The sequence below is a fragment of the Stegodyphus dumicola genome, chromosome 7 (genome assembly GCF_044657685.1).
Source record: "Stegodyphus dumicola isolate Sdum_Otavi_A_Nest chromosome 7, ASM4465768v1".
Taxonomy (NCBI): Eukaryota; Metazoa; Arthropoda; class Arachnida; order Araneae; family Eresidae; genus Stegodyphus; species Stegodyphus dumicola.
In genome coordinates, this window is record NC_140774.1 from 29,647,619 (window position 1) to 29,901,102 (window position 253,484).

Below are 253,484 nucleotides of genomic sequence, written 5' to 3' on the forward strand. Positions count from 1 at the left end.
ATTAATACTTTTATGTTTTTGTAGGCTATCCTCCATATTTGGAAAATCATTCAGATTATTTTGTTACAGATTTTCTATTAGCAAAATAAATTTTTTATATGCGTCTATGAAGCTGATCATATCAATTACTGGTTTATTTTTACCTTGTAATTCTAAATTTAAATGACTTAATATTGAAGTAAAATCAGTAAGAAATGCTAAGTCACTAAGCCAAGTTTCATCATTTAAATTTTCACAGTTTCCATCTTATTCGTGAAGAAAATCTATAATTTCAGGCAATAAATCACGAAATCGCTGCAAACATTTACCTCTGCTTAGCCATCTGACATCGGTATGTAGTAATAACTCAGGCTAGCCTTCATTGAGCTGCAGTTGGAAGAGACACCGTTTGAGGGAACTTCCTCAAACTGAATTAACAATTTTAAACGCTAAGTTCATTGCCTCTTTTGTGTTTAGTCTCTTGCTACCTGTTGCTGCAGGCAATTTTTCTCTTAAATATTTCATGTTTTAGAACATCAATAAAATTTTTATACAAAGCTGATGCTTTTTAGTTCAAAGCAACTACTAGCTAACACTTGCTGGTGCATTATGCAATGATAGCTTAGAAAGGCGGGAGATTCATCTTCCTTTCGACATAAGGCTATAAATCCGTGTATACTATCTTTCATTGTAACTGCGCCATCCGTTGTTATTGAGACTAATTTTAAGAATGGTTCTTTCAAATCATTGAGCAAGTTTATAAAGATTTGGAATATGTCCACACCTCTAATCCTTCAAAGAAATTCCTTTCCTTCAGAGAAACCATACCCAACAATTCTTCTTTAGATGTAAAATCCTTAAAAAACATACAAAAACAAGTAATTGTGCCGCACTACTTATATCTGTCGGTTCATCACACTGAAAGGAAAAACAAGAACAACTGTTAGTATCATTATATAACTGTTTTTTTACATTCCCATTCATTCTTTTAATTCGTCGCATCACTGTGTTTCAAGACAATTGTAGATCTTGACTTGCAGCAACAATTTCATTCTTGTTCTTAAAATCGTTAAAAAGTGAATCTGACATTTCTAAAAAAATTTCCTTTACAAATTCACCATCGGAAAATGGCTTATACTTTTTTTGTTAAGACATAACTTACTACTTGTGTAACTTACTACAAGTAGTTACTACTTGTGATTTTAACCTTGGCTTTTTAAAAACGCTTTGTTGATTTATTAATTGAGTTTTAAGATCCTTAACTTTATGTTTTCTCTGTTCAGAATTTGGTGGATAATCTGTTTGATACTTGTTACGTAAAGCTAAAAAATGTCTCTCCAGATTACCTTTTTCAGCAATGGCTACTGAGGTAAGTCATATTAAATAACAACATTGTAAAAAGGTAATCATTCAACATTGCAAAAAAATAATCGAGTTCCCATTCTTCATTGAAGTGATAAGTTTTCGGTTTCTTCGGTGTACTACTCATGTTCATGGGTGTACTACAGTGCAAAGAAATATGACAATTTCAAGAATAAATATTGAATTAAATATTTTTGTAGAAAATTCAAAACTCATGAACTGCGACTATTATCTCGGATACATTGAGAGAAATGATAACAATACCGCATACTACGATCGGATATAGCAATACAAGTGTATTGAAATCATTTGAATAGAATTATTGTTATCCGTAATATATTTGTAATACTTCCCCTTGTTTTTTTCTCAGTGTAATAACCGCAGTTTAGAGATCTGTTCCTGAGAATGCTCACTTATCAAGTAAATAGATATATAAGAAAAAAGCAATTTGATTTAAAACAAAGGAAAGGTACTTACATTTAAAAAAAAAAAAAAAAAAAAAAATTGAAATCCAAAGTGGTCACTGAGGATAAATAATATTGATTAATAATAATACTGTTAATACAAAAGAAAAAAATTACTGTATGACACTACCAAATATTCAAGCTAACTGACTGTGTTTTTCGACGAGTCGAGCCCTAACAGTTGCGTTCATGCATTGCATTGCGTCTGGTGTTAAGTGTAAAACATAAGTCAAAATGTATTCTGATGCATGACTAGAGATCACAGTTTCAGGCTATCAGTATTCTAGGAATTAATGACATCGGCAAATTCCCAGAATGCATTAAACACTCTCACGCGCTGGAGATAACAATTTTTTTTTTTTTTTTTTCTGTACAACGTTGCCATTGCTCGCTTTGAAATCCTTGAGTTTGTTAATAAAAAATTCGTTTGCTTATCAACTAAATACTTTGGCATTTTTTTTAATAATATGGAATCCAATTCATAATAATAAAGTTGGCTTGCAACAAAATAATGTAAGTTTTTAACTGCATTTTCCAAAAATACATTCTGGGCTAAATACATAATTTTTTTCTACATTTTTCTCATACGTAATCAATATTTTTAGTCCAAAAGGGCGTCAACCCAGAAGGGCTATTCGTAGTCTCGAAACGGCAATTTGCATCGAATCACTATAAACGGCTATATCGCTTTTCAAATTGTTGCCACCAAATATTATCGTCCTGTATTTTATTTAAAGAAATTAAATAATAAAGAATCTGCATGAATGTATGTATATTTCCCGCATTGTGACAAAACAACGATACCTAGAGCCATAAAATTTTGAATAACGTAGTCCCCACCCGAATATGGGCACCTGGAAGCCAGAAACTTGAATTTCGAATTTGTTTTATTGTCTATTTCATGTTTTTAAACTTGAACGAATTATTGATTAAGAAACTCAAAGATTTCAAAATGAGCAGTGTCAACACACTGTGCGGAATGAAATATTTTTATTTCCAGCTTGTAAGATTGTCTATTGAAAATTCTAACGATATGCTGTTTTTAAATATTTTTAACCCAAATACTCTCGAAACGTGTATATATGTAAATGAAAAAAAAGTCCCTTTGGGCATAATATAAAAATATGAAAGGTTTCAGTTTTTTTTATTTCTTTATTATTATTTTTACTAAACACACTTAAGAATGTTATAAAGGAGCGTTCGAACCATATTAAAAGAAGATAAATTTTAAAAATACAGAAATCGATTTTTTTCCCCTTCTTAAACAGTGCTAAATCAAAACCATGTAAAAAGTAGCGGCATAAAAACAAAATGTGATGCAGTCCAAAACCTTTTGTCATCATTGTGTCTCTCTATCTTGATGATAAATTTATGATTGGGCAAAGAAGAAAAATGACTACATAAGTGATAGCTCTTTTTATCTACAGTTTTTTTTTTTTTTTTTTTTATCTCAGTAAAAAATTATTCTTTTCAACTAAATGATTTGAGCAATCTGACTGAATCTAGCAAGTCGCATTGTTTTGTTCACATATCTAAGGGGTGTTAAAAAAACTAGCAGAATGAGCAAACCAAAAGTACTCATTACGCGTTCTGACTTTCCTGAAACTGGGATTAAAAAATTACAGGAAAAGTAAGTGATAATAGTTTTTAGTATAATTTATTCATTTAACGAACAAAGAAATTTACATAACATTCGTTAGCCATACTAATTATTAAAATTTATGCTATTTTAATGTAAATCGAGACCTGATGTCGTAAAAATTTAGAGCAACTGAAATCGATTAATCAGTACTATATATATATGTGTGTGTGTGTATATGTATAAGATTGTTTATTGGTATTAGGTATGATGAGCGAATTTAGTGGAAAGGCCACCATTTATTTTTCAGTCTTGGTCAAAGAGGGGGAAGAATGTAGCTCTCACACGATAGAAGATAGCTTGAAACAGCTGCGTAGTAAACGGCTGGAGAGAAAATCAAGACTAGCTTCATGGCTAAAACATAATTTTTATTTTTGAACAGGAACAATTCTTTAGACACACATTTTTTCTTAATTCGTACAACACTAGGGGTGCTAAATTCGCCCCGCATTTTATATACGCAGTTACATTTTAAACATTAGGGGAATGCAAATAAGCGAAGAGACGTGTTTTATTCAAGGCTGAGCAACAGCAGAAGGGGATGCGTAGTTTGTTGCAGTAGCACTTATAAGCTTGGCTTCATTGTTTAAATCCTGAATGATGATTGGGCAATATACCTTTCGCAGTGCAGAATACTGCAAGTGTCAAGGCAGATTTAGATTGAAATTAGGAATTTGAAGGTCTGTATGCGAATAATTTAGTATTGTGTTAGTGATTGTCTTTCATATTTTATATTTCACATAATCTTCCCCATTAAGGAGAAAAGGACTTGGCGTGAGGCCTTTTCAGGAAAAAGCATTACAGTATTAGCAAAGAAAGGGAAATTTTGTACAATATTTACAATTTCAATGAGAAAAATAAATGTTTTCAAGGATGTAGCCTTTTAGGTTTCATTATGCTTTGTCATCATTGATTGGTGAACGTTCTCATATCTGAATATATAAAAAGATATAAAAATATAGTTTAGAATTATGATAGAAAAACTATTATATGACCTGTAAACTGAATTAGAGTTCAGTTCGAAAGTCTCTAGATTTGTAAAGTTGTATAGTTCTTGAAGCATTTTCTCCAAATAGCATAAAATGGTTCTAAATTTGGAGTACCAATTTTTCACGAAAGAGCTAAAAACGTTTATATATCTTGAAAGGTTTCTCGAAGATCACGTAAGAAATTTTATGGTTTTTTGTAAAAACTAAGTTTTGTCATCAATATAAAATCAAAATGTTTCTAATACATAGTTATAAAATTTTATTAAAATTAATTACTCATTGCGAAACAAAATCAGATGTTCTTACTTTACAGCAATGTAACAATTAATGCATAGAAATGAAAAAATGCAATGCAACATGATAACAAAATAAACTTTTATGAAAAATGGGCAGGCCCTCGACAAACGAATTAGCGTAACTACTTGCTGATGGCTGTGTGATGTTTAAATGCAATTACACAACCAGAAACCTCCTTTTCTTATGCAAAGTAACTGGCTTTTAGTATTTAATTTTATGGTCATAAAAATTCTTTCATACTACGCACTTAAAAAATAAATAAAATAAAATAAAATAAAATAAAATAAAATAAAAAAAATAATAAATATCTTGTAGGGATTTATATTTATTTTAACTAATAATTTAAAGTTTCATTTGAAACTTTCCTATAAGTCTTCATTTCCCTAATTGTCAGTGCCAGAATAGTTAAACGTTGTAGCGGCCGTGAATGAATGCAAATTTTCTGTTTTGAAGGAAGTAGTTAAAAGCCGAGTTTCGTTAGGGGAAAGGGAGAGTTAGACTCTAGCTGCCCTCTCTGCTGTAGGTACGTTTGCTCATTGGTGATGCAAGTGGCTTAATATCATTGCTTTGCTGTCACTAGCTTAGAAGGGGGTTGAAGTTCGAGATCTCGCTGAGCCCTGTACACTAGTTTATTCACTTGTTAATGTTTCAACGTTTAGTTTAAATTATCTGACTTTCAGTTACCGCCCAAGTAGAGCGAAGTTTATTAGCGTCGAGTTGATGCATTGCAAATTTTAAAGAGTTAATAATGGGTACGTGAACCCTTCTCCTGTGTAGTTTCCTGCTACTCCAGTATACAGATAGAAATTAACCCACCTGGACTCTACAATCTAAAAATGAAGAAGTTGAATGAATGAAACACGAATAACTTGTATACACACGTTATTTCTTAGAAATTTAGTAAACAAAACTTCCCATCACACTACAATAATAATATTAATAATAATTTTTAGAAAAAAAATTAAATGTATGTAGTGTGTTGTGTGTGTTTGTAAGTGTGGATGTGTAGTAGCACTTTGTGCTGAAACTATGGCTAGAAGAATGTGACTGGGGAAAAATACTAATAATCAGTCAGTTCATGACCATAGCTAATTCTCCTAATAATGATAATAATAATAATAATAATAAAGAGGAGTACTCCTGGAGGGAAACGGGCATGTGCTATCAGAATGGTATTATTCTGACGTTGCTTTGTATCTTCCCTAAAGAGAAGATGCAGATATTCGTATTTCGTTTTAATCCATGATTTTAATCCTGAATGATGGTTGGGCAAGAACTTTCGCAATGCGGAATAATGCAAACATCAATGAAGATGTGAAGTGGTTTGCCTTTCAGAAATTTAAAGGTCTATATGCGAATTTACTTAGTAATTTTGTTAGTGATTGTCTTTCATATTTTACATACACACACACACACATATATATATATAGTTTCCGGCTTCTACTAAAGATTACTTGAAAATTGTATTTATAAATTTTTCCTCCTCATGTTATTATTTTAAAAGCCAACACAAATTTGAATTGAGTTTGCTACTTTTGAGACTCATTTATATGTGAAGGAGTTCCGTATTGGATTAAGTTACTTGTTGGATTCACAATATGCTGAATGAGGATTACAATGCAAGTATGAAAATAACATGCGAATATCAATTTGTAAATGTAAAAGATGGACTTTTGTTAGAAACAGATTTCAAATCTAAACGATTAGGCATTTCTCTGGAAGGAATTTCTCCCTTCTTACTATACGCTTACGCAGTTTAACTGAAAGCACGTCTCGCTAGTAAATCGGAAGGTCCGAAGTTCCAATCCCGGAAAGAACACTACAAATTTTTCATGTTTCCTGCCTTCACAAACATAATATATGACTCTGTATCTCTACTGAGCTTGCATTTTAAGTTTTTTTCTTCCTATTAACGCATGATCATACTCGTTTACAATAATCAAATTTTGGCTGCAGCGAGACATAAGTCAAGATGGTATTCATTTATAAATATTTCTAAGCAGAACACGAATATAGAAAACATCTCATCACGAATATAGTAAATATTTTTATGATGAAAATTTCGTTTAACGTGCGCTACTTTTTATAACCATTCATTAAGTGATTGCATAAATATAATCAATTAATGGATTGTTATAATGTGGCGCAGATTATGACTGTACTTACGCCGATAAAAAGAGTTAAATAATCTGAAACTAAAAATATAATTTTGAAATATATACAATTAAAAAAGGAGTATCTACAAGGAATGTAGTTTATACCCCCGTGGCAGTCTCGGCCACGGGGGTATAAAATTTATGAACTTGGTGGTTCTGAAGGCTCTGGGAAAGGTCACTTATTGGCCGGCCTCGGAGTCTGGCACGTCCTAGCGCGGCGTGGTGCTAGTAACCCGTGGGGTTTTCCCCCGGGGTCGCTGGGTAATGTCCCGCTGCGACGGGCTCGCCCGAGCGACTGGCAGGAGCAATTGACGACCGGTGCTGCCTGGTGACGTATCCAGGTGGTGCGCGGCTCTGCTGGAGGGTAATAGTGGAGGTTGAACCTCCACGACGTGCCCGAAGGCAGAGTCGAGCTGTAGTGAGATTTAGTTACTCGGAACAGGGAAGCCGAAACCCATAGTTACGACTGATTAACATTTGGAAACAATACTGTTGCGAGCTACAGTTCGAAGTTCATCTCCTTAATAACTAAATCACATAAGCAAGAAGAAATCGGCAATTTTTTTGTAATAAATACTGCACGGAGTGTAATAAACAACTCTAAATAATCCAAAGAGAACGCAGAAGATAACTCAAATTCTCCTTAATACACGAAGAATATCGCAGATTACTGATACTCACAGAGTAAACTCTAAAATACAATTATTGATGATTCAGTCAACTCTTTGAACTGAAATTAAATGTCTTTGAGTTAACAGATTCACTAGGTGTGGAAGCTTTATATCTATAGAGTTTTTTGGTTTCTTGAAACTCTGGAGAAACCATTTTTGTGGTTTCAAAAATACGTTCTCTGGAATTTTCCAAAACGTCACCAAACTAGTCACAAAAATTATCCTAAAGGTTATCAGGAGACTTTCTGCTTATATCTCGACTTGCAGTTCGGCTGTTTTCAAAAACTAAACGCTGATCAATTGACAGTCAGATGATTTACAATTTTACAGAAGCCATGACAACCACAAACACCATACGTGGCCACAAATATCCATTAAACTAAAATACAAAATAGAACTATTATATAAAATGCAGCAAATAAATAAATATAAATGATATAAATGACATTATGCTAATACACAAAACCAAAAATACTGTCAAATATTTAGAAATGTCTTCAATAATATGTATTACATAATACTGTTAATATTCCATGTATCCAATTCTGTCTCATATTGTGTGCTATCCATGCCTTGACACTGAATTTAATAGAACTTTGCGGCATAGCCAGCCAAACGGCATTAATTCGCGTCTAAAGTTCATCCAAATTTGAGGAAGCACAGTCATAACGCATGGCATTTTATTCGACCACATCCTACAAATATTTGTTGGGAGAAATCTATGCCGTTTAGGAAGAAATGAGACGTCGCTATAATGAGCTGTAATTTTGAACACTCGCATTGTTGCCGCAGTATAACGAATGGTACTAATATGATGGAAAATTATTGCGAGAAGCCATTTCATATGCGGAAATTCAACTGATCGTAAAATGTCATTGCCGTATCGGGTGCAGTCGATTTAACATTTTTGATCACGATGCGGGACTAAAAATATTACGATAACTATAAAAACATGTTTTACCTTAGATATTTACATATTTTATTTAACTAAAACTTTATAAATTAAAAGATTTTTACACTCATATCATTTAAACGTATTTTTAGTATTTATAAAGTATTGTTTGATTTTTGTTGTTATTGAGAGTCCTTGTGTAGTGTAATCGTGGTGGCTTACCAAAAGAGTATACTTGATGTAAGTGAAACAAAAGAATTACAATGATGCTTTCCTTGAGTTTAACAAAATAGATGAACAGGGCATGTCAGCCTATGATATTTGATGAAAACGTAAGGTAGATAACAAGGTGTATACTTGACTGGTAGTATAAATTTGACAATGGTAACTACTGCGCTACTTCAGATTTACTTTGCCATCACATTACGTCGGCCATATATGGTTGCAATTCTGTCCGGTTGTTTCATAGTAAATGCTGTTTGGAACACTGCTTGATTTCTAGTCTTCGACAGCTTTATTCCATGCCATGATTCCACGCTTCAAATCGCCGCACTATGTTGGAGAGAATAACACCTACTGGCTAAGTCGATAACCCAGAACGACACTCAACCCGGATAACCACATCGGGACGACAAACAGTCTTCACATATCCTTGGCCTATACCGCTGAATTATATAACCTTGCTGAAGAGGTGAAAAGTATTTCATCTCTTCAACAATGCGAAGACGTACGAAGGAATGCACATTTCCCAAAGCTGTTATTGAGGTACATTAAAAATTGAAATTATTATGTTATGAAAAGCATATGTTATTTTTGAATAAATTTGTTACGAATAATAATAATTACAATAATTATAAATAAATAATTGTTGTTCAGTAACAGAAGTTTTAATGGTGCACAGCTAAATCACTCGGATAATCAGTTGTTCGGCGCATTATCCGAGTATATCAAACGTATTATCCGAGTATTCTAAAAATATCTCAGTTAATCGTCCATACGATTTAGTTCCTTTATGTGAAAATTTGCCCTTACTACGCCATTCAGAAATTGTACTTTTATTCTATAATTGGTAATTATCTTTTTTGGCAGAACCATTTATTTTCCGAAACCTATTTTCAAGGATGGTTTCGATAAGCTGTGAAATGCTATCATATTCCTCTAATTTTTCCTTCTCTCACGTAATGTAATTCGTACTTAGTAACATAAGTAACTTTATTATAAATAAGGGTTCCGTTTTAAAGAATGAAATCTTTTCCTCGAAGAGTCCTTTTTAGAATTTTTTATTGTTAAGTGATCAGTTATCGCCTTTTTGTTAATTTATATTTTGAGGGGACTTTGCTGGAATGCTTAAATTAAGCAAATTCAGAATTATGAAACTATACACTGCTAACTTTTATGAAGGATTTTTATAAATTTTTCTTCGTTTAGAGTGTGAATTTGAGGAAGAGGAATTGATTCAGTTACATTTCTTTAAATGTTTAATACTTTTTCTATTCTATATAAGTTAAATGCTACAACACTAAAAATATATCTAAAATAGTATATTAACAACATTATTTTAAAAATAAACGTGTGTAATTAGGTAAAAAAATAATTATTCTTTTATTAAAGGTTGATTTTGGCATGTAAAACCTTCCCGTCCCCCCCCCCAAAAGGAGGGGACAGATCTGTATCTCACATTCTACTGCGCCGATTGACGAAATTATTCAACATAGTGTCTCTCATTTTCGAAAGCGCGACTTAAAATATATATTAGATTTATATATAGCATTTTTTTAACATAGGTATTCTGACATAAAATGTGACTTTTTTAAAATGACATACCGATTTTTTCCATATTTCGATTTTACGACTCAAATTATACGAAAGTGCCAAGTTTTGTAAAAATCACACGAATAGTTTTTAAAAAATTAGCTCTCAAAATTTTAAATCCTCAATTTTAATTGAATTTGGTTCATATTTATTAATATATCTTTTTAATTTAACTTATTTAATATCTTCTTTCACAGTTCAAAACTTAGGTTTAATCCAAAAAAAGTTCGCAGGTATTTTATGATTTATTTTTGAAACTTGTATTTTTTAGTATTTTATAAATTTCTGGAAAAGCTTTTGAGTTACAACCTGTAAAATTTTTACCATCACCTTAAAGTAGATACATTTCTAAGCATACCTACAAAGCAATAGAGATCTTTAATCAAAAATTTCTCAAAACATTTATATACTGGCGCGTTTTGAAATCTGGTTTGTTATAAGCATTAATAACGCCGACTTCGCAAGACTTATTTCGTTGAAATTATTTCAAAGAATAAAGAGTACACTTTTTTCTGCTCGTGCTCAGTGAAGGTTGTAAGGATCTTAAGTTTTACTAACGTTTATTTTATTTTAAATCTTTACTATCACTTCTTATTTTCTACTTCCGGCCAGAATTATAAGCGTTAAGGATTTTATGCAAAGTTTGTCTGGCGAACGCCAAGTATTTAAGTGTGGCCTTTTTGCCAAGCGAAAGAGAGAAAGCAGTAAGTCAACGCAGGCCGCTTACCTTAGAAGTTACGCAGTTGCTGTTTGCCTTCCAGGCCAGAGGTTTTAATCCTCTTGATAAATTAAACGTATTGTAGTGTTCACAGTCTCTGTGCTACATACGCTTCCTGTTATTATAAGGCCAATCTTCCACGTGTATTATTCTAGAGTTAAATTAGAGTTTAGTTTTATTTTTATACTTTTACGTTAGACCCCGAGTGGCGGGTCATTGTATTCCGAAGTACGGAAGTTATTGTATATAGAGAAAAATAAAGGGTTTTGTATACCCTTCGTCTGTATCCTGTCTACTTACTACAATTAGTGAACATAGCTTTAGTAAGCTCTCTGTTCCTAGTCAGGTCCTTGTATGTTCCCGAAGAAGGTTAGAAGGAACATGGAACCTGATAGTGGCGCCCAACGAAGAAGAATAACCATGGCCGAGTTTCAAGAAGAACATGTGCTGCCTGCAGAAACGGCTCAGAATCCAGAAATGCCAGCTGCCGCCCTGGAAGGATTCGGTTACATCGTCCAGACCATGCGCGCTTCGATGAAACCAGAAGCAACGTTTAACGGAAACTCACCGGTAACCAGTTTTTTGGAAAAATTGGAGGACCACTTCATGCTCTACCCCGTGCACGAGTTTCAAAAAGTTACCTTAGCTACCAGCGCTTTGAGGGGCCAAGCGCTTAACTGGTTCAAATGTATAGGCAGAAGTCTCTTGGGTCAAGCAGGAAGTCCCACCTATACTTACGAGAATTTCAAGACTGCCCTACTAAAAGCCTTCCCTGTTGTAAGGGATCGTGCGAAATTAGAAACGGAACTTTTTAGTATATATCAACAAAGAATCGAAAACCTCTCGAGCTTTATTTTAAGAAAAATTCACGTTTTCAAGCTCTTGTATGGAAACCGTCCGGATCCTGAAATAATTCAAGTGATTTTGCCGAGGTTACTGCCCCAAGTACAAGACTTTATTGAATTAAGGAATCCGACTACACTGGAAAAGTTATTTGAGCTAGCAATCCAGTTTGAAAGTAGAAGAACGGCGGACGTCGAAAGAAGACGCCAATATCAACAGCGAAACCAATTTGGTACGCCAAGACTACAGCAAACTCAAGCATACGGCTACGGAGAAAAAGCGAATCAGTGGGCAAGGAAACCCGAGCATTCAAAAACAGCCGGCGAACGTCGACAGTTCAATAGCAACCCAGGAAAAAAGTCTCAAGGCCAGGGGAAAAAGAAGGAAAGCACGGAAAGGAAAAATAATTTAAACTAAAACGGATTTCTGCTGACGAGAGGGTGCGGAAATCCGAAGGCCACGAAAATCCCTCTTCCTACAAGTTAAATACAGTAATGGTGAAAAATTTGACTCTTCCGAAGATTGAAGTCTTGGTGAATAATATCCCAGCCACCGCACTCCTGGATACAGGCGCGCAGTGTTCCTGTGTGGCAGAGGAGTTTTTTAGAAAGTATTTTCGCAAATACCGCATATATAATGCGGATAATACAACAGTGTTAGCGGCGCAAGGAGAAAAATGTAAGTGCGTAGGTAAAGTACCTTTGTATATCCGTATCAAGGACGAATAAATAAAGGTGATGTTTTTTATAGTAAAGAATCTGCAAGCACATTTAATCTTAGGGATCGATTTTCTTTCAGACGGACAAGCAACACTGGATTTTAATGAAGCGTCCCTTAAGCTGATAATGAGACCAGTTCGTACTGAAAAGGCTGAACCGCCGATGGTAAATCTTGACCACCTGCCTAATGACGAGCAAGATAGAATCCGACAAGTGGTAAGTGAATTTGCTTCGTTATTTAGTGATATTCCAGGATTTACTCAGGTTACTAACCATAGTATTGACACCGGAGATGCATTGCCAGTTCGTCAAAAACCATACCGGTATGATAAGAATAAGGAAAAAATTATAGAATGGCATATTACCGATATGCTACGTAAAAAAATCATAACGCCCATCTCAAGTAGTTATGCTAGCCCGGTGGTTTTATGTAAGAAAAATAATGACTATCCTTTGGAGCATCTAAAAAGGTGGAGATTCGCTATTGATTACCGTAAATTAAATTCCATAACGAAATATCCGGTATATCCGTTACCGATCATAGAAGAAATTTTAAGGAACATAAAATCAACCAAATTTATGACGACTTTAGACTTAACGACTGGTTATTTTCAAATAGGGGTGAGGCCTGAGGACGTGCCTAAGACTGCTTTTATAACCAAGTCTGGCACTTATGCATTTTTGCGTATGCCGTTTGGCCTTTCAGGCGCCCCGGCAATATTTCAGCGATGCATGGACATTGTGTTAAGACCTGTTCTTGGAAAGTCCACATTTATCTATTTAGACGATATCATTATTACTAGTGATAATCTAGACCAACATGTACAGGATTTAAGACAGGTGTTTTCTTTATTAAATGAGGCCGGTCTAAAAGTTAATGTCGAAAAGTGCAAATTTGCAGCCCCTGAATTAAAATATTTAGGTTACAAAATATCTCAAAAAGGGATCGAGGCAGATGAATCAAAAATAATCGCTGTACAAAAGTATCCGACTCCAAACACGGCAAAGAAGCTCTCTTCTTTTCTAGGACTTTGTTCATATTATAGGTCCTTTATAAAAGATTTTGCGGCTATCGCTGAGCCATTGTTAAAATTAAAAAGGAAAAAGGCAAGATTCTCGTGGACGGCCGAAGCCAATAGTGCTTTCGAAAAATTAAAACAAGCATTAACGCAAGCCCCTGTGTTGAAATTTCCTGAAAAGGATGAAAATTTAGAAATTTCAGCGGATGCTTCGGATTATACGGTAGGAGCGGTACTTTCGCAAAATCAGCAGCCCGTTGCATTTTTTAGCCGAACTTTAAATCAAACACAAAGAAACTATTCCGCGACCGAGAGAGAGGCACTTGCAGTTCTGTTAGCAGTGCAAAAGTTCCGACTCTATTTTGGAAAGGCGCCGAAAACAGTATACTCTGATCATGCGGCGGTAACTAGATTGTACTCAGGGAAAAATTTATCCCCAAGGTTAATAAGATGGGCACTCGAGCTGCAAGAATATAATCTGGTAATCAAGCATACCCCTGGAAAGGAAAATATCGTAGCAGATGCCCTATCAAGGATTAAAATAGACGAACAAGGCAATACCGTAAAGATGGCAATGCTGACAGCATGTACAATAAATTCCCGAGAAACTCTAATAACCGAACTGGGTAAGGATCCTGAGTTTGGAAGTATTTATGAGTATTTGAAGGATCCTGAAAATTTTAGCCACCAAGATATTGTGGCGATAAGAAATAGGGCGGCCCATTACGAACTAATAGATGGTCTATTATTCTATACAAAAACTACGAATTCCAACAACGAATTTCGACCTGTTATCCCAGATAGTCTTAGATTAAATATCCTGCAGGAGCTCCACGACAGCCCTTTAGCTTCTCATGCTGGTATTCGAAAAACTATCCAACGCGTACGCGAGGCAGTCTACTTTCCTGAACTGCAAAAGTTAACAAGGGCGTATGTCCAGTCCTGCCCAACATGTCAAGCCGTTAATTATATTAATTTCCACCCGGCCGGGTTTCTAAAAAGTATTAAATCCGAATTTCCAAATGAAATAATTGGCATCGATTTATTGGGCCCTCTCCCAAAAAGTCAGTTAAATAAAAGTCGCTATCTCCTTGTTATGGTTGATCATTTTAGTAAATGGACCGAAATTGTTCCCTTAAAACGAGCCTCCGCGAAATTAGTTACTGATTCTATTTTAAATAAATATATTTTAAAATACGGGGCGCCCCTAAAAGTTATATCGGATAATGGTCCTCAATTTGTAAATAATATATTTGAAGACATGTGCCAAAAACTGGGCATACGTCATTTAAAAATGGTCCCGTATCAGCCGCAATCAAATATAGCGGAACGGGTCAATAGAAATATAGTGAAAATTATCCGTAGTTATGTTAAAAATTTTCATAAAAGCTGGGATAACTATGTCAATGAATTTGCTTTCGCCCTTAGGACCGCAAAACATGATACAACGGGCAAAACTCCTGCTGAGTTATTTCTAGGCAGAAAGATTATAACACCGTTAGATAAATTATTTTATGTGCAACAAAGAGCCCCAGAATTTAAAATGGGTGATATAGAAAAACTAATAAAAGAAGCAAAAAAGAATACGGAAGTAGCACAAAGAAAACAGAAGCTATATTATGATTTGAAACGACGGGGAGTAACTTATAAAGTAGGGGATGAAGTTTTAAAAATTAAGCATTCACTTTCTTCAGAACCAGAAGATGAAACTGCCAAATTTTTTCCACGATTTGAAGGACCATATGTTATAGAAAAAATAACTCACGCTGTTGTAGTGTTAAAAGCCAGAAATGGTGAAACCTGTTCCGCAAACATTGATCAAATCAAGCCCTACTTCGATCGTAATAAAATGCAAATCTTTTCAGATCTTTTGCAGGATCCGGCACGGCAGACACCGCAGGTACAAGTTCCAGAGGTGGAAAAACGACAAGTACAAGGGCAAGCCAATGAGAGACAGAAGCAAGTGAAAAGAAAATTGCCCCGCGGAAAAATTGAAGGTAACAAGAAAAAGAAGCCGTTCCACCGTCCAGAAAACAGAGTTCACGAACACCCCCAGAATGAAGAAGGGAGAAGGACGACGTATGTGAAGAGGACCAGGAGAAATGACGGCAACTATAACCCGGCTTTAAAACGGAAGATCTACTCATCCGACAGAACTCTCCGCAGCAAAAGTCGCCGAACTGCAGAAGGGCCATCAGCGGCGGAGGAAAAAGTACAAGGAAAATTTGAACGGCCAACAACGAGGTCCAAGCAGGATCACGACAGAAGTTTCCCGGTTCCGCTAAGACCAGCTGCCTTCAAACGGCCAAGACCACAAGCAGAGGAGAAAAGGAAGGTGTTCAAGGGTGGCCGAACTGGTGAAAAACGGAAGCTTCCAGAGGAAAGCACTGAAGGGCGAGCCCGTACAAGAAGGAGGATAAATCAAGCTACTATCTGCAGTACCTTTAAAGACTGGGCCCAGAAAAGGATGTCCGAATATTACAAAGATAAGTAAAATTTTATGTTACTTTGCAAACTTAAGTTAATCTTTCATTCTTACTGCAAGTGGCAGATTTCAAGAAGTTTTACCTCATGCGAGGTCTACCTTTATCGCCAAAAGGGCGAGAAATGAGTTGTGACCGATTTTCTTATTATGTTTTCAATTACTCGCGCGTAAAACTAAAGTTGATGTATAATAGCGTTGTGTAAAGACTTAAATATTGTAAAAAGTTATTGTATAAATTTTATTTAAAACATTCTAGCAAGAGAGAAGTTTTAGTCTGAAAGACTTTTTGAAATGTATTATTTCAATGTAGAAAGAATTGGCACTTGCTGTGAAAAGAATAGAAGTTAACAATGTACTACTAATGTATGTTTTCAAATCTGTAAAATTAACGGCATGTTGATATGTTCTGTTATTTTAAATGTTAAGAAATACCGTGATATGGTAAAAGTGAAAGTAATGTTAAAAATTTGTTATTCGTGTGACTGTAAAGACTAAATCATGGCGAATATGTGTTAAAGGTTGAATGATGTAGTTAGGCTCTCTGACGCTACACTTTAGAGTTAGCCACTTTTAGAATAGTACCTCAGGGTTTAGAGTTGAAATTAGGGTGTGTTAAGAGGTCTCGTTATGTTGAATTTTAACACGTTAGTGTTTTGATTGTAGGAGGAAGTGTGGCACACGTAGACAGAAACACATTCGTGTTTGGTGTTCTTTTACAACACATGTCAGACAGCACGGGGAGAGATAATTAAAATAGTCATGAATGAAATAAGAATGTTAAGAGCAGTATAATTGTATATGTTACTTGCCATGTCATTGTGTAACATTTCATTAAACTAGTTTTCCTTCCAGATCTCTGGAAGGAACCAGAACTGAATAAAAGCTCCTGTGTAGATGCAGTACAGATGAAAAAAAAAATTGTTGTATATCCTGGGAGCTGCTTTTGTAACAAATTTCTTTCTTTTAAATTTCTAGTTTCTAGCGAAGTTATGTTTGTAAAAGATTGGCCTCGCGTTAGATTCTAGAGCTAAAAGTTTTCAACAAGGTCGTTTTAGACCTCCGTTTCAAACTAATTAACTCTGGCGGGAAGTATGTAAGGATCTTAAGTTTTACTAACGTTTATTTTATTTTAAATCTTTACTATCACTTCTTATTTTCTACTTCCGGCCAGAATTATAAGCGTTAAGGATTTTATGCAAAGTTTGTCTGGCGAACGCCAAGTATTTAAGTGTGGCCTTTTTGCCAAGCGAAAGAGAGAAAGCAGTAAGTCAACGCAGGCCGCTTACCTTAGAAGTTACGCAGTTGCTGTTTGCCTTCCAGGCCAGAGGTTTTAATCCTCTTGATAAATTAAACGTATTGTAGTGTTCACAGTCTCTGTGCTACATACGCTTCCTGTTATTATAAGGCCAATCTTCCACGTGTATTATTCTAGAGTTAAATTAGAGTTTAGTTTTATTTTTATACTTTTACGTTAGACCCCGAGTGGCGGGTCATTGTATTCCGAAGTACGGAAGTTATTGTATATAGAGAAAAATAAAGGGTTTTGTATACCCTTCGTCTGTATCCTGTCTACTTACTACAATTAGTGAACATAGCTTTAGTAAGCTCTCTGTTCCTAGTCAGGTCCTTGTATGTTCCCGAAGAAGGTTAGAAGGAACATGGAACCTGATAGTGGCGCCCAACGAAGAAGAATAACCATGGCCGAGTTTCAAGAAGAACATGTGCTGCCTGCAGAAACGGCTCAGAATCCAGAAATGCCAGCTGCCGCCCTGGAAGGATTCGGTTACATCGTCCAGACCATGCGCGCTTCGATGAAACCAGAAGCAACGTTTAACGGAAACTCACCGGTAACCAGTTTTTTGGAAAAATTGGAGGACCACTTCATGCTCTACCCCGTGCACGAGTTTCAAAAAGTTACCTTAGCTACCAGCGCTTTGAGGGGCCAAGCGCTTAACTGGTTCAAATGTATAGGCAGAAGTCTCTTGGGTCAAGCAGGAAGTCCCACCTATACTTACGAGAATTTCAAGACTGCCCTACTAAAAGCCTTCCCTGTTGTAAGGGATCGTGCGAAATTAGAAACGGAACTTTTTAGTATATATCAACAAAGAATCGAAAACCTCTCGAGCTTTATTTTAAGAAAAATTCACGTTTTCAAGCTCTTGTATGGAAACCGTCCGGATCCTGAAATAATTCAAGTGATTTTGCCGAGGTTACTGCCCCAAGTACAAGACTTTATTGAATTAAGGAATCCGACTACACTGGAAAAGTTATTTGAGCTAGCAATCCAGTTTGAAAGTAGAAGAACGGCGGACGTCGAAAGAAGACGCCAATATCAACAGCGAAACCAATTTGGTACGCCAAGACTACAGCAAACTCAAGCATACGGCTACGGAGAAAAAGCGAATCAGTGGGCAAGGAAACCCGAGCATTCAAAAACAGCCGGCGAACGTCGACAGTTCAATAGCAACCCAGGAAAAAAGTCTCAAGGCCAGGGGAAAAAGAAGGAAAGCACGGAAAGGAAAAATAATTTAAACTAAAACGGATTTCTGCTGACGAGAGGGTGCGGAAATCCGAAGGCCACGAAAATCCCTCTTCCTACAAGTTAAATACAGTAATGGTGAAAAATTTGACTCTTCCGAAGATTGAAGTCTTGGTGAATAATATCCCAGCCACCGCACTCCTGGATACAGGCGCGCAGTGTTCCTGTGTGGCAGAGGAGTTTTTTAGAAAGTATTTTCGCAAATACCGCATATATAATGCGGATAATACAACAGTGTTAGCGGCGCAAGGAGAAAAATGTAAGTGCGTAGGTAAAGTACCTTTGTATATCCGTATCAAGGACGAATAAATAAAGGTGATGTTTTTTATAGTAAAGAATCTGCAAGCACATTTAATCTTAGGGATCGATTTTCTTTCAGACGGACAAGCAACACTGGATTTTAATGAAGCGTCCCTTAAGCTGATAATGAGACCAGTTCGTACTGAAAAGGCTGAACCGCCGATGGTAAATCTTGACCACCTGCCTAATGACGAGCAAGATAGAATCCGACAAGTGGTAAGTGAATTTGCTTCGTTATTTAGTGATATTCCAGGATTTACTCAGGTTACTAACCATAGTATTGACACCGGAGATGCATTGCCAGTTCGTCAAAAACCATACCGGTATGATAAGAATAAGGAAAAAATTATAGAATGGCATATTACCGATATGCTACGTAAAAAAATCATAACGCCCATCTCAAGTAGTTATGCTAGCCCGGTGGTTTTATGTAAGAAAAATAATGACTATCCTTTGGAGCATCCAAAAAGGTGGAGATTCGCTATTGATTACCGTAAATTAAATTCCATAACGAAATATCCGGTATATCCGTTACCGATCATAGAAGAAATTTTAAGGAACATAAAATCAACCAAATTTATGACGACTTTAGACTTAACGACTGGTTATTTTCAAATAGGGGTGAGGCCTGAGGACGTGCCTAAGACTGCTTTTATAACCAAGTCTGGCACTTATGCATTTTTGCGTATGCCGTTTGGCCTTTCAGGCGCCCCGGCAATATTTCAGCGATGCATGGACATTGTGTTAAGACCTGTTCTTGGAAAGTCCACATTTATCTATTTAGACGATATCATTATTACTAGTGATAATCTAGACCAACATGTACAGGATTTAAGACAGGTGTTTTCTTTATTAAATGAGGCCGGTCTAAAAGTTAATGTCGAAAAGTGCAAATTTGCAGCCCCTGAATTAAAATATTTAGGTTACAAAATATCTCAAAAAGGGATCGAGGCAGATGAATCAAAAATAATCGCTGTACAAAAGTATCCGACTCCAAACACGGCAAAGAAGCTCTCTTCTTTTCTAGGACTTTGTTCATATTATAGGTCCTTTATAAAAGATTTTGCGGCTATCGCTGAGCCATTGTTAAAATTAAAAAGGAAAAAGGCAAGATTCTCGTGGACGGCCGAAGCCAATAGTGCTTTCGAAAAATTAAAACAAGCATTAACGCAAGCCCCTGTGTTGAAATTTCCTGAAAAGGATGAAAATTTAGAAATTTCAGCGGATGCTTCGGATTATACGGTAGGAGCGGTACTTTCGCAAAATCAGCAGCCCGTTGCATTTTTTAGCCGAACTTTAAATCAAACACAAAGAAACTATTCCGCGACCGAGAGAGAGGCACTTGCAGTTCTGTTAGCAGTGCAAAAGTTCCGACTCTATTTTGGAAAGGCGCCGAAAACAGTATACTCTGATCATGCGGCGGTAACTAGATTGTACTCAGGGAAAAATTTATCCCCAAGGTTAATAAGATGGGCACTCGAGCTGCAAGAATATAATCTGGTAATCAAGCATACCCCTGGAAAGGAAAATATCGTAGCAGATGCCCTATCAAGGATTAAAATAGACGAACAAGGCAATACCGTAAAGATGGCAATGCTGACAGCATGTACAATAAATTCCCGAGAAACTCTAATAACCGAACTGGGTAAGGATCCTGAGTTTGGAAGTATTTATGAGTATTTGAAGGATCCTGAAAATTTTAGCCACCAAGATATTGTGGCGATAAGAAATAGGGCGGCCCATTACGAACTAATAGATGGTCTATTATTCTATACAAAAACTACGAATTCCAACAACGAATTTCGACCTGTTATCCCAGATAGTCTTAGATTAAATATCCTGCAGGAGCTCCACGACAGCCCTTTAGCTTCTCATGCTGGTATTCGAAAAACTATCCAACGCGTACGCGAGGCAGTCTACTTTCCTGAACTGCAAAAGTTAACAAGGGCGTATGTCCAGTCCTGCCCAACATGTCAAGCCGTTAATTATATTAATTTCCACCCGGCCGGGTTTCTAAAAAGTATTAAATCCGAATTTCCAAATGAAATAATTGGCATCGATTTATTGGGCCCTCTCCCAAAAAGTCAGTTAAATAAAAGTCGCTATCTCCTTGTTATGGTTGATCATTTTAGTAAATGGACCGAAATTGTTCCCTTAAAACGAGCCTCCGCGAAATTAGTTACTGATTCTATTTTAAATAAATATATTTTAAAATACGGGGCGCCCCTAAAAGTTATATCGGATAATGGTCCTCAATTTGTAAATAATATATTTGAAGACATGTGCCAAAAACTGGGCATACGTCATTTAAAAATGGTCCCGTATCAGCCGCAATCAAATATAGCGGAACGGGTCAATAGAAATATAGTGAAAATTATCCGTAGTTATGTTAAAAATTTTCATAAAAGCTGGGATAACTATGTCAATGAATTTGCTTTCGCCCTTAGGACCGCAAAACATGATACAACGGGCAAAACTCCTGCTGAGTTATTTCTAGGCAGAAAGATTATAACACCGTTAGATAAATTATTTTATGTGCAACAAAGAGCCCCAGAATTTAAAATGGGTGATATAGAAAAACTAATAAAAGAAGCAAAAAAGAATACGGAAGTAGCACAAAGAAAACAGAAGCTATATTATGATTTGAAACGACGGGGAGTAACTTATAAAGTAGGGGATGAAGTTTTAAAAATTAAGCATTCACTTTCTTCAGAACCAGAAGATGAAACTGCCAAATTTTTTCCACGATTTGAAGGACCATATGTTATAGAAAAAATAACTCACGCTGTTGTAGTGTTAAAAGCCAGAAATGGTGAAACCTGTTCCGCAAACATTGATCAAATCAAGCCCTACTTCGATCGTAATAAAATGCAAATCTTTTCAGATCTTTTGCAGGATCCGGCACGGCAGACACCGCAGGTACAAGTTCCAGAGGTGGAAAAACGACAAGTACAAGGGCAAGCCAATGAGAGACAGAAGCAAGTGAAAAGAAAATTGCCCCGCGGAAAAATTGAAGGTAACAAGAAAAAGAAGCCGTTCCACCGTCCAGAAAACAGAGTTCACGAACACCCCCAGAATGAAGAAGGGAGAAGGACGACGTATGTGAAGAGGACCAGGAGAAATGACGGCAACTATAACCCGGCTTTAAAACGGAAGATCTACTCATCCGACAGAACTCTCCGCAGCAAAAGTCGCCGAACTGCAGAAGGGCCATCAGCGGCGGAGGAAAAAGTACAAGGAAAATTTGAACGGCCAACAACGAGGTCCAAGCAGGATCACGACAGAAGTTTCCCGGTTCCGCTAAGACCAGCTGCCTTCAAACGGCCAAGACCACAAGCAGAGGAGAAAAGGAAGGTGTTCAAGGGTGGCCGAACTGGTGAAAAACGGAAGCTTCCAGAGGAAAGCACTGAAGGGCGAGCCCGTACAAGAAGGAGGATAAATCAAGCTACTATCTGCAGTACCTTTAAAGACTGGGCCCAGAAAAGGATGTCCGAATATTACAAAGATAAGTAAAATTTTATGTTACTTTGCAAACTTAAGTTAATCTTTCATTCTTACTGCAAGTGGCAGATTTCAAGAAGTTTTACCTCATGCGAGGTCTACCTTTATCGCCAAAAGGGCGAGAAATGAGTTGTGACCGATTTTCTTATTATGTTTTCAATTACTCGCGCGTAAAACTAAAGTTGATGTATAATAGCGTTGTGTAAAGACTTAAATATTGTAAAAAGTTATTGTATAAATTTTATTTAAAACATTCTAGCAAGAGAGAAGTTTTAGTCTGAAAGACTTTTTGAAATGTATTATTTCAATGTAGAAAGAATTGGCACTTGCTGTGAAAAGAATAGAAGTTAACAATGTACTACTAATGTATGTTTTCAAATCTGTAAAATTAACGGCATGTTGATATGTTCTGTTATTTTAAATGTTAAGAAATACCGTGATATGGTAAAAGTGAAAGTAATGTTAAAAATTTGTTATTCGTGTGACTGTAAAGACTAAATCATGGCGAATATGTGTTAAAGGTTGAATGATGTAGTTAGGCTCTCTGACGCTACACTTTAGAGTTAGCCACTTTTAGAATAGTACCTCAGGGTTTAGAGTTGAAATTAGGGTGTGTTAAGAGGTCTCGTTATGTTGAATTTTAACACGTTAGTGTTTTGATTGTAGGAGGAAGTGTGGCACACGTAGACAGAAACACATTCGTGTTTGGTGTTCTTTTACAACACATGTCAGACAGCACGGGGAGAGATAATTAAAATAGTCATGAATGAAATAAGAATGTTAAGAGCAGTATAATTGTATATGTTACTTGCCATGTCATTGTGTAACATTTCATTAAACTAGTTTTCCTTCCAGATCTCTGGAAGGAACCAGAACTGAATAAAAGCTCCTGTGTAGATGCAGTACAGATGAAAAAAAAAATTGTTGTATATCCTGGGAGCTGCTTTTGTAACAAATTTCTTTCTTTTAAATTTCTAGTTTCTAGCGAAGTTATGTTTGTAAAAGATTGGCCTCGCGTTAGATTCTAGAGCTAAAAGTTTTCAACAAGGTCGTTTTAGACCTCCGTTTCAAACTAATTAACTCTGGCGGGAAGTATGTAAGGATCTTAAGTTTTACTAACGTTTATTTTATTTTAAATCTTTACTATCACTTCTTATTTTCTACTTCCGGCCAGAATTATAAGCGTTAAGGATTTTATGCAAAGTTTGTCTGGCGAACGCCAAGTATTTAAGTGTGGCCTTTTTGCCAAGCGAAAGAGAGAAAGCAGTAAGTCAACGCAGGCCGCTTACCTTAGAAGTTACGCAGTTGCTGTTTGCCTTCCAGGCCAGAGGTTTTAATCCTCTTGATAAATTAAACGTATTGTAGTGTTCACAGTCTCTGTGCTACATACGCTTCCTGTTATTATAAGGCCAATCTTCCACGTGTATTATTCTAGAGTTAAATTAGAGTTTAGTTTTATTTTTATACTTTTACGTTAGACCCCGAGTGGCGGGTCATTGTATTCCGAAGTACGGAAGTTATTGTATATAGAGAAAATAAAGGGTTTTGTATACCCTTCGTCTGTATCCTGTCTACTTACTACAATTAGTGAACATAGCTTTAGTAAGCTCTCTGTTCCTAGTCAGGTCCTTGTATGTTCCCGAAGAAGGTTAGAAGGAACATTGAACCTGATAAGGTTAAAGAAAACTAAGTTACCATAAATTAAAAATTTCGCCAAGCGAATAATTATTCTTGGCGCAGACTAAAAAATGTGCGCCAAGATAAATTTTTAGAAAATTTAATATTTTGGCATTATTTGAGTCGTGGAATCGAAGTATGGAAAAAAAATCTGTATATCATTTCAGAAAAATCCGATTTTGTATCAAAATACCTATGTTAGAACAATACTATATATAAATCTAATATCTATAAGTCACGCTTTCGAGACATAAAAAAAAGCAGATTAAATTGCGTCGATCGGCCCAGTAGATCCCACCTTTTTTTTCAGTGTACCGAGGACCTCTCTGAATATAATTTTTGTTTCTAAAGGCAAAATTTTTAATTTAGTGCGAAACTCATGGGAGAAAAGAATTCACATATCAAACTTGTATAAATTGAAAGCATTTTGATTTCTAGTTCTACATATAGTCAATACCATATTAATTGCGATTTAAAAGCAAAGGTAAAATTAAGCTATTTCTTTTCATTTTTCAGATTAAATTTTGGAATTAGTACAAAAATTTTAGAGATCGATTTAAATTGCTTTCAAATCTTTAGAAGTCACTTTTAAAAGAGTCCTAAGATTGACCTTTATTTTACCTATTGCTCATCGAAATCACCTAATTTAGTTTTATAACGTTTACTTTTTTAGGTACGATGTTGAAGTGTATCCACATTCTCGAATTATTCCTCGAGACTGCTTATTACAACATATCAAAGGAGCAAGCGGCTTGTTCTGCATATCGACTGATAAAATAGATAAGGAAGTTTTAGATGCTGCAGGTTTGTTATTCATTCTAAACTTTTATATGAATATCTTAACATATCTAAGCATAAAAATAAAATTTTTCCTTCATTACCATTTCCTTTATTATCTCGGAGCGTCTGCTATTACAATAGAATGTGTCTGCAGAACAATTCGGCAGTGAAAATTAAATTTGTTGAGTCCGATTTGAGGACCAATTAAAGTGCCTTCCTTCATCCCGGCTACGATAATTTTGAGAAAATTTGTTTCCAGAAACCAAAACTTTCTTATTTATTCGCTTTAAAAAAATTATTCTTTGAACCGAGTTTCATTGTACGTTCGTTTGCATGAAATAGTTACTTTTTAAATACAAAAACTGATTGTCCGAACCTATGTTAATTTTGAAATTAGCATAATCGACGTTATTGTATTAAGGAAGTGTCTTGATATTTCTTCTATGGAGTTTTATCTCTCTGATCACTTGAAAAGAGCTCTTTCTAAGCGCACACTTTCCCCGTTTGATGGTATCTGGAAAGTAGGGAACGAGGAATGGAAATCAGTACCATTGGAAAGAAAAAAAAAAAAAAAATGCTTCTATCACGGAACTCAGACGCAGACTTATGGTCCAGAAAGAAAGCTAAAAAATACTCTTTACATTTAAAATACTAATTAAACGGCCCCTATAGCCTTCTGAAAATGTGTAAACACCCCCTCTATAGTGTTAATTTCACAAATAACTGTATGAAATTTTATTTTATTAGTTATTTTAAAAGTAATTGCAACAATATTTTACTAAATTCCGCTGTATATGGACTGTATAAAAGTTTTAGCTTTATTTTTATAGAACTTGTCCACTTATTATATACAGATTATTTTCATAAATTTTGTACCATATTTTAAGGAACTTAATTTAGAAGCGTATATTTAGAATGAATAGTTAAAGAAATTAAACCTGCAGTCAATTTTTTCCCAACGTCCCGTCCGCATGCACATATGTATATAAATATACATACATGTAAGTTTATACTTTAGAACTACTTAATAGCCTCATTACAGTTCTAGGATGAAGCATTATGCTTGTTTATGATCACATTTTCACTTCAGAGATGGTTAATTATAAGCAGGAAAATAAATAATAATTCTTTCTTATAATTCTCATATTTGATTTTCTTCAGGACCTCAGTTGAAAGTAGTAGCAACAATGTCTTTGGGTTTCGATCATATAGATGTAAAAGAATGCAAGAAGAGGTTAGTGTCATTTTTTTCTAATAAATTTAAATCAACGCATAACTTCCTGATATTGCGAAGTAACGGGGTGTAGAGAAAACTTAAATTTCGCATATCATAAAAGTCAGGTACAGTTACTCACTTCTAATAACAAAATGCTACAGAATGATTCGCAACGGTAAAAGAATGAAATTGTTTTGTTAAAAAACATAGATTAAAAAAAAAAAAAAAAAAAAAAAAAAAAAAATCTGAAAGCTTTCAGATTTTATATTACCCCTAAAAGGGCTGTTTCATTTACAGGCACATACACGTTTGAAGAGCATTTGCGCTAACGCCTTATTGGCTAAAAATATTTAAAAACGGCATATCTTTAGAAATTGAGATAGATTAGTCTAGCGAGTTGGAGATAAAAATGTTTTATTCCTTACAGTGTTGCCACTGCTTGCTTTGATATTGTTGAGTTTTTAATTAAAAATTCGTTAAAGTTTTACAAAATAGGAAATAGACAATAAAACAAATTCCAAATTCGTGCTTCTAGGTGCCCATATTCGTGTGAAAGGTAATGTTATTCAAAATTTGAAGACTCTAGGTACCGTTGTTTTTGCACAATGCGAGGAACATACTACATACAATTAAGAAGACTCTTCGTTGTTTAGTTTCTTTAAATATAATATAGGGCGATAACATTTAGTGCAACAATTTTAAAAGTGATTAGGACACTTAAAGTAATTTCACACAAAATGCCGTTTCGAGGCTAATAGCTAACGCCCATTTGGGCTAAAAAAAGTTAATTAGAGCAGAGCGGTAGAATATTAGTAAATAAGATAATTAATATTAAGTTAAATAATTTAACATTATTTTAACTACATGGAAATAATCGTAAGAGTTTATCCATGATATTCGCTTATTTTGTATGCATTTACATACTGAATTTTAAAATTCTTTTAAAAATATCACTCACTTTATTTAAACATATCTGACAAGGACACCCCATGATATAATTTAATATGCCGTACAAACGGCATATTAAATTATACATATTTTTTGCCGCACTTCATTTAAACTTATTTCTTCAAATTTCGTTAGGGATACATTTCTCTTTCAATCATTTCAATTCTCACTTCTCGGCAAGGCAAAAATACATAAAAACTCAAAACATCACTAAAAACATCTACAATAAAAATTATAAGATACAGATATTCATAAAACACCAAATACATTTAAAAATAATTTTTACAACTGAAATTAGAGTTTCTATGAAAAAAATAAGCAATTCGGCAGGCGGGCAGGAAGACAAAAGTTTTCGGTGCACAAAACTGAAACTTTTGACCCTATTGAGCCAAGAGACACTCAAGTTGGTGCGCGAAGTGACTTAATTCATTGTTGTAGTAAGATTTCAAATGTAAACAAATGGCGGTCTCTTTAAGCTCAGCGTTTTTTAAACTTTAAATTATTGATAAGTCTAGTAAGAGTAATAAGAGAGAGTATATATATAAGAGTGTGAGAATATATATATATATATATATATATATATGTTTGGTGCATCCGATTCCAGTTGAAAAGGGAGGTGCAGAACTACATTTTATGGCAGTCCATATACAAAAATTCAACGTTCTACGGCTAGTCGTTTTTGAGTTATGTGAGATACATACGTATGTACATACACACGTCACGAAAGAATCTCTTCTGAATCTATGTTAAATCCTTTTCACAATCAGTTCTGGAAAAAAGAGCGCTTTATTGTGCCCGATGCAAAGAAATCGTTAAAGTGATTTCGAGAGCGGTCAAAATGGATATTTTCGTTGAAATATGATACTCGAAGTTTTTCGAGATTGAAATACTTCCTTTTTTTCGTACAAAGAATTAAAAAATAAAAATTTTCTGATAAGAACTATTTGAAAACATTATTAGGAAAAAAATATAGGTTAAAGTTAAGATTTGAAATCAGTCTCTTGCTAAAAAGGTTAAACTGGTTTTAGCCATGAAATAATTATAATTTCTGCTTAGTTATGAGATTGGAAGAGTGCGATCTTGACGATATGATTTGACTGATGTGAGTGCTTTAGCTACGTAATATTGTTGAAATTAAGAAGCGATAGGAAAGTAAGTTTGACTCAAAATTTAACTGTTAATAAAATTAACATAATCCTTACAAATTAAAAAGATGCATATGCTATTTCTCAAGCTCTTGTCTAAAAGTTTTATTCCAAAACATTTGCCTTTTTTCTTTAATTCTTTATCGAAGTCGTTCTAAAAATGCGTAAACCCGCTTTTATAGTTGCCTAATGAGTACGATACCAGATACAAAAGAAATAATGCGGTGTTATATTTGAAACGAATTTTGTTCTTTATTTCGTATTTGTTCCTAGTTACCCATACTAGTTACTAATTTATTTTTTTTGGCGGCATTTTTTCTAACCAATAAATCTGTTTTTGCCTTTGAGTTAATTGCTAACGATTAAACGAACTGGATGCATGGGTGCTTATGTTGTTACCCAAGATATTAACATAAGGGAGTTACCAGAAATAGTATAGCTTTATAAATCTATTTTGGATATTTCAAACTGTTTTTTTTTTTTTTTTTTCCAAATTTAAAATCTTTTACTGCTAAGGATTTCGATGTTAAATTTCTAATATCCTTCATATCTTCTTTTGAAGAAACATCATAGTATGTAACGGTCCAAATCCAATCTCTGTGTCTTGTGTGGCAGAATTTACAATTGGATTGTTGCTCTCCGTTTCAAGAAGAATAGTGGAAGCATCAGGAGCTATCAAACGGTATGCACAATGTAACAGATTGTTGTACCACTTTTCTCACTCTATTGTTTATAGATACAAACAAAAATTTAATGTTATGTGAACATTAAATTTAATTTGAGAGCTTAGAAACGTAAAGAAAATCCAGCGTCATTGCCTACCATATACACCATTTATTGAGATACTTTAACTAAATCTGCATAATTTTTCAATGAAGAAGACCTAATTGTGCATACAGCGAAGTTTCAAATCATGTATAAGGAAATACAAAGCTTCTCATGCAAAGCAAACATATTTTCTGGGAAAATAGAAACAAATGGAATTTTTTCCGATACTCTACGGACATTCTTATTTCTTCCGTATCATTGTAATATCATTCCATCTTCTTGATACAGAATATTCTTATTTTCTTTTGGAAAATGTCCATAGAAAATCCATATCATGTCACAGTGTTCCACTTTTTTGACATGGACTATTCTTATTTTCTTTTGGGAAATATTCATAAGATAACCATATCATGTCACAGCATTCTACCTTCTTGACATAAAAAAGTATCCTTCAAGGAATTTTTGCGGAAGTCTTAACTGGTAGATAATAAAATGCTTAATTTTGAACAACAGTTTTTAAACTTTTTCCTATCATTTGCGCCTTTTGACTCATCATTTGTTTAATTTCCCCTTCTCACATTCCCCAGAAAAAAAAAAAAAAAAAAAAAAAAAAAAAAAAAAAAAGACTGAAATTTATAGAAACATTTCTTGAATATGTAAATGACTATTATACCACTTATAAAATTTTTGAAATTATATATATATAATATTATAAAAATATACGTATTAGAAAAATTACAGACCTTTTTACGTAATTATGATACATTTATTTTTTATGTACTTAAGATTCCCTTAGTGAAGTATAATAAAAGTGGAAAGTTTATTTCCTAAATAACCAGGCAAACTGACATTTAATGAATGCCATTATGTCAGCTTACTGCTTGGTCAAGGATATCAATTTACCGATAGACTTAACACGAAGATAATCTGCAGATGTGACTTTGGGGACAAAATTTTCATATAATTTGAATGAACGTTCAGAACATTTCAGACTTTTTAAGTCTTTTAAACATAAAGAGTTTCGATTTGTTTGTATTAATAACGTTCGTCCTTTTAATACGTCATAATTCGAGCTCTGTAACCTTTCTTTGCATACTGGAGATAACCAAATTCGGATTGCTAGAGTTTATAATAATCACAGTATCGTAGGCTTAGCGCTATACAATGCAATTCTAGGCACACCGTCTTTTATAAGCCTTCCACTGAATGATGAAGCGCATCAAAATTAAATACTTAACATTTTCACCTTTGAATAAATGAACAATATTTTCTTCTGCTTTTTGCATATGTAATATAATGAATGTGCAGTAATATACCCCTTTATATATTTTTTAAGGTATTTTCTCCCTTCTTTCCTCATGTCTTCGTGGTGTAATTGGATGCATATTCGACGTGTATTCGAAAGGTCCAGGGTTCGAATCTCGGCGAAGGAAGCGACTTTTTTTCACGTCTCCTGCCTCAGTATAACCTGACGACTCTATAATTTTAATATAATATGCTATGAAATATAATACACATAGTAATTGAATATACTGCAGTCAATGTTGTAAAAATGAATTAATATTTGATTTGGAAATGAAATCATTTTAACTGAAACCAATGGAGAAATCTGAAATCCGCCTTAATTTTAAAATGAAGCATTGCAGGACATCAGCAATGACCAGGATTTGACGGCCAAATTTCCTACTGCCCTACGATTTACAGAGGTTCAACAATTAAACTGAAATAGCTACACCTAAGAGTGTAACACTTTACTAATACTAGAGTGTAATACTTTAGTACTAGAGTGTAGTACTTTACTAATACAGTGTCAGCCCTTTTATAGATGCCAATACTTCAATTATTCTACGTGGAAATGAATGATACAGTCGTAAAAAAATAGTTTTAGCTATTCCTGTTGAAAAATTCATTCATGTTGGCACAAAAGAGAAAAGGTTTCCGATTTTGCAGTGAGGATTTTATGCATTTTTGGATACAATTCAATTTAACCATCTAACATTCTTTATAGATAATTTCTTGTATCATCAAAAACTCTTTTTGGACGAAGTTCTTTGCTAAATACAATGAAATGAACCTGAATATTGGAAATCTCTACGCATAAACAAAAGAAAAAAAAAACTGCAGACTCTGCAGCAGATACACTAGTCAGACAAGCGCCAGTAATTTGCCCTGTTTTGAACTCCTAATATATTGTTACGTTTTTCTCTTCTCAGACCAGTTGTTGCATTATTTTCTTCCTTCACGTTCATACGGGCTTCGTAGATTTGGAGTGAATAACGACGACACTTGATGAAGTATCGAAACACACTTTATTTAGCCAATATTAATCAGGACAGCACCAATAACACTTTTTACAGTCGTCGAAGATCTATTATAAACAGGCTGACACGATCAGCGACACAGCCTGCAGGTTATCAGGCTATCACGGGGGAGACAGCTTCACGTCAAAGCACTAGAGTACAGTTCCCGACTCTGCTTTGTCGTTCTCGGAACTCCACGTACTCTCGAGACTCTTCACGCTACAACTCGCGATGCTCTCGACGAAATTCAGAGCACAGCTCCCGACTCTGCGGTTCAGTCGTTCCAGGAGCTCAACACGCTCTCTCGACGATGCACTAAAAGCGATACATTAACAGACTCCTTCGTGAACTCGACGACCCACTCGGCACTCGCTGCCCGGCTGTCAACTCGATAGACTCCGCAGAGATTGACTCGCTAGACGATACACCAACTCGATGCTAACTCTCTCACACTCCAGACGAGAAACTTTGACATTTCGTAACAATATATTTAAATTATGGCCTGCAACTCTCAATGTTTGAAGCCACTATACCTCCAATATCATCGAAACCTCAAACTTTACACTATTGTTCATAAAATTTTAAATTCAGGATTCTCAACTATAAATACGTACACTGGCTTATTATTTGAAGGGTTATATTCCACAAGCGTTTCTTGTATACACTTGTGTTCCTATATATGCTACTTTCGCACATATTTTATAACGTAAAAAGCATAGCAAATGTTAGCTGTTAGCACTCAGTTCTGAAAACAGAATATTACACACAACTTGAGAAAATATCTTATGACTCCTGTTATGGGTTATATGACACTGTAACCTGTAAGTGCTAAATCTGCAGATGCTAACTGTTCTTTAAATGCAATACTGGTTTTATTGTGACAAGTATCTATAAAACACACAGTTGAAGCACTTTTTTTTTTTTTTTAATTCTATACAGAGGAGAATGGACAGAAGTATGGACACCAAGCTGGTATGTTGGAAGAGGTTTGACTAATGCCATAGTTGGCATTGTTGGAATGGGAAGAATAGGTATGTAATTTTTTCCGTTTCATAATTATTTTCTAAATTTTTATAATATGCTTGCAGATATAAGAAAAGTTTGAATATTTTAACCCAAGTATTAAACTAAAAACCTATTTTCCTGTAGATATTTTTATTCCGTGAACTCATTTATTATATTAAGAAAACACTCATGTCCTATATGTAGATCAAATACTGCAAATAATAATCATTAATTTCTACATAAATTATAGAAATATGCAGAAGAATATAGCATTATTAAATATTCATAATACTTAATAGAATTTGGAAACTTTCCTGTTCTATAAATCTGCCTATATACTTTATCTATAAGGGAAAATATATGTAAGAAAAAAGCTTATTAAATATGTCCTAACTAATAATATTTATATTTTCTTTGTATTAGGAAAAGCCATATTAGAAAGAATATTACCATTTGGTGTGGCAAAAGTGTATTATTACGACATTTATCATCCAATACCAGAAGGTATCTATATTTTTCTTTTAGATAGTAAATAATATACTCAAAATTAATGTTTCTTACTTCTTAATTTTAATCAAAATCAAAATATTAAATTTAGAAATATTTGATTGCGTTAATTTTAGCATTCATGAATAAGAATTATAGAAATTCTAGAATGTGAATTTCACTTTCGTTATCTCGAAATTTCAGCACAATTCTAGTTAGTTATCAGATTTTTACTTCCTTGTACGAAGTAAAAAGGAAGTATTGTAATCGCGAAAATTTTCAGCCAGCATATTTGAACGAAAATATTTATTTTGGCCACTATCGAATGCAATTAAACGATGTTTTTGCGTGACATCTGTACGTAAGGACAAAATAAAAGACTCTTTTCCTCCAAAAAAATTATAAAACTGCTTTAAAATGAATTCTGAAGAGAATTTTTCGTGCTGTACATACGTATGTTATCTCGCATAACTCAAAAACGAATAAACTAAGAACGTTGAAATTTTGTATATAGGACTGCTATAACATGTAGATGTGCACCTCGTATTTTGGTTGCAATCGGCCGCATCAAACGTACATAAATATATTTATATATATATCCACTCTGTTACCCGGCTCAGTGATCTCAGTGTCTTTACTCTTATATGTTTGTAAATTGTGCATTTTTTGCTTTAAGAATGATTGAATTATGTTTTATGCTTTAAGTAAATCTGCAAGCAATAGTTGATACAATTAATCAACAATTTAAAAGCTGTTTAAGTGCAGCTAAGCCTAATTCTTAAATAACATGGCGGACATATTTGTTTACATTTGAAACAGCAAAATAGTAGATTTGTTGCCAATCTAGAGAGACTAAGCTTTGCTACAACAAAGATAACGTCTTCATTTATTATTGCGAATTAAAGCATGCTTAATTCTTTCTGAAATTTTTTCGAGGAAATACGTATTTAAGATTTACTTCGTAATTTTTAATGTAGATATTTTGAAATTTTAAGTATTTTTGCCTCGTCGCGAAGTGAGAACTGAATTAATTGAATGAGAAATATTGAATAGTCTGTGAAAAACTTTTCTTGTTTGTTTGTTTGTTTGTTTAATTTCTTTTATACATCGTTGCAGATTTATTTGAACAGAACATGTGGCAACGATTAGATAATTCTTCAGATGATATAAATTTTGTGCATTCTGAGTTATAATATGAACGAAATATACCGGGTTAAGTGAACCTAGCGCCAGAGTGTCACTATGGTAAACAAATATAGTGAATTTTAAAGAGTGCATTTATTCTATTGTGGTTTATGCGCTATCGACGAAGTAGGTTCAATTCAATCCAATACGTTTAAATGAAATGCAAGAAAAAATGCGTATAATTTAATATTCCATACAAGGAAGTCATGTGGTGTACACATCAGATTTTTTATTAATATGAACGAAAGATTGATTATTATTCATAACCTAAACTCATCGACTCGTTAAACAACGCATAAAATTGCTCTGCTATGCATAGATTTTCATCTGCTACCTGAATTCTCATAATCAAGTTATCAAGCATTGTTAGCCCTAAGGGGCTTTAGCTCAGAAGGGCTATTAGTCTCGAAACGGCATTTCATACCGGTTCACTATAAATGTCCGTTTTACTTTTCAAATTGTTTCTATCAAATATTATCGCCCTGTATTATACCTAAAGAAATTAAATAATGTAGAATCTGCATAAATATATGCATGTGCGTTTCTCTCGTTGTCGAAAATACAACGGTATCTAGAGCCATCAAAATTTGAATAACGTAGTCCTCCACCCGATTATGAGCAAATGGAAGGCCGAATTTCGAATTTGTTTTATTGTCTGTCTCGTATTTTGTAAAACTTTAACTAATTTTTGATTAACAAACTCAACCATTTTACAGCAAGCAAGCAACACTGTTTAAAAATAAAATAAAATAAAATAAAATATATATAAAAAAAAATCACCTCGAGCGTGCGAGACTGTCTATCGGAGTTTCTAAAGATTTGCTGTTTTTAAATATTTTTAGCCGAAAGAAACATTAGCCTAAATGCTCTCAAAACGTGTATATGTGTGTAAATGGGGATGAGGGCACCCTTTCTGATGACTGGACCCTTTCTGATGACTGGAGCTTTGGGCGTAATATAAAATCTAAAAACCTTCAGATTCTTCTTTCTTTTTTTAACTTTTTCATTGAAAGCATTTGAATAGCTTCACATGGGAGTAAAATGTAATTAATTAATGGACAAACTGCAGCCAAATATGCATGATGTTACATTACATAGCATTGCTAGCAGCTCTGAATATTCCACGCGTCCTTTGTTGGCCAAGAAATATTTAAAAATTTAAAAGCTGAAATATTAGCTTTTTGTTTCAGTACTAGATTATGTCCAAGTTTCATGAATTTTTCTAATATTGAGAGAATTTATAAAGCCCCCTAGATTCGAAAACATTGTTACAGATTTGAAAAGATTTAGGTAGAAACAAGAAAATGGCTAGAGTTATTAACATCATTTACATTAAATGGGGAGCCAGCAATGTAATTTATCAGTAAATTAAAAGTCATTAAAATATGGCAGGCGAATAGTTCCTCTATTATATTTAGTTGTGGAGATTTATTTAATTTACTTAATAAGTTAATTTTATTTTGAAGCAATTTTTTCTATTGCACTTGCTTTCATCCCACGCTTTCTTGCCAGATTGATATTTCAGTTTCGCGCGTTTTGCAAAGTAGGGTAGAAAAGTAATATTTAAGCTTGTGTTTGAGTAACTTTAGACACAGCGTATTCTGCCTTCCGGCCACGTTGTTTTGCTGATATTTAAGCTTACTATTTTACGGCTGTACACATTAATTGTCGGTTTGTCTATGTCGGTAATAGGGCTAAGAGCCAGCTCGCGTAAAGTTTCTTTGTGCAGCTTCGGCTGGTTATTTAACTTACTTTTAGAATTTAATATGTATTTTGAAATACAGCCAAAAGCGTTGGTTTAGTTTGTGAGCACCAAGACTGCTGTCTGTAAATATTCTCTTGAATTGAAGAAAAGGGTCTTTAGACTCTATCCTAATCCTTGTCATTAATACAGTTGGAACTTAACGAATAATCGCTTCACAGTTCAAGTAAAGATCTAGCCAACCATTTAAACTTAATTTAGTTAGGATTTTGCAAATCGAGTAATTTTAACATAAAAGAAAAAAATCTGGTGTGTACACCACATGACTTCCTTGTACGGAATATTAAATTATACGCATTTTCTTGCATTTCATTTAAACTTATAGAATTGAATTAAATTTATTTCGTCGATAGCGCATAAACCACAATAGAATAAATACACTCGTTTAAAATTCACTATATTTGTTTACCATAGCGACACTCTGGTTCACTTAACAGCGGTTACATTTCATTCATTTTTTAACTATGCCTATGTCTTATTACTCAGTAAGAGGCAATCGGCCATTAACGGCCTTTACCAATACATTATACTTGACTTTTAAATGCTTGAAGAATCGAATAAGTTATATCCAATAATATGGAAGTACTTGAGCACATGCTGGGCTAGAACGAGTACCTGTGCCGCCGTCCGTAGAATAAGTAAACTTTGAACAAATGAGGCGCTCATGTGGCGCCATCTACTAGTAAGGATGAAAAGCATTTTAGATGACTGGAGCTTTGGTGGCGCCATCTTTTGCAGGATGCATTATAAGGCATTTTTAAAATTTCATAAAAATTACTCTTCTGATAAGCAATAATTGGCATGAATTAAAATGTTGAAAAACACAATTTACAGTGCATTGAAACACGTTTCACAAGAGTAAAATCTATTTACACACAAAGTCTACCTGCTTTGACAGGAACAAAGTCCTGCCTATGTAATTTGATAAGTAAAACTATTAAGTAAAGAAAATGAAGTAAAATCTTGACTAAATAAGAAGAAAACAAAAATACATACATTACCACTGACTATTATGATGAATAGTGCGGGACCTCTTGTGGCATTCTTCAATTGTGAAATCATAATTTCCTAGTTTTTTTTGATGATATTCTTAGGGTGACTGTCACATTTTGTAAAAAAGTTATGAGAAGCTTTTAGAATTTCAGAATCCGTGGGTTTAATTTTCAAGTCATTGTGAAGAGTGCTGTTTCGTACGAACCAAGGCGAATTTGTAATTATTCGGATAACCTTGTTTTGAATTCTTTGTATTTTTTGTCGGTGAGTTCTTGCAGTTACAGCCCACGCTGGGGAAGCATACAGTAAAATCGGGCAGAGAAAGCTTGTAGATAAATAACTCTTTTTGTAGCGAGACTAAGCTTAGAATTTCTCCCTATGAGTGCATAGATGCTGCCTATTGCTTAGTTGGCTTTTTTACAGGTATTTTCGGTATGGATTTTGAAGGTTAGTTTTTAATCGAGCTAAACGCCTAAATATTTAACACAGTTTTCATTTGGGATGGAGATATTATTAATTGTGATGTTCTTGAGATGTCTTCTGGAAAGGTTCTTTTGGAAATATATTGTAGTGGATTTGCTTTCATTGATTTTGATTTTCCAAACGTTAAACCATGGGAAAATATAGTCTATTGCATTTTGGAGGTTTTGGATGGCTCTTTGCGGATTGATGGATTTGCTGAAAATTGCAGTATCGTCTCCATAGCAGGCGATAATGGCGTCTTTGTGGCTGGGAAGATCATTTATGTAGGTGTTGAAAAGAAAAGGCGAAAAATTCGAGCCCTGAGGGACACCTGCTTTCATTACACTGATATTAGTAGATAGCTCGTTCTTAATACGAACTTGAAAAGTTCTGTTTTCCAAAAAACTTGAAATTAGGAGGATTAATCCAGGCGGAAATTTGTTTCCGATAAGTTTGATAAGGAGGCCTTAATTTTTTAACTCAGAATGCACAAAATTTATATCATCTTAAGAATTATCTAATCTTTGCCACATATTCTATTCAAGTACTATGTTTCATAAATATAAAACAATGTATAAAAGAAATTAAGCAAACAACAACAACAACAAAAAAAAAAAAGTTTTTCACTGACGATTCAGTATTTCTCATTCAATTAATTCAGTTTTCTATTTGCGAAAAGGCAAAAATACATAAAAACTCAAAATATCTGTATTGAAAATTATGAAATAAATCTTAAACATTTATTTCTCGAATAAATTCCAGAATGGATTAAGCATGATTTAATTCGCAATAATAAAAGAAGACGTTATCTTTGTTTGTGCGAAGCTTACTTTCTCTAGATTGGCAACAAATCTACTATTTTGCTTTTTCAAATGTTGAAGATTTTCGCGATTACAATACTTCCTTTTTACTTCGTACAGGGAAGTAAAAATTAAAATTTAAAACGCAAATCTGTATCACGGATAATTTATTAAATGTCCACTTGTACATTTAATAATTAATAATATATGTATGCATACATATAACACGTAGGTAAAAATCGACCGATATAATTTTCGCCAAGGAACAGAAAATCACGAAAGCTGTATCACCTGGAAATAGATGTAAACATCCATCTTCCATATCTTCATTTATGTATCTTTCAAATTATATCAGAATTTTTTAATCAAAGAAATTGATTCTTCTCAATTGGTGCCTGGGATGCTAAAAAAAATAAGTTTTCCTGTTTTTCGCGGCTCAACGCCCAAGGAGAGCAGAGAGCTAATGCTATTAGGGAATGTGTGTTTCGGGCTCAATGGCACAGCAGTTGAATCAAATTTAAGTTCGCGGGAACTCTGTATACATTCGAGGTCGAAACACCCTCGCGCGCTGGAGATAAAAATGTTTTATCCCGTACAGTGTTGCCACTCCTAGCTTTCAAGGTCATTGAGTTTGTTAATCAAAAACTCATTAAAGTTTCATAAAATATGAAATTCAATATTCGGGCTTCCACGTGCCCATGTTCGGGTGGAGGGCTACGTTATTCAAAATTTAATGGCTCTAGGTTTCGTTGTTTTTTTCACAATGAGAGAAAAACACGCATACATTTATGCAAATTCTTCATTATTTAATTTCTTAAAATATAATACAGGCCGATAATGAGAGCTTAAATTGCGCCGGAGATCACCGGAGCCTCAATACCTCAGTCACCGGTACTTCTCAGTTTCTGGTGTAAACTGTGATTCCAGCCGGTGAGCACCGAAGCTTTAAATAAAAGGGCTCCAGCACTTCGTTTATGTAAATGAAACACAGTCTGAGAGAAAATTTTATTTTAAAAATAAATATGCATTAAAAATTTATCATAATTTCCGAATGCATACCTGTCTTTCTCTAGGGAAAAACAGGCGGACGGGTTAAGACTTTTAAGGGAATAAAATTCCCCATCCACATTTCGAAGGCTTATTCTTCAGGTAGTGCAATGATTTTATGAGAGTGGGTAAAATATTTTGTTTCCTGAAGTACAAAAAGTGATTACCTATGGTCATACACGTCCTGTGCTAGTGATATGTCACGGTATACACGTTACACATGGGGAAAACCACGAAAACACCCATGCATCCAGCCCGTTCGCAGGATTCGAACCTCGGACTGAACTACCAGTGTTCAGCGACTTTACCGCTCGGCCGCTGGTGGGCACGGGGACAAAAATTGTCACTTATGCAGACATTTACGTTTGTTCTCATATTGTTATTGGATCGGATTCGGGGGAAATTTTTTTTGCCCAGTCGCAATCTTCTTGATAGCTAGAATTATATGCACAAGGCCATCGTGATCAGAAAGTCTGTTCTCATTAATGATGCTTTAATCGTTTTACTTTTTTCTACTGGGTTCTGGAAAAAGAATAGTTTTTATTTGTCTCATCTCTTGAAATAGTACGTTATACAGTTTTCAGGGCTTGAATTAAGCCGGAGACCGGTTAAGCTATTGCTTAGTTTTTTGAATGAAATTCAAGCCGAAGCTCAAAATAACGTAATGAGCGATATTTTTTCCTTTTATGTAACTATTTATCATGAATTTAATAATTTAATTTAATTTTAATTTATATCTTTATATATTTAGGAATTTTAATTTTAATTTAATTCTTTATACTTTAAATTATTAGCCTTTTTTATTAGTTATTTTATTTATTTATTCCCATCTTTCTGACGACCTTCTACAGAGCTCCAGCATTTTTGGTTTTAGAAATTAAACCCCCCCCCACCCAAAAAAAAAAAAAAATTAGAAATTAAACCAATTGCTGCTACCAATAATATGGTAGCAGCAATTTGAAAAGTGATGGAACGCATTTAAGTATTTCGAAGCAAAATGTCGTTTTGAGGCTAATACTTCATTCTCCTTTGGGCTAAAAATCTATATTTCGATTGACGTAAGCCTCCAAAGACGACCAAAGCCGAAGTCTACTATATGAGTTAACTAATTTATTTAACTATTGCTGCTCCTTTTCAGTTCTTTACAATTACACATCATTCTACAGGTTGACCCACTGAAAGGAGCCCCAGCAAAAGTGAGATAAAAAAGTCTTATGAAATGAGGTAATAAAACCAAATACTTACGTGGCATGCCTTTACATTTGAGAAATGAAAATGCATTACAAGAGGTGCTGGAAATGATCTCCTCTCACCTGTACACACAGTTCAACACGGCATTGCATGTCCGTGTATGTTGCTGTCAGAGTATTGGGCGTCACTACCTGGATTTCGTGGCAGATGTTTTGACGTAACCCTGCGATAGAGCGAGGATCGTGCTTGTATCCTTTATCTTTAAGGCAACCTCATAAAAGAATCAAGGGAGACACGTCTGAAAATATGATTCCACTGCAGTCGTACTCGCTATAGACGTGTGGCATGTTGTCTCATCTTGCTTGTACCAACCAAATGTCAGCTTCTCATCATCCAACTGATTCATAAATTCAAGAAACAGAGCCTAATACATTTCACTGGTGACATTAGTGTAAAAAAAATTTGATCCCATGACGCTTTGTTGTGATTATGCATAGACGTGATCATCTTCCGTGAATGAAAGGGTTTCTTGATGACTGCGTGCTGGTTGTCACTATTCGATAAACATTTGTGCTTTGGTAGTTCATGTACCATGTCAAGAGAAACCACTCTTCTTCACTATAACACGTGTACTCCTGCAGCAACATACACGAAAATATAGCTCCATGTTGAACAGTGTATGCAGGTGGGGAAGGAGGGCACTCCCAGCAGCTCTTGTAATGTACACTGCGAAAAAAAAGGAAAAAAAAAGTGCTAGTTCTATATTTCGCGTTTCACCGGGCCGATTGACGAAATTCAACTTGCGTTTTTCATGTCTCGCAAACGCGACCGACTTAGGATGTATATTAGATTTACATATAGTATTGCTCTAACAGAAGTACGAACACAAAATCGTATCTAAACACAAAATCGGACTTTTCTGAAATAACATACCAATTCTTTTACATATTTCGATTCTACGACTCTAATTATGCCAGACTGTCAAGTTTTGTAAAAACCGCACAAGTAGTTTTTCAAATATTAGCTCTAAAAATTTTAGCCGTTGTTGTTGTCTTGTCCAAGAAGTCAGTGCAGAGGAGTCCAAATAGGACGAAAAGTATGCAGAAAAGCCTCAGCAACATCAATAATTTTCGAAGAATAGAGGAGTTTGGCCACGGGCGCTATATCTTATCAGGGTCAATGTTCCTTCTTACCTTCTTCGGGAACATGCAAGGACCTGACTCGGAACAGAGAGCTTACTAAAGCTATGTTCACTAATTGTGGGAAGTAGACAGGATACACAAGAAGGGTATACAAAACCCTTTATTTTTTCTATTTACAAAAACTTCCGTACTTCGGAATACACAGACCCGCTACTCGGGGTCTAACGTAAAAATATAAAAATAGAACTAAACTCTAATTTAACTTTAAAATAATAAACGTGGAAGATTGGCCTTATATTAACAGGAAGCGTATGTAGTACAGATAACTGAGAACACTACAATACGTTTAAATTTATCAAGAGGATTAAAACCTCTGGCCTGGAAGGCAACCAGCAACTGCGTAACTTCTAAGGTAAGCGGCCTGCTTCGACTCACTGCTTCCCTCTCTCGCTTGGCAAAAAGCCACAACTTAAATACTTGGCGTTTGCCAGACAAACTTTGCATAAAAACCTTAACGCTTATAATTCTGGCCGGAAGTAGAAAATAAGAAGTGATAGTAAAGATTTAAAATAAAATAAACGTTAGTAAAACTTAAGATCCTTACAATCTATACTGCAAAGTTTGGCCGAAACAGCAGGACAGTCGAAGAGATGGTTTGAAGAAAGTTGGATATCACTACAGTGAGGACAGCTATTATAATTTCGTTTTCCATCAGAGGATATCTTTTGTCAAAATTTTAGCTCCTCAATGTTAATTGAATTTGGTATATATTTATTAATATCTTTTCTTTTATTAAACCTACTGGATTCCTTTTATTAGAATTCGAAGTTTAAGTCCATTCCAAATAAAATTCACCCATTTTATATGATTTATTTTTAAAATTTGCATTTCTAAATAATTTTTATAAATTTTTCGAAAACTTTTTGAGTTATACCCTCTAAAATTTTTACCATCAACTTAAAGTATATGTATTTCTAAGCATACCTGCAACAAATTAGAGTTTTTATTCAAAATTTTCTAAGATATACATGAATTTATATATCGGCTCAGTTTGAAATTTGGCATATTTGTTATAAGCGATAATAATGCCAAATGTGGTTTGCGCATTTGTTAAAATTATTTGAAAGTATGAACGATGACTTTTTTCCCCCGCTCGTCTACAATGAAAAACAGGAAAGGTTGCTATAAATTAAAAAGTTAGCCAAGTGAATTATTCTTGGCACAAACTGAAAAAAATGCGCCAAGGTAAATTTTTGAATTTCTCCCTAAATTTCGCACAAAATTTTATAAAATTCAATATTTAAATCTCATTTCTCAAACATAAAGGCATGTCATGTGAAAAATCTGTTTTTATTTCCTCTTGTTTAAAAAAAAAAAAAAAAAAAAAAAAAATATCACGCTTTTCCCCGGACCCCTTTCGACTGGGATACTCTGCATATAATATGCAACTTATGAAGTATATAGTATGTTTACAAATTACTTTAAATTCTGCAAAATAATGAAAAATTACTTTCAGTTCCTATCCCCATCTTTTAAATTTATGCTAAGTTGAATCTTTCTATATATGCAGCAAATTTCGGCAAGACTCTTTTTTTTCCCCCTAATACTTCTCCTATTTCTGTTATTATATGTTCACAGAATTTCGATGCCGTTAAAAGAAATTAATTTTCTACTAGCTGAAGATATGGGAGCAAGGTTTGCTTCATTCGAAGAATTATTGGAAAACTCAGATTATGTTATCGCATGTTGCAACTTGACAGAAGGAAACAAAGGTCTTTTCAATTCTAGAGCTTTCCGTATGATGAAATCAAGTGCTGTGTTCATCAACACGAGTAGGTACGTAATTTTTAAACATAATCATATAAATAGTATATCAAAGTAATGTTTTGTTTACAATGGCTGTCATTTATTATCGGACGCTTATATTTTTGAAGCTTATTTGCCTGAATCTTGTACTAAATATAGAAACGTAGACTTAATATTATTTTTTCTCTATTTTAAACTTTGCTTGTTGTAAAATAAATTTAATAAAATATATCCAAATATTTCCAACAATAAAATAATTTCTTCAAAATGTGTTAATCAATAACTCATATAATAATTCGGACACTCGGAAGATTTTCTCAATTATTTTGCAAGACCATGCCTCTTGACATAGTTGTTTTGTTTTAAATGAAAGCACATCATAAGAATTATCATCTGAATTTAGAAATTATTAATTTTTCAGAAAATGTATAAACAGTTTTGTATTTAAATTGATCACGGAGACACGCAACAAATTAACGACAAATTCTATAAGAAATATTAAGTTTATTAGCCCAAACTCATTTTAAGGGTGATAAAAGCATTCGAAATATCAAAAGTATCCTTGCTGTAAAAGCATTTAACTATTTTTTTTTTTTTTTTTTTTTTGGTTCTAAAATGATGGAAACTTCGTGGAACTGTTTAAAAATCTGGAACATATAATAAAATCACACGAAATTAGAGGAGCAGATCCAAGGTGATAATTGCCAAGAAATCTTTATCGAATGTTAACATAATGTGAATGCTAGTTCTTTACGAAAAATTTGATGGGAGTAAAACAAGCATAAATAAACATGAACTAGTGCAATCAAAAAGTATCGTGAATGATTCATTTAAAACATGCAAGAACCGTCCCGGTACGGTTTCGAATCCCGGAGAAGGCATGGATGTTTGTAAATGTCCAGTGTCTGTGCGACATAGTGGCACTCTAAATATGCGGCGAGCCGAAAGTTCTCTCGAGAAGTTGGTGGAAGGGAAAGAGGGGTGGGGGACCCTCCTCCCCGTCCCCCCGGCTACTGTCCTTCAAAATTTTGGGAGGAACTGAACACAGTCACGCTCTCATTTGTATGATGGCCAAGATTCATGCCAACGACAGGAGCAATTTTACCTCCTTGCAACGATGAATTTTGTGAGCTTGTCTTGATATCAGACATGCGAGATTAGTCGCAACAACAAAATATGCAAGAAATCGCTTCAAAGTTTCTTCATATGTTGTTACGACATTTTCATAAATATCTGGGTACAATTCCTTTTATCGCTTTAAAATAAATAAGTTTTTAATACATTAAATGTTTTTGCTTTGGCGATTCCAAAAATGGGTAGCTTAACTGAGCACAGAAAATGTATTGATTTTTTTTTTCCTCAATGCATTTCTGCTACAAAAGTATTTGAAATTTTGCAAGAAACCTTTGAATACAACAAAAATTTTTTAATGGTGTAAGATGTTTAAGAAAAGGCAGCGAAAGTCCAGAAGATGTACCATGGTAGACCACTCTTCAAGTAATCGATCGAGTAAGATATTTGGTCATCGATTAACAAATATGGATATTATGGAACAACTTCCTGTATCATTTGGATTCCGTTAAGATGTATCGCCTGGATATTGTTAAGCGATTATTAAGATCATTTGGGCTTGCGACACATCATTTTTTAAGTTGTTGAAAAGTCATTTAATTTAAAAAAGAAAAAACAACGTGTTTAAGTGGCTCAGGAAATGGCTTTCTTAAAGCATATTAGTATTTACCAGTGATGAAACACTGATTTACGCTTTTAACACTGAAACTGCACAACAATCAGGTAAACGGCGAAGCAAGATTAAAAAGACTACATCAAAGTTGGTTAAAAAAAAATCAAGGTAATGCTGACTGTTTTCTTCGGTTGTCGTATCGTTTGTTGTGTATTATGAAATGCATTGATGCAATAAAAGAAAGTCCTCTGCAAGTCTTGAAGAGATTTCCCGAAATCAAATTTAAAATAAGTTTCGAGGATTAGAGAAAAAAATGGAGGAAGTCGGATATGATTGCTTTGATTAATAAATAGTAAAATGCAAGCACAAACACATAGAATGCGTATATCTCATCATGGCGAGTATTATAAAAGAAAGCAACAGACTTATCCGCGGGCGTAGTTTGATTTTCACTTGTACAGATTTATTGAAGTTAATAAAAGAGAGACCTTAAGCAATCTAATTTAGAAACCACAGAGAACGAGCCACGGTATTCAATGTGAGTCTCTTAATTGGTATAAGAAGCCACTGTAAAGTTTAAGCCAAAATCGCAACTTCACACACACAAACACACATACACTTTAAAAAAAAAATTTTTTAAATCTTAACCTTTTCAGATTTTATATTCCGCTCAAAGGGACGTTTTTTTAACGTTTTGTGTGTTACCTTTATATATTAAATATCACATTCTTTGCACTTAAACCATAAAATTCAATTCAACTGCGATATCGCAAAATAATTTTTAAATGAGCAAAACTTTAGAATTTCCGATACAGAGTCTTGCACGCTAGAGATAAAAGTGTTTCTTTCCCCATAAAGTGTTGCCATGGCTCGTTTTGAAATCGTTGAGTTTGTTAATAAAAAATTCGTTAAAGTGTTACAAAATATGAAATCAATAATTTCAAATTCCAAATTAAGGCTTCCAGATGACCATATTCCGTGGAAAATTACGTTATTCAAAATTTGACGGCTCTCAGATACCGTTGTTTTAGCACAACGCGAGAAACATACATACATATATGCAGATTCTGCATTATTAATTTTTTTTTTTTTTTTTTTTTTTTTTTTTTTTTACTGTAACATAGCTCGATAATATTTGGCGGCAAAGCATGAATACACTCAAATAAGATCACCAAACTGCAAAAACGCAAATTATTAGCGTAAATACTTTGCTGTTGGCACAGCCGCACCAGAGGTAGAATGGTTAAGACTGCTGAATACCGGTAATTTGATCCGTATTCAAACCCAGGTGAGTTGGCTGGCTGCATGGAGATTTTTGGTTGTTTTCCGCATGTGTAACGTGAATATGAACTAGTTTCTCTTAAAACGACTGTAGGGTTCACGCTCTGTAAAATAATGTAAAGTCCTCAAAACCTAATTAGGAAAGGTCTATGAAATGACTACAGAATCTTGAGAAAGTTTAAAGATAGTTTTTATTTAAATATTTAATTCGAACAAAATGTGTGATTCGGGTTTACAAATACCTCTCCGCTACTTTGTAAGATATCAGTTAACAGAAAGTTTAATTTAAATTTTGAGTAGATTCGCCGCAGGAGACTCCAGTATAAATAAACTACTAAGCGTTGGCTCAAATTCTAAGCGCGAGATTTAAATTCGAGTAGCAAAATGGCTAACGGAGGATTACTGTCGTAGCAGAGCTGAGCAAAGGAAAACTACAACTGCGATCGCCGTTGCCAAAGCTGTATATCTAAAAGTTTGAAGAACGCCGATTTAAATACGTTAACTCATTTACAGCCCGGTAAGAGCTAAAGAAAAGGAGAAGTAATAGTATAGATTCAAATCATAAGGAAAAAAAGAAGAAGAAGAAGAAGAAGAAAATTAAAAAAAAGGTGTGTTAACATAAACTCAACAGAAGGCAGAAGATAGCCGTCGTGTGCTCTACTCTTTTCTAATAATTCTTTGCTCTTTTCTAGTCATTTAAAATTTTTCGATACCAGAAAATTGAAGACTAATTAACACAATCAGTTAACGCATGTCCCTTGCATTATTTACGCAAAGGCTTATGAAATTCGAATTTCCTAACTTTTGCTAACTAAGAAACATTTGCAAATTAAAAAACGTGTTCAACTTGACAAACTGCCTTGCTTGCATTATGTTTTGCAACAAAAACCCGTTTAATTACCATGAAAGGCATCACATATTAAGTTATTTAAATGTGACAAAAGCACAACGATTATTTGCTTAAGAGGTGGAATGTCTTCATAGAGGACTTTCTAAAGAAATCTGGTTCATATTTACGGTATATGTGCAGGAAACCGCAACAGCTAACCATGCAGTCAGCCATTTCGCCTGGTATCGAAATCAGGTCGAATTCTCAGTATTCAGCGGTCTTAACCATTTGGTTACTAGCGGGCCAACAGGCATCTCAGAAAGCCTGGAAGTCTTATTCTTACCAAAATTTTCAAATAATAAGTATATGATCATCTGCCACTCAAAATGTTTAGGTTGATGTTCTCGTTCATTGTATTCCAAACAGAGCCCAGAGGGTCTAAAAATACAGCGAAACTGTCGTGAGAAAACTCAAGCAATATTCAAGCAAAAGCAAAAAATCGAAAAATCCATGAAAACTACGGAATATGAAAATAGTTCATGCTAAATTTTTCACTTGCACTTTGCCTTCTGGAGACAATTAAGAAAGTCATTGAGTCTTCATTATGTGTGTGTGTGTGTGTGATTATGGCAAAGCCTCGAGGGCTATCTGCCTAAGGGGAGGGATGCCTTCGTGGAGGACTTTCTAAGGGAAACTGGCTCGTATACACGTTGCACATGGGGAAAACCTCGAAAACGCCCATGCAGCCAGCCCGTTCGCGGGATTCGAACCTCGGACCGAACTACCAGTGTTTAGCGACTTTACCGCTCGGCCGCTGGTGGGCCCCAAGTCTTCATTATGCTTTGCTTGCTTGAGTCTCTAGAAAGAACTTGCATTAACTTTCCGCTTTCTTAATACTACGTAAATACGTAGTATTAAGAAAGCAGGAAGTTAAACATATCTTTCCACGTCTATCTACGTTAGGGTGCAAACTGTTATGCAACTGTTTACGTAGTATTAAGAAAGCGGGAAGTTAAACATATCTTTCCACGTCTATTTACGTTAGGGTGCAAACTGTTATGCAACTGTCCAAATTGTTATGCAAGTTCTTTCTAGAGACTCAAGCAAGCAAAGCATAATGAAGACTTAATGACTTTCTTAATTGTCTCCAGAAGGCAAAGTGCAAGTGAAAAATTTAGCATGAACTATTTTCATATTCCGTAGTTTTCATGGATTTTTCGATTTTTCGTGTCTAAAAGCTTAGGAGGAAACACTACTTTCAACATGACAAATCTGCTCTATAAGTGAGCCAATGACTGGTCTGAAAAGAGTCACATTTGATATGATCCGATCAGTGTAGTTAGATATAACCAAGCAACATATATAGAGATGATGACGTCGTTGATATAAATGCATATTGAAGAAGGATGAAAAGATAAAGTTAATTCCTCATTTGAACGCAAACATGAACCATCTTGCAAGAACTTCACGAAGTACCCAAGTAAAAGCTAGTTATACCGTCAAGATATAAATGTCCCTAAATTATTTAAAAGTGAAAATCAAGAATATAAGTTATGAGTTAGAAACCATTACATACTGAGGAGATTTCAAAATATTTTTTGATATATTTTAAATTACCCAAGAAAGACGAAAAAATGCGAAAATTGTAAAAACCACGAAATCAGATCTTCAGAATATAAAACTTGGATCGAAAAATCTGGAAATTAGAAATATTTGATGTATGCTAAAAACTGAAAACTGAGTTTTAATTTTTTTTCTCGGAAATGTTAAGGTATTATTATGGAAATCTTTTCTTACTTTTCAGAACCTATTTCTTCAAAGACGGCGTCGAAGAACCAATCCATGCTGGTGCATTGAAATGAGCACGAGCATCTTTTATCAATCTTAGATTATTAATCTTAGAAACTTTTATCAATCTTTTATAATCTTAGATAATTAAAACTTGAATTAACATAGCACGTTGTAAATGTAACTCCATAATCTGAAAATTTCACAAAAATCTAAAGTAATTTCTTTAAATTCTAAAGCACTTTCCTCATCTGTTATTCTAATTCGTCGCACTAGATCATTGTTCCAAGTGGATATACTGTTAACCTGGAACTATATAGCGGTTAGCAGAGGCTGGTTGCTAGTCCAAAATCCATGTAAGACGGAAGTGCATGCTTTTAGTGACACTTTAAACACACATAACACTGCATTTGTGTTCGTCTCTTAACCCCATTTCGCAAGTGGAATTTTTGGAAACGCTGCCGGTAATGAGACGTCTAAACGGCCGACAGGTTCACAACGAAGGATTAAGTCTAGCCATTTAAAATAAATTATCGGCCGTTCAAAAAAAATGTGAGTACAATAAATAAAAATGCTTCTATAGTCCTGATATGTGAGTTTTGTCAAGCAAGCAGCGTCTGGATTCGTCCTTAGTAGTAGTATCTTCTAATGTTTCTTAGTACAATATCTATATCACTGAATCAGCGTCGTAAGCTCAAGACTGATTTGTAATGAGTTATCAACGTCCAAAAACCAAACCAAAAATAGACAAAAGAAAGAAAAGAAGGAAAATGAAGAGGGCGTTAGATTATTCTTTTGTAGATGCCTTGCTTCTTCCAATATTCATTTATGAAACTGTGGAAAGTGAAAATCGTAGTATCACAGTCAAGCTAAGATCAAAATAGAAATAATTTAAGATTCATTATTAAGTCAAAACGTATCTAAATCTTACTGCCGGTGTGGAGAGATTAGGGATAAAGTTACCCATCTATACGAAGAAGACCTGAGTTCAGACCCTATCTGCATTCTAGATGATTTCCAAATAATTCACGATAAAATGAATCATCCGCTATTTTTCACAATGCTATAGATTTTCGCCTACCATGATGTCTCAGGCAAGAGTAATCTGTGTATTTATAAATTAGTTTACCTTGCTGTCCCAGACAGGAAGGTAAACTAATTCAGAAATGTAAAGTAATAAAGTAACAGGAAGGTAAACTAATAAAATCGTGGGTATTTTGAATAAACTCCTAAACACCCTATAAGGTATTTCTCCCAGTTCCCTAGCGTGCCTTCGTGGTGTAACGGTAGCACACTAGCCCGGTATTCTAGAGGTCCGTGGTTCGATTCCCGGCGAAGGCGGTTGCATATTTTTCATCTTTTCTGCTTCCAATTAACCTAATGACTCTACAACCCAAGTAATGTTAAGATTTCAGCCCAAGGTGAAAATTTCCAAATGTAAAACTTTAAAAGTGTGAAACCCGTTACCTCCATTGGTCAAATGTGTCTAGAACATTATTGTTGGTAAACCATAGGATAATAAAAGTGTTTCAGCATGCTGTTTAATTTATACAATTGGTATGGCATATTAATAAAGCAAAATCAGTCAAAGCTTTGGCTGTTTAATTCTGTGGCACTTCACTGCTATTCGTTAGTAGCTTTTTAAGGTTTTTCCTCCCTCTTTGACGCATGCCTACGTGGTGCAAATAGAAAGCACGTCCGGATAACAATCGGAAATCCTGGAGTTCGAATCCAGCGAAAGGCGCTTTACATTTTTCAAGTTTCCTTCCTCCGTAAACCTAACGTTTTCTTCAAGATGAAGATATTTATGATGTCATCCACTTCCGTGCTAATTTTCCTGAAATTTTGAAAATGATTGTCTTTTGCTGCCATCTTGATATTTTAAATGTAGTATTCATTTCTCATATTTATGATTCCTCTCTCTTAGAGGTGGTGTTGTAGACCAGGAAGCATTGGTCGAGGCTTTGGAGAACAAGAAAATTAAAGCTGCTGGAATTGATGTTATGTATCCTGAGCCATTGCCTGAAGATCATAAACTAGCTTCTTTACCGAATATTGGTAAGAACGAGCTTGAAAATCTCTCTTTTTTGTGTGTGTGCGTGTGTGGTTAATGTAGTTTTAGTTAATTGTTCATATACATAGCTTTTACCACTTTTTATTGGCAATACAATTACGACATATTGTAGAATGCTAAATATTAAAAAGTACTACTTTTAAAGACTTTAGTTACCAAAGTAATCTAATATTGCAGAAGCATTTTAATTTTTGAGAATTGCTTAAGAATATTTTATGACAGAGCTAGTAATGAACATTCTTCCATGAAAGGAAACATGTTAAATATGCATGAGAACTATGGGGTTTTTGTTATACCGGGATAGTATAGATGTCATACCAAATAAAAAAACAGTATACAGAAAAGAAGAGTTTTCGTAAAGCATTATAGAATAATCCCAGAAAATAAAATTTTCCGCCTGAAAGGCAACAGACCTCACGGTATCAAGAGATAATATGGGCTCCTTGAACAAGTACATGCTCTTTATTGGTTTGGTACACTTTTCATAAGGTTAGTCAGAAAAGTTGTTATTTCTCTATTCTTCTTGCAAAGCACTTTAGAAATCTTGCACATTTTTAGACTGGTTGCTTCTTTCTGTGTTACCCATCCACGAAAACGTCCCAGGCAAGTCCTTGAGTTTTGCAGAATACGTAAGCAACATCGTCATTCCCTCTTGCATCTGAATCACGTCATCTGTCACATGTTGTAAGGATCTTAAGTTTTACTAACGTTTATTTTATTTTAAATTTTTACTATCACTTCTTATTTTCTACTTCCGGCCAGAATTAAAAGCTTTAACTTATTTATGCAAATTTGTCTGGCGAACGCCAAGTACTTAAGTTGTGGCTTTTTGCCAAGCGAGAGAGGAAGGAGTAGAAGCAGGCCGCTTGCCTTTGCAGTTTTACTCGGTTGCTGGTTGCCTTCCAGGCCAGAGGTTTAATCCTCTTGATAGTTTTAAACGTATTGTAGTGTTAACAGTTCTCTGTACTACATACGGCTTCCTGTTAATATACGGCCAATCTTCTCGGAGGCCCTTGTTTGTTATTCCAAGGTTAAGTTAGAGTTTAGTTAATATTTTTATATTCTTACGTTCAGACCAAAAGTGGTTGGTCTCTGTATTCCGAAGTCCGGAAATCATTGTAAAGAGTGAAAAATAAAGGGTTTCGTATACCCTTCCTGTGTATCTTGTCTACTTCCCACATTTATTGAACATAGCTTTAGTAAGCTCCCTGTTCCGAGTCAGGTTTTTGAATGTTCCCAAAGCAAGTAAGGGGAAACGCTGAACCTGATAATGTGAGCGAGTTTAATACATACACTGAAAGTCGGGACCTAATACTCAACGAAGATATACCATGAGTAAGTAACATGTTCCTTACGTTCTCGTTGCGAAGAATAGGAAACGAAATAATTTAATGTCCAGAATCGTTCTAACGGTGAATGAGATTCATTTGAAAACACATGGACAAGGTGTTAACTATACCGCCTTATTGCAGCTTATACCTAATTAATAGCAGTTCGTTACACATTTTCTTTCATATAGATAATAAAATTCATGTAATAGCGATTTATCAATTATGTTCCCACTTCTGTTTGCCTGCTGAATGGCGCAACGGGGTGAAAAATCACTTGCTTTCTAACGATAATCAAGTAGTGTGGTTATTACTGTATTACATGGATTATTATACATGAGTGAATTATTTATTATTAATAGTGCCTAACAAGTTTTAAAGTGAATAAATCGTTAAAACTACATCGTACATTTATCAAGTTATTATTTGAAAGTAACCAGTTATTTATAATTTCAGCCTTTACTATAACTTCTTCTTTCCGTTTCCTCCCAAAGAGGCAAATCACTTTAGATAATATTAAAGCTGAGGATTTTAGGTTGCAAGACAGTGTTTCTGCTCCTCGTGGCCACGCTGCGTAGTTCTTGCTAGCTCTGAAAAGTTTGTAGTTATTCTGCTCTGAATTATTGCTGCTTATATTTAAGTATATAGGTTAGGGTTTTCTGAGCTAGCTTAGATTTAAATATCATTGCGTAGTATTTCACTATTCGTCTACGTTTTCAGTTAGAATTTGACTGTTACAACTGCTTTACATAAAATTCAAAAAACCTAACCTCTGAAGAGGGTTGACAACAACATATAGGATAAAAGAATACACAGAAAATTGTTGTAAATCTTTGATCTCTGATGAAAGAAATTATACGAAATGGAAAAAGCAATTAACTGATATATGAACTTCACTTAATAAGCTTGCTTGATTAACGAATAAAAACCTCACCTTCGTTGTTGCTTAAAATTAAATAAATAAATAAATAAATAAAAATAAAAATAAAAAAAAATAAAATAATAATAATAATAATAATAATAATAATAAAAAAAAAGGAAAGGTCTTCAGATTTCAAATTACGTCCAAAGGGGCGTTTTTTAAACATTTTGTGTGTTACATTTATTTATTAAACATTTCGTTCTTCGCTCTTAAGCCATAAAATTAGTTCAACAGCAATATCGCAAAATAGTTTTAAAAGGAGCATATCCTTTAGAATTTCCGATACGGAGACTCGCGCGCTGGAGATAAAAGTGTTTTTTCTGTACAACGTTGCCATTGCTCACTTTGAAATCCTTGAGTTTGTTAATCAAAAATTCGTTAAAGTTTTACAAAATATGAAATCGATAAGAAAACAAATTCCAAATTTGGGCTTCCACATGCCCATACTCGCAGTAGGATTATGTAATTCAAAATTCGATGGCTCTATGTACCGTCGTTTTATCACAATGCAAGAAATATACATATATTTATACAGATTTTTTATTATTTAATTTCTTCAAATATAATGCAGGACTCTAACATTTGGTGGCAACAGTTTGAAAAGTGAAACGGACATTTATAGTGAACCAATGCCAAATCTCAAAACGGAAACAATATAGTCCTTCAGAGACAAAGCCCATTTGAACTAAAAATAAAAATACTGAATAAATAAATAAAAAAAAATCTGAAATTTTTCAGATTTTAAATTACGTCCAAAGGGGCGTTTTTTTAGCGTTTTGAGTGTTACCTTATTTATTAAATATCATGTTCTTTGCACTTAAACCATAAAATTCAGTTCAAGAGCAATATCGCAAAATAATGTTAAATTAAGCATATCTTTAGAATTTCCGATATACACAGTCTCACGAGCTGGAGATAAAAGTATTTTTTTTCTATATAACATTGCCATTTCTCGCTTTTAAAGCATTGAGTTTGTAAATCAAAAATTCGTTAAAGTTTTACAAAATATAAAATCTATAATAAAACAAATTCCAAATTTGGGATTTCAAATGCCCATATTCGCAGTAAGATTTCGTCATTCAAAATTCGATGGCTCTATGTACCATTGTTTTATCACAATGCGAGAAATAGACAATCATTTATGCAGATTTTTCATTATTTAATTTCTTCAAATATAATGCAGGACTCTAACATTTTGTGGCAACAGTTTGAAAAGTGAACCGACGTTTATGAGTCCGACGCAAAATGCCAAAACGAAAGCAATAGTCATTCGGGACTGAAATCCCTTTGGACTAAAAAAAAATCTGAAAGGTTTCAGATTTTAAATTACGTCCAAAGAAGCATTTTTTTAACGTTTTGTGTGTTACATTTTAAAAAAAATATCATGTTCTACGTACTCCAGCTATAAAAGTCAGTTTAACAGCAATATCGCAAATTAAAATGAGGATATCTTTAGAATTTCCGATACAGTGTCTCACGCGCTGGAGATAAAAAAGTTTTTTTTTTTTCGTACCGTGTTGCCATTGCTCGCTTTGAAATCATTTAATATTTTAATCAAAAATTCGTTGAAGTGTTACAAAATCTTAAATCGATAATAAAACAAATTTCAAATTCAAATTAGGGTTCCCACATGCCCATATTTTATGGAAGATTACGTTATTCAAATTTTGATGGCTCTAGGCATCGTTGTTTTATCATAATGAGAGAAGCATACATACGTTTATGCAGATTCTTCATTATTTAATTTCTTTAAATATAAGACAAGGCGATAATATATAGTGGCAACGATTTGAAAAGTGATACAGCCGTTTAAAGATTTCGACGCAAAATGCCAAAACGAAATTAATAGTCTTTCAGGGCAAATTGCCCCTTCGGACTAAAAATAAAAATAAAGGAAGAAATCTAGGGCCAAAATGACTCTATGCGACTTCTTCCCCAGAAAAAACCTTCATGAAATTAATGCTTTAATTAAACTTCAAACATATGCAGTTAATGCTCTTGCGATGCAGGACAGAAAGGGCTTTTTCTTTCATGAATTCATTGAAAAAGACATCATAATACAAAGTAAGAAGACTAGGATCGGCTACAAGTATGGCAACTTAAGGAGGGATATAAGCAGATATGACGCCCAAAGCGTGTTATAAGCATAAATAAATGATAAATAAAAGCTGCCGCCTAGGGCACCAGCTCAGTTGTTCCCTTAAGTAACAATTAAGCAAAGTTATAGCCCACTAGGGACCAAGCGATAAAAACTCTGACCACTCGAAGTTCTGTCAGAAGTTTGAATCCCACAAACGGGTTTGCTACAAGGGTATTTCCCATGCGTAACGTGTATAGGAGCCAGTTTCTCTTACAAAGTCCTCCAAGAAGACGTCCCTCTTCTTAGGCAGATAGCCCTCAAGTGCTTTGGCATAATCAAAAAATAAACCAAACCAAGCAAAGATGTATTTTGTTTTGAATTATTACTACCTTAAATTTTTACCGAGCGGAAGTACTAAACACCTTAGTGTGCTGAAAATGAAATTCTGGTGCCGGGTCAAGCGTAAATTGGAATTCGCTATAGCAACCAAGTTATCAAAATCCTTCCCTTAAGTAATATATACGTTTTCCTTTTTTGCTTGAAATTATAAATTATAATAAAAAAATGGGAAATATGTTTTAGGAAAAATAGTATGATTTTATATGCATTTGTTACAAATAAAATTTTGAATGGCAATTTCGTCAAGGAACGTTTACTTAGTAACTTACTTTTGTTAGGTTTTAAATTTTTTCTCCAATTTTCTCTAACGTCACTAACTTATTTTAAAATGATACACCATTTCGGAATTAATTGTGGACCCTTCATCTTACTTTAATGACATTAGTTACTTAAAACGTAATGATTTTCAATAAATTTTACTATATAAGGTGTATTTTTTTCAGTTGTCACTCCCCATATTGCAGCTGCTGAAGAAACAGCAATGCAGAGACTGAGTGCTTTGACTGCTGAAAACATCATAGAAGTTTTGGAAGATCGTCCACCTATTACTCCAGTATTTTAAAATCATGATATTTTACACTTCTAAAAAATGCTGGTTTGGAAAGCGTGTAAGACTGACTATTAAATTGTGCTATTCATTTATGACTGTTTCCACATTCTTTGAAATTAAATCTGTTTGAACAAATTTTTAATTTTTGTCTAATATGTCTTTAATATCGGCACTGAATCAGTAAGCATATTTTCTTAGCACACAAATTAAAATAAAACAATAAAGTTAAAAGTATTAAAATTTGCAAGTGACTTTTTCTTCTAAAGTTAATGAAAATGTTTACTCATTTTCCTGTTACCTGCCATTCAGAGTAATGTACACTCTACACACACACACACACACACACACACACAAAAAAAAAAATCACAGAAGTGAATAATGAAAATATTTATTATCCTTAAAATCCATTAGAAAATACAATTTCTCACGATGTACTTTTATAAGAAATCCAAGCTGGGAAAGAAATTACATTTGTACTACAAATCTATAAAGACATCACTAAAGTTAATTCTACTGTTGTATTATGTTTCTGTATTATCTAGTCGAATGAATTTAAAGATTTTGATGTGTGGAATAAGAATAATTGAACTAAGAAAAGCTTTTGTTTTTGTTTCAATGTCAAAATTACCATATTTAACACCAAAGCTTACACTCCAGTAATACAATAATGCAAACAGGACTTAGAAGAGAAGGGCTAGCTCATAGAGCTTTTTACCCTGAAGCAGAAAGTGAGAAGAAGAAAGTGAGAATCATCATCCCCTGAAGCCATGATGACACTGAGCGGGCCAATATAATTCACGGCTTGGAAATTAGCGTTTTTGAACCAGCGTTTAAAATGAGCTGTGTGTGAAAGATAGCTATAATTTGGAAGGGGCAATGTTACTGCTTTATGCATTTTAGACTGAACCATTAAAAAATTTAATAATGCTTACTCAATTTAAAAATAATAGATAAAATGTGCTACTCTTTTAACATAAAGTTCCGTGATTTTTTTTTTTTTTTTATTTTTATTTGCAGGTTTTTTTTATTTAATACACGTTTATTTCTAATCATTTCTTTATTTGCATGCTAACAGAGAATTTTTATGCTGCTTCTAAGATAACTATAATAGCAGCTATTTAAATTTACTCAAAAAACAACTTTACATTGACATAGGTTTAAACATATATGACATATATGGCAACATTTCTGCTAACCTACGTTTGATTTTTTGCCTAATTGTAAATTTTACATTGTTATAATTCTCTTCCGATTCAATATAATAGATATTTTTTAAATAATTTTGTAATTTATACTTATATCTATATTACAATTAAATAAATGTATATAAGATTGTTACCTTAATATTGACAAAATAGCTTTATTCAGAGTACCTAAAACAGTTATTTAATTTTTCAAAAGTGTAAGTAAAGGAAGCAGGTCTTTTTATGCCAATTACTTTGATGTTTTATACTATTATATTTTATCTAGAATGCTAATCTAGCTCAAAATCTAATCAATAATTAGTTACAAAGGATACAATAAGAATAACTTTAACAAGTACTTAACAAAATTAGTTTGTTAAATACTTGTTATTCTTGTTGGTACTATTCATAATACCGAAGATATTATCGATTAACTCATAGAAGTCAGATGCTTTCTGATTTCCTGTGGGGTAGAGTATACCTTTTGCGGTACTTTTTGAAAAAAATGTTTTCTCTGGAGCAACTTTTTGTCTCTCGTTTTCTTGACCATTAAATAATTTGGTTTTAGTTTGTGACACAATTTGATTTCTTCTCAATCTCTATTTAAAACCTCTTTAATAATATTAAAATTTAAAACAGTTACATCTTCTAAAACAAATACTCCATCTAAAACGCGGTTTCTCAGTAATTTGAGGCAGAGCGCGAAATGAGACCTCTGATTAAAACAAACTGCACATTTTGAAAAGAACCAACTTAGTCCAGTTTAGAGTCATAGCAGAGTTTCCAATCTATATGCATTTCGTCGAAACTGAGAACGCATATTTTTTCTACAGAATACAAATATTCGCCTCTTTCCTTCTTTAGAGTAAGAACATTACTTTGAATATCTTTCTTTGAATTACTTTCCTTCTTTAGAGTAAGAACATTACTTTGAAATTATTTTGAATTCTTAAACTACACTAAAATTTAGAAAACACTAAAAAATATCAAATTAAAGAAATGGTGTTTATTTTATTTTTTATAAAATAAACACCATTTCTTTAATTTGATAATACTAGGTAAAGATATTCCAATTTTTTTCTTAATTTTTTTTCTTTCCAAAAATCATAGCTTTAAGATGACAGAGCTGTTATGACAATGCAACATGAGATATTTTCACTAGTCCACCTGATTTTTTTCTTCTTTTTCAGTAATGCATTAATCTGCGTCTTTATAAAAATAGGCTTTAGACATTTTTCCAAATTCTCCGATTTGTGCTCCCCCCCCCCCAAATTTCGCTATTTGAGATTTTAATTTCTGATACCAATTTCTGTCTAGATGTCGTCCACCTTCTTTGTCACTGAACAAACATTCTAAAATTTTTCTTTTCTCTATTTTTCAATACTTTAATACAATTTAATACAATTTTCTAAGGATATTATTTTGTTCTTCAAATTATCAATGCATTCTTGTTTATCCTTAAACATTCAGGCTGATCTACATTTTCATTTGTGAGTTTTATTTCAAAATCATTAAAATTCGATTTATTATTGCCATCATCAATTTCGATTTATTATTGTCATCATAATTTACTTTCGGCACAGCATTCCATTTCAATAGTTTCTTTTTGTGGCTATCCAAACAAGCGACTTTTCATATCATCTTCATAAATACTGCATAGAAAATGTTCGCTGCAGATTTTTCCGCTCTTCACATTAATAGAATCTTCTCTTTGACATTTGTGTATCCATTCTTTCGTCAAAAGCAAACTCTCATTTGGATCGTTTGGTCCCATGAAGTAAAATATCTCATTCTTTCATACTTCTGTAAGTGCTACGGCACGTTACTGCCGCGCAAAAAGCCATATTACGTAAACGATACTTTACAATATAGAATTTAAAATAAAAACTGACTAAAATTACATATATATAAATTATTTTAAATATATACATTATTAGAAAACAGATATATATATATATTATTAAAATTAATTTGGGATATGTAACCTCTAGAAAATCGTCTCGCAGCTCAATGAAACTACTGTTTTAAACGCGGGAAATCAGGACAGGTGGCATCACAGTGACGTCAGATTATTGCCTGTTACGTCCCCCCACTAGGCCAAAGAAGGAGGTGTTGACTAGGCTCGCGTCGGCGAGGAGTCGAACAAAGAAATGAGCTAGCCCTTCTATTTATCCCTGACACTAAGGAGGTTTTCTTACCTCCATGAATCGCACCGTTGGTGCGAATAGCATCGGCCGCGCGGCAACGTTCGCTTTAAAAGTTGTCATATGCTCGCACTAGATGGCGCTTCATATTGGAAACTTGGGGGGGAAAAAAACCTGAAATTTTTATGTGGTATTTTCACTTTTTACGATTTTATATTAATATGTGAGAGATAACTGCAGCAAGGAGATGCAAATAATTTAATTGAAGAAATGCACTTGAACGAAAAGAAATTTCTTTTAATTACTTTCGCATGACAGATCATCCATTCGATGAATTTCTAGCCTTCATTGATCTACTTATTGAAAAACAGAACAGTATATTTTGTCAGAATATCGCAGAAAAGAATCTTATGGAAGATGGCAATAAGATATCCCAGAAAAGGATGGTTGTATATATCAAACGCTGTATACATATAATTTAATTTATTTATGAATTTTTTGAATGATAATTAAATAATCCTAATTGCATGATTCTATTTTGGAGAGTAAATATTTCATGGAGTAGAATACCATAAAAGTTTTTGCATGATGTATGGAACTTGCCTTAAATGCTTCCTTAAATAAACTTCCCTTAATTGGTTTAAATAATGTAATAAAAAAGTGTAATTTGTTTAAATATATGTAAGATTTACAGCATTACTAAATTAAATATCAGACTTAAAAAAAGCAGTTATTTTTAAATTAATTAAAAATAGCAATTTTTTAAAAAAATATTTTAGTTTTTGCCTTATGTACATATTTTTTACTTTAAATGTAACAGCAATTACTTCAATTAGTCATTCATATATTAATAATACTTCATATATTAATAATATATTAATAATACTTCAGCATCATTTGCGCTTTTGCAGCTGAGGATGGTGGTTCGGTAAAACCATCGAAACTAGTCCTGTGAAAATTTGAAAATATAACGCTGATTTTTGTTGTTTGACTTCTGAATTAGCATTTGTTCGGCGTGTTATTGTGTCTTAAGGTTTATTACTGCTAATAAACTTGAAAATTTTCCTTTAAATAATTTATAAAGCTATTTATTTTATTAGCATACGTATTTTTTATTAAGATGAGTCGATTTGACTTTTTTTCAATCAAGAAGAGTTTTTGAAAGTGCAATCATTTAAAAAACATGATATAAACTGGACGTTTGAAAGGAGATGCCTGAAACTGACGCTTCAAAAAGTTGAAGTTAAGTCCGACCATCCGGCAAATGCCGCCTCTAAACTCGCTTCTGATTGGTTAACGCTTTACGCGCGAACGCGTGACCGCGTCGGTGTAAACGCAGCTTAATACTAACAAGCGGGCTGGCGGCCAAAGCAAAATTTATAAATTCTATGAACACCTGAACAGCAATGATATGTGAAATTCGCGGAGATATTTCAAATTTAAACGACAAACAGGAAAATGTTTTTAAATCCCATACTTTTTAAGAAAATTTCATAAAAAATCACTATCAAAAAACAGAGAAAAGTGGCAGAGGAATAAAAGGGCCGCGTGACTCCATACAAAATTTTACTATGTGTTCAGAAAAGATGGCAATTTTGAAATTCCACCTCGTAGGAGCTTTGACGCAGCAAGCCGAATAGCAAAGATGTTCAGGAAAAAAAGTAATTTGCAGGATACAAATTGGCGTTTTCAGAGTTTTTTATTAATATCTCGGCTGATTAAATTCGTACGAAAATGAAAATAGTCGAAATGGCTTCCAACGAATTTTTGGAATCCGGGGGCGGTACCTCCCTCGAAACTCAACCATCCGCTGTTCCAGTGGAACTGATGCTACAGATGAACAGACAGACGCGCAAAGATTTCAATAATATTAAAAATTTGTATTCTAAAATATTAGATTTAAATACTGAACACAGACAATCGGCTTTTGACAGATATTTCCGGCTATATACTTGAAGTCAGCGGCAACAGCCTCTTATTTCCTTAAATCACAGACGCAGTTAAATAGTTGAATTGACAAAGTTTCTTAACGTTACTTTTGAAAAACATTCTCAGTTTTTAGGGGAATGTTATACAAATGTGAAAATATAAAATCTCACATTGTTTTTCATACAACAAAAATTCCATTTATTAAAATGATTATTTTAATTGCACAAAGTAAAACAAAACATTTCATAATTTTACCAGCCCAGATTCTACAAAACTATTTACTACTATTATGCAGAAGGATTAAATTTTAGTAATCGTTTGTTTCTAGTTTCGCAACACTAGAAATGAACAAAATACCTTCGGCAATTAGTCTATTAGTTTTGTAAACAAACCTTTTGTCGTTATTAAGTAGTATCAAGTCAGTAAAGTCGTTTTCAGTGATTTTGCGAATTTGATATCTAACGGTGAGAAAAGTTTTTTTGATAAATTCATTATCGATCTACGGAAAGTTAGTTTTTTTTATCTTTAGGAGACCTTCAAGTGTTGAGAAATTTTTCTCAAGAATTTGTGTTTCATTTTGAAGAAATTTGCGACACTTTGTAATGTAATGTAATATACGAGGGTTCAGTATACCATGAAGTTGTGAATTTTCTTAAAGTATTTTTACTTGATCCCTTATGTCAATAAAACACATAGGCGGTGTAGCATTAATAAGGGATTTTTGATATTACGCATTAAGACAAAGAAAAATTTTTAATTTACCCTAGTCGTAGTTAATTATTTATTCAAAATATTAGGTTACATCTTTTCCAATCAATCTTAGCGAAATCAGGAGAAAGTTTTGTACCGAAAAAATAGATTTGGTGATGAGTATTCTATATAGTATTGGATGGTAATACTGTGTGGTATACTAATAGATCTTACAATTAGAAGAGACAGCTTGCTTTCGTGCAAATTTTTAAAGCAATTAACACAGACACCCTTCATAGCATTTTTCGCAAGAATACATTCATCGGTTTCTTATGCCATTACTCCGACAAGGAGCACATTTTCGTGAGGCGTTGTTTTGAATGGACCGACGCCCGATCAATGAAATGGTATCTGAGACTCAAGCAGTGCTGACTGAAGCTTCTGAATCACTGATGAGTTATGTTATATGATGTTTTCGAAATTCTGCCAATGATATGTCTGCACGTTTCATTTCGTCTAGTAATACAATAAATCTTTAAAAAAATTAAAACTGTTAAATCGAGAAAGTGGGAAAAAGATTATTTTTTTTTCGGTCCATTTTAATTTTTCGTGCGAATGCATAACTTTTTGCCATTCGGTCACTCAAATTCTTCTGTTTATTGCTATTATATTTTTGCTGAACGCACAGCGCCTATGCAGTGTGATAGCTTCTCTGCAAAGCGTGTCGAAAACGAAGCTCCTCTAGCGGAACAGAGAAATAAGTCTGCCGTCTGAGCAGCTTGAATCAAAGACGGGCTTAGAACTGCCAGGACGGGCTTAGAACTGCCAGAAAGTGGCAGGAAGTCCAAATTTTGCGACAAAATTGAAGATATGTCATAGACCAGGGGTCGGCAACCTTTTGAGTCGGAAGAGTCAAAAATTACAATTTACAAAATTTCAGAATCAGTGCCTAATCCTCGTTAATCGATTCAGAACGATTTTTAATTTAAAAAAAAAAATAATATTTGCGTATGGAACTAAAGAGCTGCAGCTTCACATCCAAAGAGTTGCATGTGGCTCGGGAGCCGCAGGTTGCCGACCCCTGTCATAGACGAAAAGAGAACGTATTTTTAGCAGTTTTCTCAGGAATATTCTTGAAGGAAGGTTAAACTTATAAATACCCTGCTTGTACGGGGAGAAAGTAATGTAATGTAGGGTCTTGATTTCAGAGACAGATTGAGAGCGATCGACCGAGTCAGAAGAGGTAGTTTAGTGCTTTGCTGTGAAGCTGTCTTAACCTTTATATTACCCATTAACCTGTGAGCTTTCTCGCTAATTGTTTCAGTGTGTCTGACGCAGTCTTTTGATGATTATAACTTGTTTTTGGAACTATCCTCCTGTGTGCAAAACCTCCTGTGTAATACTGCTTGCTGGCGAATAAATTGCGCTTTGATTCATCATCATGCTTTATTATCAATTACTCCAAATCCACTAAACCGTAGAATGCAACAAGATCTAATTAAGAAAAAGGGAAAAGGTGTGTATTCTGCTCGTAATAAATGCGTGCAAGTCCTTTGAAATAATATTGTATTCAAGTTCCCATTAAAATTCATTAACTCCTAACTTCAAAATACTTTGTTGAAAATAAATAAACATTAGTTTATTAAACAAATTATTATGAAAGATATATTCATAATTATGTCGGAAATTTTTATGAGCACACGAAGTAAGATAAAGTTTTCATTCTTCAAGCTTAGTAATGTTAATCCTTTCCGGACTTTTCCTCCGCTCTCTTTAATTTTTTTTCTTTTTACTGTTAAAATAAATGAAAAATTGCTCTCCTTTCCAGAATATACAAAATCTCGTTGACGCTGCAAAGCAAGCTTGGGTGAACAATGATACTGAAACGATTAAAGGAATTTTAAGGCAAGATTCCCATGCGGATTACATCTTCCCTTCGGTGATAGATGTCGTAGCAAGTATCTACTCGGGATCTATTCTTGCAAGTGAATGCTACTCTACCAGGTAATGCTAGTCTATTTTCTCATACCATCATTCATGTTTTATAATTACAAAAAAACTATTAAAATTGAAATTTTATTTGTTGCTGTAAGTTAATAAAAGCGGTTTATTAACACACTATTCTGGAAAGATTAATTTTTTCCCAATCGGCTCTTGATGTCTATATAGTAAATAGAAGCGTTCCTTTAAAAACGAAGTGAGTTTTGCAATTTCAGTGGACTTGGATCACTCCTATCACTTCTTGGTAGGCTTGACGAACACAGTTTTACCTTTTTGGGGATAAACCAATGTTCCGTGTAGTGTTTATTTGTTTTGATGCTTGAAGTAATCTCTTCCGTTTAAAAGGATTTTGAAAAAAAGTAAACAACTGAAATACTACTACTTGTCAAATTTTATTCAAAAATAATTAAAAATGGAGTCAAACGCTCTAACGTTTTATAAGGCTATTTTCTCCCGCCTTCTTAGCATGCTTTCGTAGTGTAATGGCCAGCATGCTCGGCGCGTATTCGAGAGGTCCGTGAATCGAGTCCTGGCGAGGGCATTGCACATTTTGCATCTCTCCTGCTTCCGAAATAACCGACCATCTCTACTGTAGCGACCGAACTAAAAAAGGTGGTGATTGATGATATCCACCACCAGGATTTTGCGATTCGGTCCGCTAATTCCCAGTTGCCTTTTTATAGGGGGAGTATATAAGGCATTTCTCCCGCTTTCTTAGCATGCCTTCGTGGTGTAGTGGGCGGCACATTGGGCGCGTATTCGAGAGGTCCGTGGTTCGAGTCCCGGCGAGGGCATTGCACATTTCTCATATTTGCTGCTTCCGAAATAAACTGTCTCTACATCTTTTCTTCATTTATTGAAATTCTGCTACATCCTTTTAATAAATTTAAGTTTACTTTTAAGAATTAAATTGATTAACTTATTTTTTAATAAGCCGGAGTTAAAATTTGGCTTCAATTAAAAATTTATAATATAAAGTGTTTTTTTCGTTTGTATTTTTCTTATTTATACCTGAGATAATTTTGTTACTCTCATGATTTGATTTATGATTCTCGTTAATAAGTAAGACAAATTACGATAATTTTTACCGAGAAACGTATATCAGTATTTATTAAAAAAATTCTGAAAGTATTCAAATTTTAATCCTCGCGCGAGAGCCTCTTTAAAATTTTCATATGGTTTATCAATTGATATTACCCATACACATGCCGCAGGTGGAATAGTGAAACACTTTACAGGAAATTAAATGAATGTGCATTTAGACTAAATATGAGAAAGTTATAATCTGTATATTTAAAAAAATAAAAAATGTGTAATTCTTTAAAAATATTTAATGTTTTTAACCAGAGAGATCATGAACGAAATGCACCTTTTTCAAATAATAATTAATTTTCAATAATAATTAAAAAAATATTTAAAAGAAAGTTTTAGAAAATGTTTTTAAGAACCGCTTTTAAAAAGTTTAGTTTCTTTATCAATAATAGAATAATTAAATATGAGATAATAATACCTTGTACTTTTCAAAATGGAAAAAGGTTCTAAAGAAAAGTGAAATAACTCATTAAGATGGAAAAAAATGTGTATAAAAAGTTAAAAATATACAATTCCTATGAAAATATTTATTTAACCTTTTTAATGACATACATATCATGAATTAAATATATTTCTATTTAGCGGAGTAGATTCAAAAGGATAAAAAACGATTATTCTTAAGAACTGCATTTTTTACTTTTAGATATCTTAGTTTATTCATCAATAACACACAGATTCAATTTTAAAGCTAAGTATTTTACATTTTCCCGAATAACAAAATACTCCAAAAAAAAAGAGAAACAAGGCATTAAATTAAGACATGCTAAATCCCGTTTTGAGACTGGTAGCCCTTTAGGGGCTAAGAAGGCTGTATCTCTGATATGGTATAAGTTTCATTCTAAAGTATGTTAATATGTATTAAAATTAAGAATTCTGCCTTTCAAATTGTTTCCATTACCTATTTGTGAAGAGAAAAGAATTTCCCGCCCTCTTTTTTGCTATAGTTCCAAGCTAAAAATTTTATTTGTGCTAATAATATTACATGTTTTCAATAAATGTGCCTTTTTAACATGAATCCTTTAAATCAATAACAATAAAATCTTGAAATTGTCCTTTCTAATATACGAGTAATATTTACGTAGAATAGCCATTCAGAGATTTCAGTAATTGTTATACATTGTATTTTAATAAGAAAATTTAAAAGTTCTTTTTAATAAATCATACATGAATTCACATTTACGTACTTTAAACAGCTACAGAATTTCCAGAAATCGGCATTCCTTGGTATTGGATAGCAAATTATGATGACGCTTTGAGCAACATTCTGCTTCATCGGGCAGCCGAGCTTTCTGATTACGAGTTAATCAAATTGCTTCTAGAAAAGGGAGCCGATGTTACCAGCACAGACCAACTCAAGAGAACAGCTCTACATATTGCTTGCATGACTGCATCTTTAGGTAACGTTGAAAAAATATTTTGAATATGTTTTTATTTCCTCATTTGCATAACGAAATAACTTGTACATTAGAAAGGCATTTAACTTACTGAATATTTAATTAAGAGAATAGAAAATGAATTATTATTGAAATTTCTGTTTTGTTATACAATTCTTATTACTACTTACATCAATAGGAAAATACAGTTTACTTCATTTTATTCGCAGTCTATAAGTAATAAATTTAATTATACATTAGTTCGAAAAAAATGCCTCCATCAGAAAATACGAACCGAAAAACTAGAGTAGTAAAGTAAATTATAATATGGAGTGGAGTATTCATATGCAAGTGATACATCTTCTTAATCATTCGAGGAGGTGATTTGACAGCTTTAAAAATTGCATTTACTCTTCAGACAAATTTGCAGAACCCACGAGAAGACGAGGGACAAATTCGCTAAACTGTGGAACTTCAACTAGCGTTCAAAACCCTGCGAATGACTTGTCTTCGTAGGCTTCTTCAAGTGTAACGCGACAACGCCCACATTCCCTTAAAATGTTTTGGACGGTGGTGTCTTTCATCTTAAGAATACAGCCTCGTTATTTTGGTAAAATATGGATAAGCGCTAGACACTCTAAACACATGCATTTTGTTTTCCTTACATGCTCTGAGGAAATCTAGAACACTAGCAGTGGCGGATAGGGACAGCGGGCGCCCAGCCAGATGCTCGGAAATAAAATACCAACTTTTAGAATAATTTTGTCTGCTCATGTATATTTGAAAATATTTCGATATACTGATCCAGTAACGAAATATTTGCAGACTGAAGGATTAGATTACATCCTGGCATATAATATGGTTATGGAGCATACAAGCTCTTTAAAAGCCATTTTAGGTAACTTCGATTTTACATTTAACGCATCAAAATTGTTTGCGATGACTGCATCAAAATGAATTACAATAATAAACTAGAAAGCCTGCGTTTTTCAGAAATACTCATAGAAGAAATACTGCTAGAAAATGCCGAAAAGTGAAACAAATGGACGATGAAGAATCATCCGACTATAATTTCATTTGCCCTATTAAACAAGTCGAAGTTACTGTGTTTAATTTTATATTAGATAGCACCATTTCATCAATGGAAAGAATGTTTAAAGGGCATATAAAGTTGTATAAAGACATACCACTTCTTGATCCCCAAAACGTTTTGAAGCCATTGTCGCCGAACTCTGTAAAAATATCTAAAAGTTTACTTTATACAAATGTATTACAGTCACACAGTTTTGCAAAAATTATTGCAAGTGGTGATATTTAAGCTGATGCAAGTCTAAGCCATATGTGGATTCCCTTTTCAACGAAAAGATTAAAACCTTCCACCCTCGGATAGAGCAGAAAAAAGAGTATTTGAAATGGAACTTAAACGCAATTTTGATATTAGTTTTCATTTTATGCCAGATGTTCGAAGAGTTTTTTGTTTTTCCGACTAGTTTGATACGATTCTTCATTTTATGGCGAATGTTCTAAAAGCTTTCATTTTTCCGACCATTTCACGGCCATATCAATTATTAAATAATGGAAAAGGCGTAAGTATGCAATAATTTAGTATGTGATTATAACAAACTAATCCTAATCATCGAAAGATTGAAAATGTTGTTGACATGAAATATGCGTAATAATGATGAAGCTTGAACACAAGTTAGCCGTAGGTTCACAGTCTACATCTGCACAAAATAATTATTGACGCGTACTCTTAATTCAGGGCGCAACCTGCACACGATCTTCATATTTTCGGAGTTTTACCACATGCTAAGACAAAGACAATGGGTGATACATAGAAGTGAGCCGCTAAGTGTTAAATGGAAGCTAGCTATCAGGAAATTGCAGCTGTTCAGAAGGTAGCTTGGAAGAGAGTCAAAAAGGTTACGATTACTAAAAAATTATAAGATATGTGTATATTACATATATGATAAACTTCAATTGAAATTTATTCACTGATTGGCTGACACGTCTCTGCCCTAACAGCGTCATATAAAGTCGTATGGCATGAATCATTTGAAAGGATACAGTTTAGATAGATACATTTTATCAGCAGCTATTATTTTTACCACATAAAGGAGAAGTATACAAAACAAAATGGAGAATATAAGACGCCATTACCGATTAAAGTTAGAAGTTTGCTTTTTACATATTTTGTTTACCTTGCACGTATGCATTCTAATATCACACTATCACGAACATCAGGACAAGAAAAGTATGAAACATTTATTTTCTGGATAATACAACAAAAACTATTTGGAATTAAAATCCTAATCACATTAACACACTGTCCTAATCACATTAACACACTGTCGTCTTACGCATTTGTTCAGCAATTTTTTTTTCCCTTAAAAAGCGAAACGTTATCTCCGGAATCAAAAAAACTTCTTATTATTTACCAATAAATATTATAATCGTATTTTGCACGATATTCTTGGTAAATAATTATTATGTATAATAAATATATAATAATTATTTACCAAGAATATCGTGCAGAACACGACGTGTCCGGTTGTTTAAAATTTAGCGATTTAGGCACATAATGTAGGACAGTCTGACACTTGGAAAATAAAAGAGGGCTAAGAATGTAGAGAGGGGAATGACCAGACACCACTTTCATTGCTCTCTTTTGAAATTTCATTGGGCTGATTGACTTTTTTGGAACGGCTCAGAGAAGTGAGTCAAAAAGTGAAAACAAGAAACTTTCATGCGCGACCCTCCATGCTCATTCACAGAGGAAAGTCCACTGTGTGACACAAATAGGCCTGGGCTAGAAAAAAATTCCTGAACAGTTCAGTCCATGGTTTTTCTAAAACCATATAGGTGCTATAAGCTTAACTGCTCACGTGCATGTAGAACTTGAAAATTCGCTGTCTTTACAGTATGTATGCATGACATGTTCGTTCCAACCTTGTGGAAAAATGGCCGCTTCTAAAATGACCAAATTTTTAATACATGTAATCATCGAATAGAATATGGACACGTTGAAGACTGAACATTGAATTTCGAATTTGCTTTTTATTTATTACATATTTTCTGTGATTTTAATGAAATCGTGATTTAAAAGTAATGTGTTGCCACTCATTCGAATTTTATAAAAAACTTGGTGACTGGAAAGAAAGCTATTACCATTGCCTGAAAGATAATACATTTGTTTTCCACTCTCGTAACCACTGGTATTCGGGAAAGCGCAAGATATTAATTTCTCTTTCAGATTTAATTTCTCCGTTATTCATTAACAAAGTAAGCCATTTAGAATCAATCAATAATCGCGGTTCTGATACTCTTCTTTTCTTTATGGTTTTAGTTGGTTATTTATTTTAAAATTTCATATTCTAGAAATATATCTACTTTAAAGTTTTGAAATTTTCTAAAATTATACAAAAAAAAAAAAAAAAAAAAACCCTCTTCGTGCGTTATTAATCGGGCAATGTTTTACATTTCTTAAAGAATATACTGCATATGACTTTTAACAGTGGAGAAGTTTTGAGATATGAGGTATAGTTTCTGCTCTAGATTTTTCTCAACAGATACTTTTGTTTGCAAGAAACTGAGAAAATATTTCCTAAGAAACTGAGAAAATATTTCCTAAGAAACTGAGAAAATATTTCCTATCTTCTTTCTCCATATAAATGAATCCGATAACCATTTGTAACTAATATCGATAACCACTTTCTGGTTTCCGATTGTATGCTTGAAGTTGAAGTTTGCTTTATTTTTCAGAAGTTATAAAGTTCCTGACTGAGAAGTCGCCGCCATATATTCTTGATCTTCCTGATTACTATCAAGATACGCCTTTCAACATTGCTTGTTGTTATAAATGCCCAGAGGTTGTTCAGTTTCTCTTGTCACAAGGCAGTGTTGTTGCAAAAAACATCGAAAGATTTTCTCTACTGGATGTACTCTTAAACGTCGCAGAAAATATGATACCAATTGCATCTCTACATTTAGACGCTGGTGCAAACGTAAGTAACCAAATCAAATCAGTGCTTTTAAAGAGTACATGTTTAATATTAATTTTTAGGCGATATATGTCCTTATAAATTCGAAATTTACATTCTGACATGTAAATTTAATGGCAATAAAGTAACTATAGCTCCCATTTTTCTTGAAAATGACTTAAAAGTGTTTTAGTAAATAAATGCATAGTTTTAATTTTCTGTCAAGAATTTATCGGTTCACGAACTTCTCTTTTCAGGAGAGATTTCAGAACATTTTTTAATACAAAATAATTAAATCAATTTCAAGAGTTAATATAGAAATGTAAAGCTATTTGTTTGATGGATTTATGTGGGTCAGATTTATTTTTTATGAGATTGTCATAACGTACTCTGGAAACAATAAATACTCAGGAAAACCGAGTGTCATCGGGCCAATATAGAGTGTATTTATTTTGTTATTTCTTTATAAATCATGTTTAAATGTCAGGACAATCTTTATTGTCTTTAATAACTCTATGCAGAATCCTATTGGATGAATCCATTTTATGGGCAGAATGCTTTGAATAAGCCAAAAAATTTTGAAATGAATTCTTGTTCTTTTGAGAAATTAAAAAATGTTTCTTAAATTATGGAATTAATGTTTAAATTTTTAATTTAATTGATATTTATCTTCAAAAATTAATTTATTTACACATTTTTACTATAAGCAATATGCAATGAAATTAAAGGAGGAATTTGTAAGCTTAGAGTGATTAGCTTAGTGATTAGCTGATTTGTAAACTTAGTGATTTTTCATCAAATTCGGTAACAGTTTGTGATTAGGTAATAGTTTTGTGTGCCTCCAGGGAAAGGTTTCAAATTCTTCCCTAACCAAACTTCTGACAATTCTGTCTGAAAGCAAAAGTGTAATAATGATATATTTGGTAAGATTTAATTTTACTAATGGGACTAATCTTACTAATGGGAAAAACCATGGAAACGCCCATGCAGCCAACCAGCCCGTTTGCTTGTAATCGAACTGTGGTCGGAAGTGCCAGTGTTTAGCTATTTTACCGCTCGGCCGCTGGTGGGCAGTCTACCTGTTGGAAAACAGTTCGCGATTCTCTTCGTTAGCTTTCATTGTTTTCCGAATATCACTATATGCTGTTTTACTAATTAGACCAGGGTTGGCCAAACTTCATGTCAGTAAGAGCCGCACGTTTCAATTCAGGAATGTTCCAGAGCCGCATCTAGATTTTCTATAAGCCACAAGTTCATATTTACATCATTATACAAGTCGTGGAGGAGGTTTTAAAATAGAAAAAAATCCCTGATAACTTTATAGAGTCTAAACTAATTAATTACTTCCTTTTGGACACTGGATAGTTTTAGTTTACCATATTTCAAACATATATTTTATATGCATGAGCCGCACAAATTGCCTGCAAGAGCCGTATCAGGCTAGCGAGCCGCACTTTGCCCCCCCCCCCGAACTAGACATTGCGTGCAAATTAGAAAATTGACGGTTTCTCGACAATATATTCCGTTCTTGACCACCGGCAGAAGAGTTTACAGATTTTTTCCAAAGTCTGCCGGCATCTAAAAAGTGGCTTGGGTACAACTCTGATAAACGCCCTAATTTCACTGCCCAAAGAATGTCAATACATATTTTTTGGCTTGCCTCACTTCACTCAGTCTCTAACAGGACATGGTCCGTTCATGACTTACCTGCATCGCTTCAGACAACGCGAAAACGACCATTGCTCATGCGGGATGGCAGGAGATCCAGACGACTATGTTTTCTTTTGCAGAGAGACTGCCGAGCATCATTTTAGGCAGCCAGTAGCGGGCCACATCCATGCATGGGCCGAAGCTACTTCGAAAAATTGGTATGCATTGAAGCGTACATGCGATTGTGTAAATATTGAACACAAAATCTCAGATAGGTTGGAGTAATTCTCAGCTGCCATCCTCGTAACCAGCACAGCCCACGTATGCTCTGTACTTGTAGTGAATTTATTTTATATTAAGATAGCTTTCTCTCTCTCTCTCTCTTTTTTTTTTTTGTTTTGTTTTTGTTTTTGTTTATTGTTATCTCCTTCAACTGTAAACCCTGAATTGTGAACCTTGGATTATGTATTTTGCCTTACTTTATTTATGTATTATTTTGCTTTTCAGTCTTGCTATTTAGTATTTTGCTTTATTTTAGATATTATTTTTACTGTTTTATCAGTCACTCTGTTAATTGCTCATATATTGCCCTGTACTCATTTATTGTTCACCTTGTGGATGCCTACTGAAACCACGTATCTATAACTCTGTAAATATGTACCTGAAATTGTTCTCGTCATCCGCAGTGCACCCTTCTTCCATCACTGCACTGTCATCTCTTCCAACATTTGTTTGCACCGGCCCCAGCATTCATCTTGAGCACAATATCTACCAAAGTGCATTATGTGGACCAAGTTAAATCCGTCAGCGGGGCTATCTGGTCGATATGTTAAAAATTGCATCTGGATACGCATAACTAAAACTGTTTTTGTGAGTGTCATCACATTAAAATTAGGTTGATTAGATGCGTTAATATGTTTTAAAGAAGGTGTACAAAATCGCAATAAATAATGGAATTATTGGGAGTACAACCAGGGTTTTATACGGTAAAGGTTTTGCGAAAGTAGATTGCGATAGAATTCGTGAGGCTCTTCTCGCTTACCAAAAATTTTCTAAAATAGCCAGAAGAAACATAAGTTAATAAAACAGAAACAACTATAGATGCAGATATGCCAGTTCAAGATGATTATGGTACAGGAAAATGTTAAAATTATTTTTTTTTTTATAAATTATTAGTGTTTAAATTGTTTTTTTAGTTTTTCTCAAAACTTTTTTTTTTTTTTTTCCACTTTCGGTAAATTTTTCTTGAAAACTATTCAGCCTAGAAGGTTTTAATTTTCCACAGTTGTTTATCTTAACTATTTCTTTGAAACTAAGCAGGATATAAAATTTATGATCAGTAGTTTTGAATATATTAAAAATTTAATACCTTTTTTTCTATGATTTTCAAAACATTTTACCAATTTATTTTTAATATTTTTCTTTCTAAGTGAAATGTAAAATACTGCTTATTATTCTTAAATGATATGTTTTTAACCTTCTGCAAAATTTGAAAGAGTTAGATGCGGTATTTTTTAAGAAACGTGTACCAAACTAGCACACTCTCACAAAAGATTCGTAAAAGGTAAGAGAAATTTAAAAATGCATTTTTAAAAACATTAAGCTTTAAATTTACGTTTTATGTGTTCTATATAATTTACAATCTGTCTATTTTACACGAAAAAAAGAATCTAGAGTATATGTTTATTTTGAGAAAAGTTATATTCTACTAACTTTAGTCTCCAAATAGTTGCATTTCCCCAGTCGATGTGTCACATGTCCCCTTAATCATATTAAAAAGGTAGAAAAAATATTCCTAAGAAGTGTGCTGATTGCTTTCAATTGCCCAGCTTTTTTTACTCAAAAGCATTACACATTAAATTTAAATGTTAAATATCTGAAGGTTTTACTGAATGGCAACCACCTGCTGCTGTAAATATAAAAATTTTTTATTTCCAGCAGTGCTAGGACACTGCTTTCCCATAGCCTCTTATCTGGCTTCTTTTTTCAACCCGTAATGGTATTCTTTCCTTTCCCTTTATCAAATGCTTACTCTTATTTAATTCATTTTATTATCGTTGATGTGCAGGTAATTTTAATTAATTTACAAAGGTACTCCGTAATCAAAACGCCTTCATCCTTGATCCATAGCCGAGTTTGTTATACGGAGGTTAGAATAAATAGAGTAAGCCTCCTCCATATATATGTTTTGTGCAATGAAAATGAAGCCATGACACGTCACGGTATGCCATCAGGACTTACCATGGTCGCTGCCATAGGTGACCTTACATTCTAAAGCGCTCAGACGGTATAGTGGTTAGGAGGGCCAACTGCGATACCAAAGGGCCCGTGTTCGAATCCCGGAGAACGCGTAGTTGTAACTGTCCGTCCCTTCATAGGAAGCAAAGGTGGCCCACCTACTAGGTGCCTGTGTAATAAAGTGGCCACCACTCCTGACCTTAAATGTGGCCAAGCCGAAGTCGGCTGAAGGCCCGCCATTGGGGGGGGGATGTTTACATTTTAATCGGTGCTGTCTATATATTATTTATATATCATTCAATTTTTATAAGTCTCCCGTTCTAATTTTAATACTGAAACATAATTGAGAATAAATGGAGTAAGCCTTCTCCGCATGACCCGTGCAATGAAAATGAAGCCATGACATGTCACGGTGTGACGTCTCCACTTATTTTGGCCGCTGTCATAGGCGAACTTCTTTTTTTTTTTTTTTTTGACTTATTACGTGCTCCGCCTTTAGGCACTACACGGAAAGGGAGGGATACCCATTGGAGGTCTTTTTAAGGGAAACTGGCTCGTATCCACGTTACATATGGGGAATCACAAAAACGCCCATGCGGCCAGACCATTCGTCGGGATTCGAACCCCGGACCGAACTACCAGTGTTCAGCGGCTTTTACCGCTCGGCCGCTGGTGGGCCTTCTGGTTGTTTTAATTTGCTTTCTATTTGATATCTATATATTACCTATACATCACTGAAGATCTATAATTATCCCGTTCTAATTTTATTAGGTAATATAATTGATTATCTACTTAATATATAGAAAAACTACAAGAACTGCAAATAACCGTTTCAGATTTAATAAAATCTAGGCATAAGAAAATGTGTTAAGGACTAATTGTAAAACAAATGTACACATAGTAAAACCTGCAAGACCAGTCAAATTTTCAATGCAATTTCACGCAAATTATTCCTAAAGATACTTTTCTGAGCCTGTGAACATTGATATTTTCTCTCGTAATTTTATTTAACAACGTGTTTCAAAGTCTTATTCCTACGCTGTAAGGTGACCATAATAAGTTCTGATGATACTTTATTGACATTTTCTTGGCTTCACATTTGTAACGTCATGATTATTCCATATATTCTAACCTCCCTGGTTTTTTGATTAAAACTGAAAGATAATTTTTTCAAATGGCGACAACCTGGAGATAAAATTATTTTATTTCCAACAGTTTTGCTAGTGCTCGCTTTGAAATTGCTGAGTTTTTAATAAAATAATGATTAAATTTGTACAAATATGAAGTAAATAAAAGTAGAATTCGAAATTCAAAATTTCGGGATTTCAGGTGCAAATGTTTGTGGGGACGAATGTACGAGGCGTATTCGGAAACTAAGTACCGTTTTGGGAAAAAAAAAAAAAAAATAGTAAAACAATTTTCGAATCCAATTTTATTTTTACATGAAAATACATGTCTTAAACTATTTTTCAACATAGTTTCCGCCAATGATCAAACACTTGTCATAGCGGGTGACCAATTTTTGTATACCATCGTCAAAAAAACTTCCCGCCAATTTCGATAACCACGACTCTACAGCATTTTCCGTGTCATCGTCAGATCCAAAGCGCTTGCCACCAAGCTCGCGCTTCATGTGCAGGAACAAGTGATAGTCGGACGTACAGACGTACGGCGGGTGATCAAACTGCTCCCAATGTAACTGTCGAATTAACGATTGAGTGACACCAGCAGTATGGTGCCGAGCATTGTCATGGAGCAACACAATTCCTTTACTGAGCATTCCTCTTCGTTTGTTTTGAATGGCACGCCTTAGTTTTGTTAAAGTCTCACAATATCGTGCCGCATTAATGGTTTCACTTCTGGGAAGAAATTCAGTAAGCTAAACGCCTTTCCTATCCCAGAAGACAGTGCACATGATTTTTTGTGATGACATTGTCACTTTGAACTTTTGTTTTTTCGGAGAATGAGTGTGTCTCCACTTCATCGATTGTTGTTTCGATTCTGGTGTGAAATGACACACACAAGTTTCATCACCTGTCACAATTTGGTTTAAAAAGTTTTCTCCCTCATCACTGTACGGCGTGAGAAATGTCAGGGCACTACCAAGTCGCTTTGTTTTGTGAACATCAGTGAGCATTTTTGGAACCCATCGGGAACACAGTTTGCGATAATTCAAGCGGTCAGACACAATTTCGAACAAAACAGTACGTGAAATTTGTGGAAATGCCTCTGAAAGAGTTGTTATTGTGAAGCGTCTGTTCTCATGAATTGCTTCATCAACTTTCCTTACCAAATCATCGGTGACAACAGAAGGCCGACCACTCCGAGCCACGGCGTGGACATTTGTTCGACCTGCATTAAACATTCTTACCCACTTTCTCACCATTCCATCACTTATCGTGTATTCACCGTAAACTTCTGTCACTTGACGATAAATTTCGGCCGGTTTAACATTCCTCGCGTTCAAAAATTTAATCACGGCACGAATCTCAGAGTCAGCGGGAGAACTAATTGTCTTAAACATTTTGAATGTGCACAGCAAACTGAAAAAACAACATAGAGCAACCAAAATGGCGAAAATTGAAAGTCAGTGAACAAGAAAGACTAGTGCACATGCGCTGGACGCCTACCACAGCGCTGCGGCGGCGCTAGAATGAAACGGTACTTAGTTTCCGAATATGCTACGTATGTATTCAAAATTGTTTTTAGACAATATTGCTGCTGGTTCCTTAGAAAGATCCTGACTTTTCAAGGGGAATAAGTCTCTTTGCATAAAACCTCCAAACATTCAGCAGACCACTTTGATCTTTTTGAACAGTATTCCTATGTCAAAATGTAAAAAATATAAAGAATAATAATTTTAGAATATAAATCTTTGATTTTCAACAAATGCGGAATAAATTCCCCTACGCGGTTTAAGACAACATATGTAGAGACAAAAAATGTAGAAAATTACAGAACAATATTTAAAACGCAAAATAAGAATCAGTTGATATTACATTTTTAAGTTGCTCAATAGATAGAATTGTTATGATATTGAAAAAAGTATTTAAAGGATCTTATCAACATTTGGATTTTTACACCGACGAAAATTAATTTTAATTATTTCTTACCGTTAAAACGCCTCCTAAATAATGTAGTAGCTATTGTTTTATTCAATATCAATACAGGTGCGCAGCAGCATTCTAAGAACACCTAGTGTTGCCACATAAGAGCTGGGAGGCTTCAAGTAACTGTTTCTGTATGAGCAGAATTTGATTTGGCGAGAAAGCTAAAGAAAGGATTTTCTCGTTAGCTACGAAACAAGAAAATCTAAAATGAACTAAAATGAATAACTGTAGAAAATCTAAAACAAAATGAGTAGAACTGCGATTTTGTCTATATCCCCAAATTATTTAAACTAATTATAATTGCAAATAGTTTTAAATTTGTTTTGATCAGCAATCTTTGAAACTGAAATTCCTTAGTGAATATGTAGATTTTAGAAAGCTGTATTGAGAAATTCGTGAAAAATTAAGTTTAATTATAAAAATATTTATATATATGATTATATATATATATATATAATCATATATATAAATATTTTTTAACAGAGTTTGAACAGAGTATCATGTTCACAATGATGAGTGCATGAAACTCAGTGTTTAATTTAATTCAACAGATCGGCATTTTCCGGGACATTTCTTCTGGGACAGCCTTTATTGAGATGAAGAGAATTTCTTTTCGGGGGCGGCAGGTTTTTTTTAGTTCATTTCTCTTATGTAACTCTTATCAGTCTACAAGGGTTTTGTCCCTGAGGGACTATTGCTTTCGTTTTACGATCTTGCGTCGAATAACTCTGAATATCCGTTTCACGTTTCAAACTGTTGCCTCCAAATATTATTGCCCTGCATTATATTTGAAGAAATTAAATAACGAAGAATCTGCATAAGTGTATGTATATTTCTCGCATTGTGATAAAACGGTACCTAGAGCCATCTAATTTTGAATGACGTAATGCGACTGCGAATATCGGTATCTGGACGCCCAAATTTGAAATTTGTAATTTGTTTTATTACCGATTTCATATTTGGTAACATTTTAACAAATTTTTGATTAACAAACTCAGGGACTTCAAAGCGAGCAATGGCAACGTTGTACAGAAAAAACATTTTTATCTCCAGCACGTGAGATTATGTATGGAAAATACTAAAGATATGCCCAATTTAAAATTATTTTGCGATATTGCTCTTGAACTGAATTTTATAGTTTACTAGTGACCCTCTCCGGCTTCGCACGAGTATAAAATATTAATGGATATTTTAACAATGAATCGCAGTTCATAATCTTTTTCTGAACTTACATACCTAACCTTAAATTACGATTTTTGAAAATAATTTCCCTAATATTAAATTGATTTAACTCTAAATTTTAACCAAGATCTTAATAGAAAATTCCAATCCATAAATTATGGTTTTATTTAATCTAATCTTATCTAACCTTATGTACTTATAACTACTAAAAGTGCGATTTAAAAATTAACCTTAGAATAGAATATCATTTATATTTTAAAACTACTATCATACAATTATTTATTGTAACTTACTTATAATTACTGATACGTTGTCGCGCTGAAAGCTAGAGAGCTCCGATAATAAACGCGTCCGATCGCTGCTAAATTCAAAGTGCTATTGGGAGAACCGCGGCCTCCGACGCGCTATTTATAGGCACGCCCCGGCCGGCCGGTACCGCCGCAAACGCTACGTCCCGCAATTTTTAAATCTGTAGACCTTTTCAATGTGTACAATACTTAGTACATTATTTTGATAAATCTCGTAGGGTTCAGCCCGCGTTTGCAATGTAAGCGAAAAAAATGTAATTATTTACGACATCCCATTAGAAACCTCAAAAATAACAGTATTTCTCCACTATTTAATGGATGTTATTATACATATAAACCTTCCTCTTCAATCACTCTATCTATTAAAAAAAACCGCATCAAAATCCCTTGCGTAGTTTTAAAGATTTAAGCATACATAGGGATATATAAGGGCAGAGAAAGCGACTTTGTTTTATACTATGTAGTGAAGTGCGAAAAGCATGATATTTAATAAATAAGGTAACGTATAAAATGTTAAAAAAAGTGCCTTTGGGCGTAATTTAAAATCTGAAACCTTTCAGATTTTCTTTTTTTTTTTTTTTTTTATTAAAATATTTTATATGAAATTTTATGGTATTTTCTTCTCTTTCATAGATAAACCTTGCCCATTGTCAGCATGGAACACTACTGATGATTGCTATAGTAAGACATATGAATATTCAACGTGCTGCAAATTCCCTTAAAAATGAAAATTCTCCATATGTAGATTTGGGTATCCTGTTGATAGACCGTGGATGTGATGTTAATGCTGCTAATTATGTTGGTGATACTGCTCTGCATTTAACTGTCCGGGCAGAGCTTGAAACTGTGGTTCGGAAAATTCTTATTGTTGGAAGTGACATCGACAGATGTAACAATTTTGGTGATACTCCAGTGCACTATGCATGTAAGTATGGAAACCAGAGATTGCTTGATTTACTCATCATTTCTGGCGCTAATTTACGGGCCCTAGATAGGGAAATAACTTTAGAACGATGGAGAAGAGGGCAAGAATTAAATGAGAAAAATACTCATCTATTAAGTTATGCTATTGGTAAATCAAAGCAGTGTCTTAGTTTAGAAAACTTCTGCATTATAACCATTAGAAAAAATATTAGAAATGTTGAAAACTATGCCACTAAACTCGGATTACCACCATTACTCATGACACGCCTGCAACTTAAGGATTAATGGAAATATGAAACTTATCGGCATATATATGAAAGGAAATTTTCATGAGATTGGACTTATTACGTCATTTCTAATTTTGTAGAAATTTCCGAACTTTAAAAATTTAATAAAAAGAGGAAAAATGATAAGTGTTAATTTTCTTTCCCCCCCAAAAGAGCAGTTTTTTTAATTAATTGATTATTTAACAGTGAAGAACTATTTGCTGTTCTTTCCCATAATAATGGTTCTACATCAGGGATGTCAAACTCATAGGTACACTTGGGCCAAACAAACAGGGTTTAACTTTAAGCGGGCCGAAAAAAAAAAAAAAAATAAATAAAATCAATATTCATAGAAACGTAGATTTATTTCGAATAATACAATAATACACATATATATATTTATATAGAAAAGAACAAGAAAAATTTAATGTTTACGTCCTGATACTTGACATCTCTTCTCTGTTATTATCTTTCCTATTTCGGGAGAAATTTTGTTTGCAGTGATAACTTTCAACGCTGACCCAAGGTGAGCATCATTAATACGGTTTCTAATAGGAGACTTATTACCTTTCATGACTGAAAATAACTGCTCGCACCGATAAGTGCTACCAAACATGGAAATAATTTCATATGCGAATTTTCGAGTATTTTCAAACCTGGCTGGTAAATATTTGTAAAATTCAGGCACGCCCACTTCAATGAATTTTGCTTTCAAGTTTGAGTTGCATTGAATCTCGATCACCTCCATTTGCATATGGCTGGGTACTGAGTCAATACTTATTGAGAAAATCGAAGAAAAAAAAATTGTCTTCGAGGGAACTAAAATCATTAAACCTCGTTTCAAATTCAATTGTTAAATTTGCAATTTTTTCTGCGTATTTTTGATACGAACAAGTATCATCTAAACTTGATTTGTTCATGCTGCACGTCGGGAAGTGCGTCAAATCTTCATTTTCAAGTTGTTTTTCCCAAAGAACTAGTTGACATTTGAATGCTTTAATTATGTCAAACATGTTCGTAATGATATGATCTTTTCCTTGTAACGATAAATTTAAATCGGTTAAGTGTTTGGTTATATCAACCAAGAAAGATAAATCTTGTATCCATATTGGATCGTAAAACAAACTTACGTCTTGATTTTTCGTTTTTAAAAACTGACATATTTCTTCTTTCAAATCCCAGAATTGTTTGAAAATCTTGGAGCAAGATAACCAACGTACCTCGAAATAGTAGGACAAACCCGAATATTCACTATCTAACTCACTTAAGAAAGCAGTGAATTGACGCTGAGTTAAACCTCGAGATCTTATAAAATTTATAACTTTTTTTATATATGACAAAACATTTTCCATATTTATTACTTTCGTGCATAGAACTTCTTGATGTATAATACAATGCATATGATGAATGTTTGAACCGTGAATTTCACTAAGTTTTTTTCTTAGTAATGCTACGAAGCCCTTGTTTTTCCCGGTCACTGATGGAGCGCCATCTGTAGCTACAGAATTTAATTTTGCCAAAGGTAGATTGTATTTCTGCAGAAGTCCAAAAACACAAGTAAATATATCTTTTCCTGTGGTAGTACCAGGCATCGGTATTAGTTCCAGTAATTCCTCAAAAATGTTAAAATTCTTGTCAGAAGAACGAAGAAACACTGCTAATTGAGCTTTGCCACTAATGTCCGTGCTCTCGTCACAGGCTATGGAGAACTTTCGAAACTAGATGATTTTGCTTTGATCTGATCACTTTAATTCGCAGCTAAATCAGTAACTCTTTCCGCAACTGTATTTCGATACAATGAAATTGATTGAAAAGCCTTCACATTTCCAGGACAAACAATTTGGACAACCAAGTGTTGATAGGTTATATTGGGCTATTTAAACACCGCAAAGCATCCAAGGGCTATCTGCCTAACCGAAAGAACTTTTGAAGAGAAACTTGCTCGTATTCACCATACTGATAAAAATTTAAAAAAAAAAAAAAAAAAAAAAAAAAACCATGCAATTACCCCATTTCCTTGGGATCGAACTAACGGTACTCAGCTGTCTTAACCACTCAGCCCTAAACGCGTTGAGTTAACTGGTTATAACATTTTTAGAATTTGAATTAAATTTTATGTGTATTCTTTATCGAAACGAACTTTTGTACTCACAAATTTTTACGGGAACCTTTACTTCCTATATACTAAATGTAAAAAATGGCAGTAGTTAAATCTGGAATCTTTTAGCATCTCAAAATGAAGTATTATAATTTGCATTTTTTCAGAAATTTTAAGGCGTGAACAACTTATGATATTCATCTTGCATCAGTGACGCCCGAAAGTGAGCAGGCGTGTTGAATGACATAATGTTTTCTTTCCCAAGGTTTCCCCCCTTTTGTGGACTTTTACAAAGATTGGTTTTCATTTTGTGACAACGACGATTATTTTCGAGTTTTTGTTTTCTGACACAGAAGATTTATTTTGTAACAACGGTTTTCTATGTTCTGTAGACAGTTTTGTTTTACGTTGAATAGAAATAGCATTTTTTTCCGTTACATATTTTTGCGAATAAATATAATTTGCAAATATTTATTCGCAGAAATTTATTTGCAAAAATAAGCAATATCGCTTAATACAAATATTAATTATCCTAATAAATAAATTAACCAACTTTCCTTGCAAAATCTTAAGAACTTAAATGGTATAAAGGAGGTTAAGAACTTTGTTTCCTAAAAAAATCGCTCAAAACTTTTCAATATCTTAAAAACAGTGAAATGAGCAATAACTAACATAAAAGACTACAAAAAAAAAAAAAAAAAAAAAAAAAAAAAAAAAAAAAAATTCTGAAAAGCAAAGTTTAATTAATGATATTTTATCTTATATTTTCAAGAAAAAAAAATTACAATGAAATAAGCTATATCAGTTCTGCAGAGTAAAATTCTACTCAGTTTTTAAATTTAACGTTTGGTGTTCCCTTCAGCCATTTTTCTGGTACTTTTAAAAGTCAGCGAAGCTGCTAGTTATTTATAAAAGAGTATATTTCTTGATTGCTTTTATGACAGATATTTCTTTTATCTTTAAAGCATGAAACTTATCGCGTGCGATTTGTAAAATATTGTGCAAAATATGCGATTTGTAAACAGCTGTACAAATCGCATATTTGTAAAGCTGTTTTCAAATATTTTCAAAAATTTGTAGAAAATACTAAATTTCTCGCACTTTATTTATTTTGATCTTTATTTAAACTAAAAAAAAATATGTTAATACAAATATTAATTATCCTAATAAAAAAATTAACCATCTTTCCGTTGAAGGAAAAAAATCATGCAAAACTTTTCAGTATCTTACAAACAGTGAAATAAGCAAAAAATAACATGAAAGCAACTCAAAAAACATAAAATTCCGCGCAGAATTTTACTCTGCAGAACAACTTTATCAAAAAAAAAAAAAAAAAAAAAATCAATAAAAATGTATTTTATACATATATATAAAAATGAAAATGAAATTTGCCAATCTCTTAAAAACAGTGACATAAGAAATACGATGAAAAATTGTTGCCGAACCCATATTTCTAAAAGAATGAAACTTCAAAATGATGCGATTTCATCAAAAATCTATCAACAACAATAAGACAGGAAAATTGTTGCCAAAATTACATTTTTAAAGATGTGAGATGTGAGAAGTGTACTCGGAAGCTTCATTAAAAATTTTTTTAAAAAAAATACAAAATATTATCATTTTTCCAAAATTCTTTTTGTAAAAGCAGTCGCAAGGATGAAAGTTTAACGTGTCCAAGAATCAATGAAAAATAAACATTACATTTTTAAAAATAAACTTTTTTAGAAAAAATCCCATTGAAAAGGTGTTCAGCTCCCTTTGTTAAATAAACTCGTATTTAATCGATTTATTGAAACAGGAAATTTATTAAGTTCGTAAAGTAGCTAAGTGCCTACGTTTCCTGACGATGTGAAAATGGAGTGTGTAGAGTAAAATCTCGCTTTCCTATAGCCCATTATGTCTCAAAATGACGCGATTTCGTCACAAAACATAAAATAAAAAAAAAAATCTAATTCGAATTTCGAAAAAATCGCTTCGAGGTGCACTGGCTCTTGTCTAGATGCACCTATGTACCAAATTTCGTAGCCGTGGGTCTATTAGCTTACGCGCAGAGCGAACGAAAGACACACACACACAGACTCTTTCTTTTATTATATGTAGAGATTTCATATTTTGTAAAACTTTAACGAATTTCTGATTAACGAACTTAACGAGTTCAAACTGAGGAATGGCAACACTGCACGGAAAATAAAAATATATCCAGCGCGCGAGACTGTGTATCGGAAAATTCTAAGAATATGCTCGTTTAACATTATTTTGTGATATTGCTGTTGAATTTAATTTTATTCTTTAATTGCCAAGCAGATGATATTTAATACACAGAGGTAGCAAATAAAACGTCCCTTTGGGCGTAATATAAAATCTCAATTTTTTCCCATAGTTCTAGAATGGATATTATATTTTAAAGCTATGATTGTGATATCACGGTTTTATAGCTTTGCAGATTACTTGTATTAATGCATATACTCCAAATAATACTTGTTGAATAATTTAAAACTTTATCATTGCTTATACGAGGTATTCAAATTAAAAATGGACTGTACCTAAAAATAGTATTTGTGCATATTCATAAAACATACCTTTTCTATAACATACTTTCGGGTTTCAGCCTTCAGCCTTAGAGGGTGAAAGTACTTTTCTTACAGCTTCTTGCAACAAACAACGAATCTTTCCGATCGCCAGCAAGTGTTGCCTTCTCACTCAGGAAGCTTAACTAGAATATGCCTGTGTCTGAATAGCATAATATAGTTACTTTATCTACTAGAATACCGCAGAATGATAATGATATTGGAATTGTCGAAGTTTTATTAGAATTGAATTACAGTACGGAAATCTTTAATCAAGAGATACCATTTATGGTTCGACAAAGCACTCGCACTGCAGATTGTTCTTTGCATAACTTGACTTTGAAAAAACTTAATATTAATAATAATCAAAAATATTTCTGAAAAAAAAAGGGAGGGCATGGGGCTAGGTATGAGTTTTTTACTACTATACCAGGCTACTCTTTTTGATAAATTAAATACACAAATTAAGGAGATCTCATGTATTAAAAAGGAACCAGAAACTATTTTTGACAGAATTCGGAAAAGTTTTCAGGGTATTTCAGTTTCAGGGTATATTTAAGGTTTTTCTAAAACCCCAAAATTGCTAAGACAGAACTTCCAAAAAAGCTACCAAATACACTGGTGTGCAAAAATTAAGGACGAAGTCGAAAAATTAGCATATCAGCTGAACGAAGAGGCAGAGCGGACAGAAAGACCAATCAGGAGATTAAGTAAGGTGATGTACGGTAGCACATGCGCAGATATGCAGGTAGACGTAATGGGGGAGTGTCTGAGTAGTATAAAGCATGTTGTCAGTGCAAGATCAGTATTTCTGGCAAAGAGATTGCACGCCGTATAGCAGTTAAAATCACACCGAGTTGCTGCCTCAGCGAGAAATGGCGAATAATCAATCTGTTAGATGACATCTGGATGCTTTTACCCGAGGTCGAATCATTGGGAAATTGGAGGAAGGCCGCAGTGTGACAAGTGTGGCTGCAGAGTTCGGAATTGCTTACAGCATCGTTTCACGACTTTGGAGACAATTTCAAACTACAGGAACAGCTATCCGGGGGATTAGTAGTGGTCGTCCACGAGGAACCACACCCGCAGATGACCGGTGTGTAGCCTTACAGGCCAGAAGAAACAGGCGGCAGACAGCGGGAGAAATCGCTGAACACACGACACAGGCGACTGGACGACCGATATCGCGTTTTACCGCGGCACGGTGGTGGTCTGTTTGCACGACGCCCTGTACGGTGTGTACCTCTAACGCCTGCCCATCGGAGAAGGCGTTCTCTGTGGTGCCGAGAACACCGGAATTGGAGAGACAATGAATGGGGACGAGTACTCTTTACAGATGAGAGCAGATTCAGTCTGAGTAGCGATTCTCATCGCATACTCATCTGGAGAGAGCGGGGAAGCCGCAATCATCCCTCGAACATCATTGAAAGGGACAGGTATGGAGGTGGCGGTGTTCTCGTTTGGGGAGGCATCATGCTTGGCAGTCGTACAGACCTTCACATCTTCGACGCAGGTTCAGTCAACGGGACCCGTTATTGTAACGAGATTCTTCTTCCATATGTGCGTTTTTTTTAGAGGCGCTATGGGTCCGCAGTTCCTTTTCATGGACGACAATGCACCATCTCATCGCACAGTAGCTGCCGAACAGCTCTTAGAGAGTGAGGATATTGAACGTATGGATTGGCCGGCACGAGCTCCGGATCTCAGTCCCATCCAGCATGTATGGGATTTTCTAGGCAGACGCTTGGCAGCTCGTACCTTACCACCAGTAACGATTCCGGAGCTTCGATTGGCGCTGCAAGACGAATGGGCAGCAATGCCTCAACAACTCATTGACACCCTGATTCTCAGCATGGGCAGACGCTGTGAAACCTGCCTAGCAGTCAGGGGAGATCATATCCCCTATTGAAGACCGGATGTTTCTTGCTGGACACCCATCACAGGGATGTTTCGGCCTTCAGTCGCATTGCGCTGCATGCTACTTTTTCAATAAAGCTTCTTTTTATCCCTCTGATTTCTCTTTTAGTAAGTGTTGCTTGCATTACTCATGTCCTTACGTATTGGGGATCTTATGGTATTAAATGTGTTGATTTGGAAAGCTTTTGTACAAAGTTATATTGAAAAAACCGTCTCGTCCTTAATTTTAGCACACCAGTGTACATGCTACTAAAAACAGATTCAACAATCTTCATTCATCTAAACTCCAGGCAACTACAAGCCACACAGCTACCAAAACTACAAGCAACACAGATAATCCTAATAGTGAGACAGAATTTGTCACCACAACCAAATTCAGTTCCATCTGTCAGTGGTCAAACTCTCATCTGATACTAATCTCAATTATTACATTCAGATGTCATGTATAAACTGAAGCTAAATTTATCGCTAAAGTTACGGAAGGATTTTCCAAAATCCTACCAAGCTTTAAGGATGATTGTTGTGAAAAGATTGAGATGTTTCACAGCAGAAATACCGAATTCTGTTTAATAAATCCAAACACCATAAAAATTATAATGCGAGGAATCACCCTCATTTATGCCAAAAATTAAGGGCACATTAACGGAGAAAGATTTACAGATACTTAAAATAACTCAATTAACTAAGAATTGCTCAAAAACACAGATGCCCCTATAAGAAGTTCTGCTTATACCCATTAAAAACATTGAGGAAGTATACCAATTTAATAAAGTGTTAATAGTTTAAGTTAAAAGTAGAAAAATGAATAAACAAGAATTTTCTCCCACTTAATGCCAGGAATGGCATCACTCCTCTGATAACTGTTATCTGAAATCATGCTGTGTTAAGTGCTCAAAAAAGCACTAATTCATGGATTGTCTCACGCAGGAAAGATGGAAAATTCTTAATGTATAAACAGACAAGAAACAGGATATCAGCCTCTTACTGGCTGCCCAAAATATCCCAATAGCAAATCACGCCCAAACCCAGGAGCAAAAAAACCTTTGGACAAGAAAACACTGATAATTGTAAAATGAATAAAAACCCTCTTCCTGAGAATGTTCGAATAACACCCGTCAACAATGACAGTAAAAAGTACCTCCCCCCAGTATAAAACAAAAATAATTCCATGTAAATATATGTACCTTTGACTGAATTAAAAATAACGACTCCAACAACAATTTCCTTGAATTCTTTACAGCAGAATTAGAAGCCATATTTCGAAGTACTAAAATATCGCACATAACACTATCGATAAGTAATAATTTAACACGGCTCAGAAATTCTAAAACTCCTACTGATAATAGACTATATATTTTACTCTGTATGTCTTTAAAGAATTGAATGCACTCCAAAACAATGAGTAAATATATTCTTCGCTTTGATTCCACACATCTTGCTAACTACGAGGGCTATAACCAGACTTCGCACTGTTTCGCAAATCCAAAATACACTCATGTCCATAAATTAAGGATAATGCAAAATCAGGCAAAGGAAGAGTTAGAAGCAAAACAAATTTGACTTATTTGTAAAGCTTATTTATTAAACAAAAGGTAAAAAGCAAAAAAAGATGCTATATGTTTGATATTATTAAAACAATTAGCGATTTTTTCTCCCTGGAGCAAATTATAAAAAAACCTATTTACAAAAATCCAATATTACATGGTTGGTATGATTGTTTATGCATTGTATGTCTCCCAGACGATGCAATACAGTCCGTACAACGTCTAGGCATGCTGAGTATCAAATTATCGATCTGATCTTGGGGGATATTACACCACTCAAAAAGGAATGCTCTCCGAAGTTCCGGTAGACATGTAGGAGGAGGTTGACGAGCTGCAACTCGTCGGCCAAGCATGTCCCACACGTACTCTACTGGATTCAAGTCCGGTGAGAATGCTGGCCAGTCCATACGTATGATATCCTCCGATTGAAGGCATTCGCTTACGATGTTTGCACGGTGAGGACGGGCGTTGTCATCCATAAACACAAATTGTGCGCCCATGGCGTCCCGAAACAAACGTACATGTTGTTCCAGAATGACGTCCCGATAGATTTGGTTCTAATTTGAACATGCAGGTCATTTCTTGAACCCAGAATAATTCCACCCCAAACAAGCACTCCTGCACCACCGTAACGGTGTCGTTCAATGATGTTTTCTTGGTGGTAACGAGTACCTGGAGCTCTTCATATGAAAGTCCGGCGAGAATCAGACTGCAAGCTAAACCTGGACTCGCCGGAAAACATCACACAAGCCCACTGTTGCGGTGTCCACAATGCATGCTCTCTACTCCAGGCTAACCGCAGGCGACAGTGAGTTGCAGTAAGTGGAACGCATCTGCAGTAAGTGGAACGCATCATGGTCTGCCTTGAAATTGTCGTACCAGTGGCTGAAGAGAGGTGACGAGACAGGTCTGAGGCTGTGCTCCGTCTGTTTCTTTGGCAGTAACTGCCAAATACCGGTCCTCATTTCGCGTTGTAACTCTGGGACTCTGTGCTGTAACGTCTACTCACATTACCATCATCTTGGAATCATTGCCAAAGCCTGGAGATGACACTCTGGGCAATTCCAAGTTCGTCTGATACTTACAGTTGGGTACGCCCACATTCCAGACGGCCGATAATTTTACCACGTAAAAAATCATCCAAATGCGTCCTTTGTGTCATAACTATTCGGTTATTTCACTGAAATGCTTATAAAGCGCCTGCGAACAATTTTACTTCTTTGCCTGTCTTCCTTATATATCACTCTCTTACACTCTCGTCATTGTGACGTACCATCGGTGTCATCTGGTTACTTCCTGAAATTTGCATATGATTCTTGAAGATGTGTGTAGTGATTTTACAGGTGATATATTTATTTTAGAGTTCGATTTCCGCGTGACTCCGAATTATCCTTAATTTATGGACATGAGTGTAGTTAAGAACACAAATAGTTCTTGGGAAGGTGATCACCAAGACTCACGATGCGTTTCACTCTACTCAACTATACTCACCTAGCAGTTTTTTATTGAAACAAATGCTAATAAATTTTTATTAAGTAAATAATATTTGTTGTCATTATTGCTGCGTTGTAATTGGCACTATTTAAATAATTATAAAAATAAAAATTTTTTAATCTTAAAATTTTCTCTTGTGTTAATCTCTAAATTATGCCCACCAGTGGCCAAGCGCTAAAGTCGCTGAAATTTACCACTCAATCCGAAGTTCGAATACCGGCGAACGCGCTGATTGCATGGACGTTTTTGCAGTTTTCCCCATGCGTAACGTTTATACGAGAAAGTTTTCGTTCAAAATCCCTCCACAAAGGCCTCTCTCCTCTTAAGCAGATAGCCCTCGAGTGCTTTGTCATAATTAAATAAATCAAATCAAATCTCTTAATTATACCCCATTATTCTAATTCTTTTGGCTGTAACTTCCAAATCTTATGGATCTGAAAAGGAACTTTCTTCTATCTTATACCTATTCTAGGAATTTGAATTACCCCATCACTGTTTTGACTCTTGTTTGCCTTACCATGTAAGAAGAACGAAAGAATTTTACGCTTTTTAAAATCTGAAAAGCAACTCATTATTACCATTGACTTGAGGCACCCAACTCATGAGACTGAGAACATGTTCTATTTAGAAGTTCGATTTAGAATATGTCTATTTAGAAACCAACAACAAAAATCAGCGTTATATTTGCAAATTTTTTCACAACTAGTTTTGATGGTTTTACCGAACTATCATCCTCAGCTGCCAAAGCGCAAATGACGGGATAAGGATGGCAGCTGAGGATGATGTTTCGGTAAAACCATCGAAACTAGTTCTGTGAAAATTTGCAAATATAAAGCTGATTTTCGTTGTTTGATTTCTAAATTAACGCTCGTTCGGTGGGTTATTTTATCTGAATATATGTTGAACAGACAATATCGTATATTGAAAATAATGCCTCTTTAGTTCAGTGGATTTTTTTTACATGTTTACCCCTGTTTCTAATGACATAATGAAAGGTTTCCCTATTTGCATTCTGAATAGCTGCAATGATGTTCAACTCTTTTAAGATGTATTCATTGTTTATGAACGCAGTTTATTTAATATCCATATTCTCCTTCAGCTACTTACAGCTACTTCATTTCTTGATGCTCATCTGGAGTTACTATTTAAACAGACAATCATGAACTTGTTGTTCGCAACAATATGTATTCTCATATGTATATAACATATGAGAATCTCATATATATTATAACATATGAGATAGATGAGTATTGCCATAAGTATAAGACAAAGATCACTTTATTAAACAGTTATTTTAGACCAGAACAACTGGCCTGAGAAGTGATTAAAGTCACCAAACGCTCGTAATTTTTCCTATGGTCTATTCTAGTAGCTGGAAAAAACTGGGTGCATGCATTTCTGTAGATTTTATTTTGTGTAATGATGTGTGAGCTAGTTTTTCTTAGAAGAATCGTCATAGAGCTATTCTACTTGATAAACAGATAACGTTAGTATATTGTGACAAATTTCATAAAAGATTGCCTTTATGAAAAAATTTTCAGTTTAGCCTAAATGTCTATAGGAACAAATGCAGCTCTTTTAGAGTTAGCCAATTAGTATTTTTATGTCGAAGCCATGAAAAATCATGTGTTCACAACCTATTCATCTACTGGTTATTGAATCTAGAATAATCTAATAGTATTCCACGGCTTTAGACTTTCGGCCCATGATGAGCCTTTCTTTTTAATAAAGTAAGACATGGAGAATTTTTATTAAAGCGAACCTAAAAGATGACTTTTCAGTAAATTTATGAAAATTGATGGATGCATATGTACAGTTGGTTGAATACAAAATAAAGAGCAAAATATTAATATAAATTTTTGTAAATCTTGCACGTACAAACGTTATACCTATTTCCCAATAAAAATGAATGGAAAAATTTATTTGAATAATTATTTTAATTTTAAAAATGCGTAAGCCAAGCTGTTTTCCATATAGGCATCTACAGGTATTGAGCAACTAATTGAACTGGGAGACACGTGTTCATACATATTTTGTAATATACTTCTGTCACCAGTCTATTGATGAAACAATACGCAAGTGACGATCAAAATCACCCAGCATCAGTAAACTATTGTGTGTTCATTTAAATTTGTATTTGTATGAAGTGACAGCTGTTTGATTTTTACTCCCCAGAAACACTCTTTCGTGTGAAATTAAATATCAGATTCTGGAAGTTTATGAAGTTGACATATTGGATAAATTATCAATGAGACAGTCCCATAGAAAGTTCTTGGGCGAAAGAGATGACATGTATGATTAAGAATGTCTTGGACAAACATCCATTATTATGAATGAATTGTAACATAGAATGGATAAAGTTGAGCTTTGTGACTACCTTTTCATGTATTCTATACACTTTTCCGATATGTGCTGCTATTCGTTATGCATGACACCATTACCTGCCATATGAATTAGGGAAAAGGTGTGTGCTAAGTGGTAACAATATATGTTTACCAAAGAATATACAAAATATGAAGGGGGAAAAAACCTTCTTTTAGAGCTGCACTGAAATTGGCAAAATAAGAATATAAAGGCGATTTAATTTCTTATATCAGGATTGAGAGAAAAAATCGAGTTGTCTGTTACATCAAAATGCAAACAATGGTTTGAAGCGTGTTAAATTAAACAATAAGTTATGGCATGACATCATGCACATCATTAAACAAGCCAAAGAGCAGATAAGCAGATGACCACTGCATTGCGGTACATTATTGCTCTACTTCTCCCTGTGAAACATTGAATAGACTGCCTTTCTATGCTGTTAGACATCTTATTAAAAGATATTTCAAAGTGCGTGCTCAGGAAGCTCTCTATCATCGTGTTTCGCATAAGTCTTGGAACAATGCTATCCCGAATTTGTGTAATTGCCCAAAACGTAGAGCGGTCGCTGAATTCCGCCTTGCCACCGAACATGACTGCCTACGATATCATCTCCAAAGTTTTAAAATTGTTCTTTCTCCGATATGCACTCTGTGCAGCTCTGGAGAGGTGATAGCCGCCGCGTATCTTCTCCACTGTCCTGCTCTGCGCAAGCCTTTTCTCGCCGAGCGTTAATGGGAGGCAAGAGATATGTTAGATTAATGGATTCTGTTACAGTTTTTTTTTTTTATACTGTGTTTTTGTATTCTGTGTTCTTGTTTTTTGATGTAACTGTTTACAATCTGTCATTAGAAATAATAATAATAATAATAATAATAATAATAATAATAATAATAAAAAACATTGAATACACTGAGCAGAACCTTTTGAAATTACAAGAAATGCCTCTTTTTTCTGAAAGCATGGACTTAAGGCTAAATTCACAACATCTGCTTCAGAAATTTTGATCACAGGTTTGGGAAGAATAACTTCAATCTCATCCTCAATATTTACCGTTTTTTAAAAGGTTAAACAAATTTTTTCGCAAAAATTTTTGACAACTACAAAAGTATTCCAGAAAATAGTAACTTCATTTCTAAATGCAATTTGGTAACATATGTTACCAAAGGGCCTAGGTTTGAATTTTGAAGATAACATGGATGATTGTAAGTCTCACTGTACACAGATGGATGCAAGACGCAAAAGGTACAGGAATTGACTTCTGTGCTGTAAAGGATTGAGTGATCTTACATGAGTGGAGAAGACGACTGAACGAATTTAACTCAGTGTATCAGGCTGAATTAGCCGCACTAAAGGCAGCCTTACTATATGTGAGAAATAATTCAGACAGAAAAATAGCCATTTTTAGTGACTCTCACTGCAGCCTGGATGCCATAATATGACATAAAGGTCGGAGTCCACAAGCACAGGAAATTCGTCGTCTGCTCCTTCACCAGCCACAAGCAGTCCGTGTCAGTATTCATTGGGTACCGGCAAAAGCTGGGATCCAAGGCAATGAAGAAGCAGACAGAGCAGAGAAGTCGGCAGCAAATAATGTGGGTCAGCGTCCATTGAAACTTCCAATCTCCCAACATAAAAGAGTTACATATCAACAGGTCATTGCACAGTGGCAACAGAGGTGGGAAACAGCAACAACGGGCAGAGGAACATATGAATTTTTTTCGAAAGTGGAGGATGCACTCCGAGTCAATGTAAGTGGGTGACCCAGATCACTATCTCTTCTTTTGCCCCGACACTGCTCGCCTTCATCTAAAGAAACCAAGTCAGCAATTTCGGCCCCAATGGGCGGCGGAAAATTTGATTAAGAACAACATAGAGTAAAGCTGGAAAACTTATTATGTACTGAGCAACAAAAAACTCGGCTATGAGTGAGCACAACAGGGCAATCTAGCACTTGATAGCTTGCTCGATCAGAAATTAACCAAATAGCTATGCACACATTGTTCTCAGAACATCATAAGTCTCTATAATTTGTAATGACACTCTGAAAAGTAGAAGCACAACAGTAAGCCTCATTACACAAAGTATCGTTAGTAGTATAAACCACCTCCTTCAATAGTATTTGCACAAACGATTTTTTTTTTTTTTTAAATTTTGGTGTGTGTGTGTGTTCAATTGTAATTGCATTTATATACACTCTGCATCTATATATAACCCTTGTTTCGTTTTGCTGCTTATTGTTACAACGGAATTCAGTCTTTGCTTCAATTGCATTATGATTATTACCTTGTTCAATTCTATTATCATAATTGCTTCATTCAATAGAGTAAGTAATATTAGTAGCACCTTCAATGCATTGTTCAATAGTGTTCTGTGAAGTTAGCCTGAAAGTGGTATAATATATGATAAGTATTCTAAATGTTAAGTCATATATCTGTAATGCAGTCTCATGTATCTCTTAGATTGTAATACTGTAACTGTGCTTGTTAAATCCTAAATTTAATCTCTATCTGAACACAGGACCATCCGTGATTTCACTTAGTCGGTGATAAGCACAAGACTGTGTAGCCTGCGAGAACTTATGCATCGCTGTAAATGGTGGCGTCGCGAATGCGGTCAAGAGGGGGACCTTGACGTTAATTGCGAAGGGATAAATAAGCAGGTGCGTTAGGCATCATAAGGGGAGATATATTGTAAAGGAAAAGTGTTTTTAGGTCTCATTCAGTATTCTCTCTTCTTCACTGTAAGTCAGTAATGTATACAAGGATGTACATGGTATTAGAATGGAAACAAATTATATAGAATGCGAAAAGTTTTAAGTTATAATTTATATTAATTATTTAATTTATATTAATTATTTACTTACTATATCGATTTATTACTAATTATAATGTAATGGAATATTTAAATAGGAATTAGCTGAATATTTAAGAAAAATATGACTGCGAGAATATAAAAAACTTTTTTTGAATATTTGCTTTCTTATAGAATGCAGATGAATTCATTTTTACTCAATGAAAATCAAAATTTAGTGGCTAATTAATCTGTCTTCTATCGAGCACCTTAGTTCAGTGATCCGTATTAATGTGCCCCTTTTTTTACATTTAAATGCTTCAAGAATAATTAGAAAAGGACTTAATTCTCTTCTTTCCTTAAAATTCTTCACTAAAAAAACTGCATTTTCAGCATTTTAATCAGGTGAAATAATTCTCTAAATATAATTCAAAGCATAAAAAATAAGGTACATAAACGGTTTGGAAATGGAACTAGCATTGAGATTCTCTTTAAGAAATATGGTGAAGCTTACAAAAAGCCTGCGGAGCGAAGTAATTCCTTAGAATATTTTATAACTTTTTATGATTAAATTGCACTCAATTATACTTTATAAACGACATGTAAATACTATTTAATGTATATGTGTGAATGTGTGTGTGGCTCACGAGCGGCTGAGCGGTAAAGTCGTTGAACCCTGGTAGGTCGATCAGGGGTTCGAATCCCGGTGAACGGGTTGGTTGTATTGGCGTTTTTGTGTTTTTCCCCATGTGTAACGTGCATACGAGTCAGTTTTTGCTTAGAAAGTTCTCCACGAGGCATCCTTACCCTTAGGCAAATAGCCGTCGAATGCTTTGCTATAATCAAACAAACCAGACCAAACAATAGATATGTAGCTTAACAAACTGCTGTATTTTATTTATACTTATAAAATAGTATATAAATATATGTAGGAAGCTTTGTTCTATCCAGAAACATGATGAATGAGAACTTGCTTCCTAGGTGGCTGTCTAAGGGCTTGAAATGACGAATCCAATTTATGGAAAACTCGAATATTTAATGGAAACACGAATAGCTGCTACAAACTAAAAGGTGATTACATATGTGGCAGGAAATAGATGAGTCTATTTAGAGGTGAAGGAAAATTAACGTCTTTTACACATATGCGTCTTTGAATACCGTCCTTTATATATACACGTCTTTAAATGCCATCAACGTCGTCACGCTCTTACTAACGTCCATCTGCAAATGATTGCGCAGTTCACTCTGTCGTCGCACTCGGGATCCAAAGGTCCTTTCTCTACGGCTTGGCACTACATCTACTCGATGACGCACTCCCATAACTGCTCGTTCCATCCTGATAGAATGCGGCCTCGCATTCTCGTAAGACCACCATCCAAATGTAGGGGATCTGAAAAATAAAATTGAAAAAGACTCTTAGTATTGAAGAAAAGTCGTCTTAAATGGTTTATTTCAGCCATCTTCCCTCATCATCTTCAGCTCTTCTTCAATGCTCTTTCAATGTTCCTTCATCTTTAACAGTCTATCTGAACACATTATTTCACAAACAAGTCTTCTTTGATGCTGTCTATAGCAATTCGTCTGGATTCGTCTTCATATTTACATTTTCTTAAACATCGTCTGGATACGTCTTCTTAGATAGCATCTTCTTTAAGCCGTCTTCCTTCATAGACTTCATCTCCATTCATCTTAAAATAGTTCATTAGTCAGATCGGAAAAAGTCTATAATCAGGAATCATCAAAATCGGTATTTCATTATCAAAGCCTTTTGGATTTCTTCCTGGATCTTCTGAATCTGTATTTTCGCTTCTTTTTTCTCAGTTTCTTTTGTTCCGTCTTTGCTTTCTGTATCAGCGTCGTTGTCATCAGGTTTTCTGATGGACTTCTCCTCTTTAATCTTCTCTTTTTTTCGATGAACTCTGTAGTTTCTTCGTCTCCAGTGGCTTCTTTTGCTTCTCTATTGTAAGGCATTTCACTGAAATTGTTCTAGTGGAATTCGCTTTTGATTCATCATTTTTAGCAACTGACTCTTCTTCGGGTAAATGCTTCTCTTCAGAATCTCCTTCTGCAGGGGCGTTTCTCCTCGTTGGCTTCGAAGCTAATTGTATTCTGTTCTCTTTAGTTTCCTTCTGCACTGATTTATGTTTCATTTTCCCTCATCAATCTGTAAAGCACGTCATTTTGCAAACAATAATCTCCATATGGCCTAGACTTCAAGACTTCTTTTATAACTTTTTATATTTTCCTCAGTTTCTTGAGCTTGAATTATCTTAAATGTTATACCATCTTGAATCTGTAGAAACAGAGCAGTACAGAACTTCCATGTTCCTGCAACTCTATGAATACGTATATAGTTTTATTTATGACAGCACTTTCACAATCTTTAACAGCTTTGCAGATAATAAACGGGTTAGGATGAATTTGTCAATAAAGCTGTTCCTCTTTTTCAATTAAAACCTAGTACTATATGAATTCTATTGTTTCTGCATATTTCAAAAATTTTGCTGCAATCTAATGCCATTTTTGAAGTGCACATGGGACTGTGGATTGAATTCAAATCTAATATTTACTTGAGCTACTACTCTAGCTCTTGACACTAGTTGATTTACCTTAGGACTAATCTTAAACAGGGTTCATACACATTTCTGCACAGGGAAATAAGTACTTTTCTGCACAGGGAAATAAGTACTTCTAAGTACTTTTCAGGACTTTTAAGGACCATTAATGAAAAAAATCAAGGACCTATAAGCAAATAGGAACTGAATAAATTCAATTAAAAATATTATCTAAGCTGAAGTTCACTTTTGTAATACCATCCTAAAAATAAAATGGATCCATAAGTAGGATGCGTTATTATTAAAGATAATTAACATAATTATTAATAAGTTTGAGAATAATGTAAACTTTATGAAATTTATCAAGTAGCATTAAACATTTTATAATCATAATAACTGGACATATTTGAAAGAAGATAAGTGACATTTTATTTAGGTTTTACTAGCAGTTAGCTTTGTTGATTTTTTTTTAATGTCTCATTTTGTTACATACTTACTCAATCTAGGGGTTTAGTATAGTAAATAGACTTTATGTCAAGCAGCATAGGTTAAAATGAGAAGTAAGATCATAATCAGCATGATTCATAACAAAAGACTAGCTGTTGTTGCCACTCCTGCTTGCCTAGAGAGAAAACTGCTGATCAGAACAAACCTGAAAGGCCTGATATAAGCACGGTTTGCAAGTTAGCTGGGCTCTGTCTGATGCAGTTAGTGTCACAGCTTCTTGTAGAGTTTCAGGGGTTGTAACTCAGTTAATATACTTTAAGGCCCTAATAATCCACTAAAGCACCAGAGGTGATAAATTGTTTTACATTATTTTAAGTCTCACTAAATGCGAAGAATAGGTTTTACGTGAATTTTTACATTTTTGTGTTTTACCTTAGTGACCACGATAAGGGTTAATGAAAGGCAATAACTCGCTTTAAAATGCAGAGATAATTTTTAAGGGTAACCAGTTAGTTATAAGTAATTACAGTAGGTATTAGATAACCTTAGTCATTATGGATTTACATGGACACTATTAAATTTTATTTATTTTTTAACAATATTTGTTAAAAAAGGCCCTATTAAAATCTCAATCTAATAAAATTTCACAGTTTAAAACACATGTAATTTATGACATTGATTCTTAAACAATATTAGGATAATTACACATTAAAAGCTACAAAATATTTATGTTTTGTAAGCAACAACACTCAACATATTTACGAATCTTTATAATTTGAAGCCTTCCCAGGCATTTTGGCTAATTTATATCAATTTCCTTCTCTTTAAGCAACTTTTCTAGCAGTTAGAACTTTCTCTCAATACGCAAGAAAATGTTCTCACTAGTTCCTGCGTGTTTTATCCCCTAATCTGTCAACCTCTCCAAAATGTACCTACGAGGGTTTACTTGATCTGGTAAAAGTTAAATAGTCCAAAACCCTATGGACAGATGTGAACCAAATTATTGCTATATCTGAAAGTAACGACAAAGGTTTAAATAAGCTTCTTATTTAGAAAGAACTTAGAACATAAAGGCATGTTCTTAGGCTAACAAAATCAATTACAGCTCATGGTGATTTAATTAAACAAGAAGAATCAAATTCAAACTAAAAAAATGAACTAGTGATCAAAACTACACAATTTACCGTATTTATGCGAATCAAATGCGCATACCCATTTTAAAACTTCAAATAATAAAAAAATTGTTTGTCGGCGAATTTAATGCGTATCAATGGTACGAGGAATTTATTGAATCTTATTTTATGTAACAATGGATTTGTATATAAACTATCAATCAATGGTATGATAATTTTATTTAAATTTAGATACCATAATTTATACAAAAGTAGCAGAACATAGAATTAACCTATTAGTGGGCTATTGTTATGTGTAACAATCATTGTTAATTACCACTACCGTATATACGGTACCTACCGTAAAATATGAACATGAAATAAATCGTAACATTTCTATCTAGCTAATAGTTTCTACAATTAGTAATTAATAGTAAACGTCTTTATTTCTTGTGTTATTCACTAACACAAGCGAACATTGCTCTCAGCTACGTTGAACTCTCTCCCTGCCTTTCTATTGCCATTTTTTTCAGCATAAAGAATTACTTTGCGTTTGAAAGTAGCGTCATATGACATTCTTCTTTGTTTGCCCTCCATTTCGTAACTACGTACTCTGCAGTTTGTATTCTCTATGCAATAATGTGTCAACGATAAATGTAACGGTAAATGTAGTCGAGAAATACAGTAATCCATTGTTACGATTTAAATTTGGTCGACGCCATCGGCGAACTTTGCACACGAATCTAATGCGCACCCCAATTTTGAATACTTCATTTGGCCAAAAACGATGCGCATTAGATTCGCATAAATACGGTAAATTTATTTTAAGCAGGCTCAGGAACTCTATTGTCACAACTAATTCATATGTCAGCAGCAGTAATGTAAAGACAAATAATTACAAATTATCAGAGCTGGCAGGAATTAATGCAGGAAGCAAGTGGAGTTCAGAAACACACTCTGGTCTTATACTCCAAAAAACTGTCTAAGTAACTTGCATTCTGGTGAGAAAATATAAATTATAGTAAAGGCAACTAGGTGATTTACATAATAATATCTGTACACATCTTTGAAGAATAATTTCCCTTTCTCTTAATGTATTTAGTTTCTTTCTTCCACGTTTCCTTTTCATTTTAGAATTTTTGGATTTCATTAAAGATTTTTGTTATTCTAAAAAAACTAAATGTATTTAGAATATATAGAGAAAGCTGCTAATTTTATTTCTATAATAATATGAACATTCAGAAGAAATACGAAATATATATGGTAAGGTGCGGCAGAATTTTTAGAATTTAGTGACACATGGAGCAACAAAATCTAGAAATGAAGAGAATAGAACAGAATTTAGAACAGACACCAGGCAGCAGAATTTAGGATTCACAGAGATTGCATCAGGTGGGAAAATGCCTAGTGCTAGCTTTGTGTATGATGCATTAAGACATATTAGATGAATCATTTAAATTGTAAGTTTTTAATTTCTTTACTAAATTTTTTTTTTTTTTCCTATAATGCCTGTCCATATAAGATTAGAAGCATTTTTGATATTTTCCATGCTTGTGTCTAGTGAAAAATAGAAAAATAAAGAGAAGATAAAAATATATCAGAAATAAAACATTCAACTATTATGTTTTCATTGTTCTTCCAGATGTTCTCCAAAAAGTAAGAAATTATGAATTAATACCATGGAGACATTTTTCATTTTGTCACATTTATCTGGAATCTTCCAGAATCGTAGGTCTCTTGCCTTCAAATCTTTCTAAACTTTCCAAGCTGCAATGTCTAAAATCCTAAACAAAAATTACCCCTACAAATTTGGTAACAGCAAAGAGCCAGAAATATTTTGGGAAAAAAAAAAAAAAAAAAAAAAATCCGGAGGAAAAAAGTGTAAAATTAATTTTATTGAGAAAACTAATACATATTCTGATAATTATGAGATAATTACACGGGAAAACTCTTACCATGAAAAAATTAAAAAGACATTTTAAATTAATAATTAATTACATAGGTGTTTTGCTAAGAACTGTTTCGTAAATTGTGCTTTATAACATTATACCTCGCTGATTTTTCAAATTCAAAATATTGTATATTAAGTGGCCAAAATGGAACTTTATAATATGACAGCAAAAAATTAAAATGCTTTATTTTAATGTTATTTCTTAAATATAAATACAATATATTACTATTATTTTAATGAAATTATCAATGTTACAATGTTCTAAAAAATCGTTGAAAAATTTCCAGATCTCAGAATTAAAAATTTTCTATAGAAACTGATCTTAAAATGTTGATAAGTTGCCAAATTTAGAGAAATTTAATAAAAGAATTCACATCCCGAAAAGTTGTTTAAGAGCTCTTCACTAGAAAAAATTAAATAATTTCGAAATGCTTATGTTTCACTTCTTGCTCAGAAATTCTATCCTACCATTTATATTAGAAACAGGAACAAATGAACCCATAAACACATTCACACATTAAAAAGATAACAATATTTGTCAGCAAATTGCCAAAAATATTCCTCCAAAATGCTAATTCACACTCAAAATGGTAGTTGTAAAAACAGACAGAAATTTCAGATGATTAAAATTAAAGACCTTCTACTGATTTTGGCCCAAATTAAGGACCAAAAATTGATTTGAAAAAACTTAAGGACCCTAGTATGAACCCTGTTAAAGCATTTACTCAAAATTAAATACTTATATATATTTAAAAAAGAAAGAAAAGGGGAAAAAAAAAATTGAAAGCTTTCAGATTTTTCATTTACATGCACATTGCGAGAGCATTTTGGCTAATGCCCCTTTGGGCTAAAAATATTTGAAAAAAGAATATCTTTAGAATTTCGTATAAACTGTCTTGCACACTGGAGATAAAAATGTTTTATTCCATACAAATTGCCACAGTCACTTTGAAATCGCAGAATTTGTAAACAAAAATTTTACAAAATCTAAAATAGATAATAAAACAAACGCAAAATTCAAGGTACCCATATCTGGCTGGAGGATTATGCAATTCAAAATTTCATAGCTCTAATACTGCTGCTTTTTTCACAATGTAAGAAAAATACATACCTTCGTGCAGATTTTTCACTATTTAATTTCTTTACATATAATACAGGGCAATAATATTTGGTGCAACAATCTGAAAAGTGATTCACCATTTTTAATGATTCAATGCAAAATGGCGTTTTAAGACTAATAACCCTTTTCACCTAACACTCCTTTGGGGTAAAAAAAAAAAAAAACCTCTTCTTTTTGAGATTTAAGATGAAGTAATTCAGATGTATATAAATTCCAAAACAGAATACATACCAACACAGTGTTTTTAAGTGAAGAAAAATAACTTCCAGATAAACATTTCAAACTCAGTACTCAAAATTCAAATAAAACTCAGCACTTTATTTACTAAATATACACATGTTATGCAACAGAATGTTACTCAAACATATTGCACACGTTCAACAGAAATAAATTATAAGCACTAATTTGTGCTTCTGGCTTGAAATAAACTACATCATTTGAAACATCAAGCAAATAGCTGATACAGAATAATTATTTACATTTGTAACTAAAGCTTATAAAAACCAACTGGGAAACTTAAATTGCATAAAGATACCTTTAGTAAATAGACATTACAATTATAAACATTCTATCCAAGAAATTCTTAAACAAAGTATTTAAAAGTAAAGAATAAGAAAAGTAATTGAATGCTGAAATTTACAACTAACTGTGTGACAACATAATAGTGTTATTCAACCATCCAGTAAAACAACAATACAACTACAATAAAGAGCACAGGTTGCAAGCTGGAAATTAATTATTTCAGAACATGCAGATGTGTTCAGCATATACAGGGATAATAACCATTTCAGTAAATATAGTGTCTTATAAAAAAAGGATGCACTACTTTTTTTATTAGGAGACAAAATAACTATTTTAATCTATAGCATGTAATTGATATCAGATGCACTAAAAAGCTCATCAACAAAAATCCACTTCCTCTTTCAAATTTTAAATACAAGACATACACAGAAAAATCAGTGCTAGAAATGATGCTTCCTTCCCCCTAAAAATGTGTTTTTTGTTAAATAATTTTAATAAATATACATAAGCAATAAGGATGTGAAACAGAAGAATTACAATAATCCAAGTTCATAAAGATAATAAACTATCAAAATTAAGATTTTAAAACAATTTAAAATGCCCAAACAAAAAATCACTTTATTTACAAATGTCAAGGCATATAAAGAACGAAAAAAATTAGAGTTTTCATGTTTTGACTCAGATGAGCACCTATAACTCATACTATGAATCTGTTTAAGAGACATAAAAAAAATCCTAGCTTTACACAGAATTTTAAGTTTACAGTGTATCAGAAGTATTAAGAAAAACAGGCTGGCAACAATTAAACTTATTATTATATTGTTAACAACTGATATTAAACAATATAATAACCAGCCTGTTCTCTGCTATATAAATATAACAATTGGGTCAAAAGGGTTGAATTTCTTTTTTTGAAATTTATTTTGACTAATTTAACAGTCAGCCAGGATTTGAGCAACAATATACAGTTTAGAAACAAGAAAGTTGATCATTGAATGATTTTTAAAACTTTATACAGAAGATTGTTACAGATTTGAGCAGCATTATGACTAGTCCACCTCAAAATATCAAGTCCTAAAAAGAAAGATAAACTTTTTTTATTGTTCGATTGAGTATTGATTTTAAACTTTATATTTCATGGTGTTCTGTACACTTGTGGTAATTATTAAATAAATACATTTTCTTTTTATTTATTTTAAATTTAAATATGGGCCTGATAAAGGGAGGGGAAGATGTAATACATGAATTTATCTTACAGTTCAGTTTAGAACAATATGGAACAAATTGCAAATAAAAAATAAAAACTCAAGCCATTAATTACTTGGAAATGGCCATTTTACAACAATAAAATCACAAATAAGCATACAGACATCTATATGTAGTTTCAAAGGGTTTTAATAATAACAAGGTGTATCCCATAAAATTTTAAAGATTCTAGAAAGGCATAATAATGAAATATGACAATACATCTGCCCTTAAACTCAAGACATCATGAAAGCCAGAAGAAACGATGCTCTTTCTCCAATTCTCAAGTAAAGCACTTATGAAAAATATATTTAGGTTTAACACTGAGATATACTGCAATGACAGATCTAAAAAAATCCAGTGAAAGCTAGTTAATATGCAACTTAATATTTGATGTGATACTTGCTGCATAATCCAGCACTTTTCTTACATTGAATTTTTCTCACAAAGTTAAAACAAACATTAAATATTGCAGTAGAAAGGTTACACAACATTACTTTCTTCAGAAACACATAAATGAATCAACACACATTTAATATACTTTCTAAGAGACATTAAAAAACCCTAAGTGGATAAATATAAATAAATCACACACCGGTAAATACTGATAATTCCACACTTTTTCAGAGATATACTCCAATAGAATTATGAAGTACATAATTTTTTTATTATTACAAACAGTAAGTTATTTTGACCTTCAAAGAAATATACGATATTTTAAATGAATACAGCTGCAAATAAAACCTATGTTACAGTGGTGACAAACTTCAGCAAATATCCTTATTACAGGAAAAGAAATTCAAAACAAGTTATAAGTGATAAAATTAAAAACTGGAAATTAAAAATAAGTCAAAGCCTATGGATGTGAGGAAAAGCAAAAAATATGAAACATATAACATGTTGACAATGATACTAAAAAAAGCAGAGTCTATCTATTAGCAATCACTGTTAAGTTAAAATTCTCACAATACAGAAAATTATCATTTCCTTCTATTTCCATGATTTGCTCATTTTGATTCACATTTAAAATTAAATTATTATAAAACTGCTTTTATATATTAAATAAATAATTACACATATACTTTTTTTTACATAACTGACTCTCCATCCAAACATCTAGATGATTAACCATGACTAACTGATACATCCTTCTTTGTTGCAGTACTATAAATTAATTAAGAAAACATACTGGAAAATGATATATACTGGAACATGCAAAAAGGAATATAAACTTGGAAACACAAGAATTACTGTAATTATTAAGGATTTGGAGATCAAGTGCAAAGTATTTAAACATGCATCATATAAACGATTACATTGGATAGGCATTGATTCAGCATCACAGTCAAGGGAATTAAAAATTACTTTCTTACATAAAAATCCACACATGACTTGAATCATAAAAATCACAACTTATTCACATACAGAAATACATAAACATCATTCAAGCTAATTGAACACTTGGGATATAGGTATTTAGCCACTTATTTTCAATACAATAATCTTAGAACAACAGTATCTACCACAAAATGACAATTCATTCTTAAAATTTCAAGTGAATTGTTGAATTAATATAAGAAAAGAAAAAAAAAAAACTGCACCAAGTAGATACAAATCCAAGTGACATTTGAAAGCAAATCCAGATCAAGGCATTGATAATGCAAGCAAATTTTCTACGGGGATGACTCTCTCATTTCTCAGTAACTAACAAGCAAATATCACTAAAATGCTTTTGCTTAGTGAAGTAATTTTTTCCTCATCTTCATCCTTGTTTCAATCCTTTGGTATACCCTAACAAGTTTCATATTTACAATCAAAAAGGTATCAACATTTATTCTTAAAACTTCTTTTTTAATTATACAGTTCTTTAAGATGTTTATATTACACTCTCATGATGCTACAGTATCTTCATCTGTGACTGGAGTTGTAACATTGGCAAGCCTTCGGTGCTCATAATTTACAAGTCTTTTTCCAACTAAGTATCTAAAAATAAAGTTAAAAAAAAAAATTAATACAAATCAAAATTTAAAAAAAACCTGAAAGGGTACAGATTTTAATGACCCCCTTCCCAAAAGGGCACTTTTAAAGTTTAATATGGTTTATCAGTTGGTATTATCAATAGACATGGTCCAGGTGGAATAGTGAAACATTTTACAGGAAATTAGATGAATATGCATTTAGACTAACATGGGAACATAATACACCTTTTGTAAATTTAAAAAAGGCCATCTTCTACTTCAGGTTGAGTTTGTTCGTATATCAGACACCCAGCTAAATACATTTTGTGCCAAATGCATCAAATCCAATGCTTCCTAGCTCTATTTGTTCGTGTCACCCACTTTGTTTATAAAGTCTGACAGATTCTTAATAGGACTCAGGCGTAAGGGGGGCACATAATGTAATTCTATAAAAATATTTAATTAATGAAATTGCATTTAGATATGATATAAATGCAATTTCATTTAAATCAATCAGATTATTAAAAATTGCATTTATTTATTTTAAACAGTTTAGTTTGTTAATTAATAACAGACTGATTAAATATGAAAGAAAAAGAATTACATCTTACATTTTTCCAAATGGCAACAGACTCAAATGAACAGTGAAACAATGCAAAATCTTATTTTGAGACAGCGCTTTTGGGTTAGTAATAATTAAAAAGACTCATACCCATGCAACTTATCATAAGAACGAAGCTACAACAGCATTACACATGGGTTCTTAATTCTAAACATGGGAAAAGAGGATTTTTTTTCAATGGGAGATTTGTCTGAGCTCTAGCAAAAATTGCCCACGAAGAACATAAAATCATATAAACCAAAAAATCAACACAGCATACATCATAATATTGTTATAAATTCTGTACAAATGAGACTGGAAAAAAAAAAAAAAAAAAAAAAAAAAAAAAAAAAAAAAAAAAAAGTGAAACTGTTATATTCTTTTGTATAATGTAACATGAAATACTTCAAAGAGATGATTAAAAAATAAGATTACAGAGTAAAAAATAAGATTACAGAGACAAGTCTATTTAACATTGAGTAAACGGCTATCTCAATAAATTGTTGAGATATCGTCAAATTGGCAATGGTTTTGGCAACAAATTTTTGTCTCCAAACAAAAGACAAAAGTCTACAATCTTGGCAATATTTTGCGCAGTCACCATGTAACTTGGTAAAGTAAATGAATAACTGCAATCTCTAAACGCAACAATAACCGTATCCAGCCCTCATATGACTTCCAGTAATTTCGAGAAATAGAAGGTACTACAGATTTCTCTGCTGCCGGAGGAAAACTATACAAGATTGGAGACAGCATCCACTTCCCAGTAAGCACATTGCAGAGATAGCCACCCGATCAGAGCTGCTCTAGTCCAGGAGCTCGTGGATTAAATGACTGCTCGTCTAGATGACTTAACCAGGCAGGTTATTATCCTGAAGTGGAAAATAAGTGAGAGGAAACTGACTGTAACTGCGATGCTGAAGGCCACATATGTAGAAACTACAGAACATACCAAGCCATGGAAAATAAGACTACCTCCCAGCAAGATGGAGGGAAACAAATTAGTGGCCATCTCGCAGGCTAGAGGTTCTCATTCTTTATCACTGGACATAAATAGAGTTCTTTGCAATATGACCATCGATACAGAAGCCAGTGTCACCATTATCTAAAAGCAGTGTACTTAACAGCTGGAAAGTAATCTTATGTGGATGGTGACCTGCAGTACCCTCCAGACTGTGTCCGTTGATAAAATCAAAAAGGATGGAAAGTTAGATGTTAATATCACGTTTGGGAGTACCACCTACCATCACACAGCATATGTAGCTAATATAACAGACTCTTGCATACTCAGCTTACACTTTCAGTGGAAATATAATTTTTCCTTGTATTTTAAAAATAATGAACAGTTTCTGCCTGTGAGGACATAACCCTGTTCCAAACTAAACATGAATGTTAAATCCGTCTACCAAATAACAGCTAAAAATGATATCACTATACAAGAAAGAATAGAATTTTTACTACCTGGAAGCACAGCTGAAATAGAAATTTGCATACTGGAATATCCTAAGAAACTGTAACACCCTGAAAGGAGTACTAGTAGCCTCAACACTCATCGACTTACTGAAGAGCTGGTAAGAGTTGACAATATAAGCGATAAAACGCATGTTATTTGGAAAGGTGAAATGGCTGTAGCATATACTTCAGTGACCTGCATTAAACAAACCCACAGTCTTCCAGAGTCTGTGTCTTTGGAAAGCCTAACATAAAACAAATTTAACATATACCATAACATAACCTAACATAAAATCCCTTACAAACTGACAAACAGCACGCTAAATTTCTTGTGGAAAAAAGAATGTAAAGATGCGTTTAACAATGAGAAGGAAGCTTTAACATCTGCGACAGTCCTGAAGTATCCTCACCTGAACAAACTATTTATTCTTGAGCAGAAAAACGTCCTGGTGCACACAGATCATCCACTGTTGTCCTAGTTCTTAAATTTCAAGAATCCAGTAGGCCAGATAGAAGGAGACTCAAGCAATGTGACATCTCTATCTATTCTCAAAAGAGAAATGCCACACAAAAATGCCGGCACCCTGACCAGAAGACCCTTAATGAAAAGCTTCCAATAGTGTTCCAGTGTTGAAGTGAAATACGAGCTAGTTAATTTCGTCATATGTCAAATTACAACTTCAACATCATCTGACCCAGATCCATGAAGATCAAGGAGTCAGGAAAGACTGGTTGGAAGACAGTGAAATTAAACGCATGCTAAAAGTAATAGAATCTTTAAACAGGAAACTTACTTCGAGGACATACTGATCTATAGTCTTAAGACGAAACAATATTCTGCATCTGGAACTCGCCCCGTATTTGAAACAGCATCTTGTAATATAAGTTCGAATTGGATGACAGAAAGTTATTCCTATGGCAGCTAGTACATCCAAGATCCCGGATCCCGAATGTCCTTAAAGAATTACATATCAATCCGATGGGAGGCCACTTTAGAATTATGAAGAGCATAGAGTTCTAGAACGTTACTTCTGAAATAATACAAGAACTAAACTCAGTGGCACAACAGCCCTAGTGGGCCAAGGCCAGCAGTGCCCCGAAATCTACTTTCTTTACCGTAAGCACCGGGCTGCATAAGCACATGCCCTGAACAAGTGGTCAGCTTGTCGCAGGACCCCTAGTGTTTAGTTCCCAAGCGAACTTGGTACTCATTTTATCGATCCAAGGGATGGAAATCATCGGATGAAAGGCTGAGTCGACCTTCTCCAGTCCGGGGATCGAACCCTGGACTTGAGGTGCTGCTGCAGGATGTGCTAGCCACTGCACCACAGAGACTCAAAATAATACAAGAGCTGATGTGCGAAAGTGGTGCCAATCTCATGATGCCTCCGAGGGCCAGAAAGGACCAGAGAAATGCAGCCAAGGGAAGCTGTAATGTTACAATGTAGTTCCTTTTAAATGCATGGCATCTGACATTCTGAGATGTCTGTCACAAGCTGCTGATGGCAACAAATACATTCACATTGTCTTTGATTACTTCACAAAGTAGCCTGTAGTTTATCCTATCTCTGATCAAGAGGCTGTCACAGTAGCAGAGGTAATGATACAGAACTGGCTTTCCAGGTTTGGAGTGTCTCTTCAGCTATATTCCAATTAAGGAAGGAATTTTATCTTAGCTGTAATCAAAGAACTCTGCAAGCTACTAGACATCGATAAAACTAAGAAGATACCTTTACATCATACAGAACTGGCTTTCAAGGTTTGGAGTGTCTCTTCAGCTACATTCTAATCAAGGAAGGAATTTTATCTTGGCTGTAATCAAAGAACTCTGCAAGCTACTAGACATTGATAAAACTAAGAAGACACCTTTATATCTTCAGTCAGATGGTATGGTAGAGAGGTTTAATTGAACCATCCTTAATAACCTCTCGCTGATGGTTTCCAGAAACCAACAGGACCAGAAGTTACCTCTCTTCTTACTGGCCTATCGCAGTTCTGTCCATGAGATTACTGGCTATTGCCCATCCCAGACACTCTTAGGTCGTGACCTTTATCTCCCTTGTGCTCTCTTCTTTAGTTGCCTCTAGATGCACATTCATTGCTTGAGGTGTAAATTCAAGATCTCCAGGAATAGTTTGAAGTGATGCACAATTTTGCACTACAATGAGTCAATTTGGAGGCTTGTGAACCAGTGAAAACCCAGTGAAGGTAACAAGGTGTGGTCATTAAACCCAACTCAGTGGTAAAGTCTTTCTTTTAAACTATAGTCACCTTGGGACTGTTTTTAAAACAGTGATAAAAAGGCTGAGGGGATATTACATATGTGGATATTTGGTTATTTAATTACAGCTGTAAAGACATTAGGTTATTTTGAAGCAGGAGATATGAAAAATGAGCAATACCCTTGCTGGGACTCAAACCTCGGACCTCTCGAATACATGCCAAGCGTGCTGACCATTTACACCACGAAGGCATGCCATGAAGGAGGCAGAAACATATTATACAGTACTAGTTAGTTATACAGGGATCAGACCTAAATGTCATCAAGTTTGATGACTTTTGGCAATTTCTCCCCAATTTGGTGATACACGTTAGAGCCAAAACCTATGCTAATTTAGCAAGATAGCCATTTACCTCAGTGTTAAATAAGACCTGTCCCTGTAACCTTACTTTTGCGGCAGACCTTTGCTATTTTACAAACGTTTTATGTAACATTATGCAAAAGATACTACAATTTCACTAAAATTATTTATATACATATACAAAATTCATAACAATACTATTAAAATTGAAATTACAATGTTTTCTTATTCAATGGAAACAGATACTAAAATTTGTCTATTTAAAAACAACAGGATTTTTGAATGTAATCCAAATGATAAAGTTTTTTTTGGAACAATGCAAGAAATAAAAAACTTTTCCAATGTTCATTTAAATGATGGCCAAGTCTCAAACAAATATATTTTTATCTGACTTTAAAAGTACACTGCCTTGCAGGCAAGTGTAACATAAAGATTGTCTTTTATTATTACATTAACTGTTTTATCATAAATCTTGCTAACAACAGTAAAGTTTATTTTATTATAGCCTGATTTGTTTCAATATTTATATCCTGACAGCCAAATGCCATAAAATACAGACACAAATGCACACCTACTCCAAAAAAGGGGCAGACATTTTTATATGCCCTGTTCTACTTGACAAAGTTCAGCTTTTTCATGTCTTGAAAGCACAACTTGTATATAATAGATTTATAAAATGGCACTTTTTAACACAGATATTTGGGTACAAAATCAGACTTTTCTGAAATAACATGCCAATTTTTTCTGAATTCCAATTCTATGACTCAAATTAATCAGAAAACCTAAATTTTGTAAAATCTAGTGTGAAATTTGAGGAGTAGTTTGAAAATTTAGCTTGGTGCACCTTTTTTTTTACTTTGTGCCAAGAATAATTCACTTGATAACTTCTCAATTTGCAGTAACCTATTACATTTACCCATTCTAGGGCAAGTGGAGAAAAAATTTCATTTCTTCTCTCTTGCATATATTTTTACTTTATATTTTAATCCCAAGTGTTAATTTAGAATATTGTTTTCATCTCAGATTTTCATTTTAATTATTTAAGTTGCATGGTTGAATTTATTGCATGGTTATTGAAATAGTTATTTTAAAAATTTATTTATTAATTTGCACTGTGTACCTTAAGCATGTTTATTCATACATATTTTTTAAAAGATTTTATTTATTTGAATAGTGTTTCTTTCAAAAGAATACTCTGTGACTCAGCATTAGTCATAATGCCTCTCAAAAATGCATTCTTCAATTAAAGAAAAAATACCATAAATCACTGTCAATAAATCTTTCAATGGGCTATTCAGAAAAAAGACATATACAGTCAAAAGTCGTTAATCCGGACTCGTCGGGACTTCAGCGATTCCGAATTATCGATTTTTCCGGATTGTAGATCATCAGTTTAAATCTGGTAAGATGGCATGCAGAAATTACAAAATTAAAAATATGAAACCATAATTTATGAAATAAAGAACAATTATGATCTAAAGGGTATCAAAATTTACAAAAAAAAAAAAAAAAAAAAAGCTTAATATTTATTTGTTTACTTTATTAAACATTTCTTTCACAGCGCGCATAAGTAAAGCATACATTACGCACAGTCGAAATTAGAAAATTGCAACCAGAAAACTATTTGATGTGTACTCGTGATATTTATAATGACGAGGAATTTGATTTAAATCATATCGAAGACGGAATACATCGAGATGAAATACTACATTTAGTAAAGAATTATAAGCTAAATAAAATAAAAACATCTGCCCTGAAGATAAGGATAGTGCTGACAGATCAACTTCCAGTTCATTGCGCGCCGCGATGTCACCCCCCCTGCAGAGCAGCGTGAAATTGATAAACAGATTTCGGAATGGTTAAGAAACAAAGGATATGCCTTTATCCATTTTTTGCAGCAATTCCACTTTTTGTTTAATGAACTTCGAAACATACTTTCGCTTTGTAGATCCTTTACATATTACAAATATATATCGGAAATTCTATTTGACATAATCAAAAGTTCAAGCTTACTTTTATTAAATTGCTCTAACTGTCTGCAAAAAATAATAAGCCGGGTCCAATTAGAAAAATAATGAACAACGCAATGTGCAACATTAACTGAATTAGATAATTTTAGCTTAGGTTATACCGTCCATTATACATTAAACGCGCATGCGTAAACATATTATGCGCATGCGCACACGCAAATTCGCAGTCGTAAAGGTTTTACGAGCACGCGTAACTTTTTTTAAAAATTTAAATTTCTTATAAAAAATAAAAAACAATCTAGAAACCAATGTATTTTAGAAATTCTTGTCTACAGAAACTTCAACTACACGAATATGCATATCAATAAAAAGAAACTATAAAAGAACTATACATAATCCATATAAACCAATAAGAAATAAAAAACAAAAAGAAACAAAAAGAACTAATTCACAATTTTTAAAATAAATATATATTTAAAAATAATTTCATATTTAAAAAATGCTTAGATACTACATAAAAAAATACTTAAAGTAAATAGTAAGTTTTAATTCTAACTTACCTACTATATGAGTGTTGGGGTTTGCAAAAGTGTTGTGAAAGAGAAGTAAGTGTGTTCTTCAAATTATATAGATGGCACTTATGTAGGTAAAGTTGAGTGTCAAGCTGCTATCTTTGTTATAGTAAAAATTTTTTTTGTAAATATTAATATTAATTTAATTAAATTAAAATTCTAAAGGTAGTAATATCAATTATTTAGGGAGTTAAGTAACTGAGCCAATCAAGAGATGTATGTTTTCTTGAAGGAAATTAAAGTGAAGTGGTATGTGAAAAAAATTGTAATTTGAAATGTGTGTTCTGTTGAAAAATTGTGAAAATTGTTAAAAAAATTACGTGAAAGATTTTGTGTGAAAATTGCAAAAAATTAAAGTAATTAAAAAAACTGAAATGTTTTAATATTAAAGTTTTAAAGTAAAATTTCCCCATTTTTTTTTTTTTTTTTTTTCCCCCTTTTGAAATGAAGTCCTTAAAAAACCTCTAAAAATTCCCAGAAATTTCTCAAAAATTCCTTTAGGAAGTTAAATAAAACTTGAATTTGATGAAAGAAAATATTAAAATTTAACGAACTTGATTTAATTGGTATATCAAAACTTTACTAAATACTGGCTAAAGTATGGAAAATTAGAAGAAGAAGATTAAAATCTTCACTCAATTCGGGCTATAATTGAGACTTTTGAAAAGAGTTGGCCCTTTATTAGTAAAAGGAAAGAATCCAGTATTGATTAAATATACATATTTACAAAATATTTACAATAATTTCTCTACTCTTTTATATCCTTCATTACCCTCCAGTTAAGGTTTAAGGTACTGTTATCATATCCAAAAGAGCCAAAAAATTATAAAGTCAAGGCCTGCCTTTTTAATATATAAATTAATAAATTTTGGTGGTACTTGGTTATCAACTTGTACATTAATTAGTTTTATGATTTCTTCTTTAAAATCATAATTTTCAGTACATATATTTTTTATTCTGATAATTTGGCTATGAACACACTTACTTCTCTTTCACAACACTTTTGCAGACCCCAACACTCATATAGTAGGTAAGTTAGAATTAAAACTTACTATTTACTTGCTTTAAGTATTTTTTTAAAAAATTTTTTATGTAGTATCTAAGCATTTTCTAAATATGAAATTATTTTTAAATATATATTTATTTTAAAAATTGTGAATTAGTTCTTTTTGTTTCTTTTTGTTTTTTATTTCTTATTGGTTTATATGGATTATGTATAGTTCTTTTATAGTTTCTTTTTATTGATATGCATATTCGTGTAGGGGAAGTTTCTGTAGACAAGAATTTCTAAAATACATTGGTTTCTAGATTTTTTTATTATTTTATAAAAAATTAATTTTTAAAAAATTTCATTTTTTAAGAAAAAGTTTAATTCTTGACTTTACTTGCTTGTTTCTCAAAAGACTTAATTAGTATTTTCCTTTTTGAACTTTAATTCTTAAATGTTAATTTCTAAGAGTACCACTTTATTGGAATTACTTTTGGTTTTGACTTATACCCTTGCCTGCATGAATGACGAAACACGAATTGAATGATTGGAGAGTTAGGTTTGGAGGCAACTTCCCCTTGATAAGCCTGTCTCCTGCCTACTCTACGATCATTCACATATGCATTTTTTTAAAAATTGTTTAATTTAATTTTAATTTATTAAATTAGTAGATTTATTTTCATGGATAGATTTTACACTTGATTTGCTTATGCTTCTGAATTTAAATGATATAGTAGATTAGTTCGAGAATTAAATCTTTTACATGTTTGCATATTTTAAAATTATTTTGGCTTTTTTAACTTTTTTTTTTTTTTTTTAAAGAATTTAAATTTGCTTTTCTACTTTTTTACTTTTATATGTATTTGTTTAGAATTTAAATTTGTATCAGAAAAAGATGCATTTGCTAGAGCAGAAACATCTGCAACTTTAATATATAAAATCAGTGATTGGAAATTTTTGAATCACGTACTTAATCATGTACTCAGTGGAGGTAGCTTCTAAAGCGGATATAAAACTTATTTTGTCTTCCTCTGAAAGTCCTTCAACTACTTTATTAGTTGCAGCCCTTATTACAAAATCTTCCTCTGATTTTCTATTTCACCATAAACACATAGTATATAGAATTAGAAGACAAAACAATGATTGCAAAACAAGAATTAATGGAATTGTGCTTTGCAGAAAAATGTTTATCGAATGATAGCAACATGAATTGTACACAAAAGCTAAAAGCTTAAGGTTCCGAAGACAAAAACATACATATTCATTCTTCACAATATTTACTATAGGTGTTTTATAACTTTCAATACAGCATTTTATCTTAACTCTAAAATCATTTACTTATGTTTAAAAAATGCAAGAAGTGAGTTGCACTGGTCAAGGATTCTAAATAAACATTTGTTTAAAGTTACCCAGCATGTACATGCATGTTTCAAAACTTTTCTTGTTCCAGTATCATGCAGCTGTTGGAATTGTTTACATTTTTCCTTCATTTTAGAACTTCTTTGAAGCTAATAATAAATATCAACAATGTGTTCATCTACACTTATTGCTAAAGAAGCTGCCCCCTTTTCAGTTGCTAAATTTAAGATGTGACAGGTGCATCTCATAATTTGTAAATCTGAACCCTCCTTTTTTTTTTTTCTTTTCTTTTTTTAAAAGATGCTTATAACATCAGTGCTCAAGCCTATCATTACTGGTGAATTATCGCCACCAAGTGCTAAGCAATTATCCAGAGTAATTGACTCCCCCCCTTTGGTAAGAATAATGAAGTATTAAATCAAGCTATATAAAAATCATGAGAAATTTTGAAAATAAGAGAAAATTAGGAGAAATATGTTGCAAATCGGGTTCGCAAGAGAACGGTCGAAAGTGGGAGTCTACTGCTTAAACCAGGAGAGTAGGCAACTCTGGAAAGATGTATAATAATCTGTATTTTAATTTAAGAATAACAAGCATACAAATAATTTATCATAATTTTATGATTGTGCAATTATTTACACAGTTTTATCATCATGCATTCAGTTTGTTAAAATATTATTCAATTTAAGAAGATATATTCAGTTTGTTAAAATATTATTAAAAATTTCAACAGTATTTGGTCACAGTAAAAAATTGAAGTGATTTTGTTTATGACACTGAATGTCTTTAGATGTCCATTTTAAAAGCAGGAAACAAAAGACTTGTTTCATCAAAACTGAAATTATTTTTAGCTGATACCTAGACACTTTGGATAAATTCTTGAATCTTAAAAAAATTTGCGATGCAATGAATTCTCCATGCGAGATTCATTGCATTGCAAATTCTATGATGTAATTAAAATTCATACAGCCCTTAAGTGAGAAAACAATAGCCCTACACTATATTATTCCTTGTCTTTTTCCCTAGTATAAACCCATTCACTGCAATATTTGATACACTGCACCGACTCAGCAAAATATAGTTTTGCTCTTGTCTGTTTGTGTAAGTCCTATTTGTCTGTTGTATTAATTATTTATTGGACTATTGTCAAACGTCCTAGTCAACAGAATCCAGCATGTATTCTGTCCTATTTAGTGATCCGATATTATATCAAATGCAAATTATTCTAAATCATATAACTTTGACAACTTTTAAGTTATATTAAGCAGTCTATTTTTTAAAATTATCTGTAACAATATAAAGAAGAACTAGCTATTTGAAGTAGTCTTTCAAGAAGTGCAATCTGAAATTTATATTTCATATATTTTTTATTAAAAGATAAGATATGATAAAACCTCAAACTTAGTTCATATTTTAAATGCATAGTATGGAATTACATGCTATGATATAGGTATGTTGGGAATAAGTTTTTTTGTTTTTATGGAAAAAGTGAAGAATCAATCCAAATATAGTCAAATTGCAATAGGCAAAATTGAGGTTTGGAAAAAAAAAATATTAAAAATTTGATTATAATGTAAGAATAGTCCAATCTTTAGCTTAAATTCCAAGAACATAAAGTGAATCAACAGCAGTTTTGGATAGCATGCTTCAATACTCCTTTTTAACTTTGAATTTCCAGTTCTGACAGTCATTCTGTCAAAAATTTTTACAAACAGAATTTCACATAATCGAGGTTTTAGTTGGCACCAAGAACTGATACTTTGCTAAAGCATCCAGATTGTAAATGATCTGAGAGTGTACTGTAAAGTAATACAACATATAAGCTATTGATATTTTTAAGAGTACCTAATAAACAGATTTTGTAATGGAATGTATGTGTGTACCTAAATAAAAAGATTTTGAGATAGAACATGCATGTGAGGAAATGGTGCACCTGGATGGTACAGGACACTACTGAACATTAGGTAAAAACATTCTGTTGTTGTAAATCATTATTCCTGTGTACATTTTGAGTGACAAACATAGCTACTTAAATGAAGAGCTCTCCGACATACAGTTACGTATGTGGCTGGAGATAAATTACAGCAGTTACTTAAAGAAGGTACAATGAATGATTCCTAAGCACAGTCCTTGAGCAGCAGCTCTATTTCCATCTTTTCAGCAAAAAAGTTGGAAATTCTGCCTCCAGTTTACATAATTATGTTGTCTCCAATTCAATGGCAATGTCAAAACCAATATTCATGTCATGAAAAATATTTCATCAAATGGAGATCTCATGCTAAATGTTTTATTCTTATGAGTCAAAATATTTTCAAAAATTAGATATTATAATTCAAATCGATTATTACACATATCTATGTTTCTTATCTTTATTCAACAACTATAACATGGAAATATTTCATTGATTTGAAGTATTTAAAATGATATTTAACAAATTACATCAAGTTTTACATTTTAGTTCAAAGAATTCTGTCTGATTCCTTAAAAGATTTTACTCACACAGCCATTAGACATCCATTAATTATCACAGGTTTACAAATTATCACAAAGGCTTAAAAACTGACAAACTACAAAAGAAAAAGGAGGGGAAAAAATCAAAATACACAGAAAGAAAAACAACACTTACTTATCATTCTTTATATGTTCGTAAAGACGGAAGAATTGACGAACTTGAAATACTGTAGCTCCTAGTGTGAGACAAAGTGCTAGCAAAGCAGGATAAATCCTGCGAAGCACAGCATTTTGTAGCTCAAAGCTGGATGCTAAAACAAAAATAAGTTTTATTAATATGCATTACAAATATACAGTGTTATTAATAAAATATGACTACATAAAATGTGTACCAATTATAAATCATAAATTTAAAATAGCATACATTTTTATTAAAAACTTCCAATTAACATAAAATTATTTTTGTTACATGATACTCAACTATCCATCAGTCTGAGAAGTGTAAATAACTGTAGTTTGTGTAATAGAAACAAATTCAACTATGAGAATAGCTTGCTTCCATATAAACATATATATAATCATCGGTCTCTTTTCTGCAAGTTGAGTAGCAAGCGCAACAACAGCTAGATGACACCGCAAACTGCGAAACTAAATTCTTCCTTCTTCGCGTGAGAGGATTCCGCCATTGAGACAGAGACGAGTAAATGTGAACCGAAAGTGAAGATGCAGTTTAGCCAGAGACTCTAAAAACCTTTTTTTCATGTGATAATTGCTCTTTTCATGTGATGCTATGGACTCATTTTTTCACATTACTTTTCATTTTTCTTTTTAAATCTTATTACTGGTGTTATCATTGGAAGTAGATGACACCCTACACAAACAGTATAAATTGGTAATTAAAAATGTAACCACATACTGCCGTGTTGTCATTTTACAAATTTCCAATATTTAAAAATGCTTAAAAATTTTCCGAAACTTTGCGATTAAAAACTCAGTACATAATAAAGTTACAAATGCTAATTTTCTGGCATATTTTTTTAACCAATTTAAAATTTCAAACTGGAAGACATATTCCCTGTTAATTGGGAAATTTCCTTATCACCTCAAAAAAAAAAAAAAAAAAAAAAAGTTTTTACAAGGAAATTAGCAGTCTTAATACTGATAATTTAAAATAAAGAAATAAAATTCAAGCATGATGGCTACTTACAAAACATTGGAATGATACTACATGCTATAATATAAGGTACAGCAAGTGATAAGCCCAAGACAACTATGACTGGTAGAGCAAGATCAATGAATATTATACGCAAATTGACGTTACGAATACCACCCAGATACACCTACAAAAGGAAAACATGATTGGGATATATTAAAAATTTCAAAGACAAATGTAAATTATCTTATATTAATATATAAGTATTTGGCTTCATTCATAAGTGTTTCACAATAGCAAGTACAATAAAATAATATAAATAATAATATACACTTTCCCAAAAATTCAATGTATTTTAAATTATGAAACAAGAACAATTATCAAAAGAATTATCAAATTAAGAAAAAAACAGACATTACAGCATAATTAACAGAAAAACTATAAGAAACTTTACAAAGTTGATCTAAGATTACTTTAGAATAGTAAATATAATTATTTTTTTATATATTTTTTGTTTTAAAACAAGTAAATAATCTTCTTCAGTGACCTGATAGCATATGATGGGCCTCTGCCTTCTTTAGAATTTGATTCCAGGCTGTTCTAATTTTGGCCTTAGTCTTCTAATTAATAAAATAATAAACAGTTAGACAAGTCTCTCCCCAAACAGTCTAACCATAAGTGTTTCAGTCTCCTTTCCTTCCGAGGGCATATTGCCTTGGATGTGAATATTTTTTTAGTAATTCTACTTTTGGGCATTCTGATTAGGCCACAGCCCATCTTTATGTGCTAATAAAATTTACGATGTTTGGACAGCCATATATCCCGTACATTTCTGCATTGGTTCTTCTTCTCTAGCTACCATCTATTTAAATACCTCTAACAACACTTCTCAAAATCTTTTTCTCAAAGAGTGAGTGTTTCTTTATCTTTTTCAATGCCCAGGTTCCAACAAGTGAGTATTACAATCATAAAATCAAAATACTGATTTTGAAATTCTCTCCCAGGCATGCACAAGGGGGGGAATTGAATATTGATAATAATAATATTATATATATAATTTTGAATAAGCCCTTTAGATTATAAACTAAAAATTCATTTCTAACAAAAGATAATTAACTGTAAGTACAAATTATCATTTTAATTAACATTTCACACATAATGGCATATTTTAGTAATTTTAATAACATAACCATTGATCTGTCAAGGATTTTTCTGTTTGTTTAAAATAAGCATATAGACAGGAGCATCAGTTACATCAGTAATTCTAGTGCTTTTTTTTTTTTTTTTTTTTTAAATAAAGAACATATGCAGTATTAGTAGACACATTAGTTTTTAATAACAGAATGTACAAGACCAAAACTGTAACAAGAAGTGAAACAAATGTGAATTCCTTCCTTCTTTTTTCCCCACCTACTTATTTTGATACACTAGTTCATTACAAGTGAAAAGTATTTAAATACATTTTATTCTTCATAACAAGAACGTATCCTGAAGAAAATGAATTCAGTGAAATCAACGTCTCCCTTTCCCCCCCAAAAAAAACGGAAGTAATTTAAAATATGAATAAGGCAATGTACTAAAAATATTTATATTTTTAAGCTTAATTAAAAACTGAAACAAACAATTTTCACTGCAATTTGCAATGTGAGACAAACACAAATGAAAGTACATGCAAGCATACATGGCAAATAACTCTTCAGTATAATAATAAAATATAATAAATGTATAAAGAAAAGGAATAATATAATAAAATGGATAAAGCAAAGGAATAATTAATGAAAAGTCTCATGTCTCAATAATTAATGAAAACTCTCATTTTTCATAAAAGAGTAAACAGATTTACCTGTTCAATCACCCTCTTCATCCACCAGTTAGGACCAACAAGAACTACAGCACAGAATGTTTTTGTCAGTAACACACCTATTGCCCAATCCTATTTATCAGAAAAATAAAATAATGGTAAAACAAATTCTTCAGAAAAATTAAATAATGGTAAAACACTTTTTGACTCAACAGCAATGATGAAATTTTATTATGTATTTTAAAGATAGTACTACATTCAAAAATCTTTAATCCGGAATGATCTATAATCTGGACCTCAAAGCTACAAACTTTCTGCGCATGCACGTTTAATGTATAACAGACGGTACAAGCTAAGCTAAAATTATCTAATTATCTATTTCAGTTAATGTTGCAGATTGCGTTGTTCCTTAATCTTCTAATTGGATCCGGCTTATTATTTTTTGCAGAGCAATTTTATAAAAGTAAGCTTGAACTTTTGATTATGTCAAAAAGAATTTACGATTCTGGAGCTACCAAAGGATCTACAAAGCGAAAGCATGTTTCGATGTCCATCAAACAAAAAGTGGAAATGCTGCAAAAAATGGATAACGGCATATCCTTTGATTCTCTAATCATTCCGAAGCACTATCCTTATCTTCAGGGCAGATGTTTTTATTTTATTCGGCTTATAATTCCTTACTAAATGTAGTATTTCATCTCGATGTACTCTGTCTTTGATATGATTTAAATAAAATTCCTCGTCATTATAAATATCACAAATACACATCAAATAGTTTTCAGGTTGCAATTTTCTAATTTCGACTATGCGTAATGTATGCTTTACGCATGTGAGCGTTGAAAGAAATGTTTAATAAAGTAAACAAATAAATATAAAGCCCCCTTTTTCTTTTGTAAATTTTGATACCCTTTAGATCATAATTGCTCTTTATTTCATAAATTACAGTTTCATATTTTTAATTTTATTATTTCTGCATGCCATCTTACCAGATTTAAACTGATGATCTATGATCCGGAAAAAACAATAATCCGGAATCGCTGAAGTCCCGAAGAGTCCGGATTAAAGACTTTTGACTGTATCAGAACACCGAAAAAATTCTTAACACATACTGATTTTCAAATAAATTTAAATTTAAAGTCGAGCCAAGACATTTAAAAACATTTCCAAAAATAAATATAATAAAAGCGTTTCTATGAACCAAAATTAATTCCATATTAGGATGATAGAAAAATTATGAAATTTTCAGATTCTATAAAAAAGACAGGAAAATACCAAATAAATTCTGATACCAACTAAGGCAGTATAAAAAAGTATGGGATTCAACAGTGTCAGTTTAATCTGGAAAGCAATTTAAAGCCAAAATAAAAATGAAATGATGCAAAAGCCAAACTTGCTAACATTCTAGAAAAACAAAGCTTTTATTTGATGCAAGTCTTGAAAATACTTCAAAAGTACAAGCAGAAGGAGTTGATTTAGCAATAGAAGCATCTGAGTTAGACCAAATTAATTATGAGGATGACAATACAGATAAAACTTTGAAATTCAAAATTTTTTCTCTGCAAAGTACCCAGCTAGCTGAATAACTGGAGTTCTTTTTTCTAAATTCCTACACTGGGTTTAAAAAAAAAAAAAAAGAAGAAGAAGAAGAAGAAGAAGAATATAATTTTATAATTTTTTTTTAAAAGCACATCAAGAAGATTCAATCCAACAGAAACTCAAAATATTTTGATAGCAATAAAGATGTTTCATTTAACGATGCTTACCAAAACAAGGAAGGGGAATGTTTCATTTAATATGTTAAGATATTAATTCACTAAATTCTACTAATTTTAATGAACTTCCTTCTCAAAGTTATGCAAGGAAAACAGTATAGACATACTAAATCCTGTTTAGAGTCTTAATTCTTTCTTTTACGGAATAAAAATTTATATTACATCTTTACCTTTTAAGAATCTCATAAAAAACATATATACCTGCTGTATGGATACATGATGTGTAAATGATAAAAGAAAGTTTCTAATATAAAATACAGTCAAAAGTCTTTAATCCGGACTCGTTGGGCGATTCCGGATTATCGGTTTTTCCAAATTATAGATCATCAGTTTAAATCTGGTAAGATGGCATGCAGAAATTATAAAATTAAAAATATGAAACCGTAATTTATGAAATAAAGAGCAATTATGATCTAAAGGGTATCAAAATTTACAAAAAAAGGGGGGCTTTATATTTATTTGTTTACTTTAATAAACATTTCTTTCAACGCGCGCATGCGTAAAGCATACATTACGCATAGTCGAAATTAGAAAATTGCAACCAGAAAACTATTTGATGTGTATTCATGATATTTATAATCAATTTATCATATCAGAGTATATCGAGATGAAATACTACATTTAGTAATAAATTATAAGCCAAATAAAATAAAAATATCTGCCCTGAAGATAAGGATAGTGCTGACAGATCAACTTCCAGTTCATTGTGCGCCGCGACGCTCCCCCGCAGAGAAGTGTGAAATTGATAAACAGATTTCGGAATGGTTAGAGAAACAAAGGATATGCATTTATCCATACTTTGCAGCAATACCACTTTTTGTTTGATGGACATCGAAACATACTTTCGCTTTGTAGATCCTTAGGCAGCTCCAGAATCGGAAATTCTATCTGACATAATTGAAAGTTCAAGCTTACTTTTATAAAATTGCTCTAACAGTCTGCAAAAAATAATAAGCCGGATCTAATTCGAAGATTAAGGAACAACGCAATCTCCAACATTAACTGAAATAGATAATTAGATAAATTTAGCTTAGCTTATACCGTCCATTATACATTAAATGCGCATGCGCAGAAAGTTTGTAGCTTTGAGGTCCGGATTATAGTTCATTCCGGATTAAAGTCTTTTGACTGTATCACAAAAGCATCATTTGAGTTATTTCTATTTAAATTTTTCTAATACATAGGATAACTAGTTTTTTGAGGGTACAAAATCAAATAGCCTAAAATATAAATTTACCTGCCAAACTGAAATTATTGGTGTTTGGTTTAGAGAAACTCTTGCTGGAACAGTGAGAATTAAATCAAGCAAAAGGCCCATCATAACTGGTATCAGGCCTAACAACACAGTCATTGCACACACCATCTTGACAGTCTAATAAAAAGGAAAATCACAATTAGACATTCACTTTTAAAATTTATCAGATTAAAAAAAAAAAAAAATATATCGTAGTTTTGCATGATCACAAGTAATATATTTTGCATTTTAATGAAATATTTTCATAAAAAATACTTCCAATATACCCAATTTTATATATAGTTTTTAAATTTAATGCATCTTGGTCTAATTTACCCACATAAACTATCTTGGTAATTTATTTTTTATATTCAAAACACATGATCAATGGGTACATGTGCTAGGAAAATTGACAAGATGACTCAGTTAAAATTGAAATGATATGATAATTATAAACTGCATACAAGCTCTGAATGACAGCAATCTAGTGGATGGAAATCGAATGCCTTGTATCCTTTCTTTCGCTACCACCCACTTTTTGAAAGGGCTTCAGCACTGATAAATTTTAAATGCTTCCATTCTCCAAAGACGCAAGTAATAAATAAATATTGCCTTTTTTTAGACTGAAATCAGTACAATAAGATCAGCGCAGTAAGAAAAAACTGTGCTACCAACAATAGTCTGCGAGTACCGAAGTGCATAGAAATACCTCTTTACCTTTCCTTATAAGAATTCTTACTACATATTTCTGCATTTGAAGTTAATAAAAGATAGCAGTAGAAATGCAACTATAAGCATACTTGCCAAAGTACAACACTCAAGGAGAGTTTTTAAAGAAAGCAAGAGAATTTTCTCAATGACAAAAAGATTTTTTTTAGATGAAAAAATACACAGAAAGAACGTATATTTTTCAATAATGAATTAACTTTAAATAGTAACTAATTAATATTTGAAGATTCAGTTACAAATTCTTAAATGCAAATATTACATAAATACTTTTATTATTTGGATTCTTTAATAGAAAAGTACTTTAATCAGTTTTCACAGAAATTCTAAGCATAGTGGCAGATTTTGCTTTCATTATGAAAGAAACTTCGTAATTTTGTTCACAGCAATTACCACATAGCTCCGCTTTCACTAATAAAACTTTTTCTAAGGTGTCATTATTAATATTGGATTTAAATTTAGTCCTTGTTTTTAGCAACAACACAGAAAATCCTCTCTCAGCAGAAAAGCAGAAAGATTCCAAGACTTTTGATGGTTCATTGTTGTTATAAAATAAGTGTGCTTGGTTAATCAAAAATTAAAATTCTTATAATTTTTCTGGGTTAATTTCAGAAGGTGATAATTTAGATATGTCTGTCAAACAATTCTTTAAGTTAGAATTCATTTTTTGGTGATCATGCTGAAAATGCAAGTGACAAAACTTCTGAAAAGCAAAACTGTGTGGAGCATTTCATTTCTACACTCAAGAAAATTGAAAATGGAAGATATATTGCCAACTCTGACTGATAATCGATGATAAATTGTTGCCACTATGAAAACTAACAAACTAATAGCAAAAGGCATTTTAACTTAGTTTGGAAGAAATTTGATAAATATAAAACCACAGCAACATTATATCAGGATTTTATGAATGAATATCTCTCCCTTGACAACATGGAAAAAATTAAAGATAGCGAGTGTTCTAATATACAATATAATATCCCTGACCATGCTATTTTTTGTCCTGAGAGTATATGAATTCCCGTTTGCATCGTTTTTGATGCAATTTCTAAATCAAGTAATGAGGTTTCTATCTGTCCTATATTGCTCAATGGAGGAACTGTACAACAATTTTTTATTTCAATTTATTAACAATAATTTATTAAAAATTACAATAATTTATTTTTTATCACCGCAAGATTTCACACTCATATGTATGCTTGGTGCAGACATTAAGAAAATGTATCATCAAATACTAGTAGAAGGAACTGACAAAGATTTACAATGGATATTGTTGAAGCTAAGTCTGTTTGCTCCTGTGAACACATATAGACTGAAAGCAGTAACTTACGGAACAACATGTACTCTATTTTTAGAACCTAGAACGCTGATGGCATTAGCTGAAGATGAACAAGAGAAATTTGTCAGGCATTGCGTATACTAAGAAATGATACATATGCTGATGACATTTTATCCAAGTCAAATAACTCAGAAGACACAAAGGACATGTAGATTGAACTAGAAAAACCTCTTAACAGCAGGAGCCATGGAGTTACATAAATGGGTTTCCAATCATACTGATTTGTTAAATGACAGTAAAATCGAAGAATACATGTTCTCATAACAGCAACCTACAGTTAAGACTCTTTCTTGGTTTATTACGGTAACCTTCATCAGATTGTTTGAATTTTAAAATATCCGAACAATTGCCTGACAATTTTAAGAAATGTGAAGTCCTTTCAACTACCACTCAACTCTTTGATCCACAGGTTCTTGTAAGTCCAGTTATTACCACGGCCAAAATATTTCTCCAAGAAATGTGGAAGAATAAACTCAATTCGAACAATCCCATTCCATTCAATGAATTAAAGGTATGGGTAAAATTTATAAAGGAGCTACCAGAAATCAATAAATTACAAATTCCTAGATCTATTTTTATACTTGATGCCATCAGTATTAATCTTCACAGATTCTAGGATGCATACGAAGAGGCTTTTGGTATGGCAATTTATATCATTTCAAAGGCCAGAAATGAATGTATGAAATCTAGTCTACTGTGCAGCAAATCAAGAGTTTGCCCAAATAAAGCTCTATCTATACCATGAATGGAACTATCAGTTGCTTATCTTTTAGCCCACCTTGCAGCAAAGGTGGTTCCAATTCTTCAAATTCAATTCAATCAAATATATCTGTGGAACGATTCAACGATTATGTTAGACTGAGTCAGCATGTCTCCTGATGGGCTAGAAACATTTTTATCTAATTGGGTTAAGCTGATAAATTCTTTACACACAAATTTTGATTAGAGGAATGTTCCAAAAACTGATCATCCTCCAGACATTTCCAGAGGTACCTCAGCTACAGAACTGTTAAACAATTCCTTGTGGTGGAGTGGCTGTGCTTGGTTGTGACCTTCCAGTGGTAGGTGCTTGTGCAACACCTGTGGATGAGAACTTTGAAAAAGAACTAATACCTTCTAGCTTATCAATTTTATTAATTAATTCAAACTGTGACTTTATTCACAATTTTTTAGCTTAATAATTTCACTAAACTTTATCGAATATTAAACTTTATTTTCAGTTTTCTTCCATAATATGAAACATTCCAGGCAGTCCAAAAAGGATAAGTTGAATGTAGAAGAACTGAACCAAGCTTCAGAAGTATTGGTAAGATTAGTACAAAGCAATGAATTTTGTGAAGAAATTTCTTGTTTAAAAAGGAACAAAGATATCAAGAATAGTAAATTACATAATATGAACCCCTTTTTAGATGGGAATGGGATCTTTAATGTAAGTGGATGTTTAACAAAATGCGGACTTTGATCAAAATAAAAAACATCCCAAGCTTTTGCCTTCTTGGCACAAACTTACTAACATTATTATGGAATCCCCCCATAAGAAATATTTACATATAGGTCCTCAAACATTGTTACATTGTATGAGGTAAGAATTTGGGCCAACAGGAGGAAGAAATTTAGCTCAGAAAATTGTAAATGAATGCGTTACATGCCTTAAAAACAAACCCACATCCTCTGAGCAATTTATGGGAAACTTGCTCGTAGACAGAGTTAACCACAGTCTTCTATTTTATAACTATGAAAGTGATTTCTGTTGCCCATTTTTGACTAATTATAAGGTTCGATGAAAGGTCAAATTAAAAAAAAAAAATTATGTCTCGAGATGTGTATGCTTTGCCACTAAGGCAATTCATTTAGCGTTAGTAACAGACTTATCTACAACTGTACAAATTGCAGCTTTAAAATGCTTCTTCATAAAATGAGGAAAATATTTTTATATTCTGATAATGTTTGTGCAAATTCATAAATAAAAAGGTTGTATTTATCTAATGAGTTATCCCCATGAAAGTTTAGCTTATTATCTAAGCTCAGAAAAAAAATTAATTGGAAGTTCATTCCCCCCCCGAGATCTCAAAATTTTGGGGAATTATGGGAATCTGGGGTGAAATCTTTTAAACATTATTTAAAATGGGCTGTATGCTCAGTCAGACTTTTGTTTGGAGAATTTTTAACTGTAACCACGGAAATAGAGGGCATACTAAATAAGAGAGCCCTTGTACCAATGTCAACAGATGCAAACGATTATTCAGTTTAGACACCTGGACATAATATGCCGTCCATTAGTGTATATTTCTGAGCCCAATATAACTGACACTTCAAATAATTTTTTTATCCAGATGGCAAATCAGTCCAATTAGTTTGGAAAAATTTGTCCCAGGATTATTTAAATTACTTGCAATTACGAAATAAGTGGAAATTTTCAATGGATAATTTTAGTTTAAACAATACGTCTTACTGAAGGATACTAATTTACCACCATTTGGAAGATAAGTTATATACAAAAGGTAATAAGCAAATGAATTTACAATTCCATTTTGCCCAGATTGTAAATAATGTATTAGCATCTGTATATAAATGCTTAAACTTGAGTTTTATTCACTAAATGTCCTTATTTGTTTAAAATAAGTGTAAATCATATCAATGTTGTGCTATAATGTAAATGTAAAATTCAAAATGAGATTTCAAAGCACAGTGTTTTTTACATCATTATCTACACCTATGCACCACATCCCTTCAGCATTCAGCATCATTTTTTGCATACACTTTGAGGAGAATAAAATCTGTATGTTCATTAGCAGTATACAGTCCACCACCATCAGTAAATTTAAATAAAAAAATTATTAAGCATTTAAAAAATAAGCTTTAAAATGCATACTTACAAACAGATAAATCTGATACCTTTTTTTGCATGTAAAATTTAGAATTCTACTAATTATACAGCAATGAAACTAACTGCGGACATTTAATAATGAACACAAAACAAAGTTGAATTAAGACTATTTAAATGCAAAAATATGAGCTGTTGCAGAACTTCACAGTACAGAAGCAAATAATTTCTACCTATATATATTCTTCTGAATTTTAAAATAAAAATTATTTGAAATGGTAAAAATTTTAAGAATCTATTTTATGAACAAGATAGACTAAAAACTTTTCATAAATTGCATCCCAACATCTTAGAAAAAATATGGTATAACACAAAGATTAATTTGAAAAAGACCCTTTTTTTTTATTTTCTTCCTAAGAAAGAGAATGCTATTTGCTCACTTTACTCACATATCTCCCCCCCCCCCACCATATGGAATATCAATATGGAAGAAATGTTTTCTAGTGCTAGCTGAAGAAGGTTTGTGTTCAAAAATAAAATCAATATTAATCAAAGTTTTGTTTTCTTACACTAGTATTTAATTAAATCATTTTAAAAAACATTTACATGACTTGTGCGATCAATAAAAGATGCCTTTACTGGCATATACTATGCACCTTAGCACAAAATGTATTGTTTGCATACCACTCAACAATAAATTCATATTTTTATTTTTACAATGCACTAAATGATTCTGTCCTCTTCCCATTTTAATAGATCTTCCTGATTCTGAAGATCATTACACACTGGTATATTCTTAATCTTGGCCATTCAAAAATACGTGCAATAAAAAAATTAGTTGGAATACATATTAATTCATTGTTGCTATGACTTCAGAATTTTTGACATATAATAATCTAATTATGATACTGTGTGCACAATTTTAATTTAGTATCAAAATATATTATGAATGTGAAAAATCTAAAATGTCTAAACACTAAAATCTAAACTTTAAAGACTGCAGCTGGAAATAATAAGATGTTGTGAAAAAAGTACTTACAATAGTTAGCCATTCCTTCAATTTAGAAGAGATAGTATTCCATCCTCTTGGAATCCAACTCCACAGCAGTGTTAAGACACGCAACATAATCCAACAGACATATAATCCACAGCCAATAGTATATAATTCATGAACTTTTATACTTCCTAGCCAGAGAGACATCAATTTTCTACCAACAAACACTAAAAAAGGAACATAATAATTGTTAGCAATAAAAGCAACGTTTTTTTTTTTTTTTTTTTTTTTTTTTTTTTTTTTTTTATAAAATATAATTAAGGAAAAGAAAAAGAATTGGTTAAGCATAAATGGCATTCAACCTTATATTATAATTACAATATTCCAGGCTAGTTTTTTACATTCTCAAGTTAAAGGATTCAAAATGTTCCGATTCAGCTGCATCAATTGCATTTTCAACAGCACTTATTAAACCTTTTGGAACTGGGATGACAGATGTAATAGCCATGACATTTAAAGTTTGAAAAAGCAACTAAGTAAAGTAAAATTCCTGTGACTTTATCCCTAATGTTTCAACTCAGAATGCAGAGTGAATAGTTGAGATTGATCTCCTTAGTGGCTTAAATGCTAAGCACTTTATAAAAGACCAGTTAAGAAAGAATATTATTCCCCAAATTTTCTTTTTGTGTGTGTGTGTGTGTGTGTGTGAAATAAATCCATCCCTTTAAAGGTGAGTCAAGATGTATACAAAGACTTATTTCAAAACCAGTTTATGAATACATCTGTGCTACATATAAAAGCACTAAAGCTTTATTTCTTTAAATGTTAGCATGCACCAGTGACTGAGTAGTTAAGACTGCCAATACTAGTATTTCAACTTGAATTGAAAGCAGGCAAACAGGCTGCCTGCATTGCTGGTTTTCAAGTTTTTCTCTCATGTGCAATGAGAGTATGAACCAGCTTTCCTTAGAAAGGCTGTATCCCTCCTAAGGCTGCTATCACACGTCCATTTTTCGATATGAACAACTGTTTCAATTTTTTTTACTCGCTTCACCACTGAAATAAAGATGCATGATTTTTTTCCTTTAGCAAAAAAATAATAAGTTATTCATTTTCCACAACCAATCAGCTATCAGCATTGAATCCCCCATCATCAACCATAATTTATAATACAGAATTAGTTTCCCTTTTACATGGTAATCCCAAAGTGATTCGTGGTAATTCGCTGCTTTATATCATGTGATAAAGCGAAAATATTGTTTCGAAGAGTTGTCCTTCCAATGTTCTGAACGTGTGGTATGACCTGTAGGTAAATATTGAGTCTAAACATATGTTTCTATTTGTGAAGTTTTTTAAAATTAAGGAGCATAATTTCATGCATCAAGAACATTATATTTTTAAGTATAACATTAACAAAGATTTATGAATAACTGTCTGTGCCAATCACCACTTATATTGTTCTAAGGCTAAAGTAAAAGAACTTCGAACATTAATTTGGTAACCTAACCTCTAATTTTTTATGCAAAATTGAGAATTAGACTAAGTAATTCGGCACCCAAGATTACAAGACTTTTATCATCTTTAAAGCAATTTAAACAAAAATATTATTTCACTACATAAAATTAAACTTTGTAAGGACCACATAAAAGTTTAAATCATTAATAAAATTGTAAACATTTGTTCATTTGTTTAAAAAACTTCACAACTGGAAATAATATATTTCTGATCAAATAAATAAAGCCTCCATGAATCTCTTTTTAACCTTTATGTTTGTATATAGTAAATATATTTTTTTGTGCTATAATCACTTATGTTTCAAACTGAAATGAAATTCACAGGGAACGGTGATTCTCCTAACCTCATTGTAAATTCATAAACTTACTTTTCTCAATTCTTTTTGAGCAATGAGCCTAGAGATCTTAAAACTTTCAAAAAATATTTTAAAGCAATATGCCACAATTAATAATAAGAATTATGCAAAAACTATCAAGTACTTGTTAGAAATGCTTATATTCCCAGAATTCACCACAAAATATAAAGTATTACAGTTAGAATTATTTCTTTATACATACAGTACAAAGTCCAAAATCTGGACCTCCCCTCTACCAGTAATTTTCTGTTGCACAAACAGGAGGAAAAAAAAAAAAAAAAAAAAAATTACGAATCTGAGAGTAGCATATCCTTAATGCTTCATGCATGTGCAGTAGGCATTTTTTCAAAATAAAGCATGAAAAGAGTCTTGATTCTTAATTTTAATTCATTAATTAAATAAAACACCTCTGCATTGAAGAAATGCCCTCATTTATTAGCATAAATCTGTATGATCATTAATTTGGCTCCATAGCCACCATATTGCTCAGCATACATTTAAAACCAAAGCATTCTATCAAAGCTTATCACTGATTTTATGCTTACTGAATATCATATAACCCTTACATTAACATGATGATTCCTTACTATTTTTTGCTCTTATCACCCCGACTGTCAACTCATTGCAGCTTAAGAAATAACTCATGCAGCAATGTCTAAAAGAGTTTTTGTTTTAAATATTAGTGACTGAATACCAAATAGCATGGTAACCTTTTATGCTGACATAATTGCTTGGTAATGATTATAAAACTTAAGACAACATTGAAGTGTCATGTGTGTTGACGAAAAGAAATTTAACAGAAATTTCTAAAAGCAGGTTTTTGTAAATGATATTTACATGACATTTAGTGATGTTTCAATTGAAGACAACTGATTTGTTCCAATAAACCTTAAAAGTACTTTTCTATTATATACTCAGAATGCCTTATAATGCATGGTAAGAAATGATCTATTGACCATCAACCTGCCACACACAGTGTTTGTATTTGCCACTATAAATTATTCTTATAACTAGAAATTGTTTATGATTATAATACCTGCCAAAATACATGGTAGGTGCATAATTACAATAAAGAGTACATGTATATGTAGGAATTTACTTCAATGGGGCTCTGATGAGCCTTAAGCATATGCGAGAAATAGATGCATGTATAATAAATAACATATTTCAAGCTTAATTTCCTCAGCCTGCAATAGGAGCAAGACAGATTTTAATGAAACAACATATCTTTAGTTAGCAATCTCACGCTACATGGCCAATAGCATATTGTGGATGTTCTTTAAGCTTCATGATGATACCCACAAATTTGAAGATTTTGGGATATAACATACAGAAAGCAAAATTTTCCTATTACTCAAATTCATGAAGAAATGTGGAAAAGTGGTAATAAATGAAGATGATATAACAGAAGTCTTACGTTGTGATGACAATGCCCCAACAATTAATGAATGGCAAAATCTCCAGTATGGTTTTAAATTCAGAAAATTTTGCAACCAATCATGAGGAAAGTGATATAGAGGTTATTAAGAACAAAACCATTTCAACTGATAATTTAGTCAGTGACACAGTAAAGATTTTAATTTTATAACTGAAAAAGAAATTGTCTGTCTATGAAATTAAAGAGAAGGTTTTAGGGCGGGAAAAGGGGAGAAGAACTTAAACAACTGAGCATTGAAAGAAATAGTTAATGAAGGAAATAAATATTGAGTACTTTTTTCTAAAGTCACAAATGCTTCACTACTTCATAAACAATTATTTCAGATTTTAATTTCATAATTTCTACTTGTCGTCTTATAAGATTTAAAGTGATGACTTAAAATCTGGAAAACTCCCAAATCTGGAATCGCCAAAGTCATATCTCGAATATTGTACTTTATATAGAAATATGAAAAAAACTGGAAAAGAACTACTTTATATATACTATAAAGTAGTTAATCACAGCGGGTGATTTAATCTCTCTATTTCATTAACAAAGCCAACACATAAATTGACACAGTAACAGTGACTGCTGCTGAACTACTATAACAGTGGCCTTTTATGTTTTTCTAAATACATTTGAAGAAAAAGCAACAGCAGAGAAGCATGAGAAAGAACACGATGTGTCCTAAATGAAATTCTCATTTACATTAGTTTAGTTTCAATTAGTTCCCACTGACTTAAGTTTTGGTTCCCAAATTTAAAATTATTAGCTGAAACATTATGTAAGTATCATTGGCTTTATGCAGGAATCATACAACAATTAATTTTGAAATGATACATTTGACAGTTATTATAAGCAGTTCCTATTTTTAGGAAAGCTGGGAAAAACAGAAGGGTTTAAATTTGATACACATATTTTATGTCTCTCTCTCACACACACATTATTTTGAATTTTGTTTACCTGGAAATAATTTTTGTAAAATTATATGTGGCTTATATATTTTTGGTAATGTAACGTAAAAATCTAAAGAAGCAAAGCTTAGCCAGAATAGTAAGGATACAAGGGCAAGTGTATTTAACATTGAATAACCAGCTATCTCGCTGAATTTTCAAGATATCATTACACTGGTGATGGTTTTGTTGACTAATTTTTGTTGTAAAACTTGGAAAGAAATCAACAAAAGTCGATAACATTGGTGACATTTTCATTCAGTCCTTGTATCACTGTAATGTAACTGAATAAAAGCAACTGATCCATATGTAACTATACATCTGCTATAAGGAGATGGTAAAAATTTTATAATTCAATAATATTTCAGAAAAATTTATAAAAGTTAAAATGTGGTATTTCTCTTGCCTTCTTAGCGTGCCTTTGTGGTGTGGTGGTCTGCACATTGGACGCGTATTCCAGAGGTCTGTGGTTCGATTCCCGGCGAAGGCATTGCATATATCTGGCCCTCACATGCCTTCCAGTAATTTCCAGAAATAGAATTTTTAGAAATTTGTCAGCGGCCGGCTGAAAACTATACAAGACCAGAGAGAGCATCTGCTCTCTGTTTCTCAGTTAAGAGTTGGTTACAAAGTATACAGATATTTCTGTGCGAGCTTCGCTCTTTGGATGTGTTTAACGTTTTTAGCAGTTCGAAGTGTAACTATTGGTTGTGCTTTATGAACTCAGAAGAGCACTATGAGTGCTTTTGTGAACAGTTCTAGAAATGTAAATTGTTTCTTTGGGGAAAATAAATTTTATCAAGCTGTCATCAGTTCTGTGTGCATCCATTACAAACCTGTGCTCATGCAAAAATTTTTGGTGTCAAAAAGACACCAAATGCCGGTGACAAAAGTGATGGAGAAGCAATTAAGGCAGCTGGTGGCAGCCTTTGCTGCATTCAATGAAGAAAAGATAGGCAGAGCCTTAACTAAAGACTTGAACTTAAAAAAGAGATGAAACTCTGTTAAAGATGTGAAAGTGAGTCAAGAAAAAATTAAAAGAAAAATTACTTACATTATTATATAATTTATATTCAAGATAATTCTTCTACTGAAGACAAATTCGAGGCCATGGAAGGCAAAATAGACACAATTAAAGAGACAGTTGGAGAAATTCAAGAAAGAGTTTCTCCTGTTGAACAACAAATCAAAGAAAGAGTTTCTATTATCAATCAACAAACTGATGACAAAGTTTCTGCTGCTGTAGCGAAGGAAGTTCACAGTTACCCTCTGTAAGCTATTCACATGCGATGGAAAGACCTCCTGAAAAGTATACACAACACAGTTCTCTATAGTGGAAAACACAAATGAATAGGATTCTGAAGCCAGAATGTTGGAAATGTGCTTCTTCAAGAAGTATTTAACTAGAGGAGTCTTCTCACCAACAGGAACCCACAGAAATACTCCCGGAACTCACCACGTATGTTGAAGGGCTCAAGCTCTTTCTGGGTGCCCATCAGTAAAAAAGGAAATCCTGTCTTTGCAGTACTTCCTCGATGACACCCAGGATGCTGAGGAACAGAAAGCCCTGAGAATTGCAGATATTAAGGTTCTAAAAAGTGTTTTACTGTTCAATATGACATTCATGGCAACCCAGCAAGCAACTCATAGAAAATGCCACTTGATCAGAGCTACTCAAGTCCAGGAGCCAGTGGATCAAGTGACTGTTCATTTCGACAATTTAACCAGTAAAGTAAATACCTTGAGACAGAATAGAAGTCATAAGAAACTGACCCTATAGTGCTAGCTATGTACCTATAGTGCTGGTTAAAGGCTATGTACGAAGGAACTGCAGATCACCTTAAAGCACAGAAGCTAAGACTGCTCCAAGCAATGAGGGAAACTAATTAGTGGCAATCTTGTAGGGCAGAGGTTGTCAGATAATGAGCAGCCCCATTTTAAAGCATTTCAGAATTGAACTGTTGATGGCAACAAATACAGCCCTGTTGTCATTCATTACTTCAGAAAGTGACCTACAGCCTATCCTATCCCTGATCAAGAGGGTGTCATGGTAGCAAAGGTATCATGTTTGAAAACCAAGGGCCTTTGCCACAAACTGCTATGGCAACAAATACATCCTTGTCATCACTGATTATTTCAATAAGTGCCCTGCAGCATATCGTATCCCTGATCAAGAAAGAAGCTGCCATGGTAGCCAAAATAATGATACAAGTTTGGAGTGAGTCTTCAGCTCCACCAATGAAGGAATTTTATCTTAGCTGTAATCAGAAAACTCAGCAAGCTACTCAGCATTAACAAAACCAAGACGATACTTTTCCGTCAGCAGTCAGACAACAAGGTAGAGAGGTTTCATCAAACCATCCTTAACAGCCTCTTGCCAGAAACAAGGACTGGTACCAGAAGTTACCTCTCTTATTACTGGCCTGTAGCAGTGCTGTCCACGATATTACCAGCTATTGCCCATGCCCATGCCCAGATGAATCGTCTGCCTTGTGATCTCTTATTTGGTCACCCTTCGGATACACTTTCTTCATCTGACGAGTATAGTGGAACTCCAATTACCCAAATAAATTGGGACCAGACTCCATTTCGAGAATAAAAAATTCGGATAGTTCGGTTTTTCCTGAAGAAAGGGTCTACATACACTTTAATTAATTACTTTATGTACTGCATGTTGAAAATGGAAGAAAAAAAAAAACTATTTTTTAAACAAAAAGAGGTTTTAATTAATTAAAATGAAAAGGCAACACTTTCATGTATATGTTATATAGCATACTGTACAATACTTACAAAAGCTGAAAATCATTGCTTTCTGAACATTCTGTTGACTATCTTCATTCATTTTCGGGCAGCCAAGTAGCTTGCCAATGAGAAGTTGCATGTGATCACACTTGAGTTGATGTTCCATCCACTTCAGTGCAGTTTCAAGGCTGGCAAAAGCTTCACTAGCTGATGGTCTCGCATCTGCTTCGATATTATGGTAATTTTCTTCCTCAACTGTTTCTTCTCTCACACTTTTAACAACTCCATCATTTAGAATTTGACACCGAGGTTCTGACAAATCACATACTATCCATTCTGCTGTATTTTCAGCACTAACTTCTGAACATCCAGGCATTTTTAAAAGAATGTTTCGTAATTCCTCAAATGATACATTATCCTCATCTTCTTCTGTCTCTTCCCTTTTTCTTAAGCTTTTCCCTTTTTCTACTTCTCTTCTTCAGTTAATTTTGAAAGTGATTCGTATAGTCGGAGTTCAGATAACTGGACTTGAATCGTACATCCAAGACCTCCAGGCATGGTTCAAAGTGACGCACAATTTTATACAAGAGTGAGTCAACTTGGCGATGGAGAATATGAAGATCCAATACGACATGAAAGCTACAGGACATGATTCAATGAAAGAGATAAGGTATGGTTGCAGAATACGATTTCATAGAAAGGCCTTTCTCCTAAACTACAGTCACCTTGGTCTGGTCCTAACACAGTCCTAGTCACACTGAACGATGCCATAGCTCAGATCCGTATGTCAGTGAATTCTAAGGCAAAAGTTGTTTATTGTGACAGGCTAGCCTCTTACTAGTACGTAGTCTCCCCCATAGTGTATATAATGTAAACAGAACAGTATGACCATGGTCCTATTTGTATATAAATTTGTAAATTTATGCATTTATTTGTTGGTTTAGCATAAGATTTGCTTTATGTCATTTATTGCAACCATTGTTTAAGTCTTGCATAGATTGCCTCAGTTGTAGTAGTTAGGTTCCCTGTCCAGGGATCATAGTCCAGGGATTTAACAGGAAAGACTCTCTCTTAAAGTGCTAGTCATCTTCAGATGATCTTTACACAGTCCTAAACAGGCTGAACAATGTTGTTGTTCGGATCTTAATTCACTGCATTCTACGCCTAAAGTTGTTATGATAGGTTAGTCTTTTACTATAGCCACAGTACATAGTGTATATAAAGTAAATAGTCTAAGATCATGGTCCTAGTTTTTCTAACTTTGTAAATTTGTGCACTCATTTATTGATCTAATATTTAATTTTTTTATGCTATTTACTAAAATTATTGTTTACGTATTGCATGTATTTGCCTTAGTAGTAAGTATTGCTTCCTGTCCAGGGATGGGCAGTACTTGGAAAGGGGGAAACGTTATGAATTTTGTACATATGTAAATAGTTTTAGTGAAATTGTAGTATGTTTTTGTTTTGTATAATGTAACAAGAAAATCTAAAGAAGTAAAGCTTTGTCTGAAAAGTAAGAATACAAGGGCAAGTCTACTTAACATCAAAATATCACCAAGCTGGCTATGGTTTTGGCGACTAATTTTTAGTGCAAAATTTGGCAAAAAATTGCCAAAAGACATTTTGGTCCTGTCCCAGAATGTCTATTAGGGTACTGTTTTTGAATAAATGTAATTAATCCTTATATAACTGTACTCTATACTAATATGCCTTTCAGTGGTTTGAAGAAATGGAATTTATTACACCTTTCTTTGAAAGCTATGTAAGACCAGAGAGGGCATCTGCTGTCTGTTTCAAATTTGGCTACTGAATATGGAGATATCTCTGAGTGAGTTTTGCTCTTTGGATGTGCTTTGCATCGCACTGTGACTAATGACACTAATGACTGTACTCTTCAAAACTGTGAAGAGTTGTACAACTATTTTTTTTTTTTTTTTTTGTCTGCAATACTGTGAAGAGCTGTACAACTAATTTTTTTGTGAAGTTCCAGAACTGCAAAGTGTTCTTTTTAGTGAAAATAAATTTAATTAAACTATCATTGTTTCTTTGTGCATTCAATCCATTACAAACAAGTACGCACACAACAAGATGCAAATGATATGACTTGATGCTTATTAAGTATAATTTAATATTACTAAAACATATTTAATATTATCTACACAATTTTCAAACATTCCTTCACCTGAAAAATCTAAAGCTTCTTACCTGGTACTGTTATCATCACAAGACTTGCCATTGTTAAGCTAATACACATGAAGATTATCAAGCACACTATCTGAAATTTAGAAAAGCTCAGATTTAATTAATGCAATTTATAAGATTTAGAAGAATGCATTTTAATAATTTGGATAAAAAAGACAAATTTCAGGGAAAAAGAGAAGTTTTGTTAGTTTTATCAGGATGCTATAATTTCTAAAATTCGATCATCAAATTTTGAGCATGCAAGATATATATTAAAAATCACATGAATTTTATTAACATAACTTGCTTTACTATATAATTTGCTTCAACATTTTACTATTTAATTTTTAAAAAAGCATGTAGAAACAAAAAGTGCCATTTAAAATAACACTGATGTCCAAAATTAAAAGATAAAAACAATAATATTTTAATGAAGTGCCAATCAATCGGATGACAAGATTTCTAAAAGGTTCGAAAGACATTTCTTTACATATACATATAAAGAAGTATTACAGTATCCATCCTTATATATTATGGTATCCACCACTTATTAAATTCATTGGTTAATAAATTCAGCAGCTTATTATATTCAAATTTCCAAGATGGTGGTGTACATGATTACGGCAAAGCCTCAAGGGCTATCTGCCTAAGGGAAGGGATGACTTCGTGGAGGACTTTCTAAAGGAAACTAGCTCGTATACATGTTACACATGGGGGAAACCACGAAAACGCCTATGCAGCCAGCCCATTCGCGGGATTCGAACCTCGGACCGAACTACCAGTGTTCAGCGACTTTACCTCTCGGCCATTGGTGGGCCTCAAATTTCCAAGAATGAAAACAAATACATATTAACCAGCACAAAACTACTATTTATTAAACTAATACCCCCCAAAAAACAGTCCTAATGAGATATTGTAAATGAGTGAGGGTTCCTTCTTGAATACCAGCTGATAGGAGGAGGAAGTGCTGCCCATCTTAATTTACATTCAAAATTGTACCTTTGAGACAGATACATAATCCATCACAGAGAGTCATAATCAAGTTCACAAAATGCTTCTTAACATTATCGTACATTAAGAGTCTATGAAAATGGAAAAGAACTGGTAACTGTGGACTAAAGAAAAAAACAAGGAAAATGTTGGTCATGCTCATACCATGAAATGACTGACCATCTATACAAAAAACAACAACAACAACAACAACAACAACAAAAAAAAAAAAAAAAAAAAAAGTGTGTGTGTGGGGGGGGATCTTTCTGCTGGCTAGAAACATGAATTTTAAATAAGTCACTGGAAGAAGATTTTAAAATTTGTTGCGTGTTTGACTTGTAACAGGTTAAAATGCTAAGTAAAAAGACTTATTAGACGTAAATGCTAAGCATATTCTAACATTCATCCTTTGCTTATAGGATATTATAAAAGCATTCAAAAGTAATTACAAAAAGGCTGTTCATTAAATGATGAACAGAATTTAATTTTGTGAAAAATGAAAAGATAAGTCAATATATTCTCTATTTAAAAGAGATAAGTCAATATATATGCTGGATGCCATGCATATTATAATCAATGCATCGGTTATCTCTTAAAATCAGTTTAAAACGTTTTTTGAAAAATGTGGCTTCCATGTAAAAAAAGCATCAGACGAATTGCAAATAATAGATAACATTCAGATATTAGTGAAGGAAGTTCTAAGGATTTACTTGTAGAGTATGTGTCAATTCACAACAATATAGAGACAATGTGCATGTATAAAAACTGGTTATGAAAATGTTAAAAGCACTGTAGAAACTAACACCAAAAGTGATGACATGCACTGCATATTCTAAGAATATTTGTTGAACCGAAAGGTGCTAATCAAAAACACTATCAGCACTTCTATGAAACAGATAATAAAATTTCCATAAAAAGGTAATTACAAAAATAAGTTTATAGAAAATCTAAAAATTATTATAAAAGTTGTATAAATAATTTAATTTTAGTATAAATTTTCAATTATTATTTTAGAATTATTAGTTATTATTATACTTAAAAATTTTAAAACTATTTAAAATACATAAATTGCCATTATTAAACTCAGCTGCTAAATGAACTCAAATATATTTAGAATGGAAGTGATTTTAATAAGTAGTAGGTACAGTATAAAAATAATCAAGAGTAAATACTTAATGAAAATTAAATCATGAAAGGGAGCAACTCTCCAAAAGGAAACACTCAAAGCAAAAACAATTCAACAAAATCAATAAAACACAAATTGATACAAAAAATATAAAATATATTTTAATTGTTGAAAATTCCAAGGTCTTTTTTCAAGGAGCAGTAGAAGAATTTTTAACAATTATTTATGTTTATTATTAATTATTTTATGTTTTTTAATTATACCTAGATGATTGTAAATTCTTAAAACATTTTAAAATAAAAATTAAAAATGAAGGGCCAAACAAGAATCTTTAATTAAAACATTTAAAGTTCTTTCAAACTGCAACAAAGTAAAAATTTTAAAATGTTAAATTTAATGAATTACCATGACATAATCTGCTCCGATGTGACTCTAAAATAAATATTTAAACACCTTTAAAAGAAGAATACTTGAGCAGGAAATCAGAAAAAGCATTGGGTAATCAAAAGCAATGTGTCAAAGACAGCATTTCTAAAAATTTACATAAACCAAAAGTTCAAAATATTCCAAAATTTTTTTTTAAAGAAATCAATAATTTATTATAATTTTTTTCCAATAAAAAATGAAGAAACATTTCCAAGTTTATGAAATACGAAAAATTACATGGCAAGTGAAAGGCTTATAAGCCTAAAATGGAAAAGGACATACTAGATATAAATTAAATAGAAATAAAAAGAAAATTTTAAAGTAAAATCATCTCTAGTAATGAGCATTTCAAGAAAGAAGCTTTGTTATTCCTTTTTAGCAAAGGATCTCATGCTAGAACTTCAGTAAGCATATTCTGCTATGATAACGTGTGGGTAATTTGGATTTGTAAGCCATATATCATAAAGGCTTACAAATCCAATCTTCATATGATTACCTAGTACAGTCAAAAGTCGTTAATCCGGACTCGTCGGGACTTCGGCGATTCCGGATTATCGATTTTTTCGGATTATAGATCATCAGTTTAAATCTCGTAAGATGGCATGCAGAAATTCTAAAATTAAAAATATGAAACCGTAATTTATGAAATAAAGAACAATTATGATCTAAAGGGTATCAAAATTTACAAAAAAAAAAAAAAAAAAAAAAGGCTTAATATTTATTTGTTTACTTTATTAAACATTTCTCTCAATGTTAGTTGTTTAAGTTGCTTCATTTTATGTGATAATACTTTCTCTTTAATTCTATAAAAAGACATAATTTCTTGTTCAGTTACAAAGTTCCGCTGTTCAAGTCCCGTTAATAGCTGTGCCGAGATTACCGACTAACTTGTCAATCGAAATTTTTTCGTTTTCACTAACCTCTCTGTCACATTCTTCATGTCTTTATCCATTTTTTGCAGCAATTCCACTTTTTGTTTGTTGGACATCGAAACATACTTTTGTTTTGTAGATCCTTTGGAAGTTCCAGCATCGGAAATTCTATTTGATATAATCAAAAGTTCAAGTTTACTTTTATAAAATTGCTCTTACAGTCTGCAAAAAATAATAAGCGGGATCCAATTCAAAGATTAAGGAACAACACAATCATTAACTGAAATAGATAATTAGATAATTTTAGCTTACACCGTCTGTTATACATTAAACGCGCAGGCGGAAACGTATTCTGCACTTGCGCACATGCATATGCGCAGTAGTCAAGGTCTTACGCGCACGCGTAAAACGCCTGTGCGCATGTGCCAACGCGGCGCATGCGCAGTAAGTTTTTAGCTTTGAGGTCCGGATTATGGGTGTCCGAATTAACGACTTTTGAATATTTAATCTGTCTGATATTTCCTGAAGTGTACAACATTTATCCTCAACAATAGCTTTTTTTAATAATCTTTGTTTACAGAGGATGGTCGGCCACAGCCAATATCAACCGAAATTTCAATTCTTCAGCTTCTCAAGCCATCTTTGAACTGCATTATATGAAACAACATTTTCCATATACAGAACAAAATTTATTATTAGTCAGACCAGCACATTTTCCTTTTATGAAAATAAAAGAGCATAATATGAAAAAAATTAACTTTTGAGTTTTTTATTAGGACTGCAATGAAACAAAAATTATGCCACAATACATGTTAGAATTGTACAACCTGAGCTGAAAGACTGTAATTAAACATCTGCTTCAATCAATGTCACTCCCAATCAGCAGCAATAAAATAATTAAAAGAAAGTGCACTTTGATCTGAAAAACCATACATGACCCAATATGCACGCATACATACACAAGCAACAGAGCTTAGAGATAAGAGATCGCATTTCATAATGTAATGAAAAATGAAACAGTATTTTCATTATTACATTATAAAAGACTTTGAATGGAAGAAAGGTATTGCTGGAATTTTACACATGTAACAAATTTGCATCTCAAGGATATAATAGATATCTGTAAGCTTTTATTTTTCATAAACATTAACAGGTATAACATTACTAACATTCTATACTTCAAATGTTACGTATATAATTTCCCACAACTCATTAAAACAATTTTCTAATGAGTTAAATGTACCTTAAAGGGTAAATACTTGGGACGTTTATAAGGTTGAAAACTTGATGGGCTCACTGCTTGGAAAAGTGCTTGATGTGCAGCAGCTAAAGCAGCAGCAGGGAAGCCCTCTTGAGGTTCACCATCTGCTGGAGGTGCTGGTACAGCAGCATCCGGTGGCTGAAAAAGGAATTATTTTTAAAAAACAATGTTTACACATTCATTTTCGCTTCTGTTTAATTGAAAATAAATTGAATTAAGATACACTGTAAAAATATTTCAGCCTTACATAGGTTTGATGCATATTTTAATAAACTTTTGCCTTTACTGAATTAGATGATTTAAGATAATATTCTTCAACTAAATACATCTGACTTGTTTTTCATCTTTAAAAAAAAAAAATATTGTAATGTAAAAAAAATAATTGATCAGACATTTAAATTGATCACTGTCACAGTAGTATTGCCTATGAAAAAATATAGTGATATCAACATCAGATAAGTAAAAAAAATCAATTTCTTCGACAGACTTTCTACACTGTGGAAAAACTTGCCAACCCTGCTCAGAATACATCATTTTCAAAATCTAACTTTACCTTGAAGACATCTGCAATACACTAAATCTTGTAAAGAAAAAAGAAATGTTTTATTTCTGAAATTTCAATTGAATTATGTAATGTAATTAATTAAGATTAAAATTTAGCAAGCACAGAGTACATTTTCTCTTTCATACAAAAGAAAAATAATTCCATTTCCATGTTTTAGTTAAATGGTAACTAAATCAACGTTTCTGATCTTATGCAATTTTTAACCTGCAAAAGCACATTATGAACAATTCTATAGAACCATCCTCTACATAATCTGAACAACAACAACAACAAAAAAAAAAAAAAAAAAAAAAAAAAAAAATTGACAAAATAAATAATAATAAAACTGTAAAAATGTTTGCTACACAAATCCAAGTTTAAAAAAATAATAATAAACATACACATGCTACTCTAGTTTATAACAAAAAACATATAAAAATATTACTTGTTCGTCAATATCTGTATCGCCCAATAGGTAGGAACGCATATCCAATATGTACGAGACTCCAATGCACCATGTACGTATGAAAAGTTTCAACCAATGCCTCATGTGTCCTTGCTCTAACAAAGCAGGTAATATAACTTGCAATAATACAAGCTCTAATGATAGCTCACTGTAAGGCATTTCACTGAAAAATAAGTTGTTTTTCTTAAAAATCTACACATCTTAGTTATCTCTAGTCTATAAACTCTCTTAAAAATTTGTATTTATTTTTAAAATACAAGTAAGAAATACCTTGATAATATGACATAATATGGAAGAAAACCAGGAATTAATTTTTCAACTATTCTCACAGGAAGCCAAACGACAAGAAGAATGGTAGTCCCAAATGTTACTAAGGACATTAATACTCTACGAATGTGCCTCAAAATAGGAGAATGTATCATCTGAAAAATACGCATTATTAATTAGAAAGTCCTTATATAATTAACTAATAAAACATATTTTAAATTATTTTTATAAGTATGAACATACTAAATTTATATTGTTCCCCTAAATTATCTGGTAGATATTTGAATTACTTCTACAATGCATCCCTAAAAGTATGTGTGCACAAATAAATTCACTCTGAAAGCACTGGAAATTTTGACAGGCTTTACTCAAAACATTTTAGATAAATGAAAAATTTTAAATAGTAACTCAAAAAGGTATTTCTAATATGAATGGCTATTTGAGATAATATCAATATACACTCTTAGACAATAAAACGACACATTAAGAAGGAGTTATCCGAATGGAATGACAATTGGTAGAAGTGATATAAATGTACAGAAAAGGATGATTTATTGAAGTGATAGAGCTTCACAAAGTGAAAAAGTCAGTAATGCGTTTGTCCACCTCTGGCCCTTATGCAAGCAGTTATTCGGCTTGGCATCGATTGATAGAGGTTGCGGATGTCCTCCTGAGGGATATCGTGCCAAATTCTGTCCATGTCCAACTGGTACATTAGATCATCAACATCACAAGCTAGTTGGAGGGCCCTGCCCATAAGAGGAGATAGGAGAGAGATCCGGCGACTTTGCTGGTCAAGGTAATGTTTGGCAAGCACTAAGGCAAGCAGTAAACATATGCAATGTGAGGGCAGGCACTACCTTGCTGAAATGTAAGTCCAGGGTGGCGTGACATGAAGGGCAACACAACAGGCCTTAGAACTTCGTCAACGTACCGCTGTGCTGGTACCGCTGTAAGGTTGCGAAGGATGACAACCAAAGAGATCCTACTATGAAATGAAATGGGACCCCAGACCATCACTCCTGGTTGTCCGCCTGTCTGCCGGAAGACAGTAAGGTTGGTACCACACCGCTCTCCGCATCGTCTCCAGACTCGCCTTCGCTGGGCATCGGGGTTCAGTTCAAAGCGGGACTCATCACTGAAGACTATTCTACTTCAGTCAGTGACATTCCAGTGCGAATGAGCTCGACACCACTGCAAATGGGCCTGACGTTGTACAAAGATCAATGGTAGTCGGTGCAAGGGGGCGCCATGACCTCAGCCTCCTTTCTGTGAGGCGTCTATGAATGGTCCTTGTCGTCACTGAAGCACTAGTTGCACATACAATCAATGATAATGATGCATCTGGGGCTGTGAGTGCCGCTCTGACGAATGCTCGGTGTTCACGTTCTGTCATTTCTCTAGGCCTATTGGTTCCTTCTTGACGCTGCATGTGGCCATGGTTCACCTATTCCTGCCAACATTGTCTAATAGTGGCATTGTTCCAGCCTGCCAGTTGCGCAGATCAGATGTGCTGTAGCGACAAATGTTCATTCATTGGCAGCCAAAAGGTAAAACTTCGCATTTTCTGCCAAAACCTTTGCGTCAAAACTAAATTTTGCATATCAATTTGTGTCCAATTTGCTTTATTTTCTCGGTGCGTCTTAGAGTGGATATGTGAATCACTACAGTGATTTTTTTTTGGTCTTTTTTTGTCTTAGAGTGGATATGTGAATCACTACAGTGATTCAAAAATATATTGGTATAGCAAGACGAGCATCATAATGGATATTCAAGAACTGCTATTAACAACGAAGTTGAAAATCTAAGTGCTTATGAACAGTCCTCTGTGCACTATGAATGGGTATCATTTCAAACTGATGTTAGTTAAAGATTGATTATAGGAAGCAAACAAACAACATCCTTAACAGGTTAAAATTATTCAAAAGTGAAAATGATCTAACAAATGGCTCAAGTTTGAAATAAGAGTTCAAAAGGAAATCCACGCAAGTTCCTCGCAACAATTTTATTTGGGCACAAGGTTCGTTCCATGGAGCTCAATGATGTTAAACAAAATCATTGCCAATGATATGATTTAAATCCATCATGTAGGGATGACACCAAAACTATTGGTGAGGCCAAAATCATGGCGTGAAACTTCTATCACTTATAAGAATTATATCAATTAGTTTAGATCATCAGTGTCATAGTAGATCACATAGAATGAAGAAACAATGAAATTGCCATTAATGATCACTTTATATGAATTCCATGCCATTATCAGCTTTATAAACAAAGATCAACATGATTGTGCTTTCAGGAAAATTCTAGCTAAAATTCATGCATCAAATGCCCCTGTTAAAAACTTAATGAAAAACTGAAGACTGGCATGAAAACATCGCCAACATATACCACATCTATATTTTGACATGTAATTTCAATTTCTGTAATAGTTTATGAAATATACACGTTTTCATATTTTTTAATCATTCTGAACACATCACATAAACTCCTTTCAAATTATTCACTCTCCCCCCCCCACGGCTGGGTGCTAAAACAGCTTATTTCCTTTTACCTCCCCTTTAAATTCTGCAATTACTTGTTGTTGCCAAAAAAAGCCCATGCACTTTTTAGTAGCAAAATTAAGCCTCACGAATAAGAAAAATGTTCAAGGGGTGATTAATCCTAAAAATATATACTAAATTTGATGGTTACTGACATTTTACAACAGGCTTATATAGAACATCATAGCAATTAAAAATAATAGATAATATTACATGGATATGTATTACTTATTATATAACAGAAAATCCTAGTTAATTTTTTCAAACATATATGATAAAATTTAAACAGCTATATATAAAATGATGAAAATTAGTATGTAATATATTTGTGAAAATTAGTGCACAATATATATATATATGATTAAAATGAAACTTTTCGTAGGAGTCCAGAAATCCGCAAATCTTGGGACCAGAGGTTGTGCGGATTTTAGGACAGAAAAGATAAATCATAATATTCATACTAAAAGTGCAAAATAAACAAGGCGTATTAGATACATTTAATTAAATTATTATATACATTACAATTATTTATTATATGCATTAAATTATTATTAAATATAAATTGATTATATTATTCATTGTATTATATGTACACAGCATCGAGGTTTGCCGATTTCGCCTCATACAAAGATTTCCGGTTTCAGATTCCGGTGTTAGAATCACTGTTGCTGTAAAATTTCAACAGCTTTTTTTTTTATTTTTCAGTATATCACACAGCTTTTAAAGTTTTACATAACAACCCCACACTGAACATAATTTTTAAATATAAAATTTTAGATATTATGAACATATTTACAACTGAAACTGGTCTAAATACTACTATCTGAAGTAATATTTTCTTACCTCTTGAATGGGATTGAAGTCTGGATCATTAAGGTTCTTCAGAAACCATAAAATTCCCGGCCGCAATACTTCTCGTAGTAGCAGAATAAAAGAAGCAAAATAAAAGACATACACCATTCCAGCAAGCCAGTGAATAAACATGGAAGTTCCAGGAGCAAGCCTAAAACCAGCTTCTCTGTCATGGATTGTAGCATCTAACATTGTCTATTCAATAGAATGAAATTGATTATATGTATAGATAGTTCAGAAACAAAGATTATAATTAAAGTTGCGGTTTCAAAACACTCTAACTTTAAAACTTACTGGTCAGAATTACTTGATATTTTACCAGAACAATGGTGAGGCAATGGAATTTTGTTTGGTTAAGAAAAATAAATAGTTCTAAAATGTGCCGAAGATGGCGTTGTCAGGGTTCACATGGCTGTTGTGGAGGTATGCACATTTCTAAGACTTGACATGTGCCCCACAGACATAGCCGTAATAAAAATGCAGAACACGTAATGCTTTATCATGGCTGACAAAGAAGGATCGCACTCTGCTCGTGAAGCTTTTCTGTCATCAGAACGGTGATGTTATGTTAACAGTTATCAGGAAGTTCTAAACATTAAAAGGCATAAAATTCAGAGAGACTGGTTTGTTTATTTGAGGTAGAGGACAAAAACCAGTTAGGGTGGCTGCGGTGGAAGATGTGGCTACAACATTACAAGAATAGATGAACAGTGATGCAGGAATAAGCACTGCACGGGGAATTGGACTGGTAAAATAGCAAATCATTCTGACCGGTAGTTTTAAAGTTGGAGCATTTTGAAATTACAACTTCAATTATAATCACCCTGTATTAACAAAGAAATATATTAGCATTCACAAAATTGACTCTATCAATATTTCTTGATACTAACATTTTAAATTATGTTTCAATGATTAAGGATAAGTTTAACAAACTCCAAAGAAAACTAACACGACAATTCTGATTCTAATAGCTTAAGAATATAATACTGATAATTGTTGCTGCCATAGTAATTCCGTAAAGATGCCATTACGATGATAACGAAGACCTTAGACAACTAAACGACTTCGAAAATGGTCGCATTGTAGGGCTGCATGAAGTTGGGTGGTCATACCGAGCAATAGGCCACCACCTGCAACGTACAGACAGGGCTGTGCAAAGATGTTGGCAACAATGGTTGCTACAAGGAAATTGCTGACAAAATGAAGGTTCTGGAAGGCCAAGGAACACAAATGTGAGGCAAGATAGGATGACTGTTCGGCAGGCCCGAACCACGCCAACAGTATCATTGTCGACTATTCAACGCACTAAAGCTATGTCTATACCTCCTGTGGTACTGTACACCATCTCATGGCACTTGTCTAAGGTGGAGTTACATTCACACAAGCCTTTAACCCTCCGGGGGTTTTGAAAGAGATAAGGTACTGTTTTGTAAAGCGTCAGCAGCTTTGTCAAGAAATTGCTTCAAAACGCATGGAAGGTTTCTGTCAATGTATCCACCGAAAGCATTAAGCAGTTTTTTTTACCCCCTACACCTGCGGAGACTGTAAAAGTATCAATCACTGTCAGAACTTTGCCCTTCCGGAGTTTTCAAGAAGGAGAATACTTCGAAAGCGATCTGACCTTGTAACAGTAACTGTTTGCTTTATGCTATGGATTTTGTTATCAAATGAAAATTTTGAGGGAAACTGAAAAATCAAAACTTTAAAAGAAAAATATATATATATATGTTTAATTTTTTTCCCGTTCATAAATCTCCATTTTTATGCATGTATACATGTGTGTGTGCGTGTTTATATATATATATATGTTACGGTGAAACACCGAAATCTGGAGAATGTCGACTTTCACCGGTGAATGTCAACATTCACATAGTCGCTTGGTGTATGTCCGAAATATTTTCCAAATACTCTTATTTCTGACTTACGCCGGTAAATGTCGACATTCACCATGTGCTAATGGTGAATGTTGAAAATATAAGAATATTATATTTTCTTCTCCGTAATTCAGTCTCGAAAAAACGCACTTGAGACTTGAAATGAGAACCTAAGAATATAAGAACTTAAAACACACAGTACATTCAAAATGAGAAAGGAAAATAATAGAAGTTAAAAACTTACTAAATTATGTGATTCAAATCTATTTACTGCAACAATTTAAACTATTAGGACACTTTGAATTACACAAGACAGGGTTGCCACTCAAACAGGAGAATGCCTGACTTTTCCAGGTTTTCCAGGTGTGCATAAGGTATTTATTAAAAAGAAAAAAAAAAAAAAAGGTTTAAAAAGATTTTGCGGTAAAATTCTAGTATACAGTAAGGCTTTGGCACAATTTTGAAAATTGTCGCCAAGACCAAAATGACCCGTTTACTGCACATCATGATGTCGCCAAATCCCATTATTATGTGTGTTTCAAGAAAATTCCAGTCTATCCACATAACGTACGTTGGCTGTGCTAAGAGGTAAATTAATTATGGTATTACTTGTATTGTGTAGCAAATTCACTTAATTATTCAATAAATCCCAGAGGACATTTATTCTTAATTATTCTTGGTACACTTTGTTTGATAATTTTGTTTAGTTTTCCACTTAAGAAACTTAATAAAATTTAAGATATATACATTGGATAACAAATGTATGCTTTATTTAATTATTACTCATGATCATCACCAGTTCAACACGAGGCTAATCCGGTCCTTATAAATCACAACGCAATGCTAAATAGTTAGGTTAGATTTTAGGTAAATTTAATTTGCGTGAGGTATGTTCTTAAAAGGCACCTTAACACTTGAAAACACAAATATAATTATAATAGTTGTTGTTTTCTCCACTGAAGATTGAGATTAGAATCTTCCCAATCTGGAATAAAATAAGGCTTTTTTTGCAGACATTCTGCAGCTAAACGAAAGAAAGAAATCTATTTTAATAAATTGAGGTATTTTATATTTATTTCGCAGCATACATAAGGAAAAAGTATGTGCATTAAATTTCGTGATGGTATGTCATCATACTGCTATAATTAATTTCAGGATTATGCCAGAGAAAATTTCCTGAAATTTGGAAATATTATTTACTAATAATAAATAAATTTAGAGGGAAGAAGCAACATTAAATTATATGAATAACATAAAAATAAAGATAATTACTTAAAAATTGAATTAGAATAATCAACGATATTTTAGCGAATATAGTTATATTACATGGCTAGCCTAGATAACTGATTACTATTTTTTTTATTTTACTGCAAAATGGCAAGGTATTTATTAAAAAAAAAAAAAAAAAAAAAAAGGGTTTAAAAAGGTTTTGCGGTAAAATTCTAGTATACGGTAAGGCTTTGGCACGATTTTTAAAATTGTTGCCAAGACCAAAATGACCTGTTTACTGCGCATCATGATGTCGCCAAATCCCATTATTATTCTAACCAAAGAACGTATATGTAAAGAAGAAAAGGTTCCATACAAGTAAAATGCTATTACGCCGCTAGAATGCGGAGGGAAAATTTGCAAAGGGATTTGGCGACGGAACCTGGCGACCAGAATTTTCCTCTCCGCGATGTGTACAGGAAATTGAGAAACATGTGTTAAGAAGAAACGCTCTTTGACAAAAGGAAAACTACGAAAATCCATTTTTAAATTATTGCGAAAAATCCAAGAAGAAACGTTTTATCAAAGGACGTTTCTTCTTGGATTTTTCGCAATAATTTTAAAAACAGATTTTCGTAGTTTTTTTCCATTGAAAATAACTAATCCATGAATTAATTTACTTGCGCCAAAAAATATTTTCTTTTCCTTTAGAGTTTAACCACTTGCACTAAGACTTAAACTTCACGGTTGCGGTGCCGTGCGCTACAATCTCGTTGTTAGGCGACGTATGCACCACGTTATTTTCATTTTTGCGATAAATGCTTATCGCCGTGGTGTTCATGTCGCTCGCGGTTTGAGACAAAAGCATCTTGACGTGCGTGGCACGTCTTTTTAGCGCAAGTGGTTAAAGAAATTTTAAATGATATTCATTTTATGAACTCTTGATAACGTGACCTTCGAACTTCGACACCGGTTTCGAGCTTTGGCGACAGATATATCAGACATGCACAGCTGTTTCCCTCTATGATGGAACAGAGCCACGTCTGTTGCAGAGAGGTTTTCCTTCTTTACAATACATATTCTTTGATTCTAACCTCCATGGTACCATATACTAGGATTAAACCCATTTTGTTTTATACGAGAACAGGTACTTTCTTTAGTTCATGCATTGGACATGCGATTCTCGAGAATACAGGAAACCAAAAGTTGCGGGAAAGTTGCTTTGCCTTTCTAAAAGACAATCAAATTGGAGCTGCGAAAATTGGCTCTATGCCAGCTACCCGAATGACACTCACGTGTTACATAATTCGCCAAAAAAGTTATCTCTTCCGAGGTCGGGCAAAAATCGCTTTTTTTGGCGGGATCGTTATATGAACATTCCTGACTTTTCCAGATTTTGACAAAAATACTTAAATTCCCTGAATATTTTGGTCAATTTTCGAATTCCGACTTTTCTCGGTTTTTCAGGTAAGCGTGGCAACCCTGACAAGAGGTCCTTGCTTTTACAACTGCATTTATTTGTGGAACACTTCCTTTCGCAATGACAGCACGGACATGTACTCCTCTCTTTTCGACCTACACCAGAGCATATCTGTGATTGTTGACATACACCGGTGAGGGTCTGAATGTAGAAGAATGTAATGCAATATTCGATCTTTCACCAACGCATTTGGTGAATGTTGACATTCTCCGGTGAAAGTCGACATTCTCCAATTTCGGTCTTTCACGGTAACATATATATTTAAATTTTATGGAAATCAATGTGCATACGGCAGTAATATCAAAATATTTTTGTGTTTATAACACCCTTCACTTTAGTTGTTGAATTTACCTCTTATATACGATTGCTTGCTAGGATAAAAGGAATATTTTCTCACTAAAACAATATGATTTGCAATAGTTCCCAAGATAGTTTACTTTTTTTAATAAGGTAAAATATCTTTTTACTTAGAAAATTTTATTTGCAACTTCGGGTACTTTTGATCCAGAGTTTATTTGACGCGAAGGATATAAATAATATTTCAAAATTTACTTGATATAATGACAGAACTAATTAACTAAACATGAAGTAAAAAACTTGTTTATTTGCTAATCATAATCACAGACGTCTAAGTTTTTGTCATGCAATTTTCCACTTTTGTGTATAGCCATGAGTAAGGAAAGCAGCAAGTTTATTAATTGTGCCATAATGATATTGTTTTCTTTAAAATCTAAGAAAATATCAGTATATTTTACTATTCCACTACTTATTTGGGGGGGGGCTAAGAGCAAATAAACAGGTGCTCTTAGAAATTCCTGCGTTGAAAAATTATAAGAACATTAATGAAAAAAGACATCGGATTTTGACAGATTGATGCTTATGGTTTTATTAATCTCTATAGATTTAACTCTTTCTCTCTATATAGAAAGAATTAAACAGAGACTCTAGTCAAATGTCATGATGCTTACTTATTTTTTAAATTTTATTTAATTTGACTATGGCAAAGCACTTGAATGTTACCTGCCTAAGGGTAGGGATGTCTTCGTGGAGGAATTTCTGAGGAAAACTGTCTCATATACACGTTGCATGTGGGAAAACAAAGAAAATGCCTACACAGTGAGCTCGTTTGCCGAAACTCGAATTCTCAGCCGAATTATCAGTGTTCAGAGACTTTATTGCTTGTTCGCTGATGGGCCAACGCTCTTGATGCGTTTTATTAAATATAAGTTTTGTATGTGCAGTTGGAAAAGTTAAAATATTTTTTTCAAAATATTATAGTTAAATAGAGGCAATGCATAGTTTTACTAAATATTTTCTATCAGTATTACTTTCAGTGTAGTTACCTAATGCAGAAACATATAGTTTTATAAATATTTATATTTATAATTTGGTTTTCGATATAATGAATTAAGATTTCCCAGAATTCTATACATTCTTAAATTTCATTTTTCAGTATAATAATATGCAGTTAATTTTTAAAGGGTGTAAATGGTGAGAGTTTTGAAATATGAAAAGAAAATTATTTTTGCGCTCAAAAAAATGCAAATGATAACGAATTTTAAAATAAAATTGTGTAGATCTGATCATGATTAGATTCATCTTCTTTCAGTTAGGTTATTTTCAAGAATATTGATGTGTTCAAGAATACACATGATCAAAGTGCGAATATTAGAAATTATATAAAACATGCAGTGAAGTAAAAGTAAGCAACAGAAATTCAACTAATTTCAACGAATACCCGGGATAATATGATCACAATCTATCTGAATATTTAAGAAAGTCTTGGCAACAGGTTTGCTTCCTATAGGCTCATATTATTATTTATGTACATGTGTGACTCTTATTTTTTTATACAGAGAATGTTTTTCCCATCTAGGGTTTGCAACAAAAAAATTAAAGGTTTTAATTTCCATAAAACAAAATACGAAACAGACATTCTAGGCAAAACTGAAGTGTAGAACTCTTTTTATTCACCAAAATGCACAATATATTTCTACTTCAACTAAAAGAAGCCAAATTAAGTTTTGTTCACATGGCTGGTTGGCTCAGTTAGAAATAAATATATAATCTTTTATTCCTTCTTTCCTCTAAGAAACATAAATTCAACAAGATACTTTTTTTTTTTTTTCCCCCAAAACAAAACGCGTCATTTAATTATTTTCAATAAAAAATAGTTTATACTATTTGGATATTGCAGAACATAGGATAGCTATTTATTGCAAATATACTATCGTGAAGAGCTTTCTAAGGGAAACTGACTTTGCACGAAACACCTATGATGCAGTCATCCCATTCACCTATGTTCGAACCTAAATCAAACTATCGGCAAGTGTTTTATCATTCGGCTATTAGCAAGATTCAACTAGATGAAACAATTCAAAACTTTTATTCGCATACAGCACTAAAATCGACACTCGCAATAAGAGAATTCTAGTCTTACTATATTTCTTGTGCTCTGTAGTTAGCTAATTTTAATGCAAAGCAGGTAATATCGATATTAGAAAACTTTTAAAGTAAATTGCACTTTCGGATTTTCTTTCGCATCATTCTAAATTTTACAGTGGGAGCCCAGTTATACGAACAGAAACAAATAATAGTTATATAGGTCCAGGGGGTACTGACTCATGGATAGCAGGAAAGAAGTCTTTTTCATCAAAGGTACCATATATAATATGTGGATGACCATGCACATTGCCTTTCATTCTTATCGTCCCTCCTCTAATTTTCAGCGCATATCCTGTTCTTTCTTCTAGTCGTTTAGATTACCACTTCTTTTCAACATGCAACCTATGTGAAAATACTTGATCTGTTTTTAGAAATAGAGCTAAACTTTTCTCAGTATCGTAAGAGAAAGACGTTCAACCGAATGTAAGAACACATTTCTGTGAGTACAATTTTGTAGGAATATCTTCTGCAAAATGCTTCAATTTTATAATAAATATGTGCATAATATATGCAAAATTTAAGAAAGGATTTTATAGTCATATATATATTTACAAATTCGTTTTTCAAAATCGTAGTTTTTTTTTTTAACCCCAAAGGGGCGCTAAGACAGATGGCCTACTAGTCTCAAAACGGCATTTTATAACGTTTCACTATAAACGGCGAATCAACTTTTAAATTGTTGCCACCAAATATTATCGTCCTGTATATTTAAAGAAATTAAATCCTTAAGAATTTTCACGAATATATGTCTTGCATTATTAAAAATACAGTACCTAGAGCCATCAAATTAAGAATAACCTAATTCTTCACTCAAATATGCACACTGGAAACTGGAATTTTTAAGTTCGAATTTGTTTTATTATCTTTTTCATATTTTGTAAAACTTTGACGAATTTTTGATTAGAAACTCAACAGTTTCAAAGCGAGCAGTGGTAACACCAGTGAATAAAATACTCCAGCGTGCGAGACTGTTTATCGGAAATACTAAAGATATGCTGCTTTTAAATATTTTATGATATTGCTGTTGAATTGGAATTTATGTGCTTTAATTGCAAAGAACTTGGTATTTAATAAATAAAGGTAACACACAAAGCGTGAAAAAAGTCCCTTTGGGCGTAATATAAAATCTGAAAGCTTCTGGATTTTATTTTAATATTTTTAATTTTATAATTCCTTTTTAAAATCCAAATTAGTGTTAGTATGGAAGGGCTATTAGTTTCGAAACGGCATTTTGCGTCGAATCACTTTAAATGCCCGAATCACTTTTCAAACTGTTGCCACCAAATATTATTTAAAGAAACTAAACAATGAGAATCTACATGAACATATGTATGTTTTTCGCATTGCAGAAAAAGAATGTTATCTAGAGTCATCACATTGGATCACATAGTCCTCCACCCGAACAAGGACACTTAGAAGGCCGAATTTAGAATCTGGAATAAGTTTTTATTGTCTATTTCATATTCTGTAAAACTTTACCGGATTTTTGATTAAAAATCTCAACAGTTTCAAAGCGAGCAATGGCAACACTGTAAGGAATAAAAGATTTTTGTCTACAGCCTGCGAGCCCGTGTATCGGAGATTCTAATGATATGCTGTTTCTAAATATTTTTAGCCCAAAGTGGTGTTAACCCAAATGCTCTCGAAACATGTATGTGTCTGTAAATGAGAAAAAAAAAAAAAAAAGAAAAAAAAATGCCCATTTAGACCTAATATAAAATCTGTTTTCATTTTTTTATTTATTGTTTTGGGTACTGAATCCAGTTTTACATAACTTTTAAACCAAACATTTTGCACTAGCGTTATTTTTTTTATTTTTTATAAAACGTTTTAGAAAAGTATTTAAAATAAATGGATCTTATATCAACAAAATAAAGAAAGTGCATAACTGTCATAAGAAAAACTGAAGCAAGGAGGATAAAAAGTTTCGCAGGTCGTATTTTTAAACTAATCTAATTAGCTTATTATATAAAAAAGCCGGTTATTATTTTGTTTTCTATGATAATAATAGAAAAATAATGGGAATAAAGATGCCTTCAGATTTCTTTATGTAGAGTAACATATTTATATTAAAATTAATTCCATAATCGTTAATTTTAATAAAACAGAATTATATTTGCATGAGGTTTGCCTATTTCATAAAAAGCATGTACATATTTATATCCTATAAAATAATTTGTTAAAATTTTACAGGGTATTTGAATGGGTTCCAGACTTGCTTGTTTGGGGGCTTGCTTGTTATTTAATAAAATAACAAGAAAATATTTATACCAAATGCACACGATATATATATATTCTCTTTTTCGAGCTTATATAAAAGGAGAGTTATATAAAACATTTAGTAGGAATGAAACTTTTTTACAGCTCTAAGCTGATATTATGATGATGCATTATAATGCTGTGCTGTTGTTATTTACTTTCTTATACAACTGAATGAATTTTAAAATATTTATTCATCTTGAATTTATTTCATAGCTCTAAAATTATTTTCGATTATATTTTGGCAAAATAGTTTGTTTTGAGAAGGAAAAAATATATCTCAAATGATTTTATCATTTCTATTTTAGAATAATGCTTATTTATCCGGGAATATCTTAAAAAGAGTACAAGCGGTTATGATTTTAATGTAAGAAATTAACTGAATAAAATTAGGCTTTCAGTTATGGACTAGTTTGTCTACGAATGCATGAAAGACTTGTGAAATTTAAGTGTCTGCAAAGCGATTGTGCGAAAAAAGTGCCGTTGAATATGTTGTTCCTTACCTTGCTAATGTGTGTGTGATTATGGCAAAGCCTCGAGGGCTATCTGCCTAAGGGGAGGGATGCCTTCGTGGAGGACTTTCTAAGGGAAACTGGCTCGTATACACGTTACACATGGGAAAAACCACGAAAACGCCCATGCAGCCAGCCCCCTTATCTTGCTAAAGAAAATTTAGAGAAATAAGACGGTTCCTAGTACTTATAAAAGATAGTGAAACGATCGAAAACTGTGTTTAAAAACGCAACTTCTGTGTAGTTTGTGCTTGAAAATAATATTTGAAATCTCTCCTGAAAAATTTTGATTAAAAATATATATCAGTTAATTTGCATCAGACGAGTATGGATTTCTTATTCTAACAGCACACTGAAAAACATATTACTCATTCACATATTTATTTCTTTTGCAGAACGAAAAGAAATTTGCTTCATACATTTGTAATAAAATGAGTCAAAAAACTGAAAACTGTTGTGCTGAAGCCTATTTTATTTTTATTTATTTTTTTATTTATTTGAAATTGGTACCATGGTTCTGCCCAGAACGGTGAAAAAATTGTTTAGTCTTGCAATCTTTTTCAAGCATGTGTACATTACAACTATCAGGAATCTACTACCAAAATGCACTTTAATTAATGATAATTGCACATTGATTTAGTGAAAACTGTATCTTTTTGTTACTCTATAATATCAAGAATACATTTTTAGAACTGGGAAAGAAAATTATATTTAGAATTGAAAGAAAATATGAATTTCACAATTTTTTTGCATTTTACAAAATATTTAAGAATTAATAAAGCAATACTGAAATAAAATATGAAAAGATATTAAAACACAAAGTAAATGGTAACAAATGACCCAGATATAAAATAATTTTGCTTTTTTATAATACTTATTTTATCAATTCTTTTTTATTTGTCCCCAAATTGATTTCTTTCTCAATGTATTTTTGCTCTGAAAGTGAATACCAAATCGTACAATTGGTATCATTGACAGTGACAAGAATAATATTACCACATATGTATTAATTACGGAAATAGGAGCCAGTTCCACTTAAAAAGTTCTCCGTTGAAGCTTTACTGCTCTTAGGCACAGAGCCAAGAGTATTAATTACGAGATTAACATCACTGGAAATGTAAATCACAATAGTAAGCACCGATTGTTATTGATGCCTATTAAAACATATACTATTATGATAATTATCTCAAAAAGTGATACGCCCACCAACGGCCAAGCAGTAAAATTGCTGAACACAGGTAGTTTGGTTCGAATCCCAGTGAACGGGCTGGCTGCATGGACGTTTTCATGATTTTTCCATTGTGTAACATGTATAAAAGCCATTTTCTCTTAAGACAGTTCTCCATGAAGGCATCCCTCCTTATTCAGCTAGCCTTCGAGCGCTTTTCAAGTAAACCAAACCAAAGAGAAATATTTCAAACGAAGCATAGATATTAAATTTTAAATAATTCTATTTTGTTTTTAGGCTGTGAAATTATTTGAGTGGACGTGAAGGAAGGATGCCATAAAAACTGCACATAAAATGTTAATAAGATGTGAAAACTGATTTCAAGAAATACATGCATAAAATTGGCCTTTTTAGTAAAAGAATCATAAGTATTAACTAATGAATTTAAAAACAAAGGTAATCAGTACCTAATTTAACATAGCTCATCAGTCCTTAGTCATAAATAACGTCCAATATAGCATAATAGCGGCCGAGCAGTAACGTCACTGAACACTTAGTAGTTTGATCTGAAATTGAGTTTTCCCCACTTGTAACATGAATACGAGCCAGTTTTCTTTTAAAAGTATTCCAAGAAGGCATCCCTTCCCATACAGAGACAGCCCTCCTTTGTTTTAATTAACCGTAGTCGTAAACAACAAATTGTTTTCCCATCCCCCAAAGTCCTGCATGAAAGTTACAGTTGTCTATCACCTACTTCCTTTTTCGAAATTTTTTGCATCACCCAGATCACCTTATTTTTTCCCCCTTCGTATAATGCTTGTGATGATTTTATAAAAAGCTATTTACATGTCTTTTCTACTAACAACTATTTTTCATAATTATTTACTCTTACCTGCTGAGAATTTAATGTCCCAACCGTTTCGAAATTTGGAAATATACACATCTTCATAACAGTAAAATATTCATAGTAAAATATCGTCCGAACCCTTTTATTCGATAACACTTTCAGTAAAACCGAAGTAATTTGCTTAGGGTAAAAAATGAATCATATGATTTCATGTACTTTCACTACTTTATTTTATCAACACCAAAAAGCCACCTAATTAAATACGATATTATTTGCGAATGATTTTCCTATCATTTCAAGGAAGTTTCTCAGTAGTTCATTTTAAAGGAGAAATCAGAAGAGTAAAACGAATTTTTCTTTAAGGAAACGCACCTTGTCCTCATATTTCAATAATAAATGTCTATACTTCACATTCACACAACTAAATGAATTTCGATACAAACATATAAATGACACATTAGTTTGAAACGGAATTACAAGATTTGAACTCTTTCAAAATCTCATTTTTTTTATTTCAGAACAATTATTCAAAATATATATTGAAGTAACTCTTTTTGTGAACTGTTATAATAATTTTAAAAAAATACAGTATCTTTAATCAATGCGCACAGCTAAAACAAAAATTATATCAAATTTCTCTGTTTCTACAGTCATTGTTAGATACCTGTTTAATTATTTATTCTATGCTAAAAGAAATTATTTGTAAATTAGGTGATGCCGAATTCTTTAAAAATTACTCATGGGTTCCGTGCAAATTACATTTACTTTTGCAGAAGAACTTTTGCTTCGCAAATTTTTCACATACATAAAGGTTTACCCAGTATTTTCCAGTTTCGGCATTAAAATTGCCCTCAGGTTGGCAGATGGTATGGCTGGATTTGATGTTTTTATTTACGACCATCCCATTGTAACATCTTTCTCTAACGATCGCTGTTTCCCCACTACCAATTAAGTGCGACAGGAGGTCGAAGGGAACGACAGTACAGAATATTCATCAACGCTTTCGAGACGGAAAGCATCATCAATGCTTTCGAGACGGAAAACGTAAGGCAGAAAAAATTGTTTGAAATGCTTTCGGATTCATCAAAAGCTAGCAAAATAATCCGTGTGAGATGATTTGGAAAGCAATCTTTCAATACGGAAAAATCCGTTCGTAACACTGAGAGGGTTATCAGCGGAATTGTCTGGAGTGATGTCACAGCCGATCATCATGGCATTGTACAGTGTTCAGCGATGAATCCCGCTTCACTCTTGAAGCAAATGACCACCTTGTTTGTGTCTGGAGAGGACGGGGCCAGCAGTCCCATCAGCTTTTGTTTTATAAAGGCATACAGCCATAACCCCTGGTATGATGGTGTGGGGCATTATTTCTTATGACAGCAGGTCATCTTTAGTCAACCTCCATACATGTTTAACAGGTCAACAATATGTTGATAACATCCTGCGGCCGGTTGCATTACCCTTCAAGGCACACCATCCTGAGACCATTTTCCAACAAGATAATGGCAGCCACATACTGCTTGCATATCTCTGGACTGCCTCCATGTGGTTGATACTCCTCCTCAGCCAGCAAGATCACCAGACCTTTAACCAATCGAGCCTGTCTGCGACATGATAGGTCGCCAGATTCAGACACCACAAAATATCGCAGATATCTGGAGCGACAACTAATCGATGCCTAACAGAATGTGTCGCAGCATGACATTAAGAACATCTACAATTCCTTGCCTTTACAAATTCAAGCATGCATTGCTGCCAGGGGTGGTTCGACCAACTACTAATTTGAACACTCAATGGGTGATTGTGAGCCATAAACAGGCACTATTGACCATGATTTTTTAATCATTTTATTATTGTTGTATTCAATACACAAATATTCAGTATACACATATTCAATTTTATCACAAACAACCACTTGCATCACGGTTCTTCCATTTTCTTGCAAAACTGTATATTCAATATTTCAGGACATCTTTTATTGATAAAACATAAACAATCATGTACAAACTAAATATTAGCAATGAGGTTGAATTGCAATATAAATGTTTCTAATAGATAATTCTTTTTGCTATAAAACAATTTAATGAAAAAAATATATAAACTGAAGTAAAACAGACTGTGGATTTTTAGTTAATTCACCAGGATTTTAATTACTAAAATTCAACTCGCTATAACTTCACACATTTTTTCCCACCAGACGAAAAGTAAAAAATTACATACATTTATTTTGCAAAAGCAACTTGACATTTATATACAGATTAGTGTTTTTTAATATACCACATGTACTGATGTCAAACTCATCATTAAACAAGTCACAACAGGTAAGAACTAATATTAAACAGATATATTTAACAAACAATTTAATAAAAATGTAATAATTATTATGATACAAAACATGTAAAGGAACAACTTACTAATGAGCAGATATCTAACCACCATCCACAAACTAATGGGAAAATGCCGATTTCTATAACAGACAAAAGAGAGACTTTAATGACAACGTAACAGATGCCGAGAAGACGCCTCGTTCGGTGCAGTCGAACTAATGCAGCTATTCCATGAAGCAATGCCAAAGCAATCCCAATGTTAATATAACCGAAAAGCGTTGTTAATAAACCTTCAAATTCTGGTGCTCGAAGCTGCAAAGACAATTTTTTCTATTTAGGAAGTAAGAAACAATGAAAATGTATAACTAAAAATAATAGGATATATGGATGAAAAGGAATCAAATAATTCAAATTTAGGTACTGTTCTATTTACTGGGACCGGAATCATCGCCAAATGTTTTGCTAAACTTGCTAAGAGATTGGTTCATATGAAGTCGCCAAAATTTAGTTTTAAAGTCGATCTCAAATTAAAAAGTAAAATTATGAATTTTCAAATTTCTTAATGAGATTACAAGTTCTAAAGATGTAATGGTTACTTCTGTTTTTATCTATGGATATAAAAATTTGGGACTTAACTAATGATGAAACATCTGCCATAAAATTTCTTCAGGAACGAGGAATAATTCACTCTGAAAGCAAGTGCACAAAAAACCTGCGATGATATGACGTGCCGAAAAAAAGAGGATTTCATTCTCAAAATTGGTGTTCATGTTATGCATCATGTTTAGTGTTTAGAATTAAGCCAAGAAACAGAAGAATGTTTTTTAATTGCTGCACCTAACCGCTTTGCAAGAATTTTGCTTAAAGTTATTGAAGGAAATATTATTGATGATACTACAATATACACAGACTACACTGGAAAGGGTACAATACTGAAGAACTGAAAGGTCAGATTTGAGCATTTCTGCATTAGCAATAGATATAATTTTATTGATCCCGATACCGGTTGTTACACACAAACTATTGAAAGCTTACGAGGCAGGGAGAAATGGCAAAACAAGCATCAACGTGGCATTGACCTAAACCAATAAGATTCTTATTTAATTGTTTTTATGTGATGGCGAATGCGGCTTAAACACCATCCACAAACTAATGTCTTCAGAGATTTTAAATGATATCTGCAGTTTCTTGCCTCCGTGTTGATTCCCTAACAGGGATTAAACAACTTGGAGAGGTTCCCCCCCCCTCCAAGTTGTTTAGAAAATTTGTAATTTTGGGAGTACCTGTTATTTTTTTCCTCTTGGATTTTTCTTGCACTTAATGGTATCAAAAATATTTTGACAATTATTTTTAAGTTTCCAATTTTTCGCTAAATCGCCAGCTTTTTGGTGATATCTGAATCCGGTCCCGATAATGGAACAGTACATAAATTTATAATATTGCCTTAATATTTTTACTATCATAAGTTAGCACTAAGAAAAATATTAAGGCTATCATAATATTTAAATGAGCTTTAAAATAGAATTAAAAATTTGTTCGAAATATAATGGCAGAAAACATTAAATATTAATTTTATAAAATATTCAAAGAATTCCTTTAACTAGGTTTGAAAGAATAATAAAAAAATTAGTAAATACGTAAAATTAAACTGATTATCAAAATCTTAGTCATGATTAGAATCAATGACACATTGAAGATTTTTAAATATAAATAATTACAACTTTTTATTTTGAGATAAAATTGTAAAATGTGCTAATACAAGATGGGTCAAAATGATGAAGTATTTAAAAAAGTGTGGAATAAAAACTACCACACACATTGATAAAAACTTGAAGAATTATTTCAAAAATGTTTTCGAATTTATTTCACAAAAGTTGAATCTACAAGCACACAACTGCTGAAATGTCACATAACAAAAATTATATTTCTTGCCTCACAGAAATTTATATTTTACAATCAATCATTTTCACAGGATTTGCAAGTATGACTGATTCTTCAGCTCCAGATTTTCTGGGAAAATGGATCATGATTTTGCCCTTAACATATCCCATAAGGGAAAGGGATATTACACTAAGTATCAGTGATATACAAGCCCATTCACCACCAAACTAGATTTTTAAAATGGACATGATTTTATGACAGATGATACAGCATATTTTGGATTGTTATAACATAATGGTGAGCATGTCGATTAAAAACTGTGGCAAATGTCAATTATGCCACTGCTCAAAATATTAGTTTTTCAATGAATATGAAATGTCTTTTCTGAATGAAAAAAAAAATCACAATGCTCCATTTTTGTATTGTTCAAAATACAAATTAGATGTTCAGTATGCTTTGCAGCACAAGGCTATGATTCACGAAGAGAGGGAATAGGTTTATAATTCTACACCAAGAGAGTATATTGTTGCTGAAGCATGTATAACTTATAATCTCCCTTTTTAGTGCTATTGTTGAAGAGACCCAAGGAAAAAGTTTCTGATTAGACTACATCTTTGAAAATATGACATTTTCAGCCAAAAGTTGAAGCACAAATCAACCATTCTTCTATAATCCAAAAGTGCAACTGCTGCTGTGAGACATGGTATGATGAATGCACAAGGTTTTAGCAGTGTTTGGGCAAAATTTAGACAATCCTTCAACTACAGAAAAGTTCTACATAAAAATATCTGCTTCATACAAGGAAGTAAAAATTGATAGAAAGAACAAAGTCATTAAATCGTATTTTTAACAATACTGTCATCTCAACTGCTTAGACTTTGTAAAGACTTTATTTTATTCTAACTAATTATTTTTAGTTTTACTTTTCTTTCCCTCCTGATTTCAGTTTCCTGCCCGGATGTAAATATTCAATGATGCAGCATGCAAATCTAAACATGTTTCAGAAGCAGTATTTAAAGTGTATTTCAAGCATTCAAAAGGAATAGTAGCTGAGTTAGTTCCGAGTTTATGCTAGGCATCTGAAATTAGCTCTCTAGTCAGTGTTAGACACCTTTCAGTTTCTACTGAGATTCCAGGCTGGGCTTTGCAGCGTGCAACCGATTTAGAGGTTTAGTTAAGCTAAGGAGCCAGTCATTAGCCATTTAAATTTATTGTGATTCGTTACGTTTTTATTTTCTGTTAAATTTAACTTAGCCACAAGTGACGGTAAATTGTCAGCACCGAGAGTGTGTATTTGTTGATTTTAGTTCAAATAAAAAGGTTATTTAAAGTTACTTCTGCAGTAATTATTCTTCAAAGACATAGCAAGTATTTGCTACTTCGTCTTCTACATAGGGTCTACATCATATGCTTCCAAAAAGAGCATATATACTCTATAACTTCATCAACAAAATTTTTGGTTGTACAGACATCTATAATGTCTGACATATTAAATGACATATTTTAGAAAAAATATAGAGCATAAGGTGTATTAACTCTGACTTGCTGTACTCTGCCATAGAAATTATCATTCAAAGAATGAGATTTTTAGAAGATACAAAGGTTTACTTGAACAGGATTTTCAAGTTATACCAAAATAATCACATTTGTATTGAAACAAATATAACTCTATCACAGTCTTCTTTCATCCATTTTTTAAAACAATCTCCAATTACGTACTTTTTTAGCATTAGAAAACTATCTATAAAATAATTGTCCAAAACCTGTTCAGCTGCATTACTCTAATGCTTTGATTATATCACAATATTTTTAAGAAGAAATGTAATTATAATGAATTAAAAAAATACTTAAAAAAAGATACTTCTTGTAAACATGAGATATCAGTTAACCGCCCCCCAAAAGAAACTGTTTTGCATAAGATATATTCCAAAATGAAGATTACTTTTACCATAATTGTATTAAAACATTTGCTACAATCTCTTAAGCATGCCCCATCTTTACCATAAAGAAAAACAAAAAATAAAATAAGAATATTTAATAATTATAATCAGCATAAAAATATTTAAAAATATCACCGCATACAAATATCTAAATAAAAGAAACTGATTTCATTTAAAAAGGCCATATATCAGTCAAACTAAAGTTGAGAAATTTCAAATTAAAATGATATATACTATTAAAGTCACCCAGTATGCTGCAAAAATTAATAGCAGGAACAATATTAGTACAGAAATACAAACAAGAATCACTACAGCCAATAGATGCTTCAATGAAATATGAAAATATATGAAATCATGCAAAAATTTTACTGTATAAAAGCCTTTAAGATCAATTTTGACATATGTATGTGAAACCTGAACCATGATGCACATGAATGAGGCCATAAGATTTTTGGAGGAATACAGAAAGTTGCTGTGCAGCTTAGAAGATCAAATTTGGAGCTATATCGCTCATATAATGAACCTAACATCATTAATTTCATTAAATGCTAAAGAATAAAATGGGCAGGCCACTTTATCAGAATGGATGTAGACCGTGCAACAAAAAAATGTCTTCAACACCAGACCAACAGGCACAGAGAAAAAAAGGCAGACCAAATCTAAGATGGTTAGACTGCCTAGAAATTGACTACGTGTCTTAAAAACCAAAAGTTGGAAAATATTAGCCTGGAAAAAGCTTCTTGAAAAGGCCAAAGCCTACCCTGGGTTCTTGAGCTATTGAGGAAAGTTCCCACCAGCGGCCAAGCAGTAAGTCACTGAACACTAGTAGTTCAATCTGAGGTTCAAATCCCACGAACGGACTGACTGCATGTGCATTTTCATGGTTTCCCCCATGTGTAACATGTATATGAGCAAGTTTCCTTTAGAAAATCCTCCACAAAGGCATCCCCCCTTATGGAGATGGCTCTTGAGGCTTTGCCGTAATTAAATAAACCAAACCAGACCATTGAGGAAGGACAGAAGTATGCTGCAAAATTAATCAATCAAGGGGGATAATAAATTAAAATTAAATTATGAAAGTTAGATAACCCTCTAATAGGAAATGCACATATCAAAATTAAAACAAACATAAACATTTCAAAATTTAAACAAAAAAAATTGTTGAAAATTCCTTGGTCTTTTCAAGGAGAAACTTGAAGATTTTCAAAAGAACCATATTTCTGAATTATATCTAGATGATTGTTAATACTAGAAAATTTTTTAAAAATTAAAAGAAAATGCCAATTAAGGTAATTAAAGCATTTTAAAAATGTAAGAAAGTAAATTAAATTTGTTTTAAAAGTGTAATTAATCATCAAGATGTAACCTATTCTGATGTGACCCCAAAATAAAAATTATAAACATTTTAAAAGGATAAAAATAAATTCTCGAGTCAGAAACAAGAAAAACCATTGCAAAATCAAAAGCTAAATGCTAAAATTATTAATTAAATGTAAATGAGAAACCTGAATAAATATGGGTAAATTCAAAGCAATGTGCTAAAAAAATAAAAAGAATCACCATTTGGTAAATCGAGCAATGTGCAAAATAAATATTAAAATTAATTTACTAAAAAAATTATTAATTAAATTTCGAACCTAATGAAAAGCAGAACTCCTAAAAACTATACAATCAAAAGTAACAACTGTTAAAATAAAAGGGTTGATCTTTACATTATGGTAACTTGGCGATTTTTTGGCGAAAATTTGGCAACCAACTCTCCTACAGCAACCCTCTATTTTTTTTCCCCCGCCGCCATTTTGTCTTCACGAAGTAAAGACATGTTTCTTCTCTTTTTATCTACTGAACACTTCTTCCAACAATCTACTAGCCGAATTACACTTATGCTAGAAGTTTTATCAAACAAAACTGCTTAATCATGACAAATATTCACTGCAAAATTGGGAAAAAGTGCACAATACCATACTCCTTACGCGTTTTTCAAAATAACACATACACATAAACCATGTACACGCTGACTTATTTTTACTTAAAAAAACATCCCAGAATTGCACAAAAATGGCATTGCGCACACTCTTCACTATATCCATGTACACTGCTTTTTTCTCATAAATTAGAAAAATTTCACGAAAATACATGACAATTTTCTCAATCTTTAAACCCGGTAAAAAGAACATATATGAAATTACCAGATCGCGAAAAAGTATTTACCCTTTACAAATATGAACATTTCCACATATAAAATAAATAAAATATCCAAAAACTTTTACCTCTAAATCATCTATTACATTATACACGTCACCAACAAATTCATACCGCAAGCATTACAAATACTTAGTATCAAATATTTAAATTATTTCCATGCACGTTTATTTCAACTTAAACGTATACCAAATTCCTACAAACATAAAATTCACAAAATAACTATCATTTAATTAAAATATCACTAAACCATGTACACGTCGACTTATTTTTACTTAAAAAAACATCCCAGAATTGCACAAAAATGGCATTGTGCACACTCTTCACTATATCCATGTACACTGCTTTTTTCTTATAAATTAGAAAAATTTCACGAAAATACATGACAATTTTCTCAATCTTTAAACCCTGTAAAAAGAACATATATGAAATTACCTGATCGCGAAAAAGTATCTACCCTTTCCAAATATGAACATTTCCACATATAAAATAAATAAAATATCCAAAAACTTTTACCTCTAAATCATCTATTGTATTATAAACGTCACCAACGAATTCATACCGCAACCATTACAAATACTTAGTGTCAGATATTTAAATTATTTCCATGCACGTTTACTTCAACTAAAACGTATACCAAATTCCTACAAACATAAAATTCACAAAATAACTATCATTTCATTAAAATATAATTAAATTCAAAAACACTACTTAAAATATAAATGAGCACATACATTAAATTAATAAAAATTACCTTACAATCCTAATTACTTTAAACTAAATCATTGCTAATAACAATTTTCCAAATAATACCAAATTCCTTTCCACCTTACATTTAGAACAATGCATAAAAATAATATCCTCAAATAATTAAAAATACTAACTTACCTAATCTTCTTCAGAATCTTGATTACGTGGCGGATACACTTTTCTAATTCATTCAAATAAAATTATTGAAAGATTTTTTCTGCGAATTTTTCCTCCATACTTCCTCCGCTAAATAAAAAGCAAACTTCTCTTTATCACAATGCCTAAATACCCATTTCGAATTCACTTTAGTTAGGGCCATGGGATCCAAAAATTAAACAACACTGTTTCACACAACACAGAATAAAGCTAAATACAAAATTTCCACATTTTTTCCCGATTTCCCGCCTTTTCCGATTAAAGAACCGTAATTCGTCCATTAATATCACATGACATATCCCATGATCTCTCAATTCCCTCACGCAAAATAATGCGTAATCGGAACTGAGTACTGCTCACATTATTACCAAAGTCCCAGGTAGTAACCTTTATCGCCTCCAAAATGTCGCCAAACTACCAGTTACCATATTGTAAAGATCAACCAATAAAAGATAAAAATTTAACTAAATAAAGTTTATATTTATTTATATATATACAGAAACAAACATCAATCCATATACTTACATAGTCTTTAAATCCAAAGCATGACAAAGCAAATTGACCAATATGGTAAGGACAGAAAGCTGAAAAAATACATTTTTAGTTAAATATATTATCAAACTATACATTCACAATTCATATAACTTTGAGATACTAAATACTTACCAAAAACAACAATGAAGAGAGTATTTAAAGAAACAACCCAAAATACATGTTCCTGAAATTAAAACAAATACATAAATAACGCACACAATTTTATATGTTCTAAATAAATACATCAAAAACTTTAAAATATCACAATCTCCATCTTTTTATATATCTTTATTTTTAATATAAAAGTTCATCTTACCAGAAAAACCAAAGATCCATCCAATCCGAGTAACTGTAATTACGAAAAAATAATATCAATTTTGCATGTCTAAAAATAAGAGTAATACAAAATACATGAATTAGAATAAATTGTCCATATACACAAGACAATGTGCTTATTAAAAAATATCTCAAAAATGCCCCTTATTAAAGCAGCTAAAAAAGAATTACTTTTCAATTATACCAAAGTATAAATATCATGCAAAGATAAGCCAGATTGTCATAATTTAAAATAAGGAAACATCAAAAGCAGAAATGCAAGTTTTTATCGCTCTGATTATTCTTCGAGGCATCATCAAAAAACCAACAGTTGAACAATTATTGGAGCAAAAGACACTCCACGTCGACTCCATTTTTCTCCAAAGTTATGTCTTGCCGACATTTCAATCTAATTAACAATTTCTCGCATTTTTTCAATAAGGAAACATTTGCTGTTGAAACACACGAGTGCAAAAAAAAATTATCAAAAATTTGGCCAGTACTAAAATATCTAACCAGTCATTTCAAGGAAGTATTTACACCTGACACAGATGTTACTGATGATGAGAGTCAAAGGAAGACTCGGTTGGAAACAATACATGCCTCTGAAACGCTTACAATTCGAAATAAAGACCTATATGCTGTGTGAATGCAAATCAGAACATGTGTGGTCATTGATCATATACACTGGAAAAAGAACTCTATTTGATGAAAAGTACAAAGATATGTATATGTCCTAACAAGTTGTGATGACTACCATAGAACTACTTCTAAATAAAGGAGTGTCACTACAGATAATTTTTATTCATCTTTGGCACTAGTAGATATTCTCATTCACAATTCTACTGATATGTACGGAACACTAACACTTAGAAGAAAGGATATCCCTAAAGAACTTAAATCTACAAAAATTGATAAAGGTCAAATTCTTATTTACCACAAAGGTAAAGAAAGTCTGCATCATGAAATGGATGGACAAAAAGGCAGTGTTCTTTATCTCAACAATACATAATCCTGAAATGGTTCAAATACTGATGCACAAAAACAAGGTAAGGTGAAAAAACCTAAAGTTGTTATGGAGTAGAAGAACACTATGGGTGGTGTAGATAGAGTAGACCAACATCTTACAAATTACCCCTTGATAAAGAAACGAGGAAACAATTATACAAAGAAAATATTCTTTCATCTTTTAGACATTTGTTTATGGAATAATTTTGTATTGTATAAAAAAAATGGGGAAAAAGACTCACAACTGCAATTTAGATGGGGCATCGTTGACTGCCTGATAGAAAGATATGGAGCAGTATCTGCAAAAAAAGGTCGTTCTGCACTTCAAACCAATTCAACAAGATTGACCGAAAGACATTTTTTAGGAATAATTTCACCAACAGAAAAGACCCTGGGACCCGCAAGGAAACACCTATGCTTGTTCATTGAAGAAAAATGACAATGGAAAGAGAATTAGAAAAGAAACATGGTATTATTGCCTGGACTGTGATGTTGGACTGTGCTTGACACCTTGTTTCAAATTCTATCATACCAAATCTGATTTGTAATAATAATTAAAGAAAAATGAAACATTACAATAAAGAAAATATGCATTGGTAAGTTCAAAAATGTTTTTAATTATTTTCCATTTTTTACTTATACTTGTAAAGTGAACCTTTTTTCACATCATTAGTACTCTAAAAAAAAGCAATAATTTGAGAAATACCAGTGAAAATTTAAAATGCTCTAATTAATTAATTTTCATGCTTACAACAATTTTACTTGTTATTACTGTTTTATAAATACAAAATACATAATTAACCATAATAAAAAATGACAGTTTTGAACTATTTTGGAAAATAAATGAAACTGTTAAGTAGTCAAAAAAATATCGTCGGAAAATTCCCAGATTCCCGAATTAAAAATTTTCTATAGAAACTGATTTTAAAATTGCCAAATTTAAGACCGTTTAATAAAGAATTCACATTTTGAAAAGTGAAAAGTTGTTTAAGAGGTCTTTATTAGAAAAAATGAAATAATTTCAAAATGCTTATGTTTCATTTCTTGCTCAGAAACTTGAGATCTCACCGTTTATATTAGAAATAGGAACAAATTATAATCCATGAACCTATTCACCCATTCAAAAGATAATGAATCGCCAAAAACATTTGTCTAAAATGCTAATTCAGTCGTAAAACCAGACAGAAATTTCAGACAATTAAAATTATGGACCTCCTGCCAAAAGGACCATACAAACCCTGTATTTATGAGAAGAAGATTGCATATCTCAGAATCTGATCCTTTCCTTAAGAGTAGTTTATGCACTTTTAAAACATACCTATATTTAAAAAGATTTATACCATATTTACTCACGTATACCCTTAATTTTTTAAAGCAATAATTTTTTAAATAGTCAGGAAATTTTAACTTCCTTAAGGAATTCAAACATAAGCTCACCTAAATTTTAAAATGGTTTCGTTTATGTGGTGATTGTTTTTGTTTTATTAATTCATTTGTTCATTGATTTTGAGATGCATAGACTACGAATGATGAAGTAATAGTGAAGAGTTTCACAAAAGCAGATGCTTTTGGTAGTTCTGAAGATCATTCATTGCATGTGGAAAGACAGAATGGTGAAGAAGATGGTAAATATGACGACAACTTGGAAGCCACAGCAGACAGCACTTCCAGCAACAATGAATGATCTGATGCCTCTGGAGTAGCTGCAGACAGCAATGTGGGCAAGATTCAGGACATGAAAATTAAGAAATGAAAATACCTTATTAAAAGCTGTACTGTTAATATTACTGCATATTCTTACTGGAATACAAGGTTTTTTTTAAATAAATAATATTGTGATTATTATCGGTTATTTATCCAGGAATGTTGTTAATTTATTATGTTCTTACAATAACCACATCCTTCAAAAAAGAAATTATTTGCATAATTTTCCCGCTTGATTTTCGTGAAATAAAATTAGTGTAAGAAAAGGGAAAAGATATGTGAGTAAATTTAATATTCACTCTTCTTTTAACCACCAACATTTGGGAAAGTTCCAATTTTCCCTCAATATTTGTCATTTCATTGAATTTCCACATGGGTGGGAAGTCTGTAATAATATAGCTAATTACATTTACTCTTAAATTTAAGTTTAATTTGACTTAATTAACTTTTCTTTTAACTCTAGAAATATCAGATTGGGGAAAAAGTAATTCATTACATAGCTAGATGAAATTAATGGCATATATTTTGTTTTGTATTTATCTTATCGTGTCAAACCTATACTCATTGAAGAGGGGGATTTCCCTACAAAACAAGCATTGTTTGCCATTGTTGTGATTGATAGATTTGGTGTGAGTTAGAGTATTAAAGATAGAAGTGAAAAAAGGAAAAAATTAATATGTTTTACAATTTTACTTCGATAAAGGTGAAAACGCAATTTAGGCAGCTGAAATTGTAAACACAATTTATGGTCCTCATACTGTAACAGCCAATCAAGCGCAATTTTAAATTCATCAACTCCATTCTAGTAATTTTGATGTGAAAGATGCACCATGCACAAGAAGGCTCATCATCGAAAATGTCGATAAAAATTTTGGAAATGGTTGAAGTAGACCAGCATGAGATCTGCCATAGCATCACCCAGGAAACTGACCACAAAACCATTTTAAATCATTTGCATAAAGCTCCGTTCAAAAAGAAGCTTGATGTTTGAGTACCATACAAGTTGACAGAAGAAAATGTAATTAACCGTTTTTCCACTGTGAATCCTTGGCCAAATGGAATTCAATCGAGCCATTTCTGAAGAGGTTGGTGACTGGTGACAAGAAATGGGTCACAAATGAAAATGTCAAGCGACGAAGTTCATGGTTGAAGGCCTGTGAAGCAGTGCAAATGGTGGCCAAACAAGGACTGATGGCCCAGAAAGTCTTGCTGTGTGTCTGGTGGGACTGCAAGGGAATCACTTGCTATGAGCTGCCCAATGGCCAAATACTCAATTCGCACCTCTATTGACAGCAATTGGACCAACTGAAAGCAGCAATCGATCAGATGAGGCAAGAATCAGCCACTAGGAGAGGCACCATGTTCCACTAGGACAATGCCAGGCCTCATACATCCATGATGACCTGACAGAAGCTCAGGGAGCTTGGCTGGGAGGTTGCTATATGTCCACCTTATAGTCCAGACCCAGGACCAAGCAATTCTCATCTTTTTTTGTCTATGAAAAATGCTATTTAAGGCATTAAATTGGCCTCAACAGAGGCTTGTAAACCCTGGCTACCTCAGTTTTTTGCTACTAGGAACAAGTCACTTTGTAAAAGTGGAATAATGAAGTTACTTTTTAAATGACAATGAGTCATGGAAAAAATGCGGACAAATTTAAGTCAAAGTGAATGATTGTAACCATATTAAATAAAACTTCAAAATGAACATAAAAAAAGTCCTCTTTCCCCCAAATCTAATAGTTGCATAATTCCTCGATTTTCAAGCGATAAAATTAGTAGAAAAGAAAAGAGACAGCAAAATAAGTGTTTTTATTATATAGTTTTATTTAAAAACTATTTTAAGCACAATGCATTATGGCAGGAATAATGAATAAGTTATAAAAAAATATAACAAATTATAAACTAACCCTTTCCCAGGTTAATTCTTCTGCCGCATGATCCCATTCTATCGGATTCCAGTTGTTAACATCTGCTGAAAATGGGAAAAAATTACATTTTGTTATTGTCCACAGTACTCTAGAAATAAAAATTAACTGAAAATGTTGGACTTATTAAAACAAAAAAGTACATCATAGAAACAAAGGTATAAAATTACTGAAGTGACATAAAAGTAAAGGGAACAAAAAACATTAGAAATCAGTTTTATGTAAACATATGGTATTTTTTCATGGCTATGTACATTGGAATTTAAAAATATCAAATTTTTATATGTTTATTGCCCTGCCAAAGATGCACATAAGTCATACATTGCATAAACCATCCATTCCAGCTTCAGATTCTGCATGATAATGATATGTCGCACTGGCAGCTGCGTATCTAGATAGTTATGCTTTTGTTAATATAATTTATATACATATAATGATACTAGTATGCTTCACTTGTGGATTCTGTGAAAATGCAATATTATTCAACATTATTCCCTACTGTAACAAAGAATGTACTTGCAATATATTTACAAATCTTAAGTTTAAAAAAGCAATGACATCACAAACAATATCAATGTTGCTGCTTCTTGATTTGTATTTTCATGAACAACTCAATATGCACTTCATGAATATTCAACTACTATAATTAGCTCATACTCAGTAAGTGATCCTAAAATTTACCAACATCTAGCTACAGTAGGGCTGGAGAGCTTTAAATGTAGTCAGATGACAAGTGCCATAAAATTGTCAGATCAGATGCACTGCATTATACAATACTTACTGCGGTAAAGTATGTGAAGTAAGATTAAAATTTTTTCCCACAATGCTTTTGTCTTATGGATAAGAAGAGCTGTCTCAAACTGTGATTCACCAGGATGAACTAATGGATCAGTAAGCTCATTATTCACATTCAAATTATACACACATAATCTGACTCAAAGATTTTAAAATCTTTTATGCCTCCAAATTTCAAATGCATCATTCAGTTGTATTTATCATACACAGCACTGAACAATCATAACACCAACAATTGTGTTGCTGGATCTCTTGCCATTCATATTAACACAACTGAAGCTGTCAGGTTTCAAAATAGATTTGTGCAACCAACATTAAGAAAACATAAATTATATAACAGCTCATACCATGATAAATTTGCTAGACATTTCTGAAAGCGGTACAGTGTTTGGTATGGTGGCTAGTGGTGAAAGCTGTAATATTGTTACACCTGAGTTCAAATCTTGGAGAAGGCAAGCATCTTTATAATTATATACCTCCTTTTTTGGATGTAGCAGTCTATTGCTTATGCTGGCCAGTACTCAACAATCAAATATCCAGCTGTTAGGTGAGAAAATTTTTCTAGAAATATATAAATTCAAGCTTTGTTTTTTAATTTTAAAATAATCAAATAAAAATGCATAAAAACAAACATAATATTAGGAAGAGAATTTGTTATTTATTAAATGATTTGAACCAAACATATTGTCAATACAGAAAATGCATATTTGTCAATTAATGTGATGATAAAAATTCTTTATTTGTTTGTAACAAAAATATTTTTAGTGTTATATTCAGTAACGTATAACAATGTTAATTCTTAATGAAGATTGAAAATGACCAAATAAAATAATAAATTACTCTTCATATTATAAGGGAAATCAATAATTCTATGTCAAAGTTCATATATTTAAAATTGCATTCAAAATGTTAAGATTAAATTTAATTACAGTAGAAGTCCGATAATCCGGCACATTCGGGACCGGCTCGGTGCCGGACTACCGAAAATTCCGGTCTATTGGGCGGTAATTATAAGAACAATTAGGTTAATAATTAATCTAAAAATACAGTATACAAATACATACAACAAAATTTATTTTACATTTCATATAATGTATGTACACATACTGTAAAACATATTTCACTTAGATTTAAAAAAGTCACGAATGTCTTTTTGTTTTCTTGACTTTTGGCGTTTAGTATAAAATTTATTTCTAATGATATGGAAATCAATAATTTCTGAAGCACTGTAGCTAGTACTAGCCTCGGCAAAAGAGATAAACTTATTTAGTGATTCTGCAGCTTCTGCCCAGCTGATTTTTTCCTTTTCTTCCGTTTCGGCATCTGAGTCATTTTCTAGCCGTTTGATTTCTAGTTTCTGATTGAGAGTCAGTGTTACGTGTTTTCGTTTCTCTCCTTTTGAACTCGAAGGCTTAGGTTTTGAAAATATGGTCACTGTACAGTTAGAACGAAAATCACTTTTTTTATAAACAGTTTCAAAAGTTACGTTTACTGCGATGTGAAAGGACACAAAACAACAACGCACAAAAAAATGTCGAAGACGCTTCGTGATTGATTAACGGAGCTGCACTGCACCTGAATTTGTTGTGACAGCTGAGACTAGCCGGCCGCTAATTGTTTCCGAACAATACCGAGCGCTTCCGGATGATCTCGAACTACCCCGAAAACTTCCGAATAGCTCTCGAGCGGTTTTATTTGCTTTAAAGACACACTTTTGGAGAAAACCAAAATTTTTACAATTTTCCGGAGCGATGCCGGACTATCGGGCATTCCGGACTGTTGGATGCCGGACTAATGGACTTCTACTGTATTAATTAATGTAAGTAATGCGATTAGATGAAAAATTTAATGCTAATAAAAAATTAGCAAATCCTGTTGCAATATCTTTTATTTAACTATATGTTTTTTCAGAAACATATAATCATAAGAATATAACCAGACACATTTCATTATGTGCACAGTCTTTTCTACATGGAAAAGGTATGAGAAACATTTTATTATAAATGAATCAGTTTTACTACTTAAATGAATTAATTTTAAAATTAAATTTCTTACCACAACTGTAACATTTTTCACAGTTTTAAATATTTTTTTAAAAAACTTTTCCACATGTAATAAAGTTTAATTTTGAGTTCTGAGATAGAAAAACTGCAAAACTTCTTAAAATAAAAAAATTACATTAAATACATAACTACATTAAACTTGAAGAATTTCAATCACTCATATATGTGGGATATTTTCATACATTATTAATTTAATTACTACAGCAAGATTAATATGCATTATAAAGACTTATGGTAATAATCAATCAATGAAAGAAAACTAAATATTTAAAAAAAAAATAAATAAATGAAAGAAGCCATTTTCCTTTGGACTAATAAATCAGTTTATTACTTTCTTCTTTAAAATATTGTCAGCTGAAATGGAACACTTAATTAAGACACTGAATAAAATGGCTAATCTGCACAGCTCCATTACAAGTTTGATTTCAGAACACAATAGGGATAGCAGGGTTCATAGCCACATTTTAGTTAAAAACATAAGCACCTATAAGCACTTTTCAAGCACATTTTAAGGAACAAATAAGCACCTGTCTAATTACATTATACACAACTGCATAACCTTAAAAGAAAAATTAGACTTGTAATTTAAAATATGAGCAATGCAATATTTATTAAGAGAATGAGCATTACCTCAACAATGGAAAACAACTTTTTTTTTTTTTTAAATTTTAAATGACAGTTCAATTTACAGAATTAGTTTACAATGAGAGGGAAAAAAAACTATGCAGAACTAAACTATATTACAAAATTTAATGATGATATTTCAGTTGAAAATATAGAAAATAAATAATAATAAGCCATATTAATTGTATTCATTTGGCACCTAATAATAAATACAATTTATTTTCCACTCATATTAATATTTAAATAATTTAACTTAAAATCAAAATTCTGAACATTTTCTAAATTTTCATTGCATAACAGTTTTCCCTTAACATATATCCCAAGCAAAGTAATTTAAGTAAAAATGAGGCACATTTCTGAAATCAGAAGAGGGGAAATTGCTTCATTCAGTCATCCTTTAACAGTAAAAGCTTAACTAACCAGCATACTCGGAAATTCCCGAATTTTCCAGATAGTAACTGGAAAAAGAGGAGTGGGGGAGATTGTAGCCATTCTTTAGATTTAAATTTAGGCTAAATAAATGATTTTGACATTTCGATATGTGCATCATATAAAAACCAACGTAACTGAGAAATATTCTGCTTAGAAAGCACAGTAAAACTCTTTTAAGTGTTCATAAACAAATCTCAGACTGAACATCAAAATTAATTATCAATGCAAAATACCGCAAATGCTATTGCGCAATACGTGCATTACGCAATTGGAATCAACACCTGTCGGTATTTGGAGAAAGAAAAACTAAATAAAGGAAAAGAAAGACTTACTAATCTGGGGTGTTTCTGATTCTAATTTTCAACAGACTGTATTAAATTTCCGGAATAGAATCAATCTTCGCTTGGGTAGGGTAGACCGCAAAAACTTTTAGTCCTATTCAATCCAGATTGGCACCAAAAAAAAAAGTCCACTGCTTCAATATTAGAGATTTTGAGGGGGAAACTCCCAACCTAAGTACTGTATAATGTATTGGCAAAGAAAATGAAATTATTTTGACTATTCGATTACTTTCCTTTTATTTAAGCCATTCCGAACATTATTCCTTAGAAAGCTAATCTGTGTAAAAACACATCCATTTTTGGAAATTTATCTATACTTCAGCAGTTACTGCAATTATATTATTATAAATATTCATAAATATGCTCATAATATAAGCATAAGGATCATAATAAACACGAATATGAACTGACTATGCGGAACGAGAATGCAAATTTATTAAAATCTTGATAGAAATTCAAACGTATATAGTATCTGGGTGGGACGAAAAGAATACCGAATGTACCGGAATTTTCTACCTTTTCGAAATTCTTTGGCCAATAGAACGACGTGCACCTGTCTGTACTCTCGCGCGCACCATAGGTTACATTAATGCAGAGGAACGGGGGAAAAGCAATTTTCGGGAGTATGATTCACCATCTGACGTTGCATATAAGGAAAAAAAGTTGTTTATTTAGTTTCAGCTTTGGTACGGGGGAAAAAATATGTGTTCATTAAAAACAAAGGATTAAAAAAAAAGCACTAAAAGCAAAAAATAAGCACTAAAAACAAAAAAATAAGGACTTTAAAGAAAAAGTAAGCACCTATAAGGGCCTTTACATTTCATTTTCAAATATAAGGACTTATAAGCACTTGTAAGGACCGCTACGAACCCTGGATAGATTCTAAAGATCTCATACTTCTCCTCCTCAACCACTAGCCTCCTGACAGTTTCCAGATCAATAAATCAGTAAACCTGCACTAAACATCAATGCTATATAGCAGGGATGGCCAAACTTCAAGGCAATGGGAGCCGCATGATAGATTTTATGAACTTTCAAGAGCCGCAAGTCCAAATTTATATTGTTTCAAAAATAATGATACAGGTTTTTGAATATAAACTCTTGAAGTAAATTAATGAATATGTCATTAACATGATTACATATAAATATGAATAAATACATCTTATATTTACTGCTTTGTGTTCAGAAAAGTTACGTCCCAAGAAAATAAAAATTTGTAACTTTTGTACTGGGCAACTGAGCATTTTTTCTTCACGTAGAGAAACCAAATATTTTCTTCCGATTTCCTTTATACCTTTCCATTTATAATTACTCTTGTTTTATTTTAGTAGAAATAAAATTAATCGGAAGCATATTTCCTGGTCTACAATTACATAAGAAATGTTATCTGAGTAAATTACAAATCATTATTTAAAAGAAAATTTAGCATTTTTTTTTTTTTTTTTTTTTTTTTTAAATCAGCAGACTTTTAGAAAGGATAAACTAAATGATACATGTCAATGCACACTGTAGAGAAACTTATTCAAGAAAAGAATATTTATTTAAAAATAAGCCAATAACTTGTTTAGGCTTTTGCTTAAAAAGTAATTTTGTTCCTCAATACAATTAACATAAGGACCAACATACTGAGATCATCTGAATCTTTGGATCCTAACCCAAGAAATCGTTAAGCATTTTCCCCAAAACTTTGGAATAACTATTTTTCCTGGTCCTTAGTATAGAAGAATTCACCAATAAAAGAATATGATTGCAATTTCAGTGGATTTGAATAACCAGTATCTCTCATGGAGGCCCTGCCTTATACAGTATTTCACCATGGCATCCAACGGAATCTGCCAGAATTTTTTAGCAATCAGTGAAATCATTGAAAATCCTCAAAACTCTCTCGAATCATCCCAATAATTTTGGACATACATTACAAAGTTCGTATGCATCATTGAAAATTCTCGGAATCACCTCTTGAATTGTTACGATAACTCTGGATATACACTATCTATTGATAATAAATCTAGTATTTCATGCTGGGCTATATAAATTCTTCATCGAACGCATATTGTATCCATCTAGCAGCCGAATACTTCAATGTAGCTGTTTTTCAAATACATGGAAAATCAAAACTAATGTTACAAAAAGATAACATACCTGTCACTACTATAATGAATTATCTCGCAAATGCAGATATAACATGAATGCGTAACTCATATTTCTAGGGACATGCACAGCTGTTCAGTGTGGAGGCCTTTTGTAACACGGCCAGACTTCGGCACAATAGTTTAGTTCCTAAGCTCTTGCCAAATAGGTAAACAGATCCACTATTCCAACTGTGGGACCCATAAAGGCAGTCAAATGACTTACTCATTTTGAATTTCTAAGTAAAATAACTCAGAAGAAAGTTTAAATTAAATTATTATCAGCCTAATGAATATTAAGTACAACTTTCCATTGGGTTACCTAACCTGTGTACAGAAAATAAATCTCAAATGGAGTCTGAAACGGAGTATGTAAGCAGAGGATACTTAAGAAAATACACAATCAGACTTTAAAAATAAATGTTTATGAGAGCAAAATTTCACATTATTTTTTTGATTTGTAGAAATTTGTAGTGATCAGGCAGTGAATCATTGTACAACTTTTTTTTGGCTACTGAGCTTTCATGAAGCCTGTGGCAGACATAAACGATGATCAAAAATTAGGAAGACAAAAATATCAACAGATAAAAAGAAATGTAAAGCTGGCATCAGAGCTGGGGCAACCGGTGCAGCTGCAGAGCAACAGTACTAAGGGGTGAAAAATTTTAGATATGTCAGGCAGCAAAATGCCTCTAACCCAGGACAATAGTTACTGGTGACTTTTAAGTAATGCCTCTAACTTACTGGTGACTCTAACCTAGTGCAGCAAAATGCCTCTAAAGTAGAAAGAAAGAAAGGTCATAAAACAAGAAAATGAAAATATGAGACAATATCACAGACTAAAGAGATTTTACAGATATCAATATGCCAATTTTGACAGAAACTTTGGAGAAGAGAGATGTTTGTGTTCTGTTGATCCCTCATTGCTTGATGCAACATTATGCAACATTACTGATATAAAGATTTGATGATTAAAGTGAAAGATCTCTATATGGAATAACAATATTTGATAAAATGTGAAATAAAAGATTTTGTCTTAAATTTAAATCGTTGTCAAACCAGTGTTTCTGCTAGTCAAACCAACGATTATTCTCATTACTCCAAATATTTCAGCATGCATAACTATTGGTAAAATAAATTATAATCTCTGCCTAGGATTAACAAGGAATTATTACGAAAGATAGAGTTTCATATGGGAAAAGTATTCCTTAAGCATATTATTGTGAATGGGTGAGAAATATGTGAAACAACTGCATAAAAATATCTGACATGCTTAGCAATAGAATATTAATTTTGAAAGAGTTCTGCAGAAAATTGAGATAAATCTCCTAACCAAGTAAAAGTAAGAAGCTGATTGTTCACTCTACCAAAAACAAAATCCTAGTAAAATTCTTCCCCAGATTAAAAGAGCTCTATATAGATTGCAAGGTGAAACAGGTTTCTTCATCAATTACTTCCGCCATTTAAAGACAAAAAAATTAGTACCGTACAACGAATAACAAATCTTCCAAGTGGATCACAACTGTTGTGAACAATGGGATCACACAGGAATGCAAGGAAATACTGCATAAAATAAAATTAACTTGAGAGAAAAAATATTAAGGAGAATAATTAAATAAAAATATTAGCACTAAGCTTTAGATTAGCTTTATCGGTGTATTCTGATGACCATTACCTGTTTAAAATTAACATAACCAGAATAGTAATTACCAGAAATGGAATTATTTATAATTTTATGTATTTGTTGCTCTGACGATAAGCCAGCAGTGGACAGTTTGAAATCTATCGAATTTTTACATACATAACATAAAAAATTAAATTAGTGATTAATAAATATGGCACTACATGATTTCTATTTCAGATTCCATTTGTATTAAAAATTAAACTATATTTATTCGAAACAAGTCACATTTCAGGCAGCAAAAGATCGCAAATAGCGCACGAGCTGCAGTTTGGCCATGTCTGTTATATAGGTTGACTCCGTAAGTTAAACACCAGTGTTTAGTTTAAACCTACATAATTTACATATTAAAAGGCATTCTCAAAAACAATACTGAACATTATTAAGATTTTAAATTGAAAAATTATAAGATGTATATACAGCAATTACTAAGATTATACATTATTAGAAGTACTATGTATTATAATGATCTTATATTGTGTAATGTAAAAAAAGCTAAATAAATTAAAAATTAAGCAAAAACTAAGCACTATCATGCTTAATAACAAGATGTTGACACAATATCTCTAAGTTGGCCAAAATTAATCATTTCATTTAAATAATTAGCAAAAGGAATCTGAGTATTAAGCATGTTCTCAAAGATAACAAAAAAGATCTGATCAGAAGATACCATTAAGATTTTTAGTACACATCATAATTTGAAGTAAAAATTAATAAAAACATTAAAAAAAATTACTGTCTTTTCCAGCCTAAAACGTGCACTGGTGTATAAAATGTGCATCTATAATTACAAGCTATATTTTTTAATTTTCAGGTATATTCACTGTATAGTGCACACCCAGTTCTTCATGAAGAAACATAAAAAATACATGTGCAATGCTCTTATCTTTCGAAGTCACTTATTCGAAGATTTGTCCTAGTCTTTCAAATAATAATACACCGAACTGACAAGCAATGCTTGGTACAGCAAAGATGTTTGGTGCTGGTGAAAGCTCCATACGTGAGTAAAAGAAAAAATGAAAGCGCAATAATTAATATGCCAAAGAATAAATGTGCTTTGCGTAAAGGAGTAACAAAATGGCTTTTCCTAGAAGAAAATGCTGTGAACTGGGTCTTAAAAAGTGGCAGGATGGATTAATTATAACAAGAAATAATACAGTATAAAGTTCGAGATCCGGACTTGCGTGATTCCAGATTTGGGATTTTTCCGGATATTAGATCATCAATTTAAATCTAGTAAGATGGCATGCAGAAATTATACAACTGAAAATATGAAATTGTAATTTATGAAATAAAGAGCTTTTATGATCTAAAGGGTACCAAAATTTAAAAAAAAAAAAAAAAAAAAGCTTAGTATTTATTTGTTTACTTTATTAAACATTTTTTTCAATGTAAGTTGTTTAAGTTGCTTCATTTTTTTGTGCTAATACTTTCTCTTTAATTCCATAAACAGAAATAATTTCTTCTTCAGTTACAAAGTTCCAATGTTGACGTCCTGCAACTGCTGTGTCTAGAATTCCGATTAACTTGTCAATCGACATTTTTTCATTTCAGTAACTTTGCTATCACTTTCTTCACTATCGGTAGTGGTGTTTTCTGGATCTAAAAGCATACTAAAGATTTTGCCATCTGTTAACTGATTGATGATTGAGGAGCATTGTCATCCCAATGAAAAACTCATTTTATATCTTCATTTATTACCGCTTCTCCATATTTCTTTACTAAATCTGTTAGAAAATTTAACCTTTAGTTTGCGATATTCGAAAACCTTCAGATTCGTGGCTATCATCATAAAATTTAGCTACCGTTCACTATACATATTTGGCTATGTATCATGAGATTGGCAACTAAAGACAACTTGTTCCACTAAAATTTATCTTGCTTCTATGACACTCAGAGACAATTAAACCTGAAATGTATTACTTTAGTTATTTATTATACTTACGCTTATTCCTTGCACATGCTTAAGGCTTATCCGAGTCCTGAATAAATAGATTCCCAGATATATTTAAGGCTTACCGAGGGCTGGCACTAGAAATCTGACTGATGCAATCTCTGCAGGCTACCAAGTGCCTCGCTTTGTCTTCCCTAAATTCTGCTGCTCGATGTGGCCATACGAGCTCTGGCGCTGGTTCTGGGTTTTTGCAAATAACACATCAGTTATTCTTAATTCAAATAGCTCTTTTGGCCTATGAGTATCATTAACAAAATCTATTTTTAGCATATGGAAAGATATTTTTGTTAAATTTTTCCTGTCAACAATTCTTAGCACATTTAACTCAAAGCTGCAATCATCGCCAAGTACAATGTCAACATGAAAGGTTACCATACTCTTTGTTGTTCAATTACTAATATAAAAAAAAAAAAAAAAACTGTTTAGGTGTTGTTACATGAATCATTACTCAAGTTGTAATGTGTTGATAAATATGCGGTGATAAAAGCAAAATATAATAAATAATGATTCGCTAGGTTGGCGTCAGGGATATAAAATATTAGTACATGTAAAATCAATGATGTTTCCATGTAGGATGTTTCGGTTTGAGGTGTAGTATGCTAAGCAGATACACGTAGCTATGGGGCCACATTTTTGATCATACAAATTTATGCTAAAATGATCGTTTCTTCAATAACGAGGTATTTTACTTAGTGTTGAAGTGAAATTAAGAATCAGGACTCTCCACATGTTTCATTATGCATGCTGGGTGGCATCAAATGCACATGTGTAAAGTGCACACACACACAAAATTTTTTTTATTTATTTATTTTAATAATTAAGTTGGTGGTCGCTTTGAGGTCTGAATTTTAAATCATTCCAGATATTGTACTTTGATATTGGACAGATCACGGACTTTGTATTGTATATGTTTATTTGCCTTAAAGTGGGCCAGACATCCAGAAGCGAGTAACTGATGACTAATATGGTGATTTTTTCATGTTATCTGATAACCAAAATTTTTAAGTTCATGTGGTATGCCACTTCTTTTAAATAAACAGCATTTTTTTAATGCTCATTCCTCATGTTTAAATGTATCATTTCTATACCTGGAATACAATGCACATTCATAAATTTTGATCTTTTATTTTTTGTATTGAAAGTGCATGTTATATGCCTGAATATACAATAATTAAAATGTTCTTTTTCTCTCTTGGGATTAAATGACAATATGCAGAATCACAAATTTAAAACACCTCAAAGTGTAGCTTATTTAAAATGTGTATGCTTTTCATGAAATGCAGAAAATATTTTGTGAGAAAATTACATATGGTATTAACATAAAAATTATTTACCCTGAGCATTGTTGCCTTCATTACCATCATCATCTACATTTTCAGGAACAGGAGGAGGTGCATTTGCTTGCACGTTATTATTGGCAAATTCTATGTGGTGATGATGATGATGATCAATAACATGTTGCTGGAAGACAAAACAAAATACAAAAGAGTAATATTATTTATAAAATTAAAAAAAAATAATCAAATATGCCTAATTTTTTTTTACAAACTCTTATATTTATTACTTCTTTACGATGGCTTAACTTTTTTGAAAATTATTGCAATCCTATGCTAAAGAAAGAAAGACTTTTAAGTACCATTAATTAAAAAAAAATTAACGATTTATCAGCAAAGAGAACTGAATAAATACAAGCAATTGTCTATACCCGAACTTTATTTTGCAAATAAATAATAAAAATAAAACTCTAAGTAGGATACATTATTATTATTAAACATAATCTGATATTTGCATAACTATAAAACAAATTCAAGAATAAGGCCAATTTTGTAAAATTTATCTGTATAGTTATTTTATTGATATTTATCAATTTTACTATGCTTGTAAAAAAAAAAAAATCGCAGAAAAATTCATAAAAGAAATATCCATATAAAAAATTCTGTGTGTGCACAACAAACTGATCTTGAAATTGCCAAATTTAGTACAGCATAATAAAAGAAAATATACCTTAAAAAAAAACAAGGATATTATGTAATATTTTCTGAAGTCTTCATTCTCAAAAAAGAAATAATTTCAAAGTGTTTAATGTTTCAATTGAAGCAGGGCCTTGTGCCCTACTAAGAAGTAGAACAGAATTCAAATGATAACCCATCAAATATATATTTTTCAATGAATCAAAACTTACTCCTTCAAAATGTTAATTCACATTCAAAATTGAAGTCATAAATGTCAGATGAGTAAAATTAAGGACTTTTAAGGACACAAAAGCGTTTCCAAAAACCTCAGAAAGTACTTGTAAGGACTGTATGAACCCTGCACTATAATTTTATTTTAACATTCACGAAATAATTACTACCAAAACTGCAAGAATTGTTATTATTAAATGCAATTTTAACTATGAATTTGGCACGTAATTGTGCAATTTGGCTTAAATCATGCACTATGAGTCTAGCTGATTATTTTAGCTAAATGAATTAAATTAGATTTCCAATGGACACATACAGCAAAGAATGAATATCATATGAAGTATATAATTTCAGCATTGAGCATTAGAACATAATAAATCTTAGAACCAGTTTAAAGTGTACAATAAAACAAAAAATACAATCATATATGCTATTTCAAATTAAATATATATAGTTTTAAATTCCTACATGTATAGCATCATGGTCGTGTTCATGGTCGTGTTCATGGTCAAGCCACTCTGGTCCACCACCATGAAGAATTTGCTCTCTAAGCCATACCAGACTGATGAAGGCGCATAAAGTGCAAGTCACCACACAACACCCATACAGACTATCAGATAGAATGTTTTCTCTGAAAAAAGAAAATTTCATTAGCTACAGGATTTTTTTTTTAATATCAAAGAAACACAAAAGTACTCAAATGCATGAAGGCATGTATTCTTAGTATAATGTCTGGTACACCATCTTCACATTTAAAGGGGAAAATGTACCTAGCTCCTTCTGCGATTTACGACATGGAAAAGACTACTCACATATGAATCATTTAGGCTTTCTAAACAAATATTGCAGATGCACATGATGGAACTAAATGCAGAAGCAGTATACCTAGGGTTTTTTATCTCTCACAGACATTTCTAAGTTTATGTACATAAAATTTGTATGTAGAATTTTTATACTGATATCAGAATAAACTTAATATTTCTGCAAAAAAGCGTCTCCTTCTTATGATCTATGGATTCCAAAGATCAATAAATCAGATAGAATCCTAACACTTAACAAATGCTTAGGAATACATACATCAGATGGAAAACATATGAAAGAAAATTCAAATGATAACTAAAACTACTGATGATTGCAACTCGATTTCAAAAATCCTGAAAACTACCTTGGAGTGAAAATTTGAAATAATTTCAAATAATTCAGAATATTAATGTGATACACACACATGCATGCATACACAGAAATTTTCACACAATTTCATTGCCAAAGCAAAAGGTTTGGCGTTTTTTAATTTATTGAATGCTAATCTATGTTTCCCTACATCCTTTCACCAAGATACCTTTTTGGATTCTCACCATTTAACAAAATAATCTATGCTTAATTTGTTTTTTCTGTGAGGAGGAGTGTTAAGTTCTGGAATTTGCTGAATATGCATTTTTCTTAGCTAACAATTGAAAGTTCAGTACAATCAGCAAGCTATTTTAATAATAGCTTAATACTTCAAGTATTATATTAGAATTTAAAGGATGCATGTTACAGGGTTGCCACTCAAACAGGAGAATGAAATTCCCTGACTTTTCCCAGTGTGTTTTAAGAAAATTTCAGTCTATTTATGTAGTGCATGTTGGCTGAGCTGAGAGATAAATTAATTATAGTACCACACAAACAACACAAAATTTTGCCATATATATAATCTCCAAAGTATTGCTATGATAACTATGCTAGGAATTGTTTTCTCCACTGAAGATTGAGATTAGAATCTGCCAGTCTGGATTAAAAAATGTCATTTTTTTTTAGATATTTTGCAGCTAAATGAAAGAAAGAAATCTATTTAATGAAATTTTAAAACAAATTCATTGCCAAATTATTTTATATTTATTTAGCAGCATACATAAGCAAAAAATATGTGCATTAAATTTCATGATAATATGTCATCATACTGTTAGAATTAGTTTCAGGATAATGTCAGAGAAATTTGCCTGAAATTTGAAAATATTATTAATTAATGATAAATAAATTTAGAGGGAAGAAGCCACAGTGAATGGTACGAATAACATGAAAATAAAGTTAATTACGTAGGTAAGTTGAAAAATAAGTTTCCTCTATCGACTGTGGTCAGAGTTGTGTATGAAAGTCAAAAAATAAAATGAGACATTAAAGATATGACATACCTTTATTTTATTATTCTCGTACGAGTACATTGAGACATTTGCCATATCGCTTGATAAGCTTAAAAAAATTCACGCTTTTGCATATGGAAGAAGCGTTGAACGGCTATGGGCAAAAGGCGACACAGCAGGAAAATGCGCAAGTCATCGATACACCATTGGGTAGAGGTCACTGCAAATCAAGCAGATGGCGCTGTTGCAGTGCCTGCGCAAAGCAGAGACCAGCCTCTCATTTGAGCCCCGGTAGGTATGGAGAGAAGGTGCGTTTAGAATTCGTAGTCAAAGGAGGAAGTGGGAGCGGTTATCCGCTATGAACGGGCACGTGGAGTATCAGGAACAGAAATTCATAACCGCCTCGTGGAAGTCTATGGGCCAGGTGTGATGCCGAAGCAAATGGTGTGGAGATGGTGTCGCCACTTTCAGTGATGGATGTCAGCAAGTGGAGGACGTACCGAGAGCTGGACAGACGCACACGGCCACTGCAGATGCAAATGTCAGGAAGGTGGATGACATGATTAGAGCGAACCGCCGTATCACCATCGATGAAGTAGCGGAAGAACTTGGAATCTCACATGAGCGAGCTCAAAACATCCTCCACGACATTCTTCGATACAGAAAAGTGTCAGCACGATGGGTGCCCCGACAATTGACCTCGACACACAAGAAACAATGCATGGGGGTCAGCCTGGAACATCTCGTGCGTTACCATGAAGATGGCAATGACTTTCTGTTTCGGATTGTGACAGGGGATGAAACGTGGGTCCACCATTTCACGCCAGAATCGAAAGCCGCATCTATGGAGTGGAAACATCCGTCATCACCTGTCCGAAAAAGTTCAAGACAACTCCCTCTGCAGGTAAAGTACTCCTCACAGTTTTCTGGGACACCCAAGGAGTTTTGTTGCTGGACTTTTTGGAGGTTGGATCCATCAATGTGTAAACGCAACGTATTAATTTTATTTAAAATGTATTTTCCCGATTGGCAACAACAGTTTTTTTCAGAACGATAATATTTTGAACTGTAAGTTTTTTGAGCAGTAATGTTGACGGTAATGTTTCTGAATAAAGCAAGTGTTTAACAACTAATGTTTTGACGGAATGTGTTTTTAATAAAGGAACTAATTAATTGCTAACATTTCAGAAGTGGGATAAACTAGAATTATTATCTAGATTTAACAACGTATTGCCTTAACGTACGCTAAGCCTAAACTGAATGCGGAAGCTCGCCAAAACTGAAAGTAGAAAGGTACGTGAATTTATAAACTGTTTATGTTATGTCTAAGTATTAAACGGAAAGAACTTAAGTATAATTATTGTATTATTATTTGAAAATTGAAGTCTAAGATGGCTTATTTGGCAAGAGGCAAAAAATGTGATTTAAAAGAACTTGCTTTGGAACTTGATGTAGATGTCCCTTCTGATATTAAAATTGTAGGCTTAAGAGATATGATTTTGAATAGTAAGAATTATAACGAAGACTTTACTAAACAAATGCTAAATAGAATTATAAATGATCGTTTAGACAGGGAAAAGTTAGAAATTTTAGAAAAAGAAAAAGATAAGCAAAGAGCATTTGAAATGGAAGAAAAAGATAAGCAAAGAGCATTTGAACTTGAAAAATTAAAAATAGAAACGGAAATCAGAAGTAGTAATGTAAATGATTCTGTTCCTTCTAATGTTAGTAGAAGTAATATTTATGATATGAGTAAATTAATGCATAAGTATGATTTGAATGAAGGTGATATAAGTTTTTATCTAGTTTTATTTGAGAGACAGGCACGACGTATTGGGTTAGAAGAACAAAACTGGGTTTCTCAGCTGTTGGGTCTATTGCCTTATGAAATAACTCAATTAATTGCCCGTGAATCAGAAGAGAAAGCTAACGACTATAAGCACATTAAGCAACTGCTACTGAGAAAATTTAAGTTAAGCACCGAACAGTTTCGGCAAAAGTTCGTTGATCATATTAAAACTTTGCGTAATAAGTGGAAGGACTTCACGTTTGAATTAAAAAATTATTTTGAAGAGTGGCTTGCTGGATTAAATGTAACAGATTTTGACTCTTTAAAACAACTTATTATTACTGATCAATTAAAGAAGAGGGTCCCCGCTGCTATCCGAGACCATTTCATTGATGATTGGTCTAAATTCATTAATCCTGAAGAGTTAGCTGAAAAACTAGATGAATATGAAAATATTCGGGCAGGGATAAAAGTACTTCAAATAGAAAATAAAACTTTTAGGAATAATTCTAAGCCCAAATCTGGTTCTAAATTTTATGAAGGATCCTATAATCAGTATTCAAGACAAATGTTAACGATTCCATGCAGACAGATGGTAATTTCAAAGTGGGTTTTAAAAACAGTTTTGATAATAAATACAATCTGAGAGATAAGTTTTATAAAACAGACAAAAGGAAAAGGGAATATAATTCTGGCATCTGCAATGAAAAGGGTGAGCCGAAATGCTTCAATTGTAATGATCATGGACATATAGCGACGGATTGTTCTCAGCCTAAAAAAGAAATTATTTGCAGGAAATGTAATGAAAAGGGTCATACTTTTAAAAGGTGTACGCCTAAGAATCCAGACTTGACAAATGTTAAAAATAATTTATCCATGGACCAGAATTCAGGTGTTTCACCAGCTGTATATTTAAAGTATGCTCGCATTAATAATGGAGAAGAAATTACTGCAATCATAGATACGGGTTCTAGTTCGTGTTTATTGAAACAGTCTGCGGCTAAGAGACTGAATCTTATTATAAAACCTGATGTGGAGGAATTGTTTGGTTTTGGGAACCAGAATAAACCAGCCGCTAGAACATTGGGAAAAGTAACTGTTAACTTAGAGATTGATAATGTGGAAGGAAAGGATATTACAGTTCTAATTGTAGGAGATGAAACGCAACCATGCGACTTATTAGTTGGTCGAACATGAATTGATTTACCGCATATTGCATACGCCAAGATAGGAAATACCTTGCACATACGCTATGCTAATGACTGCCAATTTTCACAGTTGCAAAATGATAGCAACACTCCGCGAATTAAACTGAAGGCTTCCCAAGAAACTCAAATCGAAAGTAATATGGTTAATTTCGTGAAAGTTAAAACTGATGAAATAAATAACGGTTATGTTTTAATAAGTGGATCGGAAGATGAGTTAGGCTCATTATTGCAAGTAATACTGGGAGAAACAGTGATACCAGTCACTAACTACAGCGATCGAAAACTAATTTTGAAAGAGAATCAATGTATCGGTAGAGCGGAAGTAGCAGAATTAGTTGAGCCAAGTTCAGATCAGAAAACTGAAAATTCAACTCAAAAGGAAATACTGATAATAAATGAAATTAAGAAGTTTAGGAGACCGATTACTTTAGAAGAAATTAAAGTTAATAACAATACTACGCCAGAAAGAAAACAGGAAGTTTTACATTTGATAAATGAGTATCGAGATTGTTTTGCATTAAATATGGAGGAATTAGGGTGTACAAACTTAACAAAAATGGATATTAAAGAAATTGAAGGGAGTAAGCCTATTTGCATGAAGTTGTATAAAACCAATGCCGAAGAGCGTGCTTCTATAAAGAAGATAATAAATGAATGGAAGAAATATGGAATTGTTACTGAAACAAGATCTCCGTATGCTAGTAAAGTTTTACTCGTAAAGAAAAAAACAGGCGAATTACGATTAGTGATAGATTATAGAAAGGTGAATTCGCAAACTGTTAAAGATAAATTTCCACTCCCTAGGATAGATGATCTTCTTGAATGTCTTAGTGAGTGTAAAGTTTTCACTACATTGGACTTAGCTCATGGATACTTGCAGATTCCTTTAACTGAAGAAGCGAAACTGAAAACAGCTTTCATCACTCCAGATGATACTGGTCAATTTGAACGTATGATCTTTGGGTTAGCTAATGCACCTGCAGAATTTCAGAGACTTATGAATCAAGTTTTAGGTTCATTGCTTAATAAAGAAGTTTTGTGCTATTTGGCCGACATATTAATTCCGGCTAAATCTTGGGAAGAAATGATGGAAAAACTTAGGAAAGTGTTTGATAAATTGAGAGAAGCAATGCTGACATTGAAACTGACAAAATGCGAATTTGGAAAAGATGAAGTTGAGTATTTGGGATTTCTAATAAAATCAAACAGTATGCAACCTGGACCAAGAAAAGTATGAGCCATATTAAACTTTCCTAAACCAACCAATGAACATGAAGTTAAACAATTTTTAGGTCTTACAAGTTTCTTTAAAAGGTTTGTACCGAAATACGCAGAGAAAGCTGAGCCTCTAACGAGACTGACGAGGAAAGATGAAACATTTCGTTGGAACGAAGATCAGCAAGAAGCATTTAGTACTTTAAAGGATCATTTAATTAATGAACCAATACTATCATTATATAATCCTGAAGCAGAGACTGAAGTGCACACAGACGCGAGCAACAAAGGACTGGAAGGAATGCTGTTGCAAAAAGGTGAAGATAGAAAGTGGCATTTAGTTTATTGTGTAAGTAAAGGAACAACAGAAACAGAAAAGAATTATCATTCAAGCAAATTAGAATTAATGGCTATAGTTTGGACTTTGACACGACTTCGACAATTTTTAATTGGAATCCGATTTACGGTAATTACAGACTGCCAAGCTTTAGTTTATTTAAACGCGAAGAAAACTTCAAATCCTCAGATAGCAAGGTGGAGTAATCTGATCCAGGAATACAATCTTGAAATAAAGCACAGACAAGGTAAAAAAATGAGTCACATAGATGCATTGAGCCGATCGCCAGTTGATCAGCCAGAAGAAACTTTAGACTGTATAATTGAAAACAACTTGGAAGTTTGTTTAACGCTAACGATAGATGAACAAATTCTTATGATTCAGCATTCAGATCCAGAATTACGCAAATTAATAGACATTTTAAAGAAAAAGATAAATGATAGAACGAATGCAGAGAAATATGTAACTGAAAATTACGTCTTGAAGAATAATCGATTGTTTCGTAAAGTGAAAGATCAGAAAAAGGAGAAATTGTTATATGTCATACCTAAATCGATGAGAAGAAAAGGTATTGTAGTAAAATTTCACGATCTTTTGGAACATTTTTCAGCAGACAGAACTGTTGCCAAAATCAAGGAATCATACTGGTTTAAAGGAATGAAACGATATGTTATGCGTCACATTTCGATGTGTTTCGAATGCCTAGTGGTAAGAAACAAGGAGTACTGCATCCAATTAGACCTGGTAGACCTTTTGCAATTATACATATAGATCATTTCGGACCATTCGTAAAAAGTTCAAGAGGAAATACAGAATTATTTGTAATAATTGATAATTTTACATGATTTACACGCTTATATCCTATGAAAAGTACTGCAACCAAGTATGTTTTAGTTGCATTGAAGAGTTTTGTAGATGATTTTGGGTTACCAGAAAAAATTATCAGCGATAGAGGAACATGTTTCACAGCGAAGGAATTTCGAGAGTACTGTCAAAATAATGGAATCAGTCATACACTCAATTCAACTCAGCATCCAAGTGGTAATGGAATGGTGGAAAGAGCAAATCGAACAATTTTGGCTACGATTAAAACGAGTATGGAAAATCCAAATCAGAGAGACTGGGACAAAAAGATTAAGGAATGCAAAAGAAATCTAAACAATATGATAAATAAGACTACAAATAAAACTCTTTTCGAAATGCTTCACGGTTATTCACCAAAATTTAACGACGGATTGATGAGGATGATTACAGATGAAGACGCAAATGAATGGGAGAATCCAGTAATCTTACAAAATGAAGCTAGAAAGAGAATTGAAGATATGCAGAAGAAAATGAAAGCAAATTATGACAAGAAGAAAAGTAATTCTTTAACATTCGAACGAGGAGAAATAGTAGTTATGAGAAGAGTACCTAAATCAACTGGAGAATCAACCAAAACACAACAAAAGTATCGAGGACCTTTGGTAATTACAGAAGTTTTACCAAGTGATACCTATAGAGTGACTCAATTAGAAGAGAAGGTGAAAGGACATTTCTTTAGTATGACAGCTCATGTGAGCCAATTAAAGTCATGGCAGTGTCAAGCTGAATCAGAAGAAGACGATGATGATGGTGATGACATTACTGGGGATAACGATAACAACACGCCGCATATTACTAAAACTAGGACACGGAAAAAGAATAGAAAACGACGGTGAATCTATACGACAGCTAAAGACTTTCGAACTATAAACATTAATATTAAAGATTTACATTTTTTTAAATATAAGTTCTTAATGTTCCAAGGTCGTAACTAAGTCAGGATGCCCGAATGTAAACGCAACGTATTAATTTTATTTAAAATGTATTTTCCCGATTGGCAACAACAGTTTTTTTTCAGAACGATAATATTTTGAACTGTAAGTTTTTTTAGCAGTAATGTTGACGGTAATGTTTCTGAATAAAGCAAGTATTTAACAATTAATGTTTTGACGGAATGTGTTTTTAATATAGGAACTAATTAATTGCTAACAAATGCTACGCGCTACTGTGACACCCTGTCGAAATTGAAAGAGGCGATTCAGAAAAAGCAGCCTGGCCTTCTCACATCTGGCGTTCTGCTGTTGGATGACAATGCCAGACCACATTCGGTGACGGCAACGCAAAACCATATTGCAACTCTTGGTTGGGAGCGCCTACAACATCCGCCATACAGTCCTGATCTCGCACCAAGCGACTTCCGTCTGTTTCCGGCTTTTAAGAAAAATCTCGGGGAAGGCGCTTTGGAAGCAATACTGAAGTGAAACAAGCCATTCAACGCTTCTTCCATATGCAAAGCCCTGATTTTTTGCTGGAGGGCTTTTTGAAGCTTATCAAGCGATATGACAAATGTCTCAATGTACTTGGTACCTATGTGGAAAAATAAAGGTATGTCATATCTTTAATGTCTCATTCTATTTTTTGACTTTCATACACAACTCTGACCACAGTCGACAGGGGAAACTTATTTTTCAACTTACCCTCACATAATAATCAAGATATTTTGGCGAATATAGGTTAACCTAGATGACCGATTACAATTTTATTTCCTTTTTTTTTTTTTTTTACTGCAAAATGGCAAATAAGGCATTTATTAAAAAGAAAAAAAATAGTTTAAAAGATTTTGTGGTAAAATTATAGTAGATGCCTTGGCACAATTTTGAAAATTGTCGACAGCACCAAAATGACCTGTTTACTGTTCCTCACAATGTTGCCAAATCCCATGTGTACCGTATACTACAATTAAACCGATTTTGTTTTACATGCTAACAGGAAGGTATTTTCTTTCCTTCAACATACACTGCACATGTGCATGCACTCGATTCTCAAGGTTACTGAAAGCCAAAGTTGGTGGTTGGCCAAAGCCATGAGTGTCCATTCGAGCCCATGAGTGACTATTTTGACACAGACTCTAGATTTAAGTGAGAATAGTGATTTTGATACCGAAATTTTGTCAGAGAATGAATTGGAAGTTTATTTTGCTTTTACCTCAAAATCTAGCAGAACAGTGGCTATTTTATCATGAACTCAATCTGTTAAGTAACTGCTTATGAATTTACAGGAATGGCAGAAGTAAACTTAAATCAAAATTATGTGAATGAAATTGATTTCTTTACCACTTTTTTCAATAATCTAATCTAGTTGGAGAAACTAACAATTTCTATGACTAAAAGAAGAGTGAAAATCCATCTTCATTCAAAATCAACATACTCCTGCAGATGAGCCTAATTTGAGCGGATTCCTAAGATCAATTATTCTGCTGGGAATAATTAAAAAATACAACCTGAAAATGTGTTTCATAACTAATGAAATGATAGCGAGTAGATTATCACACACTGTTTCCTTTTCGAATCATGCTATTTTTATGCTAAAATATTTTATCATATATTTTATTATTTTTTACATGTGTTGAGATATAGATTTATGTAAGTTTTTTTACGTGTCATAAAGATGAGTCAAATATTTTATTTTACATTTAGATTATAATTAAATTTTTTTTCAGAATATCTTCATATTCTATATTTGTGATTATATTACTGTTAGACACCATTACAGAAAAAAATCAAAACAAGTGATAAAAAATACTTTTAATGAATTTTTTTAAAACTTAGCCACGCAAAATACACTATCTTACGATATTGTACTACAGCAACAACACACCCTCTCCAAGGTGAGTTGCACTAAGCGGTATGTCATTACGTAAGAGGATTAAGTACTGATGCATTTACAATACACCCATCCTAAAGGGTTGATTATATCCCTTATATTCATATAAGGGATATAATCAACCCTTCAGGGTCCAACTTTTAAGATATAACCCTTTAGGATATAATCAACCCATTCCTTATATATCATATAAGGTTTATATGATATATAAGGTTGATTTATATGATATAAAATATATCAGTTGCAGCTCATTTGTTTCTCTATAAGACAATTATTTGAAAGTTTCTGACTTCTTGATCTAACAAAAGTGTTTTCACATTCTGAAATGGCATCTGAAAAAGTTTATATGATATATAAGGTTGATTTATATGATATAAAATATATCAGTTGCAGCTCACTTGTTTCTCTATAAGACAATTATTTGAAAGTTTCTGACTTCTTGATCTAACAAAAGTGTTTTCACCTTCTGAAATGGCATTTTGCAAATATCTGCAAATTTCATCACAGCAATAAAAATAATTGTTTCACAACACAGACCAAGATTCATGACATTAAATTTGATGGGGACAGAACTCTTCAGCAATGTCTTTCTTCTTTTATATATATATATATATTAATCACCATATTCTATATATCCCTCTTTCAAAATATTTATAAGCTCCTTTTTTTAATTGATTAACCTTTGCAGAATTTTTAATAGTTTTTGTAGTCTATCCACCAATTAAAATCAATCATGGACATCAACAACATTACTGTCTGCTAAAATTACATGTTGATATGATGACATGGTACATACACTGGATCATGAGTACATCCAATTTCTCAAATCCTGAACTTACAGATTTGAGAAAGTAAAATATCTGAAATTCCACCTATATCAGAACTACAATCATCCCTCTACAACTTTCAATTTTTAATTACATAAGAGAAAACAAAAATAATTTTGAACTAACGAAACAAGAATGTCAAAGAGAATAAATTTAATATGAAGAATAGATATTAAGATCAAGGACTGCAAAAATATCAAAAATCACAAATGATATTAAGTGAACTAACAAGAATTTCAAATTATTAATATTTCTAGTATGCAATGACTTTTAGAAATATTTTTTCTGACTTTTATTAGACTGTCAACTGAAACATTTCACACAATTTTTACAAAATCATGTGCATGAAGGAAAAGGCTACTCATTCCAAAAAAATATATCACAAAAACTTTTATTATTACTAGCTTTAAAATATTCTTTGAACTTGATAATTTTTTAACAGTATTGATTTTTTTAACAATCAAATTCACGATGTTATTGAAACAATAAAATATTTTCAATACTAAATTAAAAAGCTTTTCATTTCAGCTAAAATAAAAGCTTTTTATTTATTATGCTGAAATGAAAATTAACCACTAATATTAAGCCAATCTGATGGAATCTTTAAAATTCTAGATCTACTCATTCAGCATTTTATCACTATTTAAGCAATATATTCTTATATGTTTGGAGGAGGAAGGAAAACACCTAAACACCTTTAACTGCCATTAGCAGTATTTAGGTTCAATATATATATTATTTGGTAGATTCAACATATATAAAATTATATATAAATCACATTATATGCCTTTTTATAATTATTTATATTAAAAATAAATTAAAATTCATAAATAGAATTTATCAATAATATATACAAAAATGCAAGTTGAATTAAAATTCTTATGCAAAAAGTACGTCTATAAAATACTTACGTAGAAAGCATGTCTAACGGTAGGCTTAAAATTGAGGTCAAAGAGCCAGTGAACAGGCATCGATATATTCGACCTATAAGTTAAATTATTTATAAACAGCATTTAGTACCTTGTTGTAACACATTGGAAAAAGCTTTAATCATATATCTTATCTAAATATGATTTCTTTTTAAGATACAATATGTTGAATATTTTAATTATTATATTAATTTATATAATTTATTCATATGTCATCTTCACTTGGCATCACATCATACTGCTTTCATTATGATGCCTTACATCAAAATAAAATCTTCAAAATATACAATTACAGAATATCTATGCAATACACCCATAAAAATCCCCCCTCCTCCTTTTAAGCAAAATGTGACAATTCTAATTTCTTATCAATTCTTATTATTTTTTAATGAGCTAAGTCAATGATCTTTCCTTAGGACCAAACTTTGTTCTTATACTAACAAAGCTTTGTAGATCTCAGACAGCTTGCTTTGGAGGCTATTTATAAAATCCCCGGTGATGCTTTTTTAATTTATACTGATGGTAGCAGGGATGACGGCGGTATCTAAGATAGCAGAATATTTATCCGGAAAGGGAATGGAATTAAGATTTCTAAGAGAAACCCTAACTATTGCTCATTGCTATTGGGGAGGCAATATTGTGTCAGTGAGGGAATCAATACTGAGATCTGGATTCTGAGTGATAACCAAAAATCTATACAGTACTTGGTTGATCTGAGGAAACATGAAGAGAAAACTACTTTAAATACTACCTAGCATTTGGTTTGTTTGAATGTCCATAATAAAATACTTTTTCAATGAGTGCCTTTCATATGTGGAGGTTTGTGGTAATGAGATAGCAGATGGACTGGCCAGCCAGAAGCCTTAAGAGTACCCCTGGTAGTAGCCATCTTTCTTTCTCGGAACTTGGTGTGTATTTAATTATGGCAAAGCACACTAGGGCTATCTGCCTAAGGGGAGGGATGCCTTCGTGGAGGGCTTTCTAAGGGAAACTGGCTCGCATACATGTTACACATGGGGAAAACCACGAAAACACCCATGCAGCCAGCCCGTTCGTGGGATTCAAACCTCGGACTGAACTACAGCGACTTTACCGCTCGGCTGCTGGTGGGCCTTTCTCGGAACTTGCTTCGCAGATAAGATTCGCCGTCATAAGATTAGAAATCAACACCTTGTGCCCACACACAAGAGGTAACTGGTAACCACTGTAGCATTGCCCTAACAGACGCAAGAAACAGATTTGAACAAAAGGCTCTAGCTAGGCTGCGCTCTATTATCTGCACACTCTTTATTTTGTGTCGCGCATTAAAGTCTATCCCTTCTGGCTGAAATGCAACTTGACCTAAGCCACTGCTGCCCATACCTTGTCTTGCACTGGTTGGCTGAGGAGCCAATTGCTCTCCTGGAGTTTTCTTCAGGGTTCTGTAATCCACGGGTTCATGAACCTGATCTGAAATTTCTGTGGACTGGGCAGGATAAGCCACAAACAAACACAAACGAACATGCAAAATTCTGAAATTTTTTTTTTTAATTTGACAGAAAAAATATTAAAAGCCTTATAATGTAGTTATGCTAGTAACTTTTCATTTTGAAGATTTTAATCTCACAGTGGGAGCTTTTAAAGTCAAAACTACTTCAAAACGTCATCATTGCTATAAATGCAAATTAAGACAAACTTCTTGAATAAGCATTTGTACTTTTTTGGTTACAAAAGTAAATAAGTACTTGCATCTTAATGGAGAAGGATTGGCTAACTTTGGTGATAATTTAATATAGTTCCCTTTTTGGGGGCAGAAAATATTTAGCAATCACTTTTAAAAGTCACAGGGTCTTTTTATCCTGAGCTACAACTTTCTACTGCCACCACTGCCATCACTCTGAAAATCTCAAAATCAGCTTTTTGGATTTCATTTGTTTTATAGGTGGTTAAAGAAACAGAACATAATTTTTTTGGTTGTTCCTTTTCTTTTTATTTTTTTTATTTTATTTTTTTTTATTGTACTTACCAGGCATGGCGTTTTTGGTTTGGCACTGTAAAGAGAAAGGTTTTTAATTCCCAGTAAACAACCCCAAAACCCACTAAGGCAGCAGAATGCAGCCAATATAATTCAATCTAATAACAGTAATATCACTATTTTTGATTTCTTCTATGTAAAATTTTATTGATGCCTTCTCCATATACCAGAGATAGATTAATCTGATGTCTGTAACAAATGGCAATCTACTTGCTACAAACCAGCTGCCAAATCACATTCCCACAAATACCATGATTTTTGAACATTGCCACATGCTTTTGGATTGAATTGAATAAAACTTCATTTCGTGGAAGTTAAAACACTCTAACAGTTACTTGACAATATATTATACTCTTGTAAGAAACTAATAACATCATCCTCATTGTTTGGTAGATCCCATAGACATATGATAGACTATGGGAGGGACTCCATTCTTAAAACTTAGTAATACAGTCAAAAGTCGTTAATTCGGACACCCATAATCCGGAATGATCTATAATCCGGACCTCAAAGCTAAAAATTTTCTGCGCATGCACCGCATTGAGACATGCGCGTAAGACCTTTACGACTGCGCATATGTGCGTGCGCAAGCGCAGAATACGTTTTCGCGTGCGCGTTTTATGTATAACGAACAGTATATGCTAAAATTATCTATTTCAGTTAATGTTGATGATTGCGTTGTTCCTTAATCTTCGAATTATTTCCGGCTTATTATTTTTTGCAGACTGTAAGAGCAATTTTATAAAAGTAAACTTGAACTTTCGATTATGTCAAATAGAATTTCCGATACTGGAGCTCCCAAAGGATCTACAAAACGAAAGTATGTTCCGATGTCTATCAAACAAAAAGTGGAATTGCATCAAAAAATGGATAAAGACATGAAAAAGGTGACAGAGAGGTTAGTGAAAACGAAAAAATTTCGATTGACAAGTTAGTCGGTATTCTCGGCACAGCAATTACGGGACTTGAACAGCGGAACTTTGTAACTGAACAAGAAATTATGTCTGTTTATAGAATTAAAGAGAAAGTATTATCTCATAAAACAAAGCAACTTAAACAACTTACATTGAAAGAAATGTTTAATAAAGTAAATAAATAAATATTAAGCTTTTTTTTTTTTTTTTTTTTGTAAATTTTGATACCCTTTAGATCATAATTGTTCTTTATTTCATAAATTATGGTTTAATATTTTTAATTTTAGAATTTCTGCATGCCATCTTACGAGATTTAACCTGATGATCTATATTCCGAAAAAATCGATAATCCAAAATCGCTGAAGACCCGACGAGTCCGGATTAAGGACTTTTGACTGTATTATTTGGTTGCAGTACATCAATTTGGGGCAGTATTCACTCTTTCTGGCAAATTTTTTCTGGATTTCTTTTTCTGGGTTAACACCTAAGTAAATTAAATATACCAATTCTTAAATTTAAATTCAATTACAAAATGAAAAAAGTATTATTCTTAAATTCAAATTCAATCCAAAAAGAATCTAAATTCAATACAAATAGCTTTAAAAAAAAAAAAAAAAAACTTACATGCTGTCAATGGTACAATGCCTAACCATGCAACAGCCACAAGAGTGTAATGTAACCAAAATCGAACTGCAGTTCCCAAGCTGCACAAAAGCCCACTAAAAATGTCTTTTATTGGCAGTCGTTTTGGCATGTCAGGTGAATAAACTAAAATAAAAAATAATAATAAATTACAAGAAAACATGTTATGCAATCTGTATTTCAATTTATATATAGAGAGAAAATTTCACTTACTTGGCATAAAAGAAAACCTGTGATTGCATAACTCGCAATATTCTTTTCGACTGTATTTTAACCACTGCAATAAACTACAAAGAAATATAAATTCTTCTAAATATCTTAATTAGCATTGCATAGCTCTTAATTAAAAAACAAAACCCAAAAATTTTAAAAACTAATCATCAAGACAAAATATAGTATAGCCTTAATGCATTAGTAGTCATTATAAAACAATAATTTTCAAACATTTTTTACTATAATTATAATTAAAGTGACTCTACTTAGACCTATGTAAAGCCCATCTTGATTGACTTATTTGGTTGAAATACGATATATACATTATGTGAACCATAGGAAAATTAAAACTGAAATAAAAACAATAGTTCAAATTCTGACCACCACGTGAAATGGTGGCATTGGAAACATAACTCTTTATTTAATCACATCATTTTTTCAATGTGGATTCCATTTGTATCAGTCACATGTTCAAAGATGAGTTACAGCATGCTCAACAGTAATGTGAAGGGTTCTTTCAGGAACTGCTGAAAACATGACATGTTATGTTTGCTTTCAATTCAGGAAGAGACATTCAGGAATGCCCATAACAGGAAATATTAGGGATTCAAGTTCAGAGAACATGGCAGTTAGGTGTTCAGAACTTCCTGAAATTACTCAATCAACTTCAAAGTGAGAACAAGGTATTTACTTCCCTTTCTAGCCAATATGAGGTTATTGGATTATCTTGCATGAAGACAGTAATCTCTTAAATCTTCTTGTAAGCTAGAAATGATAATGTTTTAGAATTTCACAGCAATGCACACTCATGAGAGTACATCTTTAAAATTTCTTAATACTCTCCTCAAAGGGGCCAAGAATGAAGTCAGCAGCAAAAACCAAGCCAGAAAGTCACATAATCACATATAGTCACATAATCAGAAAGCAGATTGCTTCATGCATAATAATAAACTTACGGCATTCCACATGCTACAGTTCTGCTCTAAGAAAAAAATGTGCCTTGTCTAATCATAAAATATCACAAGGCCATGCATAGTCACCAATTAGTCTCGCCAAAAGCAAGCAAAATCAATGCACTGTCTTGAGGGTGCAGATTTTGCACGATGTACATCTTGTAAGAATATGACTTTAAAATGGATCTCAACCTTTCATACTCTTGAGCAACAGATAAACAATTCATAAGACATCACTCAAGCACTTGAAGAATATCGAGAACAGGATATTCTGTCAACTAAAGCAAGATTGATGTCTTGCACAGTTTCAATTAAAACTGTTACTGACTGCTTCTTAGCAGCACACTCAAATACCCATTCTTTTCAAACTTAGAAATCATCTTTTTCAAACAATTCTTTGACACTAGTCCTTTTTTCAAGCCTTTCACTAGTCCGAACCTTTGAAACAATATTCAAAGGATCAGAAATTCATAGATAAGTTAAACTTCTGAAACAATATTCATAGGGTCAGAAATTTACAGATACATTAATGAAGCAAAGCTGGTTAAATTGCACATCAAAAAAACCTTCCCAGAGGTTATCCACAGTCTCATAGATGAAGCAAAAATGTGTTCTGAAATGAAGTCTATATCAATAAGAGACTAAGCTCTATAAATTTATAAACTAGTGAAATGAGTTTATATATCACTTAATACAGAGTTCCCATAAAAGGGGTTTATATTATTCGAAATTTAATAACCCGAACAGAAATAAAGATATGATTTTTTTAAGCCGCACAGATTTTAAAACATTACTGATGAAGTTCTAACGTTGAAAATGTTCAAAAATGTCATCCATAGGTTTCATTCCCCCCCTTTTATTTCTAGGTCAGTTGCCAGTAGCGACAAATAACTGACAAGATAACTGGGAACTTTTCATTTGAGCAACATAAGTGTTTTCAAACAACTGAAAACATGAAACGAATGCTCAGATGATGGCAGACAGAATTTGATATTGGTCGACTGACACGTGTGACAAATACGAAAAAATTACACCAGAATTCTGGGAGAGAAGGAACTCTGGATGATCCGAAGAACAGATGGTGTGGCAGTATTGGACGGAAAAAGAGGGTGAAAACAATGGTAAAAACTTTCACAAGATCCCCCAAGAAGACCTTACAGTAAGCTACATGCGAGTCAAGTGTAAGTAAATCAAGTGCCCACCACATTTTTAAGCAAGAAAAGATGAAACCCTAGATTCCTAGGTTATTTCATGCGATAAATGAGGTTGATCCCGATATAGGTACCTCCAATTTTGTAAATGGATATGAGATAGTGAACAGCTGACTGATTTGATTATTTGTTCTGATGAGGCTAAACTGAATGGAACCTTCAACCATCACAACTGTGTGTGCTGGGCAAATGAAAATGTTAATGTTATGAAAGAACAAACTGTTAATCTAATGAGGTTATCAGAATGGTGTAGTTTATCTGACAGAGTACTTGTTGGGACATTCTTTTTTGAAGGGACAGAGACAAGTATTGCACAAAACAATTGGGTCAAATGTTCAGATGTAAATTGTTTTTTCCAACAAGATAGTGCACCATCACATTACCATCGAGATGCATAGCAAATCCTGGGTGAAACATTTGTTCAGAGGTGTATAGGCCAATGAGAAAGTGTTGAATACCAACCTAGATTTCCTGATCTAATGCCATTAAACCTCTTTCTGTAAGGAAATGTAAAGAACAGTGTCTATGCTAAAAAAAATCACATATGCTGGATACTATGAAAAGGCCAACTGTGACTGCCTGTGAATGCATTCTTATGGAAACCATATCACGTTTATTCATCGTCTGTCGTCTGCAGTGCTATTCCACAGCACTGCAGATGATGTATTGCTACTGGGGGAGGACATTCTGAACATCCTCAACATAAGAAGATCATCGGTAATGTTTTTAATATTTTTGTTACTTTTATTCAAGTTACCACTTTGTTTACCCCATTCCGTATTTCTATCAGTATATAAAGTGATATATAAATTTCCCAAATTCCTTTTATTAAATGACTTTGAAACATTACATGGATGCTCAGTACAACGTTTCATGATATCTAGAAATGTAAATTTTCATTATTTTTTGATAAAGTTATACCATTATAAATCATATTTTTTCATATTTTAGTTTTAATTCATTTATGCATAACAAGAGCTAGACTTTAATAATTCACTGATACACCTCCACAGACAATGTCTGGACATTGACCACACCACCTGTTTGATGAATGACTGAGTTATAAACATTATATTGCATAATTACAGAAGATTGGAGGTAGTTGCTTGAGACAGATTTATGCACAAAATTTACCATAGAAACTTAACAAATTTTTAACAGAATTAACAAATCTCTTTTTAACAAAGTTTGGTATTTTTAAATGTCAATAGATAAATAATATTTCAGTTAGATGCAATTTTGTATTTTTAAAAAAGGATCATATATTCTTATACCAAGGGTTATGATTAAAAATTAGTCTTATGTATTTTATTACATATTTATCATGATTAAAACTTAGTCATGCATTTCACTATATATTTATTATAATTTATAAATAATACTATAATAATTTTTAATAATACTATACACAATTTAGTATTTTCATTTTTAATATTACAAGCGAACTTGTAAACTTTTTTTTTAACTTAGTCTTGCAGATCTGCCGAAAAATATGATCAGGCATTTATTTTTCATGAATAATTTAAAATATTTTTATAAGCTAAAATGATTTTAAGCAGGGAAAAAATATTAAAATACTTTTCTTCAATTTTTAATATTTCTTACTTCAGTTTTTTATTAGAATGTTTTTCATAACTTTTAGGATTCATTTTGCATTTACTGAATTACCAAATATATGCCATACACTGACTGCCAATAAGTATTTGGACACCTGTGATAGAAAAGAAAAACTAACTTTATTCAAAAATCAAGAGTTGGTAGAGCTTCCACGAGAGGTAATTACAGCGTGGACCTTCCGGGGCATACTTTCCACAAGTGTTTGTATGACAGATAGTGGTATTTTCTTCCACTCGGCTTGGAGAAGACATAGAAGTTCCTTCACTGATTTTGCACGGGTAGTGCACCCCTGAATTCGGCGATGCAACTCGTCCCAGAGGTTCTCAATAGGGTTCAGGTCTGGACTCTGGGCAGGCCAGTCCATTCGATGAACTCCATTGACAACATACCAAGCCTTGGTTAACGTCAAAACACGACAACTGGCATCGTCGTCCTGAAAGTAACAGGGGTCCAACCCGTAAAACTGCCACAACGTAGGAAGCACATTGTCATCCAAAATAGTGCAGTAGGCATCGGAGTTGAGCTTACCATGAATGGGGACCAAGGGTCTCAGCCCATACCAGGAGAAACACCCCCAGACCATAATTCCACCTCCGCCGAACTTTACTGTTGGCACAATGCATTCTGGCAGGAGACGTTCTCCAGGTAGACGCCAGATCCAGACCCTACCATTCGAACGGTAAAGGGTGAGCCTTGATTCGTCACTCCAAAGAACCCGTTTCCACCTGATCTACGGTCCAATTACGATGTGCTTTGCACCACATTAACCGAGCAGCGTGGTTGGACTTTGTGATCAAAGGCTTATGGGCAGCAGCACGACCATGAAAATCAAGCAGATGTGCTTCCTTACGGATGGTATTCATTGAAACAATACTTCCGGACGCCTGTTGAAACTTCTCGCGGATGAGGACCATCGGTTGGGTGCAGTTTTTCCGAATTTCTCTGAACAGCACTCGTCGGTCTCTATCTCCCAGTTTCGTTGGTCTGCCAATTCGGGGCACATTCCGACAATCACCGCTCACCTTCCACTTCTTAATCACATAGGCCACTGTTGATTTTGGGTACTTCAGATCGCTAGATATGTCCCTTAAGGATCGGCCACATTTGTGATACCCGATAATTATACCTTTCTTGAAATCAGAGAGCTCCGAACTGCGAGGCATCTTGCATGCGACTAAAGCCGATGCTGTTTCCTACACGATATATACCGGCGGAGTCTGTGACGTACCTTAGGACCGCAGATATCTTCATTTGCATAGGTGTCCAAATACTTATTGGTAGTCAGTGTATATATGGTATATATTTATATAATTAAACTTATAAAAATGAATTATAAGTTTTTGTTTTGAAACTTTTTTTAACTGTAAGTGTTACAAGATAAACCATTAAATGTAATTAGTATTTTCCTTTATGTTTTTGCTTTTTAAAACATGTTCAAATAATTTTAATGCATAAATTAATTAAAACATCTGGATAGAATGCATGAAGATCGGTGTTGTACGAAAATCTTTCTGGTAAAGCCAATGGGAAACAGACTTCCAGGTAGACTCCCAGTGAAATGGGTCGATCATTGGTGTTGAAAATAATTCTAAAGGTCAAAAAAGAGAAAAACAGTTACACAGAGCAGAGATGCCTGGAGAAGGCCATGGCAAACTCTGGGCTATCAAGTCAATGAAGAAGAAACTAATTAAAATATTTCTTTCAAAACATTTATAATCAATGTCTATAATATTAGCATATTGTTTGATTCAATTTTTAAAAGTATAATTCGAAACTGGAACAACCATTCTAGTAACTTAGTTGTTGCTCACCAAGAATGTTAAGTGTCTTACGTTTACTGCTTATAGAAAGGTGTATTTTTGTGGAGGTTCAGTTTTAATCACTTGCCTACTAGTTCACCAAAATGTTTCCTTAAGAGACAGTTAAGTAAACAAATAATTATAATAAAAAGTTCAAGATCCAAGATCATCCAAACGTTGGCGATTCTTAATTTTGGAAATTTATGGACTCCAGATTATCCATTTTAATCTAACAAGCTAACTAGCAGAAATTGTAAAATTACGAATATGAAATGTTTATTTATGAAATAAGGAGCATGTATGATCTTAATAAAATTAAATTTTTAAAAAATTGTCTTCAATTTTATTAAAAGGCAATTTTTTGTTCACAGATACAATATTCCACTGTTTAAATCCTATAACTGCTACAGAGAGCCCCTTTTTTTTGGGGGGGGGCAAACAAACTATCATTTTCTTCACTAGCAATATTTTCTGGATTTAAACCTTACTATAGAGTTCTTGTACGTTAATTCACAATTGTGACATTATCATCACAATGCAGCTTTCAGTTATATCATCTTCCTAAACATTTCTTCACATATCCCATTAATCAGAAAAGTTTGCATTTCTTTTCCATCAAACAAAAAAGGCACTATTTGGCACTTTTTTCATTTGCCATATTTCCTGGGCACTAGACATAATTAATTTGATTTCTTTCCTGATGCAAGCATGTTTCTCATTTAACCGTACTGTTTTTAAAAATAATGAAATAGATTTTATAATTTGGGATTTGCAAAGATATAAAATGGCTATTCTATTTCCTCAAGAAAGATATATTCAGCAAAAATAAAAGCTATCTGATAAACCATCTCATAAAATTAAGTAATTTCATGAGGTGTAATAACTTAATGAACTAGTTTTATTAAGTAAATAGAGACCAAAATTATTAATTAAAGTAATTACATAGATGGAGACCAAAATGGGAGAAAATATCACCATTTTGGCTTAGACTGTGGATAATGATGTTCAACCACAAAATAACTCTTAATTAATCAAAACAAAAACTGCTATCAGTATCATATTCTTTGATCGTACACATAACAAACAGATAACTTCTTTAAAAAAAATCGTATGGGAAGTCTGCTTTATAGGACATCCCAGTTACTGGAAATTCGAATTTACACTGGATAAACGTCTGTTTATTTTGCAATATTACCGTATGACTAAAACAAAATATAATATTAGAATATGACTGTAGCTATGAAAACCTATTGAAGCCACCTTTAGTGAAATTATAATTATTTTTATTCATATTGATATACTTAGGCATATTTAAAAAAAAAAGGTGCCTTATGTCTACAAAATAATCTCTTCTTTCAAGATATGGATACATGTTAACCCCTTAACTGCCGCGGGCGTATATATACGCCTTGCTCAGCCGATGCGTTAACTGCCCCAGATGCGCAGCCGATGCGTTAACTTTGCGAATAATTTTAGGTGTAGCAGCGCAAAGCAAATGATAGCAGTTTGGAAGGACGTATATATACGCCTGGGGCAGTTAACGCATCGGCTGAGCAAGGCGTATATATACGCCCGCGGCAGTTAAGGGGTTAATACAAAATACACTACTGAAAGTAAATATACTTGAATTCTTCTGCAGTTTTGAACAAAGGTCTCTACTTTTTTTTCGGGATGGGGGGTTAATAACTGATGATAATTTATTTGATTCTGTAACAATCAGATAAATTATCATAGCTGATCTTCAAGAAAATGATAGTTATCAAATAGGTACAAAATCAAGATAAACTACCAGTCACTATCAGATTTCGAAATGTGGTGTCATTTTTCTAATGTTTAATAATAATAATAATAATAATAATTAAATAATCAACATACAATAATAATAAATCTATGTAATTTACAGTCTTTTATTTTGATAACAGGTTTTGAAGTTTCTGTAAATAATTCTAACAATGGTAAAAGTACTATAGAAGATTCTAGAAATGATTTTAGTTCTGATGCTGTAGCCAAGCAAGAAACTCATGAAACAGATTATGAACATCTTCAAAATCTTAGATAAGTTCTCTTTCATTTACATCATTCTCTTAAACACTGACATGAGCATTAGATAATTTTAGTTTAATGATGCACTTACTTAACATTAAAATTTAAGAAGCGAATAAATATGCTACATAAATTATTTAAAACAGTATTCTTTAAAAATATATGAGACACACAAAATTGGAATCAGTATCGAAAAATCAACAAAACAGTTAAAAGACACATGTTACATATCAAAACTGTCATTAGAGGGAGATATATTGTAAAAAGCTAATTATCTTCAGACTTATACTGTTACTATACCGTTACTAAAAAAATGGGCCTATTTCATGCCTTAGTCTGTCTATTAGCTCTTGGACAGTGAAAATTCCGTTTTCTTTTCTTAAATTCTTAATCATTGCGACACGACAATTAGCCAGAAATTAATTAATTTCCATTCACTAGTATTTTCAAAAAAATCTTAACAGACAGTCTCACTCAGATAAGAAAACTTCACATAATACATCCCTCAATTCCAAGTCCCACCCACTACCATAAATTACTTCACCCAAGTCTTACCGACTGATATTATTCAAAGCCCCCACTGCCGCTAAGAATTTTCGGACACCCTACACTTATGAGTCAGACACGAAGAGAACACTTTGCCAACTCCCCCACTAGAAAGAATTAAGTTACTTAATACCTTTTCTGGACTTTATATCTTCATGTACATTCACTGGTCTTATTTATATTATTTTCTATATTATTTTTATATTGTCTTTGATTTGTTTTTACAAAGTTTGCATTATTTATCTTATTTTGTAATCTTCTATGTTTATTTCAACTTTACTTTGAATTCGATTGCACAATGACAATTTCCAATGTTTAATTTCTACAAATAATATAGTACTCAAATGCATAAACATGAAAGTGTCGGGGACGGTTACTCGAGTTAATTAGGATTTCTGTACAGTAATTGATTTTTACTCTAAATTGAATTGACTAAAATGCTTCATAAGAATAAGTTCTTTGATTAACAGCATTGGTTCATAATTCCTTCTATTCGCGGAAATATTTGGCCTGACTAGAACTGCCGGTTTGGCTTTAACTTATAACTTGAGTAAAGACGAAACACTTTCGTATTTACGTATTTTTATCAATTATTGTTCATTGAACGGGAGTTGGTTTGTTCCCGTTGAAAAGTCAACTAATTTCCGATCAATGACAATGATTACATGTTTTTAATTTTTCCTTTTACAATTGAAATTTTCTTCTTCATGATGATTTAACTCCAGTCCCCGTTAAAACATTATTAACATTTTGCTTTCAAATTACTTCAAAACATCTTTCAAAATATAACTTACCAGTATGAATTCACACTTTTAAAATAATTCTACTTTAATTAAACTTAGGAAATAATATAATCAATTAATCAATACCGTTTAAGAAATAAATTATATATATATATATATATATATATATATATTGTTACGAATTTGGTATTTAAAAAGCTAATGTTAGTTTAATTATAAATTAAATGGTTTTATTTCTCGCGCAGTGCAGCGCGTGACGAATATTAAAAGAAAGCTAAGCCGGAAAATTGAAAATACGAGATAATAATCTCGTATTAATATGCACGTGCATTAAATAAATAAATATCTCTTTTTGATTTCGAGAAAGTACTGGAAAATTCTAGCGCGTGATTTTAAAATCTTATAAAAGGAGGAAAACATCTCAGTTTGTAGTAGTTGCTTAGTTTGTTGTTGTTTAGAAAACTGCTGTTGTTGATTATAGCGAATTCGCGGATTAGCGTTCTTTAGCTGTTTTGAATTACGTTCTATTGTACATTTGAGTAGTTAAAAGATAACTACTGTGAGATATTGTAATACTGCATGATAATTTGAGAAAATTTAAGCATTTTTGTTGTGATAATAAAAAGTTTTGTTCATTTTTCATCGGACTTGTGCATTCACTTCATAACGAATCCGTACGCACGCAACAATTTTTGGTGTCAGAAGTGGGATTTGAATGCCAATAACAAGAGCGATGGAAGAGCAATTAAGACAATTGATAACAGCCTTTGCCTCGTTTAAAGAAGAAATGAAAGAAGAGATGAAATCTAGCCAAGGAAAGATGGAAGGGGCCGTCAACTCCGTTAAGGAAGAAATGAAATTGGGCCAGGAATCTGTTAAGTACGAAATGAAAGCCGTTCAAGCTGGTCAAGAAAAGATTGAAGCAGGTCAAGAAGAAATGAAAAGAGAGATTACCTGCATAATAGAAAATAAATTTGAAGCTATGGAAGGCAGAATTGACACAGTTGAAAATAAAGTTGGATAAATTGAAGAAAAAGTTTCTTTTGTAAAAGATCAAATTGAAGAAAGAGTTTCTTCGGTGAAAGAAGAAATAGAAGAAAGAGTTTCTTCTGTAAAAGAACATATAGAAGGGAGAGTTTCTGCTGTGGAGGAACGAATTGAAGGAAGAGTTTGTGCCGTCCAACACCAAATCGAACAACAAATTGATGAGAGAGTTTCTGCAGTTGCCAAAGAAATGGATACTTTAAAGAAATTCATAGCGTCGGCAGGGAGCAGGAGTGATGATTTTAAATTCTTACCAATGCCTGCTCGTCCACCTCTGAAGCTATCCACATATGATGGGAAGACCTCCTGGCAGGTGTATAAGACACAATTTTCTATCGTGGCGGATGCGAATGGATGGGATTCCCAAGCTAAGGCCTGTCATCTCGCCGCTTCTCTAAGAGCCGACGCAGCAGATATCCTTCAGACTCTTCCCGAAAACAAAAGGTTAGATTTCGAAGCTCTGTCCGGCGCCTTGGAGTTGCGCTTTGGGGAGAAGTGTTTAAAAGACTACAGCAGGCTCCAATTAAAATCTCGTCAACAGAAGCCTACAGAAACACTTCAGGAGCTCGCCGCAGATGTTGAAAGGCTGTCCCATCTCGCCTTTTCGGAATGCCCGACAGAAACAAGGGAAATCCTGTCCTTGCAATACTTTATCGACGGCATCCGAGATACTGAAATACAGAAAGCTCTACGAATGGCGGATGTAAAAGATTTAAAAAGTGCTCTAGTGTACGCCATGAAATTTGAGGCAGCCCAGCAAGCCACTCGTCGAGACCGCCACCCAGTCAGAGCTGCTCAAGTCCAGGAGCCAGGGGATCAAGTCACCGCTCGACTTGACGATTTAACTAGACAACTGAACGCCTTGAGACGGAATATTGGTGAGAAGAAACCGACCGTTAAATGCTGGAACTGTGGTGCTGAAGGACACATACGACAAAACTGCAAAACACCCCAGGGTACTGATGTTAAGACCGCTTCTAACAAGCAGCAGGGAAACTAATTAGTGGCCATCTCGCGGGGCGGAGGTTGCCAGATAATGAAAAGCCCCCGTTTAAAGCGCTTCAGATTTCTGCAATGAGAGGCGGCAGTAATGGACTTTTCATAATAGGACATATTAATGGAGTTCCGTGCAATATGACTATAGATACAGGAGCCAACGTCACCATCATCCAAAAAGATTTGGCTCAACAACTAGGAAACAAACTTATCTGGACGCCGCCCTGCGTTACTCTCCAGACTGTGTCCGGTGAGAAGATCGACATCGACGGAAAAGTAAATGTTAACATCACGTTTGGAAGTGCCGCTTACCATCACACGGCATATGTAGCAGAGATCACTGATTCTTGCATACTCGGATTGGACTTTCTAAGGAAATACAATTTTTCCTTGGATTTTAAAAATAACGAATTGCATTCTACATCTGAGGACATAGCGTTATTTCTCGTTAATGATGAAGAAGTTAAATCTGTCCATAAAATCATAGCACAAGACTATATCACAATACCGGCAAGAACAGAAATTTTATTTCCTGGATCCATAGCCGAAAATAGAAATTTCCGCTACGGCATCATAGAATATCCCAATAACTGTAATATCCCAAAAGGAGTACTAGTAGCCTCAACACTCGTCGACCTATCCAGAACGGTTATCCCGGTGAGAGTCGCCAATGTAACTGAAAAGTCGAGAGTTATTAAGAAAGGTGAAGTGGTTGCAACATGTACTCCAGTAACCAGCGTTGAAAGAAAGAGTAACATCCCAGAATCCGTGTCCTCAGAGAGCATTACATCGGAGTTATTGCAGAATGCACAATTAAACGATAAAGAGAAAAATGCTGTCGATCGCGTCATTAAAGATCTTCAAGTTGTTTTCTCCCGCTCGTCTTCTGACGTGGGTCGAACTAGTTTGACACAACATAGAATAGATACCGGCGATCATCCCCCGATCAAGCAACATCCAAGGCGTCTGCCGTTTGCTAAACAGGAAGAGGTGCGAACAGTGTTAAAAGATATGGAAGAAGGCGATGTCATCGAGCCTTCAACAAGTCCATGGGCATCTCCCATCGTTCTCGTCAGAAAGAAAGACGGCTCAACAAGATTTTGCGTTGACTATCGCCGGTTGAATGAGGTTACGAAGAAAGACAGTTACCCTCTTCCTAGAATTGATGACATTCTAGACACTCTTTCTGGAAGCAAGTGGTTCTCAACGCTTAATTTAAAGAGTGGGTATTGGCAGGTAGAAATACACCCTCATGACCGAGAAAAGACGACATTTACTACGGGACAAGGGCTTTGGCAATTCAAGGTGATGCCGTTTGGACTGTGTAATGCGCCGGCAACATTCGAACGCCTCATGGAGACTGTTTTGAAAGGACTTTCCTATGAAGCCTGTCTGATATACCTGGACGATATCATCATCGTCGGAAAGAGTTTTGAAGAGCATCTAGAAAATCTTAGAAAGGTGCTTCAGAAACTGAAAGAAGCCAATCTAAAGCTGAGTCCCGCTAAATGCAAATTGTTCCGAAAGGAAGTGACTTACCTGGGACATGTCATCTCTGCAGAAGGTGTGCGCACGGATCCTGAAAAGGTATCAGCGGTTAAATCCTGGAAACGTCCCGAAAATGACCATCAGCTGAGAAGCTTCCTAGGGCTTTGCACCTACTATAGGAGATTCGTGAAGGACTTTTCTTCCATCACAAGACCTATTCACAAGCTGACAGAGAGCAACTAAAAGTTCTTGTGGACAAAAGAATGCGACGATGCATTTAACAACTTAAAGGAAGCTTTAACATCTGCTCCAATCCTGACGTATCCTCAGCACGACCGACCATTTATTCTCGACATCGACGCAAGCAATGAAAGTGTCGGTGCTGTTTTGTCCCAAGAAATAGATGGCCAAGAACGTGTAGTGGCGTACTGGAGCAAGTGCCTGTCTAAACCGGAGAGGAATTATTGTGTCACCAGGAAAGAGTTGCTCGCCATAGTCAAAGCTGTAGAACAGTTCCATCACTATCTATACGGCAGAAAATTCCTGCTCCGCACCGATCATGCATCATTGACCTGGCTTTTAAATTTCAAGAATCCTGAGGGTCAAATAGCCAGGTGGATACAGAGACTCCAAGAATATGACATCTCTATCCGTCATCGTGAGGGATCATCACACGGAAACGCTGACGCCCTGTCTAGAAGACCTTGCCAAGAAAACTGTCGATATTGTTCCAGGGTGGAAGCGAAATACGAGCTGCTGACTCCGGTCGCAAGACAAATTACAACATCAACATCGGCTGATCGAGAACCGTGGAGTGATGATGAAGTCAGGAAAGACCAGCCCGAAGACCGCGACATTAAACCCATAATTGATCTAATGGAGTCGTCAAACAGAAAACCTACCTGGCAGGACATTTCTATCTGTAGTCCTACAACCAAACAATATTGGGCACTCTGGGATTCACTTCACATTCGAAACGGCGTCTTATACCGGAAATTCGAATCGGATGATGGGAAGACGTTCCGATGGCAGCTGATACTTCCAAGATCCCGCATTCCGGATCTCCTTAAAGAACTACATAACAGCCCTACGGGAGGTCACTTTGGAATAATGAAGACCTTACAGAGAGTTCGTGAGCGCTTTTACTGGAATAATGCAAAGAATGACGTGCAAAAGTGGTGCCGATCTTGCGATGCCTGTGCAGGTCGGAAAGGACCTAAGAGACGCAGCCGAGGCAAGCTGCAACGTTACAACGTAGGGGCGCCTTTTGAACGAATCGCCTTTGACATCCTGGGACCTCTGCCACGAACTGCTGATGGCAACAAATACATACTCGTTGTCGTTGATTACTTCACCAAGTGGCCTGAAGCTTATCCTATTCCTGATCAAGAAGCTGTCACAGTAGCTGAGGTAATGATACAGCACTGGATTTCCAGGTTCGGAGTGCCTCTTCAGTTACATTCCGATCAGGGAAGGAATTTTACCTCGGTAGTAATCAAAGAACTATGCAAACTACTCGGCATTGACAAGACCCAAACGACGCCATTACATCCCCAGTCGGACGGCATGGTAGAGAGGTTCAATCGAACCATCCTTAATAACCTCTCATTAGTGGTTTCCAGAAACCAGCAGGACTGGGGCAAGAAATTATCGCTGTTTTTACTGGCTTACCGCAGTGCTGTCCACGAGACTACCGGCTATTCTCCATCACAGATGCTATTCGGTCGTGACCTTCGTCTGCCTTGTGATCTATTGTTTGGCCGCCCTCCAGATGCTCCTTCATCGTCTGAGGAATATATTCAAGATCTCCAGGCCCGGTTTGAAGTGATGCACAACTTTGCACGAGAGCGAGTCAACTTAGCGACGGAGAAGATGAAGACCCGATACGACACAAGAGCTACTGAACATCAATTCCACGAAGGAGACAAGATGTGGTTGTGGAATCCGACTCGACGGAAAGGACTTTGTCCGAAATTACAGTCACCTTGGGTTGGCCCGTACACAGTTCTAAACAGGCTGAATGACGTCGTGGTTCGGATTCGTAAGTCTTCGAACTCTAAACCTAAAGTCGTTCATTACGACATGTTAGCTCATTACTATGGCCATAGTACGTAATGTAAATAATTGTAAATAGTATCAGACCATGGTCCTTTTTGTTTTTAAATGTGTATTTGATTTGATTTGTATTTAGTATTTGATTTGCATTTAGTATTTGATTTGTATTTAGTATTTGTTTTGTATTTAGTATTTGATAGCATTTGATTTGTTTAAGTTAGTTATTGCATTTATTGTTCATGTTGTTTGATATTGTAATGTAATGTTTATGCCACAGTTGTAAGTTTAGCTTCCTGTCCAGGGATTGTACTGCCCGGGACGTGCAGTCCTTGGGAAGGGGGCAGTGTTACGAATTTGGTATTTAAAAAGCTAATGTTAGTTTAATTATAAATTAAATGGTTTTATTTCTCGCGCAGTGCAGCGCATGACGAATATTAAAAGAAAGCTAAGCCGGAAAATTGAAAATACAAGAGCGTGTGCATTAAATAAATAAATATCTCTTTTTGATTTCGAGAAAGTACTGGAAAATTCTAGCGCGTGATTTTAAAATCTTATAAAAGGAGGAAAACATCTCAGTTTGTAGTAGTTGCTTAGTTTGTTGTTGTTTAGAAAACTGCTGTTGTTGATTATAGCGAATTCGCGGATTAGCGTTCTTTAGCTGTTTTGAATTACGTTCTATTGTACATTTGAGTAGTTAAAAGATAACTACTGTGAGATATTGTAATACTGCATGATAATTTGAGAAAATTTAAGCATTTTTGTTGTGATAATAAAAAGTTTTGTTCATTTTTCATCGGACTTGTGCATTCACTTCATAACGAATCCGTACGCACGCAACAATATATATATATATATGGCCTAAAATATCTTTATTTATGACTAGAATATTTCTCAATTATATATATATATATATATACAGTCTAAAATATTTTTAGCGTTGAGTCTTTAAACTACAGAATTTTTCCATTTTCTCCCACGAGGTTAAAAAAGTTACTTTCTCAAATACAACTTCAAATCTATCTCACTTCCATGAAATCCAGTTACATTTTTTAAGTCTGAAATTTTAAGTATTTAAAGAAATTTCACTTATCATAAAATATTGCTATTTTTATTTAATAAAAAGTTTATTTAGTATTTCAGCAAATAGATATTTTACAGGCAAAAGTACTTTTCATAGCAGTAGCTACAGGAAGTAAATGTGTTTAAAACTTTTATACGTATACATTACTTTTTTAAAAGCTAGTGTTTATTTGATGTAAAATGACGCAATTTGAGATACATAATATAGCATTTAAGTCTGAATTTTAAAGAGTTTCAATCGTGATCTTTTTTAATTACCTCTGGACTATCAGAGGCTTTAAAGAACAAAATGCCCAGATGGCCCTCCATATGAATGACCACAGCTGCCTGAAATGGCCGAGACTACGATCTTTTTTTCCTTCCATCCCCCTACAATATGCAGTAGCAGATGAAGTTTCCCCAAATACATTGTATCATTTTATTGCAGACAGCTCGTCCTAAAAGGATTTATTTGTGGTTTATTATTTTTAGGTTGCATATGAACTCTTCAAAATAGGTTTATAAAGAATGGGGTCAAGGGCTAATGGAGTCTTTGTTAGAAAGTAGAAGGCATGTCATTTGAAATCTTCACACCTATTCGTGTATTAATAAATGGGGAGAGGAGGAAATTGTTGTGAAACTCCAAAAGTATTTGGGATAATTAAAATTAAGATGCAAGTTAGCGAAGGCTTCGGTTTTCAAAGAGTTAAATAAAGATGGTTTCGACATTCAGCAATTTCATTCATGAAAAATCTTTTGATTATATGACAGCTGAGCAGAAAGATACATAAAAAGAACACAGATTCCAATGATACAGATAAAAGGTATATAAACAGAACACAGATTCCAATGCTTGTAAAGAATTAATTTAACATTTACCATGACATATTCAAAAATATATCTTACCATTCTTGGTGGATAAATTTTATACTTCCAGTACAGATGCATGGATGATAAAGAGGTTTCTCTGGAGTGGCTTCAGATCGACATACACGGCAAATATCTAATAAAAGAACAAAAATTTTATGCTTAGCTTATTACAGATATAACCAGCACAGTCTGTTCTATAATCGCGAAATTCTTAATGACGAGATATTTAATAACTCCTAAACTACAATATTCAGCTACATTATAAAAAATTACGGGAAGAGTTATGGAAGCATTTCAGGATATTACTTTAAACAAATACTTAAGAAATTAAGAATTTTCATCCTTATGGATTTTTACATATTGCAACATGTATCTATATATTAACCCCTTTGAGCGGCCAGAGTTTTCACTAAGAAAGCACAAATTTCCCAAAACTACTATGAGAACAAATTATTTTTTTTTATTTTAATGTAAAAACTCTCCTGGTATTACATACCTGGATTTGTGTACTTTTGATATATTGCCTTAATTTCTTGGACATAATTTAATAATCATGTATATATACGTTCTTACAGATATCACAAAAAATATTCTTAACCCTCTAAGCAGTAAGGCTGTATATGCCGCTTAGAGGGTTAAGAAACATTTCAAGCTTTCACAATACAAAATAGTAAACAGCTTTGAAATACATTTTTCATTAATTTTGTTTTAGTTTATATGCACAGAACTCATTTTTGAAAGCTACTTTTAAACAAATGCCTTTCAGTTCATTATAAACATTTTAAGGCTTTTGACAAATTAAATCTCTATTAAAATGAAGGATATCACAAACAATTTTTGTCATCTCAAAAGGGATTACAAGTTAAAAAGATCCGAAATCCCTGCAACAGCATTCACCCAGTACATTCAGATAAAAAATGTTTTACAATAGTCACTTACCATTTAAAATTTGCAATGCAATTTATTCCTTTAGTCAACAGCATTAAAAAGGGGATGTAATAATGAAATTAAAAATATACTTCAAATTGTTACAGCCTTATCTTAATAAACATAAAATTAAAACCAGTGACAAAAGTTCTGACAATATTTAATGCTACAACACAAAGCTATATTTAATACTCTACTTGAAAATTAGAAATAACTTGTTCAATTAACTCTGGAAAACTTCACTGCAATCATAATATATGTCAACGTAAGCCACAAGACAGACTAGCATAAACAGTAATTTACCGTTGAAGCTGTACCACTAGCGACTTGAAGCTAAATGCAGCTTTCACTTGTGTTGGAAAGAACAAGGTTTGTAAAATCATATATGGCATATGTTTCTGTTGTATAATTTGTTAACAAGATAGTTCAAATAAAATCAGGACTTTGCTACTATTTATACACAATGATTTGTGTCCTTGGGTGAGTACAGCCAGTAACCTCCACTTTATCTTCTGAGCAGATTAGAACTTACTCACTCATGTTTTACAATTGGGACAGTGATGACTAAACAACAGCTCCCTTGAAGTATGGAAGAATATATTGTGATAAAATTTCTCGTTTGCAAAACATTCAGTCATCTGAAATTTGAGATACTCCAAGCACAGTATGGAGATGAATATATATGTGTAGTGTATATATATATATATATATATATATATATAAAGCGAGTTCCGCTGTATATATATATATATATATATATATATATATATACAGCGGAACTCGCTTATAACAAGTACGAAGGGACCATAATGTTTGCTCCTTATAATCCAGTGCTCGTAAAAAAAAGGTTCATGAAAAAAATCAGAAAAATTCATAGAAATTTGCTATACCATTATAAATACTTATTTTATTTTTTATTTTTTTCATTTTTGTACAGTATAAAAGAAGTTGGTTAATTTGCTTGAACTCCTTTATTGTCTCTTTCTTGTGTTGTTCTTCGGAGAAAATGCCCCAAAAACGTCATCATTCGTACCCCTGGCTTCGAAAAAAATTTGAAGTTTTTCTGTGCACTCAAAAGCAGTATCCTTTTAACTAAATGACCCATCACTAACATTCAGCTGATTTCAGAATGTTAAAGTTTTTTTAAGAAAAAATTAGCTTAGCTGTAGTGGTAGAAGTCAACAGAAATATTATGAATCACAAAACCAGGATTTGTTCGCTAAAAGCAAGTTATGCTCCCATAGATTCAATATTGCACAAACCAAGTATTTCCGATTTCCTCATTAAATCCGGGTTCGTTATTAGTGAGTTATACTGTATATGTATGCTGTGTAAGAGCTTCATTGAGGGACAAAATCACATAACTCTGACAAACACCAATCATGCTAATATGATTATTCAAAAGAAGAGTTACACTGTGCAAAAAAAAAAGACAGTTCTGTATCTTCCGTTCTAGTGGGCCGATTGACAAAATTCAAATTGGTTTTTTTATGTCTGGAAAGCACGACTTAGGATATATATTAGATTTATATATAGCATTGTTATAACATAGGTATTTTGACACAAAATTGGACTTTTTCTGAAATAAGATACCAATTTTTTTTTTTTCATATTTGGATTCTATGACTCAAATTATGCCTAGATATTAAATTTTGTGAAATTTTGTGCGAAATTTATGGAGAAATTCAAAAATCTACCTTGGCACAATTATTTCAGTTTTCGCCAAGAATAATTTACTTGGCGAACTTCTTAATATGTGGCAACCAATTTTCCTTTCCCTTCCATTATGCTAGAGTGGGAAAAAGGCACCTCGTTCTTAACTTTTTGCATTGTGCATGAGCGGGGAAAAGTCTCGAAAGCACGACTTACATGATATACAGGGTTATCCAAATTAAACTTCCCCAACTCAGAGGCCTGTGCAGAGTGTTATATGGGTCATAATGTGATGAAATTTTAAAAACAGATACTTTAGATCATGCGCTCGAAATGTATTAAACAAAAAAAAAAAAAAAAAAATTAGTACAAGAAGTTGCCGATAGCTGGCGCTGCAGATCAACAAGACATTCTACAAATGTTCTATATGTGTGCCGTGGTTCTTCACAACTCTTTCCATTTGCAAAGCAGTGTGTTCCAAAGCGGAACGCAGTAAGTCTAAATGAATTCCACGAACATGTCGAATAATTGCGTCTTTCAGATGTGCCAAGGTCGCTGGGTGTTCTCGGTAGACCCGATCCTTTATAAATCCCCATAACCAAAAGTCGCATGGCGTGAAATCAGGCGAGCGGGGAGGCCAAGCTGTAGGGAAACAGCGGCTGATCACACGTGCATCGGTAAAAGTTGCCCGTAACACCTGTTGAACGCCACGAAGTATATGGGGAGGTGCACCATCCTGCATAAATATTGTGTCCTGGAGGCGGCCACATTGTTGCAGTTCAGGGATCACAAACGTTGTCAACATGTCCTGATACCGTTTCCCTGTGACAAAGCAGGTTTTGAACCCTGTTGGAGTCACCTCTTCAAGAAAATAAGGCCCAATGACAAATGTTGCAGTGAAACCGCACCATACAGTAACCTTTGGAGGGTTCAAGGGCACTTGATAAATTACGTGAGGATTTTCACTTGCCCAAATGCAGCAGTTGTGCGTATTCACTTGACCATTCAGGTGAAAATGGGCCTCATCCATCCAAAGGATGTTCTACGGCCAACAGCATCAACTTCCATTCTGGCAAGGAACTGCAACGCAAATGTTTTCCGAACTACAGGATCCCCGTCGGACAGCTGATGACAACTATGGATTTTGTAAGGAAAATAACCGAGGATTCGACGCATCACACACGCCAGACGGTCGTATAGGGCATATCAACAGCACGAGAAACAGTTGGCACACTGACAACACCATGTGGCGATTGGTTAGTGGAGTCCACGAACGCCAAAGCGACGTCTTCTACGCGTGCAGATTCCACAACCTGTCGTCCTCTACCTGGTAAAATTCCCAGCTGTCCCATTCTTTCGAACTTCTTCATCATGTCTCGTACAGCACGTGGTGTCATTGGTCCTCGCCATAAGAGCTTCAGCCAATGGAATGCTCTTATCGCAGCACAGGAGTTCTCTTCATTCTGGTAGAAAAGTTTCACTAACAGAGCTTTGTCTTTCAAATTTGCCATTGTGCATCAGCGAGCTGGAAACAACTGCCTGTGCAAGGCCTGTCTTCCATTTTTGTAGGGCTCATCTTTTGGATACGTTGCGCAGAAGCTTTATTTCTGCAAATCACGCTGCTGCAATATGCACATTACTAGTGTTACAGCACCACCTATCGGAAACTTCTTGTACTAATTTTTTTGTGTAATAAATCTTGAGCGCATGATCTGAAGTGTCTGTTTTTAAAATTTTATCACATTATGACCCATACAACACTCTGCACAGGCCTCTGAGTTGGGGAAGTTTAATTTGGATAACCCTGTATATTAGATTTATATATAGCACTATTTTAACATAGGTATTTTGACACAAAAATCAGACTTTTTCTAAAATAATATACCAATTTTTTTATGTATTTTGATTCTACAACTCAATGCCTAAATATTAAATTTTGTAAAATTTGGTGCGAAATTTATGGAGAAACTTAAAAATTTATTTTGTCCTTTTTTTTCAGTTTGCGCCAAGAATAAGTCACTTGGCGGGATTCTTAATTTATAGTCATCTACTTACTTTCATTTTTTTCATTGATGCATGAGAGAATAAAAGGTCCATTGTTCATTCTTTCAAGTAATTTTAACAAAGTGTGTAAATTACATTTTCATTATTATCGCTTGTATTAAATACGGCAAATTTCAAAACACTCCAAAAAGTAAATTCACGTATAACTTAGGAAATTTAGAATAGAAACTCTAATTTTTTTCAAATATGCTTAGAAATATATTTATTTTAAGATGATGTTAAAAAATTTATAGGTTATAATACAAAAATGTTTTTGAAAAATTTATAAATATATATAAAAATACAAATTTTAAAAATAAATCATAAAAAATATGCAAATTACATTCGTATCAAGATTAAATTTTGAATTTTGGAAGAAGGAATTGAGTAAGTTTAATAAAAAAGAGGGTACTTTTCCGTTTTGCCGGCGAAAGCGATAAGTCGCTAATAACGGTACAACTGATGCGAATGAAATATCCTTGCTGGTAACATTTTACATTTTTAAGAAGTCGCAGCCATTTCTTATCAGATTGGTTGTTTCTTTCAATAATGGCATACAATTACATAGAATTTTTACTAGATAGTTCAATTTTATGCCATAAGGCCATTCGTGGACGGTAATTAAATCAATTAGGATGCAATCACAACGCTCACCCGATGGCGAAAATATAGAAAAGGCAAAGTCAAGAGTTAAATTCATCAATTATAACGAAAATGCACTAGCGAAATAATTTCTGAGTAAGCTATTCGTACAAATTAAAATAATTCTTGCATTTAAACTTGTATCCCAAATTAAGATTTAACTTGAAATTAATGTAGATAATTATTTTTGTAGCATAGTTTACGTGAGATGAGATCACTTGGGGTCACATGATGTGCCTCTTCCTTGTTGTCTTAACGTTAAAACAGATGGATGCTACAATATTCTAGAAACTAATGAAAAGACATTCACAAAAAGAAAAAAATAGCACAGGATGCAATCTATGGGTTTTTATCTGAGAATTCTGTAACAAAATTAGAGAATGTTACTTATTAAGGTTCTTGATTGGTCCTTTTCATCTAGTATCAAATGCAAAATATAGGGAAGTAATATACTAAAATATGGTAATATGATGTTGTAAATATGTGGAATAGCTTTAATGAAGAAGTTACTATATAAGCAGTGAAAACTAGCTAAGATAAGCATGGAACAGAGCCAAGTACTATTTTACCAGTAATACTGTTTATTCACATACACTTCTTCAAAGGACTCATTTACATTATATTACTTGACAACAGAATAGGAGTTTTCAAGCAGCAAAATTTTGTTATCATAATAATAAAAAAATGGATGAAATGGTAGTTTATAAGAAAATTCTTTTGGTGACAAGAAAAGAGAAACATTTATTCCCAGCTACAATCAAAAATGCAACTTTTTACCATATGTTACAGAAATTATGGCTCTTATTTACAATGTTTATATTACTTGAAAAAAATCAAGACCATAGAAATTTTGATCTAATTTCTCCAAGCTGATCCTTTAAAAAACGTCTAGATATATTTTACTTCTTGCAATTTTTTTTAATCTATTACCCAAATTTGCATAAATCTATTAGTTCCATCAATACAAAGATTCGCTCAGTACAAAAGAAAAATTTTAAATGAACAGGAAGATCATTATTTTAGTTAATGTAGGAGATATAAAAATCATATGAATTAAGGATTGAAAATAAAGGGTCACATGAAATAAAAGGTACAACAAAAAATAGCAACTGATTTATATATTTACTGGTTGTGTTTCAAATCTGAAAGTAAAAGGAAACACGAAGAGAACCTTCGTAACGAAACTTACAGGAAAGCATACTTTGAGATGAAAAAGGAACACAGAAAACTTTGAAAAGCAAACTTTGTTATTTGCAATAATAAATGCTGCAATAAAACTGCTAAATTTCTGAAATAAACACTTAAAACTTACACATTTTAAAACTAATTAAAAATTCCTCTCAAATGTATGCACTCGCGAATTTTTACACTACACTCACTATATTGCACAAAATTTACAGCTGTTAATTACCTTCACATTTTCATTACCTAGTTACGAAATAGATTCGTTTACTTTAAGCAATTGAATCTGAACCAAATTAACACTGCGCAAAAAATTAAAAAATATCTTAATACAGTAAAAGAGAAGATGATAAAATATGTCATCTATATTAGCTTAACAGAATCTGACAAATTATTCGCTTAAAGTTCTAGAAGAATTCAAAAGAAAGAAAAATACTAGAAAGTCAAAATTGTATTTGTAATTATAACATGATATATTTGCTTTAAAACTCGTAAATAAAAATATAAAACAGATGGTAATATGAAAACAACTTTCAAAATATTGGAAACGCAGTACGTAAATAATGTTTATTCAACAACTGAACGTTAAGTAGAGCTTCCGAATTTATTATACATCAAATACTAAAGGAATTTTAGGTATTAAAATAATTATAATATTAAATAGTATACAATTAATGATGATAAAACAATAAACCGTATAAATACCTTGCATTTGACTCTCATCCATGTTTAACATTTTACACCATCACAATGGCAGTTGCCAAACCAAACGCAAAACAAATATCCTGGATATTGTACCGAAATAGTCGCCCTCTAACGGCAAAAAATAGAATTTAAAATAGCTCTGATAGGCATAAGTCAACTGTTGAACTAGAAGTTACAATATGTCAGTAAGAAATATTAAACAATAAGAAATTGTTCTAAAAAACATTTTGTGGATTCAGCATAACGATGAGACAATTAATAATTTTGTGTGTTTCAGTGTCCTTAGAATAAGAAAAAAACTTTAAAGACTGACCGGGTACTTTATTTCAAAGGTCAATATTTTAATAACTTTAAAGAAATTCAGAAATCCACAATTACGATCTTCAATGTTATTCTTAAAGATGAGATCTACGAAGGAATCAAGCAGCTGTATTAACAACAAAAGTGTTTTATAGGCCTAAAAGTAAGGCCGGTTTAGTAGTGCTGCAGCACCCGTAATCGCGGGAAACCCAAGTAAAGGCCTCACTCAATTGAAACATTTAGTGATCGCTAGTTATGATACGTCATCAATTGCGTTTGATTTTGCTGTTTTAGGTATTCGTTGAAACACAACGATCACTCTGAACTCGCGATCGATCGTTCTCGTAGCGATCACTCCGATCCCATCTGTTTGAGTAATACCAGCTACAACTCAACTCTGTTTATGTTTAGAAAATAAGCTCTATCGTTTTTGTAAATATACTGCTTCTAAATTTTGTATAAATATCTGCAAATAAAGTGTTTTTTCATATTAAATCCATAGTTACCTTCGAATCCTTGGCTCTAGTGTAGAATTGAGTGCCCCTTCGATTAGCGACAATTTTTTGTAAAATTTTGGCGATGAAATCTTATTTCTGGTTATCATGATAATGTAACTTCGCTTTTAGCCTCCTGATTTTTTTTTTTTTTTATATATATAAATAGATTGATCTGTACATGGACAAATTTAAACAGTGCGCAATGCCTAGTTTGTGCAATTCTGGGATGTTTTTTTAAGTGAAAACAGATCGGTGAGTACATGGACACAGAGTTTATGCAATTCTTTGACTTTTTATTTTGGTTTTGTATAGCCGCCATCTTTAAAATGTGTTTTCCAGGCGCTGATCTTGGCGTCAAGAAAGAATCACCAAAAAACAAGGGGCACCCAATTGTAAACTTTTACCGAATCCTTTAAAATTCTGGCATCCGTGCAACAGAACTATGCATAATTTAAAACGAGAAAGAACACAATTACAGCGATCGTTGATCCAACTACAGCGATATTTTACAACTTCTTTGAAGGAAGTGGAAACTGTTCTAAAAGATAAAGCAGTAAGTGAGATTGATTTGATATTTAATATTTTCAATAACAAAGCTCACAGAATATAAGTGACGTGGCTAGAAATGGAAAACTTTCATGAAGATAAATTTTCGAAAGATATGGATTTAACAGAAAGCCATCGAAATCAGTGAGTTGCTGTGAAAACAAAAGTTAATTTAATGTTATCAACATTGAAGGAAAGGGCGATATTTCCAGTGTAATTTATAGACAGTGAGTATGAACATTGTGAGCTACAACATTCAGGACTTCGAACTCTGATTCCCAGTTTAGGAGCAGATTACTGGATTATTTCAATTATAAATTAGCGAAACAAGTTAGCTCTAGTTGTATCTATAGAACCACCTTTTGCACCTCTTCGTAGAGATAGAATAGAATAAAGGCTGCTGCAGTTTTCGAAGTTTCAGCGATTGATCTCACAGGCCCTTTGTATTTACGTTCTAGTGAAAATACATGGGTTGTACTTTTTACCTGTGCCATTTATAGGTCTGTTCATCGTGAATTAGTCAATTCCCTGTCTACAGAAACTTTTATTATGGTTTTAAGAAGATTCTTTGTTCGAAGAGGCAGAGTAACTAACACTGACAACAGTACAAACTTCATTGGTTCAAATAAATGCTCTAAGAAATTTAGGTACTATTTCGTTTTGAGCACCGTAAAAAATCGCCAAACTATTGTTGATGCCAATGCTGCCAAAAATAATTGTGGTAACCCTAACGCAAGAAAGGTACTATAATAGAAAATAACTATCTAAGATTATTGTTTTAGTTAAATGAAAGATTAATTTAATATAATACTTTTTCGTGAATCTTCGGATTATGGTAACTTGGCGAAAATTTGGCGACCAGCCCTGCTACAGCAACCTGCGAGTTTTTTTTTTTTTTTTTTTTTTACTGAACATTTTTTCCAAAAATCTGCTAGCCGAATTACGCTTATGCTAGAACTTTTATGGAACAAAACTGCTTAATTATGACGAAAATTAGGTGCGAAATTGTTTCTAAGTGCTTATTAGCTAAAATCACGATCGGAATTTTCCGGAAAGTAGTGGAACAAACGTGCACAGAAATTTGTTTTTACAAAGCAAATTTATATATGAAACATGTAAATAGTTTTTCTCCTAAACTAGAAAAATTTGCACGGAAATGCAGGAAAATTTTATGAATCTTTTAAGTCGGTAAAAGGGACATATATGAAATTACCTGATCGTTAAAAAGTATGTATATTATGCAAGATTTTATATGTTCAGCTTGAATATAATCTGTGATTGGAACTATGTACTTCTCAGCTTATTGCTAAAGTCCTAGCTAGTAACCTTTATCGCCTTACCAAAATGTCGCCAAACTACCTGTTGCCATATTCCAAAGATTAGCCTACTTGGTGATATTATTGTTATAATTTATATATTTTAAGAAAAGTTCAATGTATATTATAAAGGCATTTTTATCTATTTACGGTTGAATTTAAAGGTTTCAGAAGCGATTTAATTCCATGTAGTGGAACACTGAGCCGCAAAGGGTTTTAAACAAATTTTTAAAAATTGCACAAGAAATGTCTGATTCTGTAATGAAGATTGACACAAATGAACTAAGAACAGGACAAATAAGGAGAGGTACTGAACAGCTTTGAACACCTTATCACGAAGTGTTTAATTAATTAGGTCAGACATAGTCTCAAGCAAAACTCACCAGCTAATTGCATTATTATGTACACTGCTTAAAAAAAAAAAAAAAAAAAAAAAAAAGAAGACAGTTCTATATCTCTCGTTTTCTACTGGGCCGATTCACGAAATTCAAATTGCGTTCTTCATGTCTCGAAAGCGCGACTTAGGATATATATTAGATTTATATATAGCTCTACTCTAGCATAGTTATTTTGACACGAAATCGGACTTTTTCTGAATTAACATACCAATTTTTTTCCATATTTTGATTCTACGACTCATATTATGCCTAAATATTAAATTTTGTAAAATTTAGTGCGAAATTTACGCAGAAATTCAACAATTTATGTTGGCGCTTTTTATTCAGTTTGCACCAAGATTAGTTCACTTGGCGAACTTCTTTATATGTGGCAACCTATTTTCGTTTCCATTTTTACATAGTGCGTGAGGGGAAAAAAGACCCAATCGTTCCTTCTTTCAAATAATGTTCTTTATATTATATTTGTAATTATAATTGTTATTAATTTTAAGCAATTTTTTTTCTTTTTCGAATTTCATTTTAATTGTGTAAGTTGCATGGTTCCTTTCGAATAACTGTTTTAAAAATTTCTATTTACTCATTCGAACTGCGTAGTTTAAATCAAAGATGCATCATTTATTATTATTTTTTTTTCAAATATTTTTTTATGCTATATTTTTAGTTACTATTTTAGGTAATTTTTAAATTTTACACTTGTATTTTAATTGTTAGTGTTGCATTGTCTCTTCAGATAATTATTTTAAAATTTTCTATTTATTCATTCATTTTAAATATATTTATTAATATAAATTTTCCAGAATTTGATTTTATTTATTTGAATTGCGTTTCTTTCGGAAGAATACTTTGTAACACAGACTACGATGCGTTTGAAAACTGCATATATTAAAAGAGAAATTACAGTAAAGCACAGTTAACACGCCTTTCAATGTTCCGCTCAAAAAAGATATATATATATATAAATAAGAGAGATGTATAACCGACATTTTAACTTAGGACGACTTGCATACACTTTAAACAGTTTTATCATTGTGCCCATTGCTTACACAATTTTATCCTTCATTTGGTTCCTTAAAATATATTTTAGTCAAATATTTTATTTTTGACATCGCAAGAATCAAATATCATAAGATTAAAAAGTTTTAAACTTAAAAAAAAAAAATTCAAATATTAAATTTTACGCAAAAAATTTATTTTTTCTTCTCTTTTTCTTCAGGCATTCTACTTCATTCTTGCTCTTTTTCTTTAGGCATTCTGCAAGTATATTAAAAAGCATACATCTTGGTATTTCTGACAATCATTTTAAATAGAGTTATCGCCTTCCATTTCATAAAGGCCCACAAACGGCCGAGCGGTAAAGTCGCTGAACACTGCTAGTTCACTCCGGGGTTCCAATCCCGGTAAACGGGCTGGTTGCTTGGGCGTTTTCGTGGATTTTCTCATGTATAACGTGTATGCCAGCTGGTTTCCCTTAGAAAGTTCTTCACGAAGGCATCCTTCCTTTTAGGCAGATAGCCCTGCTTTGCCGTAACATAATAATCCAACTCAATCCATTTCATCAGTATTTGATCAGAGCCTTTATCAGTTTAGATGCTAAGCATTTTGAAGGTATGAGATGAAAGGAAAGATTGGTTTCATCAAGAAGTTTTGGTTTATTTCATTATGACAAAGCACACCAGGGCTATCTGCCTAAGGGTAGGGATGCCTTCGTGGAGGACTTTCTAAGGTAAACTGGCTCGTATACACGTTATACATGGGGAAAACCACGAAAACGCCCATGCAGCCAGCCCGTTCACGGAATTCGAACCTCGGACCGAACTACCAGTGTTCAGTGACTTTACCGCTTGGCTGCTGTTTCATCAGGAGGAGGGAAAAAAAAAAACGTCTTTAGGTGACATCCACATACATCACTGGATAAACTCCTGAATCTTCAAATAATTCGACTGAGAAATCAGGAGATTGTCCGTTTATGATACGATATGATGTTCTATAACGTAATTTAAATTTATACAACCATATAGTCTAAAACCAGTCGCTCTTCACTTTAATCTGAAATGATATCTTTTTTGTCTTTTCTGTTAACGCAAGCTCAATTGATGGTATTTGCTAGTGTACACGTCCAAGTGTTTTCTCTTTGAACACCTAAATCTTTGAAGTATCCTGAAAGTATATTCAAAAGCGTCCAACTTTTTGAAACATCTTGGTATATCTGACAGCCAAATTTCCCTGCAAATTTTTGCATACTTTTCTCCCTAATTTTCTTTTTTCCTTCTATAGTTATTTTAAGTGCTCACACAAGAAAATAAGGATTTTTCGATTGCTAGACTTCCATAAATTTTGCATTCTTATCAATTTTTTTAAAATATCAGTTACATGAATTGCGTTTCAGCTGAAGACAGCTTTTCATTTTCTAATCATTTTAACTATAAATAAAGTTTAAAGCGAAGTCCAAAGGATAAATATTTTAATTAAAAGATTTTTTGCTAAATGAAAAAGAAATAAAACAGTCCAGCAGTGTTTATTCTGTACCACCGAGTAACCCGATTCTTATATCGGCTGAAACAATCTAAATCATATTAAAGATTGTGTTTTTTTTATACAATCCATAACGCGAGAGAAAAATTAGCTTCTTAAAACATTCTTTCTAAGTGGATTAATATAAAAGATTATATTTATATTGTTGTGTGCGTACGGGTTCGTTATGAAATGAATGCACAAGTCCGATAAAAAAAATGAACAAAAATTTATTATTATCACAACAAAAATGCTTAAATTTTCTCAAATTATCACGCAGTATTACAATATCTCACAGTAGTTTTCTTTTAACTACTCAAATGTCCAATAGAACGTAATTCAAAACAGCTAAAGAACGCTAATCCGCGAATTCGCTACAATCAACAACAGTAGTTTTCTAAACAACAACAAACTAAGCAACTACTACAAACTGAGATGTTTTCCTCCTTTTATAAGATTTTAAAATCACGCGCTAGAATTTTCCAGTACTTTCTCGAAATCAAAAAGAGATATTTATTTATTTAATGCACGCGCTCTTGTATTTTCAATTTTCCGGCTTAGCTTTCTTTTAATATTCGTCACGCGCTGCACTGCGCGAGAAATAAAACCATTTAATTTGTAATTGAACTAACATTAGCTTTTTAAATACCAAATTCGTAACACTATATATATTTTTAAAGCTGGGACTTGAACCAAACTGTCAAACTTTTAAAGTTTAATTTACATGGTGGTTATAATTAAAGTTTCAATTTGAAATGGTCATAAAAGGAAAACTACCGGACCAAATGTTATCAAACTTGGGAATCGTGTAAAGGAGGTTATGGGAATTTATTTTCCGAAGAAAAAAAAAGAGTTCAAAAACTCACCACCAGGGGGAAAATGGCGCTGTATACAATATTGTTAAATGAAATAAGACACGAAAACATCTGTTTAAAATGTGTTTAATATTTTCCGAAACGTGTTACAAAGCATGTTCAATGTAGCGTCCAGCATTTTCCGAAAGAAATTTAAATCCTGTTCCTGCATTCTCAACAGCAGCTGTTAGCATATCAGGAGGAATGTTATCAGTGTATCACATTTTTCATTTCTGCCATATCGTTTAGATTATCACAATAAACAGTGCTTTTGAGATAACCCCATAGCCAAAAGTCACAGAGGTTGAGGTCTGGTGGGAAGAGGGGAAGTGTTGGCCTATAAGACGATCATTCGTGAAATGTTGCCTAAGTAACTGTGCGACACACGTGAGGTGGGGCCCAGCCCTGCATAAAAATCGTAGTATCTAAAATGCCACGTTACTGCAGTTCATGTATCACGAAACATTTTAATATTGACTCTAAGTGAGCTGCAATTGCAGTGGTCCAGCTGTCGACCGCTCTTCAGAGAAAAATGGTTCAGTTATAAAACTAGCTGTCATTGCTATGCAATTGAATGCAGTAGGAGAATGCAATAGAACTAGGTAGATAACATGAGGAATTTCTTTGGCCCAAATCGATTAAAAGCGTTTTGAATCAGTATCTTCATGTTTTAGTGCCGAATTCAGGCTTCAAAAATTACAAATTAGCGAACTGTAAGAAAACGATTTCCAGATTGTACGCACTTGTGCGAGTGATTTGCGATCTCACATTTTCTAATCGCTAATTCGTGGTTTTCACGGACGAATTTTTCCCTTGATGGCGCACTCAACTTCTATCGAATATAACGCCTTTAAATGGTAATTTGCTTACTTCAAAGTTTCTTAAGGGTACGCAACATATTAAACCCGTGTAACAAAAGTTTAAGTTAGATTCCGACCCATATTTCGTTTAACAATACTGCATACAGCGCCATTACCCCCTGGTGGTGAGGTTTCAAACTTTTTTTCGCGGAAAATACGTTCCCATGACCTTCTCTACACGGTTACCAAGTTTGATAACATTTGATCCAGTAGTTTTCCTTTTATGACCGTTTCAAAGTGCAACTTTAATTATAACCACCCTGTATATTATTAAATTTTAATTTGAAGCTATGCGTTATATGTATACCATGCGTACGATTTTCGATTTTATGGAAAAAATAAAGAATCGAAGCAGATGTGCTTAGGATAATGGACCAAAACTGAAAAAATTCCCCTTCCTCCGAAAATAAAATATTGAAACTTCGACCTTGAATTTATTGGTTTTATCGAAATATTCAATTTCACTTATCTTCTAAGTCCTATTTCCGGCAACAATTCCGTCAAAAATTCCGAATTACTGAAGCTGAAGTAAAAGGTTTAGTATATATTTACTGTATGTTAATAAAATAATCAGAATGTAATAAAAATAGATTATAAAATTTACGCTGATGCAACTTTTTGTCGGAATGCACATGTAATGGAAGAGAAGGCTTGTAGAGATCTGTTTTCGACATGCCTCTAAAAGTAGATGTCATACTGCTTTTGTCTCTTCATTGTCAAAAAAACTTTCGTTTCAGAAGCAACTTTAGTTTTTGGCAAAGGAAAAAAATCACAAGAAGACAAATTTGAAGAACATGCAGGACGATTCGGAACACAAGCGGTTCTCCTATTGGTTATTGAATAATGAAAAGATGCATTGTCATGCAATACAAAACATTTGGAATACGTTTTCTGACTGAATAACGTAAGATTAAAAGTCATCTGCTTAATTCGCAGCCTTTACAAGTCAACTACTCGGGCAATTGCAGAATCGTTTTGATCCTGAGCTTGTAAGCTCTAATATCACTGGATTTAAGCACTTCTTTAATCTTCCGAGAACATTCCTTCTTTATGCTTACATTCCAAGAATATTAAGTGAATACAATTATTGCAAAAGAAATTGAATATTCATTTGCACTACGGTTTGGTAGTTTACTAACGAGTTAACAAAACTTAAATTCTGCCTTTTGTGTCTAAGAATACAACAATATTTTAAATATTTACAAATAAAATATTAAATTGGAGATTTAATTGGAGCCTCACGAGTTGCCTAGCATTTAAAAGATTGTTAAATACTAATTGTTTGTTGCGAAGTCTAACCCAGGCTGCATGGTTGGTTTTCGTAGTATTTTAGGTTGTTTTACAAAGGTTCTCTATGAAAGCATCTTAATGAAATAGCTCCCATGTTCTTTCTATGTTCAAATAACCAACTAACCTAGTTTAAGCGCAATTTCCATCAAGTGAAGTTACTAGCAAAACCCGAATACTCATTAAAAATCATGTTGTAGCTTGCCAATCGGAAGTAACATGAAAGATACGACGCCAATAATTGATTTGCTGCTACGGTACGCTGTTTCTAAACTTAGATGGTTATTCTTTAATTAAATATAATTGATTTGTAACTTCTACTAGAGCTGACGGTAAGAATTGAAGTTGAAATAAATAATATCGTGTGCAATCTTGATTAATATAAAATTAGAAATATTTGCATAGAAAAATATTTGCATTCAGACAGAAAGTTTTTTGAAATATTTGCAATTACTTTATAAGAAGGATTTATGAATAACCGTAATAATTACTTTTTATATTACTGATGATTGAATTCAGTTCTTGACAATTACATTCTAAATTAGAATTTTAAGGAAATAAAGAAAATATGCTACACATAAAAATACATTTTAGGATAAAAAATAAGTTGATTTTTTATGTTTAAAAACTTCTTAAATTCATTTAATAAACATCGTACCCTCGTTGATATTTGAATCCAGAATGTTGGGTATCGTTTATATAATTATACTTACTTGTTCACAGAACCTGCTGACCTATCCAGCCATTAAATAGCTGCAGAGCATTTCTACATAACCATTGAACTTCCATTAATTCGGTCTCTAGAGGGTTGTATGTTTATATCATAATTTGACTAAAAATGATTATTCTAAATCTTATGTTTCTTTAAAAATATGGATGATAGTATCAGCCGCTCTTTCAACCACTTCATAAGCAACAGCTTGTTTAGAAATAAGTTATGCAGTTAATGTCATAAAATCTCTACATATAATAAAAGAAAGGTGGTGTATTTAACTATGGCAAAGCACACTAGGGCTATCTACCTAAGGGGAAGGATGCCTTCGTGGAGGACTTTCTGAGGGAAACTGGCTCGTATACACGTTACACATGGGAAAACCACGAAACCGCCCATGCAGCCATCCCGTTCGCGGGATTCGAACCTCTGACCGAACTACCAGTGTTCAGCGACTTTACCGCTCAGCCACTGGTGGGCCTAATATAAAAAGAAAAGAAAGAGTCTTTTTGTGTGTGGGTGTACTCCAACTGCGCTAATGAAAATACCCCTCCCCAGGTCGAGCTATAGTCAAACTGCGCCAATCAAAATTTTTTCCTCCTGCTGCCTACAGGGTTACAATTAAACTTTTCGAAGCCAATTGTAGCCAAGAGGAAAATAAAAATAAATAAATAGAATTACATATCACAAGAACAAGTAAAAAATATCTAACAAGCAGGCTAATTATTTGAATAACAGTAATAAATGCGAGAGCTAACAAAAATAAAAGGTATTGGTAAACATAACATATTAGCATACAAACATCTTTCATTTATTATAATAATATCATAAATTAAATAATTATAAAGCATACAAATTATATTTTTAATAAATTACATCAGTAATAGTCAAGATGTCTGAACTAGACTGGAAAATTTAATACAGTGCAAAATATTATTCCATATCAAAGTGTGTTAAATGTGCTAAAAATATTTTTTGTTAATTAAAGTAATCATGTATATGTTTGCAGAAATTAAATTTAGTTAAATTTAAAAAAAGCTTAGCATGAAATCTATTATAAGAACATTACTATGCATTAGGAACTATAAATTGTATACTACATACTATAAATTATATAATACTATAAATTGTAAATAAATTAAAATTATTATGGTAAGAAGTTTTTTCTAAAATTTATTTAGAAGAAAGGAATTACATAAACAATACTGCAAATTAATATAATCAAGCAGGCCTCTCAATAAATAAAAGTTTATTTTTTTAACCAAAAATTAAAAATTGGGATGCAAAAGTTTGAGTAATATACTTGGAAATATCTGAACATATAAATAATTAGAAATGTATAATTAAATTAATAACAAGCTAATTAACACTAACATTAAGCTTAGTTTCATTCAATCTAAAACAAGCAATCGATCAGGAGCTCCGCATAACTGAAGTTTTAATGCTATTTTATGTAGATTTGCATATAAAATAAAAGTTGGACTTGTGAAACAAGCGACTAATGTACTGATAGTAAACAGGAATTAAAATACAGTGGTTAAAAATATAACTACTTGTCAGAAGGTATGCAAAGTTGCCATGGCTAGACAAATTGAATGATTTTAGAAAACTTATAAAGTTAAGCGTTACAGCGTGAAAAGAAAATTCTGGAATAAATATGTTAAGAAAATTAGATGGAGAAATAATCCTTAATTTATTGATAGCCATATAAACTCTATGCTTTTGGGAAAATGTTTCATATAATTTGCACCGAAGTATCAATCACCGAAACCGAGTTAATTTCTTTCCTTATTTTTTCTTATTACAGGGATTAGTAAAAAGATATGCTAAGGTAAAGGTGAGAATTTTTGCAATATTTTTAAAGAATAAATTAAAAAAGTATTTTTACTTCATGAACTGAAATTTTTACGCTACATTTTTACACAGTAAATAAATACAAAAAAAGAAAGAGCTAGAGGATCACTGGGACTAGAAACTCGAGTCGAACTACCAATGTTTAGTGACTTTTCCGCTTGATCATAAGACCTTTTGAAATTAGGCTGAGCAATATATTAAAGAAAATAGAAGATACAGCACATGTATGAACAAAAGTGGGCTGAATTAGAGATTAACATGTTTAATGAATAAGTTAAACTTACCTGCATGCCATTGTGAAATATTAGGAAGTAGCATAAAAGCATGAGTGAAGAAGGCAATGGCAATCTAAATCATTGTAATCTAAATGTATAACATTATCAGTATCTGCTATTAATTTCAATACTGCTGAAAAAATTATAAATGAATTATATTATAAATCGTATGTACTCGTTGCATTATAAATTACAACAGTTAGAAATATTATTAGCGTGATTTAGCGACCATCTTTGTTAACAAATGATTTCAAGTAACTAATTTTACAAATAATTCAACCTGAAACTAGGTTAGAAAATAAGCTACAGGCTGAAGATTAAGCTTTGCCAAGGTGTGAGAAACATCTTCTATTAACTAGAGTTATAAAGCAAGAATTTGTAAAAATTATCATTTAAATATAAATTGGCATAAATACAATACAAATTATATAAATCTTAATACATACATGAAAACTTGAGTGCAGTGCAACAATTTGTGAAAAAGGAATGGATTAATAGGGAGACTGAAAATCCCAGGATATGAATATAAGGGAGTTTGAATTTTTTTTTGTTAATTATGAAAATTATGCTGACGCTCATAATTATTAATTTATTAATTAAATGTGTATTAGAAAATAATGTATGCCAAAATACATCAAGTGGAAAACAGAATAAATATTTAAACGTTTCTAGTATTAAAATATGGAACTTGTAACAAAGTTAAATAATCTTAAAATAACTTCAATGATTAAAAATGGAAAGCTTAATAAGGAAATATATTACAATAATATTAGTGTGAATTTAGAACGACTTAAGAAGTCCAATTTTTAGATTTAATAAAGAGAATTTTTTTAAATTAAATTAGAACTGTTTACCTAAAATACTAACTTTGAAAGTTAAAACCATTCTGCTATCTAAGAAGATTTGTTAATATTTATCTCTAGACAAGAAACTTTTTTAAGGTGAGCTACAAATCCGATATTTGATAGGTTGATTATGTCATGTATCAGTTTTGTGTATGTCATTAATCTATCAATTTTACTATTCAAAACTGATAAGCGACTAAAATGTACAACTTGGAAAGTTTTTAATTCTTACAGAGAATAAAAAAGATCTGGCTCATCATTCTTTTAAGCATCATACAATTTTAAAATGAGTGTAAAAGAAATTTATTTTTACTTTAGCACACGCCAGACTTTAAATTAATATTTGTTTTGCATGCACAATTTTTACAATATTGATAAACGAAAATAAAGGCTTGCAGTCTCAACAGAATGTCCCATAATTGGCGATAAATGATTTTTTGTAGCACCCAATCTTCTTGGGAAAGAAATAGGGACAGGAAACGTCGCGCAGTTCGTGGATTAGAAAAGAGGGGACGGGGATTTTCGATCAAATTTGGAGCAGTTCGTACCCTACCCTGTGTGTGTGTGTCTTTTGTTCGTGCTGCGCGCAAGCTAATTGACCCACGACTACGAAATTTGGTACATAGGTGCATCTAGACAAGGGCCAGTGCACCTCGAAGCGATTTTTTTCGAAATTCGAATTCGAATTTTTTTTTTTTATTTTATGTTTTCTGATGAAATCGCGTCATTTTTAAACATATTGGGCTATAGGAAAGCGAGAGTTTACTCTACAGACTCCATTTTCACATCGCCATGAAACGTAGGCACTTAGCTATTTTACGAACTTAAAATAAATTTCGTGTTTTAATAAATCGATTAAATACTGTTGCGTGCGTACGGGTTCGTTATGAAATGAATGCACAAGTCCGATGAAAAATGAACAAAAATTTATTATTATCACAACAGAAATGCTTAAATTTTCTCAAATTATCATGCAGTATCACAATATCTCACAGTAGTTATCTTTTAACTACTCAAATGTACAATAGAACGTAATTCAAAACAGCTAAAGAACGCTAATACGCGAATTCGCTATAATCAACAACAGCAGTTTTCTAAACAACAACAAACTAAGCAACTCCTCCAAACTGAGATGTTTTCCTCCTTTTATAAGATTTTAAAATCATGCGCTAGAACTTTCCAGTACTTTCTCGAAATCAAAAAGAGATATTTATTTATTTAATGCACGCGCTCTTGTATTTTCAATTTACCGGCTTAGCTTTCTTTTAATATTCGTCACGCGCTGCACTGCGCGAGAAATAAAACCATTTAATTTATAATTGAACTAACATTAGCTTTTTAAATACCAAATTCGTAACACTGCCCCCTTCCCAAGGACTGCACGTCCCGGGCAGTACAATCCCTGGACAGGAAGCTAAACTTACAACTGTGGCATAAATGCAACTGAGGCATAAACATTACATTACAATATCAAACAATATAAACAATAAATGCAATAACTAACTTAAACAAATCAAATGCTATCAAATACTAAATACAAAACAAATACTAAATACAAATCAAATACTAAATGCAAATCAAGTACTAAATACAAATCAAATCAAATACACATTTATAAACAAAAAGGACCATGGTCTTACACTATTTACAATTATTTACACTACGTACTATGGCCATAGTAATGAGCTAACCTGTCGTAAGAGTTCGAAGACTCACGGATCCGAACCACGACGTCATTCGTGTTCAGCACTGTATATGGACGATCCGAAGGTGACTGTAATTTAGGACTCAGTCCTTTTCGTTGAATCGGGTTCCACAACCAAACCTTGTCTCCTTTGTTGGATCTATGTCTAGTAGCTCTTGTGTCGCATCTGGTCTTCATTTTCTCCGTCGCCAAGTTGACTCGCTTTCGTGCAGAACGGTGCATCTCCTCAAACCGGGCCTGGGCGTCTTGGATGTGTTCCTCAGGCGATGAAGGCGCATCCAGGCGACTAAACAGGCGGTCACAAGGCAGACGAAGGTCTCGACCGAAGAGCTTCTGGGATGGAGAATAGCTGGTAGTCTTGCGTTTCTTTTCGACCCTGGTATGATTTCGGCAGCTTCCCGAGCTGGATCTTTTGGACAAGGCGTCGACATTTCCAGGCGAGGATCTCTTTTGAGGATGGATAGTCATGCCATCAGATGCTGAAAGCAGCTTATTGTTTTTGAAATCTAAGGAAAAATTGTATTTCCTTAAAAAGTCCAATCCGAGTATGCATGGATCTGTAATATCCGCCACATATGCCGTGTGATGGTAGGCGGCACTTCCAAACGTGATGTTTACGTTTAACTTCCCAGTTATGTCGATCTTGTCACCAGACGCAGTCTGAAGGGTAACACAGGATGGCGTCCAAATAAGTTTATCTTTAAACTGTTCAGCTAAATCTTTCCTAATGATGGTAACATTAGCTCCTGTGTCAATGATCATATTGCAAGGAACTCCATCGATATTCCCATTGATGGACAGTCCGTTATTGTTGCCACTCACTATAGAGATCTTAAGCGCTTTAAAACAGGGTTTCTCATTATCTGGCAACCTCCGTTCCTTGATATGGTCATTAATTTGTTTCCTGCGTCGTTGCTCAGAAATTGTCTCAATTTTCGTACCCTGGGGTGTTCTGCAATTCTTTCGTACGTGGCCTTCAGCTCCACAGTTCCAGCACTTTGGTTTCTTGTCAGTCCTTTTCCTTCCCGTGGCATTTAATTGTCTGTTTAAATCGTATGCCTTATTTTCCGTGCTCTGGGGAGCTCTGCAGTTCCTTCGTAGGTGGCTTTCAACACCGCAATTCCAGCACCTTACAGCCACTTTGTTCTCACTGCTACTCCGTATCAAAGCATCGACTTGTCTGGATAAATCATCTAAACGAGCCATCAATTGGTCCCCTGGGTCGTGGACTCGCACAGCTCTGACTGGGTAGCGATCTCTAAGAGTTGCTTGCTGGGCTGCCTCCAATTTCACGGCGTACAACAGAGCGCTTTTTACATCCTTTACACCTGCCATTCGTAGAGCCTTCTGTATTTTGGGATCCCAGATTCCATCGATGAAATATTGCAGGGACAGGATTTCCCTTGTTTCTGTCGGGCACTCCGAAAAGGCGTGATGTGACAGCCTTTCAACATCCGTGGCGAGCTCCTGAAGTGATTCGGTGGGCTTCTGTTGACGGGATTTTAATTGAAGCCTGCTGTAGTCTTTTGAACATTTCTCGCCAAATCGCAGCTCCAAGGCGTCGGACAGAGCTTCGAAATCTAACCTTTTGTTTTCGGGAAGAGTCTGAAGGATATCCGCTGCGTCGGCTCTTAAAGAAGCGGCGAGATGACAGGCCTTAGCTTGGGAATCCCATCCATTTGCATCCGCAACGATAGAAAACTGGATCTTGTATACTTGCCAGGAGGTCTTCCCATCATATGTGGATAGCTTCAGAAATGGACGAGCAGGCATCGGTAAGAATTTAAAACTCTCAGAATTGCTTCCTTATGTAGCTATGCTCTTCTTTAAAGTGTCAACTTCTTTTGCAACAGCAACAGAAACCCTTTCCTCAATTTGTTGTTCGACGGCAGAAACTCTCTCTTCTATATGTTCTTTTACAGAAGAAACTCTTTCTTCTATTTGTCCAACTTTAGTTTCAACCGCGTCTATTCTGCCTTCCATAGCCTCAAATTTATTTTCTATTACGCAGATAATTTCTCTTTTCATTTCGTCCTGACCTGCTTTCATCTCATTTTTAAGAGATTTCATCTCTTCCTTAACGGATTCCTGGCCCAATTTAATTTCTTCCTTAAATGCAGCAAAGGCTAATATCAGCTGTCTTAACTGCTCTTCCATCGCTCTTGTGATTGGCATTCAAATCCCACTTCTGACACCAAAAATTGTTGCGTGCGTACGGGTTCGTTATGAAAGGAATGCACAAGTCCGATGAAAAATGAACAAAAATTTATTATTATCACAACAGAAATGCTTAAATTTTCTCAAATTATCATGCAGTATCACAATATCTCACAGTAGTTATCTTTTAACTACTCAAATGTACAATAGAACGTAATTCAAAACAGCTAAAGAACGCTAATCCGCGAATTCGCTATAATCAACAACGGCAGTTTTCTAAACAACAACAAACTAAGCAACTCCTCCAAACTGAGATGTTTTCCTCCTTTTATAAGATTTTAAAATCACGCTCTAGAATTTTCCAGCACTTTCTCGAAATCAAAAAGAGATATTTATTTATTTAACGCACGCGCTCTTGTATTTTTAATTTTTCCGGCTTAGCTTTCTTTTAATATTCGTCACGCGCTGCACTGCGCGAGAAATAAAACCATTTAATTTATAATTGAACTAACATTAGCTTTTTAAATACCAAATTCGTAACAATACGAATTTATTTAACAAAGTGAGCTTAACACTTTTTCAACGGGATTTTTTCTACAATAGTTTATTTAAAAAAAATGTACAGTTTATTTTTCTTTGATTTTTGGATACGTTAAACTTTTATCCTTGCGCCTGCTTTTACAAAAAGAACTTTAGAAAAATGATAATATTTTGTATTTTTAAAGAATTTTTTAAATGAAGCTTCCGAGTGCACTTCTCACATCTCGCATCTTTAAAAATGTGATTTTGGCAACAATTTTCCTGTCTTAGTATTGTTGATACATTTTTGATGAAATCGCATCATTTAGAATAGTTTCATTCTTATAGAAATATGGGTTTGGCAACAATTTTTCATTGTATTTCTTATGTCACTGTTTTTAAGAGATTGGCATATTTCATTGTCATTTATATATATATATATATAATACATTTTTATTAATTTTTTTTATAAATTTGTTCTGAAGAGTAAAATTCTGCATGGAATTTTATGTTTTTTGAGTTGCTTTCATCTTATTTTTTGCTTATTTCACTGTTTGTAAGATATTGAAAAGTTTTGCATGAATTTTTTTCTTCAACGGAAAGTTGATTAATATTTTTATTAGGATAATTACTATTTGTATTAAGGGATATAGCTTGTTTCATTGTAATCTTTTTCTCTTGAAAATATAAGATAAAATATCATTAATTATACTTTGCTTTTCAGAATTTTTTTGTTTTTTATATTCTTTTATGTTATTTATTGCTCATTTCACTGTTTTTAAGATATTGAAAGGTTTTGAGTGATTTTTTTAGGAAACAAAGTTCTTAACCTCCTTTATACTATTTGAATTCTTAAGATTTTGCAAAGGAAAGTTGGTTAATTTATTTATTAGGATAATTAATATTTGTATTAAGGGATATTGCTTATTTCATTGTAATTTTGTTATACGTAATAACTTTTTTTATGAAGTTGTTCTGCAGAGTAAAATTCTATGCAGGTTTTTAGTTTAACGTTTGGTTTTCCTTCAGCCATTTTTCCGGTACATTTAAAAGCCAGACGAAGGCTGGCAGCGAAGCTGCTAGTATTTTCGTAAAATTCAAATAAACATCAAACGAAAGTTCTCAGTTTTAGACAATTCGATTTAAACGAAGTTAAAGTAAAGTAGCAGACGATAAAACGCCGAATATAAAAATTTACTCTTACAAATATTTTTTTTAAAAATAGGGAAGAAAGAGAGAAATAATAAAAAAAAAAAAGTTAAAAAATTGAATAGTAATATCATCTATAATTAAAAAATAGTTTTTCATATAGTATTAATAAATATTTAATAAACATCATTGAAGGAAAAAATTTCACATAATTAATTCTCCGCAAAATTTTATTTGAAATTTAAGGTTAAAAATAGCTGTGGCAATTCACTGTAACAAAAATTCATAAACCACATTTCACGAAAGCATCCCTTCCCTTAGGCAGATAGCACTTGTGTGCTTTGCCATAATTAAATAAACCAAATCAAACCACAAACCACATTTGGCGTTATTATCGCTCAAAAAACAAAAAGATGCCAAATTTCAAAACGCGAAAATATGTAAATTCGTGTATATCTTAGAAAATTTTGAATGAAAAGTCTAATTTTTTGCAGCTATGCTTAGAAATACACCTACTTTAAGAAGATGGTAAAAATTTTATAGGTTATAATTCAAAATTGTTTTCGAAAAATTTATAAAAATTATTTAAAAATAGAAATTTAAGAAATAAAACAACAACAACAAAAAAAAAAAAAAAAAAAAAAAAAAAAAATGGTAAATTTTATTTGGAATTAACCTAAATTTCGAAATGTGAAAAGAAAAATCAAAAAAGTTTAAGAAAAAAAGAGATATTAATAAATATTTGCCAAATTCAATTAACATTGAGGAGCTAATATTTTACTCGTGCGATTTTTACAAAACTTGGCATTCTGGCATAATTGTGTCGTACAATCGAAATATGGAAAGAAATTGGTATGCTATTTCAGAAAAAGTCCGATTTTGTGTCAAAATACCTATGTTAGAATAGTGCTATATATAAATCTAATATATATCCTAAATCGCGCTTTCAAGACATGAAAAACGCAGTTTGAATTTTGTCAATCGGTCCAGTAGAACGGGAAATATAGCCCAGTGTACCTACATATTAAGCAGTAATAGAAAACCTTTCAATTAACATTTGTTTCATTTTACCTTTTTAATTACAGTAATAGTTAGGTTTGCATAAATGATACCCATATAGCAAGCATACTTAGTTGCTGGGACGTTACAGTGACGTCCAATTTTACATTTTCGTCACATTTGTGACCACGGCACAGTATCCCAAAGATGTCCCACTGTGACGTGAATACGAATGTCGCGCGGACGTCACAGCAAACATTTAATGCGATCACAAGAAATTTCTCAATCTACCCCACTGTGATCTTTCTTAGTCTTTTTTTTTTTTTTTTTTGCTTATTGCGTGCTCCGCCCTTAGGCACTACACGGAAAAGGAGGGATGCCCCGTGGTGATCTTTTCAAGGGAAACTGGTTCGTATCACGCTACACAAGGGGAAAACCACGGAAACTCCCATGCAGCGAGCCCGTTCGCCGGGACTCGAACCCCGGACCGAACTACCAGTGTTCAGCGGCTTCTTTCTTAATCTTGCTCGTGTAGTTCTTCTTTAATGAGAGATAGTCTTTCGCGCTGACCTTGCCCTCCCAATTTATTATTAAATGCTTCATTAAAGCTTTCTAAATAAATGATTTTGTATGCTAATAGCTTGCAATTTTAGTTATTTCAATTTTTTTTTTTTTTTTTTTTTTTTTTTTTTTTTTTAAGTATATATTTTTATTACATGCTCCGCCTTTAGGCACTACACGGAAAGAGAAGGATGCCCCGTGGAGGACGTTTTAAGGGAAACTGGCTCGTATCCACGTTACATATGGGGAAAACCACGTAAACGCCCAAGCAGCCACGGGGCCTGCTCACGGGGACTCGAACCCCGGACTACCAGTGTTCAGCGTCTTTTACCGCTCGGCCGCTGGTGGGCCTATTACAAGTATTGACAGTTCATAGTATGTTTTTATTGATGTGATACGTAGAATTCGTGGAATCATGTTCTGTGGTGAATGAATTAACATTCTATTGTATCTAGTGTTATCAAGATAGTGTGACCAAAGATGTTATGCATAGCCTTTGCTTGTCTTAAGGATTTTCGCAATTATTTTTTAATTCTTCTGTTAGCTAAATAACTCGTCTCTGCTAAATTTTCAGGTTACCATTGTTTATTATATATATTTATGTAGATGATACCCGTAATAATTAATATATAATAATAAAAACTTAATTTAAGAGCTATGAACAAAAAGAAATAATGAGTTGACAATCGATTCAAAGCAAAAGGTTTAATTAGTAAAAGTTTACTCTCATTTTTGTCTCATTCCTTAGAAATTTTAATTTAGGGAACCATTATTATTTGATAGATATAATTCAGTTTCTCTTGCTTTTAATATTAAAAGATAATGAGAAAAAGGAATTTATTTTATGTATTTTATTGCAGTACTTTGCAGTTTTTCAGAATTAATTTCACAAATTAATTATTTCCATGCATGGTACTTTGCGTCACGTTAACAATGCTACCACATTTCCGTAACATTGCAAATAATGTTATACTTCCAAAAACCAGGTTCTAGTTATATATAATAAGATTTTTAATTATTATAATTTTACAAATGACATATTTAAAACGCTGAACATTTTTACGTATTTCCTTTTGCTAAACTTCTGATATTATTTCTAAAACTTATTACACTAGATTTTTTCTTCCAGTAAATTATGAACGTTTTACATATAATATTGTTGCGTGCGTACGGGTTTGTAATAAATTGAATGCACACTGGTCCGATGATAGGTTAATAAAAATTTATTTTATCAAAACAAACACTTCAAATTTCTGGAATTTTCCGCAGAAAACGCGTTTCGAAAAATCAAAAAATTTGAACTTGGGCAATCGACACGAGGCGCAAACGAACGGTTATATGGCAAATGGACTGAGCCGGGCTTTCAGTGCTTGAGTGATGCGAATGTCGTTTTATATATCACAAGAATAAAAGAGACGTACTGAAAATACAAGCGAAAAAAAGATACTGATAATTACATTGGTCTCAAGACAGCAATGACTTATTTTTCAAATTATTGCTATTGTTCTGTTGGACTTCGTCGACCAAATGTGATTCGAATACAGTGATAAAATAACGTTTCGAAAAATATGCAGTGAAATTAGATAAATATTTAAACGTTCTGAAAACAGAGTTACAGATTTTTAAGAAAGGAACACATACAATATGCACAAAAATTGATAGTTTCAGTTATCCGTGACCTACTTGCCTGGCAAGCAGCCCGGATGATCGAAAGAATACTATACCACAGGGATGTCAAACTCATAGGTACACTTGGGCCAAACAAACTAGGTTTAACTTTAGGCGGGCCGAACAAAAAAAAAAAAAAAAAAAAAAAAAAAAAAATCAATATTCATAGAAACGTAGATTTATTTCGAATAATACAATAATAAACATATATATATATATATATATATATTTATATTATTTATATAGAAAAGAACAAGAAAAATTTAATGTTTACGTCCTGATACTTAACATCTCTTCTCTGCTATTATCTTTCCTATTTCGGGAGAAATTTTGTTTGCAGTGATAACTTTCAACGCTGACCCAAAGTGAGCATCATTAATACGGTTTCTAATAGGAGACTTATTACCTTTCATGACTGAAAATAACTGCTCGCACCGATAAGTGCTACCAAACATGGAAATAATTTCATATGCGAATTTTCGAGTATTTTCAAACCTGGCTGGTAAATAATTGTAAAATTCAGGCACGCCCACTTCAATGAATTTTGCTTTCAAATTTGAGTTGCATTGAATCTCGATCACCTCCATTTGCATATGGCTGGGTACTGAGTCAATACTATTGCGAAAGGTGGTTCTAATTCTAAATGAAGTGAAATACTTCAACAATCTACAAAAATAATCATTTTATTTACAAAGCAACTTTGATTGCATCGAAGGTTCACTGCTAACTAACTACGTCGCAAACTAAAAACTAACATTCCTTTTCAGAAGCAAAGCGCCCTCTAACGGCGATATATAAATCATTTGGGGGATTTTTCCACACTCCCCACCTGATAAGTTTTGCAAAAATTATCACTATTTCAGCATACAAATAATAAAATACATTCAACTGATGTAAATATAAACTGCAAAAGGAACTTCTATAAAATAAACAAATATAGTTAACTGCATCAACTCAAATGTTACTAAATACGTAAATATTAATTCAAATTACAAACAGTAAATTATTAGTAATAACTAAACTAATTATCTAAAATTAATGTTAGTAATATGAAATATAAGAAATAAAATTGAAAGGTTACAAATTTAGTTCATTTTCAGTCTGATAGTTCAAGGGGGTAAATCAATTGTACAGGTCTCTTAAGGTCCCCTTTTTTAGTTTTTACCACACATGATCGTACAAGACCATCACGTCCTTTGAAGACTTGAATTACTCAACCTAAATCCCAGAGGAACTTAGATTTAGTTGTTCCTTCAAGTAAAACTATATCACCAATTTTAAGATTTTTCTTGGCTTCTGGTGTACCGAAGAAGTGAGCATTTCTTAACTCAAGAAGATACTGATTTTTCCATTTTTTCCAGAACTGTTTTATAAGTGTTGTCTGATATTCTTTTCGTTTTATTAGACTCTTTCTTGTTGGAGAGTTATTCAGGATCTCAGCAAAGTTGTATGGATATTCATCCTTATGTCCGATCAATAGAAAATCAGCCGGTGCAAGCGGTTCAGGTTCATGTAAATCGTTGTAAACGTAGGTCAAAGGACGTCTATTCACAATATTTTCGACCTCTGTCAACACAGTCATAAATTCTTCAAAATTCAGTTGAGCTCTGCCTAATATCTTTTTCAACGGTTCCTTTATGGTTTTCATAAGGCGTTCATAAAAAGCTCCCCACCATGGAGCAAGCTCGACGATAAATTTCCAAGTCAAGCCTTATTAGAAAATTTTGAAAGTCTGTACCTTTAATTATGCTGTAAAAATACTGTAAATCTTTGGCAGCATATTTGAAAGTTTTCGCGTTATCTGAATAAAAGGTGCGACAGTTTCCTCTTCTCGAAATGAAACGTCTGAGAGCCAAAATGAATTTGTTTGCAGACATATTGGAAATGAGTTCTAGATGTAACGCTCGTGTAACAGCGCACGCAAACAATACGATGTATGATTTCTGAATGTCGTTTCCAGACCTGATGTGAACTGGACCTGTGAAATCCACGCCTGTAACATAGAAAGGTAGAGTTTCAACAATTCGATCTTTAGGTAACTGAGCTGTCATTTGTTTCGCTGGTTTTACTGCGTATTTCCGACAAATTAAACAGTTCCCTAAGACTTTCTTTACCAACTGACGGCCTTTAGGAATCCAAAATTTCTGCCTTAGTTTGGCTAAAGTTGCTGCAACTCCAGCATGCAAAACGTTATTATGTTCCCTTTTTACAATTAATTCAGTAAATTTGGAATCTTTAGGAAGAAGAACTGGATGCTTCTCGTCAACTGTATATTCGGTTTCTTCTAATCTTCCCTTAATTCGAAGAATTTTATTTTCATCAAGAAACGGTGCCAAGCTGAATATATCAGAGCTTGGAGAAATTGACTTATTAGATTGAAGAGCCTTAATTTCAGGTGTGAAGAAATCCATCTGGGCTTTACGAACACAAAAAATTTCAGTGTCCTGAATTTCAAAAGCACTTAATGTTCCACTATTAGCAGGCAGTTTTCTTGCCTTAGCAACGAAACGTCTAACCCATGCCATAATTCTGAGATATTTCAGTACATTACTGAATTTTGTTATATCCAATAGTTGATCATCTCTTTTCACAACAACGTCATAAACAGATATCTTACTACGGAGTTCTAGTTGCTTATCGTTTCCCACGTCAAACTTCGGTTGAACTGGCCAGTCTATACGTTTGTTTTGCAACCATTCTGGTCCAAACCACCAAAGTGAACAATTTCTTAAACTAGCAACAGTAGTTCCTCGTGATACGAGGTCGGAGGGGTTATCTTTCCCACGGCAATAATGCCAATTATTGCTTTCAGTTAGTTTCTGAATTTCATAAACTCTGTTTTTGATGAAAGATTTAAATCTTTCGGGAGATCCCTGAATCCAAAAATATGTTATTTGAGAATCAGTCCAGTGGAAGGGGATTACTTCGTATTTTAAAGATTTTGCTATTTTATCACTCAATCTAGCGGATAAAAGCGCACCCAAAAGCTCCAATCTAGGAAGTGTAAGGGATTTCAGAGGTGCAACTCTACTCTTGGAAGCAACAAAAACTGTTTGAAAAGTTCCATTGTTCAAAACTATTCTCAGGTATACCACGCATCCATAAGCTTTCAAACTAGCATCAGAAAAGCTATGGAGTTCTATTTGTTTCACATCTGCATCTAATATTCCTTCTAAATAGTAGCGGGGAATTCTGAGGTGGTTCAGTTCTTCAATTTCTTCGTACCAGGCTTTCCATTTATAACTAAGATCAGGTGGCAGTTCATCGTCCCAATCAATTTTGGAAGACCAGATTTCCTGAATCAGACACTTTATTCTTATAGTGAAAGGGCTATAAAATCCGACAGGATCAAAAATACAGTTAATTCCTAACACTTTGATCGGGACAACTTCAGGAGATTTTTGCATCGAAAATTCTTTGCGATGCCAAATATCTTTGAGTTCTTTGGAATTAGTATGCCACTTATGTAGTGACATGCTAGCTTCATTAAAAATGTTCACAATTTCTAAACTTGTTTTCAGGGCTTGTTCTAAATTTTGTTGACCACCAATAATGTCATCAACATACAGGCAGTTCTTTAAGAGTTCTACTGTTTCAGGATATATTTCTGAATATTTTTTAAGGTGATGCTTAATAGTAGCAGCTAGAAGAAAGGGACTAGATTTTACTCCAAACAAAACTCTTGTAAATCTAAAGGTTTTCAAACTCTCATTGTTATCATTAGGATCATCTTTCCAAAAGAATCGTGTAACGTCCCTGTCTTCTTCATTTAACTCTATCTGTAAGAATGCTTGTGTAATATCCGCTGTAAAGGCTATCGAATTTTGTCTAAATTTTATCAATAAATCAAAAATATCAGGATATAGGTTCGGACCAATATATAAACAGTCATTTAGAGAGAGTGTTTTTGGTTTGTGGGCTGAAGCCTCATAAACTATTCTTAGTTTGCTTGTTGCTCTATCATTTCTGATGACTGTTCTATGAGGTAAATAAAATAGGGTTTTATCATTTTGATTGTCTTCTTGAACTGGTTCAATAATATGTTTTAAATCGTAATCCTTTAAAACCTCTGTGTATTGAACAAACAAAGAGTTATCAATTTTAAATTTGTTACTCAATTTCTTAAATCTTTCAAATGCTATATCCCTATTATCTTCCACTAAATGTTTTGAATTCGGTTTCCAAGGTAATTTTACTTGGTATCTGCAGTTCTTATACCTGATATCAGATTCGAAAGATTTCATAATTTCATAATTTCTAAATCAACAGTTTTGTCGTTTTGAGTATCACTTTCCAAACCTAAGTTTTCTAGCTTCCAAAACTGTTGTAACTGATCTGATATCAAGTTTTCATTTACAATTACTTTCATAGTTAATAATTCACGATGATCATTATTTACTTTACCCTGCAAACACCACCCAAATAAAGATTCAGTGGCTACTACATTTCTTGAAATTCTTTTAATTTTACCAGTAATTATAGAATAGTAGAAATCTACCCCTATGAGAATATCAATTTTGTCACTTTTTCTACAACAATCTGCTAATTGTAAATTTTGTAAAATTTTATTTTTCTTAGCAAAGTTCAAATCTGGAGGAGAGATAACAGTATTGGATATATTTTCGGTTTCAAGAAGCTCAATATATATATTAAGATTAGGATCGTTTACATTTTCTAGTTTTGCTCTAACAACATTAAAGGTTTTCTCTAACGCACTTTTATCACCAAAGGAATAAACAGAAAGTGATTCTTTTCTAACAATCGGAAGTTCCATTTTAGTAGATACATCTTTAGTTATGAAAGATCTCATTGAGCCATTATCAAAAAGAATTCTGACATTTTCAGATTTATCATTATTTCGGATCAATGCAGAAGCCGTTTGTAATAATATTTTATTAGATCTATTTTCATCGGAATTATATGACGAAACAGCGGAAATAAGGCTCGAATCCGACGTTTTCTTTTCAGGTTTTTCATTATCTTTTTTCTGATGGAATGAATAACAAATGGCTTTCGAGTGTTTATTAAAGCAGAAGGCACAGTTTATTTTTTGTTTACAATTTTGGATCCGGTGAAACCGACCCAAACATAAAAAACACCGCGATTCACTTTTTAAGATCTCTTTTTTCTTTTCTACACTTAAAATTTCGCAATCTGCAGATTTATGATTTGTGTTCCCGCAGAACAGACACTGCGATTCGGATGACGCCGCTAATAACTCAACTGTAGACGGCTTGCTCGTTATGGCTGGAGAATGTTTATGTTTGAAGGGCAAATGCTTTTCCAATCGCGAATATTTTTCTCTAGAATTATAATTAACAGAAGCCGCGCGTTCTCTACTGAATACTTCGTTCCTCAAAAAGGCTAACAAACCTTTTAAATCCCAATTTTCGTCTTTAATGTTTCGGCTATAATCAAGAACGAATTCATTAGGAAGTAATTTCAAAATTAAAGGCGTTAAGAGATTTCCGTAGGTATCAGAATCTATTTTTAATACTTCAAGATTTCTTATCTGTACTTCGGCGTGATCTAGAAGTTTTCTTAATCCGTTTATATCATTAGGATTTCTAACAGGTGAAGTACTTAAGAGTTGTCCTAAATGCGAATTAATTAAGATGTTCTTTTGACCAAATCTGGAACGTAACAGTTCAAGAGCAGCTTCGTAATTATTTTCGATGAGAGCGAAACCACAAATAGCTTTGGCGGCTGAGCCACCAAGAAAGCTTTTTAAGTAAATTAATTTTTCTATTTTTAATAAATTCGGATTTTTATCAATCGCATTTTCGAACTGACCTATGAATTCTAACCAATCCGAAGAATCACCATAAAATTTAGAGATTGTTAACTTTGGAAGACGAGTGAATCTGTTACTTTCGTTTTGGGATTCTGTAACGGTTTCATTAGAAATGTCTCTATTTGCATTGTCCGAATTTTCCAACTTATTCAACTCTTTCAACTTTTTCTTTCCTCTAAACTGCCACACTTGAATTTTCTCTTCATATTCCAAAGCGGATGAGATTTCAAGTTCAAATTCGTCTTCTTCGACTTTTAATTCTCATTCTATTTCAGCGTCTAAATTGCTCAAGGATTTTGATTTTTCGTTTAACTGGTCTAAAATTTCTTCTAATACATTTACATTTAT

The 253,484-nt window shown here is 33.0% G+C and overlaps 3 protein-coding genes across 5 annotated transcripts; 2 read left to right on the forward strand and 1 right to left on the reverse strand.

Moving 5' to 3' along the window:
- The first annotated feature begins 3,279 nt into the window (after positions 1–3,279).
- LOC118183819 (glyoxylate reductase/hydroxypyruvate reductase-like) lies at positions 3,280–56,175 on the forward strand. 2 transcript variants are annotated; one of them, XM_035353425.2, is made up of 9 exons: positions 3,280–3,435; positions 24,736–24,866; positions 26,004–26,076; positions 28,714–28,833; positions 32,159–32,250; positions 32,648–32,728; positions 42,969–43,128; positions 50,608–50,738; positions 55,927–56,175. In XM_035353425.2, the coding sequence occupies exons 1-9, from the start codon at positions 3,365–3,367 to the stop codon at positions 56,043–56,045; spliced, it is 978 nt and encodes a 325-aa protein (XP_035209316.1). In that variant the 5' UTR covers positions 3,280–3,364; the 3' UTR covers positions 56,046–56,175. The 2 variants fall into 2 exon arrangements, with proteins under 2 accessions (XP_035209316.1, XP_035209317.1); XM_035353426.2 differs by lacking the exon at positions 28,714–28,833.
- Positions 56,176–63,238: 7,063 nt separating this feature from the next.
- Positions 63,239–80,242, forward strand: LOC118183820 (uncharacterized). Its single transcript, XM_035353427.2, has 5 exons — positions 63,239–63,496; positions 63,809–63,984; positions 66,267–66,470; positions 70,209–70,450; positions 79,548–80,242. The coding sequence occupies exons 3-5, from the start codon at positions 66,455–66,457 to the stop codon at positions 80,121–80,123; spliced, it is 834 nt and encodes a 277-aa protein (XP_035209318.1). The 5' UTR covers positions 63,239–63,496; positions 63,809–63,984; positions 66,267–66,454; the 3' UTR covers positions 80,124–80,242.
- Positions 80,243–102,360: 22,118 nt separating this feature from the next.
- Positions 102,361–226,407, reverse strand: LOC118183816 (E3 ubiquitin-protein ligase MARCHF6). Of its 2 annotated transcripts, none has more exons than XM_035353423.2 (23): positions 226,330–226,407; positions 219,214–219,310; positions 202,754–202,827; positions 202,523–202,666; positions 198,953–199,025; positions 187,327–187,489; positions 186,010–186,136; positions 174,639–174,700; positions 170,019–170,051; positions 169,835–169,886; positions 169,694–169,752; positions 162,327–162,551; positions 148,110–148,313; positions 144,727–144,878; positions 144,436–144,619; positions 143,429–143,584; positions 138,796–138,865; positions 129,652–129,833; positions 123,727–123,861; positions 120,760–120,849; positions 118,971–119,103; positions 117,939–118,074; positions 102,361–105,813 (listed from the first exon to the last, which is right to left on the reverse strand). In XM_035353423.2, exons 1-23 carry the CDS (start codon positions 226,358–226,360, stop codon positions 105,720–105,722), a joined length of 2,676 nt encoding a protein of 891 aa, XP_035209314.2. In that variant the 5' UTR covers positions 226,361–226,407; the 3' UTR covers positions 102,361–105,719. The 2 variants fall into 2 exon arrangements, with proteins under 2 accessions (XP_035209314.2, XP_035209313.2); XM_035353422.2 differs by having other exon boundaries at positions 174,639–174,703.
- Positions 226,408–253,484: the final 27,077 nt, after the last annotated feature.

Excerpts from the sequence above, each read along its gene's own strand:
- LOC118183816 (XM_035353422.2), bottom strand. The coding sequence starts at position 226,360 with ATGTTAAACATGGATGAGAGTCAAATGCAAG. Across the intron at positions 219,311-226,329 it reads GGATGAGAGTCAAATGCAAG|ATATTTGCCGTGTATGTCGA; the intron begins GTATTTATACGG and ends TTCTTTTATTAG. Across the intron at positions 169,887-170,018 it reads ATGGATCTTTGGTTTTTCTG|GAACATGTATTTTGGGTTGT; the intron begins GTAAGATGAACT and ends TTTTAATTTCAG.
- LOC118183819 (XM_035353425.2), top strand. The coding sequence starts at position 3,365 with ATGAGCAAACCAAAAGTACTCATTACGCGTTCTGACTTTCCTGAAACT. Across the intron at positions 24,867-26,003 it reads GGAAGTTTTAGATGCTGCAG|GACCTCAGTTGAAAGTAGTA; the intron begins GTTTGTTATTCA and ends GATTTTCTTCAG. Across the intron at positions 50,739-55,926 it reads AGCTTCTTTACCGAATATTG|TTGTCACTCCCCATATTGCA; the intron begins GTAAGAACGAGC and ends TATTTTTTTCAG.
- LOC118183820 (XM_035353427.2), top strand. Across the intron at positions 70,451-79,547 it reads ATTTAGACGCTGGTGCAAAC|ATAAACCTTGCCCATTGTCA; the intron begins GTAAGTAACCAA and ends TCTCTTTCATAG.